Source organism: Chaetodon auriga, chromosome 16 (genome assembly GCF_051107435.1).
Source record: "Chaetodon auriga isolate fChaAug3 chromosome 16, fChaAug3.hap1, whole genome shotgun sequence".
In the NCBI taxonomy this organism is placed as follows: domain Eukaryota; kingdom Metazoa; phylum Chordata; class Actinopteri; order Chaetodontiformes; family Chaetodontidae; genus Chaetodon; species Chaetodon auriga.
In genome coordinates this window covers 2,206,490-2,450,902 of record NC_135089.1, presented here as the reverse complement: position 1 = coordinate 2,450,902, position 244,413 = coordinate 2,206,490, and the positions used below count along the sequence as shown (strand labels likewise).

Genomic DNA, 244,413 nt, shown 5'->3' with positions numbered 1-244,413 from the left:
GGTTCAAGGTAGAACCAGCAGTGAATGATCTGAAGAGAAGAGTGAAGGACCGGGGTTGCACACTGCAGCCTTCAGGTGTGGTTGATGAGTGGATTGTCGACAGGTGTGCAGGTGAGTTGGCACATCTGGTCGCCAAGCCCTGATTGACACAGACACACAAACAGGGGACAAACAGCAGAAACACTGGCGGTGAGGCAGGAATCCTGCTAGATCCTAACAAGTTCACCATTGATCCAGAAGGCTTAGCAGACAGGAATCCAATGTGTTGTTTCATTTTGTCAGTGGATGTTGGGCTCCACCAATGATTTTCATGGAGGGGATCCAGGTCAGCGGCCTCCCATCAGCACCTTTGTTTTTCCCAGTGATGTCGTCCTGTTGATGTCCACTGCACGTTGGGGTGGTTTGAAGCCAAATGTCAAGCAGCATCTTTACCCTTGTAATTGTCAAGCATTGACTGATGTGAAGCCTAATCTTCATCCAGCGTTCCCCAGATGGTTTGTCTAAGCCTGAACATCCCATTACTGGAGTGTCTTAGCATCTCAAGGGCCTGGTCATAGTAGACAGGAAGTGGTTTGTATCCAGTCAGACCACATCAGAAACTAAAAGCCATCATACAGAGAGACATGATATATCAAGTTGTTCACATGGAAAGTGACTGTGTGGCTTGTTTCTCACCTCCACACAGATGACCAATGTGTGTGAAGTGGGTGGAGTGGATTAGCGGATTGTTGCCTTTGGGAAATTAGAGACATCGCCAGACTCATCCCCCCTGATATGACGTTAGAAATATGTGGGAAAGGACAGAGTTTCTGAAGCTTTTTAACCCTCCGACAGTCAGTTCTGACAGAGTATACTGGCACCTTAACTCTGGTGGTTCCTTCAGACTGTCGCTCATGGAGGACAGAATTTTATATTTGCAGTTAAAACCAAAGTCAAATAAAAAACAAATGGTTAATTTATGTCTTTATACAGCACCGGCTGCATCAATCACACCAATAAAACTTCCAACACCCAACAATTTGGTTGTTTTTTTTTAGTTGTCTCAAATTGACATATTCCCAGCAGGGTGTGAGGAGCACTCCCCATGAAAAAAGACCCAACTAAGATTGTCAGCATTTACATAATATTTTGTAAATAATTCATCAGATTATCAGGATCTGGTCCATGTGGGAATAAAAGTCTTGGTGACAGGTGGGTTAACAGAGTAGAACAAGCTCAGTCAGAGTGCACCGGCACCCTGTCATCACTTCAAATATTATCTATTAACTGCTATGTTTTGTTCTGCCTCAAGAGAGTCTTGTAATTAATAAATAACATTTTGCAAGTGAAATTGTCAATCAGAACATTTTTTTTTTCACCAGACTAAAAAGCTGTTGTAACTCTGGAATAATTAGTGCAGATTTCATGAAAGAAGCATCACTGATATAAAAAAAATGATTAGTGGAACCTGCAATGTCCAATTTTAAATACATGAAAATAAAAGAAATATGTGAATAAACTGTGTAAAATAAATACATGAACCCAAAAAACAACCATCACAACTCAACTCATTATGAAATGTCACTTTATTTTTTATATTCTTTTATTTTTTTTTAATTGGATACCATTTTTATGTAATAATATCACTCTTTGTGGCGTTGTCACTGCCCTCTCACATTTCAGCTAATCACATGGCCACTGCATCTCTTAAATTAGCAAGCACAGCAACAGCTATCAAATTTAACCGGTTAGCTCCTGATAGCTAGCACAACAACTAGCAAAGTTATTCTGAATCAACCAGCGGCTCCTACACAGACACAGTAAGTAAACCTCTTTAGCTTTTAGGCCTCATGTAACAGTAGCTGTGGCTGGTTAGCTAGCTCGGCTGGTTTGTGAGCTAGGATTATTAGCCTGCTCAGCAAAGTGAAGAGCCAGTGTTAGCAGTGTTAGCTAGCTCCTGTTAGCTAGAGCAAATGGGGACAAAGACTAGTCTTTGGACATTTGTGTGTCTTTCTCTGGGAAACACAGAACAGGAACACAGCCCGGGTGACTCTGAATTAACCAGCAATTCTTATCTCTTCCTGTAATATTAAAACATAAAAATATTTTTATTGACTCCTCTTGAACTTATGAGTTAGCTAACATGCTAACACTGGTTTTTCACTTCGATGCTGAGTAAGATAATAATCCAAGTTTACATAAATGTATTCAGTTAATTGACTATTCAGTGACAAGCTAACCTCGCCCGTCATATTAAACTGTACTTTACCATCAGCTAGTGTGGATAGCTAGCAGAGCAATATCATAGTAAGAGTTCTGCATATTAACGCTATATATGCTAATCCAATCCACTGTTGTTGCAGCTCAATTAAAGTTCAGTGACTTGATTTTAACCCCTCTTGTAACTTAATCCTAAATTTGCTAATCTGACATATTCAGAACCATTTACATAGTTTATTCACAGTTACTTTCATGTTGTTGTTCTAGTTAACTAACGACCAGCTTTGACTGGCAAAAAGTGGACCAATCAGAGCCGAGAAGCTGTTTAATTGTCACAAAAGCCTCCCAGGTGAAGTTTTTGGGTTATGAAATGAAATTTAATGCCTATAACACTCAGTTAAAATTAAGATTTGACTCATCATCTTTCATTTCTTCATTGTTTAATTTATGTATTTTACATTATCAGTCGTGTGTAAGTATTTTTAATCTTTTTGGTACTGAACACTGTCATCCCCTTTGTCTCTTGCTCACACCTTTAATTTTGTTGCCATCATAATACACTTTACATGCTGCTAACTTCCAAACGGTCGCTCCTCTATGGGCCCATGTGCTCAATGGAAAGTAAAGATTATTATGGGACCACTTGAAGTCAAGAGGCACAGTATGGAGGATCAGACATCCACAAGGTCGACTGGATACGAGGCGCTCAGCCTTTTAGTGATGCGCAGTCATACCAAAATGGTGTTAAGATTCACTCTGCATCGAGCGTTGAGCTTTTGAAACATGTTGAGACTGCCTGGCTCATTAACAAAGGCGACGGAGCGGACCCTTGAACAGGGCCGGTGTCAGAGGAGAGCAATTCCCCTCTGCACCAGAACTGGGGCAGACATTTTGGTTGGTGCTCTGAGCTAAACCAAATCAAGACCCACATAAAATCCCTGATTGAAAGACAAAATATAGACCATCTAGATACTAGAGAGAGAATGTGGGGCAAATATCCGAGATACTAATCAGCGTGACAATTACAAGGCAAACGCTTTCAAGAGCCTTCCCACGGCGGCGTAAAGAGCTGCATTACTTTCCCTGCGTGATTGTTTTGTGCTGTTGGCGTGGAACGCCGCCCCCGAGCTCGACATCTCTTTGGTGCCTTTCATTATTTCATTCTTCTGTGGAAATATAGTCTCATTATTCTTCAGCCAATGCCGACCCCGTCGTTACCTGTCAGCGCTTTTTGCTGAGGCTAGCCTTGCGCACTCAGAGCTGTTAAACACTAATGGACAATTCCTCTTCCCTTTGTGCTCAACACGCCATCTGATGTGCCATTTTGACTGACAGAGGACTGGAGGGCCAATTTGCAAATGCTGACTTCCGGAGCATCCAGTGTGGAAAGACATTCATCAAAAGCTCCGTGCCCTTTTTCTTGTCTCCTTGTCATATTATCTGTTCAGTGCTGTCAGGGGCGCCATGGAGTTGATCACACTTTATTTCTGAGGCCTGCATGAGTAGATCACATGAATGGAGTGAGTTATGGGTGGCCAGTTAAGGTCCACTGAAATTAGCAGCATGAGATCAATTACAGCTGAGGTCCAGAAGTCAAAGGGGGAATCAAGCAGGAATCATTACTGAAATGACTCTTGAATCCATCTGTATGGTGCGAAGGGTGCAGACACCTGTGGTGTTATGTGCTTTAATGACACTCAAGAATCCGTAATGTCTCCAGTAGATCACTGCTGATGTATTCGCTGATACTTGACAAACAGGTGAATCTTTAGGACAAACATGCAAAGTTAACTGACAGACACTCATCAAAGGGTACATATTTCTATGAGCTGTGAGTACGTCAAGCAAGAAAAGAAGGATTTTCTTTTCTTTGTCTGACTGTTTTAATGATTAAAGACCCAATGAGGTAAAACTATTCAGTATTTTACAAGAAAAAAGCTAAAAGATAACTTATAAGAAAATTTTTTCACCATCTGATATAAATATATGCAGCAGATATGATTGATCATTGCCGTCATTGCTGTCATCAAGAATGCAATTATCATCATCATCATCATCATCATGAGGTCATTTCATCTTCATCATCAGAATTATAGGCTGTTTTTTGAAATCACACCATATTCTGGCAATTTGACTCCATGTGTGACAGAATAATGGCTCCTCAGTGTCTGCTTACTGGCTTTTTCTGAGCTTTTAACCACATCTCACAGTCTTCATCAGCTAATGGATGAAAATGATGTGCAAGACATGGAGAAAAGTGCAGTGTTGTAATGGTGAATATATGTTTGACTCTTGAAAACAGGGTGTGTAAAGCTCCCGAAGCAGGAACTGTATGTTCGATATGTTATGAAGACAAGTCGCGCAGTTTCACAGATGTGTCAGAGAACAGAGGTTTCGTTTGATTAGAGACCTCATCTGATTTCTTCTTACATCCAGCCTTAATATTTCAAGATTGCTTTACTGACGGCAGCTTTGATGAGGTAACTGTTACTTCACAGTTCAATATTAGAAGAATTTGCTTTGGTGAGCTCATAAGAAAGCAGCAACTGTAGGAGATCACATTAAACAAGTGGTAAAAACACCGTTGTGCGTCTTGTAATAGAACCTAACAATTCACACCGAGTAATAAAGGATGCTTTGATAAAGACCGCTGGTTTGTGGCTATTTAGGACCAGTGTAATAACTTCAATGTAGTTAAATGTTGCAGAGGGCTTGAATGAGTATAATCACCTTGGCCCACTGGGGGCTACATGGAACCTCTCTGCCATAAAAGTAATAACAGCAGACCTTGGTCAAACAGCATTCACCTTGATCAAATAGCACTCAAGCTGGCTAAGACAAATAAATCTTGGCAGTGGTTTTAGTCTGTGCACCAGATGGATGAGCTTTGACACGCCGGATAATAACTGAGTGAATGAGGACAGTGGAGTTCAGGCAATGACAGCAAAGTATTTGAAAGTCAATTTGACGTGATTTCCTCTTGCTGTCAAATCACCTGTCTGGGTTGTTTTAATGTGGCCGTTTTCACCATCTGGTTCAACCAGATTTTGCCAGATTGAAACACATTTGTGAATACGATTAATTTTTCTCCTTGCCTCGCCTTTGTGGAGACAGACTGTTATGGAAGGTGCCGATGAACTGAATGATGCAGATGTGGGACGAACCGAGAGGATGTGTTTGATGTGCTTCTTAAAGAAAACCCAACTGGTGGAAGAAAGCCTTCATGTCAGATAGTCTGAGGTAAACTGGTTTGGGAGTAACGCCTTGATAAGAATGAAGCTTTAAGTTTTGGATAAAAGTTTCTGAAAATACGAGACTGAAACCACAATTAAATGTAAAGTCAAAGGTTTAAGTGAATGAAGTCCTAATTTTGAGAGTAAAATGCATTCGAGACAATCAATAAATTCATAATATTGAAGCCAGACTAAATGTTTTAAATCTCAGATCAAAGTCAGAATAAAGTCATGATCCTGAAAGCAAAGTGGATTCTGAGAATAAGTGATAGAGACTTTTTGTGCTCAATGTCAGAGCTTTTTTTTTTTTTTTTTTTTTTTTCCATATAGCTCTTAAAAACATCCAATAATAACTGGTTTTACTTTGAACGCCAGAATAGAAATTTCCCACTGGTCCCAGAAGGCAGCCCAAACCATCCCACCTCCCCCTGCACTGGTATGACATTTGATTTATAATTCTAAAGTAAACCAGCTCAGGCATGCCTTCACATTTGCCTGCACACACACACACACACACACACACACACACACACACACACACACACACACACACTGCACACAGGACGTGATTGGTGACTTGTGAGTAGATGCAGCTTGTGTCCACTGATGCGTGAATGTACACCTCCGCGAGTTATGAGCGAAGCCTGGAGGCATATGACCAAAGCTGTGTGTGCGTGCGTGTGTGTGCGCGCGCGCGCGTGTGGTGGGGGGTGCCGATTGATAATTAACTGAGCTACCTGAATGGTGACGTGGGTGGAGGGGTGGGGAGAGAGAGAGGAGAGAGGGAGGTGGAGGGAGGCGGGCCGGAGAGGAGAGAGAGGTCTCGCCTCTTGTCTTGCTGAGGCGCTTTGATTCAGTGGCAGTGGCTGAGACAACCCGGTACCGGCCACCGTTAACCCGGTAAGTCCTCCTCCTCCTCCTCCTCCTCATCATCTCTGTCTTCTCTCATCAAATCTTCTATTTCTGTCTCTCATTAAAAAAAAAAAAAAAGCCAAGTTAAAGCTCCGTTTCCACTCAGGAAGTCGGAAGAAAGAAAGTTTATTCCTCGAATAAAGGCGAAGGAGGTGATTAGGTTTTTTTTCTTTCTTTTTTCTTTTTTAATTTTATCTTTGTGCAAATCAGCAGCGCGGATTCGACCTATTCTCTCGTTTAATACCTCAGTTTTCATGTCTGAAGTGGAATTAGAAGAGAAAAATGATGCATTTCTTTCTTTCTGGTGCTGAAACGCTCCAAACACCAAACTGGAAACTTGGGCGCTGTCCGCGGTGCTGAAAGTGTCCGCGGCTCTAAAACCATCGATCAGCCTCTTCTTTCCACAACCTGCTTAGTGATCAAGTTTCTCATACATCCTCAGCCTAACATGAAGTCTCATTTCACCGACTGAATGCCTCTTTACATGCCGCTCTTCTCCACAGTTCAACTCCGAGCTTCATCACACTCCAGAGCAACAGCTCATGGTAAAGAAAAGGCAGATTTCCCCGGAGGACATCAGGTCTTCATCGCGTCTCTGCAGCAGAAATCAAAGAGGACATTTGGCCAAAGCGAGCTTTAAGAAGAGAAGAGGTTTTGTGCTGGATGAGAACAAAGTCAGAAGATGCCGTGTGTGTCTGATGAGCGCAAAAGCAGCCAGTCAAAGTCCGTCAGTGAAAGCTTGGCACATAAAGGAGTACCTGCGATGAAGAAACCCGCAAGAAGCGCCGCTCGGTAAGAAGTGGAAGAGTGATCCTCAGAGAGAAAGACGGACAGAAGAGAGTGGAGGCCAAAGAACAAACACCAGCGCGTCCTCAAATGATGGGGATAAAGCACCTCCTGCTTCTTTTGATTTACTTAGACCCGCTGAATGTCCTGTGCGCCGCCACCGCCAGTAAAAAGAGCAAAACCCCGCCGCGGAGGAACTCAAAGGTGAAGGAGGTCAACGGCAGCACCACTGCGGTCCCGCTGGCCGCGGTCGTCCCGGGGAAGATCACCCAGGTCCAGGCTCCCTCGGTGCAGCACGACACCTGCCTGGGCTACTACGACGTGAGCGGGCAGTACGACAAAGAGTTCTCCTGCAACAACACCGACCACCGCTTCTGCTGCGGCAGCTGCTTCCTGCGCTTCTGCTGCGCGGACCGGGGGAAGCGGCTGGAGCAGAAGAGCTGCACCAACTACAACACGCCGGACTGGATCAAAACCCAGCCCCCTTCACCGGCGCCAACAGGTGATACGTACGACCCGGAGCTGGACCAGACCAACACCACGGTGTACATCAGCTGCGGGGTCGTGGCGCTCATCATCGCCATTGGGATTTCTGCTAAAGTTGCCTATGATAAAGCCACCAAGCCGCCTCAGGAAATGAATGTGCACAGGTAAGATTTCCCTTGTGACTCCAGTCTATTACACAGATGATGAAAACAAATTCTAAAATGAGTGCAGAGCTCCTGATTTCACAGCATAAAGGTGTGTCAGCCCTGAGTGGGCAGACGGGATTTGGGTGTAGGCTATAAGCACCCATATATCCCTGCAGGTGTGTTTCTGGTGCTCACTACATCACAGGCTTATCATTAAAGAGAGAAAACATGTTGAATTAATCTTGAGTTTAATCAGACTAGAAACTGTAAAGACACCTCACAACGCTGACACATTTCCCTCCAGTAGCCTTAAAGTGAAAATCTGGCCACTCAGCTGACTTACAGCAGCCGACATAACTTACAGCCTCAGTATCACTGGTTCAATCAAGCTCATGGCCTTTAAAACAGGCAGTTACTGTCCTCCCCAGAGCCCCTGTCAAAGAGTGTCAGGATACCTTTCTATATTATATTCCCTGTCAATCCCAGGAGGGCGAGTGGGTGGGATTTAATGTCCGTTCAGCCCCACAGGGATAAACTAAATGCCACTGACAGCCGTTACGAGTGGTCACGTTCACCCTGATGGGAGTGGTCTCTTCTGCAATCACAGTATGTTGAAATCCTCAAGGCGCTGGTGGTGGTCACTGAGTTGCTCAATGAGCGTAAAAGCAAACACAAAAATGCATCCCGAGGACATTTCAGCCACGAGCTGAGGTGAAAAAGCAGACGTACGGTCACATTTTACCAGAATTCAAACACCAAATGATGTTTGAATGTTGCCAGTTATCACCTTCATTCATGGAACTGCTGCTGCAGCTGAAACATTCACACTGCATCTACTTTGTTGCCCCAAAAACAACTCAAACGGCTGACTTGTGGGCGTAACTTGGCATTTAAAAGACTGCTGGTCTGCATGTTAGTGTGGAGTATTTTGAACACTATAAATGGTGGAGATTTCATTTTTTCATGAGCTGAGGGGTTTCAAGCTTTAAGTTTCTACAAAATTTGGCTTCAAATCTTAAATTTGTCTTTAATAATGTCAAATATTTGCGACAATCAATCAATGTTAAAGTCTTGATTCTGCTTCTTTGGGCCTGTGTGGCCGAGGTTTGATCAGATTTGATTGACAGCAGCTTGACCACATTAGCAAACAACCCCACAACTGTCAAAAGACCTGAACGGCACTGATTGGTGCACGGAAGGACATGACGTCACCTTTTTCCACCTGAGCCCCGCCCACTTCAAAGCAGCCAGAGCGGCAGATCGAAACAAAAGAAATCCATCATGTGACGAGCTGTTTGAACGTCAGCAGGTTATTTTGTGTTCCTGTCAGACCCTTTGAGACAATGAGTCATCAGGGTCTTTAAAGGTGCTTTAAAGCACTGATAACTTGAGCTGAATTGATGAAACCATTGATTGATTGACAGGAAATGAATATGAAACTATTAGAATAATTGATTAGTTGTTATTTTTTAAGCAAAAATGACAAACATTTGATGGTTTTCCTTATTTTCAACCCAAACCAAGCAGTCTAAAGATGAGTCTGCTTTGGGAATTGTCAAGGCTTTCTTAGATCTTATAGAGTAAATGATTGATTTATAATAAAAATAATTGTCAGTTGCAGCTTCTGGCAGAAAGTTAAGGTTACTGAGGCAAAATTTGACTGTTTCTGTACATTTTTGGGTGCAGCTCAGTGGTCAGGATGCATGTTTTCACACTGTTCAAACACATGCAGGTGAGGTGAAGAGGAAACCCAAAATTAATTGTGTTTCTCTCTCTATGGAACACAAAGAACTGGAATCAAACTGTCCCGGCCGTCTCTTTTGTGATGCATGCTCACTGATGCAGGTATTGAAAATGCACAAAAGGATAAATGGGTTTTAATTGGGGTTAGGTCTAAAAGAAATGACATGTTTTCCACCTGCTGGTAAGAAGAAAACTTACCTGAGTCACCTGCCATTACCCAGAGTCCACTTTGGACAGAGCAGAGGTGGACGTCTTGCATTGATTCAAAGGTATGAAGATAATGGAGCATTGTTATGGCTTGGTCATTAAACTTTGGCGCCTGCTGCTTTGAAAATGTCAAGAGAGATTACTCAGCTTTCCTGCAAACACAGTGACACTGGTGGAAAAAATCTTACCCCGACAACAACACAAAGGAGCTCTTTCAGGAGATCAGTTATAGATTCAATTTAAGCTCCAGTGATCGCCATAAGTGGGTTTTCAAGCGCTGGCACAGTCAGCTTTTAATATCCATATGGACTCATGAGACCTGTTTTATATGAAACAACAGACACAAAAGGAGGAAAAAAGCTCCTGATGCAGCGCTTTCTCCATCTCTGCTCTGAGAAATGAGGAGATGGTGAAGTTTATGTCGTCTCGCTGCTCTTCTATCCTAGCCATGGGGCGTACTTTCAAGTGGATCTGCTTAATGCCACCACTCCAATATGAGCGGTGGCCATGAGAGTTTAGAGAGAGGTCGATTAAATGAGCAGGCATGGCTTGCTGGGTGCTCAGTAGTGGGATTTCTTTCCTCTTTTTATGATTTGTTTATTTTCACCGACCATTTGGCACACAGAGCTGCCGTAATGATGTCTGCTGGAATAGACCTCGCAGGCTGGCAGCAGACATTCACGCTGACAGCCGTGACCAAGAAGAAGTAGTGGAACATGGGATTAGCTTTATATTTGGCGAGGGTCTGCTCTTAAAAAGTGGGAGCTTCTCTGTTAATTTCCGGTGCTTCTTTAATGTGATTTAGACTCCTACCTCTGCGACCGAGGCAGGACTGTGAGCAGAATACTGAGGTGCTGGCAGACCTTTGCTGTTCGGTCTGTGACCTTCACCGAAACACAAGAAATGCCGAGTGAGAGCTAAAGCCAGCGATGTGAACAGGCTGTATTGATCACCTTCTGCAGAGCAAACCAAGATGCAATTTATGCCAGCGAGGTGGAGAGAATAATGCTTTGTTCTCCGATTGCAGGACTGAGAAACTGAGTTAAAAGGCAAGACGACTGTGAATGAGCACAAACATCAGCGGAATAACTCAAAGTTCAGCGGAAAAGGGACAGAAGAAGGCCAACGTTTGTAAAATAAGAAGTCTTCTTTCAGGATTCAGAGCTGATTTTAGCATCTCACAGAAATCCTGGTATCAGCAAATACTTTGGATGTAGTGATGTCGTTCATGGGTTTCTGAAGAGCCGTCGTGAAGCTCAGTGACAGCGTTTCCATCTGTTGTTAAACAAATTCTAAGTCTGAGGTGACGTATAGGCTACTGTATTAAACAGAGTAGAAGAAGAAGAATGTTGAGAACTGGAAACAACACGAGCCGTCTTCGAGAGAAAATGACAACAGGTCTGCAGGAATTTGTTCGCTTGGGCGAGTTCTAATTATTCTTTCAGGTCAGCTCGTATTGACCATGTTTCATGCAGTCCAGAGACGAATAAAAGACAGCATAAAAACACCTTGATGGAAACAGTCTGGTGACTCTGGCCGGCGCCATCTTGGCAGTGGTTGCCTCCGCCAGACTTCCAGCTAATCCAAAAATGGGCAAAGTGATGGAGTGTGGGTGAAGCTGGGGTGGGCCAAATGAAACCTGGTTGCTGAAAGTAAGAAGCTAGCTGTCACTCAGTGTAGCCATCCCCATCCCATTATGCAGAACCTTAAGCCTTATGTAGTCTAAACAAGTCAGTTATATAGAAATTCACACCTGTACAGTTGTCATGAACGTGGAAATTAGCTAAAGAGGCCAAAACCACGGTTTGTTCCAGGCTGTAAACATGGGTATTGCTGCTGTAAAGTTGGGCATTTTAATATGGGGGTCTATGGGGAACAACTTGTTTTTAGGGCCAGCCTCAAGAGGCCATTTGAAGAACTGCAGTTTTTGGCACTTCCACCTTGGCTTCATTTTCTAGCTTTGCGAGTATTTCCAGCAGCAGGATGAAGTATGTATGACAATGTTTGGGACTGAGTCAGAATAAACTGCAGTGTGTGTTCGTGGTAATGAAGGAACATGTCACCCAGTGCAACAGTGTGACTCACTGATGGGTTTTAATAGTTTTTGGCCCTTTGTTGTTTTCACTTTACAAACTCCCCCTCAGACACTTTATACCTCTTTGGTTCTGCATTCATTTTAAATTCTTATTGCTGACTTTCAAGGCAATAAACGCTTTGGCAACAGAATATATTACAGATTTGTTGACTCTTTCTGTTCCCGTGCGTCACCTTTGATCAGTGGATGGAGCTCTGCTGCTTATTCGAAGGTCTCAGCTCAGGACGGAGGGTTACCAGGACTCTGCCAATGGTCTTCAGCTGATTTTAAATGACTTCTTATTAAAACATCATCTCATGAGAATGCTCTGATTTGTAAAGCAATGAAACAATAAAATTAATCATATCATTATGAGCTCATTTTTTAACTGAAAAAGTGTCTATATGTAGTGTGGTACTGACATATTTCTAATAGATGTTTCAAACTCTGAAATATCTATATCAGTATCGTTCATTATCCATTGGGCTCGGTTTGGATTATCATGCCTGTGACTGATCTTCAGAAGTCTTCTGTTCTGCTGTAGTTGTGTTTCCCAGCCCAGATGACGCTCTTCCTTATAAAAACATATGTTAAAAGTCGGGCCTGTTCAAGCAAACTGCTGTAGCTCCTGCTGTACTCGACATATCAGCCAACTGGGACAATGCAAAATCAGGTCGCCTCTGTCTGCGAAAAAGAAACGGCTAAAGTGTGCTCATCCTGGAAGGGAAATGCTATTAATATACCGTATATCTCCCAAAGTCACAGAGTTATGGAAAAGTGGACTGTGTGGTTGCTTTAGGTTGACATTGACACAGTTAAGTTGCCCTTTCATTTCCTTTAAGGAAACGCGGAGCGGGCAGTCCATCACACGCTGTCACAGAGCCTCCAAAAGCTGGTGTTGGTGAAATATCGCTTTTTATTTCGTGGCTTCAAAGAGGAGACACTGACTAAACTCTTAATAAATGGGCCGTGAGCGCGAGTCCGGCACACATAATAGGACTTGTCTGTACCTTGTGTACCGCGCTATTGAAACTCCCTAACTCCCTTGTGACTCTGGGTGTAATTAGGATTTCCTCTCCGCTTTGCTCCAAACGTCCATGATTCAAATTGGAGCTGTTGCTAAATAAATTAGGAAGACCTTTGGGGGGTTTGGTGAGGAGAAAAAAAAAAGAAAATGTTGGTAATTGGAAAAGGGTTTCAGTTTAAGCATTTTTTTGTGTGATTTCAGAGCCCTGGCAGACATTCTGAGGCAACAAGGACCAGTTCCAATATCTCAGTATGAACATGAAAACATCGCAGCGATTGATGGGTCACCCAAAGACGAGACGCCGGTCAGAACCTCCAAGAACCACTACACACCTGTCCACGCCAAGGCGTCAAACCACGGTAGGTGACCAGCAGCTCACAGAGCGTGTTTGAACGACTGGTTTTATGTGTATTTCCATTTAAAAAGTCCAACTTTGTATGACTATGATGGTGTCAAGCCTCAGAGAGCCCCTTCGCTTTCATAAATCTGCCACAGCGTTTGATTGACGTCCGCTGAAATAGATGGACGGGCTGTTAATCTGAAGCTTTTCCCCTCAATCTTCCTTGAAAGGAGGCACATGCGGAAATATATGGCGAATTACATAAGGCCCAGCTGAGTTCTCGTCTCCCTCACGCCGCCGTCCCGTAAGCCTACTCAGCATCGGCTCAAAACTGAGATGCAAATTATCATCTTCTGCGGGAGACGCAAGCTTTTTGTCCAGAGATAATTCTGTCGTGCAGCGTTTCTTCCTCCTACTTTTATCCGGTCGGTCTCCAGATCCCTGCTCCAGGGATCAGCTCGTTTGCTAAGTGCCCTAGTATGGTGTCCCAGATTTGTGTCACCCTGCCTCCACCCCTCTCTCCACCACCACCACCACCACCACCCAACATGGAGGAAATGTGTCAGAGGAGAGCTGATTGTTCTGGACTGCAGGATGTGAGCTGATTTTCTCACTTTTCTGCAAAACAACAGCTCTTTAACTCTTATTTAACCTAAATTCTTGTTCTGCCAAAGAAAAGTAGATTACCCCACCAACACGGAGGGTCCTTAAATTATCTGTTTAAGGTCATTTTCTATAAATGATGCGTCCTTTTTTATTCTCTATTAGCAGCTTACTGATGTTTTCAGACTCAACTTTGAACTTTTGAAAAAGTAATGAGGCTCTTTACAGTTAAAATCCACAAATAGATTCATCAGAGTTTTACATTGGGTCTCTGATTATCAGTCTGAAATAGACAGTATGTATGAGATCCAGTTCAGTTCAAAAGGTCCAAGAATCTACAAGGTTTATTAAAATTTATCAAAGAGTGTTTGAAATAAGCAAAAGGACAGATGAATAGCGAGCTGCCACTGAAAAGCCGCTGGAGCTGAACAGGCAGAGAAAATAGTGCCACTAAAACTGCATTATCAGTTGGGCAAAATGGGCCTGAGGGCCCCAAACCTTCAAGAGACCCCAACGATCCAGTGGTAATTAGTTGGTGGTAATTTAATTTATTTTAAATTTGTGTGATCATCCTGCATGGACCGCTGAGAGAATATTTTACAGGTATAAATTGTGATTACTAGCAGGAGAAATTAGGCGGTCATTTGGAGGCCACAGCTCATTTGTGCCAGCGAATGTGTTAATCTGACCCTGAGCGCCACCTACAGGAACTTTAACGTAGATTTCATCTACGTCAACAAACTGACTGACGTCAAGCGTCTTCTTGAACTCCAAAGCGATCCCAAATGAAATGTAGCAAGTTTTAAATTGCATCCACACAAAAACTTTACTTTTTGTCCGAACTGTGATCACATTTCTGAAAAGTGCATAATTAAGTATGACGACACTTAACGGGACCTAATTCAAACTTAAAGTCAGTCAGACTGTCGGAGCTGATCTTGGTTTTACCTGATGCTAACTACTGTGCACTTCCTTAGCGCATGTTGCAGGCGAAACATGGAGCAAAGATTATTCCTCTGTGTGATTCACACACTGGCACGCTGTTATGTTGTCCGTCCTCCGATAACGCCCACAGAAAAGATGTCTTTATTGTCCAACCTGTGTCATATCAGCCCCCCATTGTTTCCTGGGTGAGCAGCACCAGGACACCACATGGCAAGGGTGAATGCTTTTGGATGGAGAAGGCTTCAGAGAGGAGGGTGGAGGGTGTCCGAGCAGGGACGGAGGCACTGCAGGGAAGACGTGACTCAGATTTCATGACAGATTTATGGCAAGAAAAGAAAATGAGCGTAGAAATGATCAAAGTTTGTTATATTTAAAAAGCGACTTCTGGTGATTCTATACGTTTAGCTCAAGCTGTGATTGGCTCCTTGTCAATTTCAGTGTCAGTACTGACATTTCCCTGCACCACTACTACTATTATTACAACTACAGTGTGTTTCCTGTAGTTTTGGTTGCACATGTCTGCTTGTGTCTATGCTTTGCTTTTATGAAGACATATTTAGGTTTCAGAGCTTGAGCTCATCTTTGGAAGTCTTGTTTTTCTTCTTTAGAGAGCTGATTAAGGGTTAAAACTTACTTTATAGGGTTCAGTTTATAATTTTATTTAAGTGACTAAAGAAAAGGTTTTGTTAAATCACCCTCTCTTTTAAAGAATTAGTATAGATATGCAATATGCAGATGACGTCTCTGTTTTTATGAAAGGTCAGCAGAATAGACAAATAGCATACAAGTTTGACCTTTAGAGTTTATTTTGTCTTTAAGTATGATTTTATTTAAAGGGCCTTCCTTTTCTACATTATGGGAGTGCAATGTATTTTTCATTTCATATCAGCCTTTATTTCCTTTAATAAATAAAAATCCAAAAGATAGATAGGTGGCCACTCAGAAAAATAGGCATGAGTTTTTGTAATTCAAGGATAATTCAAGGTTTCATGCTTTCAGCGCTTACTTTGCCCTTGAGGTCTTGATATGAATGAACAAAGGTTTATATTAGAAACACATTTCCGGTCCATATTGTCTGTTCATGTCCTTTTCTGAAAGATGCAGTCCACCTGTCTGCCATGAGTGAGTGTCTTTTTCTTACAAATTCTCCTCTTTGACCTCATGATGTTTCCCATTAGGGGCAGGATAGTAGGTCAGAGATAAGAGGCTGGGAAGAGAAAATGAACCACTTCAGCTTTTTAAGGTGGCTCTTATGAGGGCAGCCAGCGACTGCAGCAGTTCTTTGGTCTGACACCATCTCGTGGGTCAGATCTGAGAATAACGATTTTTGTGGAACACAGATGTAGCAGCACAAGAGAAAATATACTGATGTTGCTCATTTCCTCTTTTTAATCCTTTTTATGGCACCTTTTATACACACTATCACTGATAAAAATTGCCCTTGATAGAATAAGAGGCTGATGAAGGCGGATTTCTGGATTTGAAATGAAAACATCAGCAGTGTATGATGTGAACTCATCCTACTCGATGTTCCAGAACAGATATTATGCCTTAGATGTGTTGCAGATGAAATGTGTCTTGAGGCATGGATGGCACTTCTCCAGAATAGTCCTAGAGTGAGCATTATCACTTCAATTTCCAATTTCAAGTTCTGCTGTGTTCTCTCGTTTTGTGCTTTAAACTTTGGACGACGCCATGAAAGTAGCCGACAAATGTCTTCCACACTTTGCAGACAGAATGGAATCGCCTCTGGAGGACACTCACAGCGGCTGGGTTCATTTTGACGTTTAAAACCCCGCAGAAGTTCACTGTAAAATCACATGAGACCAGTGTGGAAGTCTGGATGTACAGACCGTTTGTGTCTGTGTTCATTCAACTGACAACCATTTCCCTCCATTGTTTCCTTGAAACAGAAGCAATGCTACATGGCCAAAAGTATGTGGATGCCCACACATTATACCCACGTGCATTAATCTGCTGCTATAACATCTTCCACTTCTCAAAAACTTTCCACTTTGAAGTCTTTCTGCAGGGATTTGCTCTCATTCAGCCACAAGAGCATCACTGAGGTCCAACACTGATTCGGGGAGATAAGGTCTGGCTCACGGGGAGGTACGCCCTCGCTCACAGTTGGCGTTCTAGTTCATCCTTAGAGGTGGTGGACGGGGTTGAGGTCAGAGCTCTGTGCAGGCTGGTTGCTACTGCTGTAAAGTTGGAGGAAAACTATTGTCTAAATAGATCATATACTGTTGTATTAGAGGAGCAGATTGATATTTTTTGGTGTAAATGAGAATATCAATAGCGCTTCCATGTATGTGGGGTAAATATGAAGCTACACACAGAAACTGGTTAGCTTACCTTAACCTGAAGACTAGAAACATTAGCAGCAGCAACAGAATCTGCACGCCACATCTAAAACTCATTAATGAGCACAATGATCTCGTTTAAAATCTGTTCAGCTGTTTCCTGGCTGGAAGCAGTCACTTCCAGGAGTCTTGTCATCACAGTGAGGTTGTAGTTCTGCACATAACCTTTGTAAAACCACAACATGTCGGTTTCCCACGTCTTACATAGTTAAGATATCAAGATTTAACATGTGAGTGAGCTTCACCGTGTGTTCACACAGAGCGTGAAGCTAATTTTAGAGGTAGCACAATTCAATGTAAAGTCAGCGGAAAGACCAAACAATTAGACGCAAAATTTGCCCATGAAGTTGCAAATTAACGATGCAGACGTATCCGCAGGAGTCGAAAATGTTTCCACTTGAGTGTGAAATTAGTGTGAGTCCTGGGGCTTTATGAATCTGCTTAATAAACATTGAAAGGCAAGAGGACAAAGGAGGGCAATAACAGAAAGAAGCTGAGTTTCTGAGTTGAGTCAGAGGCCGAGCTGAACACAAACACACTCAGACACACTCCCACAGACACAGCTGGTGCGTCTGTTGCTAGCTAGCTTACAGCTATCAAGTCAACACAAACTGTCCGGCAATCAGATTCACACAAATGATTCATGATGTGGATTTTGTTACTGTTGCACAGAACCAGGCTAGCTGTTCCCCCTGCTTTCAGTCTTTATGCTAAGCTAAGCTAAGCTAACTAGTTGCTGGCTATAGTTTAATGTTTGCCCAGCAGACATGAGTGATATTGATCAACTCATCAACTCTCAGCAAGAAAGTGAAGCTTTTTGTTACTTATAACGTCAAATTATTCTTTGAGGTTTTCCTTATTGGAGCTAACGTGACGCCAGACCAAGTTCATACAACCGTTCCATCTGCAGATGAGGTCTGTGAATGTGGTTGACAGCCTGGAAAAAGTATATTTAGCAGACCTCGAGTCTAAAGATAAACCTGTTGTGTTGAAAGCGTGACCCCATTTAACATCAGCTCCTGTCCTGCATGACTGGAGCGCAGAAATGCACAAGCTTGAGTCACTAATTTGATGACTGTTTAGTTTTCCCTGAAGGTCAATTCAAACATTACTTTGTAAATTTCCTGGAGATTTGATTTTTTTTTTTTTTATCTCGGAAATAAAACACTTTGTCCTTCATTCTTGAGTGTATGATGGAGACCTTTAATAGTGTGGTTATTCTAAATGAAAGGTTAGATCTTGTTTCATTATGCAGTGAAGATAAGACAATTTTGAAGAACGTTTCCAGAGATAATAAGGGGCTATCGGTTTGCACTGCCACATGGGAGCAATTTATATCACAGTCAGCATCTCCAGCTACCTGATTTCAGCTCCACGGTGCCGTCCTTGGAGCATGTGGAGGTTATGAATCATCAGCATTTCACCCTGGGACACATCACATAGGTATACTCTACCGTATCATCTACATAGATACAGCTCTGTGCTGCTCAAACTCACCGGATGTGTGAATTCCTCCTCTTTGGTTTTTTGTTCTTCGAAGGTCCCAAATGAACAGCAATGGTCAGAGTGCGTCAGTAATCAGTTTGTACTCATCCTCTGGGTTTGATAAAAAGAAACAAATGAGCTGCTGAAGCTTCAGTGCCAAACTCCGACGTGATGAAGACCAGGCCGAAAGGTCCCCGGTGTTTCTCCTCATTATGATAATTTGAAATGCTGTTCGATCTCGGCTTCCGGAGGCCCAAAGGTCTGAGCGATGTTATTGACTTTGAAGTGTACCCTTGGAGAAAGAGGCATTTAACTGTTCACTAGTTAATGTAGGGAGTGACTAACAGAGAGAAACAGAGCTGGGACCAGTAAAGAAGAGGTTTGATAAACCAGCTCTCCTCTTTTGTCGATACTTCATTCTTTTATTTCTCTGGAAGACTTGTCTGTGACTGACGGGACAATTGAGAGTTGTCAGGGTGCTAGCAGGTACCTCGTCCGGCTCTTTTGTGCTCAGGCTGCGTTCTCAATTACAGCACTGGTTCGGAGCATTGTTAACAGTGAGGTGGTACAAATTGAATTATGGAGTGATCTCTTAATACACGGTGTATACTTGGGGTGTGCTGGCATTCTCAAAGAAAAGGGCTTAAATCTATTGTAAAGTCAACGCCTAGTCCACACGGACACGGATAATTTTCAAAACATAGCTTTTTCAGTGCACTTTGGCCTTTCAGCCACACACAATCGATGTTTTAGGTCACTGAAAACGAGGCTTTTGGAAAACTTCCTCCAGGGTTAAGATGAAATAAATTGATGTGCAGGCAGGGAAAATGGAGGTTTTGGCTTGTGACCACAGACTGTGCAGCAATTTGTGCAAATGCAAGCATGGCCAAAATAGTACTTATGCTAACTGTGCTAACAGGACGTTTTACATGTGTGCACATAAATGTTAGTCTTCCACGATATTGAAGAAGAAAGGCATCAGAGTACACCAACGTGGCTTGTTCTGGATCCAGAGTACGATTTGCAATTTAGCTTTCAGACCTCGAGTTGCAGGTAGCCTGCCGGTAATAGCTTTTTTTCAGGCTTCTGATTGGCCAACATTGCTTTAGGGTTAGGATTATGTCGATGCCTCGTGGTTTGGCACGCTCTTCATATCCCAAGAGGATCAAACGCCGATCATCCTGCCTCTGCCTTTTCTAGTTAAATCTAATATCTCACTTACTATGAAGAAAGAGAAGGAGTGTTTGATAAATGGATGATATGAACGGCCTGAAACCTGCAGACTGTATCTCTGGCATCCTCGAGCGATTCATATTGACGTGCTGATCCCACCTGACAGTCAGTTTTGTCAGTTATGCCATTTCAGCTCTGTTTAGTATTCCTGTCATCTGTGGCTACTCCTTCACAAAAGACAGGCAATGGCTGGAGAATTGAGTACAGATACTCCTCAGTATTAAGGTCCACTCACGACAGCATTTAGAATGGTGAAGTTCAGCAGTGAATTGAATTCAGTGGAATCACCACAATCAACTCACGTCTTGATTAATTTTGACACAAAGAGTCTCAATACTGAAGCCAATATTGCTGAAACCAATCAGAGACGTGAATCAGAGGATTTTCCATACTCAGGTTTGTATAGACAGTTATGACATGGAGTTAATGCTACAAATACGTCTCTTGGATAAACTATAGTCCTGTTAGCAAACAAGTCGGCTAACGGACAGTTAATAAAAGGAGCCTTTTCTCTTTCATCTTCGTCATTTACTGACAGGCCTAAAAAGAAAACACCATGGTGAGGAAACAACCTAGAACAGAGAAAATATAAAGAATTTCAAAGGCTATTGTGGCTGACTAGCGCTAACATGTTCCTAGCTACATGTTGCTAGCGTGTTAGCCGGTGGCTAAACGTCTAGAACACATATGTCAAACCTATTCCACAAAGGGCCAAGTGGCTGAAGGTTTTCTTTCCAACCAAGCAGCAGCACACCAGTCTTGACTCATTTCATTAGCTGATCTCAGTCTTCAGACAGCTGATTGGTCAGACTGCGTGCTCTTGACTGGTTGGAGGAAAAACCTGCAGCCACACGGCCCTTTGTGGAATAGGTTTGATATGCCTGGTCTAGAACCACCTACATCTGAAGGACATGAATGAGTTTTGCTGTTGACAGTGAGAACACAGCTCTCTCTTGTCCTCAGATATTTTATTTTCCACATTTTCTTTCACACCAGGCCACTACGGGAAAGAAAACCTGCGCAGCGGCGGCCAAGACATGCACAACTTCATCTCCTCTGGGTTTGTGACACTCGGGCGAAGCCACTTGAAAGGTAAAGTCCATCCTCATTACCATTTTTTCCCTTCACAGGACCCCGAAAACCAAGTTCAGAATAATAATCGTTTCAATCACAAAGGCGCTGTGTCATGCTGTCGTTCTCCCTCTGCCAAATGAGTAAAAAAAACAACGTGACTTTTGTTTCAGCTCAGTGGAAGTTGGGCGTCGTAAGATGTCACTTCAAGCCATTATGTATTGTAAAGTCCACACATTTTTTATCTATGATTAAATCCACACTTCCAATGACAAAGTAACACTTCCGCACTTGGTGGGCAGCCAGTGTGAGTGCAGCATGGCACAGTGGTAGATTTCCCCGCTATTGTCTTCCTTTGGAGCTTTAATAAATCTGAATCAGTGCTGGAGTGAGAATGAGCTGTAAACAAGAGGCCTGTTGTGTTTTTACAGCGCAGCACTCCATCGACGAATCGGGGCAGATGTCCTGGCAGGGCGATCTGGACATCCCCATCTCCTACGGTACGTTCTCCGAGTGTTCCGCTTTCTGCCGGAGAATAAGCCACACAGCCTGCTTTCTGCTCGCACCTGATAAGAAAAGTCACTTCACACGGGCCGGTCCAGCGCCCTTGGCCGATAATCACAGCACAGTCATCGGGTGCAGAGCGCTGCAGCTGTAATATATGATTTATTTTTTTCAGTTGGGGGTTTCGTGAGGCAGAATGTTTCCTCTGGCGGTTGTCGGGCTTCAGGTTTGGATGAATGTGAAGGTCGCGGTTTATTTGGTGTCGGACGTTAACGCGGCTGCTGTCATTAAGCGTCTAGAGAGCTGATAAACTCTTGTTAGGTGTCTGCAAGGTAAGTGAAAGCGTGATTTAGACTCAACGTGAGGCGTCTGATTGGATTTTCTTAGTCATTCATGGTGGTTTTGCTCTGTGTTCTGCATCAATCACAGCATGAGTTTGATGTCGGTGATATTTTCTGGAGCTTCTGCTCAGCCTTGGTGAACGTGCTGCTTACGCTCACCACTGAATCCTTGTTTGCTGTAGAGGGCCTCACCAGGGCTGCAGTGAGAGAGTGTTTTATTGAATCTGGATCCAGATTTAACTCCTTATTTTGTTCCAAATCCTGGAGGATGGTCTTACCGTTTCTCTGGAGAAGATACCACAAAAACACACTAAAGCCAGACTGTATTTCAGCTCTGTGCAGCTCTCCACAGGTCTGGTCCATTATTTTGGCCTCGTGAAAACGTAGCTTGTTGCACACGAGTTACTGCACTGCTGTAAGTGACATAAATACCCAGAGAAGGTGTTTTTCTGCAGGAAATCATTGTGGCAGGAGGTGTATTTTATTGAACCGATGATTGCAGCCTGACAGCTTTATTTCAGTCTTTGTGGTACGATCGCTGTGGGTTTCATAGCTACATCACAAAATATGTGTGGTGTTACTGACAGGAAAAGATTTCTTCAGTTTATTCTGTTTTCTCTGAACTATCAACAAACTCAACCAACCAGTAAAGACAAGCACCTCAAACTGAAAACTCAGGTCTCATCATCTCCATGTGAATCTCCCTAAAGTTATTTGCAGCTGAGAAAATCATAAAATCAGGCTAAATCTGGACAAAATTACAGTATATCGATGCTGAGATACATTCAACCATCCACAGCGTTTCAGCTACCTGTCTCCAATGTGTTCGAAGGTTTAGAACAAGTTGAAAACAGAACATGAAGCAAAAATGTGACGTCTGTTATCTGAAACGCTGAAGCTGTTCAGTGACAGTATGTTGTTTCAGCGAGGAAAATCTGTTGACTGCCTTCGTAAACGTACCCGCTGCGCTGCTGCTGATGAACCCGCTGACACTCATCGTTGTTGACAGGTGAAAATGACGACTGCTGTGCTGCTGGAACAATCCAAAGAGTTAAACAAACAATGTTTACCGTTTGGAAAGGCAGCCAGTCATTCATTTCCTGGAGACTTACCTGATACAATAACCATAACTACTACTTCTTAATCATAACCCAAACCTAAACTTGAACCTAGACCTAAATCTGAACCTAGACCTAGCCTAGTCTTTACCTCACATTATGGTGACTTGCATTATGTGCTCATAAGGTGAGTAATAAACGTTCAGAAACACACTTATTTGGGTTGTTATATCTCATATTTGTGAGGACTAGCAGTGGTGGAAGAAGTACTCAGATCAAATCAAAGTATTGGCATCAAAATATACTTAAACCACCAAAAGTAAAATTACTCATTACGCAGAACCTCCCATTTTACAATGATTTATATATATAGAACTGGATCATGATCATTGATGCAGGCATGATTTAAAATAAATGAAATAAGATTAATCTCACAGTATTTCAGTGCTGTGAGTCAGTATTTCCCTCTGAAATGTAGTGAAATAGAAGTATATCAAAGTACAAGTACCTTAAAACTGGACATAATCACAGCACTTGAGTCACTCTTCCAGATGGGTGTTTAAGCAGCTTCAGACAAAGACTAATACTTTAACAGGCAGTGACCCTCCTCTGACTGTACCCGCCACCCCCTCGCTGCACCTATTAGGTGACACGCTTTGGCGGCCTGATGGCGGTAGCTGTCACTTCAAAGCGGAGGTCCTGTCAACCTCTCAGTTTAACAGCTGGCTGTCGGCGGGCGGCTCTCCGCCGCCCCCCGCCCCCCCGGCAGACCTCCTGTCAGGAGGAAGCAGACTGACAGATGTGCACCGTGTCAGCGCCGCTGTACAAACACCTCATATCTCATTTCTGTGCAGATAACGTCTCCAGCAAACACATCTGCACAGGTCACCTGACTCACCCGCCCCCAGGCGTTATGTCAAGACGATGTACTCAACTACTGTACTGCACTTACTGCCGGACTGGTACTTTACTTGAGTATTTTTATTTGATTCTTCTTCCTCCCTCCTTTATGTACTTCGGTCTTTCCTTCTTTCTTTTGAACTTTTTTTCTTCCTTATGTAGCTCATCTTATCTCTTTCCTTCATCCTTCCTCCTCCTGTCCTTGCTTCTGTCCTTCCTGCCTTCCTTGCTTCCTTTCCTTTTCTTCTTGCTGCTGCTCAGAAACAATCAGCTTAACCAGACTTCACTCTTAATCGTCAGTAGTTTTATGTTTGGTACAGGAGCTCTGTTTACTGCTGATATTTGCTGATTAAATATTTGCATTCATGACTTCAGTTTGTTAAAGAGTATTTTTATGTTGTTAGTACATTCACTTGTTTTAGCTGCTTGTATTTGCTCTTCAAACGCTGGACGCTTTGGACAAACACAACATTAACAGTAATTCCTTCGAAATCCTCTGCTTTCCAAGACAGAGCCACATCTGAGCATGAACTCAGCTGTGTGTGTAACATTTGATTGTTTGCGTGGGTGCGTCGTAGTGATAGGAACAGTACAAACAGTACAGATTTGAATGTACGTCAGGGCTAACACGCTGCTAAACAAAGCTCCAAGTAATGTTGTCATTAATATTCATGCATCCGTGAAAGAACACGACACTCGAGCTTTGTGTGGATCCACGCAGAAGCGCCGCCGGTCTACCTGCTCGAGTGTTTGACTCATGTGGTAAAGTGAGTGTGAGAGGCCGCTGCCGAGGCTGAGAGAGATGGATTTCTGTCTGAGATCAGTTTAGCGTCGGTGGTGTGTTCACTGTCCGTCTCTGATGGATTGTCTTAGTGATGAGGCCATTTAGCACCTCTGGACCACCTGATGGGGGAAGCAGCTGTCACTGGAGATGTCCCAGTACTACTTTGTTTTAGTACAAGTACTTACTTTTGGGTGCCTGCTGATACTGGATACCCATATGAGTACTTAATACTACCATTATGGTTCAACCTTGCAACAGCAGCGGCAGTCATTGTTGGGTCAAAAGTCCCTGAAGCAGCAGAATCGTCCTCTGATGAGCGCTGCACCTCCCTCGGGGAGGGAGCTCATATTCAGACACAAATATGCTCAGATCCTGCCTCTGCTCGACAGAGACGGTTTGGTAATTCGGTTTCTGATGTGGTGAAAGCTGAGAATCTCGTCTCAGTGTCCTGGGTAAGAGCTTTTGGTGGTTGCTGGAGTTGGTGGTTGCTGTTTCTGGCTGCTAGCATTAGCAAACTCATTTAACCCTGCACTGTGTTGGTTTTTTAAATATTTTATCAAACTGCATGTTGAACTTTTCAGCCCTCCTCTTGATAATTTAGCAGCGAATAGTTTGCAGTCTGCTCTACTTTTGTCATTATTATCCTAAAATATCTCCAGCCACCTCCACCTGCCCGCTCAGCTGACCAGAAGTTAACGCCACATTGCTGTAAAGTTGTCTTGTTGTCTGTAGTTTTTTTTTTTTTTTGCTAAAGCAGGAGAAATTGGAGAATATTTGTTGGATTAATGGGTGAGTATTTGTAGCAGCAGGTCGCCGTATGTGCCAGTCACGTATAGCATCTTAGAGTTTAATACTATCAGTACTCAGTCTTATTTCAGGACTCCATGTACAGCTGTTATTAATCCATCAATGTCTTTATTAAATGTTTTGTGTCTAATTGGCTCTCGGTCAGACCAGAAAGCTGCAGCATGTTCTCACACTAACAACCCAGCTCCTGGAGTAACAGGAATAATTACTGTCCTCTTTCAGAGGCAAAGAATGAAGTAGTGTAATGATGTTGGACGTGCTCCAAAACTGACCAGGAAATGTGCAGCGGACGCAGGAACTGCTGGATATCTGCCAAGGCAGATGTGCTCACACATGTTTGTTGATGCTTATGGCCTGTGTATAATCTGCACAGCCGCTATTTGGCTCTGCAGACACATAGAAAGGAAACTGAGGAGGTAGGAAATGTCTGTTCCTAGAGCTACGACCGCCATCTTTCCCCAATCTTAAACACATAGTTTTAGTCGTTGAGACGGAACCAAACCTTCAGATGTGAGCCGTCCGACCCGAAAGGTTCAGTGTACAATCACATCTGAGAAGTTGGCAGCAGATAATGAAGTATGACAGCATTTGACTGCTTTTCCCATTTTCACACCGTATGCCCACAAATGTCCGAGGTTAAACGATCCCGTTGTGTGCGCTTAGCGAGCAGCCCCCAGACATCTTGTGTACAAACATTCCCAGCGTCCTCGGGGCTTTTTCATCGCTCTCCTTGCCTTCTCCGCCTGTGGCATCCACTGATGTGCATCCTGCTTAATTACTTTTTCATGAGTTGCTCCCTGTTTTGGTCCTGAGGGAATTGCTCTCCCTCCTCATCCCAATCCACTTAAGGTGACCTTGTCTTTTTGGGACGCACTGCTGCAGTACTCCCACCTCCCCGTGCTGTAATCCCTCCAGGCCTACAGTGTGTCTGTGCATGGCTGTGTAGCTGAGTGCAAATGGAGGGGAGTTGCAGCGTGCCAAGTAGGTATCACTTGCCCGGTTTGCCTCCATTATGTCTCCGTCTTTAAAGCTGTGGTGGCTCTGAACTCGAGCAGGCGGTAACTGAAATCTTTGAACTTGAGAATCGTACATCAATAAATCATGTAATGTGACATCATCGGCACGCTGCACAGTCATGTTTACCAACCTGACTATGATGCTTTATATTGATTCAGGGGATCGAACGGTGGCGGGTCGAGCGTCTTCTCGCTCACTGCTGCTGCTTCAAAGTTGAGCTCAGCTCAGCTCTGCGTGGATTAGATGCTCTCTCATGCTGCAGGAATTCTTTACAATTTGTACTTATTTTTAATATCTGACCTTGTGCAGCTTCATGCTGCTTTCATGGCCCTGCTCAGATTTTATGGAGTCGCACAAATCTGTTGAATGACCACTGGCACCAGGCTGAACTGGGCTGCAACAAAACCACCTCCAAGTCTTTCTCCATCTCCAAACTATGGCCACACATTACATTAAATCAATCTATGCACAATTGTGCGAACTTTATTTTCCAGTGGGTGAAGCTGATTGGCTGCTCATGATTGTAAATGGACCAACACCAAGACAAAACCGAGCTAATGAGTGAAGTTTGGAAGAGCTGTGTCGCATTTTACAGCCAAGTTCCCTCCAGAAATATCGTCGTCATGTATGTGCAGAGAAGACAGGAAACGAGGGGCGAGATTGATGAATGACATACAGCAAAGGTTCCAGGCTGGACTAGAACCGGCGACATTGTGCTCCATGGTCGGCACCTTAGCACCTAGGCCAGCAGGGCGCCCCTGTATTGACGTTTTTGCCTGCTGACAGGGTTACTTTTAATGACATCCACCTCCTTCATTCAGTGGACCCAGTCTGAACCTGAAGCCGTGCCTCTTTCCATCCTTCTGCCTGAATGCTAATGATACAATCTACAGAGGATTGATCTTCGCATCGTTGCCAGTTCGTGCTCCCGGCCTCTCATGACAGGGTATCGAACGCCATATTTAGATAGAAAGGTCACATTTATCATCAGGAGAAGCTTTTGGATGCTTCTTTAAGCCTGTCGGGATGTTTTCAGTCTAGAATTAAACCATGAAATCTTCCACAGCCTCGAACATATCCTGAAATCAGGGTGAGACAAACTTACCGAGCTGACAGAACTACAGGAAATCTACTGCTAAGGCAGAAAAGCCTGTTAGTCTCTTCTTCCTCACACTGAGCTGTGCTGCACCATTACTACTCAGGCTGATCTCACAGTGGGCCGTATCCATACGGTACAACATAAAGAATAACAAACAAAATGGCAGCCAAGGCGCGTGATCGAGACGCGGACGCAAAACTGCAGCTTTAGGTCTTGAGACAATCAAAGTACGCACAGGGCTGAGACTCAAAGACGACACATGAGACGGAGTGAAAGCTTTGCCCCTGCAGCTTCCTCTCGCAGAGCTGTGAACTTTTCATCCTGCTGATTTGTGTGACAGCGGAAGCTCGTCGTGGCCCACGCTGGGCGAGATATGAGCCAGACGCGCACAAATCTTATGAAGCTGAGCATTTTGACCAAACGACACAACTCTCAACTCTCAGATTTAACTACAGAAGAAGTTTTTTTTTTTTTTTTTTATCACCAGAGGCTGAAAAACAAAGAGGAGGGACTGAAATATTTATCAAGCAGTCGGGGTCGAACAGCAGAGGAGGCATTTGTGCAGCTGTTCACCGAGATTAAAGGAGCAGGTGACAACAAGGTTAAATGAGACACTTTTGTGCCACTGCTCAAAAATTAATGTATATTTATTCCAAACAGTAATTGGTTTATTTGCATAAAGTTGGAATTACATTTTCATGGAAAATCCAGTTCTAAAAGCAAAAGTTACTCCTGAGTTAGCAGCATTAGCCAGAAACACGGCCAGAAAGAGCTTTAAACACTGAATTATGTTTCCCCCGACAAACATCACACTGATGAATAAATGCATCCATTTGCTGCATTAAAGTGTTGGATAGAGGAATAAAATATCAATCAGGGGTTGAATTTGGGTTGAGGGTCATGTTGATGTAAGATGTAACAATTCTACTGAAAAAAACACTGTATTAATATTTATTTTCAATATTGATGCATCACAATATGACAGATCTACGCAAATGTACATTAAAACAAAGCTGGAAATGCTGTTCAGTCCAGTAACTGTGCTCCACTTTCACACCTGCACAGGTGACGCTGATTAGGCCACTGCTTCAACTGTCAAGTTATTCTGGACTCACGTGACCAAAATCCATGAACAGATCATAAAAGGGAGAGTGAGGGAATCTCTGCCACACTGGATTTCACTTCCCATTTGTTTCAATGAGATCAATCTGTTGGACGATGACAGACGGTCTTAATATTTGGTAAATGGTGGAATGAATGAACGGAGCTCCTGTAGTTCGTGTTCACAGCCAAACCCACAATATTCTCTGTCTCAGCACCTGAGTAGATTTCTTTGCACGTGCTGCACATTTATGTTATAATTCCACTGAAAGCTGACGAGTATACTGATGAACAAAGAGGGAGGGGAGACAAACAGGATGAAAGAGGTTAAAGCACGACCAGTTTGGGCCAGAAGTTGTAGATTACGTCCTCATACCTCATCCGCTTCCATTCAGAGGCACAAATCACGATCTTCATGTCGTCTTTTTTTTAAGCCGGATCCGTGAAGGAGCTCCTCGATGTGAGAGAAATCTGTCAGTGTTTCAGTTCTGTTGATGTGATCGATGCTGCACGTAAAGCTCAACATGACTGAAAGTTTAGCCCGATATGTGAACCTTCACTCCGTCGCTGGGCAGCTTCGGCGCTCTCACTGCTCTTTATCAGGTCATTTTAAGTCAGCGCAGCGTTCACTGAACTGGTAATTTCCGCCTCTTTCTCAATGAGCATGATTCAGAGCAGCGGGGAGACCGTCCTCTCGCCGTGCACAGATCTGCGCCCGCCAAAAGCACAATATGAATTGATTCCTCTCCTTATCTCGCCTGTCCATTAAATAGGGGGCTAATGAACCTGATTGGGTTGGTTCGATGAGGCTCACACCCCGAGAATCCCACAAGCCTTCCCACCACATGGTCACTGAGACTCATCCGCCGCGTCCTGACACACAGATAGCCTCTTAACACCCCCTCTGATCCAGCCTCTCCTCATGCATTATGTAGTGCATGTTTGTACACTGGAATCACATCTGAAGAGCTGACCGGACGTCACCCTGCGCTATCTCACACCCGAGCCCCGCTTACCTTCCCCAAACATCCTTTATCTCAAATTGGAAATATATGTCGTCCGTCTTCCATTTTCATATCGAGGCCTTCACGTATCTGTCTGTATTTATTTGTGTCAAGCCTTTCAGAATATCCTTGAATATTCTTGTTAATTCATTTATTATTTAGGTGAATGATTTGACTCCGGACTGAACTGGAAGCCCTCCAAAATATGTGCTGCAGAAACGTATTTGTTCGAGTCGGCGTTGATCTGCGAGATCCTCGTGTGTGTTTTACTGAGGAGATCATTTCTTAGCCTGGCCAATGGTGTCTTCAGCTTCACATTTTGAAGCTGTAATTTTTAGATGTTGCATTAGATTGCGTTAGATTGCATTTCACCCTTCACTGAACCAGCGTCTCTCTGACACAGCGAGAAAAAACTGAAACGGGAAAAGCAAGGTCCATTTATTTATACTGCATTCAAACAGAAGGCAGCTTCAAAGTGCTTTACATACATTTAAAGGAGCAAAAAACAGGGTGAAATGAAGTTCATGTGAACTTATATATACACACAAATAATATATGCAAATATCCAGAGGCAGTCCTGAACCTAAAATTAAAGTTTTATTAAAAAATAAAACTAATAACATCCTTAGAAAGATAATATTTATTTCATGACCTCCTTCTTTTATCGAGTTAAACCACTTCTGTGGTTTCCTTTAAATGGCTGCAAACATAAGCCAGTGCTGTAAAACAAAAGTTCTAACCACAAAAAAACAGACATAAAAGACATTTGAAATGGTAAAAATAAAGTTTAATGTGCTTTTTTCAAAGCAGAGTTTGATGAAAGTCAGGAACCAGCAGGCAAAAGTCCTGGAAAACAGAGCAAGAAAGCAACAGGAGCGCTGCAGCTCGCCATGTGATGGCTGAGGGCAGGTGATTGGGGGGGCTGGCAGCAGGTGTGCAGGTGGGTGTGGAGGTCAGGTGACGTGGACAGGTGGGAAAACAGGGAGGAGAGCTGCTTCTGAAATGTTATCAGCAAACTGACTGCCACTTTAAAATCCATAATTCTGCAGTATTAACAACTGAAGACGCTGGATCCTACATTTCCCATGATGCATCTCACCATAGAGCCTTCCTTGGCAGATTTTAAACGCAGTCTGAGACTTTTCGTTGAACTTCCATCGTTATCTCTTGGTCTAAACAGCCTTTTAATCTCCTCGTTCATTGATTAAATCTACCACTGGTGCATTTTAGTGATTTCTCTTTTTCATCATCTGCTTTAAAGGGATGCTGGACCTGATCCTGAGTCTAAACCTCATTAGTTCACCTGCTCAGTTGTGGCTCAGACAGCAAACCCGTCAACGAGTCTGCTTTCACATGCTTCCCTCTGAAGGCCGTGGGCTGTGCCACCATGAAATGCCATTAGCAGCATAACAGAGTTGTGAATTGAATGCGGCGGCGATGAGAAAGCACTATATGACATGTGAAATCCTGTTAGGATGCAGATTAGCGTTATCTGCACTGCACCTGTCAATATCTATTATAGGTGGAGGGCAAGGACGGGGCTGGACATGGAAACGCTTCTGTCAGCACAGCAGCCGCCACCAAAGAGCAATGCTTAAAAGAGGACGGCTTGTATTGGTATGCAAAGAATGAGCTCTGATACAGTAGGAAGGCCAGCCCGAGGCAGCGTTGTTTTCATCACAGGGAAAATATTCTGCCTTTACAACGAGGAGGGATTGCATTCATACAGGAAGCTGCTAGAACCATAGAATAATTCAGAAAAAAAAGGCTGACAAACAAGGACGGAGCGCAGCCTTGGTGTGGGGAGGAGAGGCTCAGTGTTAATGGCTGTGTGCTGAAGGACAATGGCCTCATTTGGAAAACAGATTCAGAGCGCTCACAACCGGACGACTCGCACGCAGACCGACACCGGGATCAGCGACTGTATGTGTAATTAAAACGTTGATTTAGTTCCCCTCTAACCAAACAAGGCACTTTAAAGCATCAGTGAAAAGCTCATCATCTTGAAACAGGCCTCTCTTTCTTCTTGGATTGTCTCTCTTCAGGACAAAATGCAGCTTTTGTTGACTCGAGCGTTTACGTTCAAGGACAATGATCTAATCTGGAGCGCTCACACCTCTCCAGTCAGAACACACACCGCGCAAAGGGCTTGGTGAAGACACAATGGGCTCATCAGAGAGACAGAAAACTGCCGTACAAACAAATCAGCGCCCAGTTGGGTCGAGATGTGGTTTCTGTTCCACATCAAACCTCCCACACCCCTCCACACGCCACCGCCGCCACCGCCGCTGCTGCTGCTGCTCGAGTGTCAAATTGCGAGCTCTCACTCAGGGCACAAATGCCTGGTAATTGTATGTAAAATTGCACCAGAAATTACAACTGCAGCTCATCTGCAGGTTGACGACGGCGGCAGAGTTTTCTCTCTAAATGCGTCATTAGTCACTGCCTCTGAATGTTTTTTCTGTGAATGGGAGAAGCCGAGCGCTCCCCCGCCAGCCGCCGCCCACCAGTTTCCTGCGACCCTTCGGGCAGACCTGCAATCGCTCCAGTGATGCATCCCACGCACACCGGGCTTCATTCATGAATCCAGCTCTTTAAAAAGCACAGATGTGAAGGAGCCCTCGTCTGCTCCAATATGAAAAATTCAGCATCAGTGCCGCACCACGCTGTGACAGTCAGATCAGGGATTGCAGGCTTACTACTAAATCTTTGGAGTAAGACAGAGGGTGAGGAGCAGTGATAGGCCTGTGATTAGCACCTTCCCTTGTGTGTTGTCCTGGAAAAGCAACCAGCCGGCGCTGCCCTGCCTGACAGAGTGGCAAAGAGAGGATGAGGAGAGGAAGCCGGAGGGGCAGCAGGCTCAGTCTGGACATTCTTACCTTTTCCGCCCGTAATGTGAAACATCTGTCAGAGATGTTTCAACAAGCTGTGTGGCCACTTTTCCTTGGCGCTCATTAAGAGATGAAGCCAGCTGGGTGCCTGCAGAAATGCATGATGGTTCATTTAAATATTTACCCGTTTTGCTCTCATTCATCATTGGGTATAATGCGGTTTGCAGGGAGCCATCAGCAGCAGGTATTATTATACGAGTGCACCGCTGAGCTCGCAGTATAAAGGTCCTGAAGTGAGAGAGCAGGCTCCTCTCTGGGCGTCCTCTCCTGCATCCCAAATATAGGTTGGTGAATTAGAGACTCTGTGCATGATAGATTAGAGTCCTGTCCAGGTCGCATCCTGCTTCTTACCCAGTGCATCCTGGGACAGTGCTATTGAACAGGATAAGCAGTATAGAAAACGAATGGATGGATGACTGCACGCGCCAGAAGTTTTGAGGCCGTATCTACATTTTTTTTCCCCCAGCCAGCATTAAAGGTTTGCAAAGCAGAAGTGGAACCAGGTCACCCTTGAAACAAAGTCAGTCTCGAGTCGAAGGCTCGCGCTAAAGAAGGTCGACATTTATATCATGCAAATCTTTTGTCAAGACATGTTTCTGCAAAATCTGGGTCTGGTAGCTACAGAGCGGTTAGGTTTAGAGCAGGTTATGGGAGGTCAGCGCTAACACTGAGAGACACAGACTGTGTCCCTGAGCTTGGACACCACGCCAACCACCTGACTTTACACCTTACTACCCTACAACTTCCTGTGTTGGTCCTAAATGTTGGCATCAGTCACAAATCATCCAATATATGATCCATTGGGAACCGACCTCACAGCAAAGCAAAGCACGTCATTTATTCTTCCAGTACGAAGCCGTGAAGTGCTCTGAAGCAAACAGCAGCACTTCAGGGGCCAACCGGATTTCAGCTGGGGCCAATGTGCATGAGGGATTTGTTATGGACGTGTCAGCCATTGATTTCCAAACTGGCTCACGTTTGCCAGTTTCAGTGGTGACATGTTTTGATGAGGAAGCTAATCAGCGCTGGCAGCTAAATCTGATGAAAGCAGGTCCAAGCAGTCACTCGTCGAGGTCCCGTTTTACTGTCCGCCTCCTGCCTTGTCGGCAGTTTACTCATCACACACTTGCTAATCTTCCTGGCAGAGCGCGAGTGCTGAAACGCTGTTGACGGTGATTACATGAGCAGCGGAGTTATTGGACAGTTTTAATCCAGTTTTCATTGTCTCGCATCATCTGCTGCAGGTTTGCCAATAGTTTTTAACAAAATAATGAAAATGATCCTTGAGCATGTCGCTCTCCTCGTACGCTCAGTGATGATGTGTCTAAACAGCCTCTTTCACTTCTGAAAATGAACACTTTTATTATTATTCCTAATCAATCATTGTCACTCAGGGCCTCCTGCACACACCTGCTGATTCCCAGGGTGATACCAGTCCTCTGGAGTATTTTCAAGGCACATCAGCCTGTAAAAATGAAATGCAAAGTGAGGCCAGAGTGTTGAGTTGTTGTGGGTCTTTGCAGTGCTGCTACTCCAGTTTGTGTCTGAAAATATTTGAAATGTTCAGCGTTAATCTGAAACGGCGAGTGAGGGTCCAGGGAATATGTTCAGCATTTCACTCAGTCATGTGGAACAGAATTTGACTTCAGCTCATGTCTGAAAATGTCTTATTTATCAGAGTCTACGTCCAGCTGATATGATTGATCTGCAGGCTGTCAATTAGCTCGGCTCTTTAATGAGCTGCAATTCAGATAAAGAATTTCTGGTGAGCGAGATGGAAAAGCGTCGTCTTTATGGAGCAGTAATGATGCATGCGGCCGCCTCGTCTCTCCCTTATCGTCACGATGTGCGCTTTAATATGCTGCAGAGCCGTGGCCCTATCAGATCACATGTGGCTCCAGGCGAGTGGAGCCTTCATGGGTGGAGGGGATGGAGGCGAGGAGGAGGGGCTGATCATATTCTTCCCATTTCTGTCCAGTTCCAGACAACAGGCCCTGGCGAAATGACTGTGGGTTCCTCCAACTGTGAAATTAATTGAACTTGTGATCCGAGGGGTAGAGACCAGCATCCGGCCCGAGGAGACGAGCGTGCATCCGGGCTTACATTAGCTCACGACAAAGAACAGCCGAGCCCAGAGGCGCGGACCGGATCCGTGGTCAGTTTCCTCGGCGAGATGTCTCCGGACGCGGCCGAGCTTCGCTTGACTCGCGTGACATTGCAGCAGAGTGTGCGAGACGTGCTGTCATGCTGCTGGCTCTTGTTAAGAGGCATTATTTGGGAGAGAAATGGGATTTGTTCACAGATCCATCTTGTCAAGCTGATGATGGGTCTGTCGATAATGATTCTGTGCTCAGGGCAGGTTTTCTGGCCAGGGATTAAGGCTAGTTAGCCAAGACCCAGAGTGGGGTCTGAAAGAGCCAGTCTCTGAGACTTCAGTCCTGGTTGATTTGGCTTCACATGTCGATACTGGTGGTGTGGTTTCATACTGCAGATCACAGAATTCAGGGGCAGCAAAACAAACTATTGTCATTTTGATAAAGAATTCATGCAGTAATTGGCCTTTTTCCATAATTCTGTGAATTTATGCTGCACACAGCTTGAGCCTGCAGACAGCAGAGCGCAGTGAAACTGGAAGGAGTTCGTTAACTGGCCGAGAAGTTGGAGGTGTGCAGCCCTTCATCAGCTCACTGCGGCTCCTTCTTTTGTTTACTTCCTGCAATATGTCGAACTGATCCACTGTCAAAACATGCCAAAAATGACCTTTGCCTTTTTCATTTTTGACAAACACATGGCCTGGCACATTTCCTGTGACTACTTCACAATAAATGTCAACTTAATGCTTTTAATGTGAAGTTGCAGCAAAAGGAAATGTTTGCATTTGCTGCAACTTCATGCAGCATTTTTTCCAGGAGTGTCACCACAGACATGCAGATTTTTAACTGCAAATAAACAAAGTTAATGGAAGAGAAAACCAAAGGGACTGTTCAGCAACATTTCAGGTGTGCTCACTTTGCATTTCACCTCCAAAAACTGGATTAAGTTGCAATAAAGGAGATTTATCTTTTAAAACAGGAACTCGAACTGGCTCTTTCTCATGAGGTGTGCTTGCAGTCAACACGCTCGTAGGTTCTTCTCACAGCAGTCTGGATCTGGAGGTCTGGAGAGGATCCTGCAGAACCTCGTCTAAAACATGCTGAAAGCCTTCGACTGATCCTTTATCTCAAATTATGCGATCTGAGTTCCTTAATGAACATGAGAGGTCTAAATCAAGGCTTGGTTTAAACCCTTAACTTCAGATTAATGCTGTCTGCCAGTGGAATTATCATGAATTATTTGGACTATTTTAATGAAGACTTAGAAAAAACACGCTGACGGAGGCTGTGAGCGCCTGATGAAAAGTTTCCACACACTCAGGCAGTGGAGATAATTCCTCCGCAGACTCGCATTGATGTTTAGACTTTGCAGTGTTATTATTTTAAGCTTTTTGATAGTGTTGTTTTTCAGCTTTTTGTACTGCAGCTCCTGTTTGCAGCCTCGGGCTCAGTGCCGTGTGCGTGCACTCTCGCTAACGAGGACCAGCACAGGTGGAGGGAATTAATCTCAATTAACTGAGTTCAGGACTCTGAGAAGAAACACACACACACATATGATATTTTTCTGAAGGCAGCTTTTTAACTGTTAGCGATACAAGCCACTTCTGAAATGGATTAACTATTAAAGCCTGATTTAATTTGCTCATAACAGTAATCTTTGCCAAAGGGGGAGCATGAGAAATATGCAGGTTAGGCAACATCTGCCTCCAAAATGCTGTCATCTACGAGTCTGATGAAATTTAATCAGCAGGGAGCAAAAGAATCAATTACATTTGTCTAATTGTGCTTTTGGCCTGCGACCAGAGGCAGAGCTGAACAGACTGGAGGCTCTGGCAGTGAGGAGGAGAGTAGGCCATCTCTATCTGCGTTCTGCTTTGAGCAGTTTGTGTCCCTGAAGTTTCCTCAGCTCGGCGCTCCCCGGCCCCGTGGATACAACGCAATCTGCGCTGCCCCACATTAGATAAGTATCCTCCAGCTCTCATCCAGGTCACATTGCACCGCAGAGTGCAGCAGGGCTTCCAAGACCCCGCTGCTGCCGCTCAGGTGGAGGAAACGCTGCGTACGTGACAAAGAGCCTGTTGGTCAGAGAGTTTCAGGTCAGCTGAGTCTCACAGCGCCTCCAAATGGATCTGAATCCACCAAGAGGTCGTCTTTAGGACTTCAGTCAAGTCTGGCAAAGTGTGATGAAGGTTCCCTCCTGGTTACAGCTGAAGAAATGTTTCTGCTCCTCTTTAAAAACAGTTTTTATGAGAATTATTAAGTCATGTTTTCATGACAGTCATGATAAGGACTAAAGACCAAACTCGAGCTGGAACTTTTACAAAAATATCATGAATACAGACTTTTTTCAGTCTTCCAGGAACAAAACATAAAGTTTGTGGCATAAAGACCGAGAACCGTAATGCATCTCAGACAGGTTCAGAGAGTTCGGTCACTGTTTGTTATCAGAGGCGTTTTAAAATCTAAATACAGCTGCTGCATCGATCACACAGCGAGAGAACAACATGTGGCTGTTTGCTTTCAATGATGAACTTCAGCATGACATTCATTTATTTATAGAAGTCAAAGTTTAGTGATATTTAATTAGAACTCTTTGAATATGTGGTTGAAATATCACAACCTTTAAGAAAACAGCCTCCTTTGTTGCAGAGCGCCATGGCTGCCTGCCTGCCTTAATCAATTAAACGTGTAAGCTTTTAAGCTCATTCCTCTTGATATGTGTGATATGCATAATAATGACCTCATTACTGAAGGCGTCGGCATTGTGTTTGGGAGATTGGATGCAAAACACACTTTTGTCATTTGTAATTTATCCTTCAGAGGGGCTGAGAGCAGGCTGGGAGGCTGCGACAGAGAAATCAGACACTGAAACTGAAACCGGTCTGAGTCATTCCAGGCATGAACACACACCCAGCCATATGTGGCATTTGTGCTATCCGCCCATGGTCGGCCGCCAGGTGTACGAGCAGTCACGTGTCCTCCCTCCGCATCCAAAACATGTCATCTTCGGACAAAGCCGGGTGTCAGAAGGGAGAAGAAGAAGCAGGGGAGATCAGGCCTTGGCGGTGTTCTTTTTCAGCCTGTGTTGTTTCCTCAGACTCGGTTTTCAAAGTGTTCTCGGCTGTCAAGGTTTATCTGTTAATGGGAACTATTCCTGTTTTTTCTTTTCTGTTTTGATAATTGGTTGGCTCTCCGGTCTGAGCCGAGCCTTGAAAAAGGCACAGCTCAGGGTGCTCGGCTGTTTTTTTTTTTTTTATTTTCCAGAAACGTCTATCCAGATTTCAGCACAATGATGCAGACACAAAATGTATTGAGAGAAGAACGAGCTCTGTGTCCCATGAAATAATGACTTGCTGTGAGGACGCCTTGCATTTGGAGGCATTTTGCAGATAACTAATTCATGCTTTTTGTCATTTTTCTCATGCCAGCAGACGGTCTGAATGTCAAACTGAGGTGTGAAAAGCGCCGAGAACAGGATTTAAAAGAAAGAACAGAGCCGCATCCAGTCATCTGTTTGTCCTAAAGAGCCACTTAGTTCTGGTCTTAGACTAAAGCTCCCTTTAAAACCAGATCAACTCAAACACATCTTCACAGATTAGAGGCAGGATTAAATTCAGATTACTGCTGTCTGTCAGTAGACAGGTGTGGATTATTGGCACAGATTATGATTTGATGATCCAGACTGATCGTGCATCTGTCGGAAATGAGCCAAATGCTGTTTGTTTTGAGGGAAACGGCGCCTGCTTTATGTTTCATATCAGAACCTGAACATGTCTGCAAAGGGCTCATGAAATGCATCTGCACGATATTCACCGTTTTGTGTGACAGCTTAGTTCTGATTCTGTTCAGACAGCTGAGGCCCTTTAATCAAAGTTTGGGAAACGCTGTGGTCAAGGTGCAAATTTAGAAAAGTCTGCCCTGAAGTCCGCTGTGAGATGTGATACTGACGCAGACGTTGACAGTGAATCTAATGAGTTATTTCAAATTAGAAATGAGCATTTTCTGTCAGGGAACGTTTGGCTAATGGCTTAATTTTTTGTTTTCTTGTTCCACTGTTTTGTTTCCTGCGAAACCACCGAGCGATGAGCTTTAAGTGATCCATTCCAGCTGTTCTGAGCAGCCTCAGGACGGTGCAGTGTGCAGCTACTCTCGCTAACGAGGTCGGACGCAGGTTCTTTGAGATTAATCCTGTTTAAGTTAGTCCCGAGCTCCTTCGTCAACTTTATTTACACAGACCGAAGCTGCAGGAGGAGGAGGAGGAGGAGGAGGAGAGCTCCTTCCTCCAATGGTTCTTCCAATTTAGAGCAGAAAGAAGTTCCAGCAGCAGAATCACATAACGCAGAGAAGAAATTAATTCATGCAGATAAGAACTGCAAAGATTCACATGATCAAAATTTTGCATGGGGACATTTAGATGCAACGAGTGTCAAAAGTGAAGACTTGAGTCCACAAGCAAGTATTTTAAACTGAGATGTGTTTCCGTAAAAAACACTCAACATTTATGACACTTCAAACCATCAGTTGATGTTGAAACTCCTCTTCTGGCTTTAAGAGGGAAATTACTCTCTGCCCTGTTGGCCTTTATCGACGGCCGGCAGGAGACGTGACATCGACGGCAGGTTTGTGGCTCGTCTGGACTGTTTGTACCTTCGGGATTCGGATCGAAGCTGAACGTCAGTGTGGTCGCTGAGGAGCAGCGTCAACATTAAAGCTCGTCAGGTTTTCTCACTGAGATCCTCACAGCAGTAACTCTCCTTCAGAGGGTCTTTACCTCAACGCCCTCCTTTAATCAACAAGAGTCTGACCCAAGACAAGTCTGAGCCCAAGTCTGACAGGATGTCTGACTCCAGGTTCTTCTCCGTTTACTGGGTGAACAAAACTACCGTCGGTTCGATTCCTAGCATGAGCACGTAATCGAGCCGACGGTAATTTTGATGCTTTGTGTGATGAGTGAGCGAAGACGCTCGCCTCCAGTCGTTTTTGTCTCCCAGTTGAGCTGAACTCTCTTTATTGTTCAGCCTGTTCTTGGAGAAGCTGCACGTTGCTTTGCTTTTCACCCCCAATCAAAAATCTGCACAATCTGTCAGACGCTGAACTTTGATGTGTATGTTCTTACTGGCATTTCTGGAAATGCAGTACAAAAACATTTCTTCACCTGTCTGCCCGCAAAGCTGGAGGCATAGAACGAGCTGCTCAAATATTGGTGTAGAGTACACACCTGTATGTTGTCATTCTGTCTCCTGTAGGTGTACTTCTGCAGCTTTAGAAAGGAATCAACAGATGAAGCGTTTCTGATCAGCTGACAGATTCCTGATGAGACGTCAAAGTCTTAATTAAGTTTGCTGATTCGTGGAAATGTTCATGAATTGCTGGAGAAAAAATCTTTTATGTTAAATGGCTGTTAATGTTTGCTGCAGCACTTTTTTCCTTGCAAATTTACCTCCTTTAGGTAAAATTTGCTAAATCACCTGCAGAAACAATGTGTCTCCAGGTCTAAAAATCCTCTCCAGGCATTAATTAAGCTCATAAAAACGCATCTCTGATCATCAAAATTACATGTTTTTGGTTGAGTTGAGAAGGTTAAAGACTCGATTTCCATTGGAGGAGGTCTTTAGAGGATCGTCCTTTAGTTCCTACAGTTAGTTTCTGTTTTCAGCAGCTGCGTCTATCAGATTCTGCCTCCACTGTTGCTGTTACTGTCCGTTGTTGTTGTTGTGGTTTCAGAGATCTGGATGTGATCCTGACAGTGCTGCAGGTCCTTAAAGGCCCGACAGTGTTTCCTCTCTGGTCAACCATCAGATCCTCGTTGGCTTGAGTAGCAGGTTTGTTTGTGTGAAGTTCCACCTGCTCTTTGTGCTGCAGCCTGACAGGTTGAACGCAGACGAACGCTGTGGCTCCTTTATTAACCTCGGCTATTAAATTCTCCTCAGTCATGAGGGGGAGAACACTGGGCTGATGAGGGGCAGCACTCTGGTTAATGAGTGTTTTAAAAAGAGGCATGAAGTTATTTTACTAACTTTTGCTGCTGCAGAGGAACTTCAGGTCTGAGATAAAGTTCAGACTCCCGGGATTTTAATACTGCTGCTTCTTCCAGCTCATCCCGCTGATGTTGGACATTGAGAGCTGAAAACATCAACAACAAAAACAACCACGTTAACAAGCTGATTGTGTCTGAGATCGTTCCCTCAGGACAAGTTTAAAACTGCACCGGTGCAGCAACATAATTCTAGCTAATGTTAGAAATGTCTTAAAATAAGCATGATTTTAATGGAGGTCTGGTTCAGGTAGTTCTCCTGCACTCACATCGAGAGAATTACACTTGATTCTGGAAAATTGGGCAAAATTTTTGGATGTGAAAAGATGGAAAAATCTTCATGTTGAGACATTAGGACTCAGTCGACATGAAGGCTTGTTGTGCTTGTTTTTGTTTGTGTTTTTTGCAGCGTGGGTTTGATTGGAAGCGTCTGGATCGAGCTGAGAGTTTCTGTTCCCAAAGAGAGGTTTTAAGCCGAAAGCTTTTAAAGGCTAAAAACCTTTAGCACGTGAGGAGGTGATGACTGACTCACTGGTGGAAATCACAGATTAGCCTGAAGGGGCTTTGCAGTCTGCACAGCACAGGGTGACCTCTGTCCTCAGACCCTCGATTCAGAGAAAGAAAAAGTCCCAGAAAACTCAAAGCCACACAGAGACAGAGACTACATTATCCTCATTTTACACCCAGGAAATGATTTTCTCCACTAATACAACAGATGAGATCACTGGAGAAGCAGCACAGTGAAGATGGTGATGTTTGACTCCCTTCGTCTTAACCGTGGGGTGACGCTCCGCAGGAGGTGAGGAAGGGAGGTTTGAGTTTCCTGCATCCTGAAATCATCAGACGTGTTTGTATTTGTGATTTTTACAGTACAAACAGCGTCTGCTTCGCTTGTGATGAACCGTCTTTTGCATGTTTGCTTGTTTCTTAAGTTTAATGTTTCTCAGAAGTGTAGTGACTCGTCATTTCGTGAAAATCAGCTGAACTGGAGTCATGTGACTTTGACTCGAGTCATTAAGTCGTGACTGATGGCTTTGTCATCCAAAAGTAGCGAAAACACTCAGACTTTTTCTTTTGACTTGGAATGACTTGATATATTCCCCAAAGATTAAAAATGATGTTTTAAGGGAATCAGCTCTTTATATTTTCGCCACAACAGCCAAATATGTTTGAGACGATGTCTCACAGGTGGATGTGAAGACTCTGCTTTTTCATATTTGGCCCAGAAATGACAAATGATTGTCAGGAATTACACACCGAGGCACCGTTTATTTGATAGTGATGAATACAAGCTTTAAAAATCTTCCTTTCTTGACCATCGGTCACTCAGTTTATGTCATTAAATGCTCTCAGAGCTGCAAAACGATTTGTTCAGGAACAATGTTTGAATGATAATAATTCAGTACAAAGTAGCTTAAAGTGGAAACACTTGAATACAAGTAACTCAAAACTGCAGTACAGAACTTGTGTAACTGTACTTAGTTATTTTCCGCTGAGTGAAGTCCATGTTAAATTTTTGGTTTCTCACGACCTTGAATTTGACTCCTCCTCCTCCTCAGAGGCTAAACAGAACTCCGAGCTGCTAAAATGAGGTGAAATGTGTGCGTTGAACAACAGAGGGAGTCCTCCCGATACTGTAAACCTATCAGGTGACACAGCCAGAGGAAGATTTACAGCAGCGCAGGAGACGAGTTTCCATGGAGGGAAACGCAATTAGCCGAGCAGTCAGCGGGGATCTTCAGAGAAAAGTCACGTTTTTGATGAGTTCATTAGATTTCAGGGGAACGCTTGGCGCCGACGGAGGAACCCTTCGGCAAACAAATGGTGTACGTTCAGCTTAACAAAACAAAACTGGCACAGAGTGATTAAAACACATTTGAAGAGGGATTAGAGAAGGTTGACAGATGCTCTGCTGGGTTTTACGGGATCAGCTGAACACTTCATTTTGTATCAGAGACTCACGCGTTGCAGAAGAAAAACGTCCTCTCACGCAGCGTTTAACTGGCTTCCTGATTTCACTCCTTTACAGTCGGAAGATAAACCCTTTGCTGCTTCAGTGTCGCTTTCGTAGTTTGTTTACAGATGACTTTGATGTTCTTGCGTCATGATTAAAATGACTTATGATGATCTGCTGGCAGTGTTTTCACTCAGCAGCTCCTGCAGCAATTAAAATGTCAGAGGAAGAGGAACAAAGATGAGGGAGAGGAAGAGAGGAAATGAAATTCACTCTGAAGGGCGGCATATTTAACACTTGACCCCATTATGGAGAGTGGGCACAGAGGTGCGTCTCCGCTTTATTGGCCTTTGCACTGACGATGTTCATTTCAGAAAATTACATGATCTTTGGTCGGGATTCGTGGCCTACTTTCTGCTGTGATATCCACACTGTCAAGATCAGACCCTGAATTAATAACTTCAATACTTGTTCTATCGCTGCTCTCTAACTCTCCGCCTTCTCTTATATTAAATCTTTTTTTCTTGTCCACTGTTATATTCTTTACTCTTCCCAAATGTAGCCTCAGCTTCACGGTCTCGTTCAAAGCTATAAACTCTGGTCACCTGAGAAGAACTTAAGGTTTTATTCTTTAAAAAGAATGTAAAGAAAAAAATCCTGAACATGAAAAATAAAAAATGAGGACTTTAAGCTCCCAAGTTTTCAATCCAAGACGTGAGAGTGATGCTACATCGCTTGTGTTTGGCCACATTTACCTGTTGAAGGGCTCTGAGGCAAAAGTGTCACCGGTTCATGTGTCATAATTTGACCAAACACATCTTTATGAAGGAATATTCACCTCAACATAAACTACAGTAATAAGGGTTTTGAATGAAGATTGAATTTGTTGACAAAGAGTCAAAACATGAGCTCATACTGCAGGAACTGCTTTAGTGGAATCGGCCACAGATCTTCTCCTGCAGCTTTGCATGCTGGGAGGTAATGATATGAAGACATCTGCATCTCTGCAGATAAATATAGACCTAACTCTGTAAATTAATCAGTTTGAACTTTACTTTAAAGCTGCATTTATTGATGTTTTTGTGGCGTCATCAGAGCTTTGTCGCTGAAAAAAAGCTTCTGGAAACTTCATGAGAGCAACGAAAGAAAAGATGGAGGCTGGAAAAACGAAACAATGAGCATAAAGAAGCTAAAACAGTGGAGCTGAGGGGATCTGCAGAGTGTTCATCACTGTCAGGAAGCCTTTTCACGTTGCACACATCGATCTGTTGTTGACATAAAAACATTCATTCGTGCAGCTTTAAGATGTCAAATATTGTGCTTATGTGCAAAGGATTGCTGTCGACGAAAAATCGAATGCAGCTCGACGCTTCACGAGAACCGTCGGCATGCTGGTCTGTATGTAGTAACCATGGAAACATACTTTTTGTAAATGGAGTTGCCTGCGGTGTGCAGGACTGGAGGGAGGTCAGACATGATGCTCGCATGGTGTGATGTGGACATAAGCCTCGGACTCCCGGCGCATGCTAATGTCCGGCCCCGGCTGGAGACGCTAAGCAGCCCGGAGGCCGAGTCTGCTGACGAGCTTCCCGTCAGGAGCGGCTGTCAGGCTCCTCTGAAGGATCCAAAAGCAAAGAGAAAGGGAGGCGGGTAGATGAGGACGGTTCCCTCAACACGGCTGGAGAGAATAAATGCTCTGCGCTCGGTAGTTTCAGCTTGTTTGTGGCTGGATTTACTTGGTCAGGGGAGAAAAATCACAGCGTACCGTGTGAAGCGCTGAGCAAGCTGTTGTCCTCGGAGGAGACTCTGGCTGAATGGGTTCAGTGTGTGAAAAATATTCTCATTACCTTCGTGTTCAAGGGCCATTCAATGATCTTGACTTCTAAGACACAAATACATTTTAAGTCTGACTCTCTGATCCGAGTCTGGGCTCTGAAACTGGTCCAAACTGGGCCTGGGTGCTGCTAATTGGAGCTGCTTTTCATCTTAAACTGGCCCAAGTCTGCACCCCCAGTGACACAGCTGCATGTGGCATAAACAACCCCAAAAAGCGAGCTCAGATCAGTCCTGATGCCAGAACACAACCAACCTGACTGATCACCTGAAAGCTTTTGACCGGCCTCCTCTCATCTGCCAGTGGTTTAACTTTAAATCTGTGGAGTTTTTGCTAACCTAAAAAACAAAGTGCTGATCAGAAAGCTCATCTTAAAAGGCAGAAATCCTCTGTTGGCTCCACCTCGACAAACTCAAGATATCCAGCTGTTTCCAAATATACCAAATATGTCAGGCTGAAGATCGGGGAAACGATCTTTAAAGTGTTGCACGAGACATGTAGAATATTTTCGTCTGATGGAATGATACAGCTCCCAAATGTGTTGGCTTTGACTCAGTGTTCATATCATCATACAGCTCCAGTGGAGAGATAAGAGAGTAAGCTGATGTTCTGTGATAGCATCAGAGGACGTGGAGAAATATGTCGTTTTTCAAGGTCTATAACTGTGGGTCTCCTCCAAGACATAATGGAGACACGTGCGCCCCAACACCTCCTGCTGCCATGGATTCACTGTGACACACTACAACTTGAGCCTCGATTTTTAGCTAATATTTGTTGACTTGTTAGCAAATTAACACCATTAAAGAGGCCGAATTAGCTATTAGCAGTACCTGTTTGAGGCATAGCTTTGAATTTGCAGACAACAGTCACTGGATCCCTGTGATGCTGAAGCAAACTTAAAAACATGATGATTCTCAGGCAAGTTCTGTCTGTCTTGTTGTGATATCCTCAGACAGTGTAAGTCACACCGAATATGAGAGTATAGATCATATTTGTTGAGATCTGACTGAGTTATGACTTTTAGGAGGTGTTATCACCTGATCGCCACAGCTCAGAGTCACACCTGCTGCTGAGCAGGTGGCAGAAACACCTGCACAGGTGTTGTCACTGGGGCTAAAGAGAACTAAACTTACAGCAAACTTTAAAACTCAAAGAAAATGAATGAGGGAATTCAAAGAGGAAATCCAGAGTTTGAGAAGTTAATTGAAGATAGAGCGAAAAAGCAAACACTATGATCTGTTTTCCATTGGCTGAACGAGGCTGCAGCTTTGCCAGTGATTCATTTACTGGGCAAGAACAATTCCATTTAAAGTTTCCAATTAGTTGAATTGATTCCATGTTAAGCTCAGTCACCAGAGACAACAGCACAAATAGAAAAGGAGGCGATTTGGTCTTTAATATTTGGGTCAGCCTCGAAATAAAACTTAGGAACAACTCCGTCTTTTTGTTGTGGTATTGTTCTTAACTCTTGTACTTTTACTCTTCTTAAAATGATATTAATGCTTTAACGGTGTGATACATACAGTAGAGCATCAAGGTGACGTGATGGAGAATAGCTGGTGTTGCATTGTATAATGCAGACCATTACCTGGGCCTATCGGAGCCACAGAGACTATCATGACTCACATTAGATTAGGCCAAGCTTCTTTTATTGTTCCCCAGGGCCACATAAATCTTGTGGCAGTCACCAAATATTGACTGTAATGGTGACAAATGCGGTCTGCATAGTACAACACTTTACAGCTTATATTGTGCTCTCCTGTATAAGGCCAGTTCATTACTGGAATTCATTATATGTGCAGGACAGACTGGGTAATGCTGCGAGAATTGAAAGGCACCAATTTACTTTTAACAATATGCAAGGCTCCCCTAATCCCTCGCTATAGACCTCATCAGTGGAACGGATGGCTGTGAATATGGAGCCCATGAATCTTTAACCACCGCCGCTCCGTTCGCTTGTTTTAAAACACCCCAGTTGTAGAAGTTGCTTCGCTGACAGTGTTAAAATTCAAAGTGGAAGCTCCAGAGTTAATCCCCAAGTCTGTGCGCTGTCCCTGCCCAGTCATCTGAGTCGCTGTGCAGCAGGTGAGATGATGACATTTCAATCCCGATCGCTCGCAGGGCCTCGCCGCATCGTTTTTATCACCAGGACCTCCGGTTGGCGGGATGCTGCGGTGTCTGGTGGTGGTTTATGTAACTCGTGTCCCCCCTGCGTGGACAGGTCCGCCGTGCGGCGTGCTACACCCCGAGCCTCGTGTGCTGCCCTACTTAACGGGGTATTTTAAGAGTCCCCACGCGGGCTCGTTTGCCCTCGTCTCCTTCTGGAGTTCAGCCTTTTTCCTTCTGAAGGATCCTTTTGTGTCAGACCAGAGGAAGGAGTCCAACGCCATGTTACAGCGGACGACGCTGTGCATCTTAGAAAATGTATAAAATATATAAAAATATGTAATAACTGATCCAACAAGTCATCAAATAGCAACTCATATGAAACTCATCTGGACATTTTTTGATCTGTCTTCAGCTTTAACAGGAAGAAATTGTTTGTTGAACTGCGACGAAGGATTCAGGTGTTTCAGGTGTGGATGAGTGTGAGCAACTAAAGCTACATTGTGAAAGGGAAACTTTGCTGATTATGAACCAGCTGTGTTAAACATGCCTCCATGTTGCCTTCATCCAGAGCTCCCTGCTCGTTTGAGGACCTTTGCCTGCCATATTGCTGTCGTTCAAGCTGGAGATAGAAATTCTTTTTTGTATGCACGCCTCCACAGACAAGAGTCAGATTAAGAAAACCCAAATCAAGCTGTGAACTGAGGGAGTCCTGCTGAATGTGGCAGCACTGATCCAGTATGACTGAAGATTCTGTTACTGCATTGCTTGTTTCTCACCTCAGATGTTTTCAGACACATATTTCAGTCGACTGTTTAGCTGAAAGCCGGATTCGCTTGACCGCAGGTGAGCCCAAACCGAACACCACCCAACTCGCAGCATGTCGCCCAACATTGGAGCGCTGTGGTTCAGTGCAGCCCCGTGCTTTTTGTCCCAGTTTAATGAAAAGGCATCTTTCCAGCAGTGAAATACCTCTTAAAGGTTTACGTTTAAGGGTTGTGGTAATGGTTGAATAATATGAGTCTGCAGCCACAGTGCTGCTTTGAGCTAAATGCTAATGTCAGTGTCAGTGTGCTCAAAATGCTAACATGCTGATGTTAAGGTCTAATGTTGACCATGTTTACCAGCTTCTCTGTTGGTTATTGGAGGATCACAGTCAGGTTGAAGACAAATAAATGTTGGTATGAGAGGGGAAGCTGTGGTTAAGGCTGTTTATAACACAGAAAGTCATTGATTGGTTCACGTTTACCTGTAAACTATCATTGAAAATAATACTGTATCTCGATTATTGCCGTCAAAAGTTGGGAGGTGGATCCTTCAGGGTGTAGTTCTCATTTTAAGAGACTTCACAAATTTTTGAGGAAATTATTAAACAAAGGAAAAGGCCCAAAGCAGAGGAGATAAAAAGGATAATAAAACATGAGCCCAGCCAATAAAAAGCACTCTATGGTGCATATTTGACAGCAGTGATTCAGATTGCCGGACTGCAAAATAAATCACTGAAAGGACTAAAAGCCGTATTTTCCATTTTGGCCTTTATGACACAGGATCTAAAGTCAAACGCATTAGGTCATTTTTTCCTGCTTTTGAATGATTTTGGTATTATTTATTGACAATATTAGACGTCTGACAGGAAATGAGGGGAGAGACAGACATCGATCAACATGCAACAGAGGTCTCCACATGTTTTCTGAGGGCGTGGAGCCCTCGGCCATCAGAGCGTCGAGCCCTCAGTCATCAGGGCGTCCTGCAGTCCTCTTTGATAAACATCACTTCATGAGTGGAGAATGTGCACCACGCGTCAGTGTGTTCATCTGTGTGCATCTGAACTTCTACACCAAACATTGCTCTGTTGTGTGATTGCGTCTGTGATTGTGTTCGTTCCTGTATGTTTGCAGACTTTATGAATAAGCACCTTTTCGCGCAGCAGCCTTTCGGCCATGTGACGGGTAAAAAGCCATGCGTTCGGAGCTACTGAGCAGTGAAACATTGATTAAATGATGTGACCCAGCAGCAGCTCACATTTAATTCTTTTCTCTTATCACCATTTTTATCTTTTGATGTGCTGCAGACGAACGCAATTTCAATAACGCTGCACTCAAACAGCACTGGAGTCATTTTAATGGCTTTTGCCCGACTTTTGGAGAAATTTAATTAGCAGGATATTATTTGAAATCATCTTTCCCGCTGCGCTTTGTTATTTGTGCTCCTCTCAGTGACCTGATGTAACGACTCGCGCTCCCTCCTCAGACCGGCTCCTTTCAAACGATGATCTCCCGTCTGCTTCCATTCATCAAACGCCGCACACCGGAAATGAATTATGAATTTGAAATGTTTGTACTCGATTGTTTTAATCTGCCAGGGTGATGATAGGTTTCTAACAGTGTCAGCAGTAACCGAGGTGCCTGCCAGTTCATAATGGAGGCTCATTATTTCACAAACTCCAGATCAGCATTTCTGCGAAGTTGGTGGAGACCTTTTGTAATTAGATTTAAATCTCCTCCTCCTCCTCTGATTATTTGAAGAGCTTCAGTCTTGATGATTTGTCAACCAGATCATTTTAAAGTTAATCTATGACCTCTATCGACCTCTACAACACTAATTACAACATCTCTGGCGGAGCCAGCTGATATAAATATTTTACCAGTGTGGAAGAATGAATTAACTCTGTATTGTTCTGCAGAGATTGAACAAAGGGAAATAAAAAGCATACAAAACACAGATTTTCCACCCGGTTCGCCACATGCTGGGATCGTTCCCTCTCGCTCATTTTCACACATTTCAATAATCAAAGCTAATGCCACGTTTTGAAGAAATCTGTGGGATTCACACGTGAAAATGTAATTTGTGAGCAACAATCATCTGCAGTTTGCCTCCAATCAATTCGAGATCACATGCAAGAAAATCAAGACGTGCTGATTTAACTCAGACGGCACGTCAGATTTTCCCTCACCCACCACCTCATTTTCAAACTCTTGCATATGTGATGTAAGATGCTGCTTCCTTAATGTTATGTTTTCCTTTTTTGGAGCATTTGGACCGATGAGCTTTATCTTTTACACCTGAACGTTCAGTTGAAACTCCTCACTGTCTGTTTCAGTTGAAGTGGTGAATCTTCATGTTGAAGTCACCATCCTGTGGCACTGAACACATGCGCTGGAACTGAGGTTAACATGCTGAATATCACACTGAATTTACACTACATGGCCATAAGTATGTGGACACCTCTAAACTGCACATATGTGATTGTTGCATCATTCAGAAACCATTATAACCATTAACATGCTGCTGTAACAGCCTTCTGTTTCAGGGTCTCCACCAGAGTTTGCTCCCATTCAGACTCTAAGGGGATTAATGAGATCCAGCACTGGTGCTGGGTAATAACTCAGGGTTCCGGTTCATGCCAGAGGTGTTGAAAAGGGGGTGGAGGTCGGCGCTGAGAAGTGCCACAAGAAACTGGAGAAAGCAAATTTCTGTGCAGAGCTGATCTGCTCATGTTGAGACAGGAAAGAGACAAACAGTGCTGCTACAAAGCTGGACAAACCATGTTATCTAAAACATCTCTGCAGCTGCAGCATCAAGATTTCCCATAGATACCCAAACTATGAAAACAGCCCCTGATGAGACGTGTGTAGATGAGGGCTTTTTGCGTGCTTTTTGCCCCATATAGTTTATCTTCATGGCTGAATAAAGCTCACTCATGGCACTTCCCGTCATCAGGGATGCTGGCAGAGATTCATTGCGACCAGGTACTTCTTTATGGTCTGTATAGTTTGTTCTGTGGTGCAGCACATTGCTACCTCCTGTCCAATTTAAAAGCACCGGCTTGCTTATCTTCAGCCCCTGTTTGCAATCCTCGAAAGCTTCTGTTTGGACATCATGTTTCCTTGTCAGCAGCAGCAGCCGACACAGACAGGAGCCAGAATCACTACATGGATTCCAGTCATGCAATGCCCACTAGGATTTCATCTCCAAGCAGTCACAACCCCTGCGAACCCCCAGACTGATGTGTCTGGCACCCGAAATGAACAGAAACAGCAAGAGGTGGAAAAACGAGCCACTCTGAGGGCTTGTTAGTGCATCACTCTGTCTTGTGAGAAGTGCCTGGATGTTGTTTGTTCCCGTAGTCGCAGAGGTGTGTTTTCTAACTCCCCTGCACCCCTCTTCCTTCAGCCTTTTCATCTCTCACTTTTGCAAGGTTCAGTTTTGTTATTTCGTTTTCATCTTTCTGGTCATAAAAGTGCAATTTCCTCTTTTTCTTATAATATATATAAAGTGCTGTCTGTGTGATCGTCAGCGTAATGGCCACAGGTCCATATTTGCGGTAAGCACTCTGAGAATTCTTGCCTCGGTTAATGCAATCTTCAGATTTAATAATGTATTTTAGGTTCAAGTTAAAAAAAACACGCGCACAAAAAGTGAAGCAGCCGCTTCCTGGGTCTAATTAAAGAGTGAGATATGTTTGGTTGGAGGGGAGGAAAGGGGTGAGCGACATGAAAGCAAAGATCAAAATGTGAGTGGTGGCGGCTCACCGGCAGCGGGGGTCTTCAGATGGAAGACAAGAGGTAGCAGGAAGTTCATTTACTCCAACATGTGAGACACTTGAAGGCACAACGCGGCTCCGAGCAAATCAATCTCTCAAATTGTTGTTTGATTCCTCGTCTTCATCTCCGACTGTAAATGAACGCCCTGAGGTCCCCCTGTGTACATCCTGTATACTGAGGGATGCAAATCACATGTAGCTGTTTTCTTTTCTTTCTTTTTCGTGCAGCTTTCGCTAAAATTTCAGGCTTTTTGTGACTGTGTGATACCGGCAGGATGCCTGTTCCCGTGCAGCGATGGCAGGGGCTATCAAGAGCGTTTTTAGGGCTTTGTGAGGCTGAAACTTTGATATTGACTCCACACATCAGGTATTTAAAGTGAAGAAAGAAAGCAGCTTTTCTGCGGTGAGAGGAGTGACAGGAGCAGGTCGTAGTAATGGAACTACAAATGTCATTACAGCAGGAGGTGTAAATGTTATTCACTGCAGCTCAGGAAAACAAGCCTTCGGAGGGATTTGGTCTTTTATCGATTGCATCATTGGAGCAACTGAAAATGGAAATGTTATTGAAACGGTTAAGGTGAACTGCAGTTTGTTTTCATGTTTTTAATTTGTTGGTAAGGCACACAGACACAATCAATGAAGCTGATAAGTTTCAGTGAGATAGCCTAATTACTGGTTTTGGTCTTTTCATGGGATTTGTTGAAGAAGGATCTTAATTTCTCACTTTGGCGTCCTCAGTGATGATACTGAGAGGAGACTGTGACAGACGGCGCTGCCACACCTAAAACCACTGGGTTTTTCTCCTTTCTCATGTCTCTCACTCAATCCCATCAATGTATTTATATAAAAAAAACTGTGTGTAGTGGCTTTTTGAAACGTGTCCTCGTCCGTGTAATTCACAAGCCAAGACCTGATCTCATAGACCAGGTTTGTGTTTGGCTCTTTCTTGCTGTTGCTCATCTTCAGCCCTTTGATGTTGCCTCGGTCAGAAAATGTCTCGCATCCCTGGGAGGGCTGCATCCATCCTCTACTCCCGCCTGTGTTTCTCATTCTCTTTGTTTGGCGGGGTGGGATTTCTTCACCTGTGACCCATGACAGAGCACCTATTCTACCCTTATCAGTTCAGCGACCTCTCCTTTTCTACAGACCAGACGGCTTTTCAAAAGCTCTGACACAAAAGCCCGACAATCACTTCACTGTTTCATACACATTCATTCTCCTTCAGTCCTCTCTTTCATCTCCCTCCTCTCACCTGCTCCGTATCTCCCCTTGTTTCCCTTGCTTCCAAAATCTGAATGGTTGAATCAGAAAGGTTGGGATCAGATAGGAGGCAAAGTGTTTTCTTGATTCCTCATGTATTCCCCAAAACATTTTCTCATCGGCATTCATCCAAATAAATCCTCTTTCCTGTGGTGATAATCTGATTTTGCCTCATCTCTTTTTAGGCTACATGAAACAACACAGCATCATCTTCAACACCCACCTGCCTTAAGTCAATATCATACTTCAAGTAGAAGATCATGTAAAAACAACACAAGTACGTTTCCGAAAAGTTATGGAGAGTAAGTTACCTTTTCACAGCGTGCTTCCCTGCTGTTGTATAATTAGTAATCACTCCTGCAGGCAGGACCATGGGGGGTGCTTTGAGCGCCAGGTAGACAACCAACAACTGTGGACACACAGCGAGTACAAAAAGACCTCCCCGAGAAACAAGTCAATTAACTTGCTTCCTAAAAGGACTGCAGTGTAGTTTTGTGTTATTATGAACTATGTACAAACACTGAGCATGGGGGCTAGAGGCATGTTGGGCCATGTGTAATAGCAGCGTAATGATAGTTAATTGGGAGAAAATCTGGGATGTTTAGGTGCTGAAATCTCAGGTATAACACACTCCTGACTCCTTTGTGGAGCATTGCATCGATGCCATAAACTTGCTCCTATTGTCAGGACCTGGTAGGAGCAGGTTTGGTTGTTACCAGATGTTAAGGATAGTTATTGATACCAATAACTACATTAATATAAATAAAATCAATCTGATTTAATAACAAGGGGGCACCACCCTGAGATCATGGACCAATAACCAAACCATGCATACAGTGTCACAGACGGGGCTGTTTAAAATACCATTTTACATTTATCGGGTGAACAGTGACCCTTGCAACCAGCTGTTAACCACAACACATCTGCACCAATAATCACAAGCAGCTGCTCTTTAAATGTTTAGTAAATTTTATTTAACTTTAGCAGCACTCACCAACAATCAATAATCCTTCAATCAGTAAACATCTATTGTCCAGTTACAACTACAACACAAGCTGCTATAAAACAAGCACTTACACGAAGAAGCATAAAGGCAGTAAGTAAGTGTGTTTCGTGTGAATGTGTGTGTGTGTGTGTGTGTGTGTGTGTGTGTGTGTGTGTGTGTGTGTGTGAGAGAGAGAGAGAGAGAGAGAGAGAGAGAGAGAGAGAGAGAGACCGCAAGCCCTGACAAAGAGATATGAGAGGTCTCTGATAACAAGATGGTGGAGAGCAACATTGAGTTATACTACCACTATCTGCACCTTTAATGTGCATGTGTGTGTGTGTGTGTGTGTGTGTGTGTGAATGCCTGTACAGGCATGTGGGTGAGTGTGTGTGTGGGTTAGCAAAGGAGAGAGAGAGAGAACCAGCAGAAAGTAATGCAAAACATCCCCAAGAAGGAATGTTGCCAAGGCTAATTAAAGTACAAATGTTTGATTAGCAATGATTCTCCTCCTATAGCAACTTCATGTTGCAGTGGAAAGGTGAGGTGGAGCAGGGGTGCATTGATTCCTAGATTCTTGCTATCACGTCTTAGGGATTTCCCTGAATTCTGGTTTGTCTCATCTGATCAGAAACTAGAATTTGGATTCAAACAGGATCTTGCGCTCAGGTGAGATTTGCAAGACTTAACAGAATTTTGGTGTCATTTTTTTGGTCAGAATTTTGGTTGTCCATGCAGGCCTGTCTTTGCCCATCTACATAGTGAGGTCTCACCATTATTATGGATGTGTGTTGATGCAGGGAAATGAAACAGTGGCATATCTCAAAGAGTTCATACGATGATCTGTCTCAAGACGCCATCGGTGTGTGGGGTTACACACAGCTGAAAACAGTGGGTGTGGATGTTTCTTACCCTGCTTTAAAGCTGCAGTTGAAATGATCAACAACATTCATTTTGCCATTACTGAGGCTTAAATCACAAAATGTGGATCCCAGCTGTGACTCTGGTAAACTGAATTTATGTGAATCTTGGCTGCCTAAAAGTCTTGAAAGCAAAGACACTGAAGAAGAATACAAACTAAATAAGACAGTGGTAGGTAGGCCTTGAACAGCATGGGGTGAAGGGGTGACCCCTGGGGGACAGCAGGTGTCCTCGTCCTGTTAGAGAAGTCTTACTGGAATCACTGTGGGGTGACATCAAACCCACTTTATTGGAAGTAAAGAGAAGGTCTTTGCTAGGACAGCGTCTGTGTGACCCTCTTGTTTTCAGATGTTTAGTCCCAGTACATGTTGCTGCTGCAGTCAGAACTATAGCTGGTCCTCTGACAGACGATAGCAATGGTCAAAACAGCATTTATTTTCCTGACATGCAAGTATGTGATGTTGTCATGTTTTTGGGAGGAACTTGTGGTGAAAGGTTTAGGAAATGAAGAAATGTTGTTAAAGTATCTGACAAATCCAAAAGACGTTGATATTGAGAGTATGGACTACATGTTTCATTTACCAAAATATCTGATCTCGCTCTCGCTGGCAGAAAATGTCCACCGTGACTTAAATCACAAAACACAGCGAGCGAATCACCATTTAACCAACTAAACCATCTTCCCCCAACATTAAACAAAGTGTTCAGTTGCCTGAACTGAACCACAGCCAGGACTCAGGATGTGAACCCTGGTCTCTGGTGATGACTATGCTGGTAAACACATCATGAGCAGGAAAGCAATTTAGTAAAACAAATGTAATTTCTAGGAGACTGTGTTGCACCGTGACATGTGGCGCTTCTTGAAAGGTTGTGGCGTCACACCACTTGAAGCATGCAGTGTGAGTGAAAGTGTGTCAGGATTATTACAGTATGTCAAAGGAAACGGAGGCTCGGTCTGACCTGGGGCCAAACCGCCGACCACACACCTTTTGGCAAACACGTCACACCTGCAGCCCACCAGCAAGAGTCAGACACGTTACGGGTTCAAAAGAAGCCAGAGGCTCTTTGGGCTTGAAGCCAAAGTTTTAATGAGCAGTCAGACGGCGTACCTGTTGAGGCGCAACCTGACTGCAGGGCATGTTTGACACGAGGCTACACAGGGTGAGCAAATGTTCTTAACACCTTCACCCAGGGGCTCCAGGCAGCGCCAATAAAAATTAAAAAGCACAGCAGGTAGAAGGAACAGAAACTTGATTATATCTTCAATTTATGAATACACAATCAAGATATTGTTGCTAGTTGTTATGAAAATTGGATTTGTGGCATCTATTTAAAAAGGTCCTCCTGTTTTAAAACCATTTGGGTTTGTCTTGACATTTCCAAAAGTCCCACTGTGCGCAAATTTTAACGAGAGCTGGCATTATCACCGGAGTGCTCATTTGAGATTCTTATGAGGGCGGTCGATATTCTGGATGACAGCACCTAATCAATTAGGCCCGCGGCCTCTCAGACAGTGTGCGGTGCTGCTGTTGCTTCGTCTCTGCTGCTGGGAAAAACAGATCTTCCTCCATCTCTTTATGAAGCCGTATTAATCATAAGTCTCCTAATAAACACCATTAGACGAATGCAATAGTTGCGTCTCTCAACACGTAGCGGCTCACAGTGTTCAGCCATCGTTAATTAGCATCATCATCCCCAATTGTTTACTTGTCGCGAATGATCATTTAATTAAGTAACTTCAGATGGAGGAGCCAAATATTATGGATAGATTATAATAAGATCAGTGGCAAAACGGCTCCTGCAGCGGCTTAAGGAAGCTTAACTCTGTAGGACAAGTATCAATCACATTTATATGTAAATAGATGCAATTATCTGTTGTAATCATCACACATTACTCATGAGGCAGGAGAGAGAAGGGCGCTTGTTGCTTTAATTCTGTGAAAGTGGCAGAAGTGTGAAGGAGACAAAGCCACTCAAAGACATGCAGCACTGAGCCAAGAAATGCTCCACTGACGGAAACGGCTGTAAAATAACACCCACGTTCTCAAAGGCGTCCTGATAAAAGATTCTCTGAGCAGCACTAAAAGGCGAGGCACTGATGCTATTTCTTTTTTGTTTGCTCTCTGGGAACACCAAGGTTACGTTCGCTGGATTTACAAAGAAAAATCTTCATGTTAATCACAGTTAAACAAACTCTTTGCAGTTTCCAGTATTTTCTCATCCATTCATGTCTCTAATTTCTCACACTGCCAAAAAAAAAAAGAAGATCTTTTCAAGTCTTTTTGTCTGTAATTTGAAGTATTTTTTCTTAAAACAAGTGAAAATGTCTGCTAGTCAGCAGACATGCATGTTACGTTCTGTGATTTTAAGGCTGATATTTTATAGTATATCTTATTTGTTTTGGTTTCATGCGCAAATAAATTCATTTACGTATTAAGACAAAGAGAATTCTCTGTCTGACAAGGCATTTTAGACCATGATGTAGGGAGAGAAAGTTACATACAACCGAAAGCTGCACTAATCAATATTTTTCTATCAACAATAAAATCCGTCACTCGTGGTGATGAATCCGAAGAGAATAATCACTAAACGCTGCAGCTCCTCTCAGCTCTACCGAGCATTTTAGCATCTTTCAGCTCATTGTGTTGGTTTTTATTCTCACTGCTGTCCGTCAGACAGCAAACACAGTGAGACACTCAGTGTGACTTGGTGGAGACCAAAAACAGAGCTAAAAGGAATGAATGTTGGACACCATCCAGACACTGGAGGTATTTATTCATTATGTTGTCCTGAAACGAGTTCCTGGAATCAGAAACTCGCCCAAAACGCACAAACCACAAAAGCCCTCATCTGTGGATAAAATGGAGGTTTTTCAGAGTGTATATTTCAAAAACATCCTTGTTTTCTTTCCTTGCCCTCCACGCTCATTTATGGCTGCCCGTTTGGCCTGCAGGCTGCGGACAGCTCCACAGTTTGTCTGCAGGAATTTTGTGTTTTTGTTAAGAAGTCACAAGGTCAGCCTGAGGGGGAAAAACAACCGTCTGTGCCTTCTCTTGACTGGAAAAAGCATGTCAGGAGCGCACAATGTGCCCAGGAGCTGCGACACACAATCCCTAATCGATGAAGGAGAAATGAAGATCCTCGGCCCCGGGGGCACCTGGTGGGAAGTCGTCATGTGTAATGCCGAGCCGGTCGCCTCGTTTCTCCTGTCTCTGTTCCTTTTGGAGGGGAGGGAGGGCTGCCTGAGCCACACAATACACACTGATCTGTCAGAGTCATAGCTGGGACTCAAAGAACTGGTGACAGACACACAAACAGGAACTCTTGAAGTGGAAACAACCTCCACTTCTGTGGTGTTGGAGTGCACGTGGGAAGCTAAACGAGGACTTTTCTTCAGTCATTTGTTCAGGGTGAACTTCGAGTTCACTGTGAATTTTACATGAAGCACGACTGCACATCGTGTCTGATCAACGTGTGAACTGGCGTGAACTCAAATTAGCCACATCTCAACTGGAACGCCTCCCCAAACTGAAGTGAAAGACGTAAACTTTTAGAATTAGCATTCTGTGCACTCTTTGTTAAATGCCAACAAGCATCCGAGCTCGGCTCATAATTGCAAAGTCATTAAAAGATCTCAGTGGTAATTTTCCAGTGCGTGGTGTCCTCACAAACACTTCCTTTTCTCCTTTATTTAATCTTTTTATCATCCTGCTTATCAACAGTTCCTTTGTGCCAAACTACCAATGCAATTACGGGAAAACACGGAATGTAATTCTGGAAAATAACTTAGAGGATAATTCATTTTTGGAAGACTCTGCTGCCTTTCCTTCACACCAAACATGATAAGAAAGTTTGAGAATGCTTGGTTTGTCTTCACTTAATTGCTTCTGCCATACACTCTCTTGTGTTTGTGCCATGAGTCTTATTAAATTCTGCTTTTCAGCTTTGAAGCATCAACGTTTCATCATGAAACTCTTCTGCAGATGTTCTCCGAGTACAAGAAGAACTGATGCAAACTAAAAACTACTTTAAGTCTTTGTCGTATGAGTTCAACAAACAGTTTTAATTTGTCACATAGCTTAAAAGAAGTTTGATGCACTTATGGCCATAAGTATGTGGACGGTAATGAACACTCCACTGAGCATGAATCTGATGAGCCTCCACGCTTCTGGTTTTAGGTTTTCCATCTGATGTTTGGGATTTGTTCCCATTCAGCCACAAAAAAAAAAACACTTCCTGCTTTATTTCAATACATTTCCAGCTCCCGAAGCAACATGCTGGCACAGACTTGACTTTAATGGGGTGTTGTTTTTGGTGTGAATGCCCCTGAAAGCCTGGCAGACGGTCAGTGTTCCAGGGTAGTGGATGGGCTCTGCCTCAGCCGGTCGAGTTCTTACTGGGAACAGTATTTCTTTAAGGACCTGGCTTGGTGCACGGGGACATTGTGTTTGTCCTTTTCCCATTTCAACATGTCAAACTGTTGCCACAAACCTGGAAGCACATTGTATGTTGCAGCATTAAGATTTAAGCCATGACCCTAAACGTTTGCCTTGTGGAGTAAACCAGGATGGCTGAAATTCATGTATGTTTCACGTTAGATTTAGATTTCTGTCACAGCGCAGGTTTTCCTCTCGACACCCAGACATCATTCAGCCTCAGTTCTCCTCTTGGATCCCTCAGTTTCCTCTGCTTTCTGCCTCTTTCTTCATGGAGTCCTATATTCCACGGCAAGGATAACGGCAGCTTTGTGTGATGTTACTTCTGACATATCGAAGAAGACATCAGATAAATCTGTGCTTATCCTTGTTAGTAATTCACAGACTCCGAGGAGCCCCGCCGTCGGTCCAGCCGGTGACGCTGGGTGGTGTGGACCGAAAATGTGAGAAGATGCTTTTCCAGCTGTAACATAAGCAGAAAGAGCGACTGTTCCACTGCTGCAGCTCGTCAGATGGAAAATTGATTGGTCGCCAGCAGGGATGGTACCCAGTTTTTACAAGAGGAAGATGAGGTTCGTTTGTAGAGTTAGGATTCATTCATGTGCAGAAAGAAATACCATAACTGAGCTGAGTGCACAAAGTGGAAAATGCTACTGGGAAAGTGTGAATTTTTTAAATACCCAGTACACTGAGAAGTGCCATTAAGAGGCTCAGCTGTGTTTTATTGAAGAAAGACGCAGATGTGGCGTCAACAAGAAGAAGGCAACAGGTCATTTTCTTTTTCTGGATCTACAGAACTTTTGCATGAATGTGTTGAAGAACCTGGATTTCTCAGATGTGTTATTCACAGGAAAACCCAAAAACAGACAGTTTCCCAGTTATTATTAGAAAGTACAGTATACAATATGAGTATGGCTGATTGTTCACGAGCAGCAGACCACTGGAGCATCTGAAACAAACACACCGACCTGCTGTAACCTGAAGATCCACAGAAACACCACACTGACTGAGCGCTCGTCATTGCACGTTAATCTGTTCACATTTGCCTGATCTCGTTCATTCCGGTGGGAGCTCAAAATCAAATGCATGCCGGGAACTTTAATTTCCTGGCTTGTTACTCTCTGGAGCTCCTCGAATCGGGGCCCATTTGTTCAGATAGGTCTGTTCATTTCGCGGTAATGATGATGAACTGCGGCAGATTTAACCTGTCCATTCGTCAGATAACGATGTCATTTCCTCAGATCGTCAGATTGTAAATTGTTTTGATGGTACCGTACCTTCAGATTTTGGTATTTCAGTTGGCCTATCGCAGCTCCGTTTACACCCTGAGTAGCTTTAAGGTGGAGACACTTGAAATGGCAGCAAGCTCTCGTCTTCTCTCTCTTGCTTTCCCTCGATGTCACTCGACCACTCCCTCTCACGCATGCATATATGCACAAGGGCAAAACGAGGTGATCTGTCCCACCAGCTCCACATGGCGCTTCACACTCTGCCAGCATAATGACATAGCATGGGCTCTCTCTGTCGCCAGCGTCTGTCCGTCAGCTTCCCCAGAGCGAGGCGTTTAAAATGGATCTGGGTCACAGTGGGATCCCCTCTGTCCACCCGCTGGAACCTGGAAGCACTCGATTCATTTGTGACAGAGCTGCAGCCAATCCATGTGACACACTTTACTGTCGGTGAGAGCTGCTGCATTATGTATTAACACTTAGCAGGTATGTTATCCTCCATATACTTCACATAGTGCCGAGCTCTGTGTCAGCTGGATGTCAACGGCTCAGTGTGAATGATGAAACTGGTATCTGGAAAAAGAGGAATAATTCCCCTGACGTTTGCTCCACTGTCAGAGAGTTCTGGTTTTACAGCACGAGCAACAGTTTAAAGCTCCAACATCTGCTGCTGTAAAGAAAATCAGGGACTTTAGCTCCTTGTAGCACTTTAATAACATATTTTACACATCTACATATATCACAAAAATGTAAGCCTGGAGATATTCTGTATTTGTCCTAACAAATCTCATGAAAAGACCAAAACCAACACTGGATATATCAGCTAACAAGCCTGATAGACCTCCTTCCTCTGTGCCATAGAGCTCCATCATTGTCCAAAAACTATGAAAAACACACACTGTTGCTCCGGCTGACATGTTCCCTCATTACCATGAACACACACACACCATCCCTCACTACAGCACCAAATGTGGATTCATCCACCGCTGAAAATAGTCCCCAACAAATGATCCATTTCCTCCTGTTAGAGTAACATTTGTATCGTGATGTAGCTCTGTTTTTGTTGTTGTTGTTGTTGTTGTTTTGGTTTTTTTTTTTTTTGGGGGGGGGGTAAACGATGTGCTTCAAACTATGTGCTAACTGTTCAGTGAAGACCCTATATGGCTCATTACAATGATGCCCCTGTGCACAAAGCCAGACACATAGAGAAAAGGTCAGATGAATCCAGCGTTGCATGTCGTACCTGTACACCTTATGACCCGACATCAGAGCTGGACCTCACTGATGCTGTTGCGGCTGAATGGAAGCAAAACCCTGCAGCAGGTTCAGCATCTTAGCCTGAAACCAGAAGAGTGGAGCCTGTTATATGAGCAGATTGGGTGTAAGGTCCTGGTGTCCACATACTTTTTTATAGCCTGTATGTTCTGTGATTTTACATATCATTTAAGTTCATTTACACATGTTCTGTCAGGTTAGCTGCACACGTTGTAGAAGCTGCACATGCAGAGTGACAAACACTGGAAAGAGACTCCATCCAGATTGTGGTAGCTGTGACGTCGCATGATGTTTTTGTGATTTGGTGAAATTTTCCTGTTATAACAGAGAAATATGAGCGTGGGATATTTTCCAAACATGCATCTCCTGACACTCATTACCCTGATCTTGGGTTCCTCTCAGTAGTTCAGATCATCGCAGCACAGATTCACGTTTTCAGGCGTCTTGCTGCAGTTTCTTTGGTTCCTCTTGAGTTGGGGTGACGCTGTTCTGCGCTGACCAAACTAAACTGAAGCAGAAAACACTCCAGCTAAGAAATAACTGTCTTTAGTGTGAATGTGTTCTCTCTGACTGCTTTGTGTTGTGTGATTGCTCACTTTCTGGGGCTGATTCATGCTTCGTTCCATCATCGAGTGCTGGGACCAGACTCCTCGGTGAAATTTACCCTTCACATAAAAAAAACAGTATATTTCGTCTTTTTGCAATGTGTGCTCGGTTTAGCATCAAAGTGGCTGCAAACATGAGCCATAACAGTCAGATATCTCTCATAAAGGGGATAATTGGATCACGGGAATGCAAACCCTGAACCAGAGATTACCTCCATGAAAAAGCATCCACGCAGGGTGATAAACTTTTGAACCTTGGTTAAACACTTGTGCTACATTTTAATGTGTGAAATTTATGAGGCAGTTGGTTTCTGGGCTGTGGAGGGAGAAAAAACTGTTTTCACAATTACACAGATAGTAAAAGGTTGTTATTTATTTGGTGCAAAACTGCTTTCATTTCAAGTTCATGGCAGGGTAATTTAGCTGAGCTTTCTGTAGCTGTTATAATTGGTCCCTTGATCAAACCTGTGTGATTGGAAAGCAGAGTACAGCTGCAGGGAGAACGGACCGAATAACACTTGTTTTCTAATCATGGCACACAGCTACTTAAAAGCATTTAACTGGAGTCTTTACGTTTCTTGTTTTTGTGAACTGAATATCAATTTCACTTGAGATTAACAAGAAATTCCAGCACAGCATTTAAATCTGAGAGATTAATCTTTATACTGGCTTAGAGCTTAGCAACAGTGGAATAACATTTGTCAGAAATGTCACATCCACCCGCTGGGAAGGCATCATGATTGAAATACAGACACTGATCTTTAACGAAAGCAGAACACAACCCCCCTGTTGTCGGTTCAAAGCTTTCTAACGCTCGTATATGTAGTTTTAAGCTATCAGAGCTGTGTTTGTATTGTCTTAAGCACTCTCACAGGATGATAGATGAACATATTTAAATGCAAATAAGGTACAACTATCACATATTCATGTTTTGTATGCTCTGCTGTTCAAAAACACCAGACGTAATTGAATAAAAGCAATATTTTCACTCTCTGAAATTATATGAACTCCCGTTGCTGCTCGGTGATGGAGCTCTCAGATGATGCCGCTTTGTTCTTTAACCACTCCAACAACACATAACAATATTAGTGCAACATCAAACGACTCACTCAGAGCAAAGATGGATCACCACGAGGTGTAGCTGCTTCCATGTTCCCGTGTAAAGAGGCTGTAATCAATCATTTTGGCAAAGCAGTGGTACGCTGTGGATTCCGTCAAATGGAAGAAACACTCACAGTCCCACAACTGAGCCGTGACAGTTTACCGCTCGTCTGAGACACACCGAACAAATCAAAGCTCCCATATCAGGGGAAACAGCAAACACGGAGTGGACAGGATGGAAAAGCTGACTTATACTTGAGTTTTGCTTGTGTGGAGCTCACACAGGAACTATCTTTAAAGGTGGGGTTAGTCATTCTGGAGAAAGATTGATGTTTGAGCTCAACAGCCAAACAAATACACCCCTCTCCCTCCAGTGATCTTCAGAAGCTGCATCCTTTAAATTCGTGGGCATGCAGCTAACATGCAGAGAGGGCGAGAGGGCGGCACACCAGCTCCAGACCCGCACGCTACCAGAGCTAACATCACAACAACAGCATACCTCAGTAAACTACATGCAAATCACAAATTTTACATGTGAAAAACGCTGGCAAATGGCTTGCAACGCTCGGAGGTCTCACCGGCACGAACGCCTCCTGTTGTGTGAATTTGACAGCAAGTGTATTGGATTAGAATGACTCAACCACCTTTAAAAAGGGTCCAGATCCCAAAACACAGTCTTACCCAATTGCCCAGGATGACACAGCACCAGGTTATTTATTTCACACTTTACCTGCGTCTGTGAAGATTCTCATTCATCCAAGTTCTAACTGACTGGTGGGGAGTCCCCGGCATTTATCCTCTTGCAGGATCATTGATTCACCCGGCTATCATGTGAGTTGTTAGGGTCGCATGAGTCATGGCACCTGTCAGTTAGAACTGAAGAAGCCTCTTGGATGAGAGGCGAAACTTCTTCTAGGACCACCAAGCTGTTGCCTTTGAAAAGCACTTCCAATTACGTGCCTACACATGGTCAAACTGTTGAATCGTGTATTGAACGAGTAGACTTCTGGGGTGTTCGAATCTCAAAGATAGGTGGTGTGGCCAGATACCACAAAGGTCAATAAGTTTGTGTTGATTTCACTGAATGCTGAGCACTAAGCAGAGTCTGATGACATGTCTGAGTTTCTTCTTGAAGTCACTTGAACCTGTCATTAACTCTGTGTTCTTTTTACAATAGGAAACCACCACCATGACTACCAGCACAGCCACCTGGATCTCACCATGCTCACACCTAAGATGGGTAAGAAAACACAGTAATTTAGCCCTTAAAGGTCCAGTGTGGAGGATTTAGGGGGATCTATTGACAGAGAGGGCATATAGCATTCGCAATTACCGTTTCGTCAGAGTTTAATCACCTGAAAATAAGAATTGTTGTGTTCTAATTAGATTAGAATGACCTCTTTATATCTACAGAGGGAGCTCGCCCTATTGCACCGCCATGTTTCTACAGCAGTCCAGAACAGACAAACCAATCATTGGGTCTAGAGAGGGACTTTTTTTTACATTGACGTGAAGGCCAGAGAGGGAGGATGAGGAGAAAGATATTCATCTGGTTGCAATCTGCAAGCTCGCTGCATTAAATCCTACACAGTGGACCTTTAACATGAGGTGTGACGTGATGCAAAAAGTGCCTGTGATGAAAACACACATGGACTGCATGCCAGAAAAACAACAAAATCTCACCTCTCTGCATCTTTTCAATGTTAAAATCGAAGTCACTCTTATTTAAACAAGACAATTGACCTGACTTGACTTTCCAAAACGATGTGCTTTATTATCTTTCTCTAAATGAAAGTAAGCCAAACAATCCTTGTGATAGCCTATTTCATTTCCAAGGACAAAACTATATCTTTCAGAGGGAAATTAAAATCTGAGGAACCGATAACGAAGTCCTCGGAGAAAAATGAAAAGCAAAAAGTGTATGATAATCAAAAGATCATCTGAGCAGTTTGCTGAAGTTATTGAAAGCTCAATTACTGTTACTGCATCCCATCTATTTCTCTAAATGTAATTTTCTGTGAAAGGAGAGCAGCTTTGAGTGTGGAATTACTGAATGCTCCTGCGTCTGTAATGAAATGAAACACTGTGATTAAAGAGGGAATTACTAACTTTATACAAAAAAACACCCTCTGTGATTCTAAAAACTGCCGAGGTCGATGTTTTGTGTCAGCATTTGCAACTTAAAGCTAAGAGATCGTCATTGAGTCATTGTACAAACTTTTCCAGCGTTAATGGAGTGCCGCGGTCCACGTTCTGCCCGTGCTCGTCTGCCTCTTAAACAGGACGGCCTTTTCACCGGGAAAATGGGTTTCAAAAGTACTTTCAGCACCAGAAAAGCTCTTCAAACAACGCTTTGGAAGTCTATTTAGCTTCCGACGAGGGTCATGGCTGTTTTGCATAATTCGAGAGTTTCCAGTTTGGACTTTGTGTTAACACTCGGCAGCATTTTTGCAGTATTGGCTTTGAACAACCTCCAGTAAGGGAGGTTTGGTTGAAACGCACTGTGCACATTGATTGTTATTGATCCTTTCTTTCTCACTTGGATTTGTTAGCCCACAGACAAATGAGATATGGTAAGTAATACACATACACATGGTGCTTATGTGTATTTTTTCCCACCTTTTCTTCCACATATATCACGTAGAGATCAAGTTTTTTTACCTGCACACTGGGGGTCATTTCTTATTCTCCTTTTTCTTGCTTGTGTATTTTTTGCAGTCTCAAAACTTCACGCCGCTGCATTACGATCCATGACCTTTAGTCCAATCGTAAAATCTGTTCTTCACATATTATTTTTCCTATTTCACTTCACCTAACCGACTCTATCTTCCCCACACACATGCCGACACACCCTTTCCAACTCAGTGAATGTCTCCCCTCTACACCATATGTTCCTTGGTGTTGTGTGTCCCTGTCCTCCTTGCTGCAGTAGTTGCCCCGTGCTATTTTTAAATCCAGCACCAGAGTCCCTGCCCGTATCCCAGCCCTCCCCACCCGCTGCGCCTCCTGACCCATGACTGGGCGTCCCAAATACTGAAGCCACAGGAGCTCCACGCAGTGCAGGGAGCCTTAATGGTGCCACACATATCACTGATACCAGAAAATAAACCGCTGAAGGTATTTGTCACAGCCGCTTCGATGATGTTAACAGATGTGCAGTTTGCGATGATGCTACACGTCTCAATATTCAGTAAACCATAACCTTGAAATGCCCGGAGGGACGGTCACCAGACTCGCCTAAAAACACACTTTGTTCAGGTGTTTCTGGAAAGTTTCTGCCTCCTTCATCAGTTCATCCCAGCATGAGTTAAACACTTAACTCAAAGGTCAATAGAATACCTAAAAAACACACCTGTAATAATATAAGCAACATAACTGGACCCCAGGGTTGTTGACGTGGCTCAATGCTGATGCCTCACTGACGCCTCCTGGTGGTTGTTCATGCAAACAGCTGCTGTCCCTAAAAGCGTGTTCGGACTGACGCCAAATTTTGAGGCAGAAACAGAGCACCAGAACTCAACTGGACACGGATTTAACGGAAATTCATACCAGTAGGTTATTAAAGACAACCGCTACGTTAACGTCTCCAAGTGACACCTGTGGACATTTTCTCATGTCAAAGCCAAAAAGCATGTTCCAACCTTGACTGTGAACTTAATGTGCAGTAAAGTTGCTAACAAAGTCAGCGTGAGGACACAACAGGGCGTGAACAGATGGGGATGTGACTTAGTCAGCAGAAATTTAGGGGGAAGACATCCTCACACTAGTTGGACTCCTTAAAACTTTCGACTTGGCACAAATTCAGTTAAATGACTCAGAAAATGACTTTTATAAATGTACATGAGGGGACAGGAGGTCAACATCAGATCTGTGAGGAGCGATGAAGAGGCTGCAACCTTCCTCACAATAATACATGAAACAAACATCAATACACGCCCATCATGTTTCCTGCCTTGAATGACGTCATCTCACGGTGTCCTCTTCTTTAATGCTTTGACGGCACCGACTGGAAAATTAACCACATTCACGTTTCACATTTTCTACTAGCTTGGTAAGAGTTCTCTTCACATTTGGTCACCTTTAGAGGTAAATGCTGACGATGTAAAGTGGCTCCCTGCCTGCAGCCGTGCCTTTTTAAACACACTACTGTCCAGTCTGAAACAAATACAGTCAAACTGTCGTGCATCTTCACGCCTTTTTAGCCATTGTTTCCCAAAACCCAAAGACCTCCAGCGCCTCCACCAGAGTGTCACCTGAAGTCTTCCTCAGTCCACACTTGTCACTACATCACATCTGCCTCCCCCTCTCTCCTCCAGTAAAGACTCCCAGTGTATAACCCATCTTTTTGACTGACTGTACACTGACTGCAGCGCACCGCTTCCTCCCCTGTCCCCTGTAGAGAGACCCCAGCGGATGAACAACATCCTGACCTCAGCCACGGAGCCCTATGACCTGTCCCTCTCCAGATCCTTCCAGAACCTCAGCCATCTGCCGCCCTCCTACGAGCTGGCCCTCAAGTCTGACTTAAGTAAATACTCCTCTTCCCTCCACAGATTAAGTAGGTGGTCCTTCATTCGTCCTTCGTCGCCGTGTCCTGCCTGATGCACTAAAAAAAGACGGGGAATGACGTCACCCTCGTGCCCCGTGCATTAAAGGGTCGCCGCATTCGCCACGTCTGGCCTGATGAAACATCTGAATGTCCATTACAGAGACATGCATCATGATAAGTATCTCCAGATGTTTGGTGGCTCATCATGCAGATCGTCCTCTCGCTTTTTCACCTTTTTAGGGAAATAAACTTCTTAAAATGCATGGCAACGCGCTGGAGCCTCCATACTCATTCCCATCGACTCATCTATCGGCCCATCGACTGACATCTAATTGGCGTGTAATTTGGCTCCAGCTGCAGCCCATGTCATGTTGCTAATGTCTCTTAATGACATATTAAGAGCAGGGTTTTCTTTTTTCAGCTGAACGGCTTCTGTACACCAACAAGATGGCGCTTTAATATCCCAGCAATGCTACAGTTCATTATCTTCGCTGTGACATTTTCAGCTCGATGATGACGTGGATGCATGCCTCCTATGCTTTGGATTAGCTGCACGTGTCCTGTGTTCATTCAGATTTCCTTTTATTGATTTATCCTTTATTACACCGGAGAGTCTCTTGAGATCTTTACATTTTAATGTATTATAGTAACAACCACACTGTGGGGACACTGGGGACGCTCCACGTATGTTGGAGAAAGCATTTTATGGAGGTATTTACCAAGAAAGGCCTTCAGGATGAAAAGATGCCCATGAATGTTGTGTTTAGGATCCAGCATTCAAACAGTTCAAACACATTTAGCTGTTTGGTTCGGTTCGTTTCAGCTGATTTGAAAGCTTCCAAAAGAACTCTGGTGCAGATCAAACAACCGCAATCAGAGACAAGGAGTCGGTCTCCCTCTGTGCACTTCAGCAGCTCCTCATTAAAACGAAGTGAAGCACAGCGACCCCACATTAACTGTCAAACTAACCTCTCACCCGTAATGTTTAGTTTTTGTCCTGTTTCATCAGTTCAACATTAATCACACGCTGAAAGTCAAGTTTCTATTAATAATCGTCCAGCAGAGGACATAAATATGCACATAAGAAGCATTAAAGTGCTGCTTGACTTACTGTCACCAGAATTAGATTTTTCAACATGCGTCCATATAGTGCTGATGATGCAGGGTGAGACGGTCCAATCAGTGAGTCCGCATGACTTCCTGTTTGCTCCTCTTTTTACTCCTATTTTGCATTTCTTTCCTTGCAGATAAAAGGTTCCTAAAAATGAGTTGAATCAGAACAAAAAAAACATCTTTTTAAGAATAATGTTATGTAGTCTTTCCTTTTGAACAGAATGGACATTATTTAGTCATAAATCCATTTTTGGGGGTGTTTAAGGTTTAGATTTAATTAGTCAAATGATATCCAGGTCTGCAGTATAATGAGGTGAAAGCATTTAAAATATCTGTTTCCTCCATCTGAATGTTCTGTTTGGATAATACGAAAAGCAGTTTTTATCTCTTCTGTTTCCAACTGATGTCGAGCTCTGGGGGATTCTGCAAACGTCCAAGAACAAAACATTTATGACAAATATTTTAGAAAATCCACCATTTTCAGTTGACGACTTCCACCTCAGATGCTCCACTTGAGACCATCCATTTTTCATGCGTCAGCTTTGGAGACGAGCTGCTCTCAGATGAGCTTAAAATTCAGAGTGATGAGCTCATCGGAGACGGACGCCGTGGGTGCAGCTGGACTCCGCGTCTGAAAACTCCTTTAAAACAGTGAACTAATGAAACGGCACATTTTTACCTTCAGACGTCTTTTTAACACACTGAAGTAAACAGACTTTGAATATGTGCTGCTTAGCGTGCCGTCATATTGCCTATTTGTCAGTCGAGTGAAAGCACAACAGTGGAAACAGACTGTTTGCTTGCTAGTGTATTATGTTGTGAGTTATCACATTTAACAGATTTGTTGACAGTAAATCTTTTCTAAAAACATTTCCTGTCGCCTGAAGGAGCTGTTCTGGGTTTACATTGATTTATCAGTGAAAACACTGCAGAAGCTGTTATCCAGAGTACTTGTGCTGGACTTTTTCTTCAAAGCATTACGTGCAGGAATGAATTCAGAGCACAGCAGATTTTCAAATTGCAATGCAGTTGCAGTGAACACAAGAACAGCGAATGCACCATTCGCCGTCCTTGACTCTTAAGAGGAGTTAGACACTGAGAGAAAGCCATTTACAGTGAACGTGTTATTGGCTGTGTGATAGAAAAACATGCATTGGTGCGACTCCTTTCAGCACACTCAACATTCTTCTTTTATACGTTTGCCTTTTCTCTCCCTTATCAACTCAGGGCTTTGCTCTTATCTCGCTGGAGCCTTGTACACACAGAAAATCACAGAGATGAATCACGGCCAACTACAAAGAGGCTTTTCGAATTTGAGACAGGAGCCCTGCGGAATTTGTCAAATGAGCGAGCGAAGTCGTCCCTTGAAGAAGCCCTTCCACTCTGAAAAAAAAAAAAAAATTAAATCGCAGGTTCAAGCATGAGTGAGGTCTTTGGAAACAAGCCTAAAAGTAATATAATTACTTACTATTTTAATTAAACCATCTGGAGAGATGATGATGACTAAATTGAATTAGTATGGTTTATTTAAATGGCGGTGGGTGTGTGTGTGTGTGTGTGCAGCGTGTGTGGCTTCCATCCCGTCGTCCTTCAGCGGCGTCAACGACGCAGAGATGGAGGACGCTGCTCTAAAGTAACCGCCTCAGCTCCTCCAGGGAGGCTGCAAAAAGGAGGAGAAACAAATCTCATTTGGCTCTGTTGTCTCACCTTAATCGCCCTAAAAGGGATCAAAACACTTTTCAGAACAAACAAGCCACCTTTAATCTTTGCGAGAAAGAAAAAAAGTAAATGATATTGCCGCGTTTACCCCTTTAATTTCACCACTCCTGCCCCAGACCTCCCTAAAGATCACTTTATAATTGATGTTCCTCCAGTTTCACAGGTTTTAGTGCATTATATGATTACAGGCTTCTGTGATCAATAGCTGACACATAAATATACTGGCTATATTGAATCTAATCTCGCAGAGTGGGAGCTGGGGTTTAATTAGCTGTTGTTAGCAATTTCCTGTGTTTGTAGCTCCGCTCCACGTTTGGGACCCTTCAGCCTCTCGCAATCATGTTAATTGTAAAGTTCTGCATTTTATCGGCGGCGCAGAGATGAGATCAAGCGATATGCAACGCCCCTGTTAAATCATTTCAGTCACTTAAAGTGTAAACAGTGTAACAAGTGTACACTCGTAAAAAGCAGGTCTTAAATCAAGTGGTGCTGAAGGCAGTTCCAGAGGAAGAGGAAGGGCGTTTGTAGCTGGCCATGGTGAGGCAGCAGAGAAGCCCTCTGTTTACATGTTGTGCATTTCCACAGCTCTATTCCTATTAGTACAACAGCAGAGTCATTTCATACTCACCGCTCTTCAGCTCAAGTGTCTCCTTTTAACAGAAACACTGTTTTCATTCAGTAATCATGTCCAGTGGCTTGTACTTCACTGTTTTCAATGGATAAGAACAGTTTCTGCATGTTTCCAGCAGCTCAATAAGCAGAATCTGTCCTCTTCCCATGCTTTTATTTTGTAGGAAATGTGTGCATACTGAATTTTGCAAACATTTCCTGAAGTCTTTTAGAGCCATATGAGCAAAAAGCAGGTGCACAGAAAAGCACAAAACCATGCAGACCACCTCTCCATTTCCTGTATGTGCTGCTTTTGTCCTGTAAGTGTATCTAACTCCACCTTCTAGGCTTTTAATTTGAAATGTTTGCCAGCATGTAGTTTCAGATAAGAAGTGACATGAAATAGTGAATGAAAACAGTACGACATTTGGTCTACTTGTTTGTACCAGCCATTTTATTTAAGAATTCACTGTATGTGTCTTTCCTTATCGTAGGAGGATATAATACACTCCTGCCACATTAACATTTGAGTCTGCAATCACTGCAGGTCTCTCAAAGAGACTGGACACTCCAGTTTGACCTATTAATGGAGCTATGGGCCACGGCTCGTCGATTGTATACTTGTAGCCTCTGGTTGAGTTTGGTTGACATTTTCTGCCATAATGTCACATCTAACTGAACCCTTCAGGGAAAAATGCTGGAGCACATCGCCACAGGCCAAAGTTGGGCCTCCTTCATTAGGAATGCACACAGTGGTGGACATGAAACCCCTCATGGAGGGACAATAAGGTGACCTTCTGTATGCAGGCATGACATCTCTCCCAGAGAGACGAGCATCCAGACAAACAATTCCCATCATCCCTCTTCTCCACGAGTCGCTGAAGCATGAGATGGTCCTGAAACGGCCATTCAACCTCTGTGTTCAGCAGTAATTAACTGCTGCAGAGGTAATGACCCCTCAGCCACAACAGTTAATCAGAGAGCTTCTGTGGTAGCGTCCCCCTGTGTGCCAGCGCTGCCAGAAGCAGGTAGATAAAAGTCTGTGGGAGCTGATCGCCGCCTGTGGTTAATATAGCCCTAAATGACTTTACCATTAGGAGAGACCGACCCGCTTTCTGGCAGAGGAATTAAACAACCGGTTGCCCGTTCAGGCACAACCAGCTCATGAACTGTCGAGGCAGGCTGATGACTCCTCTCCACTGATGAGGTGCTGTCCTGTTTTTCATGAAGAAAAAGGACAAAACAATTCCAAACAGTCTGAATAGGACTACTGTGCTGATTACTATTATCATCTCATCCCTTCAACAGCAGCCAGCAGGTGGAGGACGAATATAATGGAGACTAATGTGTCAACAGTTTCCTCTCTAATGCTTTTCAACCACTCTCATTCAGTCAGTGTGTTTAAACATGAGGACGACTCTATCTTTGATTCAATTAACCTAAATCTTAGGTTGATAAATGCCTCAACAGGTGGCTTGTAATTGTGCAAGCATGGGTTATTCCCAAAGTCAGTGGGTGGAAGTACATTCTGACGCCAACAAAAACATGTTGATGACAGCTTTCTTTTTCTGGTCAAACAGTTCAATCTGGCACCACAGTTGGTCAGAATGTGTCATTGTGACTTCCTGACATCTCTAGAGATAGACGTCACAGCCACTGGTTCTGCAGGTGTAGGGCCTCTAATTCAGTGGATTTGGCAAAAGATAAAAGGTGCTGCATTCGCCAATCAAATAAATTGCCACAGTGACGCCTTCCCAGAGCTGTAAAATCATGTCCGTGAGTATTATGAACCTTTGTCCTGTGTTCTGGCATCTGATAAGCCTTTAAACACATCAATCTGTGCTCAAAGTGGATTTCCTGGGTCATATTTCATTGTCTCACCTTGAACAACACATCCCCATCAACAAAGCCCAGTAAATTGCTTTAACACAAGGCTGTTTTTGGTCTTAATCCTCCCTTAGACCGGCTGGCCGAGGCCTCCCAGTAATGGGTTTTCAGTTGATCATCTTGTGACACAACCTTTGATATTGCCTGAATCCACACAACCACAGCTACAATAAGGAGCTTCCTCCCAGCTGGGCATCAAGTCCTGAGTCTGGCCAGAGATCTTTTCTGGAGGTTTTAAAGAATATGTGTGCCACTGGAAATTGGGAAAGTACTTAAGTGCTGAATTTCTTCTTTACCCTCTTTTGGGAGACGGTATCTGAACACAACATTAAAACATCTCTCTAAAGCCTTGTGGTCCTATAGGGCCCATTTAACAAAAGAGATTGAGAATTCAAACAGTGACGTTACTTTTCACAAATCATTGTTGCTTGCAAACTGCAGATGAATTAAAGTCCTACAGAGGTCTTGCATGATATTGCATGGTTTGCAACAACGTTTGTTTTGATTAGTGAAGTGCGTCCAGGTTTGCAGGAGATGAAAATCTCTTTTGCCGCAAACTTGCAACTTGTATGCTGCAAATTTGGTGAAATGGGCTCCTGGTACTTCTGTGTCATGACCCTCTGTTCAAATATTTTGTGGTCCATGTCTACACTTGTTTTGAATGCCCCAGGGTTGTGTGTTATGGTCTTGAATAGAATTCGAGGACATGCAGGAATCACTAACTCTCTCTCTCTGATTACCTTCATCCTCTTGCTCCTCAGGTGATAAAGACATTGATGAGTACTACTCGAGGAAGCATCATCATTCTGACTTTGTCGGCCAGGGAACGACCCACATGGTGAAGCTGAACACAGATCACCAGCAGCGGCAGCGTCCCCGCCGAGTCCAGAGGGCCATGTCCCAGGACCACGTCCTGTCACCTCCCAGGACGCCACGTCGCGGGGACTACGGTTTATCTTCGTATGGCGTCATGGCGGCCGCTGCATACAGCAGCAGCCGGCACCTGTCAGAGGAGCAGCTACTGTCAGCAGACCGCCTCCACTCGCAGGATCCCTTGCTGTCTCCAGCGATGAGGCGTGACAAGTTCCGGGAGAAGGCGATGGCACGGGCGATGTCTCACGCCGACATGCTGATGCCCATCACGCCCGTCATGGACCGCCACAAGATGACCAAGATGCACTCTCAGCCCAGTGCCTCTAACGACTCCTACAACACGCTGACGGTCAACCACCAAGCAACGACGTCTAAGAGGCAGGCGTTTGCCTCCCGACGAACACACACGGTGGACCACCTACAGTACATTCCCGGCCACCACCACACATACCGCACTGCCAGTAAGAACGAGGTAACTGTTTAACCGCTGAAGGATTCCTGAGACACACCACGGACGTCGACAGAAAACTCCAAAATCAGCAAGTCTCCTCAGCAGAGGTGTTCTGTCTCCTTAATAAAACAACCTCCTACATTAAAACTCTTCCTGCTTTTTAGCACAAGCTTCCTGTGTCATCCTGGGTCACTAGAATCAACCCCGGCAAAGACGTTTCTCTCTTAGAGCATCATAAGGGCTTTGCGTGTTGACACAAAGAGGGATCCTTCATGTCAGACATTTGACAGCTTGGAGAAAATATTTTTTAAACTGGACATGTGACTGGAAGGGAATTGTATCAACTTTATAAATATATAAATATATTATATTTACTATTTGTATTTTCAGTCCTTGTTATAGCTTTAGAGATTATCATTGACTGATGTAAGCACTTCAAGTGGTGCCTCTTAAAATTGTCCCATTTCAACGATGAAGTGGATTTGTGGGTTAAAAAGCACAATTACTGAATTCCCTTTTTTTTCTTTGGTTTATTTTACTCTTCTTCTTTGGTAAATGGCCAGAACATATCAGCTTATTAGTGAAAACAGAGGCTATTTCTGTTGCATACAATAGATGATTGTAAATAGGCTATATTAGCAGCATTAAAACAAGAAAAGCTGGCCCTTCGGCATTATGTTTGGTTCTGTTTTTCTCCCACCTGGAATCTGTCATGGATTCCCAATTAATAATTTAATTTTAGATAAGGCAAAGATCCCACGTTAATATTATTTCCACAGATGTCTGCAAAATATGTGGATGTAATATGTATATGGGTTGTATTTTTTCTTTTTCTTTTTTTTTAACTGTGCTTGTAGCATAGACTGATTGTGTATGAAACCACTGACGACTGGCAGCTTCAGCCTGCAGACCTAAATCCCACAGGTGAAAATGGAGCCTGTTTTGAATTAGCTTAATTTATGTTCACACACTTCCTTGCTTTATCATCCACGAGGATGACCCTCCCCCGCCCACCGTGCTCGGGTAGTGATTGGTCATCTGCTTCCATCTCTACATATCAGGTACTGCGTGTCGGAGCTGAGGAGTGTATAGGCGGAGTCGTAGTTCTGTGTCGATGTGTTGACTGAAACAATCAGTACTAAAAAGGACGTCATAATCGCTAGTCAATCAAGCATTAATTAAAACTGTGAGCTGTTTGTCCAGATGTTTTCATTAAAGCAATGCCTTATTGTATGGAATCCAATATGCTCCTGACTGAACAATCATGCTTTTGTTACACGTCTTGCTGTCTTAGCTTTTTGTGCAATATTACTGATTTACCAGCAGTAAAAACCTGTACAGTGATACATGATACAGTACGTATACCTCAAAAAGACTAAATTCAATTGGAGGAGTGTCAAACTTTTAAAGGAAAACAATCAGTACATACTAGATGGTATTTCTATTGAGGATTTGTTCCACTGACCACATGACCTGAATTAGCTTTGATTAAGGTTCATGGACTCATAAGTATATTTACAGTATTTTTTAGCTGTTCCCTCAGATGTACTGGAGAGTAAAGGTCTTCAAGGGTTCACTTAGTGTTCAAGGCACAAACCAGGACAGAGTTGGACTTGGTCCTGGAGTTGCAGTCAGTCTAATTGGGTTCCCACTGTATTGCTTGGGTCTCGGGTCTGATGGTCAATACAATTCAGTCCCCAGTCAAGATAATTTACTCCAAAGTCAAACAATTCAGTCTCGATTCAAGTCCCAAGTCAAGACAGTTCAGTCCCACATCAAGACAATTCAGTTCTAAGTAAAGTCCAAACACAAAGAAGACCTGTGTTTTTTATGAATTTGTCTGGTTTGGGTAGATTTTCCATTTCAAATCATGTCCACAATGTTGGGCCCATGAAGACCTCTACCGATGAGTCCAAATGCCTTGATAAAATGTACATTTATTGTCAAACAGCTTGAGGGTCAAAAACAGTCTTCAGGATGAAAATCTTTGTATTCCCACGGACTCATACTGTCCGTTCCCTAAATGCCAAGAATGATGAAACTGTGGATATCTCTTTAGTGATAACATTCATCAGATTATAACTTGACCTTATTGTACAGCTAAAGCATCGGGGACATTGCTGTTTCTGTGATCAGACATTTAAGTTGTTTGCTAACATATGTAAAGACTTGAATACGATGTTATTTGTCTTTTTTCAATGGCAGGAAAGCAACATTTCACAATGCATAAATCCATGTATGTTGCAATGCGCTCATGTCTTGTTTTTCTTAAGCTGAAAGTCTTATTTGTTTTTAATAATGATGAAATAATGGTTGATGACCTTGTAGGGATGTGTTGGCCAAATGAGTTCAACAAATGTATTTCTTTAACTTGTTTTAAATTTGATGTGCTGCTTTCATTTTTTATGCCAGACTGTATTAAATGATGTCAATTAGAGATGGTATTTTTTTTCCTAAATTATTGTCCTTGTACATATGTTTTTTTTTTTCTTTTCTTGGAGAGTTCCCGCAGGTTATGAAGTATATTTGATAGCAATGGGTGAGGGGGGTGTTAACTGTTCAATAGACTGCTTCAGACGGATATTTGTACCCTTTCACCTCGCTTAACTAACCTTCACCAACATCTGCTCCTTCTTTTCACTTAATTAATAATGATGTCATCCCAAGAGCCTTTTTATCTATGTGCAATATTTCCTGTTCAAGCAGCATAAGTCTATAGCCACTTGCTCTTTTTGAAATGTTGTGAGGTTCATTTGCTGCCATAAAGGCTTTGTTGTCCTTTTCATTTAGGACTGTTGTCTTTCATAGTCAGAGAGGAGTTTTTTATATAATACAGCTAAATGTGGTACGAATGAAAAAGGTGTCTGTGTAATTGCACAAATAACTGGAGACTAATTTAAAGGCTTCAAAACAACAAAATATGACTGTTCTTGTGCATTTTCTGTTTGTTTACAAACTATTAAAGCACATCATGTGTGTTGTATACATTGATTTAATTACTTATGCGCCTTCATATTTGTGGTATCACTAATAGACAACAAGTTTATTTTGTTTAAAGCTGTTACCATGAGAATTTGAAATTTGATTCCTTAAAGATTTCGTGATAATGATCAATGTGACTGTGATTTGTGTTCAGCCAATAGCAGCCGATGATGGTAAATAAGCTAGGAGGCAGTTTTTTAGGGTTTCAGCTATTTGTTACCAGCCCTGTAGCTCATCTCTGTCTTTGACAGATGTTAAAGTAATCAGCTAACATAGATTTACCAACCAATTTACAAGTTCGTTTGCTCAGAAAGGTCAGTCGAACTAGCTTAAGTCATTAGCCCGGGTGAGGTATGTTATAGTGCCACATAAGTAAGCTAAAGTAAGGTAAAGAAGTTCAGGAACTGTCAAAAATCACTGTCCTCAGGAAAAACAAAAGTGACATTAGAGCAACATTGTTCAAAACACAGAGACAGCTAGCGACCCAGAAGAGGTCCTGGTTATTTTCTGAAAACCAAGCTGACTACAGACCTAGTTTCATGAGGTAAGACCTAATTTTCTCAGCTGGCTTGTACTGATTATCTTTGTTCCATTTACTTATGATGTGTTAAAATTGCAATGTTCTCCACAGTCGGAAAACATATGGAGGTTAAATGGCTTGGGAATGTTGGTTACGCCTAAAATATCTTTCTGGCAATGTCTTGTTATACTGGGACACTTAGCATCAGCACTAGCTAGCTAGCAATAGGCATTACTCAGCACATTTTGCAGTGACTCTCCCACACAATGTGCCAAATAATGCAGCTGTAAAAACTGCCCAGTTCAAATCTTGAAGGCAGACTTTGAAGATTTCATACGTGAGATGAACCAGGACAGAAGAATTTGTACTCAAGCAGTTGCATAATAATATTCTGCAATGACTTAGTTCTTTGATAGATTAGCTGTCAGCTGTACAGACAGCCAAAGTCATGCATCACTTCCTGTCTATTCTCAATCACCATTTCTTTCTTCTGTCTTTCTGAAGAACAAAGCGTGTTCATGAGGTTTACTTTCATTTTCTAAGACAATTCGGCATCCACTACAGCTCCTTCATGATTCTATCACCGATAATGATCATGTGGCTGTAGATCTCAAAGTCTGAGCTGAATGGAAAGTCAATCTGGACCCAGCCCCTAACTCAGTAATCATTAACTGGCAGCCAACAGGCCAAATCTGTCCCACAAAATATTAATGAACTCAGAAAATGTGCACATCTAACATTACTCTGCAGTAAAGAGGATCATTAAGTCCTGACCATGATCATTGATTAGCAGCAAGCCAAAAAGTCCTTTCTTCATAGTTCCCCAGCTCTATAGAAACAGATTACTGTCCAGTCTTCTCTCCTCTGTGGACCACCATCAAACCATCCTGCCCCCAGGCTGGTCATTCCCTGGAGCTGACAGCAGGACGGATACTGGAGGTAACTCTGGATATGTCAGAGAGTCATTCAGCATATTAATTCGCCACAGGAGAACTCCTGAACTTCCAATTTTACTTCTGGTCTCATCTGGAGTTCATGATACTGAACCTTTAAAATGAATTCATGAGGTGTTTCAACTCCTGTAGTTCGTAGAGGTTTATCCAACAAACGAAGACAAAGGTTGCCTTGTTGCACCAAGTCAGTCTTTTTAACTCTCCCTGTTGCTTTGCCTCTTCCATCAAAGGTTTCTTTTCTCATCTCATTTTGCAGTAGGTTACATGTTTCAGTGGATCCACGCCTCCACCTTCTTAAGAAACTTTTTGTTGTTCACTCAAAGTAAGGCACTTAACAATGCACTGTCAACTCTTTATCATTTCAGGGAAATCATGCACAGAAATGTAGAACAGATTGAAAGCAACAGATGCTTTCAGAGTTGGCTTCAGGTTTTTTCAACCAGTACACAGTCTAATCAAATGTGATCCTTGAGGTGCTTTTCAGTTCTCACAGAATCAAGAGACTGGCAGAGTTAAAGCAATCCCAATTGTGATTGAACAACCATTTACTTAAAGGCAGTCTTTGTAAGATTTTACCCTCAATCCAGTTTATCTTCTAATAGGTTAAAAGACGTGGACAAAAGGCGACTTGTGTTTTCATTTGGTCTGTTGTTGTTCCTGACACGCAGCTCCATCTGTGTTTATTATGTCCAAGAATGCAAGTCGATACTTGTGACCTTGCGGGGAAAGTTTTTTCCAAGTTTCCTGGGAGAGAAGCTGTTTGGAGACAATGGCTTTTTTCCAGTTTGAGACAGACTGTGTGTTTGACATTGTGCACAATCGATAAAGACACAGCTCTTTAGTTTCCTCGGTGGTCACCGAGGCACCACTCTCATAAGATGTGTCATTCGTGTAGCGAGTATTTAGGCTCACCAAACCTTACCTGCTGGGTAAACAGGCTTCAAACTTCCAAACTGGCTTCTTCATTGATGTCATTGATGCCAACAGTGCTGCATACCTTGGTTAGCAGAAAAGTCTTTCTTGTCTTTCCCAAACTGCGTGCATTTATTTCTAGAAACAAATCAAAAGTGCACAAAATACATTCCCCCAACCCGCCTTTGCCTCACCAGCTGAAACTTTGTGGGTCATCGTGCATCTGGTCACTGATGCCATCAACAACAAGCATTGAGACTCCTATTACTTTTATGACACGTGTATTAGTACCTACTGTTCCCATCACGTCCTGGGCCATCGGAAACCTTCTTGAAATTCATAGAGGAGCGAGTGGGCAATGCATTTCTCACAATACCAGAACAAAACCCTATGGTTACAATAGTGCACACACAAATGGGCAGATAGCAAATGGCAGTGGTTTCCACTTCTACCCGTCCATTTGCATTTAGATGGAAAAAGGAACAAGGTTATTTGGACAACTGTGGTCCAAATGGAGGAGCAGTGGTCAAATGTTTGGCCATTAAACAATTTAATTCTGTTCTGCAAGTGTCCTTATCAGGTGAATTAATTCAGTACGCTGCCTGAATCATCCCGATCATCAGAAACAACCACCGTCATCCGGAGTATTTACCATCCAGAAAAGGGGATGTGTATTTTGCAACATGCACTCTTATTATCAGTGATCCCACCATCAGAGGGCTCCTTCTGTGCCTCCAGGAAAAACCAAAAGCCACTGCCAACAATGTAAAATACCCACATTTGCCCATAAATCTTACCGTTCAGTCATTGTGTCTGATGTCACACTCTGAGATCTGTCTCTGATGGGATGACCTTTCCATTATTTATAAAAAGAAAACATGTAGACCTGTGGGATCAAGGCTGTGCTTTCTGCCTTTTTTTTCACTTTATTTTATTATTATTCTTGAATGTTGCTGGCGGAGTTGACTGGCAGAGTGAAGGATTTCAAAAGGCTGCAGTTGACCTTACGTATCACCGCCGACCTGATCCGATCAGAAGCCACTGCACCGTGAGGGACAAGTTTTGCTGTGATTGATTGAAGTGCCAAACAAAGAATAGCAACACAGAAGGAAGCCAGGCGGAAAAGAGATGTATACAGTACAACACAAACAAATACAGTGTGACCAACACTGGCCGGAGAAGGATTCAGATCGCTTAAAGCTACACTAATCAATATTCTTCTATTAACGAAGGGTCAAATGGATTGTGTGTAATGTGAAAGGAGTCAGTTGTCGAGATGAACCCACCTGACTCAGATTTATGGAGCGTTCCAGCATATTTCACCTCATTGTTTTGGCTTCACAGCCCCCAGATTTGCAGTTTTGGTTCACTTCTCTCATAGATGCTGTTAACACCCAAAAGAAAGCTTTAAAAAAGCCACCACCTGTTCAGCAGCAAACCGTGGACACAGTTAATGACTAGCTGGTGAACGATGTGGAGCACTTAGCAGGCAGAAAAAGACTTGTAGAGACCAAAAACAGAGCTAAAAGAGAGCGAGCTTCGGACTTACTGTCATCAGATGGACACAAACGTGATTCAAACAAATGTCAAATGTCAAAACACACAGTACATATACAAATAAAACTCGGTCTTTATTATTTAGTGTTTATCGTCCATCATTATCGCCTGATTCACAGCTGAAACTTGATTAAAATACACATTTAATCACATTTACATCGACAACAGTTACTTCACCTGAATATTCTCCGGCTTTCGTTTCAGATCCTCAGTCTTTATTCAGTATCGTCACATTTACTTGTACTATGTTTAATAATAATTGGCAGTATATTTAATTAAGACTTTTGTTTAATTTCCTTAAACTTTCATTCATTGTTCTCATACTTTTGTCATATTTCTATCACAGTGTTCACATTTTAATTCAGTTTCATTCAATTTTCTCTCTGTCCTCTCAGATTTCATGAGACACTTATATTTTAATTCCATATTCTCCACATTTCTACTCAATTTTATTCCCTAAATACCAGTTTGGAAAATGTATAACAATATATCATGTTTTATACTGTGAACTTCTGTAAAATCTAAAAGAAAGGAACTCCTATAGTTTTTAGATAAAAGCGCTGGACTGATGTAGTAGAATATGTCCCACTGAAATTTGGTGGCATAGCATAAAATGGAAAAATAAATGTACTTGCTTACTTTCCACTGCTGACCAACCACCAGGGCAGAAATAGGAGCCATTATCTGAGCTGCAATTATACCAACAACATCCAACCTGGGCAGAAATTGGACAATTCGTGTTATTTATGGTTCACAGAGCTCCTCACCCCGAGGGAGAGACGAATGGATGGTGGGCATCATGTAAATGCAGAGAGTTAATAGAGCAGGGTGCTTAAGGAGCCTGAGTGCGTAAACACCGTGGCATTCACCGGTGACCATACCACCATGGGAGTCTGATGATGAATGCAGCTAATAGGCCGAGGCGGTTCTCAGCGCACCACACGCTCGCCCACATACACACTCATACGTGGCTCTCATAGGCGGCTGGTATCGATCCCTCTGACATACTGCTTCACCACTGCTTAAATGAGAGCAGTCAATAGCAGAGCTGTCTGCGAGATGGCCCCGAGTGTTTCTGCAGTGGAATGGATAGCTGTTGAACGAGGAGGGACGGGGAGATTTTTTTTTTTTTTTTTTTTTTAAAAGAGAAGGGAATTGTGTAAGTACAGCCTAAAGAGGAAAATCCACAAAAATCGATTGCAGAATAGACACAGCAGACAATGTGAACGTCCTTTAGCTTGTCCTGGGGAGGTTTTTGCTTTGGGTTTTATGACCTTTTATGGGTTTTATGTGTGGTCCAGAGAATAACAAGCTTTAATTATCTACTTTTTTTTTTCTTTCCTTACTGTCATGAAGGAGAATTTTGAGTTTAAGGCAACAGATTTCGCAGGAAATGTCTAATTTCTCCAGAAGAAATCAGACGTTGCACTTTGATATTGGTCTCTTGACATTGAGAAATCAAGCCACAGACAAAGCTCAGGCGCCCCGCTGGTACTTGTGATCACCCACAGAGAAATAATGCTTTGGGGTGGCGAGAGCCTCCCTCCAAACCTTTCCGATGTGGGAAGCTGCATCTAAATTTCTGCAAGGTTCAATGCACCTTTATGTGGCCATTGAGAACGGAGTGAATCAGTATAATACACATAAATAATGTTCTTTGCATAGCGTGTCGGCTTTATATAGAGTACAGAGCTTCATGCATGGTGTTTCTCTTGATGTGCTGCAGTTCTACTCCAACTGAAAGCTCATTACCTCCTTTGTGCCAAGGGGATTTTTTTCCGATCAATCCTCCACCAAATGCTGGATGTCTCGGACAGCAATCAATGACAGAGAGGAGAAAACCTGATATATATTTATTCACAGTATATTCCTTTAAAATGTCTCGCTGAGGCCGTGTCTTCACATTAACGGTGAGCTCTCTCCAGTTTTTATAGCCCTTTACAAATTAAGATGTGAATGATTATGAAGAGGCTACCTGTAGCTAATAGTCCAGAACCTGGATGTGATTTGGGTAATTTCTTAATGAGGCTTGGTGAAGCACCGCCGGACCACAGATGATCCGCTGCATACCCTGAATGGGCTCAGGCGTCATCGCTCTGGCTGGTTTTGCCCACCAAGAGAAGTTACAGGTCCACTGAGCCACACAGAGCATCAGGGACAAGGACTCCATTCATAAAATGATGATGATAACTGCATCATAACCATAATCACAACAATTATGAGACTTATTATTAAATCCCTCCTCAAATATCATGGAAATATCCTCATCACGGGAACCTGCGTTCAGAGGAAGCATTATGTTGACGGCAGCAGCTGCACTTCATGTTCGTTTTATGCATCTAAATGTCCTGGTTTTATATTAACTATTAAAATCTTCTGGTGAAATTAGTTGAGTGGAAAGAAAAAGGTCTTTACATCTCAAACAAATAAGTAAAAGTAAAGAACAATATTAATGGTTAGCAGGTATGTTTGTCTAATATCTTAGTTTAGCGTGTTAGCATGCTAACCTTTGCTAATGTAGAGCAGAGGCTGATGGGAATGACATGAGTTTTGAAATATTTTGCTCAGAACTGAAAATATCAACCTCAGGGTGACTATTGTATAGATAAGCATCCACAACCTTTTGGGATGTTTCCAGAACAAAGCGGTGGACACGACATCCCCATGCTTAGAACTGCTAACATGGCTAAAGCTAACTGGTAGATAAAGACGGCAGGTCGCCCATTAATTGCAGGAATTTTGGTTCTAATGTTCTTGAGCAAGTCTCTGAACATCTCATGTGACCAATGTGTCAACAGATGAAATAAATGTAAGCTGTTTTGGGCAAAAGAATTTCATGTATGCATAACGTTAAGATTCGGGTTAAATGACGATTACCGAATGTTTACCGAAAACAGATGAGATGCACGGACTGTGATGCTGAGGAACGATGTTTTGGTGCTTAACTAATGCCAGAAAATTAAAATTTGAACATCTACATTTCACCATCTGAGGATGAAGACTATGTGATATGATAGAAATCTGCCAAATGGACCATGAGGTGAGATTTTTATGTCACACGTATTTCACTATGTCACATTATGACGCTGAAAGCAACTCCCAGCTTCATTCCCGGCCATAAGAGTCCTATTTGTGCTCCACATCCAGAGAAAAACATTCAATTATAGTCAGAGCTTCCTGCCAGACTGATGAATTAATATCCCGCCTGTGTCGTCTTATTGACAAGCGCCTTCATTAATCACAAAACATACACACAATTCAGTCTCCATCTGCGAGCGAGATAACAATGGCAGCGGTTTGTTAAATTCTCCTCACACGGGTTTCTTACTCCTCTCTACCTCCGTCCTCCCTCTCTTCACCTTGAGGTTTTTTTCCGTCTCCTGCTTCAATGTCACTTTGAGGTTTTTTTTCCACGGTCTGGACTTTAAGCCATGAAGCTTCAGACGGGTTGAGGCCACAGAGCAGATCAATGTGCAGCACACCAGAGATCAGGCCCTCCCCAGAGTCTGAGACTGGCTCATACATCCATTTGATCAAATGCCAGCAGAAAATACAGATATATTTATGAATGTATGGAATAATCCGAGAGAACACCTTTCACACGAAATGAAAGAAGTTTATCAAAGTGCTCTCAGTTTATTTGCTGTCACTACATGAGCTGTTGGTTAAAGGTCGACTCTGCCTCTCAGGTGGAAATGGCACATTGTCACCTTGTTGAATTTTTCCCTTCTCCATGAGTGAACATTATCCACCATTTTGATGACAATCAGCTTCACGAGGGCGTCACCTGGAGTGGATTTCGGTTAACAGGTGTGCCTTGTCAAAAGGTAATTAGTGGAATTTCTTACCTTCTTAAAGCGTTTGAGAGCATCAGTTGTGCTGTGTGCAGAGGCTGTGAGCCAATTAGTTCTGTTCATCTTCAGTAGAAATCCATATTATGAGGAGAACCTCAGCAAACTAAAGAGAAGCAACGGTGCATCATTACTTTAAGGCGTGAAGGTCAGTCAGTCCAGAAGAGAGAGGAATCTGTGCTGTGGTCTAATGAGTCCAAATGTGAGATTTTTTTATTTTGATGTCTCTGTGAGACGTGGAGAAGGTAGCACCATGTGTGGCTCCCACCATGAAGCATGGAGGAGGTGTGATGGTGTGGGGGTGCTTCGCTCGTAACGCTGTTGGTGATTGATTCAAAATTCGAAGCGCTTTTTGTCGGCATGGCGTCCTGCAGCGGCGTGCCGTCCCAGCTGGTTTATGGGACCATTGTTTGTTTTTCAACAGGACGATGATGCAGAACAAACCTCCAGGCTCTGCGAGGACGATCTGACCAAGAAGAGTGATGGAGGGCTGCATCAGAGGACCCGGCCTCCACAAACACCCAACCTAAACCTGAATCTGAGATGGTTTAGGAGGAGCTGGACCACAGAGTGATGGAAAAGCAGCCAACATGACTCTCAGGGGATGATAATGTCATCTTTTTTTTTTTTTTCCAACAATAACCAGTTATGACAACTAAAGGACGATGATTTATAAGACAACTGAAGAACTTGGTTATGGTTATGAAAAGATCTTGGTTATAATATTTAAAAGTGAATGTCTCTTCAAAGCAGGAGACAGGACGTGTTAATTTTCTCAACATTTAACCAAAAACATGATCTTTTTCAAAACTTAACCGAATTAAGAGCCTAAACCTCTGAAGGACCTGAACCCTCACAGTCCTGACCGCCTTATTTCAAGAATGTAGACTTCCAGCACCTTAGTCCAGGCAGCAATTAGCTAAAAAAATTCCTAAAAAAAAAAAAAAAACATTTTGAAGAATATATTTTTTAGAAGACGGTGTTGAAATTTATTGGAAGGATATCAGAAACCTTATGGCACATTTTCCACATTATCCACCGTAGGCTCATGTTTTATGCCGTACATGTTTGCATTATGTGACTCTCGCACATTCTGGTCTGAGTCTGGTTCCTGGTGGCGACACAGGGACACGACGTTTCCTCTGAGGTGAGGTGCGAGGCCTCCGACTGTTTGAACATGATGAAACGAGGATGTTCACGGGCCGCCAACAAGATGCTGCTGATCTGACTGAATCCCGCTGGGAGCTATCTGACACAGGGAGCCACCAGCAGAGACCGGCACTTGTTTACAGACGTGTTTGTGTGTTTGCTGTGCTCGTTTGTCTATAGAAGAGTGTCAGGATATCGTCTCACACTTCCTATTGTGCAGGTTTTGGATATAAGACTTTGCGAGTGAGGGGTTTACAGGGAGGGAAACTCTTCTCCACTTTGCTAAAAGTTGCATTCGAGCTCAAACCAACCACTCGCAGGCAGAGATATTTAATCTGGGCAACTAGGCTGAAGTCTCTCAGAGGAATTTACCAGAGGGCCACAAAGTAAGCACACAAAAGGAAAGAAAATACTCACCATGGTCCATAAATTTCTCAGCAGTAAACAGCTCGGAGAGGCCTCCAGCAGACTGGCTGTTCACCCAAATTCATCAATCAGCCGCACTAATGCTGCAGAGTGCACGCCATGAGGCCCGGGATCAGCGGATCAATAGGTCCTGTTAGCGCAGAGACATCTGCATTTACACGAGCATGAAGGATTTCATGTGATCAGCTTGTTTTGGGGTATTTATACACAGCTGTAGGATAAAGCTGCCCAGCTGCTCAGTGACATTCGTTCATGTGGTGCAGTTCCACAGAGCCGCCCGCTCTGGTCTTACTGTACGAGGTAGATGAACGGCTCGTCTCATGAGGCGAACCGTCCCAGATTTAAAAGACACTGTATGACCTTGATTTCTACAGGAGAGGAACCTACAGAGCGCTGATTTATTTCCTTAAGCCTAAAGGAAAGGCTGCACCTTGTGTCGGAGCAGCGTGATGTGGTGCAGCCTACTTTAGTACGGAGGCTGGTGATGGACAGCTGGTTGGATCCTGAAGCTGGAATAACGTTTAAGTGCATGTATACATTTTCGTGCTGCAGGTTTTTAAAGTTTTCCTGCTTTGAATCTGATGCTGCAGACAGTCTCTGGACACTGTCCTACTGCACAGGAGGAATTAGCTCATTTCTTGTTCTACAGTAAACAATACTGAAGTTTTTTTTGCTGTTCTTCGCTGGTGCCTGAACTGGCGAGACCAGCCGGCACTGCAGTCCTGTATCTGTGCTGGAGGTGCTTTAAACTGCACTCGTACAGCCGAATAGTGAACGACTCTGTGCTCCTGTTTGTGTTCATTAAATTTGCACATTTGCCTTTTAAATGTCTGTGGCGGCACGCGTCCGGACCGCAGCACTGCGTCCTCGTCACCCGCTTCAATGAGACCATTCCCTTCAGCAAAATAAACAGCAAAATAAAGAAAATCAAAAGATGTCTAACAGTCTCTCACACGAGTATATTCTGAATGAAATGACTGAAATGTGTTAAATTCTCCTGTCTAGCAGAGTTTTTGTCATTTGAAAAGCCTCAGCACTAATTAAAGGTTTACATGTGCACTGGTGACTGATTGTTTTGACGAGAGCTGCTCTTTTATATTGGCTCATGCTTCAGGTTGCCCACTGTCTTGCTTTAAACCTGTTTTATTAATGTGTTTCTCCTTTTCTCAGACTTTTTGCATAACTTGTGGCCTGACATGCAAACAGTCATTGGATTTCTGTAAAACTCACACTGTGATAATGTCATGTGTCATTAATTCGGAGCTCCTTCCGTGTTCTTGTAAACAAAAACATGTGAGATTCATACAACAAATTGAGAACTCAGCTGGGATCAGCAGAATATTCGGACCTAAAAAACAGGGTCACATGGCAGAAAACATTCAAGTCGTTTCGGGGCACAATCAGGCGCCGCCGTTTGCTAAATGCAAAGTGCCACATTCGATTCCTGGGATGTGGAAACCAGGCTAACTGCTAACCTAATTAACATGGCTTCCCTCCTGTGATTTGCCAAATCAGAGAGCTAATTTCACCCAGCACTGCACAAGCTCCCCGAGAAAAGGTCTGTCTTCGCCTGGTATGAAGGAGTTTCTGTGTGTTTATCGACGCGCTGCAGAGCTGCTCCATGCTTTTGGCTGAAAAGAAGAAAGATGGAGGCAACACATTCAGCTTCACGTGCAGTTATTCAGTTCACTGCAGACCTTTCCCATCCACACGCCCCTGCTCTTGACACTTAATTTTAGTAACTGGGCTTTCAGGTGGTGGACACAATAACAGAAACACCTGTAGAATACTATGCAGACGGGTACAACTGGTTTTTATTAACAGATCATGTTTGAGGCTGTAGTTTGTGTTGCTTCTGTTGCCGCTCACACGATATGGCCAAAGGTATGTGGACACATTTCATGCTTTGGGTTCGCAGTGGAGGGAAAACCTGATTTCAGACGGCAGTGTTTTTCAGCAGCTTGTGTTTGTCCTGTTCAGCAGCCAAACCTGAATCACTCCAATAACTCGAGATCACACCAAACACTGGCGATGAGTTTTAAAACATATAAAAGAGATATTTTAAGTGAGTAAAAATAGCAAAACCACAATGTAGGAATTCAGCAAAAGTAATCAAAGTATACTGCATACAGTACCCTATATTTATTATAGTACAATAGAGTATTGTATTAACATGCAGTACTGTAAGTGCTGAGTATCTTAATCTTTAATAATCCATCGTGATTCATCAGTTCATTTCATTTTGTATTAATAATCTGATCTGTGGAGTAACTTGTATCTAAAGCTGTCAAATAAATGCAGTGGAGTAGAAATATCAAGCAGCATAAAATACTCAAGTGTCTGAAATTTGTACTTGAGTGAATGTACTTTGTTATTTTCCACTGCTGCTGATAATGATAATATAATAATAACAACACCTTTGTGCCATATGTGATAGAAGAAAATCATGTGGGATGAATTCTTTGTGTAACTGAGGAGAATACACTCACTAGAATTAAAAAACAATCAACCAGCAACTAAATTAGCTTTTCAAACAGAGCGGAAAGTGAATGAGCCGACTGTTTTCTTAACTAAAGAACAAGAATCAAGCAGCGTGTTTATTCACTGGATTATGAGGAGCTGATGAAACAGACACAGCAGAGATTATCCCGCGACAGACGCCGCTGTATTGACATTTTATTGCAGGAGATTGTATCAGAATATATTGCGATGAAATGAATTCTTTATTTACTTTGCGAACTGCTTGTTTTTCAGGTTTTACTCTTGTCTGCTTCATTCTTTGGTGTCGTTGTCAGACGTGCTCTTTTATCAGCAGAAAATAACCCTGGAAGCTCCAGCACTCAGCTCCACTATCTCCTCTAATTCATTGTTATGGGCGAGCTCCGGGCTCTCGATACCTGATGATATCACAAGTTTGAGTCTTCACCCTCTGGTTTCGGGCTTTGGGAGAATCGTTCACAGTCACATGTATTGATTTGAGAGTGCAGGAATAACATCAAGAAATTCTTAAATGTGTGCCTCTCGGTGGATTTATGGCCGGCTCTCGCTGAGCCTGATAAAAGACTGTTGACCTTAACGGGTGTGCACTGCAGAGACAGAGGCAGGGAGAAAATGAGCAGCCTCTTTTTGTGAATTCACTTTATCTGGCATTTCAAGTGTCCTGCAAACCACTGCGCGGATTCTGCTCGAGAAAAAATAAAGAAACTCATAAATGTTTTGATCTCAAATGGCAGAAAGATTGCCCCGTTAAGGTCAAACCTCTTTGTGTTTCCTCTATGAGTCTGGAGAGGCTGCGGAATAATTAAATGAGGCATGACAGTTTGGAGCAAACAAAAACAGATCCGGGAGAGAAAGAGTACACTCATGAATAATTCAGGATGTTAGTCTTTCAGCAAACACCGCTTTATAATGAACTATGAGTGTAAGAAAATAAAGCTGCCAAGAACGTGTTGATACTGACAATGTTTGAGTCAATTACAAAACAGGCGTGGACGTGCAGAGACGAGGCAGCAAATACAATCAGACTTACAGTCTGAGAGCCAAACTTTGCATGATAAAGATTTTCAGACAGGCAGCCATTTGTGGGGGGAAAATGTTCTGAATCTTCTGAGACCGCAGAGTAACGACGCTCCTGTTCCTCTTTGGAAATGAAGCAAGTAAAACAAAATCGATGGCTGTCTCGATAGAGAGACGAGACGGAAGGAGGGGGAAGCTCGATGGCATCGACGTTATCCGAGAGAGTTAGTGCTCCTCCGCTTGTTTGACGGAGGCGCGGTGAATGAAATCTTTACAGCTCAAACAGCAAAGAGGAAGTCCATCATTGAAAACGGCCTCGGTGGAAACCAGACGGTGATGTCAGTGATGTCTGATTGGCTCAGAAAATGGATTAAAGTCAGATGAAGTTCTCTTGTTAAACATCAGGACACAAATGCTGAAGGATAAATCCGATGACGCTCTGGATTTTTTTCTTGTTGACACCATGAAAAGGCTCAAACTAACAGTAAATGTATCTCCTAACAAGTACTGTGAGTATCAAAGCCGGATAGATCTTCTTCCTCTGCGCCGTAGAGCTCCATTGTTATCCAAAAACTATTAAAACATCAATGAGCCGCAGTGTTGCACCGGCTGACACGTTCCCTCATCGCACCCATTCAACCCAAGTTACACAGCGCCGGGAATGAAAGAGGCAACAGTTACAAGTCCCTTTGAAATGAATATGAAGCTGTTGTTTTAAGGTAAAATTTAATGCAAACCTCTGCTCACATAAACTCTGTCTGCAGATTTATCAAGTGAAGACTTTTACAAATAAGACCCAGAACATGTGACACCAAATATCTACTTCAGTGAAGTGGTGATGGCGACGCAGACAGTTAGACTCATTTAATCCAACATCAGTTGTCTTCAGCAGAGACTAAAGGACGCAGTCAGGAGACGAGCGATGTGAAAAATAATGGGGCGGTTAACAGCTCGCAGTGAATGGATGATACTCTGAGATTCAACCTTTCCAGGAAAAAAGGAGGGTTAGAAAATCGGCAGCAGTGTTTGTGATGATTATCATGAACAAAAAGTGCCTCGACGCCTCGAATTTCCCTTCTCTGCATAACAAGCAATGCAAAAATAACAACCACATCAGCCAAACTGCGTGAAAGCGATTCATTCTTTCCTCAGACTGACACATAAATGGAGCGAGTTGAACAGGTGGTCTGACTTCATCTAATGCCGAGCCGTCTCCACGCTGAGGGAGAAATTAATGAAATCACCTCGTGGAGGCGCGAGAGGCCGAAGCCGGGCGTCAGGCTGATTGTTTGTGAGAGCCGGTCCCCGTGGTCGCACATGGTCCCACCAACAAATGGTGATTTTATGTCATGGCTGTAAAACTGAGGATAATGTGAGATGAGCCCTCAGCGGTCAACAGCAGCATTATGTTAAGTAAACACACACAAACGCTCAGCGATGTTCTGCAAAATGAGAACCCTTAAATTCCTGTTTTTCTGTCATTTCTGGTGCTTAAAGATGCTTAAAAAACTGAAGCAGGCTTTTATACGGAAGGATAGGAACATTTGAAATATGAGCTTCTTTCACTCGTCTTTTCAAATATAAATGTGGTAAACAAACCTTCAACAACAGGAAACAGTAACATCAATCAGTGTGAAGCTTTGCTGATGCTGTATTCCACCTGTTAATCAGCTTGAAATATTGATTTGGTGCTTTGATTAACAGCACAAAAACTCCTGTTTTTGAGCGTTCATAGCTAAGTTTGAAATGATCACTGGTGAAATGACTTCCTGTTACGACTGTACATGAGACACCTGGAAACAACGTGCAGCTATTTCTGACCTGCAGATGTTTTTTGTTCCTTGGCTTCTGCACGGCGGTGAGGGGTCAGTGCTGCAGCGTAGATGCTTCATTGGTGAAGAGCAAAGAACAGCACAGAAGGCTTTTCAGCGAGAGTCCAGCTACGTCGTATGGATCGTTGATCTGATTGGTTGAAGTCAGCCCGTGATGGACAGATGGCCCATCCAATCACCTGCCAAGCATTTGAAGAGCCTGCCCCTTTCCAAACCCTTCCCAGATGGTTCAGTGTAATAAACCATCTGGCTCATCAGGTTAGTTCTTTTGACCTTTTGCAAAAAAAAAAAAAAAAAAGACCTGACATGTTTTTTTCTTCCTCTATTTTCATCTTAGAGTGGGTCAAAACACTTCATTTACATGTTCAAGTTGTGAAAAGTAACTCCAGTGGTGAACGCCCCCCGACTCGCCTGAAGGGGGTCAGTTTTGGGAGGTGACACCTTTGTCGTCCCACGTGGGTCTGCAGGGCTGCTGCATGGGGATCGATTGCATGTGAAGCACTGAACGCTGCTCTCAGAGGTCACATGTGAACAGCTTGTTCCCTCATGTGAACCAAAACTGAAGATCTGAAAACTGCAGAATCAGAGCACAGTCCAAGGAAACTTGCTAACTGCTGCTTGTTGCGGGAGTCCTGAACTGTTTCCTCTGAGTAATCTAAAGTCAGCGAGGCGTCTGCGCTCCACAGGGACTTTTCCAGGTAACTCAGTTGGACCACCGTATTGACTGCAGCTAGCAACAAAAGGCTCCCATTTATCTTGATTAGAGCTGAACATCTGTACGACCTCGGCCATCAAAGTGTCGTCCAACATTAGTCCTGGTTTGCCCCGCGCACACACTAAATATGGAGGTCTATGAGGAGAAAGGGGATGTAAAATACGTGTCTGTATGACTGCAGCATCTTCTGCTCACTGCTGATGGGCATGAGGATCAATATCATTGATTGGTCCCCGCTGCTCTGAGGGGAATTAGCATTTCAAAAGGAACTCCAGCCACAACTGTGAAATTAAATTGACCGGAGGGTTTCTCCATCAAAGGTGGGACACGTCTAAGCCTTGACCTGTGATCTCAGCAATGACAGACTGTAGTGACCAGCCTGGAAGCCGTGGAAGCACTGCGGCGTACCGAGTGTGGAATCTCAGCCGTACGCTCGTGCAGGGCGGTGCTCCTGCAGATGCACTGCCTTTATCCCTTTGACCCCGGCTAGATTGCTCTTATTTCCCATGGTTCAGGAAGCCGGGCCCTCTTGATATCTGAAATTAGATGTCCGACTCTCTCTTGTGAAGCCGAGTCATAACTCGCTTTATATTGCTTTACTTGGTTTGTAACCTCAACTGAAAGCTCCCGACTCCGTTTCAGGGCCGACATCATTAGAGTTTTATTGCTTCTAAGAGGATCACGCAGAAGACGACGGCACAGACCTCTCAGTCACCTCGGGGTTTCTGAGACCTCAGAGTTTTCTCTTTTTCTTCTCTCTGGTTTAATCTCTAAATCTTGTGTTAAATACCAGAATCTCTGTGATGGTCGTCAGCTGCTAAACACTTTAAATAATATCATCCCTCCTTTCCTGCAGAAAATGGGCTTTCACACCCTAAAAAACTGACGAGATCTCAGATGACATCTTGAAAATTTGATATTCGCGGCGCAGCTTCGGCTCTCTGCTGTAATTCCTTTTCATTTCTGATACACAACATCCCGGTGGCGTCCATAGCCTTCCATGAATGCTGGGAGATCTTTGTATGGACTTTAAGGTGGCGATCCATGAATCACTTCTGTACCATCCACAGAGGTCAACTCTTAATCAATTACTGTCCAGACCTGTAGCCTTGGATCTGCTCCTGATGACTTCGTGTGGGTGGCGCTTGGTCCTTCATCTGCTTTGTCTTCTTTGTCTTCGTCAGCTGTTCCTAGTCTTGGTGACCGCCTTCGTCCTCATTCTAAACATCTGAATTTCATTTATGTTCTGGAAAACATTGAAACTTAAAATATAATTTCCTGCCTTTTCCAAACCGGCACATATTTTAAAGAAAAACATGTTTCCACAGATATAACAGAGACATAATGAGCCCTCTAGTGAAAAGCATCGTAACCTTTTTGACCTTTACTTATTTATTTATAGGACAGGTTGGCTGCTTTCTCCCTCCAACGCACTTTACAGTTAACATGAAGAAATAAAGTAGGAACAAGCATACAGAGAGTTTGAGAACTGATGCAGGATTAGCTGCAGCTGCTTTGTACAACTGAAGACGACGACATGAGAGCCGTTAATGAAGGAATGACGCTATAAGGAAAACACTGAGTTTGTCACTACGAGAGACAACCACCACACACAAACAGTCGTTGTGTCTGTCGTCAATATCAACATATTGATTTAAGCCACATTAAAACAATTACATGCAAGTAAAGAACAATTACAAAGTTATTATAAAGGACTTTATTGGTGTATTTAATGAAGGAAACACATCGATTGGAGGGTTCAGAGGCACCAACGAGGCGCTGGAGTCTCCAGATTGGCTCTTCCCTTCGTGTCTTTGTCCCCGCAGTGTAGGGACGTCTGCTGTCTGGTCTGTCCCATCGTCTCCGTCTGTCCACACCGTCCTCTGGAAACAGAGGACACAACAAGGACTGAGGGACTTAAAAAAAAGGAGTTTCCTCTTACTTACGACGTCATTTGGTGCGCAGGATTTCTGCTTTTCATAGGGACGGCATTCAAAACATGATCTCTGCATTCTTCTGCCATAGCAACAGGATGCTGTGCTCTAATTGGGTCAATCCAGCTCGTTAGGAAATCTTTTTTCTGAAGGTATGTGACTGAAGAAATCTTACAAGGCTGGAAATGAAAAGGCTGTCACATGTTGGTCTGAATCACATATAGAAGACATTTTTTACCTCTGCTGGTCCAGTTTTCATGGGGGGGGTTATCAGGGGCCAAGGACAAACCCAGAGGATCCACATCACTTTGGTTAATATTGCGAGTTGACCCTGGTGGAATAGATATCATGCATTTTCAAAGGTAGGTGGTAAAGTTCAGTAGTGACATTGTGGAGATCAGGATGGAGATCAGAATCCACATTCACGGGTTCCAGTGATCCTCTGGGGAGGCCGAAACTTCACAGAGAGTCAAACTAAGGTGTGGCTGTGGAAACACACACATATCATGCAGCTAATTACCCTCTCACACACACCCAAACGTGAACCGTCTGCAATAAACTCCACGAGCAGCATTGAGGAAAACTGTTTGAACTTTACGCTTCACGGGAACAAGCGAGAATATTGACTGTGAAGTTTGCAGATTCGCATCATGGAGGAGAGGACCGAGGTCCTCGGTGCAGGTCTGTGCTCTCTGAAGGCCCCTCACCTTCCTAAGTGTTGCTTCAATGCAGAAAATACTCTGACTTGTACATTGAGTGAGATCCTTATATATTTTGCAGTGTGCACGTTTCAAGCTCTCTTGCAGAGCAACAACACAATTTAAACAGCACTTGACTCTGTTAAACACTGTTCAGGCTGAATGTATTAACAGAAGGACCAGGGAAACACTCATAGAGCTAACTAAAGGCTAACTCCAGCACACCATACTCTGCAGTCTTTTAGATTCTTCTGCACAAGAATAGAAGTGCATATAACCAGACTTTTACCCTTGTTGGTGAAATGTAGGTGCTGTTCTTTCATACATAAAACACTCGCGATGCTCTTTGATGAAAGCTCAGTGTAAAGCCTGAACAGAGACGTAGAGGCTGTTAAAGCAAAAAGTTTGATCATCCAGTGATCTGTTGGCTGCAGATTGACAAATATGTAGAAATCAATCTGGCCAGCATCAAAACAAAAACACAGAAAGGTGTTTGTTTCCCACTCAACACATTAAAATAGTTGTGCTTTGAAAACCTCTGCTGTGTTTTTGCCAAAGGGCCGTCTCTTCAACGCCTTTTTGAAAGCCAAAACGGGACAAATAGGTGACTCATCGCAGACTCATTATTAGATAATGTTTTAGAAAAATCATCAAATTATTCATTTCAAGTGTGAAAATCGCCCTTTGAGTGTCTCCTTCCGGCCAGAGCGCTTCACCCTCCGAGACTTGCAGTAATATATGCAGACAGGCGCTGTCATGAGCGGCAGCGTCCGGTTAATTCGGCCTGATTCCTCACCTGAAGCGCCGTGTTCATGCAGACTGGCACTGACAGTCCTGGAGGTGAGCTGACACCTCCTCGACACATTACCCACTTCCACCTTTTAAGAGGCGATTTGAAAAGCCTGTTGTCTCTAAAATCTGTTCTTTAGGCTGAAATTCTCTGAAGCTTACTTTTGCATTCATGCCTTGCTGCATCAAAAAACAATCCAGTGGATCTGATGTGGAAGAAAATGCTGATGCACTTTGTTTAGAGTTGATAGAAATAAATCAGAGTCGGCATCGCTGAACCTTGGAGGCCACAGGTGGTTGAAACATTTACCTGTTTTCTAAACACTCGTGTAATAAAGTTACTGGAAACTGCTTTGACCCAAAGAAAAAGACTTTGGGAAAGACGCTGATTTGTTTTCTTCCTCAGAGTTAGAAGAGAAAGTTGTCTGCACGTTAAATATAAAGCTACAGTAAGCAGCTGGTTAGCTTAGCTTAGCACAAAGACTGGAAACACAGGGAAACAGCTAGCCTGGCTCTGTGCAGGTAGCATAATTCACCTCCATGCACCTCTAAAGATCACTAATTCATTATAAATGGTGATGAGTTATGTGCTGGACTTATTTCTGAGCTGTAGCAGCGACTTCCTGGAGGATTTTGGTTGTCAGGCAAGACTTCAGGAAGTGACTGAGCCAAGAAAATTTCAGCATGTCTCCTCATAAATGTGTCCATATTGATAGATGAGATGAGTCTCAGATCTACGAGCATTTCACTTTATGTTGAGCTTTCAGTCCATCAGACCTCCATCAGAGAATCCCTGATTGATTAATGGACAGAGAAAATAATCATTGGCAGGATGAGAGCTCCATCAGACCCGGTGATGTGAACTATCCCGTTTTATCTCCTCCTGATTCCAGAGCATTGAACCAAACAAAGCAGATATGGAGACAAACACTTGGCAAAGGGAGTTTCTTTGAGTGACGCCTTAGATCCGGCCGACGGGCCTCAGCATGGATTCTGATTTTCAGTGTTGTGCAGATGGCCCTCGGCTGATAGCCACAGCTCCTTCTTCTATTTATGTTGAGAGATTCTTGTTTTTCTTATTGATCTGTGGAGCTCTGATTAATGATGACTCAAGCCTGATCCCTCTCAAAGCCCATTTATTGGAGAATGAAACCATCTGGAGCTACTTTAAAGTGTTTGCATGTGTTTTTCCACTCTCAACACGTTCCAGCCTCTTTTTGTGTTTTGTAACATTTAAAAACTACAATTCCCAAGAGCGGGAGCTTCTACCAGCAGCTTGTATTGCACACTGCCAGTGATTACACTGGGACTGATTATCTGCACCTGCTGTCCATTGTTGAACCTCGTGTGCTCTGATGGAGGTCTGATAGCCTGAAGGCTCAATATAAAGTCAAGCAGCTCACAGATCTCAGTGTGTGGAAAGCTCTTCCATCAGTTTGGACTCATTGACGCTTCCAGCGTTTAGCCGCCGGAGTCGTGATCATCCTGCGTTCTCAGAAATGTGGCCCATTCTGATGATGCATGCCGACTTTAAATTCACCCCTTTTTAGGGAAATTTGGGAAACACGACTCTGCCCAAACAAATATATCAGGACAAGCAGCATTAGCCCCCTCAAGCTTTCTGGCTAAACCTAATATTTTCCACAAATCATTTTAAATGCTTGCGTTTGAAGCGTCCACAGAAGCGATTGGGATCTACTTCCAGGATAATTCCTGCTAACGGTGGCTTCGTTTGCATGTGAGAGGCTGTGGGTCACTGTCTGTTTAGCACATCTGCGTGCTGGAGAAGTTTTAGCAAAGAGCAGAAAGTGTAATGGCTGTTATCCTGCAGACTTTTATGATGATGATCATGAGCTTTCCAGCCTCAGCTCACAGTTGAGGAGCCACATCAAACGGAGGGGCAGAGATGAAGAATGGAGGCAGAGATCTCCCTGATGTACGATGTTTGGCAGAGTCTGCATAAATCTCTACAGCAGAGGTGTCGAGTGGACGCAATTATGAGCATTGTTTTCAGAAATACAAGACTTTTCCTTTGACTGCGCCTTCTCTCTGTAACTAAATGTGTCAAAATATGTGTTTTACTTTGACAAATGTGTGTATTTATCAGCTTCTTTTGCATAAATATGAAGTATTTTCTGCTGCTTGTGGGCTCATAACAATATGAAGACTGAGCGACGGTCAGCAGTAGCTCAGAAAACGCCTTCCCTCATATCCTGTAACAGTCTCACCTGGCCAGTTTGGGCCTATCAGCACCCTCCAACATCCAACGTGAAGGGAACACAGCGTGAACGAATCTGTCAGGAATGAGATGTGGCTGAGTTATTGATCTGTTGATCTGTACGCCTTTTCCTTTCCCACAGCATCTATTAGCTTTCTCCGTCTCTGACACCCCACAGCAGGGGTGGAGCCGGCCGCTGACATCATGGAGGACCATCAGGCGCCAGCATCGTCAGGAGACCACAGCTGAAAGCATGTACATGTGCTCTGTTCCCGCTCCAGTGTGGTGAATGAACTGGATGTATATTCATACATACGGATGTTGGGATCATTCCTCCCTGAAAAACAAGCAGTGAAAGAGAAAATTCAGCCAAACAGCACAGAGAGAGAAATCCCTGACCTAGATATGTTAAAATCGACACGTTCTGTTCCTTCATGAAAGGCTCATTTTCATACATGAATTCATTTCAAAGCTGCTTAATGTGCACAGACCGTGTTAGTGTTGTTCTTACGCTGCCTGTTCCCGTTTCAGTCACATTTAAATCGGCCGACGCTCATTTAAATCTATTAGGAGAAAAATTATAAGCAAAACTGATGCTTTAGTTTTTCTCTGTAATCTCCCTCTTTCACTCCATTTAATACTGTGTTTGACACATCTCTGGGATCAGTTAGTCATGTTTCTGTTGTAACGATCAGTGTTGTGTTTTATTATGTCTGTATACCAACGTGATATCATCACAGAAGCCGTGGCCTTCGAAACGTGTTAATGCAACACATCCAAATGTGTGTGTGTGTGTGTGTGTGTGTGTGTGTGTGTGTGTGTGTGTGTGAGTGTGTGTGTGTGTGTGTGTGTGTCACTACAGCCGGAAGTCAAAAGACAGAACAGGAAATGGAACAAACAAACACACGCTGCAGAAGTCGCGTCTCACTCTCAGCAAATATTGTCAGTCATGAAAGGGAAATAAAACTTGAATCCAGCTCGTTCTGTCTAATTTTGGTTTTGAATGCAGATGCCAAAACGCGGCAGCAGCAGAGCTTTATGAGCCTCAAACGGCTGCTGTCTGCAGCAGAAATAATCTGTCTGCCTTCTGCGTGCTCCAGCGTCGGAGATAAGGAAGCCCTTTATCTCTGCTATTGTCTGTTATGACTGTTAACAAGACTGTTTAGCATCACTTAAAGCTGATTATACCAGTTTGACACACTTTTAAATCACCTTAGGTTATTATGAATGCTAAGAGAGTTCAGGGAAATACAGTATCCTGCTCCAAAAAAGGAAAACAAGTGGATTTTTACTTGTCTGATTACTCTGAAAGTCTCCTCCGGGTGTACAAACATCGCCGAGTTAGCCCTCACGTCAGCTCTGAGGCCTCATTTTGACTTCGCTGTTGGTGCACAAGTCATACCAAAACCAAAGAGGAAGGGCTGAAGTTTGGCTCACGGCAGGAGAAAAATAAATACTAGATGGGAATTTACGGCTGCTGGATCTGCGTCTTATTGTGGAGCTTTTTAGTGTTTTTGGTAAATCTCATTGAAATAGACACAGTGGTGATCACATTAAAGAAGCACTGCTGAGCGGCCATTCATCAAAACACAAGAAGACAGTCAAGACACCAAGTCTTCAGTCCACATGTGGCCGAAGGGTTTTCTCTGAGCACAGCTCAGTTTTGAACCTGTGGACGCACTAAGATGGCGTTTGGACCGGAGTTGTAATGCAGCGCAGTGAGGAGTTCAAGGACCGACATACAGAAGAAACCACTACCAAACGCTCCTCAGCTGACAGCGGCATGTTAAAAGCTAACCCACGGATGAGCTGCTGGGACGCCATCTCCTCTGACATCCCATCGGTCATGTGACTTTTACATCTCAGGTCATGTGCTGATCACGTGACTTGTTTTCAGAGTTACTTCCTGTCAGTTTTAACATGTGATGATGGAGTCTGGCTGAGCACCAGAGCGTCTTGTTGGTCGTTCAGACTGCAGGAGAAACGACTGTCAGCTGAGAGTGAACGGAGTGAAAGTGTCACTGGTGTTTTCCTGTTAGAGGTTGTTTGATGGCTAAAAGAATATTTCAGATTTCTCTGCATTTGCATGGGTGAAAGAACCTTTATGCTACAGTTGCTTGCATACATTCCCCTCTGGGATTACTCAACAAAAAGCAGTAAATATGCAAAGCAGATTAATTAGTTTCCCAAGGTCACTTGTACAGAAAAGGGCTCCATGTGTTAATAAACCAACGGCGTGTTACACAAAATGTGATTTGTCTGCAGACGAGTGAATATGTGCAGATGAGCTGCTGCTCGGGTTTTATTGATATTTGCTCAGGAGTTAACGAGGCTCCGTGCGCGCCTTCATTTGGCCAAAAAGTATTTCTGTTTAATCCACAGCCTTGAAAAACCGCAAGGGTCGGAGTTGTTAGAGCATCTTAGTTCTGGTGGCTTTAACCGGAGGGTGTGCACGCTGCACCTCAAAGTCCACAGTTCATTTGAATCCGGTCCTAAAACCCTGCCAAACCAACAAACTCAGCGTGCTGACTCAAGACCGGGCTTATTAGCTCTAATCCCTGGCAACCCTCTGTGTTTGTATTATCAAACAGGATTAGACTGATACCTGTGTGTCGGTTTACCAATAAACTGGCTCAACTTTTAGCTTTTAAACACCGACAAGTCAAATAATCCACCTGTGATGTGACAGGTGCCTCTCTGACTGCAGGTGTGTCAGTGTGGGAAACCTGCAGCTTCAGTTCAACTGGCCTCATTTTAACACTGAATTCTTAAAGGTCTAATGTTTGGCAGAATTTTGCTGATCGTCTGGGAGATGATAATCGAGGTTGACCACTCAATAAATGAGGAGTCACCCTGCTGAACAAACTGCTAACTGTTTAAATGAATTTCATTATTCTGTCATTGTGTTTGTGTCGGATAATCAAATCTGGTTCAGCATGAAATGTCAACGAGAGGCTGCAGAGATACAAATGTTAGTATTAGTCTTCAAATTAGGGCAGAAATTGCAGTTTATTTTGTCATCATCCATTAATCTGCAGATTATTTTCTCAGTGATTTGATTCATCTTTCCCAAAGTCTAATTTCATCTTGTGTAAATGTTTGTTCTATCTGACCAAAACCTGACTCACCTCACAGGTGAGTGTCTACAACGTGGAAACATTTGACTTTTATGCTTGAAAAATGACTTTTCTTCTCATCGGCTCATCAATTAATCGACTAATTGGACTTTAAATCCTGGTATCGGTCAGCTCTTGTAGTCGGCGCAGCACACTTCAGGTACAAACGACGGGCTGAATGTTACTGAAATGCTTAAATGGGTTTCTAATCTTTTTCCTGATGGATTAACCAAATATAATGAAACACAGAGTTCTGTGGAGGTCTGCAGCTCCTCCTCATCCTTCAGCACGTTTGCTCTGTGGCGTAAAATACCCTCAGATGACTATGATCAAGTGAATGAGATACAACCCACTTAAACGGACCATTAAAGAGAATTAGGCACATCATAATCGTAAGATACCGTGGCACATTACATGAGCCGGCTGATTAATTTCTCACATGTGGCTGCAAAATAAAAGATTTTCCTCCAGAATGAACTGGAGCTCAAGGTAATTACAAAAATACTGATTAATTAACTAATCCTGAGAAGTATTCCACTCAAAGTTAAAACAGCCAAACTGCATGCAGTCGTTTGGCCACACGTCAAGGCGCATGTCAGTACTGCCCTCTGTTGGACCGAGCGGCTCATTGCACGTGTTGACAGGTTCCATCATATCAGCGTTGCACCACGGGATGGTACAATGGTGCATTTTAAACAGACGACAGCAGTAATGAGATCAGGCAGGGGCTTCGCCGTTCACTGAGCACAAGACGCAAGAGCCGTTTCCAAGCTCGTGAGCTCTCTGCAGAGTGTAATCGTGTTAAAGAGCGAGATCATGTTTCGATCAATGGCCACATGCTGACACTTGTGTCCCTCCAAAAGAGCACACGAAAACACAACTGTGATGTGAGCGCTGTTTAATGGACGCGGGGGTGTCGTATTGCAGCATGCGTTGCCCCTGTGAGTCCGAGGCAGGAGATGAGGAAAAGAATCCAGCGTTTGGCCAAAACTCGCTGTGATTTCCACCATTTTCTGAGGGTCAGCTATGCTACACAGATCTCATTGATCCCATGTTCAGCAGATAAAACTACAACTTGCACATAATTGCTCTGGGGTACTTTGGGATCAATACTGTGCCAACGTATCAGGCTGTATTGGAAAGTCTCTGTATGGGTGATTGCTTGCTTACATCAATCCAGCTATAGCACAGAGCCATTTCCCCGCTGCTGCCCTGCCCTGCTCCTCTTTGTGTAGCAGCTACAATTGAAGCGGATATTTTCCTCTCATTGTCCGCTCCTGAAAAATTTCAAGCAAAAGGCGACGCCGCAGCTGTTTGGTGGAAGTTTTTGAAAGCGTTTCGCAACCAATGGAGGCTTGAGTGGGTCTATGGATATCCTCTGGGGACAGGAGGGCAAGCCCCTCCAACTGGATGCAACCTCAGGACTGAGCGCCTGCGATGGGAGATGATGGTAAGGGGATGGTGGTCACAGGATTCTCTCGAGGAGGTGGAGATAGCATAGGAGGGTGGGTAGATGGTTGCTTAGTGGGAATCTGTAGCGTTGCATTTTACTGGTTTCTCTGGGAGGACGGCGGGCGGAAATTTGCTCCAGCTTCAGATTTCTGGACGTTTTCTGGTGGTTAAGAGATTTAAATTCATTGTTTTTTCCTCAAAAACACAAAGAGGCTTGATTCAGATTTAAAGGTAGGTGTTTGTCTACTTGTTTACTTCTTATTTGCCTGTTCGCAGCTGTTCTCCAGTGGAAATAGCAGCAATTTATGTTAAATTTACTGGAAACTAACACATGCAGCTCTGATTGTATTCAACAGAAAACAATTAAAAACAAATATTTTATCAATTGAGCACCAGTGTGGCTAAAGGGCTCAGCAGTAGCACTGATCTGCACTTTATGTGACATATATCACTCTTTATACATCTGTTATTCATGAAAAGATAGGATGTTACCGTATCACACATTGGTCCTAACAGAGACCTGCGTCTCCTCACAGACTGACTCTCACCTCCACAGAGTCATCCAGGAGGCCATGCCGGTCAGCCCAGAGAACATCCCCCTGGGAGAGTGCACCCTCTCCCAGTCCAGGGACCAGCTGACGCCCCCGAGCCGCACAGAGAGCACCGTGTTCAGCCTGTCCCGCAGCGAGTCCCTCTGGACCACCGAGGCCTCGCGCAGCAGATGTGAAGTCTTCTGGTTCCCCATCCACCTCATGTCCACCGGGGGCAGCTTCCTGGCGTGCGGCATCATCATCAGCGGCCTCTACTTCGCCGGCCACTGCAAGAAGGTCACCAACATCCTGGGACCGGCCCTGCTGTCCATCGGACTGATGGTGTTCGTGGTGGGCGTGGTCCTCATCCCCATCACCAAGGAAAACAGGAAGAGGTCGAACATGAAGAAGCCCCTCAGCTACTACAGGCCTCCGGTGTTCAATCTGTGACGGCGTCTGGATTCAAAAGGAGAAACCTGAGCGGATCCTTCTCAGCATGGGAGCCAGTTATTTAAAGGCTGATTGACAACACTAAGCACTTATCTCAGTCTGCAGCGTGCATGACGACGTTCGCATCAATAGCCATGGCTGTCGGAGAGGAAGGTGAGAGCACCAGGACAACGGCAGGCTTCATGAAATACAATTATTCACACACAAGTTAGTGAGGTTACTAGAAAGCAAACTGTCCTTATGAATATTTAGGAGGGAGAAGTGTACCAGGGGGACTTCCTAATGCTGTGTGGTACAGTATATGTCCATTCATGAATAATTAAAGGCTGTGAGAGCTTGTATTTGCTTTGTCTTGCTGTGTCCACTGACGTCCTCATTGTGGAACTGAAGGAGACTTTGACTCTGAGTGCATTCATCCTCAAATATATGTAAAAGGCAATAATTTGACTGCTGTGACCTGAAAGCACATTTTCATAGGATTTAAATATTATGTTGCAGGAAAGTTTAATTAACCCCTTCAGAGCCGGTATCCATCATCATGGACATGAAGTATTCATCGCACTTAAAGCTGGACTGGCCTGATAAACTCAGCAGATCGTATTTAAAGCAGCTGTAATCGATGCTGAATGCATCACATGACGGCTTCTATCTCAAATTCAAATAAGCTTTATTGGTTTGAGTCAACTTAACATCGTAGTTACAGAAGATTTAAACAAGAAAACTGCATAATCACAATTACAAACACAGCTGTGAAAAAAAATTCAAAGCCTTACTGCAGTGTTTTTCTATCTGCTGTCTGTGGATTCATATTCCTGCTGCTTTTCACTGCTGTAGATGATTCAGCTTGAGCTCATTTGAAGTACTTTATATCCTGTTGGCTGCTTTAATCTACAGCAGTGCATCATATTCTATAGGATCATCATATGTTTGATTAGTTGATTGATCAGTTAATCAACTGAAAATTAATCTGCAACTATTTTAACAATCGATTAACCCCTTAAATTCTTTTTTGGGATAAAAATGCCCCAAATTCTGTGATTTTCAGACTCTCAGACATGAGCATTTGCTGTGATTTGCTTTGTGTTTTGGACATTTTAATGGGTCAGTTTGAGCAGTTTTATGACATTTCGTGGCCCAAATGATGCCTCAGAGAAAATAAGCCACGGATTAATCAATAATAAATCCTAAATCATAGTTACAGCCATAAAAACGAGAAATCATTTTATGACTTTACACTCTGTCAAAAACGAAAACACACACGTTTCATTTTAAGTTTGAACAAAACGAAAATTTAAAAAAAAACAAAAAAAAAACAAAACAGATCTGAGCTCAGGTGTCATAAGTTAACAAAGAGAAACGGGTTTTAAACACAGCTGACTGTCCAAACAGAGCTCCGTGCTGAGTCATGGGGTGTTTCCCTCTCAATATCAATTTGAAAGTCAAATGATGTTGCAGCGTCGCGAGTCTGCAGGCCGCGTGTCATTTGCATCCGGACAGCCAGCGCGCGCTGCTGCGGACCTGAAGCTGAACTTTAGGACTGTCCTTACTGAAGGACATCTGAAAGGAAAGAGCCCTCAGACGGTCTGTGTGCGTTCAGCCTGAGGTGACACCTTGTTTGTCCTCACTGACGGTGGGGCGTGTCCCTCCAGGTGCGCTGCTTCAGCTCAGGTGCGCAGAGCGAAGCATCCTCCCGTTACGCTGCTGCTGAGAGCTGCTGTAATGTTTCCGTCATGATCCTGATCAGGTGGATCGGCGGATGCGTCCCTTTGTTCCTCGCCGCCGTCCTGTTCGATGTTCTGGGCCTCATTCTGCTTTTCGTCGGAATATTCGCCAACCTGCGCATCGACGGCCGCTTCTATGGCGACTTCTTGATCTACTCCGGCTCCCTCATCATCTTCCTCAGCCTGGCCTTCTGGCTCATGTGGTACGTGGGGAACGTCCAGGTGTCGGAGGACAACGGCTTTCAGACCAGGAGCAGCTTCACGCTGCTGGCCAGGAAGTTATCGGAGAGGTTGAGCCAGAAGCTGAAAAGGCAGGAAGGCGTGAAATGCGTCGAGGACTGCAGCCAGGTGGACTCACCTCCACGCAAAGCCAGCCGGGTGACGTGGGGCAGATCCACAGCGTACCACAATGAAGGCTACGACGGCAGTCTGGACTCCCCTGCAGAGGAGAGGAGGGTGAAAAACCAAGAAGAAGAAGATAAAGAGGAGCTCTGAAGCAGCACCTGAATGGATACCTGCACGTCACCATGATGCTTTAAATGAGGACTGTCACTGTTTATGGAGGATGATGCTGCATGCTGATGGCTGAACTAGCAGCTTCTTCCACTGATGCATTCCAAACCCCCTTCAGAAAACACTGAAAATAAGGTCCGGATATGTTTGTCATTGCTCTCACTTTGACTTCATTTCACAGGTCCATCATTTCCTCACGCTGAGAGGGAGCGTCCTGGAAGGATTTGGCACCACTGAAACGGGAAGCAGAGCCAGTGTTCACTTTCACTCTCAGTTAATCAATTTCAGATAATGGCCAGTTTGAAGGAGGGTGTTTTAGTCAGCTGGACATGAAAACATGAAACTGGTCTACAGGCAAAAACACAGTTCAGCACGTGTCAAGAATTAAACTCCCAGTAAGAAAAGACTGAATGTTTGTTTGGTTTTCAATGGAGCAGCTGAGGAAATCCCTGTTTTCTGTTAAATTATCGCCAAAGTTCACATTAATTATGGATTTTATTTTATTAATCGCACTGTTCAGTTGTTTTTTAAGTACGTTTTATTTCCCAACATCAAGGTTAAAATACTGTTTGAAAGCTGTCGGGTGAAGCAGGTTCGTTGATATTCTGTTTACCACTGAAGCACATTATCATAAGGCCACATGTTAGAATAATAATAATAATAATAAGACAGCACCTTCATTATTCAGGTATTATTGTGGAGTTAAAACCTGGTTTAGGCCCTTCATTGTTTTATTGTGCTCATGGTGCATTTTAATGAATGAAACTGTGCTTAAAGAAGTTTGTTAAACATTAACATGTACACAGAGGGACAAACATGGGGGCCACTAGGGCCGCCGGCCCCCTGGTAGGTTGAATCTTTTATTTGTTGTCTGATGTATATTGAATCTATAAAATCCTGTAAAACAGCACTCATGACCTCCGTGTGCTCGGAGCCAAACTGCTCCTCCGTTATTTCAGCGGATTTCTTCACAAATGCTTTCACGTTTCAGATACATTGAAGATATTTTCTGCAGCTCGTATAAAGTCGAGTCCTGATTTGCTGTCAAAGCGACACACACACACTGGTTAGACTGGTTTGTTTCTGGTGTGGTGTTGGTTAAACAAACCTGGAAGTTGTCAACAGAAGATCATGTGTGACTTGAGATCTGCTTCACTGCTCTGTTTATCTCTGTAGCACCAACACTAATCACACGTTTTGGGAGAAGTCGCCTCAGAGGCTGATCCACAGGTCTGAGTCACGTCCTCTGCAAATGTTTAATTTCTAAGGACTGAAACGGCTTCTGACTAATAAACAGTTAGCATGACTGGCAGCCTAATGCTCTTTAATCTAACCCGTGACAAGGTTACAGTAAATACAACGTAACTGCTCCGGGAGGCAGGACCGTAAGTCAAACTGCAGACTGGGGACAAATAGTGGCAGCTTGACTGGTCAAACAGGGTTCTCACACACAAGTTTCCATTGCGTGTATTTCCTCTTTGTGACAGTCACTTCACAATAGGTATCATTATTGTGGTGGTGCATGAACCGTGGCCTGGCAAATATTGAGCGAGGGCTCGAATGCGGTGTATCCAACCTGCAGAGCTGCTCCCAAGCTAAATATAAAGGGTAAATATATTTCCCGGAGTAAATCTCCGAGCTCAGCGGGAGCGAAGTCGAGAGGAAGCTGATAAAAGATGCAACACGCTGATGAAGCGCTGAATCACTTTGGTTTCATTAGCTGAGCAAAAAGATCAGGGGGCCCCAATTAATTACAGCAGGCTTATGGCTGTGTAAACACGAGCGGCTGATTATGAAATATATGTGCATAAATCTGTCACACAGGTCACAGACAATGGGGCTGATGTGTCACATTAATGGCATGAAAGGTGCAAAACAAGTCGGCCCTGCAGAGGAATGAAGACGGGCTGTGGGGCTGCTAATTTCCAGCTCGAGCCATTGTTGTGGTTGGAGCCGGTCTTGCCTCCGAGTCTTGTGCTATGACAGAAATGTAAGGTGTGCTTAGGTGTGAGGGAAAACGGGCGATCCAGAAGACAGGGAAGCTTTCTCCTGGGCAGACTCGCTCTCACACCTGTCAGAGCTTCACACCTCATCCACCTGTGCGTCTCACCTGGCCCGCTCATGGAGAGGAGGAGGGCCACCGTCGCCTTCCTGGTGCTGGCCTTGATTCTGGACGTCGTCGGCCTCATCCTCTTCTTCGTCGGGATCTTCGCGCCGTTGAGTTTCTGGGACTTCTTCGTGCTGTCCGGACCTCTGCTGATCTTCCTCAGCCTGGTGTTGTGGATTTTCTGGTACATGGGGAACATCACCGTGTCTGAGGAGGAGCTCAACCTGAACAAACAGGACATCCTGTGACTTCCGCCCGAGCCGAGCCGGACTGAATGAAAGCAGGCCGAGCCGCTGGAGGAGGGAGCTGACAGGTCAGACTGAAGCAGCAGCTTCATCAGAAATCATGAATTTGTGAGACCTGTGGCTGTCTGAAGCCCCAGAGGTTTTGCCTGAGTGGAGGATATGTGATAAATCCAAATCCAGGCACAAGCAGAAACACATTTGACTAATCCCAGGAGATAAAAAAACTCTATTCCACCCTTTGACTTCAGGCTGAATCAACTCGTCGTGTTGTACATGGACAGCACTGATTCCTGGACTTTGCTGGAGTGGAAAATGTGTTTCTCAGCACTATGGAAGCTTTGAAATCTGCACTATGATGACTCTGTCTGCTTTATTTATCTCACATTATCAGCCACGTTCACTGTGAGCTCATATTTATATTGGTGTCAGATGGAAAAGCTTTTGAAAACAGTCACTAAACGTGCTCTAAAACGGCCTGTTGTCATGTTCTCTGTGACGCTGCTGCTCTCTGCAAACGAGCCAAACAGGCGCTGTCGGTTTTAGCTCGGGGTTATTTCAGTAAGATCCACCCAGCAGACAGAATAAAGGTGACTGTAGCGCAGGCAGAGCGGCTGAGGTATGCAGAGAGACTGAAAACATGTTGCCTCATGAAACGATGAAGCTCCAACAGCCAGCTCGGAGGATGAAACCAACACTCCTCCTCCGAGCCCAATTCCTCGCAGCGTTAATCAGCACTCAAGGCACCATTAGCTACCTCAGACATGGAGAGCGTTATTAATGTGTCCATTTGGTTCCTGCCCCTGAGAGAGGAAATGGAGGAGAGGCATAATGTGTCTCTCTCTCTGCTCAGAGATGGAAACCCCGCTGCTCAGCCCCTCCTCCCCCGCGGGACGCCGCCTTTCTCCGCTGTGCCGAAATCCCCACAAGTTCTCTTGATGGTATATGTCATTATAATCTTAATCACAACTGTACTCATCAATGCATAATAGCTTTTCCCGTGAGAGGATTATGAGAGGAGAGCAGTTGAGCTCCAGTGCGCATCCTGGTCGGCTGCGGCTCAAATCAAACAACGCAGCGTGATGCCGTGTCCTCTTTTGTAGGTAATGCTGAGCAGATATGAAGCTCGGTGGTTTGAAAGAGCTTTGACTGATGGTTGAATCCATTAGCGGTGCCACGGCGGTCACTGCTCTTCCTGGACTGGAGTGAAGACGGGACTGTCTGTCACCAGTGGACAAACACACTTGGACCTGTCAGATATGTCCTTTTAAAGGTTTTTCATGTGTCTAATTGGCTTCATTAAATCACCTTGACGAGTTATTACCTGAGATCAGTGACATCAAGAAAGCAGTTTCATTAAGGAGTCAGCCTAAAGTAGACGAGTGTGTTCAGTGCTGTGCAGATGCAGTTATGAATGAGCAGATGTGTGCAGGCGATGAAGTGCTGATCCTGTGTGTGTGTGTGTGTGTGTGTGTGTGTGTGTGTGTGTGTGTGTGTGTGTGTGTGTGTGTGTGTGTGTGTGTGTGAACACTACTTCAGCCTAAAAGCTTAAAATGGCTGGTGAGTCCATGATGTCATCTGCGCAGGATTGTGATGTGCATGTCTCCCTCCAGTGGTTGGTCGGGTTGAAGTTGGAGGTTAATGTGAGAGATTCTCTGCGTCCAGATGGAAAAATCAATCAAACTAAATGTTCCTGATTTATGTTAATGATGAACTTTAGATGGAATTTGCTTTTTTGCTGTAATTGTAGTGAATGAGGTGACCTGTCTCTTCAAAAAGTACACAGTGGATGAAGTACTCAGACCCTCACTTACAGTACTAATACCACACTGTAAAAATACTCCGTTACAAGTAAAAGTCCTGCAGTGAAAATGTTATTTCAGTGAAAGTATGTAAGTATAATCATGAAAATGCACTTCAAATGTTAAAGTAAAAATACTGCAGTGCAGTAAAGTGTCCCCTGTGTCTGTTGTCCTCTTGTCTCTGGTCTTTAGATCAGTGTGTCTCCTCATTCATGTCTCAGCAGGATGTTCCTGTTGGAGTTGGTTGAGGTGGAGCTCATTTTAACTCAAACTAATGATTCTTTTCATTCTGGATCAATCTGCTGATCATTTTCTCCATCGATCAATCGATCGATTGGTTTGGAAACATTGTGAAAATAGTGAGAAATGTGGTCACAATGAGCCCAAAGCGACGCCTTCATGCTTGTTTTGTCCTATCAATCGACTGATTGCTTCAGCTGTACTTCTATAAACTGTTGTTCACATGTTTTGTGTGCAAACGTCTTAATTGATAAATGAATGAAAGCTGTCTGACGAATGTGGATGAGAAGCAGAAAGTGGCCTGAAAACAAAAGACTCATGTACAAGTACCTCAAACTTTAATCAATGTTTTTAAGGAATCATAGCTTTCAGTTTTGACAACAAATGAGCTGTTATTGATCTGATTTAGAGGTGAGTCAGACACATTTCCAGTACACCAGAATCTCTTGGTTTGACAGAATATTAATACTTATTATTACATATTAAGACATTTCAGTGAGCCTGCAGGAACATGAATCAAATCCAGAACAGGGAAAGACACGACGAGCACTTCAGGGCTGTTTATTGCCGGCCTGCATGAGCTGATCATTACGTATTAATCACATTTCTGCCCAAATTAAGTGACTTTACATACTTTATATTTCATGTCGATCTTCATCAGTTTATTCTTTCATGTTTCTGGTGAGATATGGAAATGAGTGAGAAAAAAATGTGGATTTCAACTCAATATTCAGCTACGACTAAGAGGCATTTTAAATGTTCATTATTCTGCCAATTATTTTCTTCATTTATCAAAGAATTGCTGAAATTCATAGAGCCCTCAAATGACTCGTTTCATCTGACCAAAACTCCAAAAGCCAATTAATTTTTTTATACATTTTTTTCCTGATAAATAGATTAAATGATTAATTGCTTATAACAAACCGCTGCCTCTTCATTTTCAACCATTGACGAATTGACTGATTCTTTCAACTGTACACAGATTTTAAAGCCTCAAGGATTCATATTTTCTCATTATTGGTTATTATTTCCTCTGTGTGTGTGTGTGTGTGTGTGTGTGTGTGTGAATATTTACACATCCTCTCAAACCTAAACTGACTTCCCCTGTGATTATTCTGCTGTTGACTCACCTTCGTTTTACCTGTATGCTGCGTTCAATGGTAAAACGCCAGATCATCACTCCACCTTGTCAGAGGTGTTATCATCTGATGGAGGCCTTGGTTGGTTACACCGCGCACCTACGCTCGCGGACACACACACACACACACACGCACCCCACTTCCGCACGGCCAGTCCCTCAGTGTTTACAAACAAGTGGCCTACAGATGGCAGGGTCACGCACCCTGCAGAGAGGCCAGCACGGACCGCAAACCTGCAGCTCCAGCACGGTGACATGGAGTGGGTCTGTCTGTCTGTCTGTCTGTCTGTCTGTGGAGGCAACGAGATTTGTTTGCACTGATTACAGCCTGTAACGATGATCATTTAAAAGAAAGCTAACCTCATCATTACACAGTGACACGATGCTGCAAAGGGGGCGACGTGCAAAACCGGGCGTGGATTCTGTAGTGGAGGAGGAAGACCACCATGCACTGTGTCTGCGCTGCTGCGACGTGGAGACTGAAGGGAGCTGGATCCCGCAAAATGGACACACACGCGTGCTTGTTTCTTGGTGTTAATGCAGGATTAGTCGGTGATATCGATGCACGGTCACAGATTATCGATCATCGGTCGCTGTAGTGATTATTGTAAGTGACTGCACGTGTGAACTGCTTGGTCCACTCCTTTCCTGCCCGGTTCAAAACGTACACACCGCTTCTTCCTTTTCACCACGCAGCATATGCGCGTACTGCTACCCACCAACCGACCTTGATTGTGTCCTCGGATTAAATCTCACGCGGGATTGGTCGCAGTCGCGGAGCTGCACCGGCTCCCTGGGCTGTCATTGGCGGAGCGCGCTGTCGGTAAAGTCATATCCGCCTCCTGCTCCGTTTGGTTGGATCACTCCGCTACCCTTTCTCTCGGCGGTGGGTCGGAGCCGCTGTCCCTGGCCTCGCATGTTCCCCTCTAAATTCCTGTTTTGAATTTGATGCCCCTCTTGTAGATTTGCTCCAGTATCACGCCTCTGAAAGGCCGCAGTCGGGCGTCTGTACACCGGTGTTTTATTTGTCCCAGCATTTGACGTTTAGAGACTAACCAGAACATGGCCGTGGTGAGCGGATCGTCTGGGCCGGTTGCCCGGCTCGAGGGCCGTGAATTCGAATACATGATGAAAAAGCGCTCGGTGACCATCGGCCGGAACTCGTCTCAGGGCTCCGTGGACGTCAGCATGGGCCACTCCAGCTTCATCTCGCGGAGGCATCTAGAGATATTCACCGCCAGCGACGACGGCACCGGCAGCGGTGATTTCTACCTGAGGTGTCTCGGTAAAAACGGGGTGTTTGTAGACGGAGTGTTCCTGAGACGGGGCGCCCCTCCTCTGCAGCTACCGCGAATGTAAGTTTCCCCTCTCGGTGAACATGTGGATGCTAGCGCTAGTAGCCAGCCAGCTAAAGTTAACAACATTGGCTTTATAGAGGCTAGCAGGGTCGAGTGACCACGTGTTTTAGCATGTTAGCAAGAACTCCGCATCCTGTCCCCAAAGCCATTTTCTTTGTTGACATTTTTGTTAGCAACAGTGTTAATTAGCCGCCTGCGTTACTCCACATTCCCTACTGAGGTTAACTTAGCGTTAGCCGCATACCACAGTGGAGCTACTTAGCCAAAATAACTTTAGCTCACAGCTATGGGGACCGCTATTGTTGTTGTTGACTGGTGGTAATTTTTCTACCACGTGGACACTCTCATGTCCCAAATGTATGTCTCTCAGCGCTGTAAACATTCAACATTGCGGGCACGCGACACGTTAGCTAGCAGTTAGCAGCTAGCTGTAGCTGTGTAGTTGTGAATGGGGCTCCTCTCGACCCCTAAACGTAAACAAACCAGCCCGTCCCCGCCCTGCCGGCTCCCGGCAGCGCAGCCTGCGGGACCTTTGGCCTCTACTCAAGTCAGCCAGAGTCATGCTGGCCAGTGTATTCCACAAATAATCTGCAAACATTAACCATTTAACAAGAATTTCAACTCTGCAGTTGATTTTTAAAGGCAGTTTTAGCTCCTACAGAAGCTCCTGGGTCGTGTTGTGCAGGTTGCAGCCTGCAGAGTCCCTTTGTTACGCTTCTAGGATTGTTGATGATGTGTTGTTGTGAAATGTGCTGCTTTCTAAACAAACATTTATCTCACAGAGGAATCTGCAGCCCTGATCTGGTCTTCACTGTTAATGGGTTGAAAGAGGTGACATCTGTATTTCAGTATACGAGCTGTTTGTTTTGGATGGAGGCCATGTTTGACTGGCCAGCGCAGATAAAGTTACAGATAAAAATAAGTAATAAAGAAGAAATGAGCTGGGTTGGACCAGGTGTGTGGCACTGCCATTTTGACAACCGAGGCACCAAATGTTTTGGGTTTGGGTCAGAAAAAACAGCAACGTGTGGCTCAAATAACTTCAATTAATCACTTAACTGATGGGAAAAAAAGTTTTTGCTGATAGCTCATCATTTAAGTCATTTATCACACAAAATGTCAAGTATTTGCTACTTTTTAACATTATTGCACATTGGTTTCCCTTTCATTTTGGTTTGTTTGGACCGTGAAAATAATTGTTGGTTCCACTCACAGAATATAAACTACAAACCGAAGTGGGACCCCGGGCCAAGAATTGACCAAATCAACCTGTTTACATCTTTAGCGGACAGCTTTATTTGGGGTTGTAGCTCTCCAAAGAGGTGGTTTATTCACTAAACTGACGTGTAATGTAGACGAAGCTACCAGCCCTGGCCAGACTTCCCACACTGCTCTCAGCTATTGTGCAATCCCTCAATGAGAAACCACTTTTTTTTTAACCACACAAAGAAAAAGCTTGTTTTGACTTGATGCAATTTCTGCAGCACTAGAGTTTTTTGCACACAAATATTTTCAGCAGCTGAGCGTTTTTGTGCTGTTGAGAGTGAACCTTGAAGCGCTCTCACACACACACACACACACACGCCGGTGCATTTCATTACAGCAGCGCGGGTAGAAGGAAGAAGCGGTCCTGGTTTCGGGTTCTCGTATTGATCAGGCCGACTGCCAATGAAGAGCTTTTAATCAGCGGCGCTCTTTACTACACGCACTTCCATAAGACTCTACCTAGCGTGGGCTCACATGCTTTACTGTAATCCCGGAGCCAGAGAGGACACTTAAACGCCCCTCGCCGTCCACGATAAGATGGAAGCAGCTAAAGATTGACAGCACGAGGGATCTGGCAGAGCTGAGGCTCGAGGGACGGCTGGCTTGTATTCCAGGGATTCCTCTTTGGTGATGTAAACAGACTGAGCAGAAAGAAACCCTTCCCCTCTCCCCCCTGCCCTCCGTGTCCTCTCCCACACCCGTAAATCCTCCCTCGTTGGTGTCTCTTCCTGTCTTGCTGTTTTCTTTTGTTTACATTCTTCTTTTGCGGGGTGGTGGTGGGGAAAGTTTTCAGTCGGACCGGCTCTGTTGCCGTCTTCGCAGCTTAGCAGCGTAGCAACTGTGCGTGTTTGTGTTTTTGGAGTTCAGGCCTCATTGTTCGTACAGGGGGAATGGGGTTGATAAAGAGGCTTCAATGAATGCATGCTGTGGGGGGGGGGGGGGGGGGGGGGTCTCGACAACATAGACGCAGCTTTCCATACCGCCAAGCCTCATTCAGACAATTAAAGATGTCTGTGATTTAAAAGTGATGCTGAAGCGTCGAGCTAATTGAGCCATCAGTTGATAGAAGGCCTGTTTGTTTGTGATCAAATAACTCTTCATCCGAACTGTGAAGCCTTTATCTGATTGTTTTGCATCTGGGCGATAACTAGATGAAGATTTAAAGGCCAAAATATGAGGTGTTGTATCTTTGGCTTGATAGTCTTAACCTGCAGCGACTGATTCAAACAGCGACCAGTAAATCACCTGAAAACTATCAGTTTCAGCCCAGCTGCGTTGATGTGGATGAGTTAGGATTCACCACCACTAAAAGCTGCTGCAAAGGTAACTTTGATCCTCTGGACCTCGAACACATCATATGAAAACAACATGCAGCACGGACCAAAATACGAGCATGAAAAGTTTGCATCCAATTTCCAGTCAAGTCAGTCAAGTATCAGGAACCTTGACTCATTTTAAGCCATCAGGCAGCTGGTGTTCATACACAGGAAAAGACCACCTTAATGTAAAAAAGACCAACTTTTAACTTTTAAAGGAACAGAGCAGACAGCGTCCAACAAAGTCCTGTAATGAATGAATGAACGTGGATTTCGCTGATGTCGTCATTTACTGACTACATTGATCAGGAAATGCTTGAACTTCTACTTCCAGGTTTGGAAGTGTTTTTTTTGTTGTTGTTGGGGGGAGGGGGGGCATCTTTGTTAAAAGTCCTCTAAAATACTAATATTTACTCCCCCAGTGCACAGTCTGGACCGTCCCCCGCTGCCCGTGTGACGCTTTAAACGCTGCTCATTATTTGATGTTTTCCCTATCAAAGCTAACGTTTGGCGGCCGAGCGTGTTTGTGTCGTCGCTGCTCATTGGCTGCGTGCTGTACGTACAGGGAGGAATATAAATAAAGGAGCGGGGTTGTTTTTGATATTTTATTATTATTATATTTAGATTCCAGCGTCCCCACTCTGTCAGTTACACGCAGCCGGCAGACATCGAGGACGCCTCTGATGTTATTTAAGGAGCTTCCACACCTTTTGTGAGACCCGCAGAGGAGCCTCTACCCTTCCTGAAAGGCTGCTCGGAGGGCACATGCATAATGAAAGTGCCCCCCCCCCCCTCCAGCCTGGCTCCAGGAAGCGTTTCGGTCCCCTCCTGTGAGTGGCAAAGCTAATTTGAGATGTAGGTGTCGGGGAAACGGTTCCCTCAGCAGATGCCAGCTCTGCGAGGGCCTGGCGCTCTTTCACTAAACGAAAAGCCGTGTGTCCCGCTCGGTCTCCAGGGCGCCGGCAGCCCGGGCCGAACAGCGCGCCAGAACGCCTCCTTCTGCTCGCTCGTGTCCGTGAATGTTGATTCTCCCTCAGTTTCCCTTCATCTCCTCTCCACCAATGAGCCTGCTTTTTATCAAACCCAAAATATTTTAATCTCCAGGAATCCACCTTAAAAAAGAGGCTCAGTTTCTGTTGGCAGCGCTCTTGCATTCCTGAGTCCATCTTGTTGGTTGTTGTAGTTTTTTAATTCTTCCACGAATCAAAGGCAGAATCAGTGATGATGTCAGACTGTTCAGGTGTTCACGACACCTTCGTTTTTCACCTTTCTAAGAAAAAGAATCACATTTTAACGACCGTCAATCCTCCTGCGCTGTGTTAATAGATGTGTTTTAGGTGAACACACGTAGTACTGATATTTCAGAGGTTTGATTTTATGCCTTGAACACATCACGTAAACCTTCTCAGGTTTGACCAGGACGAGCGGTGAGCAGGGCATTTTCCAGTTAGACATGTGTGCAGGTAAACTGTGAGCGTCATGATGCGTTGTGGTATCGTTAAGGTGAGGGGTTCTCAAAGTGTGGCCCGTGGGCCAGTGGTGGCCATCAGAAGACTTTGAAGTGGCCCAGGAACATGACATGAAACGCAGGCGTTATAGTTGAATTGTTCCATTTCAGTACTTTGGCTGTAGCCTCATCCACTGCCTCAAAGTGGGGCCCATTAACAAGCTGTCAGGTTGGAAATGACGGCTTGCACAAAGTTAGTGGTCGCATGGTAACGAAATGCACCTGGAGAGCATCACGGGGATGACGTTCTGACGTCAGTGTTGGTTCTGTTCTTCAGTGGACGACGCACTTTAATGTGGACATGAGATGGAAAAGCTTCTGTTTCCAAGATGGTTTCAGGAAGGAGGATCAGCTCACACTCCTCAGACCTCGGGAGGGCAGATGAATTGATCTGATTTACCTGCAAACAGGTGAAGAGACCAATCACAAACAATCTCTAACTGGCATCAAAACTCTGGAAAGCTTTGTTTGCATTTTGAATGCGGCCTCACCGTATCCACAGGTTTTCCATCTGTGGCGTCGAATCCAAAACGCTTCCACACGTCACGCCTCAGATGCTTTGGTGTCGTGGTCATCAGCTCGTTTTCTCAGGTCTGTCACAGAGGACCCAGATTCTGTTGAGGGGAGCCTCAATGGACCACAAGGCATTGCAGCAACAAGGCGTGTTGCATTTAAGGGAAAATGGAACAAGTCCTTTCACCTGGTTTCTGCAGGGTATCAAAATAAGCCTGCGACATCTCATACGAGTCCTCCTCCTGGTTTGTGTGGCGTTCACTGTCCTCCATGTTTGTTTGTGCAGCTTACATACCCGCCTATGTTTCATCATGCTGTACGTAGGAAAGGTTCAAAGGATGTTTGGGAAAACAGAAGATCAGAAGGTGGCTGATCAGTCTTTAAATGTTGATTGTTTCCAGTGTGATTTAACCATCTAATGTCTGACCAACAGTCCAAAACCCAAAAATGTTAAATTTCCAGATAGAAAAGCAGCAAACTTTCTCATCTGAGAGGTTGGAAATAATGAATATTAACATTTTCTATATGATAAACCACAAGAATTATTAATATCAGTTCAATTTCTGTTGACCCGTTTGAACAGATGACACATTATTAAACACCAAGAATCCCAGAAAAGCAGGTCTTGCCGCCTTCTGAGACACATTTTCTAATTGTTGAGACGCTGTAAGTGTGTCTTGATATTTTCCACGCCGCCTAGTTGAGGCCTGCCGTCCGCCGAGCAGCTCGCTCTGCTTCGGGCGTCTGCGCCGAGGTGAAGCCGAGATGTCTGATGAATCCTGTGGCGTTTGCTGCTTCCAACAAAGGTTTTCAGGTGGTGCTGGGAGGAAGGAGCGAGCTTCATCAGCCACTGCACCAGTATTCAAATTTAATTAACTTGCACGTCGTCTCTCTCAGCTAATTAAAGTCAGAGAACGGTTCCACTGCGGCGGAGGTCGACGTGTTGTCGGGAGGAAGTCGCCGCTTTGATTTGCTTCTTAAATCTTGTCTTCTATTCTGCAGGTGCACTTTCAGGTTCCCCAGCACAAACATCAAGATCACGTTCACAGCCCTGTCCAGCGGGAAGAAAGTGAGGCGTGAAGCTCCGGAGTCCCCAGTGAAACCAGTCCAGCCCCAGATCTCCCCGCTGACCATCAACATTCCAGACAACATCGCTCACCTAATGAGCCCCCTGCCGTCGCCGACTGGCACCATTAGGTACTCAGTCCTGCACACGAGCACGAAATCAGCAGTTTGGAAGTGACTTTTCTCCACACGACTCAACATGTCATCATTTCACTCAACGAATTAGTAGAAAGTCTCCTCACAGACGATTGTTGATCAGTTAGCGAAGCTTTATTAGCATTTAGCATCCGCTTACGTTCTGTGTAAATGTGATCAGGTTGGAGCTCGTCAGCGTGAACTTTGAGTTCAGTAGAAAAGGAAACAAATATCATTTAAAAGAGCAATGGTTTTCTAATTTTGGGGGTTTTTCTAGTATTTAATGCCAAAATATTGACAATCTGTCTCCGTCTTGATAAAGGTTTGGATTACAAACACACAGATGGAAATAAAGTTTGATCTGACGAATTTAACAAATATATTAGAAAGTTGTTCAGAAACCAAATGTCAGAAGTCGTGTTAGAAGAGGAAGGAAGAAGACGTCTGTGCTGTGAACTGATCCTGGATCAGTGCTCGGTGTGAGGAAGCCCCACACGCCCCTGGTTGACCTTGAGGTGTCCGCTGACCTTGACGTGACCTGTGCGGTGATCAGCTTAGGCTTAAAGCAGCGACCCCGGGCTCAGAGAGGGAGGCAGCTCCATCTCAGACGCTCAGATCCTCTCAACCCCTGATCTCCAGATGGCTGAGGAGCAGCCGGGCCTCCTCGGTCACAGCGAAGGTTGTGGTTCGCTGATGGCAGCAGGTGCAGAACGTGTTTCTGCACCCTGAGCTGCTGCTGCTTGTTTGGTGTCTCTGAAGGCCCAGAGTTAAAGATGGAAACTGTCCTTTGCATTAAGTCTCTCCATCCTCTGGTTGTTCAGTCTGTTAGCTGGATAATTAAGCTCTGAATGCTTTAGGCCTCGTTCTGATTGACGGCAGTGTTTCCCAAAGCGTGCCGCTGCAGCGCAGGCTGCAGATGAGCCGAGCGACGGGCTCGTCGTGTCTTAGCTTTAAGCAGCGAATCCAAACCTGCAGCTGTTTGATTGTTCCTCTGACTTTCCTGACGCCCGCTGTGTTTTCCCTGCAGTGCTGCTAACTCGTGCCCCTCCAGCCCGCGAGGCGCAGGCTCGTCGGGCTACAGGATGGGAGGTCGCATGGTCAGCTCTGCAGAGCTGCAGCTCCTGAACGACAACTCCCAGCCCGAGAACGACAAAGACGCCTCCGGAGGGGACAGTCCCAAGGTGAGAGCGCGACGACAGTCCGGTCAGAGGAAGAAATTCCTGCATATTCTACTTTCACTTATCACCAAGAAGAACATGTTTCTGTATGTAAAACAAAGGGTTGTTGGATATTTGCTATAAAATGTAAGGGGAAAAAATGAAAAGCAAACATTTCCCAGAGCTCAAAGGTGGCGTCTTACGACCAGCTTTACTGCAGTTTAAGACCAGGAAAAACATTTAAGAGCCAACAGATGATGAGAATATTTGCCGACTGACTTCCTGTTGATGAACTGACTCATGGTTTCGGCTCCAAACGTGATTTCACCATCTGACAGCTCAGGTTTTTGTTCAGGATCCATCGTGGTGAAAACAGACTCCCCCTCACTGATATCTGCTGCAGTCAGCTCCACAAGCTTCTGTCAGTCTTCAGTAAAACTTCAAGGTTTTCTTCAAGGCTCTCAGATACGTTTTAAAAACCTTCAAAGACGCCGCGATGGGTCGATGTGCGTCTCTGTTTGGGGATTTTGAAACAGTTGATAAAACACACTGGCAGCTATTCTGATAATCATTGAGTGACTTCAGTCATTTTTCCTGAAGAATGTGAAGAATTTGGTCATTATGGTCTTAATATTTTGGGGGTTTTGTGGGACAAAAGTCATTTGAAGACTTCAGCTTGAGCTCTGGGAAACTTGGATTTTTTTCTTTTTTACGTTTAAACCAGATGTTTAATTGAGAAAACAATCACATTAATCAACAATGAAGGCGTTCATACAGCGTTAGTGCTGAATTTCAGAGTCGCCAGCTGAAGCTTGACGTGAGCGCGGTTTGTTTTCTGCCCTCTCTGGACTCCTTCACTAATGTGCGTTTGTCCTGGGCTCCACAGGACGACTCCAAACCTCCGTACTCCTATGCACAGCTGATCGTCCAGGCTATCACTCTGGCCACGGACAAGCAGCTCACACTAAACGGAATCTACAATCACATCACAAAGAACTACCCGTACTACAGGACCGCAGACAAGGGCTGGCAGGTGAGTCCTCGCCGAATCCTCGTGCAGCAGCCCCGAAGCGGTCGCACAGATCCTCAGCGGTGAACCTTTTCTGTTTGCAGAACTCGATCCGTCACAACCTGTCGCTGAACCGTTACTTCATCAAAGTGGCGCGGTCGCAGGAGGAGCCGGGAAAAGGGTCCTTCTGGAGGATAGACCCGTCCTCGGAGGGCAAGCTCATCGAGCAGGCCTTCAGGAAACGAAGGCCCCGGGGCGTCCCCTGCTTCAGGACCCCGCACGGACCCCTGTCCTCCAGGTCTGGGTCCAGCCCGCTGACTCTCACTGTGATCCAGACTGCTCTAAACCGTCACCTGAATGCTCTTACTGATTCCTCTCTCTCGCCCTCAGGAGCGCCCCGGCGTCCCCCAATCACTCGGGGGTCCTCTCCGCTCACTCCAGCGGCGTCCAGACCCCTGACAGCCTATCACGAGAGGGCTCCCCGGTTCCCCTGGAGCTGGAGACCTCCTCGGCTCCCGCCCCGGCCCCCGCCGCGGTGGCCCAGCCCAAACTGGCGGTCATCCAGGAAGCGCGCTTTGCACAAAACACACCAGGTGAGCGAAGGAGGTGGACGTCTGTCTTTGTGAATGAGGCTGTTTACAGCTGCGGTTTGGGGTTTCTGAGCATGTGGATTCTGGATCTGGTCCCAGTTTTCTGTCCCGTCGTGCTCGTCACAGGTTTTCCTGAATCAGCTTTTCTTTAAGACGCTCACGTTATCTTTGCTCACCTGACCGCAGGTAATCAGCCTTTTATTTGTGCCCTGAAAACTGTAAAAGTTAAGCTTTATTGGCTCTCAGGTTGTTTGCTCAAACACTTTATTGTCCTGTTGGTTACACGTGAACGGCTTAATCTGATTGGTCTGAATGTCTGAGTGCAGCCTCAGACGTTACCTGAGGTTTTCTAATAATAATCTGCGTCTGTGTTCCAGGTTCGCCTGTTAACAACCAGCCGGTACTCATAGCAGTCCAGGGTCAGTTACCTCAAACCATCAAACCAGTGACCTACACCATGGCCTCCCCGGTGAGCACCAGCACCTCCCAGCCCGCTGTCCAGACGGTCCACGTCCTGCAGCAGATCCCGGCGGGGTCCCTCAGCCCCGCCGTCCTCGCCCAGCCGGCCGCCATCATCAACAAGAGCGAGTTGCAGGAGAACGGAGAGCACGCCGAGGTCAAAGGTGAGAAACCGGAAAACATTCTCGTCTAGGAGAATTTTGACCTTTTATGTCCTTGAAAAATGACTTAAACCACTCGATTATCAGAAGAGTTGGAGATGAATTTAATCGTGCTGCTCCAGTGTGAAAACACCATCTTATGATTTACGTCACATGACTGATCGATGTTTTGCGTCCTCTCAGTCAAAGTGGAGACGGTTCCCACCATCACCTCTATAGGCGGCTCCAGTCGCATCATCCAGAGCACCCAGTCGGCCGCCCCCCTGCAGACCGTCACCATCGTGCAGCAGACCCCCATGGGTCAGCACCAGCTGCCCATCAAGGCCATCACGCAGAACGGCACCCACAGCATCACCACTGCCATCCAGGGACCCGCCAGCTCAGGTGAGGAGCTTCAGCTGCGACCGCTCTGAGCGTTTTCTGAAACTGTATTAAAAGACTTTTTAGTGTCTTTAGTGACAGAAGGCGTCAAAACGTCATCCCGTTGGAGCAGCTCGTGTTTTAGATCACAGATCATTTGATTGAAGGTGTTCGCTGTCATCAGCGCTCGTTGTTGTGCATCACATTAGAAAACCTCATCAACTCCACAAATCTGATAAATGCTATTAAAATTAGCGCAGCAGCTAACAGATATTTTGTGGATTAATCTGCTTATTTCCTGCATCAATCGATGTTCATCACGTTTCTCAGAGCCCAGGGTGACGTTTAAAGCCTCACATCCACAGATATTAAATGGAAAATCACAGACGATGAAGGAAATGATTTTTAGCGTTTTTGCTTACAGATAATTAAAGCTGATGGACTAATTGATTGAGAGACGTCTCTCTGTGGTCTGTAATAAGTGTTTTCGTTGTGGTCACTGAAGCCCGGTGAGCAGCTCTGACGCCGAGGCTTCCTCTCTGCTAACCTGCCCCTTCTCCTCCCATTCAGCTCCGGCAGTGGCGAGCCCCCTCCACCTGCTGGCGGCCCACGCCTCCGCCTCCGCCTCCCTGCCCACCAAACGACAGAACGGGGACCAGATCGCAGCCGGACAGCCGGACGCCAAGCGCGTCAAATCGGAGGACGAGGCGCCCGCCGCCTCCTCCGCCGCGGCGGACTCGGACTCGTCGGCAGCTAACGACCCGGGCAGCCACGTCAACTAGTCTGTACAACCACACACCACACGACCCCCCCACCACCACCGCCGCCACCTTCTCCTCCCTCCACTGTTCTCTCTCGTCCCCGTCGTTCGTTTTGTTTCTCCTCCTTCCACCACCGACTCCCGAGGTGCCAAACGGAGAGCGTTCTTTTCATTTTCAGTTTGGGTTTTCTGTTCTAGAGCATCAGAAGGAAAAAGTGACGTCCACCCCTTTAAAGACTAGAACGTGGGTCGAGAACAAACACGGGACAAAGATGAACTCAGAGGTGTCCCCCGTGAGCCACCGTAACAGGAGAGTGACTGAACCAAGACCACAGGAAGCCTTAACAACATTAACCCTTCAGAGCTGACCTTTGACCTCAGCCGGTCCAGCGGGGAGAGGCCCTGACTCGGCTCGGGCCGGACGCCGCCTCTCTGCCGCATCTACCTCAGAGCAGATGGGAGACTCCGGCAGACAGCACCCTCCCCGGACCCGTCGGGACGAAGCGAGCGGCGAGCGCGGCGAACGTCGGGTGGTCAAAAACGGTCGGCGCGTTCAGAAAGGGATCAACTCGGAGCCAATATTCCTGAAACTCTGGCAGCTAGCCTCTCACAATACTGACCTTCCTTTATCGCAGCTGTACGTAGATTATGCAGTATTTTGTTGTTCAAATGTGGAGCATAGGATTTTTTTTAACGACTTTTCACTTACCTAGATGAGTAATAATTTAAGGAAAGGAAGCGTACAAGACGATGAGGTCGAGGACATTTCGGCGGTTAGAAATCTCACTTTTTTTTCCTTTTTTTTAACGTGGACTTCCTTTTCTGTTCGGTGAAACAGTTGTACTAGTTTTCGTAACGTTCGTTTCCTTTCCCCTCGTTCTGACATATCCATATGAAATTTGCTTAGTTATACGTACATATTTTAATACTTGCACAGATAACCGATATAAGCATATGAAATCTCCATGTGTAGTTCCAGATGTTGACCTTGCATGTACCCGACAGCAGCGACGCCGTTAACTGTAAATTGAACAGAGGAAAAAAGCTGCTTTGTCCAAACCAGACCTGCACTTGATTAAATGTTTGTGTTTTCATTTCCCTTCTTTTTGTTTCCCTCTTCCTCCTCTTCCTCCTCCTCTTCCTCCTGGTCCTCCCGGCTGTGTTGACGTTGTGGTGTTGGCAGACCCCCCTTTTGCTTGATTATTTTACTCTGTTCTGGCGACCCGGCGAGTCTGTTTTCTGATTGTACACGTTCCAAAACAATAGTGAAAGAAAAAAAATTGATGTTTGTTCTGCTTCAGTGGAGAAATGCTTTTTTTTAAATAAATTAATTTAAAGCCCTTTTCTGAATCTTTTGCTTCAGTTTTTGATGAAGACTCTGGTTGTAGTTGCCCTCTTCGTCCACTGGGGGGCAGTGTGGGAACGTTTTTAGGCCGTCAGACGGAGAGAAAAGCAGCAAGTTTGTCCTTTAAAACAAGATGGCTGCAGCTTAATAACACACGAGGGGCCAGAGAGACGCTTCGAGTTGCAGCAGGAAGAGATTCTAGCATCCTGTCGGTATCAGGCTTTTAGCTGGCAGGCAAACACAAAGGTTTCATAATGAGACACGAAACAGAAACAAGTTGTTTGTAAGTGATGGTGTTTTAGAGCCACTGTAGGGGAAAATGAACCAGGGTCACATTCAGAGATACAAACTGAAAGAAGTTAAATTTACCAGAAAAAACACATTTTCTCTCAGATTAAAGTCACAAATGTACAAGAAAACAGTCGCATGTTTGTGTTTATGTAATGTTTTTTTCAGTTTTCAAGGCCGGTTCATCCCTGCAATGGATGACCTCATCAAAGCTGCTTTTCAGCTGGATTCATCAATCAGGAAATACTCAAGATTTTAACCCAAAATCACCAGATCATCAGAAACATTCGGGCTTTTAAGAGACGCTGCCGTGAACTGGGCCTGAAGCAGCGCTCTGGTTTGGAGGAGGTGGAAGCGTTTGTGTATCTGGAGCTACAGCAGATGTACAGATGTGACGATATCGTGGTTAGATTTGCAGGTCTAACTGCCCTGCACTGTTTCCATGACTTTATTTGTACTTGTTTACCTTCAGTGGCTCTAATACGCCGTCCTGCTTGTGAGGGATGTGCAGTCATCTGGATTGTTTGAGACTTGTAGGAGCTACAACACCAGCAGCTTGATCGTCTTCAGGCGACAACATGTCTTCATGTCTTCATGTTTCTAAAACTCTAATTGGCAGAATCAGCCTTGCAGATCCAGTCGGGCTCTAACGAGGATCTACGCTGAATGAATTCAGCAGACGTTTGTGAGGTTAACAGCAGAGCCATCGCTGGACGTCGTCCTCAGCAGAGGACGCCGCAGTGATCTTTGACCTTTCCCTCCTTCAGTGATCCGGCCCCTCTTTCTTGGCGTCCGTGTTGTTCTGATGTGCTTTGAGACAAACAGACGCCCAGCGACAGTGAAACAATTACCCAGTTTGCACCCTGCCGACTCCCAGCATTCCTCCTTTGTGTTGGAGGAGCTAAATAAAGCCGCCGTGTCGAAGGTGTTTCCTCACTTCAGCGGCAGCAGAGAGGCCTGGAGGTTCGGTTAAAGCTGCGAGCAGATGTCCCGAACTCGAACATTTAGAGCAGCAAAGAAAGTCAGCAGCAGGTTTTTAAAGCAGCTTTTATCCTTAAATCTTCTCACGTGATCAGAATCTGTGCATGAAACCTGCAGATGCACACGATGAACGCTGACAAAGTCCATAAGAGCTGTGATGGAGAAGCTGGCCTCGTTAGCTGGATGCTAATCGCCTGCAGGTTTGCTAGCTGTTAATGATTCCACTGATGAGGCTCATGTACAGTAATAACAAGAGTCTGCTGGGAGTAATCCAAAATATTAATAAACATAAAGCATCGTTAGCTGACATGCTAACAGGGAGGAAGCTTGTTAGGGAGCCCCACGATGTGCAGTTTAAACTCTCAGGTACACAGATGGATGAGTGTGTGCGCGCGCGCATCGTTTATTTGCATCTGGAGATCAGAGAGAAGAGAGATGTTTGTAATCAGAGCAGAAATAAGCAGCAGCTTCATGATGGTGAACCAGAACAATCACATGAGAGCGTTGAACGTTCAGTACTGAAGCTGTTACGGTTTCTACGATTCAGACGTTTAAAGGGCAGAAGAAGAAGAAGATCCGATGAAGTTTGCTGCAGAGAGCATCTTTCATTTTCAGAGACTGATGAGGAAACATTCAGAGCGACTTGGCCTGTAAAATGAATAAACACAAAATAAAACCTGGTGTTTTTGAGGGTTTCTCCTGCAGCAGGAGGCCCCTGATCCCCCTCAGACCTTCAGATCGACCCTGGTTTGGTGGACCTCCGAGGACGACCTCCAGACGACGAGCGGCTCTGTATGTAAACACGCTCTGTCTGTAAATACCCAGCTCACACTGCTCATACACACCGAGGAAGGTGGCTAACAGTGGGAAGACGCAGCTGCAGCATTTAAAGACGGGGGGTGGGGGGGTGGGGGGGGTGGAGGTGGAGGCATTATGAGGACATTTGTGTTGCCTCCACTGCTGGCTGTGTAGGTGCAGTCTCCATAGAAACCAGGAGCTTTCTGAGTGAAGCTGGTGACTAAAAAACAAAACTGTGCTGCGCTTCACCTTCAGACCGTCCCCACAACGATCTCCACCTCCTCTTCTTCTCCCATTAAAGCAGCAGAGTCTGATGTCTTTTATTAGCTCGTCTCTCAGGTCATGAGGTGGCTCGCTGCTTGTGTTCCCAGAGGGAAACTATTCCAGGACTCTGATCCTCTGATGTTATCAGGACTGAACCGCAGCTCCTTAAAGCTGAAGGACCTCCTCAGCCTCCTCACGGACAGCGGTGGAGATCAGTGAGAAGACATGGGACGCGGACGTGGACAAAAGACATTTAAAAATCTGCATTGAAGCACAATTCTGTCACACAAATTCTGTCTTTGCACGTGGACTTCCTCTTGTCATCCTGATATTTCTAGAGACTGAACCCAGTTACTTGGTCATGATTGCAAAACAGTGAAGACAAGAAGCCTTTCAGTCGTCCTGAGTTCAGAGCCTGAAAGCTGCAGCTTCACTTTGCTCACTGATGCACTTTCAGCTGCTATTTCCTCTTTTCAAGCTTTGTTTCCCACACAGATGGTGCCAGTGCTGTCACTCATGAACTGAAGACGTATTTGTCCTGCAGGGCTGTGGCTTGCTCACACACTGCTTGCAGACATGGCGTTAGACTGATTAAGACGTTCAGAGGAATCTCGCTCTTGTTGGATTTGGTCACCGAGCTTCACGCTGGCTCTTCAGGGACCTGTGAGTGACATCGCAGTCCGTGGTTCCCTGATCAGCGAATAGAAAAGCTTTAATGAAAGATTATGTTACAGAAAATAACAAATCACTGCAAAGCATCAGCTGGGAAACTCCAGAACCAACGAATCCTGTCGCTGTCAATCACTTGTGACTGACGTCATTTTGGTCCACAGACCTTCATCAGGGCTCTGACTGGTGCTTCTTCCTACATAAAAGCAGAAAAACTGACCTTTTATTCACCTGAAAAACGCTCGATGCTGCAGGCCTGCAGTACTCCTACTGACCACATGATGGCAGTGCAGAGCAAAGCATGCAAACTTGCACGTCCACATACTTGGCCCACACACACACACACACATTACAGCAAAGTCACAAGTGCAGCACCGGATGGAGAGTGCTCACAACACTGCACAGCAGAAGTGCCACCTCTGCTGGATCTAATGGGCTTTTTCGCTCTCTCGGCCTCTCAACTGCCCCGACATCCGATGGCAGCCGAACAGCAGCCATTTCCATAAGCAGCAGAGAGGCGAATGAGGACAGAGGGATGAGAGAGTGATGGAGACAGAGAGGGGGAGGAAAAAGCAGGAGAGAGAGAGAGAGATGTGGGTGGTGTGGAGCTGAGAGGAAAGATGCTCCACACTGGGAGGCTGTGTGTGGATGAGGACTGCAGCGATGCCTCTGACCCTCTGTGGAGACCGGGTAACAGCTGCTCCTCAACTGGTCCAGACCGGATCCCAGAGCTCCCAAACTGGCAGGACTCCCACAGACCTCAGCGCTTTAAAAACCTCTCAGAGTGGCAGCAGCTGGATGCAAAGAGGCCTCAACATGCACACGGACTGTGCTGCTGCCGTCTACACACTAATGGCGTGCTCATGTTGCTGCGTGTGCTGCACTGAGATACAAGATCTGCTCGTCCTGTAAAAAACACACCGGCAATGTCCCGAGCATGTTCCACCTCAGTGAAGGATTATGTGAAACAGTAACATGTTTCCTTCAGGGATGTTTGGAACAGACCTTTAAAGGTATTCAAAGACGGGGGTTCTTCTGAGGTAATGACGTTCTGCAGTTCACTTCATGCTCAGGGTGCATGAAACCAGCAAGCTTTATCGAGCTCTGAGTGCAACCTGGGAACATGTCTTCACATTCAGGCGTCACCCAAAAATCTCAACCTAGAACAATTCTTAGAGAGAACAAACATTGGTCCCAGCTGCCACAGACGCTCTTCAGACTGAGTGGAGAGCATCTCGAGAGTGATTACCTCCATCAGAGCTGCACAGTCTGCAGAGTTTGATATTTTAAAGTGTGTGTAGTTTAGGTGATTATGTTATTATTCACATTACTGGAAGGGCAGACAGTTTGAGACACTTTGACTAAGCCAAAGGTGGTGCAGTTCAAATGGTCGCAGTGCTTTATTTCAGAGGGTCAGACCCAGAACCACTGCTGTTCATTTTATGTCTTTATGGACACTACACCTGCGAGGTGGCATCCAAGAACTGGCTACCTGTCGAAGGTCTTCCAAACAAACAGGGGGCAGCGTAACACCAGAGAAGTGCTCTCTGATGTAGCTACTAGCTGCTGTTAGCTAGTTAGCTCAGTTAGCTGTGCAGCTAGTGGTCCTTTTAACTAACTGATGTCTGTCTGAAAAACAGCAACATGATTCGAACTTGTTGGATTTTTACTGTATTAGCACCAAAATGGCTCAACAGCAGCGGCAGAATGAGATCCAAGTTTCAGTTACAATCAAATGAGCAAGATCATTCGGAAAAACATGGCCGCCATCAACCAAGAAACTTCGTAAAGGGTGGGGCTTCAGCAGGAAAATGGTTAGAACTCGTTAACGATTTGGCCAATCATTGTGAATCTCGATACATTCCCTCAGACCATGATTGGGCCCACTGAAGCAGACCTGAGCCCGACCTACAGGGGGCGCCGCAAATACCAAAACCCTGTACCGCAAAACCCAATGGACAGCAGTTTAGGTCTGCTATTGATTCAAGTATTGGCTGCCATATTGATTGGTGCACTGCATTTATTCCTCAGTCAAGATGCCTTTGATCAGCCCTGATTGGACTACCTGAAGACGTCCTGAGCTCCATCACATTCAATGAAGGGGCACAAATGGCAGAACTTTGAGTGTGCTGTTATTGAAATGCTGCAGGCTTTGTGATGATGAAACAGGTGCATGATTGGTCTCCCTCCATCTTTAAACAGAATTAAGTCAGCTGAAGTGACTTCGCCTCGTGTGAAGCCTGAAACCTGCTTGTTTTCACTCCTGGCTTTAATTTTAGCCAAATTAGTTGAGAGAAAAAGGTCTTGAACCCACGAACCTTTTTCTTTCTTTTGTGTTTACAGGCCTGTGGGCGTTTCTTTAATGGCTGAAGTTCACCAACGCAGCGACAGCAGCTTTAAATGACATTGAATGTGTGAATTTTACCGTTTTTTTCTTCTATCTGTGAACTCATTCTGGTACTTAACACTGAAAATGAAATGTGTTTATCACAAGGCAAATATATCCGAAAGTAACAACTGCTGGTGAAGACAGATTAAGTGATTAAAGGAGGCAGACATTTATTTCATAATATTCATCTAAGCAGAACACAAGATCTCATGTCTGCTTGGCCCGTTTACAAGAATCCATGAAACCATGAACCAGAACGCCGCATCTCGGTAACATGGAGCACTAACAGCACTGAGTTTCCTCTGAGAATGAACTCAACACGCAGAATGAAAACACCTGCACTCCTTTCACCTCTGGACTGAGCAGAGGAAACACAGCGTGATGCATGACCTGCACGCAGGAGTTCAGCTGGTTTATCTGTAATGTTCAGTCAATAAGTCAAAACTGCAGACAGCGAGGGTTTTTTTTTTTTCCATCGATACGCAGAAAAAGCTTCTCATGTTCGAGTCTGGTGAAATGGAAAGAATGAATCTCATAATATAGAGTGACTGTTAGGCAACGCTGACTTTTTATTTGGTTAAGACATTAGATTATGGAGATCTGTGGTTCCCAGAGGATGATCTGTAACGACCTCAGTGAGTCCTGGACCTTTCCACTGGCACTAAACCTCATTCCAAACCTTTCCAGGGACCAGTTTGGTCCAAAGTGTCACAAAAACTAAGCATTCTGTGAAATTCACTGCTGGGATTCATGATCCTCAGATGATGAATCCTTGTGTTTTTAGTTAACCTTCAATCCAGTGCCACGATGTTCACGATGGTCATGATCTGGTTACTGTGAAAGTTACTCAGTGCATTGACGCTCCTCAGAGGATGAACCCTGCCCTCGCTGAGCACAACAAAACATCCATTTAACCATTCTTAAAACGAAAACATCTTAGATTTCATTTGTAACCTCCTGACCGAAGCTTGTAGCATCCACCCATCAGGCCAAGATTTCCACTGGTCACTTCTGAAAATGATGCTGAGGAGCTCAAAACTCATGAACTCCGTCAGACACACAACATTTCCAGCCACCACCCAAACCTCCGCATCCTTACTTTCCACTTTCCAGGGATGCTCGACTGGGCGGAGGCCATGAAACGGCTGATGGACTTTCCATTAGCACCAACGCACAAGACAAACATCTTTAGCATGTTGTTCTGTGCGACATTTTCATGTTTGAGTGTGCAATGATCATCTCATTCCCAGGTCGTCTCCAGGTGTCCTTTAGCGTCCGTATGAGACGCAGCAAGCTTTCAGCTAAATCCAGTGTAAACTCATCTGTGCAAGGTGACGGATAGTTACCTGTTAATCCAAATGTTTTAATATCGTAAAACATCTAAAAATGTATTAGTATGCACCAAAATCAGACTTTATCTGAACAATCTGACAGAGCTTTTCACCCAAATGCTCCATAATGGCTCTAATTGGAGTAAAAGACTTTGCATTAATGCATGTTTCTACTGTCAGTTAAGGTGGAGAATATTAAAGAGAAGTTCGAGGAAATGTGGTGAAACGTGTGCACTTCGAGCAGAGTGAGGCCAGAAGCTGCAATAATTCCCCGAGCTTTTGCCTCCTTGTTTTTTAATTGCATTCTTCGCTGAGGTGACTGAAAAGGCTCTCGAAGATAATTTCCCAGCGCCGTGTGAGAGGCGCAGCATGGCCGGCCCTCTCGCCTCTTAATTGGTCAGTGTCGCTCTCTCCCAGCGATGGAAAGCCTCCTCTCGGTTCCCAAGGAAACAACGAGGCCGCTTTCACACTGCAGCAGTTTGCTTTTTCAGCTGCTGCCAGCGTCGCATTCGTGGGCTTCCACACAGCCGACACACACACACACACACACACACACACACACACACACACACACACACACACACACACAGGCTGCGTTTCAGTCTGATGTCTCTCTTGGTAATTTAGTCTTTTTTGCTGCAGCTTTGCGAGAACCATCATCGACCTATAAAAGGACTTCCTGTTGTTGCAAAGATCACATCTCACCCCACGTTTCCATTTTGTGACACTGACTTCACAACATGATGTAAACGCTCTGCTGTTGCATCATGTCTCCAGGACGACCGATTCTCTGATGGCGGAGCCTTTTGTGACACACGAGCCTGCTCATGTTTTCAGGTGAAAGCACACCTGTGCGCCTGTGGGCGGCTGTAAACTGCCACGCACTCGGCCTTCCTTTCTAAAACAACCAGTCTGGTGATTTTATGTTTTTCTGAACAGACCAAAGCGACAGTGAACGGATCTACTAACCAGTGTTTTATCAGACAGAGCTCCATCATTGTCCAGAAACACATCAGTGAGCCTCACGGTTACATATTGAAATTTTGCCTAAAATAGCTAAAAAATATAACGTACGAGCCTGCAGCCTCAGAATATAAAGAGCTTTTATGCATGAGATTAAGTCTGTTTCCAACACTCAAGCATTTCAGGTGTGTTACGATGCTTCCTGCCCTCCGTCTGCAGTTCGTGACAACAAAAACATTGTGGGATGTGTTGGTGTTATTCAGGTTTTAGGACCTCTCTTCGGACAGTTAAAGGGCCTGTTCACAGTCAGCTCGCAGGGCTGCTGCAGAGATGCATGCACAAAATTGAAGCCCTCATCTTCACACCTCCATCAACAGGTTTCTGGAAACGTGGAATCACATTAAAGACTGAATGCACGGCTGCATGTGAACAGGAACATCTTAGCAGGAAAAATGTTTTTTTCTGGACTAAGAGAAAACAAAAGGTTGTGATGTGACGGCAGTCAGCGCGCCTGAAGCCAGCAGGGCTGAGAGACCTCAGAGTCCACTTACAAAGACAAGAGGCCTCCTGCGATCAACACACTTCAGCCTCTGTTCCAAAGACTGGATGACGCTGATTTGAAGCTCAGAGTGTTTCTGTTTCTGTCTCATCAGACCTGCACTCTCCTTCTCTTTTGAACCATTTTATCTTTTAGATTTTACAACATTCATTTACGTGTTTTCCATTTGATTGTTTTGTTCTGCTCCCTCTCGCCTTCCTTTGGGGAAAAATTTTACTTTAGTATAAAAAAGTGGTTTTATCCTCCACCTTGGATTTACAGCTTTACAATAAAGTCAGAGGTGAAAATAAAATGTCCACAGAAAACATGTGAAACGGCCCGAGCTACGACAGAACGAACCTTTCTGAGCCAACTTTCATCCTTTTCCATTGTTATGCAGAAACACTCAGCACTGCTCGTTGTGAAACACTCGCCGCCTCTGAACGCTCCTCTGGGAACCATTTACCAAAACTTTTCACACTTTATTGTCTCACAACAATCAAAGCAGATGTAACATGTTTCTTTTTAATTTATTTTTTTGACACTGATCAACAGATCTTTCATGTCAAAGTGAAGCCAGATGCCCACCAGTTGATCTAGATTTATTGGAAATATAAAATGGTTGCACAAGTATTCAGCCTCTTTTAATAGGACACACCAGAATCATCACAGCTGCAGCCAGTTTGTTTCAGGAGGTCACCTGTTGATTGTGGTATAAATACACCTACATCAGGTGAACGAGCATGGTGGCAAGACCTCCACCATGAAGACAGAGGAGCACTCGCTGACCAAATCAGTCATTAAGAGAAGGACACAGCAAAACGTTTGATTTCACAATTAAGATTTCAGTTTTCTGTGTGGATTTGAAGCACATTTAAGTTCGTCCTTCACGTCTTTAAACTAAATATTTGGTAAAATCAGTGAATCTTTGCGCTTCCTTTCCACGCTGCTCGCTGTGCTCTGATTCATCTGCTGTGCACAAAGTGTCTCTGAGTGTCTGTGGACAGCTGCATGAGGCTAACCAGCCTCTTTATTTGTGGCTGAGGTCAGAGGTCAAACCTTCTCAATAATCCCTCATTCACTTCAAGATAGCAGGGTCGGATTCCAGCTAATCCACGAGGAGAGAACAGAGACCGTTTGATAAATTACATCTGCTCAGGTTTTCTGTTCGTGTCGCCATTTATTCTTTATTCTTTACAGCTGGAACAGACAACACGAGCAGCTCACGATCATTTTTGAATTCCATATTTTAATTTGCATATTTCTCATTAGTTTTTACTGAACAATTATGTTTGAAATGGATTCAGAACATTAAAGTTCACGCTGGTGAGTTAGAGGTTGTTTCCCTTCACTGCCACTAGGGGCACTAGACCGACACCACACAGTGGAATGAATCACTTGGAGAGTTTGGTGCAATATTGATCCTGTTAGTTTGTTTTGGTCACAACCAAAAATAAATAAATATTTGTGAATAAAATAAGTGTACTGGAGAAGAAACTGAATTTAAGAAATGACAGATGACTCTTTGCAAGGTGATGAGAGTGAGTCGTGTCTTCAGTGAGAAGTTTTCTGTTACGTAATGACAACAAACTGAGCTTTTCAATGTGAAAATAGATGACATTTTATCAACTTATTTAACATCTGAGCTCTCTAAACTACATTTCACAAAATATTCTGGCTTTCATTTGGCTGATTTCTGATGAATTTTCCAGATTTAAACTTTAAAAATCACCTCATCGCCTTCTTGAGGACCCGGCTTCGCTCTCTGTTGTCTCTTATTGGATTTGGATCCTTCTGGATTCTATATTTTACATGTAAACATGTAATTCAGTCCAATGCATCGACCCCCGTCAACTTTGATCACCGAGCTGAATCCGTTGGCACATCTCATCCATTAGTCACCATGGCAACCATCTCATTTAATTAGCAAAGAAGAAGCTGAAGGTGTTGCCATCCCAACGACCCAGTCTGACAGCAGGCAGGGACAAACTGGTGTCACTGGGAGTCCAGTCGTCCTCCCGGCACCGTGAGCTTGAGTCCAGTTCACGGATCTATTTTTACCAGCCGCTGAGACTCCACGTACACGCGCTGCCGCTGGGTGCAGAGTGCTGACGATGTGTCCTACATTTCCCTCTGATACAGCGTCCGGCCTGCGCGAGCTGCTGCAGTCTGACTGAGAGGAAACGCCGGCTGTCACATCACCATCAGGGCGTCCATCATGACGCTCACACGGGCTCATTCTGACCTCTTTAACAATGGTTTGCAGGATTTAGGACGCTGCATTGGCAGAAATGTAATATTCAGTATGTTTTCATTGGTGTGTGAACACCTGGAAATGAGAATCTGGAGCTCGAGGTTCAGTTCTGAGAGTCCACCATGAAGGTCAATCACACAATCTCTGACTTCCACGTCAGGTTTTCCTTTTGTTCTTATCCAGTTGGGTGTGTTATTGGGATTTTAGAAATTTAATGTGTACAAATGTAATTTTGGTAACGTCACCCCCTGTGATCTCTGGGCCTGTGTTAGTCCACTATTTTCTGTTGTTGCTGAGAAAAGTTTTAGTTTTTTTGTGTTTAAGAGTTGAGGTTCGCCACCGCTGGCCTGCAGTTTGCTGTTGGGCAACTTTTGTTGCACATTTGGGCTCCACATGTGTTGAACTTTAGCACTCAGCGGAGAAACTGCGATGACCACAGGAGAGTTCATGTTTACTAACCAGACGGTCTGTGATGGCTCGAACCAACAGATACCAAAGAGTTGAGGAGTCACTTTGTTTAGGAGAAAGATCTGATGTGAGTCCATCTTACGACACATTAGACTTTGTTTAACGGAAATAGTGAATGTGCAGCATTTGTTATTTCAGCTTCAACCTGAGTTAGTAGTTAAAAAGGCTGTTTTTACATTAAATTCTTGCCTGGTGCATCATTAAACAGGACGTCTAAATCCTGCTGCAGACCCAGTAACATTCATCTGTTCTCCTGCTCGAAGGCAAAATGTATGTGTTCAGCCTGTTAGAGGGACCCAGATGATTAAAAGTCATTAGATGTTGGAGAACTCATTAATTATCATCATTACAAAACATAACCAGCTCTGATCAACCTGTAATTAACCCCTGAATTACTATGCCAGACAGATTAAATGTGACTGTAGCAATAAATGAACGAGTTTTCGACAGCGGAGGGAAAACGTCTTGATTCATGCGAGTGTTTGGGTTTTTGTTTCCTGTGTGTCAGTTTTGCCTCTGCACGCTGACAGAGCAGCATAAATGACCCAGCAACAAGTGTAACGTTGGCCGCTGCACCTCCCGGCGAGATAAACACGATATGGACAAAAAGCAGAAAATAGCAGGAATGCAGAAGAGTGGGTTCACGGTCAGAAAGTTTACATTGCCCGGACTGATGGTACGACACATGTGTGAGGCCCTGTTTCTGTGAACTGCATTCCTTGTGCAGAGAGGCCTCCAGGATAGGGGCTTGCTGCAGTATTCTTGTGCCTGCCTGTTTAATCACATTTACAGGAGACTGCAAGCCGTGGCGGGGGACTCGCGGGCCTCTGGACCGGACTCAGGAGCTCACATGGCATACCATGCTTGCTGAACCGCACGAGCACGCCTCCTCCCTCCTGAAAAACCAATACCCGAGCCCGTCCGTCAAGGCTGCCCCCGCCTCCCGATCTGCCTCGGCTCCGCCTTCGGTCCGCCTCCCTGCCGGGATCCACTCCAGCTCTTCTCTCGAGCTTGTTCCCTACTTCGAAAGTAGGTCACTGTTTGCTTTGTATTATTCAGCAACTGGAATGATTGTGCGTGAGGGCTCTTGACTGTGATCTGGGTGACACGCAGCCAGCCAGTGGTGTGCAGAGCAAAGGAGAGGGAGAGGAACCCGCCAGGCAACAACACACCCGACCGGTCGATTAAGATTGAGTTTGGCAATGGAAAACAAAGTGAAACTTACCCATCAGTTCTGCACTCTCACACTTAAACTGCAGCCCCAGTGAGTGACCTCTCACATCGCATCAGCCTGTAGATTTCATGCCACGGAGGAAACAAATGCATCCCGAGTGAGCCGCCACGAGGAGGCCGATGAATATACAGCACGGGGTCGTGAAATGTTTCAATGGGGAGAAGCATGAAATGAAACGAGGCTCCTGCAGACGCACGCAGGCGTCCAGACGAGGTGAACTCGCATTGAGTTCGCCTCGGCTCAGCCCCTGCACAGCCTCAGCACGCTGATAAAATCTGGCAGGACATCGGCGTGTGTGCGTGCAGGTATATGCAGCATATTTGTGCAACATATTTCCAATGTTTTGTGCAGAGAGAATCTGTATTCAGCCCACAGGGGTATTAGCCCGGCCTGGGATCCTACCTGGAATGCAGAGCTGTTACATAACTCAGAGGACTTTGGACGATTTGTGATTGATGCACTTTGTGGCATGTTGTTTTTGGAGCGGCCCCATCTGAAAATACAGCAGTGACACAAAAAGCACACACTTTCAAATGATTGGGAGCAGCGTTAAGGCATGTGTGGAAAATGAGTGAATTACTGTGCTGAATCACACATACTGTATGTTCTGGGAATGTGTCGCTGTGTCTTTGTGTCAGCTTCCCCTCGAGCTGCGCAGAGCTGCAACAGATCGATTGGCTGGAACATTTTGGGAGGCACTTTCCTACTTTTCACATCACTTCTCGTGTGAAATTTGGTGGATCTTATAAAAAATATTCCTCCATTCACTTTTTGAGGGGCTGTTGTTTGAAAATGAAACAATAATCCTGTTGGCTAGATGTTAGCCACCTAGCTAGCTAGCTAACAACAGCAGCAACCGTACGTTTGGATGCTACAGTATCACATGACAGGGAATATGACATCACTTTGCATCACTTTTAAACATTTTTTATTGTTTTTCCAGCTCTGCATCCTGTCAAGGTATGTAAATCAAAAAGCAGTAAATGAGTTTGAATGACCAACTTAAAGCCAGCCTTGGTACCACATGACGTGAAAACAATGTGACAGTGTGAAAGGGGTCGCTTGTTATCACCTGAACGTGCAGCTCACCTGAGCTTTTGAAGCTTTAACCAGTTTCAGCTCCTTTGATTGACCCTCGAGGCACTCATAGCACTGTTTTTAGCAAAAACTGCTCCTAAAGTCCACTTTAACTGCTCCAACAGCAGATTTCTCAGGCGATGGTGGAGACACGGAGCTAAAAGAGAGAGAATATTGGACACGAGTTCAAATAAATGTGGATGTGTAAAGAAGCTATTGTTTGCCAACAGGTTCAACATATGAAGCTAAAAAACGATTGCTTAAAATCACCTGTTTCAGGTTTGAGCTCTGATTATTAAACAAGTTGCACCCATTCAACACTGTTTTTATTTCAGCTGATTTATGGGAAGGTGTTAGTCTGTTTCAGGATGAGGATCCTTTAAAAAGTTTGACAACGCTGGACTCGCTTCTTTAAAAGATGAACCATAACGTTCAGCGGCCCACCGACCCCCATCATTTCCATTCAGCCCCTCAGCTTCTCTCCGTCTCTTTCCTCAGGCTGAATAAATAAGCACCATAATAACCACAGATGATGTAAGCTGTCATCTTGTTAATGCCACTGGCGAAAAGGCTGAATGCCTCCGAACACAAAGCCTGCCGGTTTCAAACTGATACCCTGGCCAGGATAAAGACAGCGTATGAGCAGGAATAAATCATCTCTTCCTTTCCTGCTGCGCTTCTGATAACCTTTTCCTTTCCTCATTACAGATGGAGATTACAGATGTTCCCTTTTTTTGAGATCTGTCATGGTTTCATCTCAGCGTGATAAAGACCCATCAAGCAGGCTGTCGGATTGACCCGCCTCACTGTTTGTAGCTCCCACATTCATCTTTGTAACTTATCTTCAGTCATTAAATGTGATAAACGCAAAAGTCGTCTGAGCTTCCTGGAGAAGAAGTGCGGCAGCTAATATTCGTCCTCTGTACCTGCAAAGTACAGGACGGCTGCAAAGACGCACCTGTTTTCGATGACTGCTCATCACGTAGGCCAACAGGTACGAAGGTGTCGAGGACAGCTTGTGAATGACGTGCCAGCTGTCACATAAAAACTGAAGGTGACAATCTTCAATTAGCCGTCCTCATGACAATGTACAAGAAAATGTGATGTGTCAGGGAACATTACGGGTGGTGGAGTCTATCATTAACGTCTCTCTGGGATGTTGTGGTTCGAGTTCTGTGCAGGAGAGGAATAAAATCACCACACTGACTTCAGCTGTCATCCTGTAACCTGCTTTCACTTCCTGATTCACGTCAGTCAGTGAGGCTGCGAGACTCAGAAACACTGGTCATCTGTTGAACTGAGGCCTGCTTTAGATTCGATGTTTGTATATCTGGATCAAATCAGTCAAATGTTCCCTCTGTAACACAGATTATTCAAAGTGCTGATGAACCTGAAGCTGCTTGGTAACAGAGCATCTTAGCTAACTAGCTCACAGCATCCATACACTGACACAAGCACACTGATGAATGGATGGTCTGCGAGCGAAGCAAGCTCTGCTCGTCTTCACCGTCCTTCACCTTCCTCACCCATTCAGATCAACGCTCCCCGACCACAGAGAGCATTCAGTGTTGAACTGACCCTCACCCAGGCCTGCCTGGCTCTTCAAGAAGGACCTTACTGGGACCAGAACAGCATTTAAGGGCAGCCCCACCACGTTAACTACAACCAGCAACAACCTGTTGAAACTGAATACCCACCCACGCTTTCTCCATGAATGAAAGTATAATGCTGGCATGGATAGTTTTTAAATTCATAATCTGTGATACCAACAAAAGGCCTGAACCTTTCACAGTCTGTCACAGTCAGAAGCTCCTGCCCTCTGCTGTTACTCCCCTCATGAACATCAAACTTCCTAAAACACCAGCTGATCTTTTAATGCCAGGAGGAAAAGGATTTGATTCTCGTATTCACGATAGAGGAACATAAGGTGTTTTTATGTCCACAGTCTGCATTATACAGTTTGCAAAAACGTGAAATTCCTCGTGCATTTAAACATGAAACCCTTCGCGGTTAGCTAAAGGAAAGTGTATGGTAGGTTTCAGTGGGAACATGCAGCCCACACAGCTGCCTGCATGCTTCAGTGTGTCTTTGTTGCTCGGCTCAGTGGTGGGTTTATAGCTGGTAGTGTTCTCTGCCTCGTCCTCCACAGGGAGCAACAGAAAATCATCCAACATGTCCTGCAGAGCTGGAGATGGAGGCCGCTGTCTGCTCCAGTCAAGGTTTGTGTTTGTGTTTGTCAGATGCACAACAATTAGAGTGAAGCCTTCGCTGGCAGTGAAATTCTTGTTCTCAGCCTTCAGCACTGCTCATAGAGTCTGTGCAAAAGGAAGTCACACAAGTAAAGAAGGAGAGGTAAGAAAAAGAGAATCTCTCATAAATAGTGCAGGTGTTAAATATATTTATATATATTACTGAGGTAGACTGGTGAACAGCAGCGATGAACTGAATGAAACTATGATGTAGTCGTAGGTTGTGCAGTAGTAGTACATGGTACATACGTAGTAATACATAAGGTAGGTGTGTCTGTATATACATGTGTGTGTGGGGGGGGTGGGTAGGTGTGTGAGTGTGTATTAGCCTCTCAGCTAATGCTGCAGTAACTTAACTACTATCTGTAATAGGTACACGTGAGGCTAACAACCAATAACATGAGCTGATGCATGGCTTCTGTTCTAAATGCTAACTGCTGCTAACCCATGTGAGAAGAAAACAATGAAACGTCGCTTCGCCATGGAGCATCAAGCAGTCATACGACCAGAAGTGGACGTTCTCTGCTCTGGCAGTGAATTTTATCTGAACAGTTTGCTGCAGACCGACACCGCTGACGCTCGAGTCAGTCAAAGGGCGGCCGGTGCTGAACCTTCAGCCGCCATCTGCTGCGTGCCCTGAGTGCAGAGGCTCAAACCAGGAGAGAGTCTCACCCCGAACAACCCCTGAGTGCTGCTTTTACGCATGCTTCCTGACATGCTTACTAACCCCGCTGCTGCCTCGGGAGTCAGACGGATAAACATGAAGAGATCATTTTTTACCCACTGTACCGCATCATCACGAATTCACAGAGTTACATCAGACTCGCCATTCACTCATTATTTTCATTCAGAGGAGAAGAGTCGTGTAGGTGGTGATGTGAACAATAAGGATTTTACAAACTGCACAAATCTGCAATTATTAGCTAATTTTAAAGGCTGTTTCTTTCTTAAGAGCTTTGTTAGTTTTAGAGATTTTATTATTTGGTTTGAGATTGTTAAAAAACATTTTGATGGTTATGATTTTATTGCGTCTCCTTTTCTTTACTGAGCAGTTCTGTTCTTTGTTTGCCTGGACGAGATCCATAAAGTTTATATTATGTTAGATTTTTGCTGTTTTGTAACTTTATTGCCAGGTAATTTAAGCCTCTCTTAAATTTTTGCGGTGGCCTAATTAGCAGCACCTGCCTGTTGTGTTGTCTTTGTCTGTTGAGTCGTCGTGGGTGACATCACTGATCAAAACACTTCTTCTGTTTGCTTTCTTGCACGTCGTGTCTCCAGGAAACAGCCTGCAGACACGAAATTTTCAGACAGGAAATGTGAAATCTTGATTTTCTTTAGATCACGTACGCTCCTGCAGATCCGACCCACGCTACACTACAGCAAACGTGGAGTTTTGGATTATTGTCTTCGCACATTGCACATATTCTTTACACTTATTACTGTGAGCATCTGCACGTTCCATCCTCTTTGTTTCCTCTTCAAAAAACATATTTTTTAGATATTTCTTTTTGTGAATTATTGATGATTCTCGACCTCGGTGCAGTGCTTGTTTCTTTGTTTGTTTTCTCTTTGTGCACTAAAATCTCAAGGCAAACTCCTCGTATGTGAAAACCTGATTCTTGATCTTTATTTTGGCTCTGATTACGCCAGAGCAGCTAAACAAATTTTAGTCCTCTGAAACAGTATTTTAAGCCGTCGTGGGACTCTAAAAAGCTCAACATTTATGTAAGAAAACATCAAAACTGGTGAGGCTGCGTTGTATTCCAGACTGATGCTCCCGCAGTAGCTGCTGAAGATCATCCTCCCACACTGTGCTGGGATTGTTGCATCGGTCAGGCCTCTGGTGATGGCAGAAATAGCAGCGTTATTGAAGCAGAAGTGGAGGTGGACGAGCACCGAGGGTTAAACTGGCTGCTCAGACCTGCAGGTTAAACTTGCAGCGGCTGCTAATTTCTGCTCCGCGCAGAGGATACAAAAAGTGGTCAAAGCAAACACGTAAGTAAGCCATCGTCTAGAGAGCTGATTGGCTCAGAGGCGATTGGTGCGTTAGCGCATGTGTGAAACTAGGTCGTGCTAACCAGAATACGTAAGAGAGCGTGAACTCTCCTCTGATCATCTGAACTCACCAGGGTCAGTGGAGACGACGTTGCCTGGAAACAGAGAAACTGCTTATTCCTCATTTCTAAGGTTTCGTACAGTCGTAAGCTCTTCTTTCTGTGTGATGTGCAGTCCAGGAAACAAAAGGACACAATATGATGCTAATGTGAGGGGAAGGACTGTGTCTGTCTGAGTCACTCAGAGCCTCTCGATGATGTGACATAAGTGTGGACGACGAGAACGAGCGGTCCATTCCTCTTGAAGCAGATTTCGGCCTGAATGTGAAGAACACCAATAACAAAACTGAATGCTGCCTCGTGGAGCTCCTGTGTGACTGTGATGATCTGAAGTGGCCTCCGACACATTTAGGTGGCTTGTTAAGATTTCCAGGACACCGGAGGATTTGCTAAGTAATCCCTCCATCAGCTGGTCAAAGCTAGTGGTTGACTATTTTTGCTCTCATGATAGTACACTGTACTATTCCTGTGGTGTTTTTCTAATCGCGGACGCTCACTTGTGCAGGAATACAGCCTGTACTCTATGGATTATCAAGGAGAGACGTTACCTGTGCGCTCAGCCGGTTTAAGTACATTTGAGTGTCGTACAGGTGCATTTTACAAGATAAGAACAAAAACATGATACTAATCAACAAATGCACGCTGGTCCTGGAACAATTGTTGCATTTTATTAATTAATGAAGCACCAGATGATAAATGTTTCACAGTTTAAAGTCATTTATCAAGCAAAAATACTTCATATTTTCTCAATTCTATATCAGTGTAAATAGTATCACTGGTGTTTTTAACAACCTTCAGGCACACAAAATAATTGCAGTTGGTTGGTTTTGGTTGATGCTGCATTTCAGTGCCAAACCTCCAGCTTTTCATCCTGGAAAAGGTCACAAAAATCAACAAATGGAGGTTGGTCATATTTCAGAGTGGCAGTGAAGGCTCACGCAGCCTGTAATCTTCACAAGGTTACAGGGCGGAGATTACGAAGGGCAGAGCAGAAAGCCGAGATGCAAGCGAAGGAAAAAAAAACAAACCAAATTCAATCAGATGTTTTTACTGATTTGCATCCAGTTTGAACGCTTTGTTTCCTTTAAAGTGGAGTTTTCTGACATATATTCTGCATCAGCTTCTGCTCCACCTTTTCATTGTAAGCACATCTTTAGCTGCATGAATTGAGTCTGTTAACAGGGAACTGCTTTAATAAGATGCGTGCAAAGGTTAAATGTCAAATCTCACATGTAAATTTAAAGAAACTATCAGCACCATCTGCTTTTTATAAGCTTTGGCCTCAGACTACTCATACTGCTATCTGGCTCATAAAACCGAGTTGAGCCAGGCTCTTAAAGGCTGGCCCTCCCTCACTTTGTGCATCACAGACCAGATCCAGCTCCACAGAGCATAAAAGCGTGTTAGTTGTTAGCGCTACAACATTAGCACCTGTGTGAATCACTTGGCCTGGAGGCTGGCTGGCGTGCCTCCAAGGCTCTTCCGTGACAGCACCAGACAGCCAGAGGACCATCCCCTCAAACACAATCACACACCCACACGGTCACACACACAACTCCAGAGCCTCGGCTGGCTCTGCCGACTCTGTTCTGGACGCCTGAAGGCAGGAGGACGGGACCGCCGGGGCAGCAGCTGCTGTTGCTGTACCAACACCGGAAATAACAGACGGGCCTGAAGAGCCTGAAGGACGCTGCGTGCCTTGCCCGTTCAGCCGGACAAGCAATCACTATATTCACCAGAGACGTCAGTTCTTAACCCGTTTAACCAAACAAACCTTGACTCACTCCCATGTTACACTGGTTCCTGCGGAATGAAAACTTCCTTCACCTTTGGTTCAGCCCAAGTAAGACTTGAACTGGAGTTCTGCCAATAGATGGCTCACTGTATGCATGCAAACACAGTAAACACTCACTGTTTACATCTTCTCGCTGTATCATCTCAGACTCCTCTAAATGAGAGCGGTCAAGAGGCTTCTTTGTTCAACATTCGAGAAGCTGTAGCCAACACGCTAAAGCTAGCTCAGAGAGTGGCTGCGTTGTGCGTGATAACTTGACACAATCAGTCCAATCAGAACCACAAGAGGCAAATGAAGCACAACAGGTTCTGACGAATTATCATCATATGCAAAAATTCTTCATTGGCAGCAATCAGTGCCAGTGAAGGAAGTAGCGTGCAGGTAAAAATGAGGGTGTAGCAGCTGAGGTGGATGGCATCCTGGTTAAACTGCTTCACAACCATGATTCCAAAAATGTTGACACGCTGCGTAAAACGAACAGAGTGTGATCATTTGCTGATTCTCATGCTGCACACGTCGGTGAAAGAAGTCCAACTAAATAAAGCATCACATCTGCCTTTCTCCGCTTTGTTTTACATGAAACAACCTTTGTCCCCAGAACTGATATCACAGTGGTTACAGATTGATCGTTAACTGTGATTCTGCTTCAACGGGAAACATTAAGGAAGTCATAATACCTGTTAACCAGTTTTAGCTTCACTGGAAACGAGATGTAGGACAACAACATTGTTTTGCAAGTCACGAGTCTCCAGTCTTGACTATGAAGTCCCAGGTTAAGACAGGCAAGTCCCAAGTGGAGACCTGCATCTCTCATGTCTAATCCCAGAACGAGGCCAACAAGTCCCACGTCAAGACCAGCAAGTCCAAAGTCAAGAACAACAAGTCCAAAGTCAAGAAAAACTAGTCCTAAGTCAAGACTATGTCCTTAGTCAACAACCAAAATTAAGACCAACAAGTAAAGACCAACAATTCCCAAGTCAGGACCAACAATTCAAGAACAAGTCCCAAGTCAAGAACCAAAATTGAGAACCAACAGTTAAAACCAACAAGTCAGGATGAATACACTCCAAGTCAAGATCAACAGGTCCTAAACTTTACATTTAGAGACATAGTCAAAATCAAGTTACAGGTCTCTTTGTTTATGTTAAATCTAAAATCAGCAGCTTTATGTCTTGAGTCTTTCTCAAGTCACATGATGTAAGTCTGCCGCTCTGTCGATATCATCCATGCACAGTGCTCTTCTCATCCTCTCACCGACTGATGGTGACTGTTGGAGGTCGATGTACCAGCAGAACCGGAGAAGCCAACTGAAGTTAACTGTGGTGGATAATCACTTCTTCTCTGATCGCGGCAGTCATTCGCTCACCGAGGGACGCCTTGGCTCAACGCCAATAACTTCAATCAGCTGAACATTGGAATGGGAGCAGACAGCAGTCATTTAATGAGGCGCTCTGCTGGCTCCAGATTGTTTACGCTCTGTGTCGTGGAAAAATGAGAGGGCGAAATTAAAGTGCTCTGCTGTGCCATGTGGACATTCACGACCTGCTTTCTGTTTCACACTGCATAAACATGGAAATACACCGGCACAAAGGTCCATAGCATCAACACAGGCCCCATGTTTGTGTTCATGAGATGAGAAGAAGGAGAGTCTGAAAGTGAGAGAGGAGGCAGAGGGCATGTGCTGGGAAACGTGTTTGTCCATGCTGACAGCATGTGACTCCATACAAGTCTGTGAGCACAGCACAGCAGGGAGTGTGTGTGTGTGTGTGTGTGTGTGATTTTAACGGATGTGTGTGTGCGTCTCTCGGTCTCTCTCTGCATGTGTGAGCAGGCTCGCTTCACCGTGGTCAATGCTACCTTCCCTTCGCAGAATCACGCAGACTGCGACTGAAGTGTGGTCATCATGTCACATTAGGCTCGCTGAAGTTTCCACTCAGCGTGTAATCAAACCAGCAGCCTCACATCCATCGACGCGATGGCGGAGAGGATCAGCCCGGTCTTTCTGTTTAATCCTCGCAGGCACTGTTGTTTTGGCAGGTTGTTCCTGCACGGTGGATTGGCTTCCCCGTGTGATGTCGCCTCCTAGTAACACCCCACCACCACCCGCGGAGGAGGAAGTATTATGTGCCACGTGAAGACTGCCGAGGTGACGGTGGGAAAGACAGGATGCATCCATATCAAGTGTTTGACAATACACAGCTCTTACTCATGGAGACTCAATGTGAAATAATTAAGGATTACAGAAATAAGTAGATTAAAGGGTGAAACACTGAAAGCTGTCATATTCACTCATTCATTTACTGATGTCTTACTGTTTTTGTGGGGAAAAGTTAAATTTACTGTGAACATTTGTTCATTTATTTCTGTTTTTTTTGGCCAGTTCATGTTTTCCTTAATTTGCCACACACCTGTTTAAATGAATAATCTGATAGAACTGAAAATCTCGTGTTTGAGGGTCCAGTTTCCTGAAGTTACAAGATCTCCTGGAAAATCCTGGAGAACGACTCGAGCTGATAACGGATGCTGTAATCAAACAGTTTCTCTGAATGCTCTTTCCTTCTGAGTGCGTACAAGTCGGAATTAGTGCACCAGCATAACCAACATTTACTGGAAGATTAGCAGCCGCCACAGGAGAGGCTAATGGAGATGCAAACAAACAGTCGTAGCTGCCTTTCAAGCTGTTTTCCCTCTGGATGATTTGGCCTTTTTGGTCATTAACGCTGAGAGCAAAGTCCCATTTCCAAAGTGCTTCATGAAATTGAATTTCAGAAACACTGTGAGTGACTTGCTCTCCCCAGAGCTGCTGCCAGATCACTCCTTTGAGTCTCACTCTGCTCTAACAGAAATTACAGCATTTTTGCAAAAAGACTAATCACTTTAATGGGTGAAAATTCTGCTCACATCACTTCGTCTTCTGCAGTTGTTGCTTCGGGTGACCTGAGCTTGTTTTTTTTCCACCCTTATAATTCACAGATTCTGAGAAAACTGCACTGAAAACAAAATAACCAACGTCCTTTGTGTATTTCCTTATTATGGGTTCACTCTTTTTGACTGATTAATCCTTCTGCATGTTAACCAGCCAATGCCAACAATGAAGAAGCCCGGCAGAGCGTCTTTCTTTTTCCTCCTACCTCTATAAATGGACTGAAAGCACATTACAGGCTCCAGAAATACACAGTTTCTGTCAGCCACTTGTTTCACCTGCAGCCCTCTCGCTGTGTGTGGGCACCTGAGTGTATGGTGGCAAGCAGAGGGATGTGAGTGTTTAATGCAGCGTGTGGGAGGTGGAGATGAACAACCCTACACCTCAACATCTCTCACCTGCTGGCAAGCGCAGATGATGGAAATTCAGAGCTGTGACTGCTGATTCTGCTTCTGCAGGAAAGCACAAGGTTGTCCCCATTTTTCAGTCAAAGATGGGAAAATATGGTTCGAGAATTGTCCTTCTGTACTGTAAACATGTAGTACTTTGTTGTTTGTGCTTGAAAAGGGAATCTGAGGGCCTGAAATGACCTAAAATAAGAAAAATCATGAGGATGACGTCATTAATTAACACATCAAAAAAATCACATTTCTCCTTGTCTGGCGAGGTTACTGAGAAAAACATGAATCCAGCACTTGTTGCAGACTTTCCAATGGAATTAGATCTTGTTAAAGTATTTCTCATGACCCCGTTAGGTTTCCATGGAAGTATTGTCAATTCTGAGAAATGTTTTCTAACAAAGCGGCAAATGAATAACAACCACAGAAGCAAAGAAATACAATTTTCCACCACAAGGAAGCTTCTATCAGGGGTCTGAACGGGAGTAAATCCCTGCAGCAAGGTTGAAATCTGATGGAAGAGGAGAGGCTCTTATGGCAGCAGATTAATGCTTTTCTAATGACATGTTCAATAATCACATGGGCGATGTAGTGCATGTGGGAGCATCCACATACTTTTGGCCGTGTTTAATAATGAGGCAGGAGGAAAACAGCAGCTGGTCTGCACTGACACCGCAGGATGAAGGTAAACCCTGACCCTTTACTGCCAAGATGTGAGATTCAGATTTAAGGTGTATAAGCAAACATTCCAGTGATTCTGGTCCAGTTCTCGTGGTGTCTCACTATCTGTCGTATGATAACGTCATTCTTTATGTCTTTCCTAATCTCTTACAAGAATGCACCATTGTGATTGTGGTAAAAACAGTCAAGATTCACTTCCAGAAGAAGCCTGAAACCAGAATAATGCGCAGCTCGTGCAGTTTGAGCTGATTCCACGGACGTCTGGGCTCCGATGGAAGCGCCGCTCGGGCCTGACTGAAGGTCTGACGGCGTCAGCTGGGACGTTTGTGTACTTCCAGACTCCGAACGCTGCTGTTAAGAGGAGGGATAACAGCCCGAGTCCGTGTAATTGCTTCGCTAAGTGTTACGTAAGAGGAATGGATTTGTTGCAGATTCAGGATCATTTCAGCAGAAAGCAGCAGGCTTAAGCCTCAGCGCTGCTGGATTATTCTGCTATATTTCATCAAGCTTATTTGCATTCCCTCCTCCTTTTATCCCATTTCTCAGAAAGACAAAAACTTGCAGTGTGACGTCTTCTGACCTATTTATGGCATCAGGTCAGGGTTGTGCTTTGGGCATTATATTCCTATATTCCTGACACACACTTGTTTATCCTGTCTTCATATCGTCAGGGCAGTCTAAATGCAATGAGCTTGTTGTTGACTGAGAGGGAAACTGGCTGTGACACACCTGTCCACATACTTTTGTGCGCTTCAGCCTCCAGTGGTATTTTAGACAATGGTGTTCTTCCTGCTTGAGGAAGGCTCTGCCCTGTTTCAACTTGTCAGTGGCCCTGAGCACAAAGCCATGGGTGAAGTTATTCTGCAGATAATAACTCTGATTTGCATATAAACCCATGCAGGCGCCACCCCTTCTATCACTAACAGTCATCAAATAATAACAGCGGCGATGGCACTCTGAAGCTTGATGCCATTCACATTTTTAGTTTGGCTGAATGTCAAAATTCCCCTTGTTGATTGGGTTGTTCAGATCACCTGTTGGGCAGGTGAACTGGCTCCTGAGTCATGATTGAGAGCAGCTTGGTGCATTGGCCTCTGAGCCAATCGGGAAAGCTGGCGCCCTTTCTTAAAGACAGAGCGGCCACATCACTCCGGCCGTCCTCATTTTAGCAGAAACTCCGGAGCTAGAAAGTCTGAACTGTTCAGGACGTTCTGAGACTCCTTTGATGTCTTTTGATTTCCTGACTGAAAACAATGGCTGATCAGACTCTCAGTGCCATGAAATGACTCACAAACAGATCGAGCTCGGTCATTTTCTCCATTGTTCCACAGTGTTTTCAGCCTTTTTAATGTGTTCTTCAAACCCCTGGTGATTTGTTTGGTGTATCTTTAGGATTAAACCAAAGACACACAAACGGTCAGCATCAGTCATTATCACACATTGTTTGGTGTTTTGCTGTTGTTGTCAAATTTATCTTGCACCATTTCAGTGCTCGTTCAGGAAATGGTACTTTTAAATTTCCGCCATCTCCACAGAACTCAAGCCGGATTCTATTGCATCCTCTTCATCAGCAATGAAGAACGCTCATGCTACTTGAGCCGCAAGTCGAGTCGAGCCAGGCACACTTTTTGATACCTCCCCCTACTGCAATCAGCTAATCTCGTCTACTGTTGAGGCAAGCTGCGACTCATCTCGAGTCAGTCTGGTCCGCTCACGCAGTCAGACAGTCACAGGGAACGAGCTGTGGTCCCCACAAGGTTGGCTCTTCATGTCCAAGTGACAGAAACAATCATTTTGTCACTGTTGTAGATCCAAACCAGGCAGATAGATTTGGTTTTTATGCGTCCAGAGTTTCAGAGATCCACCTGAAAGCTGCAGAAACACATGGAGGTGAACTGAATAATGTCTGCTTTACGCAACACAATGAAAAATTACATCTAATGTGAGTCAAGACGTGTCCTCCGAAGCATTGTGTTACAGGATGGTGTGTGTGAACCATACGGGGTATCGAACAGCATCATATGTGTTTTTCCTGAGGGGTTTTAAAGCATTCAGGCCGACGTTAGCTGAAGAATTGTTTATTTTTCTTCAGATGATGTTGTGGGGGAAACCTTTGTTCATTTCACAGATGATCATACGTTAGAAGAACACTGCAAAACATATAATAAAGGTCAGAATATCGAGCAGTGACTTCTTTTCTTTCCTTCTTTCTTATCTGCCGATTGTAAACATGAACAAGTGACCAGAGCTGCGTTTTTCATTCAAGGACGTTCTCTCTTCTAACTGCTTCTTCTGTGGGTTTGAAAGGACGTAACCTTAAAGGTATTTTCTTTATCTGAACAGCGAACAGCAGAATAAGACGAGCACAGTGTCTTGTCGAAGCCTCCGTGTCTGACCAGCTCTGTTAAACCGTGTAATCCCCTCTGCTTCCACATACGAGTCTTTGTGGTCCTCTGTCACAGTCTGAAATCACATTTTCATAGGACTGAACTTCTTTGAATTTGTCTTTTTATGTGTCCTTGACTAACTCTGCCGCAGTGATTTGGGGGCATGCTGCTCCATTCAGCTGACCGCTTTCATACAACACATGTTTTGTTCGGCTCATACGTCACAAATTTCCGTTTCCGTCTGCAGTTAAAAACACAGATTCTTCTTGCACATACTGCAAACACAGCTAGCTGCAGAGACAGAAGCAGGGTCTAAAACTCAGCTGTTTACGTGCAGCTGATTCGGCCCGTGTGACCTGCAGATACACGAGTCCTCACCTTTAACCTTTGGCCGCACTGCAGCTCTCAATCACTCATCTGTCTTCGAGGAAAGCCTCTCAGCGTCTGTTGCTACAGAACAAAAAAATGTCTGTTTTGTCTCAAGTGAATTGTAGATTTGCTCTCTAAAACATTGTTGGTTTGAGGCCCTGACTCCAAATGTGTGTGTTTACAGCGTCTGTGGCGTCCCGGGGCAGCTGAGGTGGCAGCAGCGTGACTCACTTTTTCTGGGGATATCACTGTCTCTGATGTAAACTTCCATAAATCCCCTCAGAAATCAAACAAAAGGCCACTCCTTAGAGCGCCAGAACTTGCCTGAGACTCATCACGTCCTTAAGCTTTCTGCAGTATTAAAGTAATCCAGTGATGGACACGTTACATAATGGAACATGCTGATAGATGATTCGGCATACTTTTGTGGGTGCCAGTTGGCCAAACCATATCGGTCAATAAACTGGGTTAAAGTTGCAGCTGACAACTTCCTCAATCCTTGTTGACATTATACTTCCTGATAACATCCCAAAAGCAGTGAGGAAACTGTGATTCTAGGGGAACAGGGAACTAAGAGGAGAACTGTCTGCGCAATGTGCCACTGAAATCAGATGGAAAAGAGATTTAATGGTACTTATAATAATTAACAATAAAGTTTTCATATAGGAACCTTTCACCTTTTAAGAAAGCCTGGCAGATGAGGGATTAGAACCATTTTTTTAGGCTTGTAGCTTTTATTTTCTTTGATTTCTTCTGTAATTTGCTGCACAGCTTATTTTGAGTTTTGCAGACATAAACCTGGGTGTTATTGACAGTATGCAGATGTACATGTGATGTCATGATGTTTGTCATGAGGTAAAGACTCATGACCTTCAGGGCGACAGGGCTGAGCTGCTTCTTGAGGAACATCCTTCTCTCGTTGAGATACGAGCCTCTGAAGGCACATTCAGGCTGCACCAGCAGCGGGTGACGTGGTTGAACTTCAGGGATATTTTCAGTCGGCAGAGCTCTGAACTTGAACTTAAAAGAGTCTTGCTTCGATCGCATGAAATCTAGGATCTTTACTTTGATAAGGCGTGACAGCGTCATGGGCATGAGGGCAGCTTTGTCCCGCATCCACAATCAGATCCTTTCATTAGACGTCCGTCATGTTGCCCCTCGTGCGCCTGGTTTTTCTTCAGCTTGTCATTCTTGTCATCTCTGTTTCGGGTGGAGTTTTTGTGTGGTGCTGATGATACAGACCAACTAATCACTGAAAACAAACAAATGGGCAGAGCGGAGGAGGATTTTAATCTGTGACTCAGCCACTACTACGCTAGAAAGCATGAGTTTCCATGTGCCACGACCTGCCCGGATAGAATTGCAGTCTGACAACACCCATTGGCTGAAAGTAGGTCAAGTGTAGATTCATGTCATTCTTCGCTCTGGATTGTTTCCTCGTTGCTCAGACTTACAGTTGCATACAGCACTACACTAAAATACACGAAATGTGTGACATCTCTGCTGTTTTTGGAGAGTTTTCGCTCATTTCTGAGGAACTGGAGGAGTCTCATCTGTGTCAGTGGCACAACACGAAGCTGCCTCGTTCAGAATAAGACGCTTGTCTGACTTGGAGAGCAGATTTTGCATCCAAATGAGTTGCGGTTGAAAGGAAATCTGCCACAAAATTCGCTCGAGAAAACCTGTTAAATGACTGGTTGTATCTATTGTTTTATCTGGTTTTGTTCCTGTCATTTCCAGTTCATTTAAAGACCAGCGTGACCTAAAACTTAATGAAAGACCAGCATAAACATGAGTCTGTACATGAGCTGGAAACAAAGATATTTTTAACATACTGTAGCACCCAAACACGAGTCGAGAAAGTTTCACTCAGTTTTCATCACGACAAATGATTTAAGAGTGTCTTCAGAGAAAATCACCCACAGTCATAATTTGGAAAATGTTTTTGGTTTTGTTGCAAAAACAACACAAAACTTGTGATGCAGCGCAGCCGAGGAGTCGCTCTCTGGTAACGGGCCTTCACAGATGTTAAACGCTGGCGTACCTGATCTGAAAACCTTGCGGTGCTGCAACTGGAAAATTACATGTGAGTAATTGAAACAGTAATTGAAACATGAAAGACTGGATAATAGAATACGACAGGAAATTATGACAACAGCACATATGACTGACAGTTAAAGACTTCAACACGAGTTTACGACTTGTGATGATGGACTGGACTGAAAAACAAAACGTACACAAGTAGAGGAAAGAGAGGTGCAGTGCATGGATTTAAGTGCAGGGTACCGGCTGCAATGTTATTAATTACAGGCAATGAAAAAAAAAGTCGATGTATGTAAAATATAATATTTTATAAAAACAGTACAAATGAAAGTTGACAGCACGATTGAGTTTGAAGTATATAAAAATCCATGATAACACACCTTTCAGTGTTTTATTACAGAACAAATCCAAACCAAACATAAAAGAAGTATATTATATGACGGGATTAAGTTTTTTTTAATTATTTGGTCGCCCCTGACACTCAAATGCAACATTTCCGACAGTCTTTTAAGGCACCATATTCCGACCGGCCGCTCAGAGCTAAGACATGTTTTTCCCAAGATATTTGAACGCGCCGCGAGAAGCGTTCCCGCCCTCCCGGTGCTTTGACGTCACCGGCGTCCGTCTCCGCACATGGATGGAGAAGTGTAGCTCCGTCAGAGCTCCGCTCCCTCCGCCCTCCTCCTCCAGCTATTTGCCAAGCAGACTCGACGACAGACAGCCAGCCAGCCGCTCACCGTCCTGCTGCTGCGCCGCGTCCCGTCTTCTCCCTCCGATCTCCGGCGTCGATTTTTTCCCCGTCTGCGAGGATCTCCACGGGCCGGCTAGCGAGTTCGGTCGCGTCTGCTTTCGGGGGCGAAAGTCAATCGTGTGTTTGCGAGCTTTGCTCTCCAGTTGCCCTTCAAGACATATGGAGAAAATGGCCAGACCTCTTCCTATAAACCCAACTTTCCTGCCGCCGACTCACGGCGTACTGAAATCCCTGCTGGAAAACCCCCTGAAGCTACCTTTCCACCACGATGAAGGTACGTTTTAAAACGGTCAAAGCTCGACTGTGGCGCGGTCACTGGCTGCGCTTTCGCCTCCTCTCTGTGGCGTTTCTCCGTCCGACAGACGCGGATCTGACAGATGAAGCGCAGTGAATGACACCGGTTAACTAAATCCAGCGAGAGTGACGCTTCCTAATATCCTACGATCTTTGTCGAAAAATAAACTGTTACCTTATTAGCTGAGGGGCTGCAGAGATAGAGAAAATAAACCGATTAATGTCGCGGGTGAATTTTAGTTGATTGACGCTGAACTTCTGCTCAAGCTAACAAGCTATTTTAGCGTATACTTATGATTTAAAGCGGTATAATACAGACTGTTTAGCATGTGTTATGACTGTTGTTGCGCTGTTTTTAGCTTGGAGGTGCGTTTATAACCTTTAAACCCCCTCGTCTTCCATGGGATTTATATTAGTGATACCACAAGCCGTCGATAGAGGGCGTCTTTTCTGTGCTGTTCAGCTGTTATGGACGCTTGCAGTACTCCCTCCGTGTTGTTGACCGTATTGAGTGTCATTACATTATCTGAACATGAATGGAGACCTGCTGGGTTTAGCCTTCAAGGGTCAATTAAAAGGAGTAAAAAAAAAAAGAGTTTTCTCATTAGGATGGAGGATAATTAGAATCAGTCAGTAGAGCTCACATCATTGAGAAATGACGCAGCAACGATAAACAATGAGCTCGGCAGCTCTCAGCATGGAGGAAAACCTCTTCCACAGAAATGGATGATTTTGTGTTGAATTGATTGAACTGACCCTTTAAGGTGAAGCTCCAGGCATACTTGCTATTTATACTCATGTAATGACCCGTGATCCTCCCCTGCTGTGAGACAATGAAATGACTGTGTGCAAATATTTGCAGGGTTTGGGAAAGACAAGGAAAAAGGGAAGAAGCTGGACGATGAGAGCAGCGCAGCCAACCACCCACAGTCGGCCTTCCTCGGCCCGACCCTCTGGGACAAGACCCTGTCGTACGATGGGGACAACTTTCAGCTGGAGTACATGGACCTGGAGGAGTTCCTGTCGGAGAACGGCATCCCCGCCAACACAGCCCAGAGCGACCAGGCCCCGCAGTCAGCGCAGCCACCGCAGCAGGCCCCGCCGCCCACCCCATCCACCCCGACCACACCCTCCGTGGTGGACCTCAGCAGCCGCGCCACCACCTCAGTTCACACGGGCATGGCGCCTCAGACCTGCCTCCACAGCCCCGGCACAGCAGGTAGGACGCCCGACGCGCACCTCACGCAAGGACACGTGGGCTCACACGCCTGTTCGCACCTCCTCTGTGTCAGGGGAGGCCCGAGAAGGCTGTTTGCTCACCTGCCCTCCACAAACACACACACACAAAACAAGGTACTGGGGTTTGAGTCCTGAGTCTGTGAAGGCATCGTCTCTCAGCGCTGATCCGTTCCTCATTTAGCTTCTCCTGCTTAGACCTTGTGACCACGGGTTAGATACTCATTGACATACTTCAGCTGTGATTTACAGCCCTGAGCTGGACTTTGGAGTCCGGAGTAAAGTGTGAACAGGCCAATAATGCAGCGCAGTCCAATTGGTGAAGCAGAAAAGGTTCTCTGCCCCGACTTTATCTGCCATGAGTCATGTTTGCTTCAGTTTTTGTGTTGTGATTATATGAACTGTTTTGTTTTCCCTTTGTAAGAGTTGGTTTCGATATTCTTTATTATTCCCAGAATTCCCTGCAGGGTTTGGAGGATTACTGATTAGAAGCTGCTTGCATTAGTCAGAAATTAGGTTTATAAATGACCTCATTTAGCCTTTGTCCTGCAGTGCAGTGAGATCAATGTCTGATGAGTTTGAAGGAACTTTTTAAAGGCCAATTAAATGATATTTCCATTCAGCTCTCCAGATCCATGATAGGACAGTGAGTCATCAGAATATTCAAGAGGGGCAGTGTTATGAACCTGAAAGCTCGCAGAGACACAGTTATTCCCTCACAGATAGTTTTCACCTCAGCTCAGAGGTCCAGTGTTTCAGTGGCTGTGATCAAAGGTCACTTTTCGCAATGGAAAATCTTATTATTGCAACGAGCTGACGTTAAGTAGCCACTTGGTATTTAGACCGAAGCGTTAAAGTGTGTAACCGAGTTCGTTAAGCTGCTGCCAGACACTATTTGGGCTTTTAATTCAGCAGACACCAGAGCCGGTTGAATCGTTTAAAGGGCCCACCCTCGCCGTAAACACGACAAATCCCGACCGCTCGGCCGGAGACGGCTCGTGTTTCAGCTCCACGCTGAACACGAAACGGCTCCTGGTGGAAGATCAGATGATACGCGACAGATAAACAGATGGAGTGTGTGGAGGGTGGTGCTGCTGTAAACGCTCTGTCTGTGTGAAGCTGCTTGTGTTGTTGAAGAAGAGTCAGTGAGTCTCTGGAGTCAGATTTAAATGCAGATTGTGTAATGATCCAGCAGCTGATTGAGACTCAGCAGTTCAGGTGATCATGGAGGATAAATGGTGGTCGATCAACATCCTGTCGGCTTTAAGCGACACCAGTCGCATTTCAGCATCATCACGTGAAATGTGTCCGGTCCTGTTTACTCGTTTTTGGGTGAAATCATTCACGATTTTCCCCTGAAAGAGCCTCAAAACGCAGACATCCATAACAGCAGCTCTGTTGGAGCCAAACGTGGGGCCCGACGATGTCTGCGGTGCAGGAAACATGGACGGAGACGCAGAATTTGACAATAAAAACGCAGATTTCCAGAATGTGGATGCAGTTTGTAAAAATTAGTTTTTGTTGAAAAAGCTTCGTCTGGTTCTGGTAAAGCTTTCGTAGCCTGAACGTGAGAGAAACCTCCGTCAGACCATCAGCTGGAGCTGCAGGTGGAGATCTCTGTAATAAGATATGATGTGATGTCACGTCAAATCCATTGATCTGCATCACATTTGGAATATTTTCTTGCTGATTGCTGAAGATGATTGGACCGTCTGTCTGATGACAAAATGTGCATAAAGCAGAAAAATGAACAGAAAATGTGAAATTTGGGGAAAATCAAGCAGAATGTGGAGAAAACAGATTTCAGTGAGCTCCTCAGGTGTTGGTGTGACCTCCTCCACACAAACACCTCCTCAGCGTCTTACAGTTGAAGATGAGGAAGGAAGAATCCTTGATGAGGGATTGTAAACATGCCGCTGTCATGTGTCAACAGGTCATGTGACCTCAAGCCTTTGTTTGTCATCAGGCTGAACAATAACACTGGTCACATCAGAGACATCAGACATGTTCCACTAAACTGTTAACTTCTTAAAGTTTCAAGAAATAAATCCTCTGTATCCCATCAAATAAAACCTGGAAAAGCTACAACAACCAATGGCATCGAAGTCAGAAGTCCAACCAACCAATCAGACGACAGACCGGGCCAGAACAATTCAAGTGAGGAGAAGAATAGAAAATAAAGAGCTCATTGAAATTAAATATAAGAAACAGAAAACACAAAATGTTATGATGAACAATTAAAAAACGTTTTTAAAATGTAGAATTAGTAATATTAGTATTAATTAGTATGTAGTACAGTAATAATATTTGAGCAGTATATTAATATAAATATTATTTAATAAGAGAAATGTATAAATATAAATGTAAACAATACATTTGATAAGTTAGTAAATTATGTACGTTGAAATAATCGTTTAATTATATATAATTATTATTAATTAATTACAGTATAATAATTATTGTTATTGTTTGTATTATATATTAGTAATAATTAGCAATATAGAAATAAACCAAAAGTTTAAATTAATAATAAGATTTCTGCATTAAAATGTCTAAAAACAACAAAATTTCAGTCTGTTCCGTTAAAAACCCCTCAGTCCTTTGATCGTTCTTATCGTGACGTCTGTCTGATGACGACTCCTTCCTGGACAGAGATAAGGACGTTTGAGCCTCGTATGTCCATCCTGCAGTGACTGACAGTGTAACCTGGAGCTGGAATTAAGAGGAAATCGTGAAAATGCCCATAAGAAGAGATCAGAAGCTGTAAACTCTTTGTTTGATGGTTGATTAAATATTTTTAGCAAAGATTTTGACAAATTTCTGAATAAACTAAATGTTTGCACATGAGGCAGGATGAAGATGTCAGGTCACATCATCTGGAACTAGTTTATCAGAAGGAAATGCAGCAAAAATGCGTCTCGTCGCTGCGTGTAAGGTGATGTGTAGCGGAGGCAGAAAGGTGAGAGGACGAGGCCGCGATGAGCAGACGAGGCCGCGATGAGCAGACGAGGCCGCGATGAGCAGACGAGGCCGCGATGAGCAGACGAGGCCGCGATGAGCAGACGCTCCACAGAAGCTGCGTCTGTTCAGGACGCTTCTTTCCAGACTCGGTGCACATGTGCAGAGGCAGAACTTCAGACCGTGTGTGTGTGTGCGTGTGTGTGCGTGTGTGTGTGTGTGTGTGTGTGTTCTGTTTGGGTTTGTCTCCGTGTGCGTCTTCACATTTATCTCCCACGTGAACGTGGCTGGGGTTTCCTGCAGCGTGCCCGGCCATGTGACGGACACATGCAGGCGCCGTGTGCAGCGCTGAGCTGCAAACAGGAGCTTGTCACGGTATGAACCTGCCTCCTTTTCATCCCTCGCTCCTCGCTCCCTCCCTCCCTCTCACTTTCACCCACCCCTCCTCCTCCTCCTCCCCCTCCTCCCCCTCCTCCCTCAAACACTCTCCACTTCCCGTCCAGTCTTCCTCTCCCTCCCCGGCCGGACTCGGCTCCGATGAGGCCTGGACTCGGAGCCAAGGCACAGCCTGTACCCTGTAGAGATCACATGGGCTCTGGTGTGCTTTTGTCACGTGCACGCAATGTTGTTCCAGCTTGCTGAGTCTCGTCTAACCAGCCTCTCCACCACCACCACCACCACCACCCACAACAACAACCACAATCCCTCTCTGCCAGCGCGCTGCTTGCAAACAAGGCGGCTGATTAAATTGCTATCGCGACCGAAGAACAAATGAACAAGCGTTAGAGGTTCTCGGTGTGAGCGGCCTGCAGAGGGTCTGTGTCGGGGTGGTTCAGGAGGTGGCCCCCCGAGCGCTGCTGGCAGGGTCCAAAGGGGAAGTTACATGTGGGAGGGGTCGGAGGGTGTGTTATGGTGCATTCCAGTGTGTTAGTCAAGGAAAGAGGGCTCAGCGGCAGACATAAATCAGCACATTTGAGGAGCTGAATGTGGAGTTCATATCAGCATGATTTAGGATGTCAGAGACGACTGCGGAGGAGGCGATCAGTCAGGGCTTATCAGCGCTCGGAAAAGTTTATCTTTCCCATTGTTGCAGCAGCCAGTTTCCTCTGGCCCGCTTTCTCACAGGCCGAGTTGCTTTCCTCTCGAATGTCTTGTCATGTGGCGCGAGGACAGGATCAGCATGTCCTGCAGGAGGGACCGAGTCCTGCTGCCTCGTATGTCACGGAAACAAAAATAAGTTGTGCAGGTTCGCTTGATGCAGATTAGAAAGAAAAAGGCTGCTTTATGCAACAGATCTCATGAAAAGACCAAGACCAACACCGTGTTGGTCCGCCTGCTGATGGCCTGAACATGTAGAGCCTTTGTTGGGACTATTTTTAGCTGCGGATTAATACACAATCTTAAATCTAGTGAGTGTTTGCGGCAGCAGGACGGTGTGTGAGAGCGGTGCAACAATGCGGCTCATTGATGTGTTTTTAATCATTTTTGGACAACAATGGAGGTCTATGGCGCAGAGGAAGGGGATAGATCATGTGCCGCGTCATCACACGCTACACGTATTCCCACTTATTCCTGTGCAGAACCGAGCCCGACCTGAGCCCGCCAGGCGCTCTGTTTTCATGAACCAGCCACACCTGAGCCAGGAGTGTGTGTTCCCCCGTCAGGTGGTGTTGACTGTTTACCCTGGTTACACACGTCCATCAAAAGGCTTCGTTGACAGTGTGTTTGAACACACACACACACATTACACAGTGTCTCCAGCAGTTATAAATATGATCAAATTCGAGTGTCGAGTAGAACGGACGGGTCGACGTGAGCAAACCCGACCCGAGCACGGACGCCACGTCTGAATTTTGGCCCCACGGTCGGGTATCTACCCTCGAACGCACACACGATGCTTGTCACCGCGATGCATTCAGTGTTTGTTTTTTCATGGGATTTGTTCACAATAAGAAGAAAACATACTGACTTAAAGGTCACGTGGCCTCCTGGAGAGAGGCTCGTTAGCATCCTGAAACCATTTTAAAGCCAATTAGATAAAAAGTCTTTTGCCCTTTGGCCCCATGAGGCCGTCCCCGAGGACAAGAAGTGGCTGGTTTTCGTCCCGTGTTACACCCAGGTCAGAGTTCAGCCCCTCAGATACGACCAGCGGCCCAGCTTATCATTAACCGCCCTCGCAGCCGCATGACAACACCCTGATACGATCATGTAGCGTGACAGCGACCTGCCGCCAGCAGGGTGTGAACACATGAACGCTCTCACGTCGAATGAAAGTTCCACAAGTCTTCAATCGACAGTTAACTCCAGCTTTCACGCTGCTCTTTGTGGGTCAGCTCTGGACTACCTCTCCAGGCTCGCTAATTTTAGACTTCCTGTTCAGGAGGGGTGGAGGTGTGTGTGTGTGTGTGTGTGTGTGTGTGTGTGTGTGTGTGTCGGGGAATATTTTGCCCATTTGACCACTTCCTCTCTGGAAGGCGTCGTGCATCAGTCGCAGGTCAACGAACAGGCCTTCATCCCATGAGCTCGCCACTGTGTTTTAACTCCACTAATTAGGAGACGAGTCGTAAAGGTGATTAGGGCGAGGACGCCGGCTATTTGCAGGTCTGAGTGCAGTCCTGACAGATTGTCCCAGACAGCGTCCAGTTTTAGTCCGTAAGCAGCTCTCTGCCCGTCTGTGCTCACTTTATGAATGGATGCAGGTTAAATCAGGCGGTTTGTGCTTCAGCTCATGGATGAAGTAACACGCAGAAACGTTATGTGACAGTTTGGTAACAGATCACTCGTTGAAGATAAATGTGAAGGCGTCGCCTCGAGCTCTGGAGACTTTTAGTGGACATTTTATTAACCAGTAAATATAGAAAAAGGAGCATCAGATTAACGGTCGGCTGCGTCACCGCGTCATGTGGTGCAGCACCAAAAGTCAGATCGCAGTCATAATCCTGTTTAGTGCTTAAATAATAGTTCTTAAATTAGCTGTGCTCTTATTATTTGATCAGATAATCAAAATTTCCTAAATCAGTGGCCTGTTTTTGAGCGTGTGACACTGTTTGAAGGTGTTTTTCAGAGTGAAATGTCATTTTGGTGTCCAGTGTTTTCTCACCCTCCTCAGCCTCTGCTGAAGGCCGATGTGTGAAACACATGAGAACATTATTGTGTTTTCCCACATTTCTGCTCAGTTTTACGAGGTGATAATTGGCCGTTTTTTAAAGTCCTGCATAGTTTTTGGGGCAAACACTCTTGTTTTGCTGGTTGTTGAGCAGCGTGACTCTCAGCTGAGCTTTCCTCCACGTCTCCGTGCTGGAGGAGCGTCCTCAGCGTCGGACGCCGTCTGACGAGCGCACACTTCCTGTTTGCTTCTCGTTTCTAGGGCCGAGCAGTTTGACCGTGTGCACTCTGACTGAAGGTCAGCGGCATCGACTGGCCGTCGTGGCACGTACAGAAATGTGGGTCATGATGTACAAGCCGCCGACAGCCAATGAAAAAGCTTTCAAGCGCGCTGTTGTCGAGCTTTTTGTGTGGAGCAAAACAAAACAACTTAATGCTAATGTGATGCACCGCAGAGTGATTGTTCCATTGATGAACTGATCGGCCTGCAGCTGCAGATCGACGGGAGAAGCCTGAGGCGGCGGCGGTCAGACGTGACGGCGTGCGGGAGCAGATCACCTGTTCAAAGACGTTTGGTGTGGTGGTTTGAGATCAGCTGACGGGAGCGGCCGATAGCTTCAGAGTTTCAGGTGAAACAGGCTGTGAAATGACCTCAGTGCGCTCGCCTGTCTTTGAAGCCGGTGTGGTAGCACCACCTGCTGGTCAAGTGAGGCGACTGCGGCTCTGCAGATAGAAAGTCACCTGTTTACGGTCAGAGCGTGACACCTCTTGATGGATCAGCCCTCGAACACACAAACATGTGAGCTCAGAGGGAAGAAAGGCAGCATTCAGCTCCTCCTCGGAGGCCTCGGTACGAGAGGCGCTCCTCCACTGCTCCTCCTGCGTCCAGCTGTAGGAGCCTCACAGCAAAGATCTGCTGCTCCCGACTCACTCAGGCTTCTTTCACCAATTATCCCAAACCACACCACGCTAATGTGTGTTCCTCTCTTGTTTCAGCGCTGCCCTCGGCCCGGGACACCCCCAGCCCCATCGACCCAGAGTCCATCCAGGTGCCCCTGAGCTACGAGCCCGACCCGGCGGACCTGGCTCTGTCCAGCGTGCCCGGCCAGGAAATGTTCGACCCCAGGAAACGCAAATTCTCCGCCGAGGAGCTGAAACCGCAGCCCATGATCAAGAAAGCCCGCAAGGTCTTCATCCCCGAAGACATGAAGGTGACCTGCTGCTCCGTCCGTCTGTCTCAGACCAGTTTCAGCCTGAAGAGGTCTTCAGTTTTAGTGTGTGGATGAAATTTTAAGTGTTAGCACTACACCATGCATTCAGTATGGACTGCTAGCTAACGGCTAACAGCTGAGTGTCGCTCAGAGAGAAGAACATCAGTTAAATGTGCTAAAACAACAATGATGCAGTAGCATGTTGTCTTTGTTTACTGTCTGATCGATGCTGAAGAGGCCTTTTAAAGACGATGAACATCGATCAGTTCAGGGTTCATGACATCAGAGATACGACCACCTTCATGGCGGACGCTCTTAGGTTCAGGGTCACTGAGGGGACGTGATGCAGATTCAGGTTTGGCGCTCACCCTCTGCTCTGCTCCACAGGACGATCGGTACTGGGCCAGGCGCAGAAAGAACAACGTGGCGGCCAAGAGGTCACGGGACGCCCGGCGGCTGAAGGAGAACCAGATCGCCATCCGGGCCGGCTTCCTGGAGAAGGAGAACGCCGCCCTCCGCATGGAGGTGGCGGACATGAGGAAGGAGCTCGGCCGCTGCAAGAACATTGTGGCTAAATACGAGGCCCGACACGGGCCCCTGTGAAAGACCCCCCCACCGCCAGCCCCACCCAGCGTCCCTCGACTTTGAAGGACAATGTGTCTCTTTTGGTGGCACTGCCCCATCCTCCTCCACCACCCACACCTCCTCTTCCTCCTCCCTGCTCCCCCTCATCCAACACACACCTGTATGATTCTGGTATTCTGTCATTTTGACTTTGATCATCAGCTTCGATTCGTCTGTTCCTGCTTTTATTTTCTCTACACATCATTCAAATATATATATATATATATATAAATATATATACGTACATGTAGTATATATATGTATATGTATATTTCCACATACTTCCCACTCTAACGTACTATGAGGAGTTATGAGCCAACCCCCCACCACCACCCCCCCTTTTGAGAAACGATGCCATGCTGTTTGTGGTTCACTTTCATACCGATTTTATACGTCAGATTAGGACTGAAAGCTGTTTCCTGCTCCTCCTCTTCCTCCTCCTCCTCCTCTTCCTCCTCCTCCTCCTCCTCCTCCTCCTCCTCCTCCTCTGCTTTTGACCCTGAATCTTGTGTTTTTTAACCCCTGTGAGAGGTTTGCTCTCCTCCCCTCGGAGCCCCCCTTTCGCCCCTTTTTTGGCCTCTTTTCTCGATGTTGTATTCAGTCGTCTGACCCCCCCCCCCACGCCTCCACCCCCCGCGCTCTGAGGCGACGCCCCCTCCGGCTTCTCCAACAGCGTTCTCAGTATCTGAACGTTCAGATTTTGCACATTTTTCCTGTGCGACGTGGCGTTTCTCCATCAGCCGGACACTGAGCAATAATTCCTGTCCAGAACTAAAGTGACACGACCACCTCCACCTTCTCCACCTTCTCCACCTTCTCCACCTTCTCCACCCTCTCCACCCTCTCTGGCCTCCACCTCTCGTTTTAGCTCCGTTAACTAAGATAACCTTAGTTAATCTCTGCACTAATGCGTGTCTCACAATCTGATCCGGTGCAATGTTTCCACTCGCTCAAATTTTCCTCCGCCTCATATTTATCGACCTTTTATTTCTCAGATGGAAGATTGTTGTTTTTTATATATATACAGTATGTATTCTGTTGATATAATTGTTAGTATTAATACTACTCTTGACATTGTCGTTTAGCCTCCTCCTCGTTTTCAGACTTCAGCATGATTTTCTTTCACAGGACGAAAAAGCTGTTTGCAAATCTTTTTTTTTTTTTTTTTTGCAAAGTTGTTGATAATTCTTTCTGCTTCTGTTTAACTTAGCATGATTAATATGCGTGTTTTTATTTTAGAACTCAGTACAGACGTCTGTAGTCTCTCATCGTAGCTCTGTGTTCGCCCTCTTTTTGAAGATGGCTGTATGAATGTAAAAGATGTTGACAAAAAAAAGTTGGATGGTGTTGTCCGATACTGTGGTTAACCCAATCAGTTTGTTTACTGCAGACCAAACGATTCACAACAGAGATGATATATTGGTTACAAGAGATATGTTTATATGAACCTATAAGTTGTTCTTTTTGTACAGTATTTTTCCTATACATTACTGAACTATGTATTTTAAAGGCACAACAGATCCAGAATATTATTAAAGAATACAAGTATATAACACACAGACAAATGCATATAGTGGTATTTTGATATTCTATATTAGTAGGATGTAGTAGTTTTACAGAGATTTGTGGATATTCAGCAGCACCCAAACCTCCTGGGCATTACTCTTCTCATTATGAATATTATTATTATGACACTCCTGCTTGCGTTGGCGCCACCCTCAGGCTCCCGTGGTCACGTAAACCCCATTTGACTCACAAAGGAAGCAGACGCTGAGGAGAGAATGAGCATTTAGGCCCAAATCGGACTGGAAAGCCCACTTTGTCGATCTTGTTGAAACCTCCCCCGACACGTCCCGAGTTGTCCCTAGTTGCCACGAGTCGGCCCGAGTCGGCCCGAGTCGTCACGAGTCGTCCAGGCTTCGCTTTTCTTTCAGTGGGGAATATTCTGACTGTTCTGAGGCTTTTCGTCGTCGCGCTGCTCGCGAGTCTCGTTTCTTTCTGATCTGATGTGATGTGATGGGATGAAGTTACTATGAAGGAAGGGAAATCTATGGCTGGTTACGATCGCTGCTGTGTGTGTGTTTGGTTCCTTCAGCCAATGCAGTTGTAGCGTGTCCCTGAACCTGAGTGATGGACACTGGAAAGCTTTATTTTTCTGAAATGAAGGCTTACGGTGGAGCCCAAACCTGAGCTGTGTTGTAGTTTAGAGCTGCATGCTGCTTTTCGCCAATCAGCCCGACACCAGGATGCGACCGATTCATGTTTTTGAGGGCTGATGTTGATGTTTCTGATCAGTGTATGGAAGTCCAGGAATGCCAAAATTAAATGAAATCATCCAAAGGAATAGTTTGACATTTTGGGATATTATTCGCTTTCTTGTTGACAGATGAGAAGATTTCTAGCACTCTCATGTCTCTCATGTGAAGTTACAGCTTTCAGCCAGTTAGCTTAGCATTAAGGCTAGCCTGGCTCTGCGGAATAAGCAGGTTTTCCTAGCAACCTAAAGGTGACAGTACGCAAGTCACACAATACCAGAAATTCATGTTTTCCACTTTTGTTTTCTTGTACAGATTTAAAGAAATGAGATATAATTATTGAGCTTTAAAGGCGCCGGTCAGTTCTGCATGCTAAGCTAAGCTAACAGGTGACTGGTTCTATTTCAGTACAGACACGAGTGTTGACTTTCTCAAAGAACTCACAACTCAAATGATAATCTCAAAATGTCAAATGATGCCTTTTAATCAAATGGCTGAAAAACAGGAACATAGTTCATCAGAAATGAGCTAGAATTTGGGATTTAATCTTAAATTTTAGGCTGTTTGCCAATTTGAAAATGAAACGTGAATTTTGTGTCTTAACCTCTTTTTTAAGTTTTCAACTATGAAAGTAAAAACTTTTCCCATACGTTTCATTTTAATAATGGCGTGCCCGGGCTTCCGTATTTTGAGCTGACGGGTTTGAATGGAAGAATGTGCCCAGTTAAACAGGTCGAATCCCAGTCTGGGCTGGGTTGAACGTTATTGATCCGATCCAAAGGCGTTTGTGACGCAAAATGACTCTTTTTCTACCCACAAACTGTCGTCTTGGTGTTTTGCGCTTTCGAGGGTGTTTCCCTTCGTTCCGGTTGGTGGAGTGAAGACTGGAACAATGCCTCCTGAATCTGTGGAGCATCTTTGTATGAAACCATACTTACATATATATATATATATAGGAACAAGCCAATAATTAATCCATGTATATCCCAAAATTACCTCACTGTCGAGTGATTTCACTACCTCACCCGGAAACGTTAACCATAATTCTGAGTCTATTCCAGTGCCTTGAATACACTGACTGTTCCCCAGTCTCTCAGCAATGTAAAGTTCTCATCACAGCACCAATCGGGTAGGTTCAGATCTGCACTGAAGGGCTTCTTAGTGCATCAAAACTCTATATATTATATACACTGACTACTCTTTTCATTTCTTATTTTGGACATTGCAACAGACCTGTAACCATTGTATTCATGGCAACACCAACAGACTGTTTCAGAGTGTGTAAAATACAGCGGGAAGGTGTATCCGGTCTTGTTTGTCATGGAATGGATGCATAACATTTTATTTGTGCTGTTCGGCCCTCAGCCTCTCCGTCTCTGTAATTTGTAGTGTCAAATAAAATCCCACTTCTTTTCTGCCGTGTGTCGTTTCTGTGCTGCAACGCTCTCAGGGTCAGGATGGGAGGAGCGGAGTGTCCACCAAACTGCATTGAAAAATATTCCAATTTAGCTGATTTTGGTCAATAAAGCCTCAAATCTGGTATTTTTAAGAAGAAGCTCGATTTTGATGTATAAATCAAAAGCTGGGTAATATTTCGGCTGTCGTATTCAAAGATTTTATGGCTTCTTTTGAGTGAAAGATGAGCTCAAACTGCTGAAAGTTGGCATTTAAAGATGGTTCAGATCCTTCATTTCAGTTATTTGCTCAGATGTTTATAGATCAAGAAAATGTTTGACTTCAGTTCAGCTGAAGTTTGGCAGATTTTGGCTTTAAAAAAGGGGTTTGTATGGTGAAACTTGGCATCATTTGGGTAAAAGTATAAAAAAAAGCTGTCATTAATTGAAAGCTGGCGTTTAAAGGTTGATCAGATTCTTAATGTGAAGGTCTTTTTAGACTTTCAGGTCATCGCAGAGATCAGAAAGAATCAAAACTGTTTCATAAAGCTTCAGATAAAACTGATGCAGAGCCCCAAAACAAAGGATTATGGGGGATTTTCTACCCTGAAACATCCCTCATATCAGTTTTTCAACAGTCTGGAGGACAGAAGCGGGCGTCTGACGCCTTCTGATTGATGTCTCCATCATCGTCTGTCAGCACTGAATCTCTTCAGCCCTTTGATGTGTGAAGACCAAAAACTCAGTCAATCAGCCAATCAGTGAATGAGGCTCCGGAGGCTCAGACGTGGGGCGTTATCATTTTTTATTGTCACATTAGAAAGGTGATAGAATAGTAGAGGAGCATTCATGGATATGCAGCACCATTAACAGCCAATGGGACAGACAAGAAGCAGATTCTCCTCCCTGCAAAGGCGAGGATCAGAACAGAAGGACAGAAGGTACAAACGTTACAAAACAGGCTGAAGAAACCATTTCACCCAGAGCCAAAATTAAGAAACACGCAACCAGAGAGCGACAGAAAGGTCATTTCATGAGCACGTTTACAAAACTGACGCCAGGAGACGAGAACGCTGTCAGGACGCAGACAGGACACACGTTCGTCCTCGTGGTGCAAATCAAATGGAAATGTAAGACTGGACTACAGGTCGAAGCTCTACTGCACACGTTCACATTTACAACAAAGTGGAAGAATTCGTCATTTGGCTCATTAATAAAACCCCACCTCACCCTGAAATGCTGCCCGTCAGCAGGGGGCGCCAAACGCTCACAGAACAAACGGGCTCTCTGAAAACTGAGGAACTCTGGACCTGATGGGCCGATCGCTGTGACAGGAAACCACCAAACATCCATCAGGAGCTTTTTCTTGGCATTTCCTTCCTGATTCAAACACTTCAAACTTTATTCACTACTGACGAGGGCTGGGAGTCAAAGCTCTGTGCTTCCTGGTCAAAGTTGGCATCAGTTGTCTGGTCGGATTCTGTTCTTCTTGCTCTCTTAAATCCTGATTTTAATCATGTTTTGCCAATCTGAGCTGTCGACCGGCTGCTTGGAGCATCTTTGGTTTCTTTTTTTTGAAATGAAAATGACGCCCAGCCCTGATTTTTAGCACCTCGTTCAACGTCCCCAGCGTTCGGCTGAAATGATGAATCTCCATGTTGTGACACATGAGTGACCCCGTGTGGAATGTGACTGACTTCACGTGATACAAAAGACGGCTATCAAATTTCTCAAACACTCGTCAATGTGCCGGGTCGACGGTAAAAAGTCAAAACTCTCCCTCCCTCACTGAAGTCATACAAAACAGCTTTGAAAGAAGCTTTTGTTCGTCAGAAAAATCTGTTCTCCTCGTTAGAAAACAGTAAACAATTCACGGTCGTTGTCTTCGTAAACTTTTCGGCCGTCGTCGCAGCGTCGGCGGGCAGTTGAGGGAGTCGGCGTGCGGGCACCTCGGTTCCGTAGCGCAGGGGGGAGGCGGAGAACCGGCGTCCGGCCCCGGCTGCGGTCACGACTGGAGGAGGGCTTCGGCGCTGGGGGCCTTGTAGAGGTATTTCCAGATGGCGTAGTAGTGCACGGCCGCGGCCAGCGCCACAAACACGTGCCAGATGGCGTGGGCGAAGGGGATGACGCCGTCGCTCTTGAAGAAGAACACACCGAGGCAGTAGATGAGTCCGCCGCAGGCCAGCTCATGAAGGCCCTCAGTGTTGCTCTGAAAACCAGGAAAAGACGAGAGAAAGGTTACGGAACGAAAGCAGAGCTGAGCAGAGACACAAAGGTTCGTGTTGAGGCCGTTCAGGCTGCCGCACTCAGTGAAACCACAAGAGGGCAGCAGACACGCACTCAGGTCTGAAAGGCTCAGAGTGACAGGACGCGAGAGGAGAGCGCGTTCTCATATGGATCTGAACATGTTTACCAGTAAAGAGGAAGTGAGACACACTCATCACCTCCTCCACCCTGCTGCTGGAGGGGGAGGAGGAGGAGGAGGAGACCTAAACCAAATGTGACTGTAAATGTGTTAAAACACAACATTACCATTGACGTCACGACGGACGCGGGGAAAAAACCCATCGTCAAGTAGAAGGCCAGCTCGACAAGTTTATACCTGCGAAGGCAAACAAACAACAAACTCACTGATGCAAATTCAAACACGAGAAGATCAAACAATGAGAGAAAAACAGAAGGAGAAACAAAAGCAGCCGCTCAAAGAAAATGTGCAAAAGTTGTTGAAACTGGATTAAGAGACAGTGAAAAATGGCTGAACTGGTGAAACAGCCTCCTGAGCAGGACGTGCAACAGGTCTAAATTTGGTATCAGACATGACTAAACGAGCTATCGTCTGCTGACACCGGGCGGCGCTCAGGGTGTGACCGGCTGTGAAACAAACCTGCCAAACCTGCCTGAAAAAAACCTTCACCAATCAAAACAGACGTCAGCAAACCGCCGATCGTGACTCTGATGAGAGCAGAGGACGGCGGTCTGATGAGGAGATGATGTGATTGGTCAGAGCTCGTCTCAGGTTTGCTATAAATTTGAACTTCTGGGTCTGATGGATCATTAGCATGAAGATGGCTGAAAAACATGATTTTACCTGTTGCTGAAGCATAAACATCACCAGATAAACAGTTTAAGAGACAGATTTGGAGACGGGTGCTGCAGGTCGGAGACTTCCTGTCTGATCATCACACACATGAAGAACCCGCTGCGGGAACCTGAACTCACTTTTCGTGGTAGTTGAAGACGTATATGGTTCCAGCGGCAGCCATGAGCCACACAAACCAGCGCATGTGTGCTGCTAACGGGCCCAGTTCACGCAGGTTCAACCTGAGGGGAGAAGACAGCAGGGGCGTCAGCGTCAGCCCTCCGCTCACCAAGCCCGCCCCCCCGAGGACACGCCGTCCTCCGCCTGACACTCACCAAGGTGTGTAGGAGGCAGCGATGAAGACGTAGATGACCACTCTGTCACACATGTGGAAACACTGTTCCACAGACCTGAAACAGACAGCACGCAGGTGAACGACCGCTCAGGTGAGCCGACACACCTGACACCTGACCGCTGACGCAACGAAACACTTCAGCTTTAAACACACATCACAGAGCAAACAGCACGACGCTCATTCAGGCAGCAAAGTCGCCCTCAAGCTAAACTCAAACATGTCTGAGGCCTGAAAATTGATGTACTGAATCTGCATCGTTATCATTTTGGGAGCTTTTTTTTTATAAATTAAAGAGTTTTTTTGTAGAAATTCTTTTAAACATTTTTAAAAGTAAGGTCGTGAAAGGAAGCGCCGCTTTGGTGTCAGCACTCATGTAAAAAGGCATTCATACAGTACCCAGACATAACTGTAGGGCATCAGTAAAAACAGTATCATCATCATCATCATCATCATCATCATCATCATCATCGTCGTCATCCTCGCCTCTAACATTTAAACCACAGTGAAAACACTCGCCAGCAGCAAACAGCAGGAATAAAGGGTTCAGTGTTGTCCTCTTCTGCAAACACAAACACTTTTCTGCTCCGCGAAGAACAAAATCCTGACGCGAACACTTCACCCTGTGAGCAGAGTGCAGAGAAACCAAAGGAACGACGCTGGAGAGAAGAGCGAGCGTGATACTCTACTCCACCTCCAGATCACAGGCCAGCAGCGTAAATGATTGATTTTACTGTAAACATCACAGACTGTGCCCTCATCGCTCTGTCTACATGTGCAGCAGGTTGTGTGCTCGCGGCTGTTAGGACAGCTTGTCCACGTCCCGCCTCCTCCTCACCTCATGTGGCTCTTCTTCCAGGTGATGATGTGAAACACAGTGGAGACCAGGAAGAGGGCGCACAGGCCCATGCCGTACACCCAGGCCGTGATCCTCTCCCAGCCGTTGTCCGACAGTCGATGCAGCAGCGCCATGCCCACGGCGGCCGGCACGATGAGGAGCTGCGGGGAGGAAGCACAGGGCCGTTAAAACGAGGAGCTGCGGGCGAAGACGTCTGCTTTCACAAACACATTCGAGCCGCTCACCGCGTGAGTGTAGCAGTTTGCAGCATGCTCGTAGCAGGTGGGCTGGTAGCGGCAGTTAGCAGAGGCCCGTCTGTTCATGAACCTGAAACAAATCAACAAAAACAAAAAATGAACAACCACGGGAGGCCGATTCAGAGCGGCAGGGCAAACACAGAGGTCTGATTCTGACCGAAACAAGAGAGAAGTGCATGTGAAAACGCTGATTTGAGGTAAATGACGCAGAATCGGGCTTTTTGCAAAGCAGGTTTTGAAACAGGAATTTGTATTTTGGAGTATTTTGGTGCAGAAAGGACACAGTAAGACAAAAGTAAGAACAAGTTCTGCAAATCATTCTGCAATGTGCCAAAACAATAACGCAACATAAGAACATTTAAAAAAGCAGGTAAGAAGTAAAAAGAACAGAGATATAATAACATAATAACTATGTTGAACAGGACGACCTGATGGTGTGTCTGCTCGTACAGAATACTGCAGTTTCTAACAAAATACTAGTAGTATACTCATAACTTTACTTCAGTGAACTACTCACACGTTTGTGTTGACGGATAATAAACGCATTTCACGGATTAGAGACAACATTAAATTTAAAACTGAAAACAATGATGATCATTTCCTGCGCCAAACTTCATACAAAAAAATCCAAATTTAACGTTGCATTGTTTTTACATTCTTTCGTTGTGTTTATCTGCACAATAACTTCAGCAGCTTTTTATGATTCTGGGGGTGAAACAGGTTTATGGTAACAGGCATGAAGAAGGAGATAAACAGCCTCATCTGACGAGCTTCCTGTAACTATCTGACACTTTAAATGACACTTACAGTAAGTGAAATCATGGCCGGATACCCAGAACAGGGTTCTGACAGTGAGCTTTTAGCATTTCACCCACCTCTGAAAGCTGTTTACTCTCTTCATTTCAGTCGTATTCACCACAAGCAGCAAAGAAAAAGATCAGCAAACAAAAGAGCTGTAAATCTGCTCTACAAAGGCGACGATAAAACAATAAAGTGTCCTGACAAACCGGAGGAAACGGAAGGCCTAGCATGAGCTAACCTGATGCTACTCAAGCTAACTGTCAGCTACAAGGCACCGGCAGCATTAATACTCCCGCTACAAAGGCACCGTTTTAGTCTTTTTCTTAATACCATTCTGGAACAAATACTGGCTCACTGCCGCGTCTTTAAGCTACAAATATCCATGAGCACCAGCGGCAGCCAGGACAAAGCGAAAAGACCCCCGCAAAGCTCGCAGCTCCCCTGCTCGGCTGCTCCCTGCTGAGCCGCTAGCCAAAAAATATGATTTCTGTTCGAGTCCCACCGCCCAACAGTGGTGAGATACTGAGTGACAGCGGCGTGAGCCAATCAGCAGCGGAAGGACCGGCAAACTGGCCAATCAGATGTTAGGTGGGCTGCCTCCTGTGAAGGATCCTCAGTCATGAGACAGAAAATGTTTGAGTCCGGTGAGCTTTCTCTCGTCTCATTTAACTCTTCTGTTTTCTGAGCTGTAGGATTTTCCGTGTGTTTGTTGTGACGTTCCCACTTCCAAAGACACCCTTCATAAAGACATTTTACTGCAGTTTTATAGATCAGATATGAGACATTTAAATTAAAAATCCTCCATCACGACACCTGCATTGTCTTTACCAGTTTAAAAACGCTTAATTAGTTATTTAACATTTACAACTACAGAATTTGTGCTTTATTAAACAGCCAATAAAGCTATTTAATGAATTACTTAACATCTGAAAGTGCAGAAGTGATTATTTATTAGCCTGGAAATGAGGAGGGAAAACAGCAGGGATTATAGGACTGGATTAATATAATAATAGAAATAAATAAATAGTAAGAAATGTCGCCCAAAGTGACGCCTTCACAATGTTTGTTTAGTCCAAACCTCAACATTATGACAAATACGCTCAAATTATTCAAATCAGTCAAAGGAAAAGCAGCAAATGAGACTTCATCATTTATCAAAACATTTTCATTTTGTTCTTCTTTCGTTTGAAAACTTCAGATTTTGTAAACTCGTCATATATTTTGTGTGCAAAGTAACTAAAGCTGTCAGATAAATGCAGTGAAGTGAAAACACAGAATCCAAATCAATCCCTCTGAAAGGCAGCAGAGCAGAAAGAGCCGTGAAAGGATTTAAGCACAGTACAGAAGAAGTAAAAGTATTTAGTTACATCCCACCGCTGACAGCATGTTGTGTTGAACTAAGCAATATGTTGTGAAGCACATGTGTTACGTAAGACGTTCCCCACAGCTTGACGCTCACCATGAAGTGAAACGAGCTGCAGCTTTAACTTAAATCTACGGACAGACTCCACAGACGTCCTCCTGCAGCAGGTATCACAGAGAGGGAAATGAACCAATCTGCTGGTGGATCAGCAGTTCTGACAAACATCAGCGAGTGACGTCGCCGCAGACAAAGTGTCACAGCAGACAGTGAAGTGCACACAGTGTCAGGCTGTAACAGCTCGCTTACATAATCCCACTGTAACTTGATCAGCGACTCTGAGATATAACAGAGCCTTTATGTAAGTGCAGTCCTCGGGCTTAATGAGGTTCACGCTGCTGCCGCACACAACGAGGCAGAAACCGGCTGAACCCTGAGGAGGTTTGAAGTCTGTATCAGTAATTCATAGAGTGGTGCACCGGCCCGTCAGATGGGCCTCTGCAGCAGAGAGAGCACAGAATGGGATTGATCCAGATGAAGAGAGAGCTCATTGTCACAGAGACAACAGGACAGTGCCAGAGGCCATTTGTCAGGGGACGGTGTCTCCTTGTTCTTGGCTTCAGGCGGCTTTTTCCCCCCACGCTGCCTCTGTGACACCTCCGATGTGAAACAGACCTGAGAGCTGCAGGCTGGCAGCGCGTCGCAGCGGTCAGGATATCTTCATGTCCTGCCTGTAAACGGTGTGACTTGCACTGGCGGCCTCGTCTGTCTGGCGGCGGATGGAGTTTCTCTGGTGTTTAACCTGCACTCTCTCATCACACCAGCGCCGCTATCAGTTTGCACCTGTTCGTGCCTCCTGATGTAACTGGGAAAGGCTTTTTCGGTGAAATGTGGGGGACTTGGGTTCTGGTTAATTTGTCTGATTAAGGTCAGGACACATTATTTAGGTTAGGGTTATAGGATTACTTTAAAGCCCTGACACATGCATGGTCAACCTGCACAGGTGTTTTCACTTATTTTGCCTGATTAAACCTCTTCTCAGAAGTATTTGGACACGTTTAGACCGAGATTAAAAGTGGTGATTTAACTGCTGCAGCACTGTCGGACTCAAGACGGATAGTTTTGATCGAGATCAGCAGAAGCAGATCTATCGTCTTTGTTGCTCCACGCAGCCTCCAGATTTATTCGACTTTTCCTCTGCAGACTTTGATGTGTGAAATCAGAGGATTTCCCTGCTAACTGGCGTCTCTATCACAGTTTTGTGAAGCTTGTTAGGACAAATGACACCTTTATTATTCTGAAGGTTCGTCACATTGCCCTCCGGTCCCTGCAGACATTTGCTCTGCACTCATTTACTCAATGAAGCCCGTATGAGGGTCAAGCTCAAACCTGCAGAGCCTGTTTCAGATCAGCTCAACTGAAACTGATGTTCTTGACGTCAAACTGCAGCATCGCTCTCACAGACTGTTCACAGTTTGTTAATGTGACTGTACCTTTCTTAGCGCATGTGCTTCCATGACATCATGTGACTCTCTGCCAAGCTCCACCCAACCTCAGCCCGTCGTGCGCGTTAGTTTTCTATTAAAAACTGTGTGCGTGCAGCGTCTTCACACGCTGATCTAATGAATATCGTTCCAACGTCTTTCCAACCCTCACAAAACCAACTCTGCAGTCATACGACCGCCTTGAGTTCTCCAGTGATGTGAAAACTTGCAAACATGGGAATCCCTTCCAGCTTCACAGGAGGCCTTCAGTGTCCATCGTGGAGCTCTGCACACCCACCTGTCCACCTGCCTCCTGCTCCTCCCTGCACACCTGTGCCTCGTTCCCTCGTCAGCCTCAGCACATTAAAATCAGCCACTCGCTCAGTCCCAGTCGGCGTGTCGTCCGCCTGCTGCAGTGCTTCAGCCTTTTCTCCCTCTTCTGCTGTGTGACTTGCATTCTTGCCGTTGCCCAGCTGGACTGTCGTCTAGCTCTTGATTCTGAGCCTGATTGTTCTTAAACTGCCTTTAATTCAACCTGCTCTGCTTCTGCTTGAGTGTCTGCAGCTGCGTCTTCCTCCCTGATGCCAAGAACCTTCACAGTTACTGATTGAATAAACGGCAGAAAAAAGCCTGATAAGTAAAATGAGGAGAAAGTGAGCGAAGAATGAAGAAGTGGAGTTAAACCAGTGAAAGCAAATATGGGAAGCTTTCTGAAAGTAGCCTGATAAGTCTGGGCTCAGAGGTCAGACATGCTTATTCTGTTTCACATGACCTCAATGCCTCTGAGGATCAGACACCTGCTGACCTGGTTCCTGCTTTACCACACAGATCCCACATATCGGACCATCCCAGGCCGAGAGCACGAAGTGGAAACAGATCAGAATCAGACCACAAACTCTGGAGTCTCTTTTTCAGTGGCTGGATGAAGCAAAAGTGCAGCTTTTCTGACAACGACTAGGACAGACATATAGGTGGGAGCGCCCTCAGAATAAAAGAGGCTTTCTGTTCACACGTGACACGCAGTTAAACAGCTTTGTAATTGGTTTACTGTTTCATGCTAGAATGCATGGCCCATAGTTTACCTCCAGAGAGGAAGGTCAGCCGATGAATCTGGAGGAAATCTACCTGACAACTGTGCAGGAGACATCTTAAGAATGGCTTCAACAGAAGGCGCCACAGAAATTAACAACAGAATACGTCCAGTCAAAAAAATGAGTCCAGCGTGCTCTGCAGTGGAAACGCAGACTGGTGCTTCTGGCCGAGGGCGAGTGAAGCATGGCCGCCTTCCTCTGCTCGCTCTACACCTGAGAGTCACAGACTGAACTTCACAAACATCTGAGTCATGTCTGTGTGCAGGTGGAGCTGCTGATGTTTCACCTGGTTGGACTGTTATTAGGCCACTGAACGAGCGTTATATTCACACATCTGTCCCAAATATACGGGCTCACTGGGGCTCACAGCACCTACAGCAGCTTCAGGAGACGTCTTTCATTTGTGATTGATGGGAAGTGAAGAGAGACTCAAAAAAAACTGTGTCTCACTGATCATATCAGATCATATTTCATTTTCATGGAGATGTTTATACTGAAAAACATTTAAATTCATAACTGAGGCTCGTTGTTTGATATCTGGGTGTTACGAGGTTGAACACACCCTGTCGACCTGCCACAGATCTGATGAATCTGAGAATAACTTCAATTAAAACACAAATCAAAGCAAAGGCATCCTGCGCCCGCTGTGACACGAGTGTTTGTGCAGGATATGATGAAAGCAGAGTGTCGATTTCACAGCAGGAAATAAAGAGAATCGTGTTTCTCACTGCTGGAACCTCACAAAGCACATTTATTCAAGTACTTCACCTGCAATTTTGAGGTACTTGTACTTCCATTTTTCACTACTTTATACTTCAAATCTACTACACCTCTGTATGAAATACTGTACTTCATTCAGCTGCTTATTTTTTTACAGATTTAGATTGATGAAAAATATTCAACAATCACCTGATAAATCATGAGGTTTTATTATAGATGAAGGTACCCAGCAGAGTATTAAGTGGTTAACTTAGCTAAGTGATGCTAACATATCAATGCTTCAATAGATATAATCTTAAAATATATTATTTACAGCTCTGAAAGGGACCATTCTGCATAACGAGTACTTTTACTTTACTTACTTTACTTTACTTTCCATACTTTGTTCACAGTAACATCTCCAGCAGAGAGTTTTAATCCTTTGCTCAGTGAAGGCTGCGGCTCTGTTTTGATTTGTATTTTAAAGATGAAGTAGAAGAGGCGGTGATGGGATAGAAGTCAGGTTAATATGAAAAATATAGAGATGAAGATGAGAGCGGATCCAGAATGAAGAGGCAGCAGCGGCTCTAAACTTCTGATCCTGATATGTTGAATCCAAATCCTCCGCTTCAAGTTGACAGATGATGTCGCCTGTATGTAATGACATAACGTATTTACCATCTTTTTTGGCGTATCTTATCCATTGGCCTGTTTTATGAATGAGATCCATTAATTGCACGTTTCTCCGAAGTGGCAGGATTACAGTGAGCCCGTCCAGGTTTCTGCCTGGAAGACTTCTCAGAGCTATGAGATCTATTCCTGTTGAGTGCTGGCAGCAGACTGAGAGCCGGAATCACAATCTGTTGAATAATCAGTCAGAACAAATAGTTTCTTTATGGACTAACAAAGAGCTGATTCAGGTCCCTGCACAGACTCTCCGTATCTCTGACTCAGATAGGTTGTTTTATTAGTTCTACATTTGTTTTCTGGAAGGCGAATAAGCTCCAGAGGCTGAAAACGTCATTAATGGATCCTCAAACAAAGAACAGCAGCTGAATTTAACAAGCAAACAGGAAGGCAAAGACAAAGTATGATCAAATAAACTCTATGGTATTAATCTGTCTTTATAGTTACGAAAGGTGTGACAGAAACAAAGTTTATTTTACCTTCATATTTGATTTATTGGCAAAGTGTTTGCTGCTTGCAAGTGTTCAAAACATCAGGAAAATCCACACTGTGTGACTGTCGGGTTAGAAATGCTTAATTTGGTCAAAATGGCACTAAATCCACTGAATTAGTGTTTACATGTGGTTTACATGGAGCGTCCATGTTGTTTGGTTTTCAGTGTTTTTTGCCACCTGTCGGATAAATCAGCTCCTGTTACAATTACAACTGGGATGAGTGTTATTTACAATCATTGACCAGTTTCATTGATTATTGTGAATCTGATGCAGCAACACGTTTCACAGACTGTGAATGTGGAACACTCTAAGAACACCTGTTTGGAACATTCCACAGGTAAACAGGCTCACTGGTAACAGGTGAGAGGATCATGGTTGGGTATGAAAGGGGCATCCTGGGAAGGCTCAGTCGATCACAGAGGATGGAGGTTCAGAAGTTCAGGAAACTGTCTGTAAACGCGGTTTGTTGGTTCTGGTTTTATCTGGTTCACACGGCGTCCCAGCTGCTTTGGAATCAGGGTTGTTGTTATTACATCAGTTCCAATCTGACATGAATGCAGTTTAAAGCTGATCAAGATCAGGACAGTCTGAATGCTAAGCTAACGAGCTAATGTAGGGCTTTACTTCAGTTATTATTTTATTCAGTTTCTGTGTTTCTCTGACTCAAACTCCACTCGAGGGTCTTCCAGGAGGCCTTTTCAGTGACCTACCTCCATGAAACCTGGCACAGTTTTGTGTTTTCGTCCACGTTTGACAGGCTTTGTAGTTTCTCTCAGCACATCCATCCAGATAACGATAACGTAAATCTGCTCCTTGGAAAAAGCCCCCGCTTTGATTTGAGACCCCCCGACTGCTCTGACAGTCGAGCTAATCAGTCTGCCTCGCCACAGATTAAAGCGTGGCGCTGCACGCATCCTGATCCTCCACAGCGAGCGACCTGCAGCGCTGCACGGACAGATCCAAATATGGTGAATTCATGGCTGAAAGAACGAAGTCTGAGCGCTTCAGAGGAGAAAAAACGCTCAGTGGTCAGTTTACTGGTCCGGAGCCGAGGAGCACTGCTGCAGCTTTATGTCAACTGTGCTCAGTTTACTGGTTAAACACAGCTATCGTGTTCATTGTCGTTTACACAGAACTTTGTTTGCATGTTTCTTCACTGATACACCGTATCTGCAGCTGAGCGTGATACGAACGATATGAGAGACAAAGGAAAGGCTTTCAGACTCGACGTCTCAGGTGAGCAGCAGGTAAACTCTGAGCCACAGGTGTGCCTGTGCAGCGGCAGGCCGGGCGGACAGATGAAGAAGCCTGGAGACCTTTGACAGCACATCCATGCTCATCACACTTCCTGCAGTTATGCAAGAGCTCGTCGGTCCAGACTTAACCAAATGTTGAACACTAATCCCTGAACGGCAGCCAATCAAGAGCAATGCAGCTTTGGTTTCGATAGAGTAGTTAAAGCAGAGATAATAGTTTTATCTGCATGTTGACGAAGAGGAGCAAAGTCCATCGTGGTCTGATGAGTGTTTCCTTGGCTTAAAGGTGCTTGTTTGTCTTGAAATGCCTCATTTAGGATCTAAGACAGGCACAAATGTAGTTTACTACACTCCGGTGTGTGTTTTCCTGCCCTTAACCTTAATCCTAAACCTCTCCGCTGCTCTGTCAACACAACACAACAGAAATGCCCTCTTTATTCCTTGTGCTTTATCAGTGCTGACATTTCCTCTCCACAGCTGACTGCAAGCTTTGGCTCCAGATCCTTGAGATAAAGAGGGATTTCACGTGCATACACACAGCACTTAAAGACATCAGCACATGCTGCGATCCCTTACCGTGCAAGCCTGGTCCTGTGCAGGTCAAATCCCAGCATTGTCCCAGAGAAAAACCAAGGAGGTGCAAGACGAAACATTCAAAAAAACAGAGTCAGGTGTGCGCAAAGGTGAGGTCTCGCTCAGACCATCGTGCTCTTCTTCTCCCTGAAGTCTGAGTGCGTTGGCTCGTGGTAGGTCGTGATCATGTTGGCCGTGTCCCACCGTCCCACCGGGGCCGGAGAGCTCTGCATCACCACCAGCCTGATGGGAGACTGAGTCGGCTGCGGGTCCGGGGCGTACTCCTTGGTGGGATCTTTGCCCCGGCAGTCGTACATGATACACGATATCAGGAAGACCAGGAGCAAGATAACATAGCTGGCGATGAGGATGCAAAGGTTTAAAGTGACAGGATCGATCTCCTGGTAGTTTTCCAGAAAGCCCATGGCGCCCGCTTCATGCTGGGCGGCCCTGAGGCCTCGAAGAACAAGCGCCTCAGAGGTCGATGGAAGGTCTGAGATAGGCTGCAGACGATGAAACACTAAACAAGCCTGGCGACAGCAGGGCTTTCTCCCTCTCTATCCTCTTCAATCTGTCTCCCTGCCGTCCTCCCCCTCCCTCCCTCCATCCTCGCTGCCCGGCTTCTGCCTCTCACCTCTCTGTTTCAGATGAGCGCGTGGATACGTGGCTTTGTGGTAAAAATACTTTAATCCGCGCCACTCCTCCAACCTTGAATTTCTGCGATCAATGACTCCCTTTAATAACTTAAGCTTCGGCTGTCACTCAGCAACTGTGGCGGATCCTGTGTTATATCATCTGCAAGCAAGTGGACATTAATTACTGTGTATGTGACGTATTTGAGTGCATGTTCGTGTGTGTGTGTGTGTGTGTGTGTGTGTTGTAATCTTAATCTTGATTGTGAGTGGGGATTGACTGAGGAAGCCATCTGGCTAAATAGAGGCCGGAGAGCGTGACTAAAAAGCTACTCAGAAGATGCTAACATGCTTGCAGGAGACTTCAAAACAGGAGGAGGTGAAAGACGTTTCTGTCCAAAATCGAAGAGCTCGTGTGGTTTTAGTTGAGGCAGATTACGGCAGCCTTCATCCTCTGTGTGTCAGACTCCTTGTTGTAGACATCCAGGGATTCAGAGATGGGATTATCAGCGGACAACAAACTCCACCGGTTTATAATCTCTGTCGATGCATGACAATACACGCCATGTGTGCAGGCAGACCGTCGTGTGAGCTTCCAGGCAGAAAACGCGTGTTTGTGTGGGAAAGCGAAGACGCTTTAAGCGGCAGGAGCCTCAACAGGTTGCTTGTACTTGTGCAGTAGTTTGAGATTAATGCGAGACAGCAGAGGGCAGCAATTAGCAACGTTAGCGGTGGGAGCAGAGCGAGGAGAAGCAGAGCTGAGGGTTGAACTTTGACCCAGACAAACACTTCAGGAGGCAGGGAGGGGGGCAGCACACAGAGCACAAATAAAGCAATAACTCACCCCGACGCTCTGACGTCAGCATGAAGACGGCGTTTTCTCTGCGTGTTCTGCTTTTCACACAGTTTAATCACCTTCTGCAAAAAGAGCAAAATTAAGCCTGTGTCCCGTTTTCAGGCTGCACGCTGAGTCCAGGCAGACAAAACGAGGGACGTTCAGACAGTTTACACAGTTTGTCGTCCTGAGTCTTGATTAGAACATAAAAAGTCTTTGTTTGTTCATCAGTGTTTAAGCTCTCAGTCGAGCCCTCGCTCTGTGTTGTTACAAAGCAGCGTTTGTGCAGAAAAGTTTGGTTGTGTCCCGTTCTCGCCAACAGGAAATGAGGCAGCGCATGGTTGACCTTTGACCTTTGAAGTCGGAAAGCTTACTGACCGGGTTTGGTTTGGGTACATGTTTGTGTTTGTTTGTTATTAATGAGGCTGTTGTGAGCGCAGAGTTTGTGTCACAGATCTAATAAATTCTGTTTTTTGGGTGTGATCCTCATTGTAAATCTTGAATGAAACGAGTCATTTCCAGGAAAACTTCATTTTCAAACAGTCCTGGTTATTCCAAAACAACACATTTGAAGCTAATGAGAGACTTTAAGTGGCTCAAACACAGTTTTTGTCCTGAGACTGAAAGCGTTGAGTTGCTTTAAGAAATATTCCAACCGAGACAACATTTTTCTTTATAGATGAATCATATTGACACACGTCACGTGCACCATTTTATACACATGTCCAAAAAGAAGAAAGCGGTTAACCTGATTTATTTCATGTGTTAAAGTGCAGCATGTTGACTGCAGTTTGAAACACAGCTGAAGGGTTTCATCTCCAACGTGTTACCAGAAGCTAAATCTTGTGCAACTCGAATCACAACATAAAAAAACTAAAGCTCCAGCAGAGGAGGAGAGAAGCAGCTGGATGGATTTTTCCCTCCAACAAAAAAGTATTCATAACATAAACAGTGTGAGCGTGAAATGAAGCCATAATCTCCCCTGCAGAGCGGACTGTCGGCCATGATGTTTCCTGCCTCCTGCTGCATGAGGCTGAGCAGCAGATGCTCAGATCACATCTGCAGAGCCCAGAATGACCTCCCGCCTCTCCTCATGCTAATCCCTCTGTACGTCCAGGAAAGTGATGCTCGACCCGATCCTGCCCGACCTCAGGATGGGGGCCGACGGGGAGGGGGTTCTGTCAGACCTCTGTGCGTCACCGATCCCGGACTCGGCATCTGGAGGAGTCAAAGTGCACCGAGCGAGCGATGACGGCATCATTTCCACTGAGTATTTCCATAACATGTCACCGTTCGCTCACCGTGATTGACAACAGAGACATTCATAATTCATAAATCTGGATTAACTGACTCCAGAGGGACACATTTCTGTCTCAGATTCACACATGTTGATAGAATTTACAACTTCTTTTGGAGGTTTTGTAAGAGGCTACAGAGGATATATCCCTCCCTGAAGAGGACACATCAGTGATGAGGTCTCATCGTGATGTTGCTGTTGAGATTCAGAGTCTATGACCACGTTAGCAGAAGGTTTAAATGAGCTGCTGGGTCCTGATTAACCTCCTGATCCTCTCAGCCTCCCAGAAATGTGATTAGTTATAGTGCTTAAATGAAAGGTGCACATAAGCGGTTCACAGGTACAAGAATCAGAAATCAAAATGCACCTTTGCAAACCAGGCAGCAGCTGTCATTGCTCATCGATGCACATTTCTAAACAATAATAATAACAATCTATTTGTGCAGCACCTTTCATGGAAGACATGCAGCCCGAAGTGCTTTAAAATACAGAAATCACAGCAGCAAGCGCTTCATGTTAAAAAGACACAGAATGGAGATGAAAATAACAGAGAATTAATGTCAAATTAGATCAGAATGAAACCCACATGACAATAATGGCAAAGATGAGATAGAATAAGGATGAAAATAACAGTAATAAAAAAGGTTGAAAATATTAAACATAGGATGCGAAAATGTGCAGCAGAAGATAAATGAAGAAGAAGAACAAGCTGAGTGTGATGCTAACAATGCTCTGATGTTACAGGTTGTTTGATTCAGATGGAGGGCAGGAAGTGAGAACTGCAATGGATGAAAAGGTGCTGTGCTGTTAAAGTGCACATTTTCAAACACCTCGTGGATGAAAGTTTGCACACAGAGAAGCTGGAGTTCCTTCAGGGCTCTTCGCCTGGTTCACAATCAGCTGGGCTCCTTTTCCTCTTCACACCTTTCCTATATGAACTTTGAACATTTGGAGCAAAACGCCAGCAGAAATGACCTGTGAGGTGCAAAAGAAAGAAAAAGATGGAGGTATTTGTCGTGTTTGGGGTGTGAAGGCATCTTGAGAGCCTTCGGAGGAAGAGCAGCGCTCTTAAAGACAAAGACAAAGCTCGCGTGGCGTCACTTTCACGGAGATGTGGAGCTCTAAAAACAGCAGCGAGTCAGAGGAAGGCTGCTGTTTCTCTCCCGGGGATGTTTGTGTTGTGGTGGTCTCGGGGCACGATTAGCTCAGAGGATGTCATCGGGTTGCCTGCGTGGCCTCCTGGGTGGAGTTTCTCCTGCTCATATCTTGGAGATAGATCTTCCTCAGCGCCAGACGCTGGTGCCAGGGAGTCCGGCAGCCTCGGTGGGACCTGGACGCAGACGGCGGGGACAGATGGGAAAGGATGTGTTGTCGTCTCTGCTTTATATTCTTCCTCGTCTCTCAGCCCCAGCAGGTTGTTTGTTCGTTTTCTCAGCGTGACGCTGAGGCTCCTGCAGCGATCCCACACATGCTGACCTCACCTCTGCTCTCCCACCATCAACCATCCCAGAAACAAACGAGGAGCAAGAAACGAGTTCCCCCTGCTGTGGTCATGTGACGTGACCTCACACAAAGACACATCTGTGATCTCACACAGTTTCCCCCAGAGGACGAATGTGGACCAAAACAAATCCTGTCACAGAGAAACACTGATTAATTCCCTTTTTTTCTATGCTTTACCAGTGAAGATGTGAAAAACTCAGTTAAAATGTTCTTATATTAATATCTTATATCACAAATATGACACTGAACAAGGCTTTTCTTAAGGTCTGTTAAAAAAACAATTTTGCAGGTATTTGCTCATAAATTTGGCGCCAATCCTTTGAGTCATAGCTGAGATTTTTCACCGGATGAGTCAAAATGTTGACCTGCTGGTGGCGCTAGAGAGGAGGTGAGGGGAAAAGTCCCCCTCAGGGGACCACGAATGTCGTCTGGAACAAACTGATGGACACTCTGATATCTTTTCCAAAGTTTGTCTGCGCAGTAAAACTAAAACAGCTGTGGTCCTTCAGACTGAGCGCCGTCTCCTCCGCTGAGCCGGAGGGGAATATCTGGTCCAGTCTGAGCTGGCCTGTAGGTCAGAGGGCACCGAGGAGGGAGAACGTGATCCTTCGTCTCCGCTGTGTCTTCACAGACGTTCCATGAGGTCAGCGAGGAGGTGCTGTTACACAACCAGGAGACAGCTGAGGGAAGCTCCTGCTGCGCTCCTCTGCAGACGGAGGATCAATCACAAACTGAGCCGCAGCAGCAGCAACAAACTGACTTTTATTTGACAGTTTTTACAGAGTAAAGAAAACCGAAAGGGATAAAATGTCCCCGAGCAGATCAGGAAATTTGTTAGCAGTAAAAGTCCAGCACTGAAAATCCTGTGCTGTAAGTAATGAAAGTAAAAGTACTGCAGTACTGCAGTACAGTAAGTCTCCCCTGTGACTGTCGTCCTCTTCTGTCGATCAGCTTATTGATTAATGGACTACTTGTTTCAGCTCTCCATGCAGAAACTGTTGGACAGTGTAATTCATGACAAAACATTATATTTTATAAGCTCTTTATATGTTTTGTGTGTAAAAATCTTAATTTGTAAAGTAACTGAAGCTGTAAAAAGTCAAACTCTTCCCTCTGAGGTGTATAGTGGTGTACAAGTACCTCAAATTTGTGACTAAGTTCAGTACTTGAGTAAATTCAACCGCTGCTTTCATCCAAACTTGTGACTGAATAATTTAGCAGAAATCATGTGAAACACTTTGAGTCTGACCTGCTTTTCGCTGCCGCTGCTGCAGAAGAAGACGCTCCTCGCTGTGATGAAACTGCAAATCAAAGCAGCTCCAGGGAGTTTTCATCTGCTTCTAAAACTCATTTTAACGCTGATGCCTCGAAATGACCTGCATGAACAAACAAAACCATCAGTGAGAAGATTTTTCTTAATGTTTGTCACCTGGTTCGACTTACGGCTGGAGGACATGAAATTCTTTGCGATGCGAGTGGAAACACTACCGCCTTTGTCCACAGGGGGCGCCAGAATCAACACAAACTGAAAGCTCCTCATAGCTGCTTTAAACTGTAAGTTCAGTCCAGCTTTCCTCCTCAGACCCTGTGGGTGTGACGATGGCGTGAGCTCCTCTCAGACAAGAAGAAGAAGAGCGGGGGAGGGTGGGGTCCCTCTTCTCGGACGGCGGCGGGTGACGGACAGGCCGAGGATCTCGCAGATCTGATAAAGGCCCAAAGAGAGCCCTTTCCTTCCTGAGCGGTGGACTGTTTGTGTTAGAGCGTTCTGCGTCTCTTCTTCTGGGTGTGGGAACCTGCTCCTCCCAGAGTTCATGGTTTCCTCTGGACGAGGACCCGCCATGATTGTCTTCTCCCGCTGAGTGAAGAGGCTCCTGCAGGCCTTTGAAAGCATGGATCCACCTCTTTGTCCTGGTTTTTAATGTAGAAGCACAGTTGGCTCCTGTCGGCAGCAAAGCTCCAGATATATTGCTGATTTATCTTTACACTGAAAAACTTAATCAACTAGAAGTCTTGAATTAATTGACTTTGTGTGTCGTGCAGGAATGATGCTGATTTAAAACTGTTATTTTTTGGAAATAAAAGAAAGTAAATAAAGCTTTTTTAAAAGACTGATGGGTTGTTTGGTGCCCGGCATCATTTTTCTTATGGTCTGGATGAAGAATAAAAACATATTTGATGTAAATAGTTTAATTCAAGATTTACGATGAATCATGTCAGTGAAGAGTTTATTTTTGAAGAAAATAATAATTTCAGGCTGATCTGACATCTTATCCCCAATTTGAACCATAAACGTCTTTATTACCTTTATCTTATGTTGCTGGATTGGTTTTGTTTATTTATTCTGATGGAGTTATAGTCTTTGTTTCCGTGAACGTCTCCATTTAATTAGATTTTAATATTTAATTATAGATCTATCTAACAGTGACATTACAAATGCATCATTATGAGTAAACAACTCAATTAATTAACTAACATTTATTCAAATCAATCCCTGTAATAACGTTAATAGATGATAACTCTTCAGCAGAGTGGACGACCTCACGCACACATGCTGCCTGTAACCAGAGACTGTCGCTGACGTCACCTCTGGAAATGTGAGGATTTTAATCATCTAAGAGGGAGTTTACGTTCAGCAATCACACAGATGACACACATGGTGGGCTTTCAGGCTGATTCTGGTACTTTTTACTCAGAATTCTGACTGTTTAGATAAAACATAGGTTGATTCATGCATTAAATCAACAGAAAAGATCAATTTATCAAGCAGAATTAGAGCTGATCAGTTGAATGTATGAAGATATGTGGAGAGGAGTGATGGTGCTGCATTCAGGGACTCATGACGGCAAGCAGGGATGTGTTAAAACCAAACATGTTAGCTTATTTTGCTCATAAGAAACAGGATTAATATTTAAAGGCAGAGAAGTTAGAGAAGATGAGAACGTTTCCAGACGTGCACACGTTCACATTTCAGCTCAGATTCAGTGCGAATGGTTCCCATTTCTCCAATAAACTCCACATATTTCCCTGATTGATGACACAAGTTGCTCTCCAGCTGTGTGTTTTCTTGCAGCCTTGTCTTGGTTTAAATGTCTCTGTGCTTCACACCCAGTTTAAATCAGCGGGGAGCTGTAAAACTGACTCCTCACCATTGTTCGTTCGCTCCTTCCCAGGCAGCGCTCAGAGGAATGTCCACGGCTGATAAAAACCAAAGATCTCATCAAAACACGCCTCCCAGCCGGGTTACCAGTGACGCTGTTCACACTCACTCAGGGGATAAAGGGGGCTGTGGTGGGGTCTGGTTCTGTTGTTGATGGGGATCCAGGGTGGCGACCTGCTGCTTTATGGGTCCAACATTTAGAAATGAGGACGCAAAACATCAACACTGTCAATGAGTTTCCACTAAATCAGATTCTACTGATATGTGATGTTTTCTCATCGCTGTGACACGAAGTCGCCTGCTGCAGCTCTGATCTGCTCTTCACAGAACAGGCAAATTTATTCATGCTGAAAACTGGAAAGTCAACTCCAGCCAGTCTGCAGCCACGCTAGCAGCTCTGTGAGGCTGGATTAGCCACCTAGCGTGCTAACATGCTCACAATGGTGATGTCTAGGGAATTTGTTTTTTGGACATTTGGCCACAAACCAAGTTAATGAACAAAATGAAATTCTGATCTGATAATACGTTAAAGGAAAGGTCGGGAAACCAGCAAAGTTATTATTTAGTCTAAAGAGGAACATTTCAGCAAGTTTCATGGCAATTCATCTGACGGTTGATGGGATATTTCAGCTGCACTTTAAATGTCCAAGAGAGAAAATGAATGAATCAAAAGCACAGAAGACGCAGGAAACTTAATTCCTAAGCAGAAACAAAGATATACTGAGTGTAGTTTAGAGCAGTACTGATCACAGCTGTGGTGAAAACCAGAAATCTGACTCCAAAACAGCAGAACACGAGCTGACTGGCTTGTTTGCAGACCTCGTTTCAAGGAGTAGCTTCATGCTGAATGTGAAACTGGTTGGAAACAGATGTGGGAGTGTTTGCGCGTCGCTCTTCAGCAGAGCACAAACTCTGGATTTCTCCGAGCGAACGCTGTGGACGCATGTTTCAGTTCGTCTGTGGAAACAGTTCGCTGGAGGTTTATGGGAGTCGGGCAGGGAAGCTCCACAGAGCGGCTCAGCTGTTCAGACTGAAAAGGAAACCAAGTGCTGTGAAGAAGCTACTTCCCATGACATCATTGTGTTTGTTGAATGACCTCGACGGGCATGTCAGGCACACCTTCTCATTTCCTGCCTGAGCCATTCAAATTATTTACTTCATTTACCGACTGAGGGAAGAGCAGAAACACCGAATGAGATCCTGAAAAGACTTTTTAATCACAGACGAATGAAGACCATTTCTGTCTTTAAGGGATTTAAACTAATAAACAGCAGTAAAAAAACACATTATTCTACACTTATTTTCATTATCAATGAATCTGACAGCTGTTTTCATGATTAATCGACTTTTGTTTGGTTCATAAAAAAGTGACAAATACTCGAATTCCTAAAACCCAAAAGTCAAAGATATTGAATTCAGTCTCACGCACACAAAAAAACAACAAATCCTCATAATCAAGACGCTGGAATGAAAGAAGGTTTTTCCTTGAAAAATGACTAAAACAATGAGTCAATTATCATTGATTGATTTACAGCACGAACACAGTCATTTACAAAAAATCCTCCAGAAACATAAATACCTAAATATGCTTCAGAGCTTCAGTTTGGTGCCAGCTGAAAAGCAAGTTCAATGTAAATCAGCTGATCTCACTCACGTCACTGTCAGACTTTAATGAACTTTTCTTTCTTTCTCTCCAAGGAAAACACACATTAATCAACATTTCTGTAAATGTGCTGTTTGCGAGCCAGCTGGCCGACAGTCCTCTGGCCAGATGTTCTGAAACCTTCAAACACCAAACATCACATCACATTAGAAATTCATGCTCTGAACATTCACACCCATCACTTACTGCTGCTTTGTTTGTTTTTGGCTGAAGTGAGGATTAAAAGAGTGACAGCGAGTTAAAAATGGTGACCGCTGAAAAACGAGAAGCAGCTCCTTCGTTTGTTTTAATTAGACGAAGAAGAATCTGCCCAGAAAGTAAGAACATGGTTGAATGTTGAGGTACTTTTAAATACTGTACTTCAATACTGCAAACGAGCTCCAGCAGCTGTAATGTTTAAATACTGCTTACATGTTAAAGCATCAGGATTAATATTGCAGTATTATAAGTATACTTTAATACTTTAAGTACATTATGCTTGAACGCAGTGTTGCTTCTTTTTCAGATGATTTTCTTCTTCATGAACAGCAAAGGGAGCTCCTGTGACGCAGATCGCTCCAGGTGTGCCGAGCTTCTTGTGTTCTGCAGCTGTTTGTTGCCCTCCAATCCGACACGCTGGTTTCAGGAGACCCCCCCCCCCTCGGTCTGGGGCCCGTCGATAGGAAGCGTGTCCTGATCAGAACCCCTCTGAGATCTGGAAGAGGACATTCTGTGCCTGACTGTCCTCATGGCTGCATGTGATGTTTCTGGTGTATCATGTTTTCATCTTGCAGTGACGACAGTGAACGCTGACCTGTCTTTTAATACCGTTGTTTCAGATAAAAGCTTTAAATGAACAGATGACATCAGAATGAGAGTAAAACTCATCGTTCCACCAAAACGAGACTCATTAATGGACCAGTCGTTATCCTGTGGAGCTTAAAATGACCCGTTTTAAAGTGCTCTGACATCGTATGTGACACAGTTTCCAGGTGCTTAACGTGCTCTCGTCAGACGTTTATGTAACGGACGGACGACGTCAGCAAAGCAGGAGCAAATCTTTGATTAACAAACACAGATTAGGAGCAGCTTTCCCAGAGTTCTTCATAAAAACAGGCTTTTTAGCCGACAGCCACAGATGCCTCTGAGCCATCAACAGCATCTAATCACTCTTGTGCAGTGGGAGGATGAACAAGAGGCTGACACACCGACCATTTATGCAATTTCCCCGTCTTTTGCAACGCATGTGCGTCAGAGGAGGCGATACCCATCACAGTCCAGGGAGAAGCCAAACAAACTGACTATAAAGAAAAAAAAAGTCAAAAGTCAAGCAACCGGTCATGATTTTTCCTCACACATATGGACGTAATCATTCTTGATGCACGATGGGACCGGCAACAGGGTGTTAACTTTCCTTTTGTTTTGTCGGTTCTTCCTCATCTGCTGTTGACCACAAACTCTAAAATGCAGAATTCAGATTCAGATGTGGCGGAACAGCTGTTCTTACGCCCAAACATCAATGTACAAAGCATTGTTTTTGTCTTCATACGAGCCCTGCTGCCTTTCTAAGAAATAAAACCACTTTTATACTGCTTCATGTGACGTGTACAGTCAACCCGGGTGGCAAAACTCTCATCTGTAAATCACAGATGGGTAAAATGAGCTTCATGGTGGCTTCATGCGCTTCTCTGAATCGCTGCGCTTCAGGAGGAAAATGCATTTTCGACAGTATCACACCTCTGGGTTTTATTAGGAAGTGACAGGTCACTGTAGGAACAATAGGAAAAGGACAAGAAAGCAACAAAGATTAAAAGCAGCTACAGGACACCAGATTATTGGAAAGTTAATGTGCTGCTTCAGCAGTTTACGAGCACTCGGATCATGGGTGGGAACGCTCATCAGCTTTTCTAATCGGTTAAATAAACTGAGACAGAATCAGGCCCTTCAATCTGTGACATCCTTGGTTGAAGCCAGTGATTATTTTCTCATTCAATCAAAGTGGTGAAGTCTTGTTTTTCTGTAGTTCTGCTCCTGTCATTGTGCTATGAACAATTATGATTAAAAAGTGACTGAAAGATTAAGATTTCTCAAGATATTTGGTCATTTCAGGGAACAAAGGGTGTTCTGGATCCAAGCCTCTCGTGTTTTTGGTTTCTGTAACGGTGATAAGTTCATGAAGGAGAATGCTTTTTGTAGTCTTGCATTGGAGATGACACCGCAGTCCTGTTGAAGTGGGATTTGCCATAAAAATGGGCGGAACTGTTCAGGAAGAGCTTTCTCTTTATTATGTGGTGGAATGAGGGCGAACCGAGCCGGCAGCACCTCTGGGACTGTGGGCAGCCAACACTTCAGACACTCCAAGAACCACTGGCAGCACATGAAAGCGTCGCAGAAAGAGCATATCGTGCAGAGTTAGCGACCGTCACCGTCACGCTGTAAATTACTGCTGGCTCTTGTTGAGTTGAATGGAGAGGTGTTGCTCTCACATGACGCTCTGTGGAAAAGGTGTGTCACAAAGCCAACGACCCACAATGGACTGAAGGTTTCTTAGAGACACGAGGGACGTCGTGTCTGCTGATGGTGTCACTGTTTTCTTTGTCTGTTTGTTGGCTTTAAGCATCAGTATGCTTCAAACAAACGAGGTCGCGAGCAGCACGAACAGATTCGCATCCTGACTGAGAGTTTCACGGATACAGTTTGGCTCACCTTTATGTCCAGGTCTGACTCTGGAGTTTCACTTCCTTCCAGCGGGCGGTGTCCTCTCAAGCAGCAGAGACACCCACGGCAGCACAGCAGCTGTTCACGAGTTCTGACCTCAGAGCAGATCCACAGACGTCTTTTAATGGTCACAAGTTCGCTGTTGAAGCAGGTTACAGCATTACAATGTCAACAGGTCCTTTAGCCGAGCCAGCAGCGTGGACGGCGATCAGAGCTCCTCCTGATGACTTTGGTGATCTGAGACTCTTAAGCCACCTGCCATGATCTTCCGTCTGTGGCCATCATCAGGTCAAAACTCAGTGTGTCAGATACTTTGTTTTATGACCAAACCTGCAAAACGAACACCTTTAGCTCCAGCCTCACCTGTACTCTAAGTTTAGCATGCTAAGAAGAAACGCTGGGATGGTGAATATGGTCCCAGTTAAACATCAGTATGTTAGCATGCTGACGTTAGCATTTAGTATCAGAAATGAAAAACGGCGAATAAAACAAGACTCTGGTGGATTCTGAATCAAAATGAAGCTTTTCCCAATAAATCAACACAATCTGATGAAAGGGATTGTCTGAAATCTCCCGAGTTTACTTTTCATCTGCCGTCTCTAATCTCCTGACAGGTTTATGTTCGCTCTCAGAATACAGTGCATGAACTCAGCTTTGGCCTTTTCTTGGAACAGATCTTATCAACACAGTATTTGTTCCTTCTCCAGCAACCGAGCACTGCGGAATAATGTCAACAACCAGACGACCTGAACCAGGTCAAACAAAACAAGCCTCTGGAAACATTTGGCTTCCCCGCGTTCCAGGTTGTTCTAGAAAGGACCGGATGTCACTTGGGTCCAGTCAGCTGGTGGGATAGCTGTCAGGTCAGGTCTGTTTCAGCCTGCTCACGCTCCGTGTGCACAGCTGTTTGATTAGTCCGGACTGAGCGGACCAGGATCCCTGTAACGCTGAGCTCATTACGTTTAATTGTGTTGGATTTGAACGATGTGCAATCGGTTGTGTTGAAGTCTGGAATTTCAGCTTGTTCTGTGTTTGGCTTTTCCTTTGTTGAAAGAGATGGAAAGTAAATGTGTCTTTACTCAAGCGCTGCACTTACCGGTAAGAGCGGTGTTGAGGTTCTGGCACTTTCCATCTCTGCAGTGCAGAGGCAGTTACTGTAAACGCAGCACACTCCGCTGCAGGCTGTGGTTACTGTTCTGTGTCTGCTTTGCAAATTCAGATTAAACTTCCTTGAAAGGAAATCCTAAAACATCAAACATGTCGTTCTCACTCCTTCTCATTCCTTCATTTCTGCCTTTCCCTTCATCATTCATTTCCTTCTCAAGTTTCCCTTCGCTCTTTCTCCTCTGCCTTGATTTATTTCCTCCTTCTTTGCTTCCTTCTGGCTCCTTCTTTCCTCATTTATTTCCTCCCTGTCATTCTTGATTACTTTATTCTCTCCCTCCCTCTCATTTGGCCCCTTATTTATTTCCTTTAATCCTTCCTTCTGTCCTAAACTCTCCTCCTTGTCTGATCCATGAACCCACAAAAGTGGACAAGAGGTTTTCCCCCTCCGATGAAACTTCTACTTTTGCTAAAACTTGTTGTACTTTTACATCAGTTGCATGCTTTTTCTTCTACTGGAGTCTGACTGCTTCCTGTTTATTGATAAACTAACCCGGCAGCATGGCACTGAGTGGAATGACAACCACGGGAGGCACAAAAAGTGACGCACACAGTCCTGCATGAGGTGCCAGCAGCGTGAAAAGAGGCTAAAGACGCTGGTGGAGAACACCTGTCAAAGTTCATATCAAGTCACCGTTTTTCCAGCTCGGGCCGGCCTTCCTCGAACCTGACAGGCAGGCAGGAGACGCCTCAGCGCGTCACGTGTCTCATAAATGTGTTACCGATCTGATCTCAGAGGCCACGCAGGACCGGCCTATAGCTGATAGCGTGTGTGGCGGTGATCTCCCAAAAGTGACAAAGTGTGTTGGAGGTTCTCCTCTGACGCAAGAAAACCATTTCGTTGTAGTGTCTGGTGTCACGGGGACGCATAGCAACGCAAATGCTGCCTATAAATACACTTCCACGTCCAGGCTATTTTAAACCCAACAGGGTCAAACAGGAGAGTTCAACTTCCTTTTAGCAGAGGGAAGTTCTGTCCTGAGGCGTTTAATTATGAGGAGAAACGAGCTGACGATCATTCAGACGATGCAGTCGACACTTCGTGAACGTGTCGTGATGAGGTGCGATGAAAAGTTGGTTAAAAAAAATCCACTAGAGTGGAAAAATGAACACTGACAGTAGATGGTACAAAGAAAAAAAACATGTTTTCTCACTTACATTTGATTTAAAGCATCATTTCAATTTGACAAAAAAAAATAAAAAAATCTTCTTTCAAGGTCTTTCCAGAGCTTTCAGCAGCAGCTTGTGGCCTTCATGTTGTTTTCAATATCCAAACTGCAGCAGTTATATTTGTCTCCTCTGTTGTCACCTGAGCCAAATATACGTGGACGACGTCGCCTCAGATAACATCACAGTAATTCAGGCTATTTCTGCGATAATGATATTTTTGATAAAATGACAAAATATGGACAAAAACTTGATGCTGAATATTTGGAAAGTACTGTAGTATTGAGATGGTGACGTTAGTTTTTATGCACTTCTTGCATATTAATGTACTTTGTCATAAATCTGATCTTATGCAACCAAAACACTTCAAAGCCGCTGAAGTCGCTCCTCTTTTTCTTTCTAACTCCTCAATAATTCAGTTACTTTGAGCTGTTCTTGTTAAATATATCCATTGTAACGAAACTTTTTTTTTTTTTTTACAGATTAAAAATTGTACAGATATTGTCCTGAGCGATATGAGACGTGGCACATCTTCATCTCTAAAGCTCCAAAAAAGATGTAAAAACCAAACCTCTTCAGTGAGAAGCTTTTGGTTTTGTTTTGATAGAGTTATCTTTGATTTCCGCCTCCTCCCGAGTTCAGTTGAGGTGAACTGAAATTTTCTGTGCGTCGAACTCTCAGCATTAAAACCATTCAGCAGAAACAAGCTTGTGGATGAGACTCAGGCTTCTATAGAAAACTGTGGGATTACAGGATCAGACTCAGCGGCACTGACCAATAGGAGCACAGAACTCTAAACACGACGAAGCAGAAGACGTCTGATGTTGACACAGTGATGATCAATAAAGACAAATATGTGTGGTGCTTTAAATGCGTCCTTATGGGAACAAAGAATCTGAAGATTTGACATGTTATTTTTCAAAGCTTTGAGCAGCACAAACTAAACATTTACTTGCATTGTGTTGGTCTGGATGCAGATTTCTAATAAGTCTTGCTTTGTTATGACATTTATGAAACCCCTTAATTTCACTGACATCACAAGTCAAAGCATTTTTTTTTTATCATATTCAGTTTGATTATCTGAAGCAATCCACATAAGACAGTCTGTATATTTGTGTGTGAAGAGTCCGGCACACCCACGTACGTCAGGAGAGACCGAAACATTTCCTTCAATTCAGCACTGAAGGCAAAGAGCTGAGCGTTAATATAATAACTCATCGCTGGTCCGACCCATAAACTGTCTCTAAGAAACACAAACACTGACGTCAAACTCATCAAGAGTCAGATTTCCTATAAACATGAAGAGGAGCCTGAAGGGTTCAGTATCAGTGTGTATGTGAGCCAGTAATAACAGTAAGTGCGACCATTTAAACACCGATTGTCCACCTGAGAGCACGGACAAGTTTATTGTTAGCATGAAAATGTTCAGCTCAGTATATTTTGGTCTCACATGTTCACAAACACATTTAAGGAATCCCTATTAAAAATGTTTATGTGCTTTTGTGCTTTTTGGGCTCAACAAATCGGCCTAATTTTGACAAATATATCACATTTTTAAAAACAATAAGTCACTTTTTAATTCCCAGAAAATGACGACGTTGATATCAGTCTCATCTGTGTGTGTTACGTACAGTCAGGGTGCGCTTAGCTTAGCTTAGCATAAAGACTGGAAGCAGAGGGAAAAAGCTAGCCTGGCTCTAATTAAGCTGCTACGTCTCGTTTGTTTCATCCGAGACTAAAAAGGGAAAAACGACAGGGGCCATTGGACTATTCCAAACGGCAGTTTCTTTCTTTCTGAAGTCTTTCCTTCAAAGTGAGGTTGCCAGGTTTGTTACATTGTCTGTACAGAGACAAAAACATGTGCTAACGACCAAATCTGGCAACCTGTACGACAGACAGACTAAAGGTTAAACAAACGAAATACAACGTGTTCATTTAATGATCTTCACAGGTGACGATAGGTTTGTTTTGTAACTTCTATGCTAGCTGTTTCCTCCTGCTTCCAGTCTTCATGCTAAGCTAGGCTAACCTCGCCCTGTTTGAACTGTTGCATCAGTTGAAATATTAGCATCCGCCCCAACAATCCAGGATCAGTCGGGTTCTAGAAAACACTGAAACTTGCTCTTCTCAGATTATTACATGTATATCAATGAGTTTATTAAAGCTCATAACGTCCTTTAAGAGTTAATACATGCAAATGATTACATGGAAACAAAACATATGCTACATTTAATAGTTTTGACAGTATGGAAGTACACTGGACGAGACTAAGCTTGATCTTCCAACTTTGCCAAATTAGGCGAACTGGACGTGTCACTCGGTAATAATAGATGTCGTTTAATGCTGAATATGATGATTATGAAGGATCAAAGTGCTTTCAGAGAATAAAGATATGAAAGGTTAAATATTCTCTCTATGTATGTCATGTGCCGTCTAATCTGAATTGAATATGTTGCCAGATTAGCTTTTAGATTAAGTACCATACTTCCATGACAGCCCGCTCATAACCCTTCAGTGTGAGATGAACACTGAGACTTTATAAACAGATGTGTCCAGTAGTAAATGAGGCATGAATCATTGTCCTGGACTTTCCAGTTTCCCTCTCCTACGCTGGGCTTTTCAAACCACAATCCCTCCAATTACAATCAAAGCCGCCACATCCAACAGCAGATTAATGGGACACTTCCTCCACAGTGGTAATTCATCTTAATTGTGATACATTCCCTTTGGCTGCGTTCCCGGCTCGCCAGATGCTCGACGTCTGTTTGACAAATAAAGCCCTTACAAAGTCTTCAAAGCTTGAAGTTCTGGGCCTTGAGAGTCTGCGGTCAAAGCTTTTACAGGTTGGGAATCCAACACACGCTGGACAACATCTGCCCACAGCTGGTTCTCCGACTCAATCTCAAAGTCAGGCCTTCCCAGACTCGGAAAACCGGGCCGCGAGTCGCCCAAACTGCTAGTTCAAGTGAAAATACTCCTCTGGTTTGCGACCAGGGCGGTTTGGCTCTCCCGTCGCCTCTCCTTCTTCCTCTCCAGCCTCAGCTTCCAGCAGACCACACTCGACGCTAGGAGGACCAGTCCGGCCGAGAGGAGCACCAGGCCGAAGTAGGAGATGGTGGATCCGTGTGAGTTGAAGCTGTACGCCACGGCGGTGACCACGATGCCGGCGATGAGGACCACCACGCCAAACGGGATGGTGCAGCGGTAGCAGGACAGCTCGGCCCCGCCGGTGGCCGCGGTCAGCTGGACCTCATTGACCAGCGGGATGTTTACGGTGGTCACGGGGGCTGCGGGATGCTCGCTGTTGTTGGCCTTCTCTGGGGTCGCTGGCGTTCTCATGGCGTCCTTATTAGCTTCCTCTGGCATTGCAGGATCAAGGAACCGTCTGCTAACCAACCACAGATGGTTCCTCGTTGGTGCCCTTTTACCTCGTTTCCTTGCTAGGGTCTCCCAGCCTGCGTGGAGAAAGAATCCATTCATTAGGTGAAAAGGAAGCAAAGAGTCAAAGTCGTTGCTCAACACTGGACACAGAAGAAAGGCAGACCCTGCAGATGCTTTTTGTTAAGATTCAACACATTTCACAACCCAGCAGCACTTTGCGAGCGCCTCCCGCCGCCTTCGAGCGACCTCCCTGCACCATCGCCTCCTGACCCAGTCGCCTGAATGACGCAGGACCGCTGGGCCCAGCACGAGCTGAGACATTCCCTGGAGAGCGCAGGATATGGCATTACAAACTGCTCCGTGAAATGCGAGGAGCTTCGAAATCACCAGCAATTTCACAAGCGCTCATTCTTCACCCCCCCGCCTCCTCACGTCTGCTGCGTGGAAAGCTGCGATTCGGGGACAATAAACGGGCAGGAGGGTGTCAGTTCGAGCCTGCATCACCGTCAGGGTTTCAAAACGCCTGGGACTCGGTCGCTTCATTAAAACACAAGCATTTCTCTCTCTAGAACTGGGAAAGGTGGTTCAGAGTCTGACTCTAGACCAGCGGTCCTCAAACTGGGGGTCAAGCCTCGTCAAGGGGGGGGGGGGGGGGCAGCGCCATACTGGAGCCACTGCTGATGCTTTAATTTATCATATAAGACTGTAAACTGAAGCTCTTTCATGTTCGTTTGGTTGAAGAAAACAGGACATTTGAACACATCTTCTTCTGCTGTGAGAAACTATGTTGTGTATTTTTCACTATTTTATGGACGAAAGGAAATAATTTGGTAGAATTGGCAGATTAATTGGTTCTGAAAATATGTTTTCAGTGTGTCTTAATCCAGTTACTGAAGAAGAGGAAGAATTCATAGAAGAATTCATTGCTTCATAAAATCCATTTTTATTCTGACTTTTCTCTCATCTTTGCTCTTTTCTTGTGATGTTTTGGTGAGTTTTGCCTTCGGTATCAGACATAAGCTGTGATGAAGGGTTTCTGCAACTGACGATTATTTTCATGATCATTAATCGATTAATTGTTCTGTCAATAAAAGGATGAAAATGTTTCTTTTGTCGAATCAACAGTCTCAAATCCAAAAACATTCACTCTCATAAATGACAAAGAAAAGCATTTCTGATGCTGAACCAACAAACTTTTGACATTTTTGCTTGAAAAACAACAATCAATCATCAAAATAATTCTCAGTTTTCCTCCGATGGACTAATTGATTAGCTGTGAGTCACTTTTGTTTGATTTAAAGTGTTTCAGAGGACAGATTCACATTAGATAAAAGCTTTGAAATCCTTCCAGAGACGATCTTTGTTTTCTGTTTGTGAAGAGCAGAACTGACCTTATCTTAACTCTCCTGAGTGTGATACACAACGAAACTTACTCCTCTAACTTGTAAACTTGGTGGAATTCGTGTCTGTGAACATTTAAGGAAAAATGTCTTTTGGTGTGTTTGCTCGGCTCTCTCAGTCCACATTACAAACAATGACACGGATCTAGTCTCTTTGACAGGTGTGTTGTGCACACCTTCACTCTGTTTAGGCTGCTGTGGTTAATGATCAGGTTAAAGTTTTATTCTCTAAGTTTTCAGTAAATGAATCTGCATCAGACCATCTAACTTCAGCTGAATGGGTCCCCTTGAAGGCCAAACTTCAGCTTGTTATTTGCATTGAGGTAAATCTACTGGACAAAGCTGGACAGACAGAGCTGAGGTTGGTTGGTGTGTCTGTTACCTCACAGCCGTTTTCCATGTCGCACCGTCTCCAAAGAGCTCCTCTGCTGCGGTCAAAGTCGTCTCTGAGGGAACCCGCTCATGAAATATTCATTCACATTCATGAAATGAGAAGTGAGCGTTGTTTTCTTCTGTGCTGAGCAGCAAACAGCGTCTCTCTGCCGGCTGGAATCTGACTCCCATTCATGAGGACCGTCCCCCTGTGAAGCCCTCAGGTTCAGAGCTGCGGGTCGCACTGCCATCCCCATTCACAGCAACTATTTCAAGTATCGATGACGGCACTGTCAAGTTCAAAGCATAAGGTACAGAACTGTTTCCGGCGTCTTTTAAGAATAAATCGTCTTTTGCTGCGACCATTTGTTGAATGTACTGTAAATCCCGAGATGCATTTATTTTGAAATCAAAATCATTTCCGCTAAGGTGGGCGCACAGTGACTCAAAACTTTATGGAACAGGTTAAATACGAGAGAGGGTGTAACCTGCTGTTTATTATATTATATTATATTATATTATATTATATTATATCCTCATCATCATCATCACCACACTGGATGATCACATGTAGTCTCTTGCACAAAGATGGAGTACCAATCTACGTGTTACGCAGAGCTGCGTGTCTATATATATGTACTTTCTTTCGTTTGTATTTATATCTATCACTTCTTTTAGGCCCACTTCCTTGACTTGTGCTCTCACATTTGTACCTGACAGCAGGAATATTTCATGAACTTTTCTCATGTTGGATGCAGCGAAAAATCTTAAAAATAACACATTTACAGCTGTCAAATAAAAGCTTAAAAAGATGTTTTCCACCTGGAGTGGAGGGAAAGTACAAAGTCTTTTCAAAAATAAAATCTTTAGTGAGCTAACGGCAGTGGAGGCAGTATGTAATACTTGGTTGAAATTACTGGGCCACCCTGTAAAAATGCTCCAACACAAGTAAAAGTGTAGTATAACTTTTATTTCAATAAAAGTACTTCAGCATAGCAAAATACAGTACAGTTTACAATACAGCACCAGACGTAAAAGTGTGCCATGTGAGAGTTTTGAATAGTACTTTTTAATAAACATGGCTAATATTATATTATTGGAATATTACTACTGTTGATGGATTTTGTTATTGTTGTATTTGGTCGTGAAGGAACTAGTAATGTGTAATCGGTAAATGTAGGAAACTCAAGTAAAGTACAAGTAACTCAAAACTGTACAGTACTTTAATTAATGTACTTACTTTCCACCACAGAGTGCCTGTATACTTACTTTCCATCTCAGATTGTTACTGATACACTGTGAAGAAAAACCAACATGTGCAGCCATCAATCACTCCATCTCTTATTATGAAAGGCGGGACCGGAAGCTCGGTGCGTACCTTCTTGAGCTTTGTGAAAGGTGTCGTGAAGGAGCCGTCATGTCGCTGCCGTTCACCGATGAGGAGTTTCAGGACGCCTGGAAAGAGCTGGACGAGCCGCAGCTGGAGGGAGGATGGGAGCTCTTCACCGAGACGATGGGAGTCAAAATCTACCGGCTCTATGACAAGGTACAAAAACCTGAAAACTGCGGCTTTTCCAGCCGGAAGGACGGCTGCGAGCCGACTGAATGAATTGGATCGTTTGGGGTTCCGCTGCTGCAGCTTCGGTCATCACTGATTCCCTGTCCTGTCCAAAACATTATGTGAGATTGATACCCGTAATGTAAGTCGTTTATTAATAACATTATCAAACGTCTCAGCAGTGAGGTCCTAGCGGCCAACACGGGAATTTTCCGGAAATTGAGCGAGAGCTGCACCAGAAACCGGTCAAACCAAACTCCCTTCAGAAAACTGTCATTTTAATATTTCCTCTTCCATGGACACAACCACATGCTTCATCTAACCTGGCTGAATAAATTTCTGAAATCCGAATGATCCACTCTTTAAATCGGCATACACAGGACACATCAAGGCGGCAGATTTTCATTTATTTTCTCCAAAATATCAACAATAACAAAACAGGTCAAACTAAATTGTAATTTAAAACTTTATGCATGCAAAAAGAAAACTGAAAATAACTGCATGAATATTTTCCATTGCCTCACTGCTCTTGAATAACAAATGTAATTTATGTAATAATGAAATAATAACAAATGTAATGTGACTGTGACAAATGAGGCAACTGTGGGCAGCTCCATATTTTTGCAATGTGCTGTTTTTATGAAGTTTCATTCACGAAAAAATAAATAAATAAATAAAAAATCTGATTAAACATATTTGTAGTTCATTTGAACTTGTTTCTATATTGTATCTTATATAAATATTTTCTTAATTGGATTAAATTCTGCCAACACTGACCTGTGACCAGCCATCCTTAGCTGCGTGAGTCTCCAGAAAGTCCTAATAATGCATCATATTATCAAGAAGACCGTATTTTGAGGGTCTCTCTCACAGTCTCACACCAGTCTCTCAGTAGTTTTGCTTTCTGCCCACTGCCAAAGGAAAACAAGGCCACCTTAAAGTGATGTTTTTGTGAATGGAGTTTGGTGTGACTTTACTGTCTCCTCAAGCAGATGGACATTCAGCCACAAAATCAATGCAGTTTTTGTCAGGATCTTTGGATTGAAAAGAAAAGCATGCTCAGGCCTGTTTCTGTACTTTTGAATCAAATCCAATGCACTTCCTCGCTCGGAGTGCGTAACAGACTGGCTCTAATCAGAGTTTTGTGCTTTGGGATTAGTTACATACTGTGGGTGTGGCATGTAGCCTGCATTTGGAAGAGAGAACTTTCATGTGCTGTTTTCAGGAAACTGGACTTTATGAGTACAAAGTCTTTGGTGGGCTCACCACCTGCACTCCAGAGCTGTGTGCAGATGTCTACATGGACTTGACGTATCGGAAACATTGGGATAGCTATGCAAAAGGTAAAAAAACAGTAAGGCCAGGTCCACACTGTCATTGTCCTTGCCATCCAAATGAACTGTCCCTCATCTCTCCTGCCTGAGAATATGTCCTCATTCCCACCTCAGTGACACCTTGTTCTTTCCTAACTTCATCACGGATAAATGACTTATTTGTTGGCTGTAGCACACATGTAGTCCCCTCGTGTGGCCCCTCTGTGGGTCTTCTTAGATCATCTTGTCTTGAAATAATGCTCTGCATCTCCTTGTCTTCATGCACCTCTACAGTAACCTGCAGGTAACATGTTGTTGTCCTCGTCTGTAGACACATACTGTCCTGTAGTCCTGTCCAACATGAATCCAGATGGAATCACATGCACTAGCTGACCTTAGTTTAGTTGTAGTTTGAAGTAGCTTTTTCCACCAAAATGTGTTGTTTTTTGGGATAGTTTTGTTGTCTGTGTTGGTAGTTGAGTTACTGTGTTTATGGTGTCTCCCCCTCCAAGAATATGTAGAACAGGTGATCATAACTTGGCTTTGTTTTCATGTAATAGTTATGTAGAGATTAAACATCTACACCAATGCTAGCTTGCTAATGTGCCTGTTTAGAGTCACGTTATGAGGTAATATGGAGAACGGTCGACATGTCTGACCTGAAATTTGTTTAATAATCATGTAAATCTTTAAGTTTTCTATAAAAACAAAACTTTAACAAGAAAATAACATAAGTTAGCTTAGCATAATCCATTTCCACCTCAGTAACTGCTACTTACTCTGAAACACACATCTTTCTGTGTAAAACCCGTAATGTTTGAAAGCCATGCCAGCGTGTGGCGCTACAGTGACTTCCTGTTTACATAACTTGATTGCTCTTGATTGGTCAGCACTGCAGATGTTTCCTAGCAACAGATATACTCAGAACTTAAGTCTTTTTTGCTAGCTAAGACGTTTGTTAAGAATTAATGTTGCAGCCTGATTGAGTAAAATACTAGTTTGAGATGAGTGTGAAGTTTCTAAGAACATTTAATTTTGGTCATGTATTTAGCAGGTGCAACCTAATTCAGGGGTATATTTATGCCCCGGCAAAAGTTTAAAAAGAAAAAAAAAAAAGGGGGAAATGTTATCAGTTTTATTAGCACAAAGTTAGCCTCAAACAGCTAGCGTAACATTAGCTTGGTTAGCAGTAAACTGATCATAGGAAAACTATAACAATCATAAAACAACAGCAGTAAATATACATACAGGTAATGCTCCAAAGGGGGCGTGTTAGGAGGTCGATTAGTCAGTTAAACTGCTATAAAAGACCATCAGTAGCTACTGTTGATATTAGCAGCGATAAGAGGACAACGTGTTAAAGGAGACATAAACACCTGGACATCGTCGTGTAAAAGAACGTCTTTGTGGGCTTCAAAGTTTCTCAAATCTATTTAGCAGCTGGAGCTAAACTGAAACATCTTTAGCCAGTTATGATTATTTCTAACTGTGTAGTGTTTGTTCAAAAGAATTCATTATGGGCTGTATTTCAAGTGTAACTTAATTAAAGCAGATCTCATTTGTCATCACCTTTCCTTTCAGAAACCAATACAGGTAAAATCAGTTAGTGCATCATGTGCTCATCCACCCACAGCTGCTGTTTTTATGTTTGTTTTATCCAGAGCTCTACGAGAAGGACTTCAATGGACAGACTGCAATCTACTGGGAAGTAAAATACCCTTTTCCTCTGTCAAACAGAGACGTATCCTTCTGGTCCACACAAATACACGGAGTACAGTTCTCTGTATTTCCCTTTGAGCATCAAATAAGGTTTACAGAGATGAAGTCAGGCTCTAATGGAGTGAGAGAGTCTTCCCTAACACCTCGAACCTCAGTACGTGTACATGAGGGAGCGCAGAGACCTGGACGTGGACGGCAGGAAGATCTGGGTGATCCTGGCCAGAAGTTCTCCAGAGACGGCGTGTGGAGAGAAGAGCGGCGTGCTGCGGGTCAAAGACTACAAGCAGAGCGTCGCCCTGGAGAGCGATGGAGCCGGTGGAAGTAAAGGTACGGCGCGACGAGGGAACGTAATGACACCGCTATAAAAATCTAAATTACACAAAAATCATTAGTGAAATGAATGAAAAGGATGTCAAACAGTTGAGGGATTGTAGGGTCACAAGCTGCAGCCCTGATATCAGGAATGAACATGTGCTTCATTTCAGTTTTCATGAATTACTTCGACAACCCCGGTGGGATGATCCCCAACTGGCTGGTGAACTGGGCAGCGAAGGTGAGTGCATGCATGTTTACTGCAGTGGGTACAAACAGTAGATTTCCTGTTTGGGATCATGTGACTGGTTTGAATTCAGGTTTCATTAAAAGTGCAGATTTGGGTCTTGAAGTTACTCTCATGTAAATTATCACCAAAGTGAGCAACAAGTCTCCCATGTAACGTCTACGTCATTTACAGTAGAACGAAATGAGCTTAGTTGATGTAAATCAGCTTCATCTGGAGATATTTCTCAACAGAGAAGGGGATTTATGTGATTTGAGTGGCTGCCTATGGGGATTATGCCTCCTCGGCTGCACGAGGGAAAGAAAAAAGCAGCCTCGGGGTGTAACACATTGAGGAGGTGGCTGCGTATTGATACCACACATATGTGACTCTAAGACTACATCCACAACAGGAAGAGAACAGCTCCACTTCTTCTTCTTTGTTCTTTATCTTCAACAAAACGGTGCATCACAGCAAACCTCTCAGCTCACTCTTATTGTAGTTATGGTGCCCCCCCCCAGCTGTTTGTAAATTCAAACTTATGAAGAGATTAAACATCTGCACCCTGTAGCTAACTACCAACATGCTAAGCTAATGTTAGCTTGCTAATATGCCTGTTTAGAGTCACGTTATGAGGTAATATGGCGTGCGGTCAACATGTCTGACCTGAAACTGGTTTGATTATGATGTAAACTTTTAAGTTTTTTTCAAAAACAAAACTTTGTCCCAACATTTGATTCAATGAGTAAATAGCATGTTAGCTTAACATAATCCAACACTTCCCAGTCATTCTGAACTGTTTGAATAACTATTACTGACTCTGAAACACACATTTGTCTCCATGTGTGCAGATATTGATAAAACAAAGTCAAACTTAAATACACAAAAGATCTTTTGTGCCTCTAAAACTGTAATTTTTGAAAACTATGCTAGCTTGTGAAGCTACAGTGACTTCCTGTCGACATAAATGATAGCTCTTGATTGGACGGCACTGTTTCCTAGCAACAGATTTATTCACACACACACACACACACACACACACACACACACACACACACACACAGATGGCCAACACAGACAGAAATGTGCTTTGAGATGTAGCTGCTGTGGAGTTCCTGAAGACACACCACTCGCCAGCTGTTGCTCAGGGTTGGAGGACAGCCTTGTTAAAAGCCTTGAAACAGAATCTGTACTTTGGACAAAGCCTGAAAGTGACAGTGAGACAGAAATGTTTAGACGATGCATTCAAGCGTGCATTCGTGAAGCTTTCACTGACACGTAGAAGCAGAGAACAAACCGGTTTCAGGATGTGCACATGTTCATCATTGACCCACTCGAGCAGATCTCTTTAAAGAGGGTGTTAAAAGGGTTCAGTCACAGGCCTCGGCTCCAGCCCTCCGCCTGCTGCCATCGTTATTGTTAGCAGATGTGCAGCAGGGTGATGTCAGCATCGTCGTTGCCCCTCCTGGGTGGGTCTTCTTGGCACATGCGTTCATGACGCTCACTTTGTGTGTTTGTCCTGCACAGACCGGGGTTCCAGGTTTCTTAACAGACATGCAGAAGGCCTGCAGCAACTACAGCAGTTACTGCCAGAAGAAATGAGCGCAGCCGGCTGCTCACGCACAAGGGCTCAGCTTCATTTCTCTTGGTTTGGTGCTGGGAGCTGTTCTGATGTTGTCTCATCAGGTCTGGTTCTTCTGCGTCGGGCTGCTACTCGTCGCTGTAGCATGTGGTTTACTCAGGCATGATGTGCATGACCGGCCGCCCTCATTAATAGGCTGGAGTGAAATCAATTCTGTTCCATTGTGCTGTATTAACCAATCCTGTATTGTCTTTCCTGTGCAATCACTGTAAGCTCCAGTCCCTCCAGGACGAAGGAGCTTTCATAGAATATTTTTTAAGCTTCGTTTAATGTTTGTACAAAACACTCCGATGTACTGTATTATTTCTTTAGGCCCTGTGTGATGAAACAACCAGTAGTTATAATTGCAGCTTCTTGCATAAGATTTCATCACTTTGCCTTGTTTTAAATCTGTTTACCGTCACATTTAATGTGACAGATGCAATAGAGGTTGATTTATTGTCTGTTTTTGTCCATTTCAGCTCACTGGAGTTCACTCATTTGTTATAATGAAGTGACAATCTGCTCTTTTAGATGAATGTTGCTCGATGGTCTTCTTGTGATTTCTTTCTGTGGGGTCATTACAAATCAGGTTATGATACTCTGCTGATTTATTATGGATACAGTCTGCGATAACACTGTACAGTGCAGGTGACAATGGTTTAATCTGGTCATGAAAAGTCTATTACTGTGTAATACTGATGTTATTGAAATGAATAAACTTTTATGTGATATTTAGTACTGTCTGTTTCCTCACATTAACCATCATAACATGGTCATCTCAACCAGATCAGTGTGTTCTGTCATGTTGTCTCACAGGTGGGATGTTACAGCATCACGGGAACCGCCGCAAACACTAATCAGTGCCAGGCAAAGCAGTGTTTGACAGTTTATTAGGTTCAGCTAATTAAACAAATGCAGTCTAAGACAACAGTCCTGCAGTTTATCCTTCATGTTATGTATAATGTTCAGAACACCTCCCTGAATTATACAGAGAGCTGTTCTGTTATTAGCCTACCATCATTGATACAAATAGGGTGGACAAAGTAATAGAAGCACCATCATTTTAAGTGAAATTCAACAGCACCACAAACTGCACCCTCCAGAATTACTAAAAATATTTGACTCATGCAGGTCAGTTGTTTTAGCTTGATTGCTGATGTTGGACGTCTTGTTTCTGAACAGGTGAATGTTTTCGGTTCAGGTGGGTGAAAACTGAGAGGACTGTCAGTTGAGTTGAAGTAAACAAAAAGTTCCAGAATATTTGATATTATCACAGCAGCAAGAGTACATGAAGCAAAAGCAAAAGCAAAAGCAAAAGTTGAACCTGCAACACAAATCTGTCAATATTTGGTATTTCTAAGCAATAAGACAGAGCTACCCACTGGATCATGATGGAAAAGCTGACCTGACCTGGCAATGATGTCTCAGATTTGTTGTTTTTAGCTCTATTAGGGCTCTGCATTAAATATAAACAGTTGAATTTTTCTCAGCAGAGAACACAGATCTGTATGCTGTAGCAGAAAAAAACAAAGTAAAAGCATTTTAATTTAGTTAAAGTCTAATTTCTTTGTCAGTAATTCCAAATGTCTCAGTTTATTTGCTCAGCACTGTTGCCTCAGAGTAACTTAACATTACACATTTTCTTAATTACTTCAAAATACCTCCAATCTAACTGCTGCAGCCTGATCCATATCTGATAGAAACACCGAGCATTCAACATGAACACAGACTGAAAATGTGTGAAGAAAACTCCTCCTTACTAACATTTAGATTCAAACAGGCACAAATGAAGACAGCCTGGTTACCTGCGTGGCCCTTACAGCTACAGTCAACCTGACCAGGAGGAGGTGCTGGTGCTGGTAAGAACCGACTGTAGGCTGAAGTACGTTACAGTTACAATATTTTCACCGATTAATGGACACAGTAAATGTATAATTTGATTTGTTTAAACAGCCAAAGGAGGTTTACTGTTACGACCCAAACTTTAGCAAGCTAGCCACCGTACCACTGCTAATGTGTGTGTAGCTAACTCTGTGGTATGCTAGCTACTCCTTATGTTTGTAGCTGTTTGTGACAAAAATAGCCACAAAAATAAACGTTCTGTGATAAAGTACAGCCTCTGGCCAAATCTAATTGGACAGTCATGTTTTAAAAGCCGCAAGACTTTAGCCTTACACACCTGTTTGTCGTCTGAAGATGACAAACAGGTGTGCAAAGCTATCGATTGCTAATGGTAGCCAAATTGGCTAGTTAGCTTGACCGAGAGCCTTTTAACGTTACACAACCGTTGTTTAAACGATATATTTTAAACGCGGACGTTTTTAAAAGTCTTTTTACTTTTATAAGCTTTCTTTTAAAAGCCGAAAGACTTTAGCGTTACACACCTGTTAGTCGCCTCAGACAGTAAAGTAAAGCTAATGCTAGCCAAACGGACTCGTCAGGTTGACCTAGATCGGCAGTTAAACGTTACACAACCGTCGTTTTAACGGTTTATTTGCTGCATTTTGTGAAGCTAATAACTGTAGAGGGTGAACAGGTATGTTTTGTCACTACTTGATAAACTTTATGGCGGGTGTAATTAACTTTAAATGTCATGTTTGGTTGTTTGTTGGTTGGCTAGCCCCACTTTGTGCCTCAGTATCAAACGGTTTTTAACCAGCTTCCGAAGTTTCAGCGCAAACAAACAGCGGGCATGCTGGTGGTATGTATAAGAATGATGATGATAATGACGATGATGATGATGGTGATGATGATGATGGTGTCTGTGCCAAACATGTTCCCTTACACCTGGAGAAAATGATTTGTAGTCTGGGGTGTCTCTGCAGCACCACGCTGCTTCATTTATACTGGTTTGCTGTAACACATTTGACGTTTATCAGAAAATTACAGCTGTTGAGATTTGGATATTGATTGTCCAGCTCTAGTTTGCCAAAACATTTGTGCTTGTTATTTCAAACTTCAGGTTTTTTACTAGTTGTGAACCAGTTTACCCTCAGATGGGGACTACGATGTGTTAATGCTGTGGCCATCTGGTCATGTTTGCTCTCTTAATGTGTGTTTTTATGCTTTCAATTTTCTCTTTTACGAGATGGAAGTTACAGGGTGGAGCTTTCTGGCCAAAATCATGTGGGCACATTGGCATTACAGCCATATGTGACAGTTTAATGTGTCATCCCAAACCATTGCCATTGATCTGCTGGTAAAATGAACCCAGACCAAACATGTTTTCCACATACTTTTGGCCTTATAAAGTATAAATTCCATTTTATTGTCAAATGGAAAAAAAAAGGCTTTTCACTTGTAGTGGCGTCTTTCTGTGTTGCTGTCTTTTGCTTAAGCATCTAAATGCTGCCTCCACACCTTTATTTACCATGATATCATGATACTATCGCCTGTTACCAATGCACCTGTTTACCTGTGGAATGATCGGACAGGTGTTTTGGAGCGTTTAACATCTTTCCCAGTCTTTTGTTGCTCCTGTCCCAACTTGTTTGAAATGTATTGCTGCATCAAATTCAGAATAAGCAGATATTTTCAAAAGTCAATGAAGCTGATGAACTTGAACATTAAATATATTGTATATTTGTACTGTTTTCAATTGAGTCTATCTGGTGTCCTGACATGAAGTTTTTAGCCTTCCACAATGTTTTGTCATTGTTTTTTAGGCTTTTCTGAGCATGAGACAGCCAGTATCGCACACAGACCGCCATCGTTTGTTAACGTAGTTGTTCCTGGAGGCCAAGAATTTATGACTCTGACACAGTGACCATCTTAACAGACGATGATGTCATGTGGTCTAAACCTGGCATTGGACAAACAGTCCAGAATCCAAAGTTATTCAATATACACTGAAGAAAATGGAGGAAATCAGCGAATCCTCATGGTACTGTTTGGTGTTTGTGTTTGGAATTGGATGAGAATATAAAGTTAAAATCACTTTAGTTTCACAGCCTTTGTAAACAGGTACTGACTGATCACAATATGTCATCCGTCAGATACCACCATGTCTGTCAGAGGTGGATGATCTTTGATGATGTACAGCACAGCCCACCTCTCGCTGCCTCTGAGGAGCTCTCAGTGGAAATAATGAATTACAGGGTCATTTCCTTGTTGCCTCTATAATCCTCCTGATTATTCCCCAGCCACAGAGTTAAAAGAGAAACCAGGATAGGAACCTTTACCCCTCACCACGCCGCGACACGCCCTCCCACCACTTCCCTGTTTTTTTTTTTCCTCTGCCGATCAGTTGTGAAACTGAAGTGTTGGCTCAGATGTTTCCTGAGGGAAGAAGAAGGTTGTCGTTTCCTATGAGGTCACTCTGCTGGTGGTACACTGATGGTTTTAGTGGGCAGTTGTGTTTTATCTCCTTCTTTACTGTCTGTCTGCTTTGATGGTGGCTGGATCTTAATGTCGACTGTTCTGGGTCAATATATTGTGTTTCCCTGCCTGACAGAGGACATCATTTCCAGATTTAAATGACTTTGCAGTAACTTTGTTTCGTTTTTTCTTTAGGTCTTCAGATGAAGATTTTTCCATTTAATATTTATCTTCTCATTTGTTTTCTATATATAAAACAACAGAAGGCAGCTGTGTTTGAGGACATGAGCACCAAAGTTGAACCAGCTGACAGCTCAGACAGATCTGTGATGTTTTTACGCCCTCTGCTGGTTGAAGTTGTGCATTGATCCTTTGAAGGCCTGCTGTGGTTTAAAGTCTCACTTCTCTTAGTGCAGTGGTTTGTTAACAGCTCAGGTGTCTGCAGTTGAGTTTTGAGCATATACAGTCAGTGATAAATAGTGTGTGATATGTGTCTTTCATATTTAATCTTGCATCAAATTCACCCTGTAGGTCTGATTCATGGGTCAGATATGTAAATATGCATAATATATTGACAGGAAACGGAAGAGATTAAATAATGAAGTGAACATATAAAGCTGGATTGAGGAAGCATCAAGGGTGAAAAACACTCCGTATCTTACAGCAGATCTGAGAATATCAGGAATTAAACAGTTCACTTAAATATAAGACTTTGAATATAATTGATGATATAAACAAAGACAGTTTGGAAACTGCATTAGTTGAATAAAAAATGTTCCAATTGTGCACCTTTGCATTCAGTAACGTTATGATGAGACCTTAAGTATGAAGTAAAATGGTGTACGAAGATAACTGCTGTTGAACCTTCGAGGAAAGTTTAGCTGGAAATGTTCAAACACAAATAGTTTTTGTAGTTTGGAGCAAAGTGAGTTATTAATGTAATGATGTCAAAAGGTTTGAGTCCAGTGCCGATGTTACACGTTAACTGACTGATTCGATGTGAAGCGGTGAGATCGAGTTTCAGCAAAGCTCTCATCCGTTTGTTTGGGAATAACAGTGGTAGCAGTGACAAAAATCAGACGCTTAGATCCCACTTTAATGCACCATTTTATCCCCTGGAATGTCTTGGGTGAATAATATTCAGTCCTGGAGTCTTTCCACTGCCAGTCTTTCACAAATGGAAGACAAATATATTTCTTGGCCGGCCGCTGTGTTTCAGAGTGAGGCTCTTTTGATTGGTAATACACCGGGCTAATTAGCTTAAGAAAGTGATATAGTTTTTCTGCTGGACTGCTGCTCCCCCTTAACGTCAGCTCAGATTTCCCAGGTGCCTCGCTGTCTGCCAGAGGTAACAAAATAATGGCTCTGCTTGGAAACCTATTTTTCAACGTGGTTTTTTTGTGATTTTTAATAGATTACTATTAGAGATATTGGTGGGCTCGTGGGAATCCTTGACCCTGAATAGGCTCTGTGTGTGTGTGTGTGTGTGTGTGTGTGTGTGTGTGTGTGTGTGTGTGTGTGTGTGTGTGTGTGTGCTTTTTCTACACTCTGCTAATCAGCTGCTTTTTGGTGGAAGGCCCTCTGCTCCATTATACATGCAGATTCAACGTGAGACCTTTTTATAGAGAGGGAAAACTGGAGCTACCAGTGTCAGAGCTTGAATTTCTTTTTTTCCTCTGTCACAGAATGAAAGAAGATCCGGGTGTTTCCTCTGATGTCAGGACACTCTGACGGCCGACGGTCCTGCATCCAAACCACAAGCGTCATGGTGTAAGTAGAATCAATTAACATCTTACAGTATGTGTTATTTTTTTTTATTTTTGGTCCCTACCATTGAAGTCCATCTCCAGGCATTGATTGAAGCCATAAAACTCATGAGAAATACATATTTTTCCGTTTAGAGATGTAGCTCTATACCTTTGCCGTCATGCACGTGTGGATCTTAACACGTCACATCGTCAAACACAAACTCATCAGCAGCTTCGCTGTCTGACAAACTGTTCAGAGGAACGTTTCTTCATCGACACCGTTAAGACATAAAAACTGTCCTGTCAGCATTGATGAATCATCAGGTAACATGGCAGGCTAACGTTGGCTAATGTTATTTAGCATGCTGCGGGTTTGTTTGGAAACAGTCAACAGATAAAACACAGGAAAAGTGGATGGAGCTTCAGTGTAAAACACAGCTCTGGAAAAAGGTTACTGCAGGCTCCAGTTTGGCTCTGGGATTTTCAGATCCTTTAATGAAACATGAAGACTCACCATTTCTCCAGCACAGAACACGTCTCTGCCATCATTCTGAAAGTGGGACTTAGCTTGTGAAATACTGATATGTAGCTACACCTGGCTTCTCCTCTGATAGCCCTCGTTTCACTTCGCCCATCCTGACAAATTGATGGGATTGGCTCCTGAGGTTTGTGACGTGGAGCTCCAGCTGTCTGAATCTGTGTTTGTGAGGCTGTCATTGGGGTGAAATGCTCGGCAATGGTCCCCCATTGATATGCGTGGTAGCGTGTCCGTATGGTGTTTTTTATGCACTAACAAGGTTAAAAACATGATTTTCATTGGTGGCCTTTAAGGCTGAGGTGCCTTAAAGCCTGCTGAGAGCGGACAGATAATCGTGGAAATCAGGGTAACGGTGCGCGCTTTGAGTGTGTCCTCGCAGGCATTCCTGCACCTGCACTCCGTTTTACACACAAAATTGATTTGAAGTAGTGCCAAGAATGCAAAAAAGAGACAGAAGTTCAAATCCTGCTTCTTTCTCACCTCCGCAACCCGGCCAAGACGCCGGCCCCCACGGGTCAGGCATCGGGAAGCTGCTGGTGTGTATCAGGGCTCCACGGTGCGACATTAGTGCAGTATTTGGTATGAAAAATCCCCCCTGCACCAACTAAAAACACTGATGGGTGCAGCCGTGCTGAGGAACGTTTGTGTGTTCATCTAAAAACATTAACAAAGCTTCGAATACGACCAGGCGTCCCTCCTCGTTGATAACATTCATGTTAGGAACATTTAACAGTAGTTTGATCGTCTTTGTGCTGTTTCAGAGTGTTTCTAACTGCATGGGGAAGAACAGCCTCTTTCTTTCTGTCACTCTGTAGTCTGATAAAATTACGAGCTGTCATGTTAGAAAAACAATTTTTTCGTTGTCGACATTTTTGGCTGATTTCCTCAGTGTTTTTATTTGCACTACAAATCTTTCAACCTCAAGCAATCAATACGCTCAGCCTGTCTGTGGACACGTATTGAGCGTAATAAAAAGAGAAAACTTGGATGGATCCCAGTTGATAATGTTCGGATGTCTGTCTGACATTCGTCTTCGGCTCCACGCGTTACATAATGCCGTTTTCGCTGCAGTTGACCGGCGTTAGTAGCTGCAGCACAGCTGTATTTCTCTCGCCAGCCTTCAGTCGAGTAAATCAAACGCTGAACATTTGGAGGTAATTCAACCTCAGTGAAGATAATTCATCAAACTGTACTGAGCTTAAGTGGTTATTCAGATGAGTGGTTTCCTATAAAAGAGGGAGTTGTCTTCAGGCGGTGTAATTTAGATATGATCTATGTGTGCGTTTAGGAAACTACAACAGGGTCAGGCTTTTTTTTTTGCGCTTAAACGCAGCTATGGATTCAACTCTATATTTCTCCTTTTACAAAAATACATTAGCCGCAAGACTTTACGAGTCTCCAGCTGTCATTTACACGTCGGCTATCGTAATGCTGTAACATCTCAATAAAGATTTTTGTCAGCTGGAAAACAAACAAACCTCTCAGATTTAATATTTGTCTTGAAGCAGTTTTTCCATCCTCTTTCTTGGCGGACAGACTTTCTACAGTGCCAGCATTGTGTACCTGCTTAATGAATGGCCTCTTTGACCAACACACAATATTGTCTCAGCCACTCACCTGCAGACTGAGGCTGTTTATGCTGGACGTTTTGGATCACAGGGACTTAAAGATAATGTTTGATTTTCACTCTTTAAAACCAACGTGCATGCAAACAGCTTGTTCAGCTGGTTTTCGTTAAGATCTCATTGAAACACCTGAACAGGAAAATGGTTAAATATTCTCTCTATGATGGCAAACAACAAAAATGTCCTTGTTCTGTCATCATCTAAACTGTGCTATAACTCACAATTCAGTTGTGCTCATTTACATGTTTTTATGTTCTGGGCTCATAAATGCTTAACCAGTAACTCTATTGAATCATCTTTCATGATCTGGAAGATGTCTGCAGCGATCGTAAAAGAGGAGATTAGCTGGAAGTTGTTTTCTTTTCTTTACACACAGCTGCTGATCGGGCTGATGACACTGTTTTCTGAAAGCTCACTTTATTCATCGTCTACACTCAAAACCAGGGGCAGAAGTTGGAGATATTTTTCAGAAAACTCAGTTCTTTGGTGTGAAAACAGCAGCGTAATGTCGACGGAGGGGCCAGAAGTGAGAGAAAAAGATTTACTGTACTTTCCAGAGGGAGCACAGACTGTGTGTTATAGCAAAAAGCTGTTTTGAAGGACAGTTTTTAGACCTTATTGATGAGTTTTGTCTCGCTTTAGATTAATGTTTTGTTTGGTCTCCTGCAAAATATTAAACAGAAAAACACTTACGTACTTGACTAATTTCATTTTTATAATGGCCAAATTTTATTTCCATACATGTAAATTCACGAGTAAGAAACCATGCTTATTAAATTCAACAAAATGCAGAAAAGCAATTAAAATACTGCCAGCTCGTACTGTCTGAAAAGTGTTTGTATTGATCTTTATCTCCACAGTGTTAAACTTGAGCGTCTTCTTTTTGTGCGTGTCCTTCTGTACATGTTGTGTACTCGTAAGATGTTCAGAGAGAGATCAAAGGCCTGTCTCTTAAAGTGGGTTTGCTGGTAAATGATGTCGTCATTGTAGGAAAGAAAGGGGGAAAATGTTCTTGGAGACCTGAATCAGGCTTAGCAGATACCTGTTTCATCGCCCACATACTGCCGCTGTCTTTCCCGTGAAGCTGGCTCCTTCCACTCCTGTTTGTACGAGGCTTTTGCGAAAGAAAGCAGTACAACATTCTCTATTAGTGGTTTCCAGAAAACAGTGAGAGGTAGATACGCTGCAATTAACACAACCACCTCTTTACAGTACGCTTACAGTGAATGCATGTCTAAATTTAACAGGCCAAACTCTGCTGCTTGTCTGTACTAGTATGGATTTGATTGCATAACAGTCATGCTCACGGGCTGCGCGCTTAACGCCAGCCATTTGTTTTCCTGGGTGTTTTTTCTGCGTTCATTAAAAATAATTGTGTTTTCTACCGAGCATACCACAGACTGGCACCTCCTCTGAGTCGCAGCTCCTCTCAGGGCCAACATAAGCCCTGCATACCAAGGAGGGACGACTTGTGTTTACCTCTCCTACCGGCACAGACTGACGGCAGACTGAGGGTCCTCTCCTTTTTCTTCTGTGGTTTCTGGCAGCCAGCGCCAGATTCCTCCATGTCTATCACTGCAATCAGCAGGCCAGACCTGCAGTCAGCCAGCAGCTTGAAACAAAGCAGCACGAGCGGCTGAACATAAAGTAGCTGAAGCGTTTCTTCTTGGATACCGAGAGGAAGAATCTGTGCTTTCTCTCTCAGCTTTGTCAGTTTTCCGCTCTCTGTCATTGGAGGACTGTTCTTCTCTTTGGTGATAAGCCAAAGAGCTGCATGCATCATTTCCTCCCTGAAGCAGCATCACGTCCTAAAATGTGTTTTAACACCAAACATTATAACGAGGAAGTGCGTATATTTCTCCACTATGTCCAGGTGAAGAGCTGACAAGTGAAACTTCCACACCTTAAATAATATCCTCACCTTCCTGCACATTATTTCTTTTTTTATTTCTTACCCTTTCTCATAAAACCGAAGTACGTGCCGATATGCTAAACGTCTTATTTCAATTGCAGAGGGTGTGAAGCGTCCAGAAAATAAGGGTGTTGGTTAAAAATGCATGTAATGCACAGACATGTTTACTGAGGAATGATAAATAGCATGATTTGTGCTGGCACCGTCCGAGTGCTTTTCTTGGAGCACGGCTTTACCTTCAGTGATTATTTGGATTAGACTAAATCAAACTAAAACCCCTCAAGAACCAGCAGAGGAATACTCGACCTGCACTGAAACAATGTCAGCGTTTGCTCTTTAATAAGGAAACTTTTGACCTGCGTCTCGTGTCGTATTTCTTTTTGTGATTTTCAGAGAAGATTCTGAAAAGTGGCAGGTTTTTAATAATGTTTACATAAAATCATCTCATCGTTTGCATAACGTTACCTATCTGTTGGAGCTAAATGCAACATTTGTAGTGATTAAAGCCTCTTTTTATGATTCTGATGAGCGGTGCTTGTTTTTGTTCGGTCTTTCTTTATCACACCCACAGCCTCACAGAGCGGCTTTGACAAGTGGCCTGATAACCAGACTAAATTTTGTCATTTTGTTTTCACGTGATTATCCAATCAGACATTGTGGGCGTATGAGCAGTTTTGTGTTATTGATGCCATTTTCAGTCAACATGGAAGCTGCAGCGGCTGTTAGCAGGAGCCATGTTAAAATGTGTTGAGTTGTACTGTTGTTGACTGTTTTACGTGCAGTTATTTCACAAGTTTTCTGGTCTTTTCTGGCTTATAGTGCATTTTTTGGTCTTATTGACACAGTGCGATTTTGATTTGTGCTTTTTGTCATAATGAGGACAGGAAAACTAGCCACCGCCTTGTTGAAGCTAACGGTAATACAGTAAAAGAATGAAGAGTTCTTCTGTCTGTCAATCAACTTTAACAAGCCGTGCAGCTGCATCATCTCTTCCGCACTTCCTGTCGTTTTTGTGGCCTCGTGGTTTTTCCGGGCTGACCACAGAAAGGTTTCGTCCGTATATCCATATAACACCAGACCCATTTGAAGCAGTGGAATAATGAGAGATGTGGACAGTGATTCTGTTTAGAGGGAATAAAAACTGAAATCCTCACATTATTTGTTTTAGAAATGTGGGTCATCATAACCAGTTACTGCAGTCCTCATCAGTTGTCTTCATTCTCTAACTTGTGTTCAGTCGCTGCTGTGTTGGGCCCTTTTTAACCACCGCTAGTCCTCAACTTGGCATGAGACGCTGACTGATTCTCCCGAGCTCGTAATTAAGAGATGAAGATATGCAAACAGCTGCTCAGTGGAGTGTCATCCTTTTACAGTCTACACATTTATTTGCTCTCGCATATAATCCTGCTTGGTAACATAATTTTCATACCTAATTTTCTCGAAATGCCTTAATCAGCCTGCAGTCTGTGGTTTGTTGCATGCCGCGCTTTACACCGTAATTATAAAATTAACCAAAACTGACACTGAGCTGCGGTATGTGTTGACACCGTGGAGGAGAGCTGATATGAATCTCGGCGTCTCCTCTGCTGTGTGGGCCTCCGTGACCTCGCACTTTCTATTGAGCAGTGAAACAGTTTTAAGAGAAATGTTTGTTATTTCGCACCAAGCGCACGGAGCCAGCTGTAAACCCGTCTGTGAACTTAAGTGCTCTTCTATAAACTTCTCAACAGTGTATTCTCTAGTAAAAAAAATGCTGTGTTGGTCAGAGATGGATAGGGGGCATTTTGGGACCAGTAAACCCAAAATACACAAATACCTCAAATGAGATGTCTCATTGTAGTCTGCAGACTGATTTACGGATTCCCAGAATCAAAGGCCGCTCACCCTCATGCCGTCGTGTTTCACAAACAGGGTGGGAGTCGGGGGAGGACACACAATGGCTGCGACAACATTACAGTTATTATCATTCCGCACTATCAAATCACTGGTAATAGATATAATTCATGCGCTGTTGCAGGAAATGTCGAAATCCTTTTTTAATTTGCTTTATGAAAACCCATAATGGATTGCTTTATCCGTTAAAGGCACAAGTGAAATGTCAGCCGTGCTCTGAACCTGTCGGACGAGCGCTGAGCTCACAGAAGTCAGAAAATGAAGGATGAAGCTGTGCCCCACCTCGCCTGACCTGATCTCTCCATACAACGGCAGTAACGAGCAGTAATGACTGCTCATCCGCTCCCTGCTCTGCAGTGATGCACTCAGATACGGTTGAATCCTGCTCTTCGTCGGCCGTTTTCAGACACGTGCCTGAAAAACGAGCCCATTACAAACCCAGTTAACGGCGGTAACCCGGGCTGTGGCGGAGCACATCTTGCAGTGTCATTAATGCCACCGCTCGTTACGGCTCTGCCCTTGAATCCACACACCGGCAGGGATCGACGGTGTTTCATGGCCACAGCCATGGAAACAGAAATTCAGCCTCTTCGACGTTTTCCTGGAAAAATGCGTCTTAATCGACGGCACCGCACACTTCGTTTGGTGTTCGTTCGCAGAATCGTATCTGCACGTTTTTTTAGATTGATTGATTTCACGTTGGCTTCTGCATCCACAAACAAAGCTGAGTTAACAAAATGAGACTTGTGTACATAAATTATTCAATCCACCTCAATTAAATGTGGTTATTTTGTTAGGCTGTTTTTGAAATCAGGAGATAGGCCGAGGTCCAGGCTCTCAGGGTTTCCCGGGCTTGGCGCGCATCAGCTCTGCCGCCGTTAACTTTGTGTTTGTAATTAGTTTAATTCTACAGTTATTAAGCCGTCTCGCAAATGCTGAAAGGAATTCGAGCTGCAGACTGGATTCTCACAGAGCTCGACACTCAGGCTTGTCTGGATGAGTCTGGTGCCGCAGTTCTTACGTGGGATGATTCCACATGTTGCAGTTTGTTTTAGCTCCGCTGCTCTGAGCTGTCAGTGGCACACATGCTTCAGAATGAGGACACGCACACACTCACCAGCAGCCTGAACTGTGCAAATATTATGGGAGGAAAACACTCGGCCTTTGAACAGCAGTCCACACGAGAAGCAGGGGATGAGTCGCTCTCAAATCTCAGCTCGTTGAAAGAAAATTTAACTTTGGATGGAAACTGTAGCTGAGGAGTGTAATAACCCCCCCCCCCCCCGTGTTCACTGTTGCATGATGTATCATAGATCAAACCGCCTCCTTTATCTCCACATACATATTTCTTCTTTCTATTAATTTTGAGTTTCTGATATCTTTCTGGCTCTCGGACCACACAGTACTTATCATTTTATTCACGGCCCTCTTACGTAAGATGCAGAGCGAGGGCTGAGTATCACTTGACATTTTTTCATCGTCGTGCCAGTGAGAGACTTAATGTACAGAGAGAACAGAGTAGTTATGTCAGAGCCCTTTTTTAACAAAATGAAAAGTTTTGGTTTACAGGTCCGATGTGGATTCAGAGCTCGTCCACGGAGTCCAGCCAGCTGTTGTATTGAGTCTCAAAGTGAGACTTTTAGTTTGCTTCCTGAATCCTGAAGAGGAGGTTTTGTTGAGGACTCATGAACTGTGGGTTTTGTATGGAGCATTGGCTGTTTGGTGGAGGTCTGAGAGCATTTTCTAGTTAAATATCTAGTTATTATTATGGATTTTCTGTCTTCACACTGATATAGGCTAATAAAAATAGCATAAATTTTGTCAGAAAATGAAAATATAATCATTGGCTAATTAGGCTTATATGAAGTAGATTTTCGATGATCCAAATTTCTGTCTTCGAATCAGTTGTTTTGGCAGTAGAGACATACAATTCAGAACTTAAAGGAGACCACGTGTCTTCTCAAAATCCTTTCATGATCCTTCAATTATCTATAGGAATTCACTGAATAACATCAGTTTCCCAAAACAGTCAGGAAACAGTCGCCACTCCAGACATCAAACAGCAAAATACTGAATTTTCTGTTTTTCTTTCTGATCCATTTCCTCTTGTTATTCTAACTATTGATCTGTTTTTGCCTCCATTACTGTAATGAGCGGTAATGTTCATTTTAAACGAGCGTTGATGTGACAGATAAGGTCATCTTTGAAGTGACGGGGTGTTCGTCATTTCCTAGGAAGAATATACGGCGCTGATTACAGGCCTTGACGTACAATCTGAACTCTAAGTGTTTTACCTGCTGCCTGCTCTGAGCGCGGGTCTGGATTCAAAGCGGATTCAGAGGAGCAGCTTTGCCCTTTGTAGTCCTCAGAGAGGCCACGGTGGACAGGGCTTTGTTTAGTCTGACCCCTGTGTGTTCCTTCTGCTCTTTAAGCCTCTGGAGACGCCAATCTCAGAGCGCCTGAATGACCGGCAGCACATCATTCACTGTCAGCCCCCCAGAGCCTCGTACTACACCTCAGCCTCAGCCAGTAATCGGCTGGATGGATGTACGCCACTGTCACAAGAGGCAGTTTATCAGATATCAGTTTATACCTGAAGAAATGACCTGAATCTGAATCGAACTTCCATCACATGATAAGGAAAATGGACTTCAAGTATTAGATCATTGTCTCCTCATTCATGTCTCAGCAGGATGTTCCTGGAGTTGGAGCTCATTTTAACTGTTTTAAAGGACTGAAACTAATGATTCTTTTCATTCTGGATCAATCTGCTGATCATTTTCTCCATCGATCGATTGATCATTTGCTTTGGAAACATTGTGAAAATAGCGAGAAATGTGGTCACAATGAGCCCAAAGCGACGCCTTCACCATGTTTGTTTGGTCCAACCAACAGTCCAAAGCTCCACATGATTCCAAACACATTCAGATCATTGAGATCGTTGAGAGGAAAAGCAGCAAATCAAACATCTGAGAAGATCAAACATGAGATGATTCGACAGGAAAAACAACTTTTTTTCTGTCTAATTGATTCATTGACATTGTTTCAGCTGTACTTGTATAAACTGTTGGGGGGTTTCATTTCCAACATTTTATTGGCTTTTCATATGTTTTGTGTTCCAGAATCTTAGTTTGTAAAGTAAATAGTACCTACAGCTGTCAGATAAATGTAGTGAAGTGAAAATCTAAAATATTTCTCAAGAAAAGATTCAAGTAAAATACAGGAAACTCACAGTATTTACTTCCAGTGTCGAGTAAATGTACTGAGTTGCTTCCACCAGTGGAAGTTACAGATAATATCATGACTCGTGAATAACTTTGAATAAAATCTGAATCTGTTAACTCTCTTATAACCAGAGCTGTCTGATAAATGAGGAAAAGTGTGTTTTTCTCACAGTTTTTTAGTTCACAACATGATTTTACAAACACAGACACAAATGTACAGATGTTGTTCAGCTTGTGTCTTTGCAGATCTGTGATCAGTGTCGGGGGGGAAATATGTTTGTCATTGCTCTTTTCAGTGTCTCAACAAGAATCAAACTTCTGCCACATTCCTCACATAAACATGATGGAGAACCTCCTTTTGTGTGGAGGAAACTGCTAAATTCATGGCGGGTGTTTTAAGAATAGACGAAGAGAAATTTGGCTCAAAATGACTCCAAAAAACAAATGTGTCGAATATTACAGTTTGAAATCGAGCAGTTCAGGCTCTAAGTAACTCAATATTTAAGGGTTGAAGCTCAAAGATTCCATTTTTAAAGGACTAAAACTCAATTTTGCCAGATACATAAATTTTCTTTTTAGCTTAATGACTACCAGAGTTTTAACGTCTGCCAGCGAGCGCAGACTTTTCCTCACCTTGTTAAGGGAAGAGAGCCGGCAGAAGTGCCATCAGGCAGCACAGAAACAGGCTCTCTGCCAGGAAGAATCCCAAAGACAATAAAAACAACCCGACCACAGACTCCTCAGCGCTCACCGTCAGCACTTCCCCGTCTGTCCTCACCGGATCGGCCTGTTTGTTGCTGCAGAGAATCCGTTACAGTATGAAATGAATCGTCCGAGCGGGAGAAGAGCTGCTGTCTGCGAAGCCAAGCGTCAGAAGATTGAGTGCCATTGTTATTTTTAAAAACTCCGGAGGGAAAACAGTGGAAGTTTGCACAAAGCCTCAAATATATGACCTTTTTTGCCCCGTCAGGCCACCATCAGTGCTCTGAAACCTGCTCGCATGGTTGCTAAAGTTACCAAAAAGCTCTTTTTTTTTAATTCAATACCATTAGCTGATGTCTGATGAGCCATTTTAGGTGTTTTTGAGGTGCTTTGCCTTAACAACACTATTATTTTTATTTGCTATTGTTTTCAGATGATTCCTGTAGTGGCGGCGGCGGCGGCGCTCTGTGAGGGATCTGGGTGGTCCGGGTTGGTCCTCTTTCTTTGTGGGAGCTTCTCGCTTGACTGTCTCCTGACCGCTCAGGTAATTTGAGTGACTCCTAATTAATTGTTACAGCATGGCAAACAGCCGTCCCCCCAACTTTACTTACAGACCTCAGCTGGCGTCAGACGCACATTTAAGGAAGAAAAAATAGAAAATTGTAACTGTGAGTCAGCCTCAGGGTCGGGTACCGGGCCTCGGTCTCTGAGCCACTATTTTCATACTCGAGTGTCTGGGAAGCTGAATTGGAGCAATAAATGTTCATAGACGGCATGATGGATTTTCACGGTACAGCGAGGAATCGGTCGGAGCAGCTGGACGGAGCAGAGCGACGTCGAGCTAAACGTAAAACCAGATGGAGCCGATGATGGCGGATTGATGTCATATTTATCATAAAGACGCATCATGTTCCAGTCAATTTAAACCCTCCATCAGTTTATACTGACGGACGCTCAGACAGCATTAAAACTACATCAAACTATTTTGAAGTGAGTTTCTTTGACCAAAAGATTTTATTCCTGCTTGACAGCTAAATGAGCCTTTATTGTTTGGTCATCATAGCAGTTTCTCTCATGACACCATAAAAATCTGATCTAATCTGATTAGATGTCACTTTTTATACACAACAATGTAAATCATTAGTCATGCCAGCCCATAAATTATACATTTACCGAAACCTCCACAGGCTTATTTTACTTCACTGAGCCTTTATTCAGTATTTTGTCTGGAAAAAGTATTTTATAACGCCGTACACAAGCTGGTATAATGGGATGAAATATGACTACAATATCATAAACGATTATGCGAACCCACAAATTATACATTTACCGAAACTTCACCACAAGCATTTGAATAATACGCCCGTCTGACTTTCCCTGGAAGGGTTTTCTTCGAGGTGCCAGCAGCTCGTAGCAGTTTGCACTGATTGAATGAAGAATATTGAAATGGAATCAACTTCTGAAGGGAATTTCTGGAGTCGTTTTTGCCTAAAAGAGGTTTTATTATGTCTCGTAAAAAGTAATTTCTCAGTTACGATGACGCAAACAATGATAAGACTGCATAAGATATCACCACACGTACAGTTTTTGTACTGCAGCAGTTAATATATGTCTGGGGGCATCAGTGGACGATGATGTGATGACGTTTTTTCACTGAATTAATCAAAATCATTCATTATTGTTTTACCCAGAAACTGTGAAAATGTGCTTACGCTGATTTTGTGATCTAAATTAACATCCGTTCAGATGTGATGTCCGTCTCTCAGTCCTGTCCTTCACTCTCTGATGTGTCATTCACATGCATTTGAATAATGTTGTGTGGGTAAGCACATTCTTTCCCGTCTAAAAATACTTGTTTTAGAGGTATTGCTTGTACATTTTTAGCAAGAAAAGCCCTCAGCAGAAGTTACATAATTTAACCCTTTCAAAGGCGGTGAGGAATGCACCGAGAGCCGCCTGCTCGGAGCTCTTTTATTGATTCAGAGGCTCTCAGATTAGTTCCACGGGTACAATAACAAGCTGCACATGCTTATGTTTGTATCAAATAATGAGCATTTTGTAAAAATTAAGCAGATTCTTCGAGCAGGCACAATGCTCCTCTCTTTGCCTTCATATGGGCATTTAAGCACAGCTTGTGTTTTTCTTTAATAAAGCACCAGCTCCAGTCACAGGGTCCGCAGGGATCCACCATCCTGGTTGCCGAGACGAGTTAAAGATCTTAAGCTGGGTGTCTCTGCTCTGCACCCAGTGGGCTTAAACATATATCACACTGGCAGTAGGCTGTTTGCTTTCAACCCCCTCCCCCCTCGCCCCCCTCCCTCCACCAGGCAGGCCACTGATCTCCTCGGTCTATCTCCCGGTGAATCCCTTCCAGTCAGGGCCGACGTTGAGTTTTCAGTCAAACAGCACCACGCTGGCCGAGAATTTCTTTGATCCCCGAAGAGCTCGTGTCTGACAGAGCTACTGAACAAGCTCCCTCTGACAGGTTAACGACGTGAGCTTCACTTAATGCTGACTATCACCAATAGTTTCAAACAGCACAGTAACACACAGCAGTGATCTGATCAGCATCCACTTCATTAAAGGTTTTATTGGAGTTGTAAATACCAGGTGTCAGGTAGGCCAACACCAGTGCTGGAGGAAGTACTCAGATCCTGTACTTCAGTAAACGTACTAATACTACAGGCTGTATAGAACATGGACGTAGCCTCCCTGTCGTCACCCACTGGTTTCTGAAGAGTCTTTGTGAAGCTCAGTGACTCCCCCGTCGCCATCTTGGCAGCGCCTGACACCAAACTCTAATCCACAGATGGGCAAAGAGGTGGAGCGTGGGTGGAGCTGAGGCAGCCGAATGAAGCCTGGTTACTGAAACCCAGCAGCTAGCTGTCACTCAAAGCAGTCGTGACCAAAATTATGCAGAACTTTAAGCCTTAATGTAATTTAAACCAGCGAGTTATATGAACGTGGAAGTTAGCGAAAGGGAGCAAAACGGTTTTTTGCGCCAGTCTGTAAACATGTTTATTTCTGCTGGAGGTCGACATTTTAATATGGAGGTCTATGGGGAGTGACGCTCTTTTGGAGCCAGCCTCAAGAGGCCATTCAAGGAACTGCAGTTCAGTACAATTTCAAAAGTACAGTTTTATACTCTGAGTTGAAGTGAAGTAGATGAAGATAGAAATTTAAATTTAAATGCATATTAATATCCAGCAATTCTAACTATGAAGACATTATTTATTATTACACCTGTTTCATCATTCATTATGTTTGGGTGCACACATTAAGAAACACTGCTCCCAGCTGTGTTATTGTGGGTTATTAAGCTTTTATTAAATGTCTATAAACCTCTTAAGTGCTGATCATGAGGACTGAAATTGGCTCGTCTGCAGCCAGAAGTCAGAGCTGCAGAGTTCACCCGGCGGGGGTTAAGATGGAGAAGCATGCAGTGATCGTGAAGGAGGGCTGGGGTGGGTGTGAACTGTCCTGCTGACCCCTGTGACTCCTTTGATCACTGGCCCTTGGTGACAGTGCACCACTCCGTGCCAAATTGCCATGTCACAACATGGCAGACCATCTATCAATCTAGGTTTCGCTCAAAGAAACAACATTTATCTGCAGGACGGGGAGGAAGACGCCTTTTCTTCATTAGACTGCTGCTGCTCGAGCAATTAGGCCATTATTTGATTGATTCATTCATAGAATATTAACCACTTTGATGACAAAGTATCATTTCTAAAACTGAAAACCAAACTGTCAATGGTGTCAGCTTCTCAGGTGTGACGCTTAGCTGCTGTCTCTGTTTCCAGTCGTAGTAAATTAAATATCTTTAGGTTTTTGGAGTCTTTGCTGACATCTTACACACCAAATGATTATAAACAATGGAAATGATTACTAGTTTGAGTGCTGCTTTAATCCTTAAACGTGGCCTGGGAGAAGATGGAGGTTAATGTTGGACAGAAGCTTTCTAACACATCTCACATTTCCCTAAATATGAACAAGGATAAAGTGTCACTTTTAACTTTATTTGTAATAATCAGATTATAATAGAGTCCATTAATGGCTTCCACATGCTCACTGGATGGTTTATTGGACAATAAATGACATTGGAATTTAAAACAGATTAACATTAAACCTCACTGTTTTTGTAGTGATGTGTATTATCTTATCTGTGTTGAAGGAAAAGATTCTGCAGCACACCAGGATCACTGTTTATCTGATAGTGAAACCCTGTGAATGCTCTGTTTAATCACATAAATGCATATAATGATTAATTGAGTGGCAAACTTCTGATGTTGATTTCCAAACCTGCTGAAAAATGATGCAGCAGTAACATGAAATGTCCTCGTGTAGCTGCTGCAGATCTGTGACTCATCCTGTGGAGGTTCAGCTTCATTCACCAGAGCGACAGACAGCACGGACGAGGTCTGATCACGCGGCTCGTCCTGGTTAAATGCTAACATTAAAACATTTGCAGATCCAAAGCGTCTTGGCGACTCCTGCTGTGTAATTTATGTGTTATTTTCCGCTGTCTTCCCTTTGATTTCTGTCACGAGTAAATCAGATTCACACGTTCGGTTTTGGGAAACAATGCAGGAAACATCTGCGTCTGTTCTGTCTGCATCTGGGCATGTTCCACTGAAGGTTCTGCAGCCACATCAGGGCCACAAATGGACACGAACGTGACCTAAACCCTGCGTTAAACACTCGGGTGCAGCCGTGTCTGCTGTGGAGCTGTGGAGGTGCCATGCTGGGCGTCTGTGGAAGTCTTTACATTTCGCTCTGCGTGAGAAAAACGCTTCAGAAAACAAACAGCACGCAGCCTGAAGCAGTGGAAAATGTCTTTCTTTCTGTGTTTATGTGATGGTCTAATTTAAACTAAAACACATCTCATTGGTACAAATTGCCTGTTAATTTGCTTGTGTGCAACACAGATGTTCGATTTCATAGTCCAATAAATTCACCCACAAGAATTCCTCGAAAAAACATTTCAGTCCCCCTGTTCAGCATTTATGGAAGGAGTTTTTTAAGTGTGTATTAATGCACTTAAAAACGGTTTGTCAGCAGTTAAAGCTGCTCCTGTGAACACATATTTTCTTTTACTATATTGTCATTTATGCTTTACTACTTACTTGTACTTTTTATACAGCCGCGTTATAATGGGCTCTTAAGCATTTATTAAGCATTTATGTCCTGTGTTTAGATGCTAAACAGACGGAGTTAAAGTGAAGTGTTTGTTCACATTCTTGCAGCCTGTCCAGACGAATGTAAAACGTAGTGACTTCTTTATGCTCCTGCAGGCCGTGCAGGAATTCTGGGAATCTGCAGGATGTATAAATCAGACTTAATCAGCCACCTGAGCAGGTATGATCTCTCAGCAGTGTTTTTATGTTTGACAAAAGAAAGATGAAGTAGAACAAGCAACACATTTTCAGCGTTTGACTGCAGGGCCCTTGGGAAGAATGTGTCTCCCAGTAAAGCGTCACCTCTTAAAGAAAGCATATTACGTTACACACAAACATGTCATTTGTGGGACACTGGGGTGGAAATGTCTCCCTGGGGAGCAATCAGACTGACTCCAGCTTTTTAAAAAGTCTCCTCTCTCCGCCACTCCTCATTTTTCAGACTCCTGGAATTAGTCGAAATCCTAGCTCGTAGTATTTGCCTTCCCCACACAGCTCAGTTACATTGATTAGAAATCAATTAACATTTTCCTGTCGTGAGAGTCGCTTTGTAATCCAACTCCACTCGAGATAAATCAGAGCTCGGAGCGTTTTCTCTCACGCACATGCTTTTTTCTGTTTGGGCCCTGAAGTTTAAGAACAAGAAGTCTGGAAGTACAAACAATGCTAAATCATGTTAATCATCAAAGAAGTTCAGCTCATACATTTACTGTCTGACAAGAGGAAATACTCTGCACAGAATCAATAGAAACTGCAATAAGTGCAAATACTTCACACACAGTACAACATGCTACAAAGGAATCCACTGAATTAAGCAAATGAAGTCCACGTGAAATAAAGAAGGATTTGAAACTGGTGCACGTACTTCTCTTGTAAATCTCTGACCAGAGGACAGGATGTCACATTCCTTCACACATGAACTGAATGTTTTCTGTTTGTCCTCTGATCAACAAATCCCATGAAAAGAGCCGTCAGTCTGTCTCGCCTGTGGCACCCAGCACTGAGATCTACGTCGCCTTTCCGCTCAAGTCTTTAAACATTACTCCCAAATATGTACTTAATTTTTTATCAAACATGACTCGGAGAGGAGGAAGTGGTGCGTATGCTGGGGACTATTTTCAGCGGCGGATTAATCCACATGGTGCTGTGGTGTTTGTGGCAGCGGGACGGTGTGTGTGTTGTCAGCCAGTGTAACAGTGACTCACTGATGTTCATGCTCAGCAGGATCAGTTCAGTGCTTGTTTGTCTTTTTGGGGGATTGTTGACAGAAATAAAAGCAGAACATCACCAGCTTTATCTTTTCAGTGGAGTGGATTTCAGGCTGCTGAACTCGGCAGTGTCGCTGAGGTGCTTTCTGTCCAGCACAGTCACAGTATCATCCCAGGCTGCAGATAACAAGGACATTTGATGATAACCCTGCTGTAAACATCACGTTTGGACTGCTCTCATTCCTTTCCTCAGTGTGTTTGATATGAATGTTCATGGAGGCAAAGCAAACTTCTCCCCGCTCTGTCTGTCTTCTTCTATACAAGCGATTTCCCCCTGACTTCAGCTGCTCATCAGCCGCCGTCCTGACGAGTTCATGTTTTTTCTCTCTGTAAACAAAGTCAAACTTATTTCCAGTGTGCAGCACTTCAGTCACTGTAAAGACAAACACACCATCTCTCTTCTCTCTGATGACTAAAGAAACTTCACCAGTAGTTAACTTCTGCTCTTTGGACACAGCGATTCGGGGCCGGACCAAACCCGGTCCAGCCGGTTAACTCTGGCAAAAGAAAGGGCATCTGCTCGGTGGGGCCGAGGGTGGCTGTATAAGGTTGCACCCGAACATTTACACAGTTGGCACCGGCAACAAAGCAGCCATTCCTCTGGCAAGCACCGCCGGTCATTAAGCATAATTTGTCTGGTGTCCCTGTGTTGGAAATGCACAAAGGAGTGTGAGTAAAGCCAGCGTGAGGTTGTCTTCTGAGCTGTCATGTGGAGGGATGCTGGGGGCCCCATGCTGGGCCGTGGTGGTGGTGGTGGGGGGCAGACAGCGACAGAAAGGCTGGCTGGGGGAGCTCCCACAGGACTGCTTGGGGACAGCAGCAACCCGAGATCCCACCTACAACCACTGCACCACCCCCTCCCTGCAGCCCTTGTGTCTGACGGTTAAAACAACAGCCCCTGTGGCCAGCCAGGCTCCATCTCCCCTACTGGATTTACGCCTGTTTCTCAGTTCCCACCACCCTCTGCTACACCCTCCCTCTGTCTCCTGCCGGTGCTCCGTCCTCCATCGGGACCCTTCTCCTCTCTTCCTCTGCAGGAGTGTCTCAGCTGCTCTGAAACAGCTTCTACAAAAAGCTGAAGCACTTTAGAGAGACCGAATTTCAACAGAAGTTTTCAACTCTATCAGCCAGATATGATAGTCTGCACATACTGACACACAGACCAGAAACCTGTACCTGTTTCAAGACCCTTACCTGAACCAGTTAGACTCCATATAAACTGGACCTCGCCTAACAAGTAGTTTTGCAAAGTTGCACAAAGTTGACACCTTTACTTGAGGTCTTTGATGCTTTTCAGACACAGTTGTCTGAACATTGGGTGAGATGCACATATCAGCCCGTAATGTTGAATAACAGCAATGTTTATAGTAAACCTAAGTGTGTTATACAGCACTTAGATTTTACAATCTGCGTATTATCTGAATATATTTTGTTAAAAGAAAAAAGCATAAATTCTGAATAAAAAATCAAGTTTGAGATGAATGTTTTCATTTTTACATCGTCCTCTTAAACTTCATGTCGATGCTGAAAATCCAAGCCAATAAAACGTCTGCTCTTCTTCTTCTTCTTCTTCTTCCAGTGCACCACCTCTGTCATCCTGTGACCTCTCAGCTCTGCAGCTCCTGCCTGCCGTGACCCCGAACAGGAAAGTGCAGAGAATAAGACCGTGAATGGACGCAGAGGATGCGGTAAGGACGGTCTGGTTTCTGCAGGGTGAAACTCTCTCTGTCAACTCTGCCTCTTTATTATTTTCTGTTTCAGTGGAGCTGAACACAGCGCAGGTGTCCACTTTGATATATCTCTGTTTCTGCTGTCAGACTGCTGAAGTGTAAATTCTTATTTGATTGTGGGTCGTAAGTGGAAGCTGTTAGCCAAGGCGCAGTCAGATACGTCCACTGTGGACGGCCCGCTCGAAAAGCTCAGTTTAACAGATGGAAAGTGACGCCTCAGTGTGGCCGCGAGCCCCGAATGAAAAGAAAAAGATGTTTTATTATTTGGATTCATGACTGTGGACTCAGCCCGGGATGCTCCAGAGGGCTTTTATGATGCTGCAGGTTGTCTGCTGAGCAAGATGTGCAAGATTTTAATTTATACTACTGAATTATCCAGGATGGAGCACTGTGACTGTTAAAACCCATGTTTTTACTGACACGACACACATGTCGTACAGACCAAAGACAGTATATTTAATGTTCTTCCTCGTCAGCTTCATTGATTTCTGTAAATATCTGTTTATTGTGAATCTGATGCAGCAACACGTTTCACAGACTGGAGACGAGTGCTGAAGTCTTGCAAATATTACGTTATGTGATAATGGAATTATTTGTGTGAACGCACAGTGACGCTAACAGCTGGAGTTAAGCCGTCTTCAGTGTAGCTCAGTAATAGTCATAGTAGTTGACAGTAATTAGGTGTCATGATAATAATGTAGTTTAATGCCTGATAATTGACAGACTGCCGTCAACAAGCCGACGGCGGCATGAGCTGATGGTTTCTGTGTCCAGACGGGAGAATTTAGCCGAGCTTCCTGAGCTTCAGACACAAACGACACAGCGTCAGCGCTGTCGCTACCTCTTTATAAAGTCCCGACCTCACCTGCGCGCTGTGATTGGCTCGGTGCGACACACCCACTGCAGCCAAGAAGCCGAGAAGCAAGCAAAGCAGCAGAGTCCCTACAGGGTTCCTCATGTATGAGTCCATACGTGGTTTCTGTGGAAATCCCTGCATAGATTAGTCTTTTTTCCATCTCTGCTGAGTTTGATACTCGTTTGATTTATGCACAGCTCGCAATGTGGAGCGTTAACTATTCTACAAATGAAAAGGCCGGCCTGAGTCCTCACTGTTTGAGCGGCCGTAGCACAAAATCCTTCCTAAGCAGGTCTGTGGCTCAGATGTGTCTGTTTGTTTTTGACAGCGTTTGAGAAACTCCTGATCTAAACCAGCAGAGCTCCTGTTAAATAACAGAACGCAGAAACTTCACCTCCTCAGCGTCAAGTTTTATGATGAAAGGGAAAAAAGAGAGAAGAAAAACAAAAAAAAAGCCGTCCTGTCTGCCAGAAGTGGTCTGAAATCCTGTCTGTCTCCACGTCTGTTTGAATTCACAGCAACAACACTGTCACATGTTGAACCAACACGAGGGGCCGCTGAGGTGTGAGCGGGAGCAGGTGTGAGCGCTTACAGAGCCAGTGAAGTGATCATAGGTCCGTCCTATCGAGCCCACAGTTCAGCTCAACAGCAGCTGATAGTTTAATAAACGTCATTGTAATTTATTCACACATTACCTGTTCCATCTGGGCTGCAGCTCATCGTTGTTTTCCAGACTTGGTGATTCTGCTCATTCTTTTCTCAATCGATTGATAATTGACTCGATGTCACGTCGTCACGTTGCTTCACTCTGAGTTGAACCCAAAGACATTCAACTTACTGTCATATAAGAGAGAAAACCAGTAAATCTGAGGAGATGTTTGACATTTCCACCTTAAAAATGACTCAAGCAATGGACCTTATCAATTTTTTTTATAGATTAGCTGTTTGATCAGTGCACTGCTGCTTTCAGCTGTAGTTCTATGGTCGTCATCCTGTTGTTGTACTTGAGTAGTTGAGCTTCGATCCAAAAATATCTCCACATCTCCACAGAGATTGTCTCTCAGAAACCTTTTTAGTCGAACGTTTGGGTGAAATCACTCCTTCATTTGGACTTGACGCAGAGCAGCGACTGAAGTATGAAGTCATGAGTCTGTCGCTCTGCTCGGCGCTCAAACTCCGGCTGGCGAAGCCGACCGTCTGTCTGTCTACCTGTCTGCTTTGCCTCGTGGTCGTCTGACACGCCGACGGCCTCACCCCGATCCGCTGCGGCTGCCGGAGCTGTGGAGGTGAGCTGGGAAGCGCCTGGGTGGCAGGGCAACACACGGGGCCTCCCTGGCTGGCGCCTGTAATTTTACCTTCCCATTCATCAGCCAGAGATATTAATAATAACAGCACATCTGGATTCACTTTACTGTCTCGTGTTAACCCTTTCCTCTGCAGCACCGACTGCTACTGTGGCGGCTGGCCAGCCCCAAACCCCCGAAACCCCCCCCCCCCCCCCCAGCTCAGGTCCCATTCCTCTTGCTGTCAGTCTTCATTTCTCTGTCTCATCTACTGCTGCACTGTTTCCTCTTTCAGCTTCACTGAAACTCAGGCAGCTCACTTTAGAATCGCTCACGCTGACGAGTCAGTCGCTTCGACGTGGCATCGAACTGTAAATGATGTGTAGGTACAGAAATTTAGACCGCAAGTTTTTTACGTAACAGCATTTTTTATTTTTACAAATAAGCTCATAAAAATGACGTAACTTTTTAGGGATCCCTGCAATCTCTGAAGTCTGACCCTGCTTTTTTCTGTTCATTGATATCAGTGTAAATACACAGCTGTATGTGCAGTGTGTTGTATACCACAAGCAAATCCACTATGGCTGCAGTCACAAGGCAACACATTTAAGCTTCTGCAGAACGGGCTGCACTGTAATGCAGCTTAGGTGCACATGGCTGGGACACTGAGGCGTCTCTGCCATCAGTCCTTCCACCGTCTTGACTGTCCTTTGACACCACTCTGCCTTTTATTGTCACTCAACAGCATCATGCAGCTTAAGGTGTCACCATGCTTTAAATGTGAATTGTGCACAGTTCACTTCCCTCTTCTACCGAACTCTGCATAAAAACGACATTGTTGCATTCATAAACTCGGAAATCTTGCACAATTTCAAAAACTTTGAATAGTGAACTTATTCGTGGGGGGAAATACTACAGGCTTTAATTGGTCAGCAGATAGTAGCCTAAATCAAAGTACAGTTTATCCCACATCTTCAGCTAGTTCTTACTAGCTAGCTGTTAGCATGTGGGATGTAGCTTGTTTGAACACGCCAGCTTTACTAATCTAGTTTCATTTGGTCTCGTTAAATGGGTCAACTCAATGAATCAAAGCTCAGTTCAGTCTTCATATGACTGCTAAATACAGGCGGAGCAAATAACCCCTGTGTTTTCACTTGTTATTCCCATTATTTCCTGTTATTTCCAGTTGATTCCCATAAATTCCTGGTTATTCCCACGCAAAGTTTCTACCATGAATAATCCTAGTATTTAGCAAGCCTAGCCAGTCTTCACATGAGGACAACACACACTGTCACTTCCTGTGTGAACAGCCGAACATCAGGCAACATCACTGATGCTTTGATAGATGAAGGAATAAAAACTTGTTCTTACCGTTTATTTCAACAAGTCTGACTGTAGAGAAAATCTCTGGGAGTGGGGAACGTCAACGAGGTCGACATCTTATCGTTACCTCCAGACACCCAGAGTCTGCTCACACAAGTATGAAGGACAGTGAGGCCTTCTCACATCAGCTAACCGGGCCAATGCACAAATTAAACATTCCTTCATATCCATAAATTTCTCCCACATCCATGATTTGTTTGATTCATAGTGTTAATACTACAAGACACAGTTACTGTGGAGACATCGGGGAGGCAGAGGGATGCAGCCCCGCCTTCGGTCACGGCCGTTTGTGACAGGTAGAAACACCTTTGATGCGTTTCAGGTATAGTGAACCTGAACTGGCCTGTCTCAAAGTGTCGCCTGCAGAGTTTCTCTCCCCACCCAATGCAGTGAAGAAAGAGCTAATTAGCTGTTCCATCCATTCGATTGTTGTCGCCGTGCCAGACAATCCAGAAGTGAGAGCTGCACTTTGTTTCATGTCAACATGAGACGACGGGGTGTAAAAAGTCAGACACTGGCCTGGCTGCATGCTGCTGCTGCAACAGCGTACACACGAGCGTCGGTAGACACCTCGGCGTGGAGGCAGAGTAAATCACCCCGTTGAGCTGTCTATAGGTGGAGCCAGGGCCCTGCTACTGGCCGCCAGGCTTGGCTCCACGCCCGCCGCCCGAGCCTCCCGCTGGTGGCAACAGGTGACAGAGGTCTGCTGTGTGTAGAGCTGACAGCCCCCTCGCAACGCAAAGGAACACTTGCTTCATTACCAGACCCCCACCCCCCGCCCCCACCTCTCCAGCTGTAGAGAGAGAGAGACAGGGAGACAGACAGAAGTGGAGGCTTTACTGCTGTTTCTGTTGCACTAAATGTGAGAGTTAGAGAGGAGGCAAAAAGCTCAGTGTGCATCACTCATCTGCTCATGAGTCAACACTCATGATGTCACGCGCTGCCCTGCCAGCCTCACACACAACTATACTGTATTACCAATTTTCGTATAAAAGACCTTATTTATTAAAAAAAGGGGAGAGTCGGCTCTTTTTCCATGCAGTGGACTGAGCCGTACCTCCCAGAGAGCCCTGACTGTGAAACCATCGTGCCACAAACAACCTGCTAAAAACACTTAGAGTATTTCTCCCATACAGAAATAAACACTGGCCAATTAGTGTTCTTATTTTTGGAACTGTTTTAGCTGCCAGAGGAGTTGAAAATATAACCAACCAGACGTGGCCTGACACGGAGGACTGCAGTTTCAGTCCTCGGCGTCTCCGTGTGGACATCCAGGAGCTGCTAGAGCTATCGAGGCTGTCCATCGGCCTCTGGGATAGTTTATGTCTCTGAAATGAATCCTCACGCTGGAACAATAGCGCCACTATTATCCAGCACAGAGAGAGATGAATTCACACGAGGACAGGCCATCTTGATTTATGAAGTGTGAATTAGGAGCTGAGAGTTTGAGACCGAGGTGGGGTCGGCGGAGGGGAGGGGGGTTGCGTGGCACAAACAGCCGTCTGTGTTGTAGGGGCTGGAGACGCCGCGACCTCCCGTCATCCCCCCACCACCGCCACCACCGCGCTCTGACTCCTGGCCTGTTCGCTCATTCACGGGAGCCTCTGGCGCGGCTGCAGCTTTGGCTTCTGATGATCTGTAGAAATCCAGCCAGATCGCCATGTGGGGATCAACGCCTCAGCTCCGGCGGGGCGTTGAAATGCGCTAAATGCCCCGCTAGCTGCGGCAGACGCCTGCTGTGTGTCTGTGCTGGTCGTCAGGCTTCATTTATATCACACGGCCGGTTGATTGAGTGCTGAATCATCCATCAAGAGCACAACTATTTACTCTGATTCCAGTCAAATAAAGGCTGATCCTAAACTGCTGACCTGGACTTGTTCTTGAGCCAACATGAGTGAGAGAGAGTGCATGGTGTGTTTGCGTACTTGTGAGTATTAGTACAAACCAGGTCTGACCAGTGCAAGCTGATGAGCTGAGTCTAGTTCATACCTGAAGGTGGCCGTTAATGCAGTCCATGTTGGAGTCCATGTGGAAGGATGAATTGACTGTTTAAAAGTTGTGATAATGAAGATTTTACTGTCAAACTGAAGAAAAGTACCTAATTTACTGTTTGTGCAGCTTCACCATAGACTTTCTTTAGTGTGTCACAGCTAAAGGACGCGTCACGTGACTGAAAACCATCTTGGTCATGTGATAATCCCTGAACCAGCTCCATTAGCTGGATGAAGACTCAGATGAAAGCTCTGGATCGTTTGTCTTTTGACTTCAGGCTCTTGTCTGTGTGTGGAGGTGATATGGGCCGAGGAAAACGGGATAAACACGATGGCAGCCAAGCAGGAGGAAACTGAAACGGATGTTGGTAATTGATGACCTGGGTGACAGTTTTCAGAGCGGCCATCATTTTATACTTTCTTGGTGTAGATTGTGAGCTGAACAGTAGAATCTACCAGGAGTGTGCGCTTGCATGTGTGTGATCGGCCACCACGGCGATTTGCCGGACGACCTTTCGTCTTCTCGCGGCAGTCCTCCGTGTCGGCCCTCCTCCCCGAAATGAAAGAGGTGTCCATTGTGTTTTTACATCACAGCTGAATAACGTGGGTCATCAAAATTCCTGGTATTAGCAGAATCTGTCAAGTCAATATACTGTGTGTAAATTTTCATTTCGATCAACCTTGACAAAAATGTTCAATAAAATCCAAAATACTGGAAAAATGATTATGCAGAAAGAAAGCCAAAGACTCTGAGGAGGAAAATTTAAAAGAAGTCATGGAGCCAAAATGTAAAAATACTTGTTACAGTGCCAGCAGTTGACCCATTTGTGTACTTTAACTTGTGATATGAATCTTATCAACCCTTTAATCTCTCCAGGACTTCAGGTTTGTTAGCAACAAACAGTTGGAAGCAGAAACTGATCATATTTTTCCTCCACCTTCTCCTGGAGAATCCCTGAACTTCCACAGAGGAGCACCATCACCTGCGTGCCTGAATGCTAATTCAGCCTCCTGAGTAATCACTGCTTTAATGGCTTTGTTTGGATGCAGAGTTTCTGTCTGTGAAAGCTTTTATGGAGGAATGGAAGGAACACACACTCACACCAGGCTTTGCGCATCAGCTCTGCAACCTGTGGGAAAAGTGAGCTAAATGTGCTAATTATAGTGCTCGTTAAAAGCCACAGATATTTACGAGTGTTGCCTCCAACCTGAAGATGACTCTGTGTGGATCTGACGTGGAGTTTGTTGGAATAATGAATATCTGAGTTGCTGGCTGGACTGAAATGCTTATCAGACATAAAAAAACTCCAGTCAATGGGTTGACTCATGATTCAGGCCTGAATTTGTTCTGTTTCTTGCTTCATGAGACGTCAGACTGACTGAAAACGACCTATTGAGAACAGGAAGCCAACAAAATCCTTCGATTCCCAAGCGAAAATAATGCGACTTGCAAGATTTGAAATCTGCCACCCGACTCATGGTCAGTGGTCCGAAGTGGCAGTTAATTTTAATTAAGCCCTCAGCAGGAGTGATTATTGTGATTGTGTGCTCTTGGATTGCAGAGGAATGGAAAAAAGTGCTAAACAAACTAGCAAATTGCACACCTCCCGAGTGCCAGAGTAAACAGAATAGCACCCACTTCATGTCTGTGTGTATTCAGCTTGGCAATGTGGCCTCAATTAGCACGAGGTGTGAAACAACGTACCGAGGGAGATAAAGCGTGTGAAAGGTGCTTTGTGCTTCCTCTGTCGGTGATAACCTCTGCGCAGAGTCACGGCAGATATCGAGGCTTCTTTCACAGACGGACTCCTGAAGCACCTTTTCTCAGTATCTCAGGTCTTTATGGATGAAGGCTATCTCCATCACTGAGTCCTTTCTGTTGTTGTGTGTGTGTTTCTACCTGAGCGTGTCTTTTCTTGGTAGCGCCGCTGAAGGTGTCTGCCAAGAGAGAAGTCTGCTTTTCCTCAGCAAATGAGAAATCAGCAGGGAAGGCTACAATGACCCGTGCATGGCTCAAACAGGGAGATTCATTTTGAACGCGTATCCTTAAGCGCAGGTTTAAAAGTCTTCTCGAGAACCAGACCAGACAGAAAAAAAAGGTCATTACATCGGCCGGTTTATTAGCCGGAGGGAACTGTGTTTGGTTAAGTCGGGGTAAGAAAAAAACTCCTCCATTAAACAGGCGTCTGTCTCAAGTAGCCTGTCTTTTTAAGGAGGAATATTTCACTATCAAAATGTTCCTGTGGTAAAACAGTAGGAAGGGATTAGAAGAAGCAAAAACAACTCGGCGTTAAATGAGCCTGGCAATCCTGATGACACTTAATGAGAACCATGCTCGGACTTCACCCATGCAGCCACATTAGACATGAAATATTCCAGCGTGTGAAATATTATTTAACATGCCGCTTTCATTTTGAGAATTCCTCAAGTGTGCGGTTAAGCGCTGCGAGGAAGTTCAGCTACTTCATTTAAATTGTCAGAAAGAATCTGCGTGATTGGTGTTAATCTCGCCGGGATTTCTGGTGTTTTTAAGAGGCCGGCGTTGGGTTTGCATGCGTCTGTACGAGCGAGCGGTTTGCTCTGCACCGTCCCACACGTGAATGCTCTGGATTGAGCCTATCTGTCAGGCGTTTTTTGGGAGCGATAGTTTATGATACGTGCCGGTCAGATGAAAAATATAAGGGTGACATTTTCCAGACTTTTCACCATCATTTGACCGTAAACTAAATGAGTCGTGTGCTCAAGTGCTTGTGTGAATTAGCTCATTCAAATTGAAACAGAGATGCATTTATCTAAAGCGGATGGTTTATGGCTGATGTAGCAGCTGGCTAAGTTCTTCCATTAAATTATTTTTCAAAGAATGATTCTCTGAGCATGAGTTTAGACAGGTTCGCAAATTGTGATACTTTCCATGGCCGCTGCTTAGTGAGCGTTGTTTATTTGGGAGCTAATTTGGCCGGCTTTATTGAGAGGCTCGCTGTGGCACCGTTACAGGCAGAAATATTGTCCCACTTGAGTTGGACACAGGCAGTAAATACACTGCAAAAAGTGTACTTAACAGGCCATTTCATCTCATATTCAGGCAGTAAACTGTGCTTTTCTTTAAATTAAGTGAAAGGTTCCTCTCATTGGGTGATAAGGTTTCACTTGTTTCATGTGCAGCCTTTGATTGTTTTGGACCATTTTTAGTAAACCACACTTTCACAAAGATGACCCTGAAATCAAGAAATTTATAGACAATTGGAAAATAATCTCACAATGAACATCAGGCTTTCTCCTTCTGTTCCTCTTTCATGTCCTGCAGCTCTCAGGTTGTTAAAAACGTCACATATGATCTGTATCAGCTTGTTTGGGCTCTTTATCGAAGCGACACTCTGTGAAACCTTCAAACCCTCTTTTAATGGCACAGTGTCATCAAATATCCCCCGTGTCTTATGAATCAGTTTGTACACATTTCCACAAAATTCAGCCTGACATGTTTGGTATCTTTGGAAACTTTGGGATCTCCAGTAGAATTTAAGATAAAGTTTAGTGGGTTTGAAGAATGTTTGGCTGCACTGCGAGTTTCCAGTGACTGACCCACTGGCAGGTCGAGCAAATGAAATGATCATGGCTGGATATTTCTGCAGTTTTTGCTTTATTTGAAGATCAAATATCTGAACAGACGTGACCCTCTTTGACCTCTCCTCCCTGACATTAATGCAGTTAATACAAATCTTAAAGTAGGCTAATTGTTTGTGTTTTGTTCAGATTTATGTGGAACTTTGTGTTGATAACGTGCAGATTTTGTTCTTTATTCACAAGCTGCATCTAAAGATAAAGATCACATCAGATGGGCATCAAAATGCCAGAAATGTTCCCAGTTACAGAGGAGAGACTTGAGATCAGAGCTCCATTGATTCTGGCTGATAGCAGTGAAAGTGGATCTGTGGTTGAGAAACACATATTCTGATCCTTAACTGGTATAAAAGTAGTAATATCACGATGTAAAAGTACTCATTTGTGGGAAAACTACATATGCATTGTCAGCAAAATGTACTTATGTCAATAGTAAAAGTGCTCATTGTGCAGCAGAGTGTCTGCTGTCAGTGTCACATTCATGAATAGCTGTTATTGGATTAATGCTGCTGAACATGTAAACTGGTGGAGGAGGAGCTCATTTAAACTAACATACTTCTCATCAATACATGGTCAGTGTATAAATGGATCACGTGTTTGGAATTTAAAGTCTTAATCTGACAAAAGTAACTGGTGATTTTAGCAGTGAGGCTGCAGAGGAACCGTGAGCTGCCGCATCCTGAAGCTCCAGCAGAAGGATTCTCCAGATGAAAGACTTCAACAATCATTCCCACTGTGAGACTGATTTAAGGACGTCTGGAAAACCGACAGGGGGCGTCTCCTCCCCCTGCTGCCCCCTCCCCCGCCTCCACCCCCCTTCAGCGCGGTGGAAGAAGGAGGTATTGGGGATCTCCTCCTAGACAACAAACCCACATTCAAAGAGGGGCACACGAATTACGTCACGCTCCGTGTGGAGGATATAACGGAGGTGGCGGGTTACGCTCAGCGCTTTTCTGTGGAGGAGACAACGGGAGCATCATGCCGAGCCCGCGCGCACGGAGCCCGAGGACAGATGGACAGATCTGAGCTTTGTCACGCAGCTTGTCGTGAAGAAATAGCTTCGACCGATGCTGCTACGGACGAACTTTTTGTTTCTGGCACGGATTTTCATCATGGGAAAGTTCTGAGGGACACTCGAGACGCAGGTTTGGATACGGCTCACGCGTAATTGCGCACAAGAAAGTGGCCCTTTAGCAGCTCCCTGTGCGCACTCATCTCACCGCTGGACCGCCTGACATGGATCAGTCTCAGCAGTGCGTGGCCATGTATCTGCTGGTGCTCTCCCTCGGACTGCTGATGGACAGGGGTAGTTGTCAGCACTACTACCTCCTCCGCCCCATCCCGAGTGACAGTCTGCCGCTTGTGGAATTAAAAGAGGACCCAGACCCCGTCTTCGACCCCAAGGAGCGGGACCTTAACGAGACCGAGCTGAAGAGCGTCCTGGGAGACTTTGACAGCCGCTATTTGTCCGTTTTGCCGCCCGTGGAGGACAAATACACCGGGAACGATGAGCTCGATGACTCTGAGATCCAAAAGCCCGGTGGAGTACTGCCGAAGGAAATCCGAGCGATGGATTTCGACGTCCAGTTCGGCAAGAAGCAGAAGCCGAGTAAGAAACTGAAGCGGCGGCTGCAGCAGTGGCTGTGGGCGTACTCGTTCTGCCCGGTCGTGTACACGTGGACCGACTTGGGGAACAGGTTCTGGCCGCGATTCGTGCGGGTGGGCAGCTGCCTCAGCAAAAGGTCGTGTTCGGTTCCGGAGGGGATGGTGTGTAAACCCGCGAACTCGACCCACCTGACGATACTGAGATGGAGGTGCGTGCAGAGGAAAGGGGGACTCAAATGCGCGTGGATACCGGTCCAGTACCCGATCATCACAGACTGCAAGTGCTCCTGTTCGAGCTAAAGAGACTGAAAATAAATTATAAGCTCATTATTTTTGTGATTCTTCTTTCACGTGCACTACCGAGTGTAGGAATGTATTTTCTGTATATGCGGTGCCATGCAGTTTATATAGCTCACTGTACAGAGTCAGTATTATTTGTAACCAGAGTCTACTTTATTTGTGGAGAATATTGGTTATATATTTTGTATTTATGGAGATGTGGCGCATAGAGCCACGTAAGGACTTGCTGTTTCCCATGTCTGGATGAAGCAGATCGACCTCAGAGTTAAACGTGGGTTATTGATCCAGCCGTGCGTCGGCGACATGTTTTATCCTGTAAATTAAGGAAATGTGCTATTTATTCTTTATATTCGTACAATAAACACTGACATGATTTTAAATGCCTTTCTTCTCCTTCTGTTGGTCACGTACAGTCCAGTGTGAACGGTTGGATACCTTAGGTCACCTGCCACACAGCGCACAATGCGGAGCTGTCACGCTAACACCATTTTACGCATCACGTACTTTTTACAATCACGCGCTTATATGCTGCACCGCGGTGTCTGCTTTACTCAGTATTACAGTTTATGTTGTAACACTATGCGATTGGACACTAAAGAGGATTTAGATGAGCTGTTTGGAAGCAGATATTTCTGATGGATATTGGATTTATTAGACTGTAGCAACATGTGATCAATAGTTTCTCTGGCCTCCAGTTAACAAACACTGTCTTATCACTGTAAAGCTGTCAGTCATACATCAGAGCCATTACATGCTGATAAAGGAACCAGCAGCTGCTTACAGTTCTCATTCTTTCATGTGAGGAGCTCCTCCTTCCCATTTGCAGCCCAGCAGGAGCTGAACTGGAGAGAGGAGCTGGGTTCCTGCTCCAGTCGGAGGAGAGGCTGACGCTCCACATGTCGCTGTGAAACCATTCAAATATATTTAAAAAACTGCTCTTGCTTTTAGATCAGTGTCAGAAAACAACCAATAAAGCTGGAGGCGATGGTGTCTGCAGGTCTTAATGAGGACAAGTGATTTGTTAGAGTCCAGAAACACAACAGCACTGAGCAGTAAGCAGCAAAGAAGGAAGCAGAACAATAAGAGAACAGGAAGTTTTACTCCACTCTAAAAATACAAAACATCCTCATACTTAACGTACAGTAAGTAAAGTAGCCATGCCAACAATAAAAATAAAAATAGTCCTGCAGAAACAGAAGTATTATCTGCTAAATGCACTTAAAGTTAAAGTACTCATCAACCAGCAGAATGTCCTCTGTTAGTGACAGAAAACAGTATTACTGAATGATTCAAATGTTGCATAAACCTGTGTACATGTAGTGGAGTAAAAAATGCAGTATTTCTCTCAAGTACTTCAAAGTTGTGCTTTTTCACATTGACTTGATTAAACTGCCCTGCATATCCCAGGCTTATAATACGTAACGTACAGAACAAGTCTGCTCTGCATGTTTTGATGTATGTAAGTACATTTTGCTGTTAATATTTCTCTACACAAGTAGTGTAGTAGCAGTAGTAGTAGTCTAATTTATTCCTCTCACAGTGTGGTAGTGTTACTTTTACCAAAGTAAGAGATCTGAATGCATCTTCCACTGCTGTGTAACACCATCCTCTGGCATCAGCTTCACATCTTGGCAGTCAGGTTCCTTCCTCTCAGTTTACTACCACCACATAATAACCATTTCTGCTGGCTCTGAAGCAGACGATTAATGATTAATCCCTTCAACTCCTGAACTCTTCCCTCCAGTTTCTTTTAAATGTAGAAAAATAAATGTTTGCCACAGTTTAAACCAGCGTCTCACATGCTGTATATTCGGCATCGGGTCGTGCCAGCGCTTCATTAAAGGCACACGATGCCATAATTTCAGCGGCGGCACCGTCGCTTCAGAGGGAAATACTGTCCATGTCTTGTGTGTTGTTTTATTAGCATTTCCCCAAAATTCAAGCTGACATTTTGTGTTTTTGGAGAGTTTGGGATCCTCCCCAGAATCTAAAGTTAAAGCACTGCGGCTTTGAGCAGAGCTGGACGAGTTTTTAAAGACGGAGCCACCGGCGGGTCATGTAGGATTTAAGAAGTAAAAGTAATAGTTTTCAATAAATTAGTTGCTCTAATCGTCTGAGTTGTGCGTCGCTGCTTCTCTCTCTCGCGCTCCCCCTCCCTCTGTTCAACCAGAGCCTCGGCTGGGCAGACTGTGGGGCACCAGAAAGCCTGTGTTTTGTTTTAGTTGTGTTTAGTCCGTAATGATGCTCCTTAGCCTCAGAGCCAGCTCTGCACGTACGCAGCAGCAGACAAATCCCCGCGCTTGTCACCGGATAGCAGCGGCAGGGCGGCGATCTGCGCCGTGCATCTTAAAACAACAGCGAGCGGCCTTTGGTGCATGTGCGCGTGTTTGACAGTGATCCCCTCGTCTTTTCCCTCGCTCTGTTTGTGCTGCTGCACAAAGCTCGTGATGGTCTGGCTTCACAGTTGACAAGGTGTCCACCTATTTCAGGGTTTGTGTGTCATAGTTGGGGATTAAAGGCTGGACAGTTCGCAGCTGCCTCGTGAAAATCTGATAATAGTTTCTCATAACTTCCACTTTCTGCTGTAGTTGGACCTGATGGTGTCTGTTATTTGAACGAACAGGTGCCCCTGTGTTTTCAGCTCGCTGTAAACCTCTCAGAGTCTTTTCTATCATTATTTTTCCCACCTGAGAAATACGAGTCATGCCTCCTAAAGTTTCTACCGTCTTTCTCCCAGCGTTCCTGCTGCAGCGCAGGCAAAGTGCTGACGCCGGTCAGATGATTTGTGTGTGGAGTAATACGTGTTGACAGAGCGCTCGGTGCCTGCTAATACCAGCTGCAGACTGGAGGATGCAGGGCTGCTAATGCCCTTCGTCACTCCTGAGCTGGCTCTCGGCAGTCTCAGATACCCAGCAGTGTAATGCTTTTAGCCACCAGTAATCCATTAACTTAATGATATCTTTGGGTATGTGCTCACTTTATTGCTTCTCTTCTCCCTCCCTCATTAACCTAATCAACTTTCTTTTTTTCTGTGAGATATTCTGAAGCCAAAACCTTGTTGCTGATTAAATTCCGCTACAGGGTTCAGATATTTTCTTGATCAAAGCAAACTTCTCTTTGTTAGTTTTGCCAACAATATCAAACACAAGTCCTTCATTTTTCGTTACAGATGATAAAATTAGTTTTAATAACTTTGACTGGCTCATTAATAGGCCAAAGGTCGCCTTTGTGGCACCTTCATTACGAGTACAATAACCAGCTGAGCAGGTTTGTAAGAGTCAGACTGTTTATTCAATGAAAAGGACAAATTTGAGATAATGCCGTGAAACAGTGGAGCACATGAAAGGATGTGCTGTAATGATCAGGTTTGAAAGCTCTGAAGACGTGTTCACCGCTTTGCTTGGACCACAACTCTATAATAAAATCTAACACAAAGTTTTGTGCTGTGCAGTGATGAAAGCTGAGAAATACCTTTTGATCTTCATAATGCCGGCAGCCCAGAGAAAAGCTCGACTGGGGAGAGAAATGTTCAGTTCTGAGACACATTTCATGGAAAATATATCATTGAAAGCGAGAACAGCAGGAGTCTAAAGTGACTAATTCAGAGATGTTTTTTATTTTGAAAAACCCGGAGAGAGTCAGGGCGAGCTGCAGCCATTTTTCTTCCACACACCTTCAGTTTTACATCTTGTGGAAAAATCTTTATGTTGGAACTAAAATGATTTATTATTCCAAAGAAAAATGACTCTACCAACTGGTGTTCTGCAGAAAAGCTCGTTGAGATCCTAGATTTTCAGAAAACACCTTGTCAAGCTGGAATTGTGGGAAATATGAATTAACTGAACAACAAACTCATCCAACCTGTGGATTTGGGACGAGCCGCCTGTAAAGTCTTCATCACCGGTGTTAAT

At 44.3% G+C, this 244,413-nt stretch overlaps 9 protein-coding genes and 1 pseudogene across 13 annotated transcripts; 7 read left to right on the top strand and 3 right to left on the bottom strand.

Moving 5' to 3' along the window:
- Nucleotides 1-6,269: 6,269 nt before the first annotated feature.
- Nucleotides 6,270-76,921, top strand: LOC143334512 (shisa family member 6). Of its 4 annotated transcripts, none has more exons than XM_076753336.1 (9): nt 6,270-6,332; nt 6,848-7,780; nt 13,015-13,172; nt 20,782-20,877; nt 21,288-21,356; nt 63,913-63,975; nt 65,288-65,308; nt 67,135-67,263; nt 73,374-76,921. In XM_076753336.1, exons 2-9 carry the CDS (start codon nt 7,221-7,223, stop codon nt 73,967-73,969), a joined length of 1,692 nt encoding a protein of 563 aa, XP_076609451.1. In that variant the 5' UTR covers nt 6,270-6,332; nt 6,848-7,220; the 3' UTR covers nt 73,970-76,921. The 4 variants fall into 4 exon arrangements, with proteins under 4 accessions (XP_076609451.1, XP_076609449.1, XP_076609452.1 ...); XM_076753334.1 differs by having other exon boundaries at nt 67,135-67,293; XM_076753337.1 differs by lacking the exon at nt 65,288-65,308 and having other exon boundaries at nt 6,293-6,332.
- Nucleotides 76,922-103,041: 26,120 nt separating this feature from the next.
- On the top strand, nt 103,042-103,536 carry pirt (phosphoinositide interacting regulator of transient receptor potential channels). The gene has a single exon (XM_076752199.1). It carries the CDS (start codon nt 103,042-103,044, stop codon nt 103,534-103,536), a length of 495 nt encoding a protein of 164 aa, XP_076608314.1.
- A 1,663-nt stretch (nt 103,537-105,199) lies between these two features.
- On the top strand, nt 105,200-107,041 carry tmem238l (transmembrane protein 238 like). Its single transcript, XM_076751652.1, has one exon. It carries the CDS (start codon nt 105,267-105,269, stop codon nt 105,750-105,752), a length of 486 nt encoding a protein of 161 aa, XP_076607767.1. The 5' UTR covers nt 105,200-105,266; the 3' UTR covers nt 105,753-107,041.
- Nucleotides 107,042-112,156: 5,115 nt separating this feature from the next.
- On the top strand, nt 112,157-124,299 carry foxk2b (forkhead box K2b). The gene is made up of 9 exons (XM_076752711.1): nt 112,157-112,654; nt 118,262-118,456; nt 119,487-119,640; nt 120,503-120,649; nt 120,730-120,923; nt 121,016-121,218; nt 121,593-121,838; nt 122,019-122,219; nt 122,766-124,299. Exons 1-9 carry the CDS (start codon nt 112,362-112,364, stop codon nt 122,975-122,977), a joined length of 1,845 nt encoding a protein of 614 aa, XP_076608826.1. The 5' UTR covers nt 112,157-112,361; the 3' UTR covers nt 122,978-124,299.
- A 28,848-nt stretch (nt 124,300-153,147) lies between these two features.
- On the top strand, nt 153,148-166,362 carry hlfa (HLF transcription factor, PAR bZIP family member a). The gene is made up of 4 exons (XM_076751910.1): nt 153,148-153,538; nt 154,421-154,777; nt 161,854-162,068; nt 162,456-166,362. The coding sequence occupies exons 1-4, from the start codon at nt 153,151-153,153 to the stop codon at nt 162,669-162,671; spliced, it is 1,176 nt and encodes a 391-aa protein (XP_076608025.1). The 5' UTR covers nt 153,148-153,150; the 3' UTR covers nt 162,672-166,362.
- A 767-nt stretch (nt 166,363-167,129) lies between these two features.
- mmd (monocyte to macrophage differentiation-associated) lies at nt 167,130-179,517 on the bottom strand. 2 transcript variants are annotated; one of them, XM_076753323.1, is made up of 7 exons: nt 179,316-179,517; nt 170,856-170,937; nt 170,611-170,771; nt 169,756-169,830; nt 169,561-169,662; nt 168,874-168,943; nt 167,130-168,550 (listed from the first exon to the last, which is right to left on the bottom strand). In XM_076753323.1, exons 1-7 carry the CDS (start codon nt 179,390-179,392, stop codon nt 168,347-168,349), a joined length of 771 nt encoding a protein of 256 aa, XP_076609438.1. In that variant the 5' UTR covers nt 179,393-179,517; the 3' UTR covers nt 167,130-168,346. The 2 variants fall into 2 exon arrangements, with proteins under 2 accessions (XP_076609438.1, XP_076609439.1); XM_076753324.1 differs by lacking the exon at nt 179,316-179,517 and adding an exon at nt 171,743-172,181.
- LOC143334504 (small integral membrane protein 36 pseudogene) lies at nt 179,435-179,852 on the bottom strand (annotated as a pseudogene).
- Nucleotides 179,853-195,555: 15,703 nt separating this feature from the next.
- Nucleotides 195,556-198,826, bottom strand: tmem100a (transmembrane protein 100a). The gene is made up of 2 exons (XM_076753345.1): nt 198,591-198,826; nt 195,556-196,882 (listed from the first exon to the last, which is right to left on the bottom strand). Exon 2 carries the CDS (start codon nt 196,791-196,793, stop codon nt 196,389-196,391), a length of 405 nt encoding a protein of 134 aa, XP_076609460.1. The 5' UTR covers nt 196,794-196,882; nt 198,591-198,826; the 3' UTR covers nt 195,556-196,388.
- A 1,129-nt stretch (nt 198,827-199,955) lies between these two features.
- pctp (phosphatidylcholine transfer protein) lies at nt 199,956-206,066 on the top strand. The gene is made up of 6 exons (XM_076753344.1): nt 199,956-200,126; nt 201,364-201,481; nt 203,113-203,192; nt 203,326-203,497; nt 203,656-203,723; nt 205,236-206,066. The coding sequence occupies exons 1-6, from the start codon at nt 199,998-200,000 to the stop codon at nt 205,308-205,310; spliced, it is 642 nt and encodes a 213-aa protein (XP_076609459.1). The 5' UTR covers nt 199,956-199,997; the 3' UTR covers nt 205,311-206,066.
- A 33,691-nt stretch (nt 206,067-239,757) lies between these two features.
- On the top strand, nt 239,758-240,687 carry nog1 (noggin 1). Its single transcript, XM_076753192.1, has one exon. It carries the CDS (start codon nt 239,834-239,836, stop codon nt 240,500-240,502), a length of 669 nt encoding a protein of 222 aa, XP_076609307.1. The 5' UTR covers nt 239,758-239,833; the 3' UTR covers nt 240,503-240,687.
- Nucleotides 240,688-244,413: the final 3,726 nt, after the last annotated feature.

Coding starts and splice junctions, on each gene's coding strand:
- LOC143334512 (XM_076753334.1), top strand. CDS start 7,221: ATGATGGGGATAAAGCACCTCCTGCTTCTTTTGATTTACTTAGACCCG. Junction 13,173..20,781: donor CGCCAAGGCGTCAAACCACG/GTAGGTGACCAG, acceptor CTTTCACACCAG/GCCACTACGGGAAAGAAAAC. Junction 67,294..73,373: donor CTCTTCCCTCCACAGATTAA/GTAGGTGGTCCT, acceptor CTTGCTCCTCAG/GTGATAAAGACATTGATGAG.
- pirt (XM_076752199.1), top strand. CDS start 103,042: ATGTTACCGTATCACACATTGGTCCTAACAGAGACCTGCGTCTCCTCA.
- tmem238l (XM_076751652.1), top strand. CDS start 105,267: ATGATCCTGATCAGGTGGATCGGCGGATGCGTCCCTTTGTTCCTCGCC.
- foxk2b (XM_076752711.1), top strand. CDS start 112,362: ATGGCCGTGGTGAGCGGATCGTCTGGGCCGGTTGCCCGGCTCGAGGGC. Junction 119,641..120,502: donor CCGGAGGGGACAGTCCCAAG/GTGAGAGCGCGA, acceptor TGGGCTCCACAG/GACGACTCCAAACCTCCGTA. Junction 120,650..120,729: donor CCGCAGACAAGGGCTGGCAG/GTGAGTCCTCGC, acceptor TTCTGTTTGCAG/AACTCGATCCGTCACAACCT.
- hlfa (XM_076751910.1), top strand. CDS start 153,151: ATGGAGAAGTGTAGCTCCGTCAGAGCTCCGCTCCCTCCGCCCTCCTCC. Junction 153,539..154,420: donor ACCTTTCCACCACGATGAAG/GTACGTTTTAAA, acceptor AAATATTTGCAG/GGTTTGGGAAAGACAAGGAA. Junction 154,778..161,853: donor CCACAGCCCCGGCACAGCAG/GTAGGACGCCCG, acceptor CTCTTGTTTCAG/CGCTGCCCTCGGCCCGGGAC.
- mmd (XM_076753323.1), bottom strand. CDS start 179,392: ATGTTTCGTCTTGCACCTCCTTGGTTTTTCTCTGGGACAATGCTGGGA. Junction 170,772..170,855: donor CAAACTGCTACACTCACGCG/GTGAGCGGCTCG, acceptor TCCTCCCCGCAG/CTCCTCATCGTGCCGGCCGC. Junction 169,831..170,610: donor TGGAAGAAGAGCCACATGAG/GTGAGGAGGAGG, acceptor TGTCTGTTTCAG/GTCTGTGGAACAGTGTTTCC.
- tmem100a (XM_076753345.1), bottom strand. CDS start 196,793: ATGCCAGAGGAAGCTAATAAGGACGCCATGAGAACGCCAGCGACCCCA.
- pctp (XM_076753344.1), top strand. CDS start 199,998: ATGTCGCTGCCGTTCACCGATGAGGAGTTTCAGGACGCCTGGAAAGAG. Junction 201,482..203,112: donor TTGGGATAGCTATGCAAAAG/GTAAAAAAACAG, acceptor TGTTTTATCCAG/AGCTCTACGAGAAGGACTTC. Junction 203,724..205,235: donor TGGTGAACTGGGCAGCGAAG/GTGAGTGCATGC, acceptor TGTCCTGCACAG/ACCGGGGTTCCAGGTTTCTT.
- nog1 (XM_076753192.1), top strand. CDS start 239,834: ATGGATCAGTCTCAGCAGTGCGTGGCCATGTATCTGCTGGTGCTCTCC.